Source organism: Saccopteryx leptura, chromosome 1, assembly GCF_036850995.1.
Source record: "Saccopteryx leptura isolate mSacLep1 chromosome 1, mSacLep1_pri_phased_curated, whole genome shotgun sequence".
NCBI classification, from domain to species: Eukaryota; Metazoa; Chordata; class Mammalia; order Chiroptera; family Emballonuridae; genus Saccopteryx; species Saccopteryx leptura.
In genome coordinates, this window is record NC_089503.1 from 314896631 (window position 1) to 315177813 (window position 281183).

General features: G+C 53.2%; 5 protein-coding genes and 1 pseudogene across 15 annotated transcripts; 2 read left to right on the top strand and 4 right to left on the bottom strand.

Annotated features, from left to right (window-relative positions):
- Nucleotides 1-4562: 4562 nt before the first annotated feature.
- On the top strand, nt 4563-28859 carry BIK (BCL2 interacting killer). Of its 3 annotated transcripts, none has more exons than XM_066358609.1 (5): nt 4563-4684; nt 25358-25489; nt 26891-26998; nt 27697-27814; nt 28382-28859. In XM_066358609.1, the coding sequence occupies exons 2-5, from the start codon at nt 25365-25367 to the stop codon at nt 28463-28465; spliced, it is 435 nt and encodes a 144-aa protein (XP_066214706.1). In that variant the 5' UTR covers nt 4563-4684; nt 25358-25364; the 3' UTR covers nt 28466-28859. The 3 variants fall into 3 exon arrangements, with proteins under 3 accessions (XP_066214706.1, XP_066214705.1, XP_066214707.1); XM_066358608.1 differs by having other exon boundaries at nt 4585-4632; XM_066358610.1 differs by lacking the exon at nt 4563-4684 and adding an exon at nt 26033-26099 and having other exon boundaries at nt 25399-25489.
- Nucleotides 7265-7747, bottom strand: LOC136389461 (ADP-ribosylation factor-like protein 1 pseudogene; annotated as a pseudogene).
- A 1903-nt stretch (nt 28860-30762) lies between the features above and the next one.
- On the bottom strand, nt 30763-39419 carry MCAT (malonyl-CoA-acyl carrier protein transacylase). Of its 3 annotated transcripts, XR_010748106.1 has the most exons (5): nt 38943-39419; nt 37778-37865; nt 36459-36676; nt 31940-32618; nt 30763-31202 (listed from the first exon to the last, which is right to left on the bottom strand). XR_010748106.1 is itself a non-coding variant. In XM_066358606.1 (4 exons), exons 1-4 carry the CDS (start codon nt 39360-39362, stop codon nt 32190-32192), a joined length of 1155 nt encoding a protein of 384 aa, XP_066214703.1. In that variant the 5' UTR covers nt 39363-39419; the 3' UTR covers nt 30763-32189. The 3 variants fall into 3 exon arrangements, 2 of the variants coding, with proteins under 2 accessions (XP_066214703.1, XP_066214704.1); XM_066358606.1 differs by having other exon boundaries at nt 30763-32618; XM_066358607.1 differs by lacking the exons at nt 30763-31202; nt 31940-32618 and having other exon boundaries at nt 36596-36727.
- Nucleotides 39420-44930: 5511 nt separating this feature from the next.
- On the top strand, nt 44931-56698 carry TSPO (translocator protein). 5 transcript variants are annotated; one of them, XM_066361283.1, is made up of 5 exons: nt 44986-45069; nt 52795-52917; nt 53657-53863; nt 55659-55797; nt 56281-56698. In XM_066361283.1, the coding sequence occupies exons 3-5, from the start codon at nt 53682-53684 to the stop codon at nt 56467-56469; spliced, it is 510 nt and encodes a 169-aa protein (XP_066217380.1). In that variant the 5' UTR covers nt 44986-45069; nt 52795-52917; nt 53657-53681; the 3' UTR covers nt 56470-56698. The 5 variants fall into 5 exon arrangements, with proteins under 5 accessions (XP_066217381.1, XP_066217380.1, XP_066217377.1 ...); XM_066361280.1 differs by having other exon boundaries at nt 52795-52906; XM_066361285.1 differs by lacking the exon at nt 44986-45069 and adding an exon at nt 45642-45660.
- A 4209-nt stretch (nt 56699-60907) lies between these two features.
- TTLL12 (tubulin tyrosine ligase like 12) lies at nt 60908-78724 on the bottom strand. Of its 2 annotated transcripts, XM_066358611.1 has the most exons (14): nt 78380-78724; nt 74586-74764; nt 72123-72321; nt 71256-71415; nt 71037-71170; nt 68350-68432; nt 67009-67125; nt 66729-66923; nt 66409-66520; nt 65481-65632; nt 65103-65184; nt 63413-63481; nt 62805-62943; nt 60908-62358 (listed from the first exon to the last, which is right to left on the bottom strand). In XM_066358611.1, exons 1-14 carry the CDS (start codon nt 78707-78709, stop codon nt 62207-62209), a joined length of 2103 nt encoding a protein of 700 aa, XP_066214708.1. In that variant the 5' UTR covers nt 78710-78724; the 3' UTR covers nt 60908-62206. The 2 variants fall into 2 exon arrangements, with proteins under 2 accessions (XP_066214708.1, XP_066214709.1); XM_066358612.1 differs by lacking the exon at nt 62805-62943 and having other exon boundaries at nt 62212-62358.
- Nucleotides 78725-97087: 18363 nt separating this feature from the next.
- Nucleotides 97088-234228, bottom strand: SCUBE1 (signal peptide, CUB domain and EGF like domain containing 1). 2 transcript variants are annotated; one of them, XM_066358613.1, is made up of 23 exons: nt 234045-234228; nt 230308-230439; nt 204387-204515; nt 179072-179206; nt 161875-162000; nt 157234-157350; nt 154618-154707; nt 131954-132070; nt 127105-127227; nt 124680-124796; nt 123064-123186; nt 115885-116004; nt 115430-115534; nt 114363-114479; nt 113689-113826; nt 112622-112825; nt 111463-111624; nt 109946-110113; nt 108720-108881; nt 107096-107293; nt 105097-105249; nt 104681-104760; nt 97088-101948 (listed from the first exon to the last, which is right to left on the bottom strand). In XM_066358613.1, the coding sequence occupies exons 1-23, from the start codon at nt 234130-234132 to the stop codon at nt 101796-101798; spliced, it is 3057 nt and encodes a 1018-aa protein (XP_066214710.1). In that variant the 5' UTR covers nt 234133-234228; the 3' UTR covers nt 97088-101795. The 2 variants fall into 2 exon arrangements, with proteins under 2 accessions (XP_066214710.1, XP_066214711.1); XM_066358614.1 differs by lacking the exon at nt 154618-154707.
- Between the last annotated feature and the right edge of the window lie 46955 nt (nt 234229-281183).

The following is a 281183-nucleotide window of genomic DNA, read 5'->3' on the forward strand; positions in this document are numbered from 1 at the left end:
GAATCGAACCCGGGTCCCCCCCACGCCAGGCCGACGCTCTACCGCTGAGCCAACCGGCCAGGGCCTCTCTTTTTTTTAATTCTTTTTTTTTTTTTTACAGAGACAGAGAGTCAGAGAGAGGGATAGACAGGGACAGACAGTCAGGAATGGAGAGATGAGAACCATCAATCATTAGTTTTTTGTTGCAACACCTTAGTTGTTCATTGATTGCTTTCTCATATGTGCCTTGACTGCGGGCCTTCAGCAGAGTAACCTTTTGCTCAAGCCAGCAACATTGGATTGAAGCTGGTGAGCTTTTGCTCAAACCAGATGAGCCCGTGCTCAAGCTGGTGACCTCGGGGTCTCGAACCTGGGTCCTCTGCATCCCAGTCTGACGCTCTATCCACTGTGCCACCGCCTTGTCAGGCTCTCTCTTTTTTTAAGGGGCCCAATATTTTCTTCTGTGCCTGGGGCCTTAATTCGCTTCTGAAGGTGATGCTTTCCACTCCTCCTTTTCCACCTTTCTCTCTCTAAAATCAATAAATAAAATCTTTATAATTTTATTAATTTTAGAGAGAGAGGAAGGGAAGGAGAAAGAAACATCAACTTGCTGTTCCACCTACTTTATGCATTCATTGGTTGATTCTTGTATGTGCGCTGACCTGGGATTGAACCCACCACCTTAACATATCGGTACAACGCTCTAACCAACTGAGCTACCTGGCCAGGGCTGTTAGGACCCCTTTCTAAGGTTCCATTTTCTCATCTGTGCAACAGGGACCAGCAGAAACACATGTCATCCAGACAACACTAGACTCTAGACGGCCTTCACCCTGGGAAGGTACCCTGATGAGGCATCCACCGTGTGGAGCTGCCTGTTAGGCTGCTCTAGCTCCTGGCAAGGAGCTCAGCCCAACTGTGGAGAAAACAGCAAAGCCCTGTGATGGGTCCTTCCTGATATTATAAGGCCTTCCTCAATGCCGGAGGATTTTCCAGATAAGGTATCCCAAGGCTGGGACGACAGTCTGGGATGGCCAATGGAAAAACAGGGTGATTGAAAACCTGCATTGGTGCTTGGTCCCCAAGTGGGCCCTGGATGCTGAGGCCAGCACTTGGTAAATGTGCTTGGCCAGCCCTCCCACTCTGCTGCCCCAACCCTGCTCTAGACTTGGAAAGCCTGTGTCTTCACTTGTCTCAAGTCTGCACTAAGGTCATAGCCTCACAAGGCTCCCCTTGACAGCCGTGGCTAATAGCTTCTTCCCTCCCCCGAGTCTCCACTCACTACCTGGCTTCCTCTCCATCCTCGAGTACTGGCAGTGTGCCAAGCTGCCCAGCACCCTGTCTCCACTGTCTCCCCCCTCGGATACGGGCCCCCTTCTAGAATGTATCATCTCTAGATCCCCATCATCTACCAGCCTGCCTGGCATATTGTCAGTGCCAATCAATATTTGTTATATGAATGATTTAAAAAAAATAATGCTTAACCTATGGATAAAGCATTGACCTAGAATGCTGAGGTCGCCGGTTCAAATCCCTGGGCTTGCCAGGTCAAGGCATATACAGAAAGCAACTACTATGAGTAGATGCTTCCTGCTTCTGCCCCCTCCTTCTCATTGTTCCTCTCTCTCTCTCTCTCTCTCCCCTTGCTCCAAAAATCAATAAATAAAATCTAAAAAAGAAAAAAGTCATATCAAGAACAAAACTCAACCCAATGTTGGTGCCAGAGGGCCCGCTGGGCAGTGGGTCCCAAACATACAGAAAGTGGTCATGTTCTCAGCCAGAGGGACTGGTTGGGAATGGAGACCCCCAGGGAAGAAAGGCGCTGACCTACTAGGTCATGGCCTTCTCTTAAAAAGCAGGATCCAGCCTGACCTGTGGTGGCGCAGGATAAAGCGTCGACCTGGAAATGCTGAGGTCACCGGTTCGAAACCCTGGGCTTGCCTGGTCAAGGCACATATGGGAGTTGATGCTTCCAGCTCCTCCCTCCCCTTTTCTCTCTCTGTCTCTCCTCTCTCTCTCTCTCTCTGTCTCTCCCTCTCCTCTCCAAAATGAATAAATAAATTAAAAAAAAAGATTAAAAAAAAAAAAGCAGGATCCACACACAGCTAGATGGCTCTGGAGCAGGCCAGCAAATCTCAATGGAGAAAGGGAAACTAAGGCCCAGAATATCTGGAGGTTAGCTGTGAAAGGGTGGAAAGGGCAGGAGGTATTAGGGAGACTTGGTTTTGAATCTGCTTCTGCGGCCCACAGGCTGGGTGGGCTCTGGAGAGTAGCCTCTTTTTCCAGAGCCTCAGCTTTTTCATCTGTAAAATGGGGCTACAAGTTCTCTCTTTCCTGTGCATGGACTACTTGTGTGTGCTCTGGTGTCTGTAATGCAAGGATGGCCAGCCCTGTGTAGCAGTTGTAAGGATTATAGGAGATCATAGAAAGTACTTAGCCCTGAGACTGGGAGACCTGAACAGATGGTCAGGGATGCCATTATTATTGTTATTGCTATTATCATTCACCATCTAACCCAAGGCCTGTTTCGGACTGATAAGAAGCCAAGGTCTTCTACAGGCCAAATTCTTATTCAAAAGTTGTTTTCCTCCTCCTGTTCACTTGATCAGCATATTATCTATCTTGTGGTCTTGCAAGGCAAATATTCTCACTCACTTCTTCCTTGGGTCTTCCTAGCCCCCGTCTGTCCCCAAACTGTCCTTCTTCAATCAGTTTGCTAATGTTTATTGAACACCTACTATGTGCCTGGCACTGTGCCTTCAGCCTCCAGACCCCTTTGGAGGCATTCTCACACACTTGGGTCTTTTCAGCCATGAGACCCTGTGTCACTGCCTTTGCTGAGTCTGTTTTTCATCTGCACAATGAATTTGGAGAGAAGCCCTTATTTTTAGGCTCCTCACTCCTGCCTGGAAGGGACTCTGTGGCAATTAGGGAGGGTCAGTGCCATTCAGGCTTTGTGGGGCTGGGTGATAATGTGATTTAGGGGAAGGCCCTCAAAGAAAGGATTTCAAAATCATATAAGGCCTGCCTGACCTGTGGTGGCACAGTGGATAGACCTGGAATGCTGAGATCACTGGTTCAAAACTGTGGGCTTGCCTAGTCAAGGCACAGATGCTGAGGTCCCTGGTTAGAAACCCCGCCTTTCTCTCCTCTCTCTAACGTCAATAAACAAAATCTTTAAAAAAAATTCATAGGAGGCCAAGAGAGCCCCCAGGGAGGATGGGGCTTTGTTGTTTAAACTCTTAGCAGTTTACCTACAGCATAAGCCAGAGGATGAGGGTGGGAGGGAGGTGTGTGCGTGGGTTGGGGTGGGGATGGGGTGTCAATGCTATCATCCCATTTCTCAGATGAGGACACAGAGGGAAAAGTAGGTAACACTGTCATCACTTTAGAGGTGGGAAGCCATGAGGAAAGCTGTGCAGCAAGTTTTAAAACTAGGAACAGGGGATCCCTTCCCCCTGCTACTCCCTGTCCTCAGAGGCTGCAGGACTGAGGTAAACAAAACTGAGGTTGTTGTGTTCCTGGGACAATGGTTACTTTGTAATTCCAGCCTGCCTTCCTCCAGCTCTAACACAGACCCTACACACCCCTCCAGAACCCACCCCTCCCTAAGCTGCCCCTGGGCCAGGTCCCACCCCACCTGGAACCTTTCTGATTTCTCCTTCCCTTTCCAGGCTTTTGGGGGCCATCTCTGCCCCCTACTTTCCCCTGGGACCAGGAATCACAGTCCTAGCGCTGGCAGAACCCACTGTGGGAGGCAGGAAAGTGGGGTGCTGTGAGTGGTGCAGCAGGAAGGATGTGGGGAGCAGGGCAGGAAGACCCCAGGCTCAGGTAGTATGCTGCTGATGCTGTTTCTAACGCAGCTGAGTATTCACATTTGTGAAATGGGCTTAAAGACACCTAACTCCCATGGTTGCCAAGGCCTGGGGGAAGCGGGAAAGGGGGTTATTGTTTCATAGGTATTGGATTTCTTTTGCTAGATGGAAAGTTATGGAGATGGATGGTGGTGATTGTTGCATAACACTAAGAATGCATTTAATGCCACGGAATTGTACAATTAAAAATGGTTAAGATAGTATTTTACTACAAAAAAAAAAAAATTGAAAACAAAACAAAACCCAACTCCAGGAGCCGCCAGCACAAAGAGCACGAATTTTCCAGCACTGAAGTCACGCAGTTCTCATTTAGCAAGACATTTGGTCCTCTCTGAGCCTCAGTTCCCTCATCGGTAAAACGAGCACGAAAAAATGCAGTGAGCCCTTAGTACTGTTTTGAGGACGAAGGAAGGAATCCACGTAAAGATGCTGGATTATTTACTCCAATTCTGCCAGTGGATTTATCCACAGGTACTCCTCGGGGCCAACTGCGTGCACGACCGTTCTTAGAAAGCAGCGCACGCGACAAAACAAACTTGCAGGTAGCAGGAGGCAGAGAGAAGTAAACAAGTAAATATCACCCTTGTAGCAGATCTGTTGCTATTCATACTTGGTCCAGGATTATTCAGCGTGCTGGAGCGAGAGAGGCGGCCCCAGGGGCGGGCCGGGGCGGGGCCGGCTTTATATGGTAGCGCGCGGGCTGCCAGCTGCACACAATACGCCTCCCGGCTGGAGCGCTTTGGGCAGCCAGCGCTGGCACCGACACCACCGACGCGAGGTGAGTCTGACCCAGCTGTCGCCTGCCCCTGTGCCCAGCCCGAGCCCGGCAGGTAAGCGTCAAGGGTGCTGCCCTGGGTGCCGAAAAGCTGGAAGATTAAAAACTCATGATCTAGTTTTTCTGCCCCGGGGAGCTGTAGGGTGTGTCATTTGCGGGCGACGTTTTGGGTCCTCGGCTCCGAAACACCTCCTCTCTGGCTGGGGCTCCAGGTCCCTGTGGCCGGTGGTGCCGGCATCGGCCCCGCGGGGCCTCAGTCTCAGCATCTGAGCAATGGACTCGCCCTTATACGCCTGGCCAGGAGAACCGGATGCTCTGTCGCCCCGATCTGTCCTCCTGCTCGGCCTCCAGGGGCCAGACACCCATGTCCTTGGGGGCCAAGCGTACCCGGCCAAAGCCAGGGACCTCCAGCTTGGGTGTCCACTAAAAAAGGGAAGATGGCGTCGGGCACTGTCCCCACGGGACCAGAGGCGCGGCGAGTAGCCGCGCACCTGCGAAGAGCCGGAGACAGTCTTGATTACGGGACATGGGGGAAGTCCGGAGCAGGAACTTGCGCGAGCGGGTGCGGCCGCCACCCCACCTGTCCGCGACCTGCACAGGTGCGTCCTGCACAGGTGCGCCCGCGGGGGGCGGCGTACCGACCAGCGGGGCGCCTTGGCCTGTTCTGTGAACCTGCAGCCGGCCAGCGCTCGGCGTTTGGATGGCCGCAGGGCTCCTATTAACTGCCGTGCAGCCCGGAACTCTGGGGACTCGAGACGCGCTCAAGTCTCTTGGGTGCGAATCACTTTGTAAACCGTTAATTGTTACTGTAATTTTCGCTAGTACAAACCAACACGGGGGACTGGATGTTGTTTCTGTTGCTGCTGCTGCTGTAATATTGCGCCTGAGTACCTGCTGCGTCTGGGTTCTTTCTCCAGTGAGCCTGGCGCCAGCTCCCCAGGGAGGGAGGTTATCCTTCCCCCATTATGAAGGGATAGACTATTGAGCTCTGTGCTGGCCGGCCTCGGGAAAGGGTCTCATTTTTTAGCTGGAGCAACTGTGACTTTCCAGGAGGTGACTTGAATTCTGTGTGGCTAAAAGCCCAGAGCCAAGTTCTGGAAGCTAACCAAAAGCTCAGTTAGGCACTTTCCATCGTGTTGTCTTAGATGGGCTGTTCCACCTTTGAGCCTCAGTTTGCTCATTCTGTAAGATGGGTTCATGAAGTTTCCAATCAGGTGTGGAGAACACCCACCCAAGTGTTAGCTGTTAGGTGGCTTCCTAACACTTGAACCCTATTCTGCTTATTTTGGGCATACCTTAGAATAAGTTCTTAGGAGTGGCATATTTTTGTATTATTGGTACCATTTTGTACTTGTTCCCTGACGGGTCTGAAGCGGTAGCAGGGCATGGATCTGGGTCCAGGCAACCTGGCTGCTGAGTGCTGCTCTTCCCCACTGTCTCATCTCTCCTCCACTCTTCCCCTCCCTCCTCACTCCAGGATTTGGGGATTTCCCTCCATCTTCTGAACCTCAGGGTTGTCACCAATTGATTTAGCTGTGGCTCCTCCAGTCTTACCAACCAACGTTAGGCTGTACAAGTTTATTTTTGCTAGTTTTTGTTTTAATATGTCTAAAGAGTATGGGGAGACTGGCTTCTGAGCTGTGGGTTTCAGCCAGTGTCTCAGAATGTCCTCCTGGGCAGGGGAACATATTTAATAAACCTTCTGAATTGGCCACCAGTTGATTTTTTTTTTTTTTTGGTGGGAACTATCTCAGCAAGGATATTTCTCCAAGGACCAGGGATCTTGTGAAGCCTTCCATGTGATGGTGTGAAGCTTAAAACAAATGGAGTAATATGCTTAGCACACTCTCTGTGAGGGTCACTCTCATGGTCATCCTTCTTTGCCATCTCAATTGCTGCCTCCTATGAGAAGTCTTCCCTGTCTCATCTAAATGTGCTGCCCTCTCACTCCTCCTGCCAGCTCCTCTGTCCTGACACCTTTTTTACTGACTTCAGGATGCCAAAGACAGTGTGAAATGGCCCATTTGGGCTCACTTGGTGTGACTTATGCCAGCCTGTGGCTCCATGTTAACAGGAGCACCAAATGTCATAGTCACAGCCTGGGCACGATGGGAGAAGCTGGATAGAGGGTTGTATGCATGTTGATTATTGTGGTCAGTTTTAGGTGGTTAGTAGGTAAAAAAAAAAAAAAAGAATAAAGCTAGAGTCACTGAGCTGCAACAAAACCAGAGGAGCAGGATTAGCCCTTTTTTCATTTCTGATCCTAATAAACGGAAGGGGTTTGAGGAAAGGATCCATTCAGTTGTGTCTCGAAGCTGACCTCAGAGGCATTCTCCCCTCCCTGGAGAGCATCCTGTTTGTAGTGAACCTATTAAGTTTGCAGACAATTAATGGCTTCTTGCTTCCCCTGAGTCAGCCATAGTGGATTCCACAAGAATCTTACTGTTTTTCTCTCTGCTCAGAACAATTTTCTGGGGTTTTTTACTTACTTTTTATTTATTACTAATGTTGCAGTCAGTTCACTATATGCCAACAATCATACACAGTTCTAACATTTAATCGTGTGAAGCCCACTTCACTGCTTTCAAAGGGATGTGTGATATGGTCTTTATTTCAGCGAAGCAGAAGTGGTTGACTACTGTCTGCTCCTTATTGGCTCAACTAACCATTCTGTTGCCTTGTCAAGGCCAGTGCCTTTGGCTGCTGTAGTTTTGAGTATTTGCTGTTTTTGGGCCTTCCAGGCAGGTAACCGAGGGAATTTGCCATCTCTGGGAAAGTCATGGCCTCTTCCATGTCCTACTTATTTGCAAACACCACCAAAATGGCTTTTCTCATTTCTTTCTCCAACATGGCCACTAACTCTAATTTGGAAATGCCAACTGAGTCTCAGTTACAACTGTCTGCTACCTCAAATGATAGCATCTGTGTTTGAATAATATCTTCAGGATGGCCTGATGCTGGTTTGCCCTCCTCAATCCCCAATTTGGAACGGAAGATCTTCTATGTTTCCAACGTTAAATCCAATGGTAGGAAGAGTAGTAATGACTTCTCTAACCTGTAATCTCTTCAAAATTGTAGTTTTTCCTGTTCCATCTAATCCCCAAATTGAAGTCCTCATTTCCTGGGTTCTGAAGAGACTTGGAATATACTTGAGCAAAAGCCACCGTGATGAACTGGCTGTCTTCCCTCACTGATTGGCAGAGTCAGGCCCTAGCCGTGGCAGTGCCTCTTACTCAAGCCCTTGTGCTGCCACCTCTGCTGCCCTTGGCCTCTGGCTCTGGCTCTATGGCTTGGAGGTGATTTCCTTGGAAGCCTGGCCTGCGAGCAACTTCCACTTTAGGCCACCTGGAGTGGGAGGGGGCTCTGCTCAGAACAATTTCAAGAGGTTTCAAGGAAGTTCCTGGCATCCTTGGGTTTTGTTGTTGGCGGCCACCAGGAAGTCTGCAGCTGTCCGAGTGGACATGTACTGGCCCCTTCATCCCTTTGTCCTGCTGCAGGGGTTGGGGTGCGGCCCTGGGAGAAATACGGAATGTGCGCAGATAAGGTATAGCTGCCGGCCTGTCTTCCTTGTTGGCCCGGAGGCAAGAGTGAGGTCAGGCCTGGTGTCCAGGGCACTGGGCGGGCTCGGGGAGGGCAGCTGATTTTCCTAGTGTCAATATTAGGACGTGAGAACACAAAACACCCGCTGGGCCTCGCGGGCACTGCATGATGGTAAACTTGTTTTTCTGGAGGCAGGAGAAGAGACAAGTCACCCCGATTCAGAGGAGGTGCACGCTCTTGAGCAAAGAAAGCTTTCTGGGGAGGCTCCCTGTGACATAGAGATTAAAGATTGGGAGTTTGTTGTATTTTTCCCCCAAGAGATGGCATCTGTGTGTGTCTGGCTTGGAGCTCAGAAGAGGTGTTGTCAAGGCCAGGGCAGAGAGATCTGTAGCCTTCCTGTGGACAGACGTCCAGGGTCTAACCCTGAGTGCTTATTAGCACGGCAGAGCTCCAGGCTCACTGGACGGCAGCTTCCCAGATGCGAGCACTTGCTGGGTACCATGCACGCAGCGGCCGCTTTCTTCTCGTAGCTGCCTCCCTCCTAGCTTCTCACGCCCTTTTACAAAAGATGCGGGTGTGCCCAGGTTAGGGTCCCCCAGCCAGGCTTGCCTGTCACTGTGAGCCCAGCTCCCTCATTCTGTTTTACAACGTACTGTCTGGTTCCCCTGAGCTGCCGGTGTTCACTGGGTCCCTGCACTGAGCTGGGGCAGACAGACAGGTAAACATTTAATGAGACTATAATGGGCTAAGTGCCCAATCCAGGTCTGTTTACCCAAGGTGCTGGGACAACGCAGATGAGGAGCGATTAGTTTTGTCGCGAGGAGGTGGGGAGGAGCTGGATTCTGGGGTAGGCCTGGAGAAGAGAGCAGGTTCCACCTCCTCTCCCCACCCCTACTCCCCACCCCCAGCAGCCTATGGAGGCAGAGGGAGAGTCTAAAGATGGGGTTAAGGCTGCAGAATGACTGGGGTGAGTCCGGGGGTTGGAGGACTGGGCCCTGTCGGGCAGAGGGCCTTGTGCCAGGGAGGGAATGGGAGCCACCAAGGTTGCTGACTGGAGGGGGAAGTATCAGAATCCAATGAGTAATTGAGACCCGCAAGAGGCACTTTGGGGAGACCCCAAACTGGAAGGAAGGAGACCTTGAGGGCTGTGTCTGCCTTTCTGAGACCCTTAGTGTTTGGGCCCAGCAGGGCACAGACCCTCATTACTTTAAATATATGCTCTTTAAACTTAAACTGCAGACCAGGTGGTATCTCCACACCCTGACTTTTTTTTTTTTTTTTTTTTTTTTTTTAGTGTGGGAGGAGATAGACAGACTGGTATGTGCCACCATGGATCTACCTGGCAATCTCAGTGTGGGGTTGATGCTTGAATCAGCTGAGCTACTCTCAGTGCCTGAGGCCATCACTCTAACCAATTGAGCCACTGACTTTAAGAGGGCAAGAGAGAGAGAGAGAGGAGGAGAGGGAGAGGAAGGAAACAGATAGTCACTTCTCCTGTGTGTTATGGCCGGGGATTGAATCCGGGACGTTCGCATGCTAGCCCAATGCTCTATCCACTGAGCAAACTTGCTCATCAAATAGTGATAGAAGGGTACAGGGGTCTGCCTGCTGGTGTTCACGAGGTCTTGGTTGACAGGGATCCTCATTAGACTCACAGAATGAGGTCTCCCCCACCTGTTTTTTGTTCATCTCATTGAACTGTTACTATAACAATACAACAGATTTGGTGGCTCTTAAGCCACAAGATTTCTCATAGTTTTGGGTGCTGGAAGGAAGTCCAAGGTCAGGGTGCGACAGACTTCCTTGCCCTCCACAGCGGGCAGAGAGGGAGCTCTCCTGGGCCTCTTTCAGAGAAGCACTAATCCTATTAGCAGAGCCTCCCAAAGGGCCCTTCTCCTAATGCCATCCCCATGGCCAGTTAGGTTTTCAGCATATAAATTTTTGGGAGAACACATTCAGACTGCAGCAAAATGATCTAAAATTACTTTCAGAACCAGTCCTCAAGAGAATTATTCTTCAGTTACACTTCCGCTACAATTTGGAGTATTTTTATAAATATTCAAGAAGGAAAAGACAGCCTGACCAGATGGTGGCGCAGTGGACAGAGCATTGACCTGGGATGCTGAGGACCCAGGTTCGAAATCCTGAGGTCACGGGCTTGAGTGCAGGGTTGCTGGCTTGAGTGTGGGATCATAGACGTGACCCCATGGCCACTGGCTTGAAGCCCAAGGTGCTGGCTTGAGCCCAAAGGTCACTGGCTTGAACAAGGGGTTACTGGCTTGGCTGGAGATCTCCAGGCACGCATGAGAAGCAATCAGTGAACAACTAAAGTGCCACAACCACAAATTGATGCTTCTCATCTCTCTCTCTTCCTGTCTGTCTCTGTCTCTCTCTGCTCTGTCACTTTCTCTTGTGCATGTACACTAAAAAAAAAAAAAAAAAGGAAAAGACATAAATAAATCTCCCCAATGCTTGTTTTACAAAGGAGGAATTAGGAGTTCAGAGGGGCTAATTTGTCCAAAGTCACATGACCAAGCTAGACAGGAACTCAGAGGACCCCAGCTTAGTGCCCCCTGGCACAGTCAGTTCTCCAGGCTCTTCACTGCTTGTCTGGGTCTGCACTGGACTGGGGCTGGGTCGGCCTTCTCTCGTAAGCTGAACCACTGGGCCATTTTTCTCCCGAATACCTGACAAAGGAAACTGAAACAGCCTTGTCTCTGGGCAGGTAGATGGTGGGCACACATACACAGGTACACCAGAATCTTTTCAAGTTCCCAAGGGGTTACTACACCATCTGAAATACTCAGGTAAAAATTGGAAATCTGAACGCATTTGCTTCCATCTTGCTTCTTTGTTACACCGAGGGTTTCAAGGCGTGGAATCTCGAATCCTCTCCCCAACCCGAGGGTTGGGTCCTTCTTTTTTTTTTTTTTTTTTAAATTTTGTTTATTCATTTTTAGAGAGGAGAGAGAGAGAAACAGAGAGAGAGAAGGGGGGAGGAGCTGGAAGCATCAACTCCAATATGTGCCTTGACCAGGCAAGCCCAGGGGTGTTCTCCCCAGGGTTTCGAACCGGCGATCTCAGCATTTCCAGGTCGATGCTTTATCCACTGCACCACCACAGGTCAGGCGGGTTGGGTCCTTCTTATCCCTGTGCAGTTGTGGAAATGGCAGTCAGAGAGGTGGTCACGTGCCCAGGGTCATGCTGGACAAGGTTCACAAGTAAACTGCTGGAGTTTGAGGTGAGGGGTGATAGCTTTAAATTATAGAAGTAATCGGGCCCTGGCCGGTTGGCTCAGCGGTAGAGCGTCGGCCTGGCGTGCGGGGGACCCGGGTTCGATTTCCGGCCAGGACACATAGGAGAAGCGCCCATTTGCTTCTCCACCCCCCTCCCCTCCTTCCTCTCTGTCTCTCTCTTCCCCTCCCACAGCCAAGGCTCCATTGGAGCAAAGATGGCCCGGGCGCTGGGGATGGTTCCTTGGCCTCTGCCCCAGGCGCTAGAGTGGCTCTGGTTGCGGCAGAGCAACGCCCCGGAGGGGCAGAGCATCACCCCCTGGTGGGCAGAGCATCGCCCCTGGTGGGCGTGCCGGGTGGATCCCGGTCGGGCACATGTGGGAGTCTGTCTGACTGTCTCTCCCCGTTTCCAGCTTCAGAAATAAAAAAAAAAAAAAAAAGAAGTAATCATATACTCACTAGAGATAACACTGAAGACTGCTCCTCCATCTGTTGCCCACCACCCCATGAATTCCATGGGTGCCTTCAGAGGTAGCCACTACAGGACACATTTCCTTCCAGATCCTCCCTGTGTTTCCAATCATATATAACGTACATAACCAGTAAAAGGTACACATTTGCATAAACAGCGTCACAACTGCTTCCTTATCTTGCTTGTGTCACTCGGCAGCTAACCACGACTTCTTTCCATCCCCCTCTGCAGAGACCCACCTCCTTGCATTTTTGCAGTGGTCAACCTGCCCACCAAGTGTGGATTTGGGGAGGGAACGGGGTGCTGGTTTTGAAAACAAGCTAATTCCTAAGCCTATAGAGCCGGGTCTTCATTGCTACCCTAGGACCTGGCATTGGGTCTGGCCTTGAGCAGCTCCTGCCAAATTTTGACCTGAACTGGGGCTGTAAAAAAAGTGTCCTGGAGTTGGAGTTGGAGGCCAGGTTTTATAGTAGCTCCTCCCTTGGGATGTGACAGCTTCTTCACTGCTGAAACTCAGTGTGCTCTCTGCAAATAGGTGTAGCATCACTCCCCCACACAGGGTTAACATAGCAGATGCCCTCATGCAGTTTACCTTTGTCTCCAAACCAGCCTCACCCCGCTACCCCCCCCCCCCCCCCCCGTGCCCAGGGGACAGGATGCTAACAGGTGGGATGACTAGTGTTTTTCTGAGTGCATCGACCCATGTTGCTGGGGCAGTGTTATTTCTGGAGCCCAGACATGGGTACTATGATTGTACGGCGAAGAGCCTCTGAATTTCCGTTCTCAAGCCTCTCAGGCCCCCATCTGTGAAATGGGCAAACAGTCCCCTCTGTCTGAGGGATGTTGGACTCAGTAGACACAAATAGAAAGGATGTGGGGGTTACAAGAGCATGACGTCATGGGCCCAGAGAGGGCAGCCCTTGTGTGAGGCCACAGTAGCCAGAAGCCACGCTGTGACTGGACCTGTTGCCCAGCGATCCATGGCTGGACTTCTTGTCCGGGTCCACTGCAGCCCGGGGGATGACTCTGCCTACAGCTGGGTTCAAGATAGGTCAAGCCAGCACCTGCACTGCTGTTCAAGGTGGAGGGCTACGGCTGCAGGTGAGGTAGCATGACCAAATGGCCATGGTCCCAGGGGTCCATTTCAAGCCACAATGTTCCAAATTAGTGAACACCCACCCACCCCCAAGGTGAGTTTCCAACTTTCTTTTTTGCTTAAAATACCTTTCTCTCGCCTTACTTTTCTCTCTCTCTTTTTTCCATTATTTCTCCATCCCTAAGGGAAGTGAACCCTGCCCACCTTAACAAGCTGTTTAGGCACCTGCAGGTTCATAATGGCAGAGGCTGGAGTCTGGACTTCCCCTCCATGTGGGTGGAGGGTAGGGGCTGGGAGGGGCTGTGTACTTGATTCCTGAAATAGACCTTTAAGACAAACAACTCCATTTGAGACCAATTCAAGCTATTGACTTGGAACAATTCTTTTTTTTTTTTTAATTCATTTTAGAGAGGAGAGGGAGAGACAGAGAGAGAGAGGAGAGTCAGAGAGAGAGAAGGGGGGGAGGAGCTGGAAGCATCAACTCCCATATGTGCCTTGACCAGGCAAGCCCAGGGTTTCGAACCGGCCACCTCAGCATTTCCAGGTCGACGCTTTATCCACTGCACCATCACAGGTCAGGCCGGAACAATTCTTTTTGCTTTAGTTTTGTATCAGTGATGTCTACGTGTACCTGATGGTCAAAGTTCAAGAGCACAAAGCATACATAGTAAAAATCAAGTCTCTCTCCCATCCATTCCAGAGACCTCGTTACCCCCTTGACTGGCCTGTGCAGACAGAAGCGCTTGTCTGTGTTGCGTTTTTTTTGTTTTTGTCTTTTTAGAGAGGGAAGGAGAGAGAGATAAAGAGATTGGAACATTGAACTGCTCCTGTTTGAGCCCTGACTGGGGATTAAACTGGCAACTTTTCTGCTTTGGGACGACACTCCAACCAACTGAGCTATCTCGCCAGGACTTAATTTTTTTTTTTTTTTGATTGATTGCTTTTTAGAGAGACATAGAGGAAGGGAGAGAGGGAAGGGAAGCATTCATTTGTTGTTCCACTCAGTCCTGCTCTCATTGGTTGCTTCCCATGTGTGTCCTGACTAGGGATCAAACCTGCAAACTTGTTGCTTTGGGGTGATGCTCTTAACTGCCTTAGCTAACCAGCCAGGGCTTGTATCTGTGTTTTTACAAACGAGCATCAGCATGGTTTGCAGTTATAAACTGTTCGCTCCCCGCTCTGTCCAGGTACCCATGTGCCTTAAAGATCTTGGCACAGCTGTGCCTACAGACCTTCTGTCCATCTTTTTCAGGGGGGTTTGTGTTGGCTCTATGTCTAAAAGTCAAAGGTTACATGCATTTGTGACTTGGGTAGATACTGATTGAGGGACCCCACCGCTGCCCTGCTCCTTGCTACCATTTCCTCTGTTGATTTTTTTTTTTTTTTTTTTACAGCGACAGAGAGTCAGAGAGAGGGATAGATAAGGACAGACAAACGGGAATGGAGAGAGATGAGAAGCACTAATTATCAGTTTTTTGTTGCAACACCTTAGTTGTTCATTGATTGCTTTCTCATATGTGCCTTGACCATGGGGCTACAGCAGACCGAGTAACCCCTTGCTCGAGCCAGCGACCTTGGGTCCAGGCTGGTGAGCCTTGCTCAAACCAGATGAGCCCACGCTTAAGCTGGCGACCTCGGGGTCTCAAACCTGGGTCTTCTGCATCCCAGTCCAACGCTCTATCCACTGCGCCACCGCCTGGTCAGGCTCTGTTGATTTCTTAACCAGCTTTGTTTAGAGCCCCTGCTAGGCAGCACTGAAGGGCAACAATTGTATTGTTTCATCCTCCTAGGAGCCCTGGAGGTGAGCATTCTCCTGAGCTCGGCTCAGAGGTTTAGCTTCTGGTCCCACAGCAGCGGCAGAGCTGGGACTGGAGCCTATGTCTGTCCTGTTGAAGTCAAGGCTTTCTTGCTTGAGTGTGTGCCTGATGCTCTGAACACTGGGTGCTCCATCAAACAGAGCATCACCCCACTTTTTGGTGGGGATGGGACTGGTGATTGGGACAGGTGTGGATGGAAGGCCCTCCTGGGAAAGACTGGGTGGGGACCAGGGTTTCTCAGCTAGGTCCATCCAGCAGCCACTGGCCTGGCACTGGGACTCTAGTGACCAGGTGCATTGATGGGGCCCCAAACATGTCATCACGTGTTCCTGCGTTGCTGGACTTGGCAAGGTTGGGCTTAGGGAAACTGAGGCTCCATGCTCCAACGAGGGATTAGTTGTTTGTGCCCCAATGTGTGTGTGTGTGTGTGTGTGTGTGTGTGTGTGTGTGTGTGTGTGTCTGTGTGTGAGGGGCACAGCCTATGAACCTGCAGTCTGTTGGAATGAGTAGCCTCCTTCCTCTACTGATGCTGTGACCCATCTGGTCCCTTCCATTCTCTGTACCTTGCTTTCCTCATTTTCTTTTGGTTTTATTTATTCATTTTGAGAGAGAGAGAGAGAGAAGAGTTAGAGGAGCAGGTAGCATCAACTCCGATATGTGCCTTGACTGGGTAAGCCCAGGGTTTTGAACTGGCGACCTCAGCATTCCAGGTAGACACTTCGCTCATTTTTGAAATAGAAATTGTCAGAGTCATGCCTGGTTCTGTGGGTCCCCCACTAGGAGGTTGACACCTCTCCTCCATCCTGCTCTTGCAGCGTTGGCCCTTGCTGGCTTTTACAGAACACCTACCTACTGTGTGCTGCAATGGACTGTGCTCACTCTGATGCAACTCTGGGAGAGAGATGGCATTTCCCCATTTCCCAGGTTTGGAAACTGAGGTCAGGCCAGGAGCTGGTGGCCTAAGGGCAGAGCTGTTTACTAAAAGCAGGTTTGCTGCTCCAGAGCCTGCCATCCTGTGTTCTCCAAGGCCTGCAGCTGTCTCCATGGCTGTGGGGTGGCTGTTTTCTGCACAGAAGTTAGATTTGCATCCTGACCTCTGTGGGCAGAATAAGGTTCCTGGCTGGTTTTTCCACTAAGTACTAGGAGGGTTAAGGTGTAGGCTGCTTGGGTGGGTGGGGACACATGGCTAGATGTACCTTCCTTTCACCAAAGAAGCATTTTACACGACTCATTTGCAAATCTTTTGAAAAAAAAAAGATAGATGTTTAAAACCAGGCCAGGCTCCTGGATCTGCAGCTGCTGTAGTCTGAGGCACTGGCCTTTGTTTAGTCACTCGACAAACATTGCTCTGCTCTGTGCTGTGTGCTGTGAACTAGAGATAATAAAGGCTGCTCCCACCCATTTCATTACTTGTTTACTCTAAGTCTGGCACATTAACATGAATTCTTTCAGTTTGTCCTTGCAACAGCCCTGTGAGGTAGGAGTGACTAGTGTCAGTGAGGAATGAGGAAACCAGACAAACAGGATGCCCAGCAGCCTGGCTCCACATCCATGGTCTGAACCACAGCTGCAGACGGGCTACGAGAGCCCCTAGGGGCCCCCAGCCTCACTCTCGGATCTGCGAAAGGGGTGCTAGAGCTGAGTTCTTTAGGGACAAAGAGGAGTGAGCCAAGCAAAGGAAACAGAGGATGGTGGCCAGCGGGCACTGTCTATGCAAAGGCTTGGAGGCTTGACATGTCAGGCACTGTTACAGCAGTCTCTAGTGTGACAAGGACAGGGTCCAAGATTTGGGCTGAGGCTGGTGAGACGAAGAGGACCCTGATAGCAGTGTGGCATGACTCCTGTGGGGACTAGGAGCTGAGTGGAGCGGTGACAGGGCCAGGTCTGAGGCTGCTGTCTAGGAATCAGATTGGAGAAAGCCCAGCTGGACGCTGGCGAGACAAGCAAGGCAGCTGGAGCAGGGCCAGGTAAGAGGTGACTGGCACTGAGCCTCCAGGATGGACTGAGCTGGGAGGCTGCTGCAGGGACCCTGCCCCCAGTTCCCAGACACATGCTGAGATCTCCCTCTCAGAGGTAGAGCCCCAAGGCCAGCCCAGGCCTGGATGGTGAGCAGTTAGTGAGAATCCATCAGGCCTTGACAGTGGTAGATGCTGAGACATCTGCCAGGAGTAGAACAGCTGCTGCTGGTTCTTGCCAGGAAGAGGAACCCCATTAGTTTGGGATCATTATTCCCATTTAACAGATAAGGAAAACAGTGCCTTGAACAGTCACATTGCAAGTGACTGGTGGGGTGAGGATGTTGACCAAAAGTCCCCTGCCCTTCTGGCAGACCTTCAGTGCGCATCTGGAGACAGGGAGGAGAGTTTGGTGGCTGTCCCAGGTCAGCAGTCTGGGGACCCAAAGGAAGGCGTCGACTCGGGCCCTGACTCAAAACCAGTCCACTGAGGGAAGCACCACTGCACCGCTCACCCACCCTGGTCAGACACACTCAAGCTTCAACCTCTGCCTGGCCAAGCTGCCAGTGGTCACTGTCCCTGGTCAGCTACCTGCTACCCCTCCCTGTAGGAGAGGTAGCGTGGTATCTCCCATTTGGTACCAGAGGATTCCATAATTTTCTGCTGGGGACTGAGGGATGTTTAGACAGTGGGTCAAGGTGAAGCTCTGAGGCCATGGGCTCAGTGAAGTCCCTTTGAGACCCCTGGCCTGTGAGGGCCCCAGGGGTTTCCACAGGAGCACACAGCAGCCTATGAGAAGAAAGCAGCCCCCTATGGAGGGGGTGTGGGGTGGGGGGGGAGGGAAAAGGGAAGGTGAAACAGGGAGGCAGATGCAAACGAGGCTGGGCTGCTTTCCCAGGGAAATGGTCATTTGCATAGACACCAAGCCCCCTGGGGCCTGGGGGCAGCCAGAGATCCTGGTCAATTTCTTTTTTAAAAATAATTTTTCCATTGATTTGAGGTGGGGGGGGGGAGGGACGGAAAGGGAGACAGAGACAGAGACAGGAAAGGAAAGAGAGAAGCATCAATTTCCTGTTCCACTTAGTTGTTCCATTCAGTTGTACTCTCATTGGTCCCTTCTCCTGTGTGCCCTGACCTGGGATTGAACCCATAACTTTTGTGTGCCAGGATAACACACATGTATTGACCTACTCAGCCAGGGCCTCACAAATTTTTCTTTCTTTTTTAGAGAGAGTGACAGGAAGGGAGAGAGTTGAGAAGCATCAACTCAAAAGTTTATTTGTTCACTGATTGCTTCTCATATGTGCCTCAATTGATGGAGGTGGGGGTGGGTGGCGGCAAGGGTTCCAGCCGACCCAGTGACCTCTTGCTCAAGTCGGTGACCATGGGATCATGTTGATGATCCTGCGCTCAAGCCAGTGACCTCAGGGTTTCAAACCTGGGTCCTCAGTATTCCAGGTCGACACTCTACTGCACCACTACCAGTCAGACGACGATTTTTTTTTTTTAATTTTTGACACCTGAGTCATCAGCCTTATCTTTTTTTTAAAAATTTTTATTTTTATTTATTCATTTCAGAGAAGAGAGAGAGAGAGAGAGAGAGAGAGAGAGAGAAGGTGGGGAGGAGCAGGAAGCATCAACTCCCCTATGTGCCTTGACCAGGCAAGCCCAGGGTTTCAAACCAGCAACCTCAGCATTCCAGATCAAGGCTTATCCACTGCGCCACCACAGGTCAGGCCAGACCACGATTTCTTAACAATCGCTTTAACATGAGCTCAATCGTGTGTATGTGTGCACAGGCACCGCTCACAGTCTGCGCAGAGTTAAAACAGCTCGTCTGGGAAAGGGGTCTCCTTTTATGTGGCTCTTTCGCATCTTTAATAGAGTTATATTTTTCTCTGAGGATCTGGAGCATACTTTATGAGATTCATTCCTGACAAAAAAAACCTTACTATTTCTGTAAAAATGTAATTTTTTCCTACTAATTTTCTGATTGCCTTGTAGGATGCAATTAAGTTTTGTATGTTGACCTTGGATCTGGCAACCTTGAAACTCCCAGTAGTTCCAATAGCTGGTTCTGTATGTGAATGTTTGTACCTGCTGAACCTCCCTTTCCTGTCTTATATTAAAACGATCGCATTGTCTTCAGCTTTGATTCTCTTAGAGGCTTTCTCTATCTTCCTGAGATTCGTTGACAGTTTTCTCTAACCGAAGTCATCTTTTCCTTTGTACTAGTGTCCTCCTGTCTCTGTTCAAACAAGCAAAGTTGCCGAAATGAATGGCATGGCTGGAGAGGGAGTGCCGCAGGCTCCCTGGGACCAGGGTTTGCCACTTTCAGCAGCCTCCACCTCCATTAAAAGGCTAAACGATGAAAGTCAACTCTGGCTACAGAAGTGGCTTCAAGTCATACTAGTTATGTGCCATGGACACCTGTGCATTGTACATCTAGATTCACTGCCACCAGGCATTCCCCTGAAACTAATGTGTGAAGAGTATATACCCAGAATGGCTCCCGTGCCGGGTATTTAAGTTGTTGACAGCATTTTAGAGCTCTTAGACGTGTCACCTTTCATGACTTGTGCTGGCACAGTGTATAAAGTGTTGACCTGGAGTGCTGAGGTCGCTGGTTTAAAACCCTGGGTTTGCCCAGCTGAGGCACATATGAGAAGCAACTACTACGAGTTGATGATTCCTGCTTCTACCCCACTTCCTTCTCTCTCTCCTCTCTCTAAAATCAATAAGTAAAATATTAAAAAAAAGAAAAGGAAATGTTACCTTGTCTCACTACATATGTGCTGGCCTGATGTTTTGGGGGAGTCCCTGGGTCTTGGGCCTACATATTTTTTGTTGTTGTTTAAAAAAAAAAAAAAGACTTATTGAGAGAGCAAGAAACATTGATTTGTTTTTCCACTTATTCATGCATTCATTGGCTGATTCTTGTATGTACCCTGACTGGGGATTGAACCTGCAACCTTGAGGTATGTGGATGAGCTACGGAGCCAGGGCCATGCTTTTAACACTTTGCCTGCAGGTGCCCACAGCAGGTGGCAGCACCCTTCCTTCCTTGGGTGTGGGAGCTAAGGCCCACCATCCCCACCAACCTGGTCTGACCTGCCAGCTCCTTTCAGGGAGAAGGTGCTGTCCTGACAGGTGTGGGTGGCATATGTCAGGCCGCGGGCTGTTTGTGGCCATTGTGGCTGTGTTTACACGTCTGATCTCTCCAGCCCAGCTCCCTTCTCCTGCTTAGCTGCCTTTCCCATTGGCTTTCATCTGGAACAGATGTAAAACTCTGCCGTTTCCCTTGTAGGAAAATCAAACAGCCACCTCTCTTTGAGACAAATTCTCGGCACTTATTTTCTCTAGAACAATGCTGTCCTTATGCGGTTTTCTTCTCAAAGGCCAGAGTGCCCCAGACACGGCATACCTGTCTGCGCCCTTGATGACATCATGACTTGTCCATCTCTGTGCATGCGTTCTGGGTGCACTAACCTGTCTAGACTTGCCCGAGACACCTGGAGTGTCCACAGCTTCCCTCTGTTTACGTGAGCCTCAGCCCTGCCTTTGCCTTCTCCAGCACAGCCTCCATTTTTCAAAATTGATTTTGAGAGAGAGACATGAATTTGTTGTTCCACTTATCGGTGCATTCGTTGGTTAATTCTTTTATGTGTCTTGACCATGGATAGAACCCACAACCTTGGCATATCGGTATGAAGAAACTACTGAGTTGATGATTCCCGCTTCTACCCCACTCCCTTCTCTCTAAAATCAATTAAGTAAAATCTAAAAAAAAGAAACCAACTTAGCTACCCAGCCAGGGCTCTGCCATCACCCTTTAATGCTGAAGCAAGTGGTGAAGGCGCTCCTGTTCTAGCTTCCGTGTCCCCGCAGGGCATCTGTGCCTGTCCTGCCCGCAGTGCATCCACTGTAGGAGCATGGAGATCTGGGGCTCTGTCCCTTCTTTGTTCAGTGCAGGTAAATATGCCCAGTTAGACATTTAAAAAATCTAGGTCATTATTGTAAGTAAGCACAAAGGTCATAATGCTTAGCACCTCCTCCCTCAGCCTTCCAGGCTGTGCTCAAAGTACCTGTGGAAGATTCTGCCCATCCTCCAACAGCCGAGGGGCTTACTGGTGCCTTACAGATGAGAAAATGGTGGCATCAGACAGCAAAGTGGTGGCAGGGCTGGGATTTGAACTGTCACCCTTTGGTTCCAGAGACACATTTGTTTTTGTTGTTGTTGCTATTCAGAAAGATTGGAGGAGGCAGAGACAGACTCTGTCATGCACCCTGGACCAAATCCACCCAGCAAGCCCACTAGGGGGCGATGCTTCGCCCATCTCCAGCATTGCTCTGTTGCTCAGCTAACTCTGCTTAGTGCCTGAGTTGGAGGCCATGGAGCCATCTTCAGCGCCCGGGGCCAACTTGCTCCAGTTGAGCCATGGCTGCAAGAGGAGAAGAGAGAGAGAGAGAGAGAGAGAGAAAGAGAGAGAGAGAGAAATCAGAGGGGAGGGGTGGAGAAGCAGATGGGCGCTTCTATGTGCTCTGACTAGGAATCGAACCTGGGGCATCCACATGTGGAGCCAACGCTCTACCACTGAGCCAACTGGCCAGGGGCTCAGAGACACATTCTTCCATCTTTCTATCCTGGACCTAAGGCTGTCTGGTACAGTGTGGGGTAAATCAGCTATCGCAAATGATGACAGCAACACTTATTGATGTGGGACTTCACGATTATAATAGGTAGACCTTTGGCTACAAGGAACAGGAAAGTGAGTGAGTGGTGATTGAACAAACTGGGTTCTGTTTTTCTCACACACTAGGCAGTGGCTTGTATTTTTTCTGCTGTTCCAACAAGGCCATCAGAGAGCCAACCCTCTACCCCTCTGCTCTGTATTCTTAGCAACATTCGTTATTCTCGTACTCGGCACCTCAGTGTCATAAAGTGGCTGCTGCACCTCCAACCTTCACTTCTGTATTGAAGGCAGCAAGGAGGGAGAAGAGCTGCCCAGGCTGTATCTGCTCCCTTTCAACCTCAGACTTTTAGACGTCATTAACGAGGACTGGGTTACAGGTGCACCACTAGCTGCAAGGCATGCTAGGAAAGTGAGGAACAGAAGTGTCATGATTGGCTTAGATGATGAACAAGGATTTGGGGCCATGCAAAGAAAATTAGTTCTACTAACAAGGGGAAGGGGAGAGGTGAATAACAGCCTTGAGGGGCACAAAGAAAACCAGTTAGAAGGTGACGGGAAACAATTTTATCAATGTCACCCATCAAAATTAATCAAAAAAAAAAAAAAAAAGGAATGTGTCTCAGGGCTAATTCAGGCAGTTAGAAGAATAGTATAAGGATGCTAATTCTGCTTCTCAGGCCACATCTTGCAAAAGGGGCCCCAAGGAAATAGGTGATTTGGCTCCTCTGATTTTGCCAATTGGATTAAAAAAAAAATAAGTCAGGAACACCCTGAAATGGAACTAACAATACATAAGCATAAATTTAAAGGACTTTTAGATACTGGAGCTGATGTATCTGTTATTGCTAAGCTACATTGGCCTCCTTCCTGGCCCACTCATGCAGCAGCCACAGAATTACAGGTATAGGGCAGAGTAAATCCCCTCAACAAAGTTCTAGTTTTCTACATTGGAAAGATTAAGAAGGTCATTCTGGATTTTTTAAGCCTTATGTGCTCCCTGGATGGCCAGTTAATTTGTGGGGTAGAGATGTTTTGAAAAATATGGGAGCGTTGCTTGTCAGCCCTATTTAGTCCAGGCATCCTCAAACTACGGCCCGCGGCCGCATGCGGCCCCCTGAGGCCATTTATCCGGCCCCCCTCCGCACTTCCAGAAGGGGCACCTCTTTCATTGGTGGTCAGTGAGAGGAGCACTGTATGTGGCAGCCCTCCAACGGTCTGAGGGACAGTGAACTGGCCCCCTGTGTAAAAAGTTTGGGGACCCCTGGCAGATGCTTGATCTGGGATTTTAGCTCGCCAAGAGACTAGGGAAAGAACAGCGAGGAATTCTCACCCCCATAGAAGTGGCACCCAATACCAGAAGGTGTGGATTAGGATATCAAAATTTAGCATAGGGGCCTGGCCGGTTGGCTCAGTGGTAGAGCGTCGGCCTGGCGTGCAGGAGTCCCGGGTTCGATTCCCGGCCAGGGCACACAGGAGAAGCGCCCATCCGCTTCTCCACCCCTCCCCCTCTCCTTCCTCTCTGTCTCTCTCTTCCCCTCACACAGCCAAGGCTCCACTGGAGCAAAGTTTGCCCGGGCGCTGAGGATGGCTCTGTGGCCTCTGCCTCAGGCGCTAGAATGGCTCTGATTGCGGCAGAGCAACGCCCCAAGATGGGCAGAGCATCGCCCCCTGGTGGGCATGCCGAATGGATCCCGGTCGGGCGCATGCAGGAGTCTGTCTGACTGCCTCCTTGTTTCTAGCTTCGGAAAAATACAAAAAAAAAAAAAAATTTTAGCATAGGGGTCTTGGTAGCTCCTGCTACCTCAATAATGCATTGTGGGCCCTGGCCGGTTGGCTCAGTGGTAGAGCATTGGCCTGGTGTGCAGAGGTCCCGGGTTCGATTCCCGGCCAGGGCACACAGGAGAGGTGCCCGTCTGCCTCTCCACCCCTCCCCCTCTCCTTCCTCTCTGTCTCTTCCCCTCCCGCAGCGAGGCTCCATTGGATCAAAGATGACCCGGGCGGGCGCTGGGGATGGCTCCTTGGCCTCTGCCTCAGGCGCTAGAGTGGTTCTGGTTGAGGCAGAGCGACGCCCCGGAAGGGCAGAGCGTCGCCCCCTGGTGGGCGTGCCGGGTGGATCCCGGTCGAGCGCATGCGGGAGTCTGTCTGACTGTCTCTCCCCATTTCCAGCTTCAGAAAAATACAAAAAAAAAAAAAATAATAATAATAATGCATTGTGCAGACCCAATTACTTGGAAATCAGATAATCCTGTATGGGTAGACCAATGGCCCCTTTCTTAGGAGAAACTTAGGGCAGCTGCTCAATTGGTACAAGAGCAGCTACAGTTTGGGCACATTGAACCATCTAATTGCCCATGGAATACACTTCCATATTTTGATCTTGTTGCCTCCTGGATTATCAAGGGGCATAGGCGACCCTTACAGTTTATAGGTTTTGAGCCTCAAAATTATTGTTCCTTTTTTCAAAGGATCAACAACAATGGCTCTGGGAAACTTCCACTAAATGGCAAATTGCTCTTGCAAATCAATGGACAACTTTATACTGAAACTGTCAACTTAAAATCAGCTCAAAGTCTAGGAAAAATAAATAAATAAATAACAGCCTTTCCAAGACAGTGAAGAAAGGAGGGTATAACAGTATGTAAGGAGCGATCCCATTTTTGATTGTGTGTGTTATGTGCATGTGCGCTTGGCAGTGAAGACTGGAAGGTTAGCAGAGACCCCCTGAGTACTGGGACTGTGGCTGAATAGTCCTCATTTAGCTTGGTTTTTTTTTCTGCTCAAGGGAAGCAGCAGACATGGGAAGCAGCCATACGGAGAGTATTGCTCTCCAGGTGGAGCCCAACCTTCCTCCACTATTTTGACAATAGACACCTGGATTTTTGAGTTTGCCAACTGGTTTCTCAAGGGCCAGTATAAGAGCCTTTCTTATATTTATACTTTCTTTTCTTCCCCCCCACAAAGAGAAGCATCTCCAGATTTCTGACTTTAGAAATGTATGAGAGTCTGACTGGGCTGTGGCACAGTGGATAGAGTGTCGGCCTGGGACGCGGAGGATCCAGGTTCAAAACCCTGAGGCCGCTTGCTTGAGAGAGCAGTCTTGTTAGCTTGAGCACAGGTGCGCCAGCTGGAGCACAGGATCATCAACACGATCCCATGCTTGCTGGCTTGAGCAAGTAGTCACTGGTTTGGCTTGAGGCCCCTGGTCAAGGTGAGAAGTAGTCAATGAACAACTAAAGTTCTGCAACTATGAGTTGATGCTTCTCATCTCTCTCCTCCCTCTCTCTCTCCTTTTCTGTATCTCTCTCTCAAAAAATAAGTTATATAGGCCCTGGCCAGTTGGCTCAGTGGTAGAGCGTCAGTCTGGCTTGTGGAAGTCCCAGGTTTGATTCCCGGTCAGGGCACACAGGAGAAGTGCCCATCTGCTTCTCCACTCCTCCCCCTCTCCTTCCTCTCTCTTTTCCCCTCCCATAGCCGGGGCTCCATTGGAGCAGAGTTGACCTGGGCACTGAGGATGGCTCCATGGCTCCATGGCTCCTCTGCCTCAGGCGCTAGAATGGCTCCAGCTATAACCGAGCAATGCCCTAGATGGGCAGAGCATTGCCCCCTGGTGGGCATGCTGGGTGGATTCCGGTTGGGCACATGTCTGTCTGACTGCCTCCCTGCTTCTAACTTCGAAAAAATACAAAAAAAAGTTATATATATGGAAAAAGAAATTTTTGATGGAGAGCAGAGAGGCACCGTGATTTGCCCAGAGGCACACTGCCAGCATGTGGCAGGATTCATGCCTAGGGTTGCTGGGTGGGGGAGGCTGATGATGGCTTTCGCAGAGAAGGAGGGGCCTCGCTTAGAGTGAGAGGGCTGAGTCCTCCAGGCTTCAGAGTTGTGGGCATCAGTCAGTCTGTGTGTATCTTCTTCCCCCAGAGAAGAAATGTCTCAAGCAGGACCCCTCTCCAGGAACCTCATTTTGTGCACCTTCCTTCAGGAGCATGGCCTGCAAGCTCTGGAGGCTCCCGGCATGACCAGTCTCCTCCAGTACGATCCTGATCCCCATGGGTAGGTCCCCGTGGCCCTCTGGGCCCTGCCCACCCCCATTCCTGGTCAGTGACTTTTGGGGGGTGTGGTTAGAAGAGCGGCCTTCTGGCTCCTTGGGCAGGACTCCAGAGTGGAAATTCCCGGGTGTGGTCTTGGAGGCAAGTGCCCTGGGCAGGGACACTCTGATCCGTGTTCACCAAGGGCGCCTCAGAGCACCCTGCATGGCCACAGTCCCAGCAAGGACCTTGGGCACCTGCCATCAAAATGGCTCAAGCTTGTGGCCTTAGGACAGAGTGCCTCCTGGTCCCCATACTGTGATCACCTTAGCAAGGCCTCTTGGATCGAGTAGCCTGAGGCTACTCCAGACTGGCTGCTGGTCCTGACTGTAAGGGCAGCAAACGAGATGTTCCCAGGATTGGAGTACAGGGTCTGGATGCTCTCTGCTGCTTTAGGCCTCAGCATACTCTTAGTCATCCAGGTCCTGGACTTGGGGATTGGGGCTGGTTGGGGTTTTAGGACGGGAGGGACCCAAAATGTGCTTTTTTCCTTCACCCTGCTCTGTAGATGACAACAGGGGACATTCAGCCTGGGACAGTGTTTTCGTGAGGTCCCACAGGGTATCGGCATACAGGTGGGACTTCACCCCACCTCCTGGATTGCCAGGCAGCCCTCCCCAGCGCCCAGCCTGCCCCCCACTGCTCCTGGAGTAGAGAGAGCGTGGACCCTGGGGACTGGGCAGGTGGCCGAGCTGTGCTGTGGGCCTCTTGGCCTGGGAATTCCCAGGAGGCTATCGAGTCACTGGGTTGGAATGTGCGGGCAAACCCCTGAGAGCTGGGCTGAAACCCCGCCCAGGCCCACAGAGTGGGGAAGTGGGGAATGTTAGGCTCGGAGGTTGGGTGGGAGTGTACATCTCCATTTCCATGAAGAACTCAGTGAGAGTGAGGGGCCCAGACGGGCTGGTCAGCCCCTCCTTTCTTAAAGGGGTGAAGGCAGAGGTGGTTTCAGGGTCGGGGACCAGGGAACCCCGGTCCCAGAACTCCCCATAGGAGGAGGGTAAGTTGAGACCCCTGTGAGAAGCCCACCTAAGTGATCTGATGGGCTCAGAACCGCCCACCTGCCCAGCCCTATTTCCCAAAACGTCTCCCTGCCCTCCCACCTCAGCTGAGGGCTCTGACCAACCCAGAAGCCCCCTGCAGCCCCCTGCCTTCCCACACTTCTGGGAGTCCAACTGTGGACAGTACCTCCGTGGCTATTTCTGCAGTAGAGCATGAGCTAGAGGAGGGTGTGTGAAAAAGGTTCCCTGCCCCTCGCCCTGTTCTGCATCTCAGGTGGCCCAGAATCTGTGGCCCGTTTGGCTGGGTGGGTCTGGGTGTGAGGGTCACCAGCACAGCCTACCTCTAATTCCCTGCACCCTTCTCACAGTGACATCCCTCACGAGATGGCCATGCGGCTGGCCTTCATTGGGGACGAGATGGAAGTGAGATGGATGCTGCCCCGTGTTGCCCAGATGCCCTGGATGGCCGTGTACAGGTGACCAGACCCTGCCCAGCGTTGCCAGCTCCTGCAGCCGGTCTGCTGCACCGCATTCCTCTCGCCATGTCCACAGATGGCAGAACCTGAGCCCCTTCTCCCTCCCTTGTCAAGCCAAGGGGCTTGATGTAACATGACGACATGCTGAGTGAGCTCAGATGGCTGTGTGTCCTCTTCAGCAGACACTCAGCGTCCATGATTTGCCACTGTCCCCACGGGTTCTCAGACCTCACAGAATTGCTCAAGGTGGGGGCAGACACACCGACCTCATGCGAGACCAGGACCAAAGCAGATGTGGTCTTTTGGTCACTAGGGAGGTAGCCTTCTTTTGGGGAGCCCGGGTATGAAAACAGAGCTCCTCTGCAGGGAGGACCTGCTCCCCTGGACCCCCCTTGGGGCCTGTCCTGTGGACAGTGAAGTGTTTTCCGTGTGGCCAGCTCTGGAACATGGGGCCAAAGCCAGCGGGCGAGCTGGAGGGCAGATGAGGGAGTGAACAGAAAACCAGGAGCCTGCGGACCAGAAACAGCCTATACAGAGAGACCCTCACTGGGGAGTCATCCAGGGAAGAGGCGAGGTGGCAGTGGGGGGCCAGGAGGAAGGGACAGGCCCATTTCTCCCTGTAGGTGTCACCTGAAACAAAGGCCTTTGCTGCTCCCCTCACGCAGTCACGTCAGCTCTCTCTCCCATTTGTCTTACAGCCTGGCTTTCACCTACAACCAGACGGGCCTGAGGGGTGTTCTTAGAAGTGTTATGGGTGGTCTCACTAACCTCAGGGGCAGCAGAAGGTTCTGGAGTTTCCTGACCTTCAGGGACAGGGTAAGCCTTGACAGTCTGGACCATTTCTTCTGTCTGGTCCCACAGGCCTTGGGGTTTGAGACTCCAGGCTATTGACCACGTTCGGGTCCTCGGGCGCCTTACCTGCCTCACACCTGTGCTCACACTTCTTCCTCCACCTAGAGTGCCCTCACCTGGCAGCCCTGCCTGGTTCCTCTCCCACCCACCCAGGCCAGGTGCCTCTTGTCCTGAGCAGCTCTCCTGATCACTCCCCATCCTACCCACCAGCACAGAGGACAGTCCCCCGCCCTCACACCACTTCATCCCTGTTCCCCGCAGCCGCAGCCGAGAGCCCGGGTAGCCTGACCTCCCTCCCCTGCCTGTCCTTAGGGGCACTTTCCTCTCCTACACCTCCTGCCCTCCTCCTCTTTCTGGACCCTTATCCCAGACCCCTCTGGTTTGGAGTGAGGTCTCTTGTCTCCTCTCCGTACCTGACTTCCTTTCCACCACCCCACTCACACCCATGGGTGGGCACAGGAGGCGAGCTGTGGAATGAGCCAGCCCCTTGCAGGCCAGCGGTCCTCACTTCTCCCCACCTTCGTCCTGCAGGTTTCCCCCGGCCGGGGGCGCAAGCTGTCCCTGCTGCTGCTGCTGGTGCTGCTCCTGGACTGGGGTCTGCACCTCCTTCAGTGACCGCTGCTGGCCAGCGCAGGGCGGGCTGGCCCCCCCCCCCCCCGGACTGCCACCCTGGAGGTGGCCTTGTTGGTTTTGTGTCTTTTTAATTGTTTACTTATGATCCCCTTTTTATATTTAAATTCTGAGTGCTGGGACACTCCTGAGGTTTCATACTTTTTTTTTTTTTTGTAAGAGAAATGAATTATACCTCTGGGGTCTTTATGGTTAACTGCTCTCCTGGCCCCAGCCCACCCTTTTGTGGACTGTCCCCAGAGGGAGCCTTCCTGTCGTGCTGGGTCATGTAGCGGACAGTGGGGGGAGTGCTGGTCACACCCCCGTGTCTGTGAGGCCCACAGCAAAGAAAATCTGCTGGAGTAGATTTCTGAGAGGGAGGAGAGCTCAATAAAATGTTGGTTTCCATTCGTCTCGGGTCCTCTCTGGGGGTTTGCAGCGGGAGCTCCATCTTGCCCCTTGGAGGGGGATAATAGTGGAGGGGAGGGGAGGGGCAGGCATGCTCATAGCCACCTGCAGGTATCCTAGCCCCTGGGCTCACAGGGCTCATCCAGCACCTGCAAGTGCTGCTTGGGCCCCACAGAACTGGTTTACTCCAGCTGTCATTTTCATTTGGTGGTTCCCGAAAACCCACCATCAAGGATTATTTCTGTTGGGCTGTCAGGGCCTCATACAGGTGTGCCGCCCATCTTTCCTATGCATGTCATCCTGTGGGCTGCGTGCAGGTGTGGTGGGGGAAGGGCTGGGCAGAGGGCAGCAGGGGCACTTTGCATGTGTTGTGGAAAGGTGCACCCCTTAGGAGTTGAAACCAGTGTCCGTCTGAGTCCAGAGTGATAGAAGTTACTCTTCAACCTGCAAGAGGAAGGACCAGAGGCCTGTCCCTCCCAGGAAGGGGGCAGGGATGACAGTGCTTTACCACAGGCCCCAGGCCACTAACGCAGGGTGGACCCATGCTCTGGGGACCTGAGTGGGGGGAGGATGCCAGGGCAGTGAAGCACCTTTTGGAGGAGCAGCGATAAGGCTGTGAGGGCAGAAGGGGCCCCATCACCTTTTTCCATTTCATTGGCTTTTTTTTTTTACAGGGACAGACAGGAACGCAGAGAGTTGAGAAGTATCAATTATCAGTTTTTCATTGCGACACCTTAGTTCTTCATTGATTGCTTTCTCATGTGCCTTGACTGCGGGCCTTCAGCAGACCGAGTAACCCCTTGCTTGAGCCAGCGACCTTGGGTCCAAGCTGGTGAGCTTTGCTCAAACCAGATGAGCCCGTGCTCAAGCTGGCGACCTTGGGGTTTCGAACCTGGGTCCTCCGCATTCCAGTTCGACGCTCTATCCGCTGTGCCACCGCCTGGTCAGGCCATTTCAGTGGCTTTTGAAAAAGGCCCTTGGTCTGTCAGGATTTCTGGAGATAGGGCAAGATTGAGGCTCAGAAAGGTGCCCAGGGAAACCTGTTCCTGCCATGGAAGGAGAGCAGTGCCCAACTCCAGGCTGACCAGGAGGTCATGTTTTTTCCACGGACATGGGGCCCAAGGATAGAGTGGCATCCTGGCATAAAGATGGTGTTAGTATCTCCCCAAGGGGCAGGAACCGGTCACGATCCCTGCAAGGAGCAGGGTGAAGGCTCCACCATGACTCAGCTCCTCCCTTAACTCCCCTTACTGCCTGTACCTACTTCTCTCTGGACTCAGATTTGGCAGGGGCAGGGTGAGGGCTGGTGCACCCCAACCTAGGGCTGGGGGCAGAACCCTGCCTGTGGCACCTCTGCCCCATACTGGCAGTTTGTCCCCACCAGCCCGGACCCTTATGGTAAGGGGCAAGCCCAGAGGAGGTCTTCTACGCAAGATCTGTCCGGTGGGACTTAGAGCTGAAAGGGACCTCTGTGACACCATCCTGCCTGCAGTGTGCCCCACTCAGGAGCCGCGTCTCCCAAGACTGCCTTTTGCTCAACTCACAGCAAAGGAGCTTCAAGCAGAACTGGAGATTATTTTAGATTTTTTTTTAATTTTATTTATTCATTTTAGAAAGGAGAGAGAGAGAAGGGGGAGGAGCAGGAAGCATCAACTCCCATATGTGCTTTGACCTGGGGAACCCAGGGTTTCAAACTGGCAAACTCAGCATTCCCGGTCGACAATTTATCCACTGGACCACCACAGGCCAGGCTTGAACTGGAGAGTATTTTAATAACAAAGTTCTTTGTGGATGCTTGGGAATTTTTGTGTGTGACCGGGGGGGGGGTGGGGGGGGGGGGGGGGGGGGCGGGGGGCGGACTAATAGGGACAGATAGGGAGATACGCGTCAGTTGTTCATTGATTGCTTTCTCATATGTGCCTTGATGGGGAATACAGTAGAGCCAGTGACCCCTTGCTCAAGCCAGTGACCGTGGGGTCATGTCTGATCCCATTCTCAAGCCAGCGACTCCACACTCAAGCGGGTGAGCCGGCAACCTCGAGGTTTGAACCTGGGTCCTCTGTATCCCAGTCTGACATTCTACTGTGCCTCCGCCAGGTCAGGCTGTTTGAGAATTTCTACAAAGGTTTAAGAAAGTTTCTTCTTTCTTGTGCTTCAAGGTACACCTGGGAAAAGTCAGGTTCTGTAGTCAAGTCCAGTGATTCCCAGCCAGGGCTGTAGAAACGTGGGTGTTTTGGGGTGTCACAATGCCTGCAAGTGCTCCTGGCATGTGGTGGGTGGTGGCCAGGAGCCAGGACAACTGCTCACACACAGGGTGCCACAATGAAGGCCAGTTCTGCTCAAAGGCAAAGGGGCCCCTGATGAGCAATACTGCATAATTAAACACGAGAAGCCCCACCCAGGACTTGACTTTACACATTAGAATATTTAAACAAATGCACATAAGTTTTATTCCCAATATGGTTTGCCACTGTCATTGAAAAAAACACCCAAGCAGCATGGAACCACTCATAATTTAATTCCAATGTGAGGACTGCACTTGCAGAGTGCCCATACTTTGCTCCTGGTGTGTGGCAGTGGAGGATAAACCCTGTGCCAGCCTAGGTCACAGCCATGTAGCAGGCACTCATTGTTCACTGAAGGCATGACTTAGGAGGTGAGGGGAGGAAGCGGACCCTCATTGGCCCTCCCTTGCACCCTTCCTGCCTTGCTAAAGGACCCTCTTCCCACCAGGGCAGAGGAGACCCTGGCACACAGGAGGCACTCAATACTATCTCTTGGGCAAGTAAACCAAGTCTAGAGTGATGGCCTGGGGGAAGGGCTGCCACAGCCAGCTGCCTCCCGAAGCCCTTTGGATTTAGTGGCAAAGGAGCAAAGATTCTCGTGGGTGGCTGCGGGGACAATGGAAGCCCGGCTTATTCTGTGGCCATGCCAGTGTGCCCAAAGCACCTGCCATGCAGGGTGACATGGCAGGCCAAGCCTTTCTAGTCCTTAGAATGCTCCTGCCGTCCAGGCTATCTCCACCCACTTCAGAGGGGCCACCTGAGCCTGGGGGTGATGTGGTCTCCCCACCTGCTGGCTGGTGGAGGCAGGGCAGGACCCGCCATCTTCATATTACCAGCATTGCTGCATCTCTTCGAACATCCAAACGTTTCAAGGAGGAAGGAGGGACTGTATTGTATAAAGGAAATTCTTCTGGTGCTTTATGTGGCATTCAAAGCTCTCTGCAAACAGTCCCTCCCAATCACGGAAAGGGAGGCTGGACTGGAAGGCTGGGCTCGCTGTCTGCACCCCCCACCCCACCCATGGTCATTGGGAGACCCTACAGGTCCTGGTCTGGGGCCTCATGAGCCTCCAGCACATCCACGTGGCTGTAGGACTTCCAGGCCTGCAGGTTACAGCTCTTCAGGATGGCTCCCAGCTGCCTCCCGGGTCCCACCTCAAACGTTGTGGGGAACTCAGTGCCCTTTTTCCTCTCGTATACGGCGTGCATCGTCTGCTCCCACTTCACTGGGGAGACTACCTGCTGGACCAGCAACTTCTGGATGTGTTTTGGATGCATATACCTATTCCCATCAACGTTGGAGTGTACAGAAACCAGAGGCTTCTTAACATCAATTTCTTTTAAAACTTGTGCCAGGGGCTCCACAGCTGGCTCCATGAGGCGGGTGTGGAACCCACCACTAACTGGCAGCATCTTGGTGCGTCTGAAGTGATACTTTGAGGCATTCTTCTGGAGAAACTGCAGCGCCTGGGAGAAAGAGGGTTAAGCTGAGCAAATCTTAGGGGAAGAAACAGAGGCAGCCACGACCGCACCATCACAGTTCCGCACAGAACATGCTCACTGGTTTGTCCCCACATTTCATCTTGCAACAACCAGAACTGACTCAGTCCACCCCTTTGTGCCAGTTAAAAATCACTCCTGCCTGACCTGTGGTGGCACAGTGGATCAAGTGTCGACCTGGAATGCTGAGGTCGCAGGTTCAAAACCCTGGGCTTGCCTGGTCAAGGCACATATGGGAGTTGATGCTTCCTGCTCCTCCCTCCCCCTTCTCTCTCTCTCTCTCTCTCTCTCAAAATTAATAAAAGAAAAAAAAAATCACTCCTATAGGCCCTGGCCGGTTGGCTCAGTGGTAGAGCCTCGGCCTGGCGTGCGGAAGTCCCGGGTTCGATTCCCAGCCAGGGCACACAGGAGAAGCGCCCATCTGCTTCTCCACCCCTCCCCCCCTCCTTCCTCTCTGTCTCTCTCTTCCCCTCCCGCAGCGAGGCTCCATTGGAGCAAAGATGGCCCGGGCGCTGGGGATGGCTCCTTGGCCTCTGCCTCAGGCGCTAGAGTGGCTCTGGTCGCAACAGAGCGACGCCCCGGAGGGGCAGAGCATCGCCCCCTGGTGGGCATGCCGGGTGGATCCCAGTCAGGCGCATGCGGGAGTCTGTCTGACTGTCTGTTTCCAGCTTCAGAAAAATACAAAAAAAAAAAAAAAAAAAAAAAATCACTCCTATAGTCAGTGTCCCAGGAGTCCTCCTCTGGGGACCTGACCATTCACACAGACCCCCAGGCAGTAACCACAGTGTGGCTGAAAGATTAGACCAGAAACGTTGGATCTGGGGGTCCCGTCCCAGCACTGTCATTCACGAGCTTGGTGGCCCCAGCAAATCACTTGGCCTCTCTGAACTGTTTTTCCTACCCATAAAAAGCACAGCTGTATCTACCTCACAAGTTCGCTGGGAAGTGATCAGAGAGGTGTGTGAGTGTGATAAACAAAACAGCACTATCTACTAAGTGTTCGTTTTCAATCATAATTCTGCCACCCCTGTAACCTTCAATAATCTTTAGTATGTTACTACACAATTGCCCATGTAAGAATTCAGGAAGCTCCACGCTCAGCTCCCAGCACTGGTCTCGCCCATCTGAACCCCCTCATTTAGGTTTCACTACGGAAGAAAAGAGCTCTCTCTTCCTGAAGCCGAGTCGTCCCTTATCACTGGAGTGAACAGGCCCAAACCAGGAACAATCTAATTTGCAAATATCTTTAAAATAGTAGATATTCTTAAGAGACCCGTTGCTCTCAGGACCCACTTAGAGCCACCACCCGACGGCCCTCCACTGGGGTCTGCAGGAGGGCTTCCTGCACACTGAACTCTGCCATGTCCCTCTGCGATGTCCCTGCACTCCAGCACCAGCCACAGCCTGCCTGCTCAGAGGCTGGGCCCACCGCTCCTGAAGACTTAAGGTAAGCCTTAAAAAGTTCATAGCAGCTGAATGGACTTGGACAACTTGACCTCTTATGCCTGTTTCCTCCTCTGTAAAATGGAGTTAACAGCAACAGCTACAGGGCTATGGTAAAGAGAACTATGCTTGGCATACACGTGCTATGGAAGGACTAGCAGTTATCATTATCTTCAATATGGGCCCTCCCTGCAGGGATGTATGCTGCCCACCCAAGTGTGGCCAGTGCAGCCCTCTGCTGCCTATCACTCCCCTGAGCTGTCAGTTTGTCAGCGTCCACACAGAGCAGCTGGGCCCTGGGGCAAAGGTGAAGTAGAGCAGAGCCCAGCACAGCAAACCTTACCTGGAACAAGGCCCTCACTTATGGGAACCACCGAGTCTGGGCTCTGTGACTGCGGCAAAGTCTAGCCTGCCCTGACTGACCTCCCTCCATCCATCACCCTCTCACCGAGGGCCCAGAGCACTGGCCTCTGCACCATGCCGACTGTTCTGACCACCAGCACCTATGTGGACGGCTCGTCTCCTGCATCACTACAGCAGTCTCCAGGTGCTTTCCATGTAGCCTTTGAAATCATCCAACCCAAGTCCCAGGTTAGTCGCCACCTCAGGGCCCAGTAGGCTCTGTGGCTGACCCTCAGTTCTGTGGTACCGGTCTAGCAGAGGCCACAAAGCCTTTTTTTACAACCAAGTTGAGGACCTTGGTCACCCCTGAGCTCTTTGCTGTGGCACTTCCAACAGCACAGAAAGGCCACACCTGGGACTCGGGGAGCCATCATCTGGTCAGGATGCCTCCCTGTCCAGGAGCCTGAGAGGGAGTCCTGTCCGGGCTGAGGGCCTCCTACTTCACTTCTGGGCTTCGTTCCAAGGCTGGTAATGGGCACAAGCAACCAGCTCTGGGACTACTCGAGGGCTGCTGTAACCGATCTCCTCGTCACCTTGGAACTGTCACAGAGGGACCTGTCGGTTCTCACTGATTCAGAGGAGATTCGCAAGGACACCTGGCACACGGCAAGGCCTTAAGGAGGAAGATGACCTGAGCACAGTCAAGTGGAGGAAACAGATATTCCAGAATGAGACAGACTGCAGTTTCCATTCTGCCTCCATTTTCTCAAAGCACCTGCCTTTCTCTCTGCCTCAGCTTCCTTGTGTGTAAAATGTAACTCGGCTCTGGTCGGATAGCTCAGTTGGTTAGAGTTCGATCTAACTGGCAATCTAGCGGTTGCCAGTTTGATCCCCAGACAGGGCACATACAGGAACAGGTGTCTCTGTCTCTTTCCTGTTCTTTCCCTTCCTCTAAGATCAATAAAATAAAATTAAAAAAAAAAATAAAAAATAAATAAATAAATAGGCCTGACTGGGGTGGTACAGTGGAAAAGCATCGACCTAAAATGCTGAGGTCACCAGTTTGAAGCCCCAGGCTTGCATGGTCAGAGCTCATATGGAGTTGAAGCTTCTTGCTTCTCCCTCCCTTCTCTCTCTCTCTCTCTAAAAAGGAATAAAATCTAAAAAAATAAAAATCAATCAATCAATAAATAAAGTGTCAATCTGACTCCCTGCCATGGAGCACAGGACTGTCAATGATGACCAGATAAGACACGTCAACACTGGCCTTGTCCCCATCCCGCACTCGGGCTTCTGTCTGCACTCAGCATGCTGGGCCAGTCACCCAGGGCTGGCCTTTCCATCAGGCGCTGCCTGCCTCTGCTGGGGTGCCCCTCTTCCTGACGTCCATCTCCTCCAGGCACCGCCTTTGGTGCCACTTCCCAGGCCCACTGGAGACAGTTTGACCCTTACAGTGCCCCAAAACCTGGACTCATCAGTTCACAGCCGGCCTTCCTCTGATAGGAGAAAGCCTGGCTTGTCAGTCACGTGTGCCCTCAGCGCTTGTTACAGAGGCTCTGCCCAAGAAAAGGTGTCTGGGGAAGCATGCATGGAGGGAAGTCCGGAAGGAAAGGAAATTAACCTGGTGCAGAAACAGAAAGACAGGTAAGAACAAGCAGGCAGGGCAGAGAAGCCCACCAGGAAATGGCTCTCCTTTAAGGAAGCAACCTCATCAGAGGATGTGAGAAGCTAGAACATTCTGTAGGAAGGCCCTGGAGATTACCTGCCCCAGTCCTTTACTTTCCAGGTGGGTAGATGACTTGCCCGAGGTCCCTGTCTATACATGGTAAAACAGGGACGGCATCCTAGACTTCGGCCTCTCCCTGCAGTGCCCACTGCACCACACTCTCGGGGCCCTTACATATTCCCAAAGACCACGGCTCAGCAGAGCATGCACCGTACTTGTGGCCTTGCAGGTGTGGAAGAATTCCAACCTTCTGTACTGGACTAGGGTCTATGAAGGCTGTTCCCGTCAACACCAACCTCCAGGTGTCCTGAAATCACCCTGCAATCCGGGAAGAGGTAGTTGGCCACCTCACACACAGGGTTCTCTATCCCCAGAGTTTTGCAGTGCTCCCGGGCTTCCAAACAGGCGAAGGTAAACCTGGACTGAGGCCGGCCGAGGATGGACAGCATTCCACTGGGGACAGCTTCCGAGGCTTCCTGCATAGCCTCAGCTCGGATTTTCACTGCATACAAACCTATCCAGAGAGAATGCATTTGGAAACATCAGGGCACGAAATGAAGGAGACCTGCAAGACAAAGCAAAAGTGCCACCCTGTGTGCCAAGACATTGACACTGGCACTCATTACCAGGTCACATGGCCATTGTTCTCTATGTCTGCATGTATCACACAGAGATATACTGCTACCATCAAAAAGCAGGGTGCTTCCCTGACTGGCTGGCTTAGTGGAGGAGCGTCACCCTGGTGTGTGGATGTCCCAGGTCTGATTCCCTGTCAGGGCACACAGAAGTGACCATCTGCTTCTACCTCCCTCCCCCTTACTTCTCCCACAGCCAAGGCTCATTTGAGCAAGTCGGCCCCGGGCACTGAGGATGGCACCATGGCCTTGCCTCAGGCACTATAAAATAGCTTGGTTGCCGAGCAATGGAGCAATGGGCCCAGATGGGCAGAGCATCGCCCTATAGGGGGCTTGCTGGGTGGATCCTGGTTGGGGGGCACACAGGAGTCTGTCTCTCTGCCTCCTCACCTCTTAATAATAATAATAAAGAAAAGAAAAGAAAGCAGGGTGCTGCCCTGACCGGACAACTTGGTTGGTTCAGGTTTGATCCTGATATGCAAAAGTTCAGGTTTGATCCTCACTCGGCACATACAGAAAAAGATCAATGTTTCTGTCTTCTCCCCCTATCAAAACTCAATAAATAAAACTAAGCAAAAATGATTAACTTTTTACTATACGCAAAACTCTTAGGAAGTGAAACTGATATGGCAGATCAAATATTCGTTTACTCTTTTTCATTCAGTGAATATCTACCAAGCTTCTACCATGTGACAGGCACCAAAGGTGGTGAGTAGACCAAGAATGCACAGGAGAGTGGGGAAGACAGTCGAGCAAGCAGATTTCATGAGATTACAAAAAGAAAGGAAATCTTGGGTGAACCCTTCAGTCTTAAAAGAGAATCAAGTAAAGGCAGGTCCTTGGGTTCCAATGTCATCCCCACTTACATGCCCCTTCTCTATTGCCAGTGTGGGTCCAGGACTACTTTTGGCAGTGTCCCCTATCCCCAGTGAGCCCAGCAAGACAACACCCCTGTACAAACCAAACCCCCTTCTGTGTACCTTCAGAAAACTCCATGGCTCCAGCAAACACTAGGGCTGCAAATTCTCCCACACTGAACCCAGCAGCAGCAACGCAGTTCTCAATAACCTGCAGTGACAGATGCAGAACGTGAGGCCCTATGCTCAGGGGAGCTGAGTCCGGGGCGCTGCACCCAAGAGCTGGCAGTGGCTCCCCAGGCCAGGTTCAGCCAGCCTGGTGCTCCAGATAGAAGAGGATACACAAAAGTGGCCTTGACTATCGCTGATTGGGCCCCTTTACTGATGAGGAACTTCCCAGGCAAGTGAAAACCCATTGGCTATGAGGTCAAGCTGTGATTCCAACCCAGGGTCCTGGGTTTTCTAGCCTCTGCCCTGGAGCTGCCTACCAGGCTGGATGGAGCCAGAGGAAGAAGCTAAGCATAAAAGTTTAAAAAAAAGTATGACTTTCAGAGTCACAGAGAGTTGGATTTGATTATTCCCTAACCTCTCTGAGCCTGTTATCTCATCTGTGAAATGAGGAAAGAGCAGGACCTGCTTCACAGGGCTACTGAATCACAGGAAGATAATGTCTCCAAAGCATTTAGCAAAGACCTGCCCCAGGCTAAGTACTCAGTAAAAGTTATCACAACTCAACAGAGCCACTCAACTAATTCTTTCGGTATCTGAGTCTCCTTTCCTCATCCACAGAATGACATTCTTTTCCTCACAAGGTTGTTATGAGAATGAAATGCAGTAAAGTGTTTAAAGTACTAGCTTAACATTTACTGTCTTGATATTATTAAATGATGGCAATGAATTCACACCTTCAAGTGAAGTGACATTCTCGAATATTTTCTCAATGATCATTAAAGATGATGTTCAATCTTTCCATTTTAGTAATTATTAAGGATCATTTAGAATCGCAACTCGGCCTTTGACACCCCAGCCCCTTTCTCTGCTCTATTACCCTTTCTCTAACACTCAGCATCGTTAACACACTACGTACTTTACAAAGTGCACTTATTCTTTCTTATCTGTCTCCCTCCCCTAACACGCAAGCTCTCCTAGGGCAAGAATCCTTGTGTTTTGTTTATGGCTCTATTTTCAGCGCCTGGAGCAGCGCTGGACACAAAGCGGGAACTCAGAATCAGCCCATTGTGTCACAAGAGGGAGCACTCCGCCCTGGCTGGGAGAGCTCAGGCCTCACCGCGGGGTGCAGGTGATTCAGTTTCTCGACGGCGGCCAGCGAAGCCACGAAGACCGCTGGCTGGCAGTGCGCGGTGCGGTCTAGGTCCTCCTGCGGCCCATGCAGGCTCAGCTCCAGCAGATCGTAGCCCAGCACGCGGCGGGCGGCGGCGTAGAGCTCGCGGACGCGCGGATACCGGAGCAGACCGCGGCCCATGCCCACCATCTGGCTGCCCTGGCCCGGGAAGAGCAGCACCGAACACTGGCCGGGCAGCCTCCGCACAGCCGCCTCCCGGGGCCTTTCGTCCACCGCTGTCGCATCTCGCAGCAGCTCTGCCACGTCCACTGCTCCCGGCGGAGGCAGCGGGAAGTTTGAGGCACCGCGGCGACACCCCGCGCCCCAATCCCAGGCTCTCAGAGCCCGCGCGACCCGGACACTCATGCTGAGGAACCAGCCTTACGCGCGTTACCGGGGCGACCGAGGTCCGAGTGCGGCGGCGTGGCGCGGTCCTTGACGCATTTCCTCTCGGCTTGACCGGGCACCCAGGGCGGGAAGAAAGGTTCCGCAGTTACTGGTTCCCGCCCAGCCTCGAGACTTGACTGCTGCGTGCAGGTGGACTAGAGTGACCCACCCGCTTACTTAGAACCCCCACGGGAAAGACTAAAACACGACACCGCACTACAATGAGCCCTCAAAAATATTTATTGAATAAACAACGCAATATTCACTCTATCCACCTAGCACTGAAGAGTGCTTGAAACGCTTCCACATTCTTTGTCTTAGTACTTAATTCTCCTAGCTACACTGGGCACTAAGCAAGATAACAGTTTCTTCCTCTTTATTATTATTATTTTTTTTGTGTGTATTTTTCTGAAGTTGGAAATAAGGCAGTCAGACAGACTCCTGTACACACCCGACCGGGATCCACCCGGCACGCCCACCAGGGGGCGATGCTCTGCCCATCCGGGGCATCTCTCTGTTGCGACCAGAGACATTCTAGTGGCTGAGGCAGAGGCCATGGAGCCATCCTCAGCACCCGGCGGACTTTGCTCCAATGGAAATTTGGCTGGGGGAGGGGAAGAGAGAGACAGAGAGGAAGGAGAGGGGGAGGGGTGAAGCAGATGGGCGCTTCTCCTGTGTGCCCTGGCCGGGAATCAAACCCGGGACTCCTGCACGCCAGGCCGACGCTCTACCACTGAGCCAAACGGCCAGGGCCAGTTTCTACCTCTTTAAAAAAAATTTTTTTCCAATTGATTTGAGAGAGAGGAGCATCAACTTGTTGTTCCACTTACTTGTGCACTCATTGGTTGCTTCTCATTTGTGCCCTGACCAGGGATCCAACCAGCCAGGGCACCCAGCCAGAGCAGACTTCTCTCTTTTATAATGTTTTCTACAAACCAGACATGGTGCACAGCACATAATAAATAAATATTTGTTCCTTTGAACAAAGCCCTGGCTATATTTCAGACGTTAGCTTATTTAATTTCTCACCACAACACTATGATAGATAGGACTATTTACTATCCTCAATTTGTGTGTGAGTAGAGGAAGGCTCTAAGATTGAGTGACAGGTAGTTAGTGACAGAAGGAGAATGGAAATTGGGGTTCTCTAGCTTCTGAGCAGTGGTGTGAGGCTGGGTCAGAAAGAGTCTAGCTCTGGACCTCACCCCTAACCACACACATACCCCTCCCCCTATGCTTCTCTCTCATTTCCTGCCAGCCTCTTCTAAGAAGTGCAGCGCAGCATGCAGGCACACACATACACACACACACACACACACACACACACACACATACACACACACTCATACTTAGTACATACCTGATAATAAGAAAGATCAAGGTAGAATGACATCAGCAAATCTTCAGTGAGTGTGTCCTAAGAAAATAATTAAATGAGCAAAGACCTAACTCTCAGGACATCCTGGCAGTCTTGCTTTTGACAAGGAATAAGTGGGAATAAGCTGCATGCCCAACTAGAGGAGAGCAGTTAAATGAATTATGGCAAATCTACATTATGCTGTGGTCATAAAAGACGTGGAGGAGAGTTTCAGGCTGAGACATGAATAAAGCGCATACTGCTTCCAGAAGCCCATAAACCCACAGTGAAGGGAATTTTTAAAGATATAAATCCACAGGACTTGGAGAGCAGGAAAGGGGACCCCACAACAGAATCTCTAGAAGCTGGAAAGCAGGCAGACCAGTATGACCTGACTTAGCAAACCCCAGACAGCCAAATCTCTCCAAGCAGTGGATCTAAGAACCAACCCTTATTTATACAACAGGATCCTCAGAGTTTAGGAACTTAAAGAACTAGCTGCTTCTAGATCTAAAAGGTGAAAGAAGGCTAAAGTAAAGAGAACTAGGCCCTGGCCAGTTGGCTCAGTGGTAGAGCATCGGCCTGGCGTGCAGGAGTCCCGGGTTCGATTCCCGGCCAGGGCACACAGGAGAAGCGCCCATCTGCTTCTCCACCCCTCCCCTTCTCCTTCCTCTCTGTCTCTCTCTTCTCCTCCCGCAGCCAAGGCTCCATTGGAGCAAAGTTGGCCCGGGTGCTGAGGATGGCTCTGTGGCCTCTGCCTCAGGTGCTAGAATGGCTCTGGTTGCAACAGAGCGACGCCCCAGATGGGAAGAACATCGCCTCCTGGTGGGCATGCTGGGAGGATCCCAGTCGGGCGCATGCAGGAGTCTGTCTGACTGCCTCCCCGTTTCCGACTTCAGAAAAATACAAAAAAAAAAAAAAAAAGTAAAGAGAACTATTTGAAGGTGTCTTTGAGGAACAGTTACATCTTGGGTCCCCTCTCTCTCTCTAGCAACTGGGTGATGCCCCTACCCCATTCTAGCAAACATCTGGGGGTCAGCTCTGGAAAGCGCTAGGCACGCCAGAGACAGGGGTACATGTGGGTACTCTGCTGAAACAGGTAGAAATTGAATGCTGAATGCAGGGACATCCTCCAGTGTTCCCCCTCACTGAGCTTCCAGAAACCTGGAGCCAGACCTCTACCCTCCAGGGCAAGGGACTGGATTACCTTGGGGAGTCTGACCAGTTCGAGAAGACAATTCTAAATGTATTGACAGTCCAGGAAGTTCTCAGACAATGGCCCACCAAGTTCAACTTACAGTGAAGATAAACCAACAAATAAAATCCACAGACTTATTTTCCTCTTTTTTTTCTTTTTTAAAAATTTTTATTTTATTTTATTTATTCATTTTAGAAAGGAGAGAAAGGCCCTGGCCGGTTGGCTCGGCGGTAGAGCGTCAGCCTGGCGTGCAGGGGACCCAGGTTCGATTTCCGGCCAGGGCACATAGGAGAAGTGCCCATTTGCTTCTCCACCCCCCCTCCTTCCTCTCTGTCTCTCTCTTCCCCTCCCGCAGCCAAGGCTCCATTGGAGCAAAGATGGCCCGGGTGCTGGGGATGGCTCCTTGGCCTCTGCCCCAGGCGCTAGAGTGGCTCTGGTCGCGGCAGAGCGACGTCCCGGAGGGGCAGAGCATCGCCCCCTGGTGGGTGTGCCGGTGGATCCCGGTTGGGCACATGTGGGAGTCGGACTGTCTCTCCCCGTTTCCAGCTTCAGAAAAATGCAAAAAAAGAAAAGAAAAAAAAAAGAAAGGAGAGAGAGAGGGAGAGAGATAGAGAGAGAAGAGGGGAGGAGCAGAAAGCATCAACTCCCATATGTGCCTTGACCAGGCAAGCCCAGGGTTTTGAACCGGCGACCTCATTATTTCCAGGTCGACGCTTTATCCACTGTGCCACCACAGGTCAGGCCACCTCCTCTTTTTTTTCAAACCATGAGCAGATTTCCAAAGATTCCCAGGCATCCTAGGAAATCTTACAAACAGAAAACAAAAACCACATAGGATTCAGAGACTAAAGGAAACTATCATTTACAGTTGAGATGTAAGAGAATAGACTGTATCCCTGAAAAAGGAACAGAGAGATATATTAAAAAAAAAAAAAAAAAAAAAAAAGAACATTCAGAAAACAAAAAGCAATCCCTGGAAATTAAAAATAGATATAGCAGAATTGAAAAACTTAAGAGAAGGCCTGGAAGAGAAAGTTGAGGAAACTTCACAGAGGGTAAAGCAAAAAAGCCAAACATGAGAAGTAGGAGGGAAAAGCAATACCCAGAAGGTCCAGCGTATTGAGTCACAGGGTTCCAGAAAGAGAAGTGAGAAATGGAGGGAAGGAAATCATGTGTGTTTTCCCTGCCTCCTCCCTGGCTGAACTGAGGTCAGGGGCTGGGTTTGCTTGTGTTGTATACTCCAGGCTCAGCCCAGAGCTGGGCACTCCAGGTGCTCAATATACATGTATGTCCCTCAAGGTTAGCACATGACAAATGCCCAGGAGAGGATCCCATGCTCAGTGCTGTGGAGTTCAGTGATCACAGCCCACTTATAGTGGAGGTTGCACAGAATTGGGGTTCTGGAAGAACTTCCTGGGTGACACTGGAGAGCAGGCAGACATCCGATTTGGACATGTGAAGATGCCCAAGGTGGTTGCGAGTGGTGCCCGGCAAAGGGAACACTGTGTGCAAAGGCACAGAGGTGGGAAAGGTTAGGGTAGTCACCTTGATTCCAGCTTGCTAGGGCCTTGAGTGTCGGGTACAAAGCTTAGACTGGCTTCTAAGGTAGTGGGAGCTACGGAGGGTTCTGAGTAAAGGAAGGGTATGAAAGGGAACTAGGGGCCAGCTAGGAGCTGTGCTGCTGCCCAGGCTCAGGTGGGTTTGATGGGTTAGAGAAGAGGGAGGCAGAAGGCATGGGAGGTGTGCTGGCAGGAGGGGCATATACATCTGTATCCAGACCTGCAGTGTGATTCCCTCAGAGAGGAACTCCACCTACCCACCCACCTACCCACCAGCTGTAGGGTCTCACCTGTGAAAGGGTGTTGACTATAGAGCAGGGCTTGCGGGTTTGTGCTCAGCCCCTTCCTTTCGCGTAGGCATGCATGGTATTTGGGGACAGCAATTTCGGCCTCCATAATGCCTCCGTGCATGCAATAGGGGTGAGGCCAGAGGGAAGCCATCTTGCTTCCTCCCCACGGGTCTTCCAAGGGTGAGGAAGGTGTGTACTCAGCCAAACCATGAGCATCTCTGTGCAGGAAGAGGTTGAGGGCTGGCAGCTCTGGGAAGGCATGGCTAGATTGCCTTCACAGGAACAGAGGCACAGTGCCTGGGGCCATCATAATTTGAGGGACTCAGATAAATACTTTAATTTCTTTTAAAACCAGAAGAAAACAGTGGATAGAATCTATCCTGGATTATACTTATTCTACCAATGCAGTCAAAGGTAGAAGGGGGTCACGGAGGCAAAAAATGCCAGGGCCTAGGAAAGTCAGACTGTGGCCCAGGAGGCCACCAGCCACTGGGCCTGGGCAAAGTAGCTGCAGTTCACGGTGGCCCCAGAGGGCCAGTTTGGGAAGGTGCGGCTCCTGCAGGCTGAGGGCCTGCCAGACCAAGTCAGCCCAAGGTAGCCTGGACAGGCCTTGGGCTGCAATAATAAAGCAGAGTGCAGATGGGGAAGTGCCCAAGGCCTGGTGCTGGACATGCTGTCCCATCAGGATGACTCTGGCAAACTGGAGGCCACCTCTGGGTAATGATGACTGCAACCTTCATTCACTGAGCGCCAAGTGTCTGTAAGGTGCCCTGCCTGCAATGGCTGTGCGGCAACCTCATAGTCCCATGACGTGTGTCCATTTCAAAAATGAGGACATGGAGGCGGAAGAACCAGTCCCAGAGTGGCTGAGCCAGGACGGAGTGCAGGCTGCCTCCTGACACGGGGACCAGCTACAGGAAGGAGAGTGCTCCTCGGAGGTGGCCCGTTCCGTTGGGTAGGAGAGAGATCCAGGATTTGCCACCAGATGTAATTCTCCTCTGAAGGGAAGCGACCCGCCTGTGGACACAGCTGGATCACTGCGCGGACCTGTGGGAAGAGGCGACTGAGAGACGTGGCAGCGGCAGGGGTGGTAGGGCTCATCTCGCTGGTGGCGCGACGGGGAGGAGTGAGCTCCGGGTTCAGCAGGAAAGCCAGTGGGTGACAGCCCAGGCCTCCAGCCAAGCCGGGCGGGGCCGGGCGGGGCTTTGTAACCGGGGCGGGCGGGACCTCGCTGCTACCTTCCGCCGCGCAGTACCCTTTTCAGAGCGATCCTTCGTCACTGGTGAGTGGGGACGGGACGCCGAGGGGACTGCGACTAAAGGGGCACCGTGAGGGTGCGGCCCCGAACGGCGCTCGCCCCCGGGCGCGCGGCCCGAGGGGAAACTGAGGCCAGAGGTGGCAGGCGGTGGCATGGGGCGAGAACTCGACGGGCGGCTGCGGGAATGTACGAGGGGCTCCGCTGCCCGGTCAGCCGGCGGGGGCGGTGAGCGCCCTGACTCGGACTCCACTGGTGCTGACAGATTCGGGCGGGAGAGGAGACCTGGGGGGAACTTGGGCAGCCCGCCCCGTCCCATCTCCACCCCATCCGGCCCAGCCCGCCGCTGCCGCAAGTCCTGCGGGAAGCCGAGCTGCAGGGAGGGGCGGACACCCCTCTCCCGCCCACTCCTGCGATGAGCAAGCCGGGCAAGGGAGGGCGGGAGAGGCAGAGCCGGCTACCTCGAGGTTCATAAAATGCGTAGGAGACGCCAGCCTCCTGATCCACTTGAAACCCATTTCTAGGGGAGGAACCTCAGACCAGATTGAGAAGGTTATTTGCCCAGAAGACCCCAGAAGGCCTTAGAACTTGGTCTCTAGTTCCCATTCCAGTGCCCAGGTGAGCTGTAGCCTGGTGTGTGACCTCCCTACCCCCAATACCCATCTGCCATAGAAAGAAACTGAGGCCAGAAAGGCCCAAGTGGGAAGGGTAGGGGCTTCCAGCTCTGAACACCCCAGAGTTCTGGGGTAGGCCTGGTCCATGTCTGTGGCTCATTCTGGGCTGGGAGCCTCTCCCACTCGCCTGCCAAAGTAAGTTTGTACCTGATACCAGCCACGTGCTGAAGGTTGGATGCAGGAGGGGCAGGACTTGAGCCTCCCCTAGGGACAAGTGGCTGAGGCTGTTCCAAAAAAGATCTTGGGCAGGAGGAGCTGTCAGAGGAGGCCAGCCAGGCTGTGCACAAGAAGCAGCAGCCCAGGGCACCTGGCATGCAGCAGGCCCTTGACTAAAAGGCAGAGCCGCCAGGATGTAGGCCGAGGGCCCTAGTGTCTCTGGGGCAGAGTGGGGCCCCGCAGGGTAGCTGGAGACAGGCATTAGCTCCCTGGGGGCAGGTAGCAGGGAGGCAGGCTGCCTCTTTCTCAGTCTCCAGATGGCTGCTCTGCACTCACAGAGGAAGCCTCACAGGGAAACCTGGGCCCCCAAGGGATCCCATTGAACTGCGGGAAACTGAGGCTCACTCAGGAACCACTGTTCAAGGTTAGAGCCACAGCAGTGGAGCTTGGGTTTGAACCCGTGGGTCTGATCCCAAAGCCTCCCAGTGGGTGGCTCAGGGGTGGGGTGAGGTGCTTGGGCTGAAAGGGAGGGAGCCTTCTTCTTACTATGTACACCTGCCTTTTCATTATTTTATTTTTGAATCTGGATTTTTCTAAATTTATAATTTTTTAAAACTTATTTTTGGCCTGACCTGTGGTGGCGCAGTGGATAAAGCGTCGACCTGGAAATGCTGAGGTCGTCGGTTCGAAACCCTGGGCTTGCCTGGTCAAGGCACATATGGGAGTTGATGCTTCCAGCTCCTCCCCCCTCTCTCTCTCTCCTCTCTCTGTCTGTCTCTTTCTCCTTCTCTCTCTCCTCTCTAAAATGAATAAATAAAAAAAAAAAAAATTAAAAAAAAATAGAATCCAAAAAAACAAACAAACAAACAAAAAAAACTTATTTTTCATTGTGCAAGTAATGCCTGGATGTGCTCTCTGTGTTTGAAAGAGTAGTCATGCTCCATCAAGCAGATTTCATCCTTATCACCCCAGCCCTAGCCCAGACCCCCCGGGATTGCCAGCACACTGTGGATTCTTTAGGACCCGTTGTCTCTTACATTGGACACTTCATAATGGAAAAGCTTCACCGGGTTATAATGAGGAGGATTAGCTGTGAGTCCTTAAAAACAAACAAAAAGTCCCTCAGACAGTGGTGGTTTTCAGGCAGTGATAAAGTCAGGGGGGCTGGGTACAGCTGGAGAGGTAGGGGTCAGAGACAGGGCAAAACCCATTGTGCTGTTTTGGGGCATTTTGGTCACCTTCTATAAGAAGGGTCCCCTCTAGAGAGGCCATGGAGAACTGGAGGATCCCCCAGAGACCCACTGACTCAGCTCCACTTAATATACTGCTCACAAAAATTAGGGGATATTTCAAAATGATTATGAAGCAATAAAAAAAAGCATTTGATTTTTTTTATTAAACAAGAACATCAGAAAGGCAAATGACAAGTCAAAGGAAGTTGTTTGATTATGCAAATGAGATGCAAAACCAACTTTTATTTTATTGCTGATAATGCACCATACAAAAGGCTGAAAGTACTGGAGTATCTGCATGTTCCCTGATCCCCTAATTTTTGTGAGCAGTGTAGATGTGGACACAGAGGTCAGGGAGGTAAGGCCCTAGGGCCAGGAGAGAGGCATCACGAAGACAGGAGGTTTGGGGTCCAAGTCCGCGGACAGGGAAGGTTCAGATCCTATAACTGCTGCCCTGATGCTCTGTGGGGGCTTAGGGCTGGACATTGGCCTGAGGGCTGGATAGAGTGAGGCTACTGGCTCTGAGAGAACCTTCTGGCACTCTTCAGTGGGTGGAGCAGATGAGGAGAGGTGGGGCAGGCCTTAAGTACCATGTTGGGAAGAGCAAGGAGGTTGAGAGAGGGGAGGTGACACAACCATTAAGAGTGGCCATGTGGTCCAGAGCTGAGGTCAGCAGACTCCCAGCTCAGGGGTTGGGGGTGGAGTTGTGGACTTTAGAGTTACACAAACCCAGAAAGTTCTGTGATTCCCTGTGCCTTAGTTATTCTTTTTCATCTGGACCATGGGAATAGTCATGAGTCCACCATGGAGACCGAGAGTCTGTGTAGCTCAGGGCTCTGAGAGGAGGCCACTGGTCCCCCTCTCCTGCGGCTGCTGTGAAGAGTACGTGAGATGGTGACCGGCAGGGAGAGCCCAGCCTGGCCCGCAGCACGCCCTCCACCAGCACCATGCCTGTCATGTCTGCCAGCCATTCCCAGAGGCTAGAACCTTCTCCTTACCCTGGGTCCTGAGCCTTCTGCAGTGCCGCATTCTTGGCCTGCTTGGAGGAGCGGCCCCAGGCGGTGAGGGCGGGGCCCTCTGTGAGGCATTTTCACCTGAGTGCCCAGTGGCTGATCAGCTGACATTATTCTTTTCAGCCGTGGGTCTGCTCCACGGAGGAAATGAGAGGAAATGGGGTGAGTGGCCCCATCACTTATATCCACAGCCCCTCCCTCATCTGGTCCTCACTTGAGCCTCTCCATGATCCTGTGAAGCAGACAGGGCAGGTTATACCCACTTGCCATAGTGGGGACACTAAGGCCCAGCCAGGAGCTTTGGCCTGAGGTCATCAAGCAAATGGTAGGCAAAGCCAAGGTTTGGTGGATTCTTAGTCACCTGACAGAGATAGAAATGAGGGCAGGTGGGTGGGCTTGCCCCTCTGTTTGAGTCCTGAGCTTCTTCCCAGCTGTGGATGCTTCTTGGCCCTCTCTGGGGCCCCCTTCCAGAGTGGATCTCTCTCAGGCCCAACCAGCCCAGCCTAGCATGACTCAGCTTGGTGGGTACCCCAGTGGGGTGATGCAGGAGCCAAGCAGTCCCCAAGAGGCCCAGGAAACTCCTCTGCCTGGCTCTCTCCATGTGGGGCGTCTAGCCCTCTGACACTCTGATTCGCTGGCCCCAGTGGAGCATAAACACAGACAGGCCCTCCAAGGGGCAGCCTGGGGTAGGAGCAGGAGCACTGGGCTCACACCCTACTCTGTCACTTCAGAAATAGGGACCCCCCCCCCCCCCCGTGGGTCTCTGTTCTGTACAGCAGGGGAGTTGGATGGTAAGTTCTAGGGCCTGGTCAGCTGGCATACAGGACAAGTCCTATGTGGGGATTTCTTTTTTTTCTTTTTGTTTTTAAATGCAAATTTCTTTTTATATATATATAGATTTTTATTTATTCATTTTTAGAGAGACAGGAGAGAGAGAGAAGGGGGAGGAGCAGGAAGCATCAACTTCCATATGTGCCTTGACCAGGCAAGCCGGGTTTCTTTTTTTTTTTTTTGTATTTTTGTATTTTTCTGAAGCTGGAAATGGGGAGAGACAGACAGACTCCTTCCTGCATGCGCCCGACCGGGATCCACCCGGCATGCCCACCAGGGGCGACGCTCTGCCCACCAGGGGGCAATGCTCTGCCCCTCCGGGGCGTCGCTCTGTGGCGACCAGAGCCACTCTAGCGCCTGGGGCAGAGGCCAAGGAGCCATCCCCAGCGCCTGGGCCATCTTTGCTCCAATGGAGCCTTGGCTGCGGGAGGGGAAGAGAGAGACAGAGAGGAAGGAGGGGTTGGGGGTGGAGAAGCAAATGGGCGCTTCTCCTATGTGCCCTGGCAGGGAATCGAACCCGGGTTCCCTGCACGCCAGGCCGACGCTCTACCACTGAGCCAGCCGGCCAGGGCCGCAAGCCAGGTTTCAAACTGGCAATCTCAGTGTTCCAGGTCGATGCTTTATCCACTGCGCCACCACAGGTCAGGCCTGTGTGGGATTTCTTAGCCACGTATTGGGTACTATGTCAGGGTGACCTTGGGGAGAAGTATGGACACAGGCTACAGTGTGGGTGAACCTCGATAACCTTACGCTCAGTGAAAGAAGCCAAAGCCCAAAGGCCACATGCTGTGGGAGCCCCATTTAAGTGATACATGGACAACAGGTAGCTGCAGGGAGGCAGAGGTCACTATAGGTGGTTCCCAGGGGCTGGGAGGGGCCAGTGAGAAGGGACTGCTAAGGGGTATGGGGTTCTTTTGGGGTGATGAACCAAATTAGAAGGTGAGATTGATGGTGGTCGCAGAACAATGGGAGTGTGCTACCTGCCACTGAATTATGCACCTTCAAATGGTTAGTTTCACATTTTGTGAATTTCGTCTGAATTAAAAAAAAAACACTAGGAAAAAACTGGATAGGAGCCACTAAGATCTTAGGGCAGGAGTGATGTGGAGGAAGTGGAGGTTGGGAGGGCAGGTGGAGGAGGGTCTAGTGCGGCAACAGGGAAGGGTGCCCAGGGACTGATTTCCTAACAATACTGACTGCCTAAACCAGGACACTTCTTGAACTACTTATAGAAAAGTTACAAAAATATACAGAGAGTTCCCACACACCCTTCTCACAGCTTCCCCCAACAGTGCCAGGAGCAAACCTGGAAATGAACCGTGCCAGTAACACGGCCCCGGCTCAGATTCCTCCAGTTTTCCCACTGATATTCCGTCTGTCCCAGCACCCCATTGGGATCCCACAGTGCTTTATTTTTTCTGTCCTCAGTATCCTGCAGTGACTTTTCCCTCGTCTTTCTTGACCTTGACCCATTTGAAGAGCGCTAGGGTAATAGTTATTTTGAAAAACGTTCCTCCATCATGGGGTTGTCTAAAGTTTTCTCATGAGCACAGGAACGCTTACTGCCAGGCCAGGCCACACGCCCAGCCCTCGGCATCTGTGCACTGAGTGGTCCTGGGCGATGGGGGAACTGTCCCCACTCCACAAGTGAGAAAACCGAGGCCCAAGGAGGCAGGGTTCACAGTCACTGAGTGGCAAGCTGGAATCTGCTGGACGCCCAACAAACACTCTTTGATTGTTCCTTTAAAAGTAATGTTCATCCGCATTTTCTCCTCGCCTTTCCAGTCCCTTGTCCCTTTCTTCCCCTAGGTGGCCACCTTTGCCTTTCTCCTGAGCTCCAAGGGCCCTTCTACCTCTGACTTGTTTCCTGAGCCTCAACGCAGCCCAGCTGGCTCACTTCTGCTACTTCTGTGACTTTTAAAATAAACTTTCCCTCATAATTTGGAAAAAAAAATAATGCTCATCAAAGACATTTTGGAAAATGGTAAAGATTTAACAAACAGAACATTATACATCCCGCCCACCCCTGCCCCCAAGTGCAGGCCTTAGAACCCCCAGCTTTGCTTTGGTAGGCTTCCCTGGGTGGAGGCTTCCCTGGGTGGAGGCTTCCCTGGCATCGCTGAGACGGGGAGCAGCTCCCTCCCAGGCCGGGATCCAAGGACTGGATTCTGGTGGGGGCTCTGCCCAGGCGGGGGATACAGCTGTTCCCCCAGAAATGGTGGCTTTATAATTATGACAACATCTTTCTGACTTTGTTATAGTTTTTACAGTGCATACTCTATTATCGATTTTTGTTAAAATTGGGATTATTTTGTATTATTTAATTTTATATTTCACTTTCTTCACTTAGTGTTAGTTGAGAACAAAGTTCACATTATTAAAGAGCCCTCACCAGCTGGTTACCAGTGCGCTTTTTTTTTTTTTTGTATTTTTCTGCAGTAAGAAGCTGGGGAGGCAGAGAGACAGACTCCAGCATGCACTCTGACTGGGATCTACCCAGCACGCCCACTAGGGGGCGATGCTCGGCCCATCTGAGGTGTTGCTCTGTTGCAACCGGAGCCATTTTAGTGCCTGAGGCGAGGCCATGGAGCTAGCTGTTCTCAGCGCCGAGGCCATCTTTGCTCCAATGGAGCCTTGGCTGTGGGAGGGGAAGAGAGAGAGGGAGAAAGGAGAGGGGGAAGGGTGGAGAAGCTGGGAATCGAACCTGGGACTTCCACACGCTGGGCCTACTCTACCACTGAGCCAACTGGCCAGGGCTTACCAGCTCTTTTTTTTAAGATTGTATTTATTGATTTTAGAGAGGGAGAGAGAGAGAAGTAGGGGGAGGGGAGGAGCAGGAAGCATCAATTTATAGTAGTTGCTTCTCATATGTGCCTTGACCCAGCAAGCCCAGGGTTTCGAACCAGCGACCTCAGTGCTCCAGGTTGATGCTTTACCCTCTGTGCTACCACACGTCAGGCAAGGGTTACCAGCCGTTATGAGCCCAGTGTTGGGCATTAATGTTGCAGGCCAGCAGCACCCTCCCTTCTGCATCCCACCGCCCCCCCACACACACACCCGAGGCAGCTTTCTCTCTGAAGCTGATGGCTCCCTGGGCCTCCAGATTGAGCAGGGCCTCTCCCCTCCATCTGTACCTCCTCCCACCACCCCTCCAGCCCACACTTGCCTGCCTTGTCATTCTCTGCACCCCCCTGCGTTCCCCTCCCACTCACTGCCCTTCCAGCACCATCTTCCCCAGATCCTAGGTCAAGATGCCCTTCTGAAGACTGTGTCCCTCTCAGGACCTCCTGCTCTGTCCACCTTGGGTCCCTAGCCCCCACCCCAGCAGGCTGTGCTGCAAGTTTACTGAACTGAATCCAGTGTGGCTTCTTACCTCATGCAAACAGACACCCCGGATTCTCCAGCTAGGATCAGAGAGTGTCAGTGGGATCTCAGCCCTTCATCTTATGGTGGGGAAGCTGAAGCTCAGTCAGGGGTGCTGACAGGGTTGGGGTCCCACAGATGGTCCTGGCAGAGCTGGTCCCAGATGCCCAGCCTGGGCTCCCTGCCCCCTTATGGGACTCTTAGCCCCAGTGAGCATCTTAGCTTGCTTGCTAGGAGCATGGCATGCTACTAGGCACCTGTGGGCCTCAGCACAGAACTTGGGGCTGCTGGACAAGGGGCTGTGGCCAACAAGCATAATGGAGAATCCTGGTGCCTGGGTCCCCAACCCTGGGAGTGTCTACTTCTAGGCCTGAGACAGGGCCTTCATGGCCCTGAGCCCTGTCAGCCTCTCAGTGCTGCTGAAGGGACTTCCTGAGCCTTGAACTCTTGCTAACTGCTACCCTTTCCCACTCACCACCTCAGGGGCCCTGGGTGTCAAGGCAGGAGCAGGTTTTCGACCCAGGCAAAGCTTGGTCCAGAGTGCTGTGCAACCCCAGGAAGGCTGATTTCTCTCTCTGGCACACAGGAAGGAAAGGTAATTTTAAGGTGGGCTTGTGGAGTGGTGATACAGAAGGGAGGCTGCTGCTGGCCCAGGTTGATGTCCCATTCTACAGAGGGAAAAACTGAGGCAAGCCCCCAGATTTGGAATGATTTGCCTGAGGTCGCAGTGAGACATTAGAGAGTGGGGAGCCAGGATTTGAGCCAAGCTGTCTGCTACCAATTGTCTAATGAATGAATGAATGACAAATGAAGGAGAAGTACAAACATACAGCAGAGTGTGAGCTGAGCAGGCTGTGTGTAGAGCCCCAGGCTAGCAGTTGACTGGGGGGAGGAAGAGCTGGGAAGCCTGGTCGGGGGAGGAGACCCAAATTGGCCTGTGTGAAATGCAGAGAGGAGGGCTCACTCTCCTGGAGACCCAAGGTTAAGGCTGAGGGTGAGAGCACAGGACCCGGGCAGCGGGGACAGGAGCTGAGGTAGAGCCAGCTGACAGTGAGGACAGGGACACCTGAGAGGCTCCTGGGTCTGGGATGGCAGGGCAGTGGGTGTGAGCCCAGGCCCTCCCTGCCTCCCTCATCTTTTCTGCCCCCCCCCATCTTTCTGGCAATTGAATGATTGACTGATGACTGATGAGGGGCTGGTAACAGACCCACCCCAGGACCTCCAGTGACACTGAAGGAGACGGTCGGCCTGACCCCGGGTCTGCACACAGTAGGTCCTCAGAAATGCTCAGTGAGGCCTCGGCCCTCACCCAGCCTCTCACCCAGCCCTGTTTTCTGTTTCATAGTTTCCAGAACAGCAACCAAACAGCAATGGCCCCACCCTGGGTGCCCGCCGTGGGCTTCACGCTGGCGCCTAGTCTGGGGGGTTTCCTGGGCTCCTACTATGTCCGTGAAGAGAACCTCCGCTGGTATGCCAGCCTGCAGAAGCCCTCGTGGCACCCGCCCCGCTGGACCCTGGGCCCCATCTGGGGCACACTCTACTCGGCCATGGGGTAGGTGGGACGGGCGAGGCAGGGTGTCTCCTGCAGGGTGGTAACTGTCCAGGGCTTCTTGGGTAGCGGGCACTGTTTCTGGGCCTTGTTTGCCAAGGGAGGGTAGAGAAAGCTGCAGGACCTGTTGATTGCATCACCAAACTTTCCCCTCCAGGGCCTCCTGGGAGGGGCGGGCCAGATGGCTCAACCGCACACTAGCATCCTGGCTGTTTTCACAACTCCAGGGTGAGACTGGCTCCGTGTGCAAAGTTCAGACGTGGGCAGCACGGACGCCTTCAAAATCAAAGGCAGTAACAACCACAGCAATAATAGTGGCTACCATTTGTTGAGCACCCATTTGGTTGCTAGGATGTCTTGGGTAATTTTCACGGCCCCCCCCCCCTAAAATTTTTCTTAAATTTATTGGGGTGACATTGGCTAATAAAATTATACAGGTTTCAGGTACATAATTCTACACTACATCATCTGTACACTGTATTGTGTGTTCACCACCCCAAGTCAAGTCTCCCTCCATTGCCATCTATCCCCCCTCTACCCCCTCCTCCACCTCTTCCACCCCCTACCCAGCCTTTTGACAAGGGACCTTCCAAGGACACAGGGCTAGAAGTGGGGACCCTGAAGCAGCCCCTGGACTAGATCCTGGGAATAACTATGGTCAAAGGAAGTGCTGTGGGGAGCACCCCCGGTGGGCCAGTGGGAATCACACTCAGGAAGTGAGGTCAGCTTCCTGTCCACCTTCTGGAATGTTTTCTGCATCCTGGTTCTATGCCAACTCAGTTCAGGGTAGGGCCGAAGCACTAGACACCCTAAGGGCAGGTAGCAGAGGCTGGTTCTGGTGGGAATAAGGCAGTCCCTGAAACCTGGACCCCAGTCCCTGCCAGGCCCAGGCCCTGCCCAGTTAGGCTCCCAGTACTTTCTGTATCCTGTTTTCTCCTCTCCAGTCCTGGCCCAGATACCTTACTTTTGCTTCAGCTTGCAGCCTCCAGGCCTCTGCAGCCTCTGTGGTCCTTCTTCTACCATTGTGGTCCTGATAAAGCACAAATGTGGCCCCTGACCCTCTTTCCCGGAACCCTGTGAAGGCTCCCTGAGGCTCTGCGATAAGGGCAAACCCCTCGCAGAGTAAAGAGCCCTGCCTCTGGCCCTGGTCACCAGGGTTCAGATCCTGGCTTTACTTGCAGATTGCCTGTTAAGAGATCTTAGACATTTCACCTTCCTTTACCTCAATTCCTCGCCTGTAACATGTAGGAGATCATTCTGCCCACCTCATAGCATTATTGTGAGAATGAAATGAACTGGTGTTTGGAAAGAGCTAGGGCAGAGCCTGGAGTGTGTAGGTGCTGGAGGACATTAGCTGTTATGGTTGGTGGTGTTCCTGGAGCCCCGGGAGCCCTAAGAGCCTCACGACCAGGTCCCCATTTGTCTCTTTAGTTTCGCCTCTCTGGTGACCCCAAGACCTCAGTCTGCAGTCATGAAGGTTGACTCAGGGTCTCACTCCTGCCTCTGAGCCTTGGCATATCCTTGCTAACTACCCCTGGCAGACTTCCACTCGCCCTGTAAGGCGATGTCCTGTCACCAGATGTCCTGTCACCCTGGGCACTGCCAGTGTATTCACTTGATTCTCTACAGCAACCTGTGAGAAATGAAGGCCCAGAGAAGTCAGGCAACTTCCCTGAGGTCACAGAAGTCAGTGGCAGGGCATGCCTGAGCCAGAGGTGAGCGTGGCTCCCTACCTTGCAGGGAGGCTCCTGGCCTCTTCCTCGTTCGCTAGTCCCCTGACAGGTGGCCTCTGTTTCAGATATGGCTCCTACTTAGTCTGGAAAGAGCTGGGGGGCTTCTCGGAGGAGGCTGTGGTTCCCCTGGGCCTCTACGCTGGGCAGCTGACCCTGAACTGGGCATGGCCTCCTATCTTCTTTGGCGCCCGACAAATGGGTTGGGTAAGTGTCCCCCAGTCCCTGGAGATAGCCCATGGAAGGTGGGCTTCTTTTGGGAACATGTGCATCACATCCCAGATGGGGTCAGGGTCTAGAGGCAGGGGCAGGGTGGCACACAGCTCAATGTCAGTGTCTCTTCAGAAGCTCCTGGGGGACCAGTGCCCTTCTGTGCAGCCTCCACAGCTGCCCTTCCTGCAGTGACAGAGCCAGATGAGGTTGCTGGCTGGGGTTTAGGGGCCGCTGTGTAGGAAAACCCACATTGTACTTGGTGCTGTGCACCCCACACATTGTCAAGCAGGGGCAATTGTTCCCATTTTATATATGGGGAAACTGAGGCGGAGAACTGGGGAGGAGGTTGGCCAGGTCATTTAGGGGTGGAGCGGAGTCATCGTTTGAATGTGGCAGGTGGGAGGGCAGCTGGGACAGGCATCCTCATAGGTACCTTGAGCCTCAGGACTCCCTGTCCCCCCCTCCATGTCTCCATAGGCCCTGGTGGACCTCCTGCTGACAGGAGGGTTGGCAACAGCCACCACTGTGGCCTGGCACCGGGTGAGCCCTTCAGCCGCTCGATTGCTCTACCCATACTTGGCCTGGCTGGCCTTTGCGGCCACGCTCAACTATTGCGTCTGGAGGGACAACCGTGGCCGGCATGGTGGCCGAAGGCTTGCGGAATGAGGTTCCCCGCCCTCTGAGACGGGCTGCTGCCAGGCAGGCCCTGCTTGTGTTGGTGGCCTTCACACTTTCCTGGCTACCAGACCTGTGAGTCAGTCTGGGTCTCAGCCCAAGGGGTCCTTGCTAGCTCTCAGGCTGAGCCTGCTCCCCACAGTGTCCTGCGCTTTTCTACACTGCTCGGGGCATGGGCCCAGGATGTGAATTTTATAGCCAAATAAAGTTTTTAACCTGGCACTGGCCATTTTCTCAGGTGGGGAGAAAGGGGCTCATCCTCCTGCTGGGTCTGTCCGGCTGCGTCATCCAGACGGGGCTGGACCTGGTCAGTGCTCCTGCACATTTCTGGGGACACTCCTGAGGCCCTCTAAGAGGTGAGGCAGCCTGCCCAGGGTGGGGTGGCACGGGTTTGACCCAGAGCCGGTGCTGGCTACGCCACTGCCTGGTTGTAGAGAAGAGGCCGCCCACCTCCACGCCTCCAGGAGACTCAGCTCAGGCTCCCAAAGTGTGCCGGCCAACAGCCTGCCTGGGCCAATGCCTGGCTCTGTCTGGGCCCAAGATAGTGCCCTCCTACTATGAAATAACTAATCAAATAAATAAATGTCCTCTGTCAGTCTCAGTCAGAATAGGGCTGGGCACAGGGCTGGGGACCCCAACTGAACTGCCCCTGAGGTGCCTGGACTCATGTCACCTCACCCAACCTGGGGCAGCTGCACAAACACCTAATCAGTAGGAGGAGATAGCTGAGACAGTACGGGCCAGGCTGTCGCCCAACCCAGCAGATAGCAGTCCCTCGCTGGCCCAGGTCTGCCCAGATTTGGAGGTGTCACCCTGGCTTCAAATGGGGTGACCCACAACCCCTCCAGGCAGTTGTTGGGAGTATGTAAGGCTGGGCCAAGGTCTCACACACAGGTGAGCTGCTGCTGGAATGCCGCCCTCCTCTCCTGCATCCTGTGCCAGCTCTGCAGTGCAGCCTCCTGGCGCCACGGCTGGTCGGGCCCACTGGGCCCTTTGCTGCCCGTTCTGTTCCTGGCTGGTGAAGAAGTTCATCTGTACTGGCAGGACGCATGTTCAGAGCTCTCAGCCCTTTGAGCAGTTGTGAGTTTTGTTGCCTCTCTGCTCTGGCCCTGCCCCCTTCGTCCTGGTCCTCGGTCCTCCTCCTGGCTTCACATCCAGAGATGACCCCAGGTTACCAAGAGCTCAGGGAGAGGAGCAGAGACAGCTGGCTGCCATCTGGCAGCTGCCTCAGGCCACCACTTCCTGTGCTCACACTTAACTTCTGCAGAAACTCGCTGTCCTGCATCCCACCCGGCAGAGCACTTAGTGGAGACTTGTCAGCTCCCCGCATAGCTTTTCCGAAGTTCATTAAAGCAGAGGAGGCAGATGGGGCATTCTTTGCACATCCATTTTATTGATTTCTAGAGTTCTCCAAGATAGTCAGGGGCATCGTGGGCACACATGCCTGAGAGTCATGCTAGCACTTCAGTGCACCTGGGACCTCTTGGATTTTCTGTGATGCTCACACAGATGATTTTATGTCCATTCCATACACCTGTGGGCTTGTTCATCTCTAGTGATCTCCCACATATTTCCTTCTGGCCACAAAACATACACAGCCACAGGAACGCCAGGGGAAATGGGCAAGAAGAGGAGGCACGTTGTTGAGTTGTTGGCGGGCTGTCTTGTGATGCACTCTCCCATCTCCACAGCATTCTTCCCTGCTTTGTGCTGTTACCATCCACTAGGGACTGGAGGGTGTGGACACCTTCCACGTGGGTTTAATAGGAAAATTCATACCTCATCACTTTATCAGGCCCTCCTGGGCTGCACGCTTTTCTGGGGCTACGTCACGCAGTGGTCACGAATCTGAGCATTTGCCTCTCTTTCTCTCCTGCTGACTGGCTACAGAGGACAAAAGCTCAGGCCACTCACACAGCCCAGAGGGCTCTGCTGGTGGGGCATCAGCACGGTAACAAGTGACTCTTAGGGGGTTGCTGACACATTCATGTCCTGTCCAGCCACTCCGCACTCGGCAGGTGGAAGGAAGCCCTGCCTTGCCTGTGTGCAGGGCAGCTCTGTTAGGCTTGCTCACAGGTTTACCAGCTTCAAGCACTTTGCTTGATTAGTGCGTAAGCACGTGACAGAGGCATGTGTGCATGGCCTATGTAAGGCTGAGTTTTTCCCCTGGGCGGCGATTCTTCCAGATTGCTCTTCTGCCACCATGAAGTGCGGTTTTCCTTGCTTCCTTGACCTTACTGCGAGTAGCAGATTTTCCTTTATTAGCTCTTTCCCTTTTGTTTACTGTATTTGCTTGCCTGTCTTTGTGAGCCTCCAAAAAATAGGTATAGCCTGACACTTTCCAGCTCCGCATTTTTTCTACCGTCTGCCCAAATCCAACGTGAACCTGCCTGGCCTCGGCTACTGGCATTATACTGTGCTGAGGCGGTCCTACGTCTGTGTCTCTCCCTAAGAGCTGCCATGTCTGGGCGTGTTTGTGTGGCCGCTGACCACCACTGAGGACATAGCATCTCAAGTTTCACCTTTTGGATTTCTTCTGTGTTGCCCTGGAGAAACTTGGTAAAGATTAATTCTGCTACTTGGACTGTCCAATCAACCCTCAATGTCTAACACAAATTCCGACTTCATGAATTCCTGACAGAAAGTGACTTGGGAGAAGGTGAGTACCAGAAAGACAGTGTGAAGGCCCTGCATGATGGCCTTCCTGGGGGTTGTCTTTTTTTTTTTAATTTTTTTTACAGAGACAGAGAGAGGGATTGATAGGGACAGACAGGCAGGAACGAAGAGAGATGAGAAGCATCAATCATTTTTTCGTTGTGACACTTTAGTTGTTCATTGATTGCTTTCTCATATGTGCCTTGACCACAGGCCTTCAGCAGCCCGAGTAACCCCTTGCTCGAGCCAGCGACCTTGGGTCCAAGCTGGTGAGCTTTGCTCAGCCAGATGAGCTTCCGCTTAAGCTGGCAACCTTGGGGTCTCGAACCTGGGTCTTCTGCATCCCAGTCCGATGCTCTATCCACTGCGCCACTGCCTGGTCAGGCCTTCGGGGTTGTCTTGATTTTTAAGTGATCACAGTTGCAAGAGCTCTAGGCTTGGGGAAAAGCATGTTGTAATGCCAGTGGCCAAGGCCAGGCAGGTTCACACTGGATTCTGACAGATGGTAGAAAAACTGCAGAGCTGGAAAAGGTTGGGCCATTCCGTTTAATAAAATCTCACAACAGTGGACAAGCACACAGGCAGGGGAAACCACCTCTCAGGCAAACAAACAGCAAATGACCCCTCACGCTGGCTGGCTGCCAGTCTTATATAGGTCATACACACATGGCATTGCCACGTGCTCACACACTAATCAGGAAAATGGCTTGCAGCCAGTAAACCAGCAAGCAAGCCTAACACAGCTGCCCTATACGACTATAATGCAGGGATCACAGGGTCCTCCGATCCCAGTGACTGTGCCCCCTCGGAGTATCTTGGGCCATCAGGTTTCAAATGAACTGGGAGTGAGGAGGAGGGCAATCCCTGTGACACCTGGACAAATAATCTGGTGTGAGCACTGTCCTGGGGCCACAGGAGATCCCTTGTAAGGCACTTCCTATGAGAAGTGGCACCTTTCAACAGCCTGGGTGTTTGAAGCCTCTGCCTCCTGGGGGGAACAGCACCCACACACCTCTTCTGCATCAGCTCACTGGACTCTGGCCATCCCTTAAGCAGTTAAGGTCTCTGATTATATCCCCTATCCCCAGGATGAGGAAACAAGTGTGGAGAGAAATCCAGGGCTCCAAGGCCCTCAATGTAAGTGCCACAGCTGATTCAGGGCTCACTTGAGGACCGAGGTTCTGGGTATTGGTTAGGATGTGGATGGGCCTCGGCTCCACACCTGCCTCCAATTCCTGCTCAAAAATGAAATCAGCACTGGCAAATTGAACTTTGGGTTAGGGAACTGCTGTGGTCTGACCCAAGTGTTCGTTACCCTCCAAATTCATGGTCTGCAATCTTAACTCCAATGTGATGGCATCAGGGGGTGGGGATGATTAGGTCATGAGGGTAGAGCCCTCAGGAGTCGGACTAATGCCCTTATGAGACCCCACAGAGCTCCCCCTCACCCCTCTGCATGTGAGACACAGCGAGATGTTTATGAACTAGGAAGTAGACAATAATCTGCCAGGCCCTTGATCTTGAGATGCCTCAGCTTCTAGAACTGTGAAAAACTTGTTACACCATCCAGTTTACAGCATTTTGCTACAACACCCTGAATGGAGAGGGGAGTGTGGACCCTGAATGGCCCAAAATGGGGACTTACAGATCTGAGCACCATCTGCTTTCTTCTATTTCTTACATTTTGATGTTTTAGCTTTAACAACCAGAAGAAAGCGGCTGACAGCATGCCAGGCCTGGGGTCCCTGGGCCCCCCAGAGACAGGGAGGCGGAAGTAGAGAAGGCATACTTTATTGCAGCACAAATCCAGTTGAGAAGGGGACAGGACACCAGCAGCCCTCCCAGGGAGGAAACCAGACACAAGGTGTCCCACTTGCTACACCTCTACATGGCTTGAGGGGAGGGCTGAGGTTCGGGTCAACAGAGAATGGACAGACACACTAGAGATGTGAGGCACAACCTGGTTCAGTTTTGTTACAAGGATTGCTCTTCAGAATGAAACAAGACTCCCCACCTTTAAAACACGCACAGTGAAGCTCAACAGGCAGTCCCCTCTCCCCACTCAGAATCCCCCACCCATTGCCCTGTTAGCTGGGCCTGGCGTACTGCAGCTAGCTAGACAATATGCTGGCATCAGACTCCAAATTTCAGGAACAACATTAAAACAAAAATTTTGTATTTTCTTCCCATGAATGAAAGAGTAACAATAATCCAACATCTTGGCTGTAAACTGGTGGAAAACGGCATCTAACATCAAGTTCTTGGTGGAATGATTTTTGGAAGCCATCTACTTACTGCCTGGTGCTCTGGCTGCCCACGTTGGTCCCCCTGCTTCAAGTCACCCTTGCCAAAGCGCCCCTCAACCTCAGACAAGGGCGGGACAACTGCAGTGCCAGGGAGACCCCGGGACCAGAGCAACCAGGAAGGCCGGCTGGGCCTCGCTAAATGGCAAGGCATCGGCAACAAAAGGCAGTGTGCCCTTCCTGCCCCGGAACCCACAGGTTTGCTGGTGACGGTTCTGGTCGAGCTGGGTTTAGGGTAGGGTAAAAAGGCTGGGTCTGGCAAGCAAGCAGGTTCCCCAAGGTGTTCTGGGGACGCCTGTCCCAAAGGGCCCTTGGGGAGGAGTGTGGGAGCCTGAGCCCCACTCTGGGGCGGCCAGAAAGCACGCTTTGACGAGAGCCAGCTTGGCCGTTAATGTCTGGGCTCCCACAGGCCTTCCTGGGAGGCCTTGTTTCTGAGGACACCTCATCACACGCCCCAGAACCCCTTTCGCTAACACCCGGGAGACAGAGCAGCCTAGGAACCACACTCTCAGCAATAAAGCCCAGGCTGAGCTGAGGGTGGTCACTGCCGAGACGGTGGAGAGGGGAGTGTGGACAGTGGCCAGGCACTCAGCCTGGGGCAGTGTGACTGGGCCCTGCTCCTGACCGAGAGGGAGGAGGACCTTGTGCCCCCAGGGTGTGAAGCTGGGATGTGGCTGGCCTATGCCCAGAGGGGAGGGGAGCTTTTCAGAAGCAGCTCAGGGACTGAGGCTAGGATCCACCACACACATAAGCAGCAGGCCAGCAGGGGCCTAGACCAGGCGGGTGACGTGGCAGTTACTGGGCTCGTCCAGGTACAGGGTGCTGAAGACGTCATTGAAGAAGGTTGGGTGGTACCTGCAGGCTCGCTCGCAGTCTGGGTTGAAGTTTACCTCTAGGATCTGGGGCTGCATCACTTGCTTTCCTGTTGGTACAAAACACAGCAGAAACACAGGGCATGGCACTCTTGGGTGGGGGCTGGGGCCAAGGGGCCTGAGCCCAAGTCTCCTGGCTTCTTAGGGGCCTGGCCTAAGCCTGCTCCCTCAGGGAAAGACTGGAGGGCCAGATTCTTATGAGCCACCACATCCAGCTCAGTTGGCTAGTTTAGTTAAAAAAAAGGAAGCAGAGACACAGGCTTGGGAGGCGGTGGTCCCCACCCTTCTGCCCGCCCACCCACCCTTCCTGTTTGCACTTTGTCCTGTAGGCTGTCACCCCTTAATGGTGGGCCTCCCCAGGCCCAGATCTCCCAGCTAACTGGAGGCAAAGGACAACCAAGGTAGCACTGACTAACAATGCCCTCTGCTCCCTGGGAAGGGGCTGGACAATTGGCTTTGGGTACAGAGAGGGGTTGAATTATGGGGAGCCCCTCACCATCTGGATGGCTGCCCCACTTCAGCATGAGGTCAACGGCATACACGGCCCGGGATGAGGGATAGTCGCAGAGGCCCAGGGGGGGTGGCTTAGCGCATGCTACTTGGAACAGCTCTGTGAAGGCTCGGAAGATTTCAGCCTGGGGACCAGGGACAGCTGGGTCAGGGGGGGTGCCCCAAATGGCCTGAATTACTCTTCCTCCATCCCTCACGTCTCCAGACCTGGCCATAGCCACCCCTGCCCCACACCTTCCCGAGTCTTGTGCCTCGGGGCCCCATGGGCTCTCCTCTGCACCAAAGTGTGCAGAGCACCCGAGCCACTCACTCCAGGACATGGGGGCCAGCCTGTACCTCCAGCTGAGTCCCTGTGGTCTCCTTACATTTGCAATTCCTGGGACAGGCAGGGCCTGTGGCTGTCTGGCTGTCCCAAAGGTGAGCTGAATACCCCTCCAGATCACCCCCACAAGAAGCCCTCCACACCGCCTCATGCTGTCTCCTTCACCAGCCTCGGTGGGAGGAGCAGGACCATCCAGAGGAGCCAAAACTCCCCTTCCCTCACATGAACCCACAATGGAGGCTCTGGCCCTGCCAACTTTGCTCAGGACTTACCTGTACGCTCTTCCAGGGGAATTCTGGGTATTGCTTCTCGAACTCAGGGATGAAGTCGTCATAGTGCACCTGTGTCAAACACAGGGCCCATCAAGTTCTGCCTTGCCCTGACATGGGCCTCTGACACGAGCTGGTGTCACAGGTAAGCGCTGGCAGCCTACCGACCCCCTCAAGACACAAATGGGAGGCAAGAGAGTGGGTCTGCGCTCTGGATCTCACTGTGCGACTTGGAAACACAGATTTACTTCTCAGAGCCTCTTGTCTTCATCTAGAAAATGGGACAATGCTCCCTGCCCAGCAAAACTCCCTGGCAGGGCTGCTGCGAGGTCGGGGCCAACACATCACCATGCCCGTGTCAGAACACGGCACTGGCAGCAGTCCTGGGACCCGTGTCTGCAGGGACCAGGCCCGAGATCACTGCTCACCAGCTCACAGGGACCGGGGCAGCAACACCCTCTCAGGCTGAGACTGCACCTGAGTAAGCTGGCAGTCAGCTCAGGTTTCTCCCATAAAGGGCTAGGATGGACTCCGTATGGAAGCCCAATGTCTGTGCCCTCCTGGGCATGTGCCCCCACAAGCAGGGGCCTTCAGAAGAAATGTGACCTTCCAGAGATGACATATTTACAACAGAGAGAAGACAGTTCCCCCAGACACAATGTCCAACAACATCCTGAGGCTCCAGTGAGGGTTCAGGGTCCTAGGGACCAGTTGTCAACAGCCCGGAACAAGAAGCAACAGCCCTTGCTGAGGTGTGCATGTGGGCACACGCCCTAGAGGACGTCTCAGACATGGAACAGCTCGGTGTCCCCAAGCTGTCTGGTACAGCAGGCTTATGAATAATGAAAACCCAGAAATGACCTCAAGGTCTGTCAACGAGACAAGAATAACCTGAGAATGACCTGCAGCTAGACTTACAATGACAAATCTAATCACATGGTGCCCAGCAAAAAAAGAAAGCGGCAGGAAGGTTTGTTCAACGGGTTGCTGTTCTCACAAAAATCTAAACGAGTACAACAGTGGCCAGACTCGTTCAGGGATGTACTCATGCTGGTGAGACTCAAGCCCTGCCTAGACAGCAGGACAGCGGCCCCTGGCGGAAGGAGTAGGAAGGCCACCACAGGCCTTGTGTGTAGAGCAGGGTGGGAGGTACTGTGCCCTACTTCCCTTTCTCCTTTCCTCCTTCCTCCACTCAGAGCCAGCCCCAGCTTCTGCCTAGGCTGCGCCTACCTGTCCCAGGTGCACTGCTGGCCAGCTGGGGTTTGATGCATTAACCTTGAAAGCGGCCTTGCTTTAATGCCCCTTGGCTCCAGGCGCCCGATCGTGCGGGGCAGAAAGAGAAACCGGGCAGGGTCACAGGCCAGCAGCACTCCTTTTTCAACTCCCTGCACTCCTGCCATGTGGGGGCCATGTGACATGCACCTCTGTGCCTCGCCACCTGCACCTGTCCTATTGCTACAGAGGTTCTGAATGGAAGGCAGTCAGTGCTTCTGGGCTAGGCTACAACCATGCTCTGCCTCAAGTCTCCCTGGTATCTGTGAGAGCTGCAGGGCAGCTGCTTGAGATGACACAGCTGCCAGAAGGCAGGTGCTCTGTCTGCACAGCCTGCCCGGTAGACAGGCTGATGATGGCTGTGGTCCGGGCCTGCATGAGCCCACTCCCCAGGCCCTGTAAGGTCCTGCCAGGCCCCTACCTGCTTCAGCACCACTTCTGGGTCGTAGTTCATGACAGTGAAATGTTTCTCATAATCGTCCAAGTCATTGAGGGCGAAGGGCCTGCAGGACAAGTAGGCAGACCCCTTGAGTGGGCCCCTGGACCAGGGCACTGGTTCTCTTCCCCGCCCCTCCTGCTCACTCTGTGACTCCCACAACTCAGCAAATGTCACTGCAAACCATAGGTATTGCTGCCTATTTTACGAGGAATGCTTATGTTCCTTACAGTGGTCACAGGCATGGCGGGTCCCCTGTGGGTTGCGTGGTAAAGAAGCACCAGTGCAGGATTTCCGATCCTTACAGGAGGGGCCCCCTGACCCCCACCCTGGACCCCTAGCCCGCCTACTCTCTCCAGTTACCGGTTGGAGAAACGCAGCCAGAACACGTCATACACGAACAACCTCAGGGGCTTCACTGACCGCAGCAGCACGATATAGCGGACGTCGAACTTGACCCTCCCCACGTCTTCTCGGAGGAACAAGACAGGACTTTCGATGTACTTGGACACAACCTGGAGAGCAGAGGCATGCTCATGGGAGGCTCTCCCCTTACCTGGGCCAGGGCAAAGAATCCTGTAGGCACGCCAACCTCACCAGCTGTGGACTCACGCTTGGGACAGCCAATGCTATCCCCATGTCCTGGAGAACAGACGTGCTCCCGCAGGCCCCTCCTGCCCTGGTGGCCAGAAGGACCCACACCTTGCACTTACTGTCATTCCTCTGCACTTCCAAACCCTTGTCTAGGCTGGGTCAATTTCCTTCTTTAATTGAAGGAAAAGATCCCACCAACTTTTAGGTGTTAGAAACTGAACACAAATTCTTAGCTTAAACCCACCAGCTTTTCCCCTTGCATAGCCAGAAACCTCCAGCGACCATCTTGTGAGACATGCCTCCCTCAGCCTCTGCCCAGGGGCATGATCTTGTGTCCCCAAACTCCCTAACACTGCTTCTGAGGAGCCCCATGTCACTACAGCATCTTCGTCCAGGGCCCCCAGGGGCTCCCTGGCCTGGCCATCTCCCTCTGGCTGTGTGGTCACCCATGGTGCAGCGTGTGCTTGAAGTAAAATACACCTAGCATGGCTGAGTGACCGTCATAGCCCTCTCTGCTGGCAGGGTAGTGGAAGGCATGGCATGAGGGCTTCAGAGACTCCTGTGAGCTGAGTGACCCCACCATCGCTGACACTGACACCAGGACTCACCTGCACAAGACCTTGACACCACAGTCCCCTGCCCCCACCCCAGTGGCCGCCCTGTGCGCCACGCGCACTGTGCCCCAATTGGGGCGCACCTTGGGGCTGCTCTCGCGGTGCCGGATGATGCTGTGGAGGTTCTTGGTGACATGGGTGTCCAGGCTACGTGCCAGGTTCCAGGGCTTGCAGATCCAGTGGTTGTCCTCACCCCTGGGGGCAGAGGGGCTGGCTGGGCTGCACCAGGGCCACCCTCTCCAGCATTTCCCCAGGACCAAGGCAGCAGAGGGACACCTGACCTCCCTGGGGGCTGAGGGAGGTGTCACGGCAGAGGCTAGAGGCTGTCCCGAGGGAAGCCCACACCGCCACAGCCTGGACTTGGCAGCACAGCCTGGGGGCAGCAGGGGCGGGGGGTGCTTACCGGCTCTCCCGCTGCTGGAAGTAGCTGACAAACTGGGGCAGCTCAGTGCGCAGGTTGAAGGTGCGGGGCAGCCAGGCCGGGCCCTCGGGGCCGCCTGCCCTGCGTGCGATGGAGGCCAGGCAGTCCTTCACCGTCAGCAGGTTCTCACAGGGGAACTGGTTCAGCAGCACGTGGGGCCTCTCCTGGCTGAGCTTCCTGCGGCCGAGCAGTGGGACGGCTCAGGGGGCTGCAGCGAGAGGCTCTAGGCTGGCCGTTGGTGCCTGGCTGGGAGGTGCCTCACCTGAAGTCCTTGAAGTGTGAGAAGTTGTAGAGGATGTCGGCGTCCGCCTCGCTCTGGGCAAGGGTGAAGCGAGGGTGGGTGAGGTGGCTGAGCACCTGCTGCACGTCTGTGTAGACCCTGCAGGGGGAGGTGGGCTGGAGTCAGCCAGGCGGAGACTCGGCCCTGGCCTGTCGGCTAAGTGTTGAAGAACTCGGACCGCTACAGCCCCAGGTTGCCCACATTTGTCATAAGGATGAAACGGGACAACCGGAGTATAGAACAAATGCAGGCCCTTTCCTCCCAGGGCAATACAGGGACAGGTCAGCACTACGGATTCCCGCAGACACACTAAGAAATTGACCCTTGAGAAGGGAGCTTACGCCCCAGGTGCCTGCAGGTGAGCATGTGGCCAAGACAACTGTTTCACTGCACACCACCGTGACTGGTCTGTGCTGGCCCTGGGCAGAGGTATGATGGACAGGGCCTGGGAGCCTGTCTGCTGGGGGTGGCAGTGATGGCCACCATTTTAAATCAATGGGGTTGAGTGAGGAGGCAGGAGGGGGCCCAGGCTGGGACAGTGTTTTGGGTACGGGGGTGCTGGGCTGCTCCGGCAGGGCTGGAGCACGGAGCATGATCTCAGCAGGTCTCAGGGAGGCCTCTAACCCCAAGGAGGTGGAGGGATGCTGGGCAGTGGGCCTCAGGAAAGGGGAGGATGGCCAAGCAGAGGGCAGTGGGGGGAAAACCCAGGACTGGAGGAAGGAGCAGCACAAAGTGTGTTGCTCCGTCTGTGGACAGCCATAGAAGGGGCTCCCACTGAAGGCAGAGGCCAGTACACTCTGGCTGGGCTGGATTCACCTCTGAGCCTGTGTTATATACCTGGTGGGCAGGGATCCGCACCTTCACTTACTCACCTGTAGAATGGAGTCTCTGCTCCTATGGGGGCCAGCCCACACCTGTAGACACTGGGCACAGCACCTTCTGGCAGCCCAGGGCCTTCCTAAGAGCCCAGCATGGTCCCTGTCAGCACGGGCGCCCAGCCTTCGGGGGGGGGGGGAGGGGGCTGGCATGTGTAGGCCTGGGTGTTTTCCCTCCAGGAGCATATGAACACATGGGCCTGTAGAGCAGTGTGCAGCAGTCCCGTGTGATCTTAAGAGCTCCCCTTCTAGTACCTCAGTTACCATGGAGCCACCAGGACAGAACAGACCTACTGAGTACCTCCCTGTGCTAGGCAATATTCTGGGAGCTGTGGGAACTGAGTGTGTGTGTGTGTGTGTGTGAGAGAGAGAGAGAGAGAGAGAGGGAGAGAGTGCGCGCAAAGTGACTGAGGAAAAGTCTCACTGAGCTTAGAAGAAGGCTACGCACTTGAAGACGTGGTCAGAGGGATACGGATACGCCACCAGGTCAATGGCAAGTGGCAGCTTCTCCTTGTTCTCCTCCAAAATGGCCTGGAAAGAAAAGACACTGGAGGTAGAAACAGATCTTTGAGAAGGGAAGCCAGTGAACACACATGTCCCCCACCCTGGCACAGCAGGGTTCAGTATCTTGGGGCACACCCAGCCCTCATGTGGAGCCTCTCACCAGAGCGCTCTGACCACTCCTACCCCAGTAGTCTGGGGCTCAAGGCCCCTCAGGTGCTCAACAACCCAAATATTGTTCTTAATCTTCTCCCCACCAAGAAACCAGGCAGCTGAGGTGCCCAGCCTACCCTGGGAGGGGGGTCCTGGTCCTCAGGGAGTCCCAAAAGGCTGTTCTGAGCTTAGATAGAGTGGTGGTTTAAAACACACCCACAAAATTTTGACATTTCCTTTAAAAAAAGGTTAGTTCCTCTCCCTTTGAGTGTTGGCTGAATGAGTTGTTTCTAATCAATAAAAAGTGAAAGAACGGCCTGACCAGGTGGTGGCGCAATGGATACAGCATTGGACTGGGATGCAAAGGACCCAGGTTCAAGACCCCAAGGTCGCCAGCTTGGGCGCAGGCTCATCTGGTTTGAGCAAAAGCTCACCAGCTTGGATCCAAGGTTGCTGGCTCAAGCAAGGAGTTACTTGGTCTGCTGAAGGCCCGCGGTCAAGGCACATATGAGAAAGCAATCAATGAACAACTAAGGTGTTGCAACGCGCAATGAAAAACTAATGATTGATGCTTCTCATCTCTCCGTCCCTGTCTATCCCTCTCTGACTGTCTGTAAAAAAAAAGGAAAAAAAGTGAAAGAACGCTTGCAACTTCATCAAAGGCCCTGAGGCTTCCCCCTCACTTCTCTTGGTTCACCTGCTTTGAAAGTAATTAGCTGCCAGCTCGTGAGGACACTCACACAGCCCTTTGAGGAGACCCCATAGGGAGGAACTCAGGCCTCCACCAGCAGCCAGCACCACTCTCCCAGGTGTAGAAGCAGGTCCTCAGCCCCACCAGGCCTCGGAGGACGTGGTCCTGGCTGTCAGCCTGACTGAGCCTCATGAGAGACTCTGGGCCACTCTCCAACTCCCATCCCACAGAAACTATGTGAGATGCCAGACCGGTGGTGGCACCGTGGATGGAGCATTGACCTGGGATACTGAGAACCCCTGTTCAAAACCCCGAAGTTGCTGGCTTGAGTGGGCTCATCAACATGATCCCGGGTCACTGGCTTGAAGCCCCAGGTCGCTGGCTCAGCTTGAGCCCCCCCGTCAAGGCATGTATGAAAAGCAATCAATGAACAACTAAAGTGAAGCAAGTATGAGTTGATGTTTCTCATTTCTCTATCAACCAGAGAAAAACAAACAAACACAAAAAAGCTGTGTGAGATAATAAATGTTTGCTATTTGTGGCTGGAGTGATTTGTTACCCAGCAATAATATAGACAACCCGGGGCCCAGAGCACAGGCCTGATCCAGATGGGTCAATTGGGGACAAACAACCAGGATGCTTCAGGCAGTGTTTGGCCTCTTACCTTTTCTTCCTGGTCAGTAGAATGTGACCCAAGAAGAAATGATATTGTAATTCATGTCACATTAACAACCTCAAGATCAGGAAGCCTTTGTCCCCTGGACATTCTTAAGCCTTGCCCCTTTTTAGTCACTCATTTTCTCAAACATTTACTAAGCACCTACTGGGTGCAGGCACTCTACAAGCCTCTGAAATACGTCAGTGAACCAAGAAGGGTGATCACGGAGTTTTTGGCGTCAATCGTCACTGGTGAGAATTCAGAATTCATGGGTAAGGTACCCATAGGACTGCCACTGCTACCCAGCCTCCCCCATCAGGAGCATGCAAAGCCGCCACTGCCACACAGAAGGGCCCACTCTAACTCCAGCTTCCTCATTTACTCTTCCCACCACCCTCTGAGGCAGAGTGAGCGGCTGAGGTGCTGGGAGAGAGGGGGCAGGCGAGGCAGCTTCTAGACAGGGAGGAGTGTGTGGCCTCTGCTCACAAGTTACCAAGTCCCCTTGAGTCTGGACTCGAGTTTTCCCACCAGCTGTGCGACCTTTGACAAGTTAACCTCTCTGTACCTTAGTTTCCTCATTCTCAGTAAAATAAAGACAAATAGGACTATTAGTATTGATGTTATAAGAATTACAGTAGACAGTGCCCATAAAGTGCTAAGCATAGGCTCCTTTGTTGCCTGGTTTCCAACTGGGACCAGCCGACAGCAAGTAATGGCAGGAGTCCATAGGGCAGGGCAGCGGTTGGGCCTGGTTCATACACTTCTTCTAACCTCAGACCTCACTAACCCTGGCTCCCTCACCTGGCCCACCCCCACGTACGTATGGAGTCCTGCTGTGTCCTGGCGGGGCCCTGGCCAATGGGCTGTCCACTGACTGCCAGCACCCCAGCCCGTACAATCCTCTGAAAGGATGGCTCCCAGCATCAGTCTCCATGGTCACGCTCAGGCTGATACCCATGCAGTACGGCCACAGGCAGCTGTGGTCTGAGCCCCTTGTCTCTTAGACACTCCCAAACACTATTCCACCCCTACCGTAGCTGGGCGTCATTCAGTGACATCTGGTGACTAAATGGAGAACGTCTCAGAAGCCACCAGGCAAACAGGCTCAGGGGTGGGAAGGGAAGGGTCACACCTGATAGTGCACATCAGGCGGCTCAGGCGTGCAGGAGTTGAGGTCCAGCATATTGGCGGGGGCCCAGGGCAGCAGCATGCACTTCCGGATCAGAGGATCTGTCTCTCCATAGGCAAAGTCCCGGGTTACTTCCTCTGCACCAAGACACACGTGCTCGTCAAGGGGTGGCAGGAGATTGGGCCCAGCCCATCCTCCAGGGTGGGCCAGTGTTGCACTTACCACCCGTGTCCAGATCCCTTAGGGGCCACAGCAATGTGTAGGCCACCTGCTGGGGCATGTAGAAGAAGGGTGCGGTGGCAAAGCTGGGAACGTCTGAGTGTTGGATGCGTGAGCCAAACTCGTCCATGATATACCACACTGGCACCTTCTCCTCGGCTGTCTGTGGGCACAGCACACACAGCCGTCGTCCACTGGCCCAGCCACCTATCCTCCACCCATTCATGCACCCAACACCAACCACCCAACTCTCTGAGCCTGGAGCAGCAACCACGCAAACCCCAGGCCCTTTAACCTGGGGCCTCTGGGGCAGTGGCCTTGCCCTGGCAGACCAGGACCAGGGCAGCATATGTCAGGTTGGTTCATGTTTTTACAGCACATGGAAAGAAAGCACTTAGCCTAGTGCTGCATGGGTATGCCTGGTCTTGTGTATGGCGACGGACACTTGTAGTTCAGGAGAGGTGACATCTAAGCTGAAATCATACCAAACAACTTGTTTTTTTCCTAACCTAAAAGCTGGGAGGGGCTGGAGCCTAAGGGTGAGTCTGAGGAGGCAGGGAGCAGGGTGCTGAAAACTCAAGGACGTGTGCCGACAGGACTCAAGTGACAGGACCAGAAGCCGAGCAGACACCTTGCTTGGTTCCTGGTATTTGCTGGCCCAAGGCAGAGTAGAAGGCCCATGATAAAGCCACAGGGAATGAAGAGGTGTCAGTGGGCCCTGGGAGTAGGTGAGTTTGCTCACTTGTACAGTAATGGCCCCTGGGCTGGGTCTGGGCTCTCCTGGCTGCCCAATCTAACTGAAACTTGCATAGAGCAGTGAAGACCTGGTCAGTGTCCTTTGCCTCCCCTGGAGCCTGGCTGTCCACTCACCCCATGGGACAGCTGGTAGGTCTGGTTGAACTTCCACATCTCCTCCAGCACCTGGTCCACGGCCTCAGTGCTGGGCAACTCACCATGGAACTCGACACCCATCAGGTTGGCCATGCGGTGCAGCAGCCCAGGCACCTGGTACAGCTGTTGGCGGGCATGCTCCACGTGGCACGTCCAGGCGTGGTCGATGAGGAAGATGCTACAGGCACAGGCCATGGGAAGTGTGAAGTTGTCATAAAGGCACAGCAAAAAGGAAAGTGGCAGCAGACGAGGAGGTGGTAGGGGTCCGGGGCTGTGGCCTGGACTGGCGTCCAGCCTGAGACCTGGTCTCCCCAGCACCAGTGGCCCGATGTGGGGATCTGACCTCTGCCAACCACTCACTGTGTGGCCACACAAATCCCAGGCACATTCCTCTCCCTCTTCTAGTCTATGAAACAGGATGAAAGAGGCCAATACCCTGTCACTGGCTGATACAGCATCAAATGAGACAGGACACACAATGTGCTGTCCTCAACTGGACTGTCCTCTCACCCATGCCCCTCCTTGCTACCTGCAGCCTGGCCCACAGCAGGAGCTCCGCAAAGCAAGACTGCCCATGCTCCAAGAAGCAAAAAGCAGCCGCCACGTGGAGCTCATTCACGCATGCTGGGACTTACAGGCACTTCCTGGGGAGCACCAAAGCCTTTTTTTGGGAGATCTCAAGTAACCACACATATGGACACTTGCAGCCCACACACCAGTTTCCCTGGAGGAGCCTGGGTGGGCCAGCAACGCAGCTCCTGCATAACCACGGTGGGGCTGAGGCAGGGGGAGGATGAGGCCATGCAAGCCCTCAGGACAGGGCTACCAAAACACTGACCTCCCACAAACAAGTGGGGTACAGCCTCACCTCTGCTCCCTTACTAAAATCAAACGAACAGCAAATGTCCCAGGACTTAGGCTGGGTGGAAAGTTGGACAGTATTTACTGTGCTTAATACAATTGACCCTCCATATCCATGGGTTTCAATCAAACTGAGGTGAAAAATATTTGAAAAATGTTATTGTTGCTGACATGTACTATGTAGTAAGGCTTACTGAGGACTGAACATGTGCAGATTTTTTAGGGTCACTATTCCCTGAATACAGTATAACAACTGTTTACGTAACATTTACATTGTATTAGGTATTATAAATAATCTAGAGACGACTGCAGGTTATAGGCAAATTCAGGGTGAGGTAAAAGTATGTTTACAGTTGTTAGTATGGACAGTAATACATTAATAAATTAGACAAGAATAAACTTTCACATACTATACTTGCAACTGTACTACACCATTTTATACAAAGGACACGAATGTTTGCAGATTTTAGTATCCAGTTCCTCATGGATACCGAAGGACGGGACGACTGTATTACTTTGTATATCCCAAAATAAATGACTTCTTCCTGACCTCTTGCTTGGAGTTTATGGTTCTGTGATGGAGTGCAGGGCCAGGCCTTCAAAGTGGACACTGTGCAACTGCACACAGGGGCTGCACACGACTGGTGTGGCAAAGGGGATAGGCAGGGGCCTGGCAATAGGGGAGACTCAGGCCTGGGGGGAGAAAGACCCAGGAGAAGGGGGAATCTAAACCCAGGAGTCTACCCTAACCCCTCCCAAGCCTGACTGGTGGTGGTGTGTGGTGCAGGATGCTGAGGCAGCTAGCCCCTTGAGGTGGCCACAGTGCCCAATTTGCCCAAACCCAGGCCCTGGAGCCCACACACATGGGGACTGGTGGCACAGCATTTAAAAGGAGAGATAGCAAATTGCTTCATGAGAACATGTGGGTGGAGGTGCTTGGTTGCTGATTACCTGTGTGGCCACTCCCTTCCCTGAGGAGCTTTGGACACAGGGGCCTGCAGGTCTGTCCTGGCTGATGGCCCCTCTGGGCCCTGGACAAGGCCCAGCCCTGCTCTAGGCCTCTGTGTCCTCCCCTGAGTACTCAACCAGACCACACTCCTCTTTCCTGGGAATAAAGTCCCTGGAGAACATGATGAATAGTTTCCTGGGCTCCACCCAGAGACTCAGATTCGGGAGGCCCAGGGGTCCTCGGAAAAGCTCGGGTTCACAAGTATGACTGTCAAGGGTTTGATACCCACACTCAACAGCTGTGTGACCTTCGGCAGGTCCTTCGTGTTTCCTCATCAGCAAAATCAGAACTCATCACCTGTCAGGTGACCGCTATGACAGGTGTAACATGGGGAGGCTGTTCTCAAGAAGGAAGGAAACACGACGAACATGGAGTGTCATCAGTAACAGGACTGACCCAACCCTGAAGCCCAGGTGGAAACATGGTAGCACAGTGCTCATCACACAGGAAGCACACGAGTATCTGCAATTGCTGCTTCTCCCAGTGGTGATGGCCTTGTGAAATCTCCCTGAAAGGAAGCCTGGCCCCCAGAGCCACGGTGTGGATGACGGACATCCCGCCTAGGCCCCTACCTGTTGGGGTCAGCCGCCTGGAGCCTGTTCTCGTTGGTCACGATGACCTTGTAGCAGCGCTCACTGCCAGGGTTGGGCTTCTTCTTGTGCGCTTCCTGTGCAGCCTCCTCCTCACTTTCCTCCTCCTCCTCCACTTCTTCTACCTGCATTATCCCAAACATCTCCCCCGCATCGAAAACCTGGAGGCCACAGCACGGGGTGTTGGCAGGATACTCAAACCTGAGCCCTCACCACAGCAGACTTCCACTCCGGGCCTACAGGTTAAACTAAACCCCTCAGGAGACATAGGACCTGTTTACTGTCCAACCACCCATTTCATAGGTGGGGAAACTGAGGCTCCTAGAGAGAGCAGTCAGAACTACAACCCAACCAACCCTACAGGTTCCATGCTTAGAAGTGGGCCTGCATGCATGTGTCCAAATTATGTCTGCTCTGGCCCCTTGCTCCACAGGGAAAACACGGTTCCAAAAGGCAGACGGGGATGGGGAGGCTCTGGTCACATCGGAAGTCTCAAGACCTTGATAGCCAGGGATCTTCACCCCAATTTTGTTCTCACTAGAGGAACCAAACCAACACAAAGACAGCTGAGGCAACTCTGACAGAAACAGGTGTCTAAGAGCCTCCTGCGGCCACCATGCCAGCCAAGCAGCGGGAAGCATGCCCTGGGGCCTGTCTCCTGAGGTAGCAAGCCAGGCTGGGACAAGAAGATAAGGGCCTTTGTCCTTGAGTTTCCCTGGGAAAGGACAACTGCCAGCTGCCTGCAGTCGGTGAGGAGAACGTGTGAGCCTCATTGTGTGCTCTGGAGGCAGGTTCCAAACCTCATTCAGATACCTTGAATGAGTCACTTTACCACGCCATGCCTCAGTTTCCTCATACATACAATGACCTACCCCTACTAGAGGGTTGTTGGGAGGATTAACAATTAACACGCATAGAGAGCTAGAACCTAAGCCTGGCAAATGCTCTGTAAGCCCTTGCTACCATCATTCCACTTCCGGGGCCTATCTCTCATCTGGGGAGTTATCATCCACTTTCCAGGAGACCGGCGAGTTAGGTCAACACAACGCTGCACAGAAAGTCCCTGGCACACAGCAGGAACAAGGGCCTGTCCCCGTTTTCCACCCCCCCCCCCAGCCAGTTTCTCAAAACTCTTAAAACAGGAAAAAATCTATCCCAGCAGTTGGAAACCAGCTAGCTACATGGGCACAGGCAGCTTTCATGTGCTGGGCAGCACAGGAACTCTGGGGGTGCGAGGATGAATCACTCATGATCCTGCCTGGCGGGGGCTGATGGACGAGTGGCAGAGCAAAGTGGGGCTGGACCATTTGGGAGGACCAGGTAAGTGATGCTGGACCTGGAAGGCCCAGGAAAATTTTATGGAGTGGAAGAAACATAGTCAGAGGTGAGGTGAGCGCTACTGGGGAGGGAGGGGGGCTTAAGCACGTGGCTATGGGTGGGGCTGAAAGAACACCAGGCAGGGAGGGCTGAGACCAGGTTCCTCGAAAGATAAGGGGAGCTCGAGAGCTCTGAACTCGACCACTTTCTGGGTTCTTCTATAATTCTTACAGAGCCTGGGGAGGCCACTATGTTACCTTCAGTTTAGAGATTAGAAAAGCAGCTCATAGGGCTGGAATCCACACCCTGGGCTTCAACCTAGAACCTCAAACCCCCAAACCTGACAAGAGGGAGTGAGCAGAGTGGGGGCAGCATAAGGCCTAGGGGTAGAGGGCCTGCCTCAGGTCCGGCTTTTTCCTAGCTGTGGCGTGGGGCTGACCACAATCCCCTAATGATGGAATTGGGAGGTACATGCAGGCAGAAGAGCTGCAATTTACTTTAAAACACTTCCCTGAGCCTCTCCAGGGGAACCTTTCTTTTGCAGCAAGGCACCAGGGTCATGGGCCTCGCTGACGAGACTGAGGACCCCATTTCCTGTGGCAGGTGCCTGTGCTGCTGGAGTGTCCCTCCCCTACACCTGCATCCACAGCAGCAGCAGGTTTCCCTCGGAAAAATGGCTGCAGGGTGGGTCAGGCAGAGTGGTGACTCACAGCTCTGCCCATAACTCAGAATGGCAAGGGAGGGCCATGGAAAAACACTGGTTGTGGAGCAATGGCAGACAGGGCAGAGGGGGCACTACAGTCTGGTGATCGCCCTGAAACTCATCGCATGCTTCCCACCCCCTCCCTGTCAAGACAGTGGGAGCCAGGGCCGTGTTTTACAGTCCTGCTCTCTTAGTGGAGGCTCTGTAGGGTGAGTGACTTGCCCAAGTGAGAGTTTACTGCCCATGGAGGCTGGCTGGGCTGGAGCTGGGTGTTCTCACAGGGCGCTCCCTTCGCCCAGCACATGAGGACCTGTCTATCCTCAGTAACAAACTGCCAGGGTCCCTACCCACCCCTGCACAGGCCTCGGACCAGGTCAAGTGCTCAGGAAATGCCTAGGGGTGGGAGGGATTCACTATTACAGAAGATAAGTGTGTACTCACTGTCTGCTCTTGACACTCTTTTTTTTATAGCAACTACCTAAGTTTTAATCAGGAAAAGTACTGGTCCAACCCCAATTTTACAGATAGAGAAATTGGCTGAGAAGAAGGGTTTTGTCCAGGCTCAGGAGACACCCTTTTCCTGCTCTGGAGTTTCCCCTCATCACCTGCAGGGCTGTCTGTCTTCACTGCAGGAGGCAGCCTCCTGAAGGGGAGCCTGGTTCCAGCTGAGGAGGACCCACTAGCTGGCTTGTGAAAGTGCTCTGTCTTCAGCATGTGGGCTAACTACCAAAAACCAGGGCCCATCCTTAGCCAGGACCCACAAGGAGCTTCTTTGGAGGCCCAGGCTAGAGCAGCAGGTGAGCAGAATGGAACCGTCCCTAGAAAAGGAACAGAACCTACAAACATCTACCTTCCCATTTTCTTTTAGATTTGTTCTCCACCTCTCAGACCTGCAAAATGAGGGTGAGTCAGACTCAAATCAAATGAGGGAACATGAAACAATTTTATGTTCCAAAAGTTAAAGTGACACAAATTCATGGGGTTCCTAATCTTCCAAAGGGAGGCAGTGGCTGAGAGTTTCCAGTTCTGAAGTCTGACAGACCTTGGGGGAGTCACTTTCTCTTCCTGCGCCTCAGTTTTCTCAACCGTATAATGGGGGTGATGCCTCTTATTCCTCAAAGGACTGCTGTGGGGTTTGAGGTGGAGGAATGAGCTCAGGGAACGGCACACAGTAACAGGAATCAAAGTTCATTTTAGTTCCAGGTGCCACCGTAGCCCTGGCCCAGCCCCAAGTGCTGGCAGGTCCGGGACCACGGGTACAGGGCCCTGGCAGCCACCCGCAAGCCCCACAGTTTAGACGGCTCCTAAACTGCCAAGGAGGCGCAGTCGCAGTCGGTCACAACACTTGTAGCTCTTCATCAAACCCCTGCCCGCTTTTCTGACCTCGTCCATCCACACTGCCCCAACTCCCCGAGAGACACACACCCGTCCTGTACGTCTCACTGAGGCCTGCCCGGCTGCGCACAGGTTCCCTGCCCAGCAACGCACTTGCACATAGCGAGCTCCCCCCACACCCTACCCACCTCATCTGCACGTGTCCTCCAGGAGGCCTCGTGCCTGCCCCAGGCGGACCCAGCCCAGCCTCCCAGCCGCCAACCCCCAGCAGTTCTCGGTCAAGGGCCAGCCCGCAGACCACACCCTTCCCGGGAGAAGGGTCCAGAGCGGTCCATCCCCGGCTCATTCAGGGCCCGCTCTGCACCCCACTGCTCCCGGCCGGCCCGGCGCCTCGACCTCCCCGCGTCGTCCCGGCCCGCACCTCATGCTCCAGCTTGTGAAGGAGGCGACCCCAGTACCGCTCGGGAACCCCCGACGCACGCAGCGCTGGGCCGTGCAGCGCCGCGAACTCGGCCAGGGCCTGCGCGCCCTCCTCGGCGTCCGGGCCCTGCCCTGAGTTTGGCGCCGACTCCGGCGTCAGCACCAGCCTCGCGTCCGCCTCCATGCCGCCTCCACCAGCGCGAAGCCAGCGCCGCCGCAGCCCTTCCGACTCGGTCCGCCCTCCAGTAGCCTCGCCCCGCCCCGCCCCGCCCTCCTCCCGACTCCCCAAGACCCCGCCCACCGCCGGTCTACACGCTCCGGCCCGCCCCATGCGAGGCTCAAGGGGAGGAACCCCGGAGAGCCCGGAAGCCCGGCCGTCTGAAGGGCGCATGCGCAAATGAGCACGCTTGCTTACGCGAGCCGCGCAGGAACCGGGTGCGTGTGTGGCTAGGCTTTGCCGGTGTGTGCGCACGCGTGCCAGGTGAGGGCGGTGCTTCCTCCCCCTTTCCTCCCAGCTGTCTCAGGGGTGTCCCGAGCGATGATTTACAGCTGTGGGAAACGGGGGCGGCTACAGAGCCCGTCCAGAACGGGGAAACTGAAGCTCAGAGATAGTACTGTGACCAGGCTGCCGCTTCCAGTGGCACCGAGCCACTTCCAGGCCCCTTGGCAGTAGAGGGAGCTCCCCGGTGCTCAATGCCTTACCAAATTTAGTTGCTGCAAAATGGTGGGTGTTAGATTCTGGCCCAGGGTCCCTTACCAAAAACGTCAACTAGCCAGGTTAGACTTAAGGTGATCTGGCGCCAGGATAGTTCTGTAACACTCCATCTGAGCAAACCGATATCCCTTGTCCCCTGACCCACCCTCCTGCTGGAGCAAATTCTCTCAAATGTCCCAAAATTATCCCAAAACAAATTTATCTAGTCTTGCTCACTAACCCTATAAAAGCTTAAATGCCCAGACACTCAGGGCTGACGCTATTTTGAACTCAGCCCATCTGTTCTCTGACGCATAAATAAATTTATAAAACTCATCAGACCTTGTGCGTCCATGCTTTGGTGACCTAACTGGGCATTTTCAGTATCCTTACACTTGGATTCGGAGTGTAACTTTCTGCAATTAAAGCAGGGAAGTTTTTCTTACAAGTTGAGGTATTGCAAAGGTATTTCAAGGTGAAATTACAGGATTTCAAAAATTATTCTTTGAACATTCTAACTTTTCAACTTCTATTGCTTCTGTAGGGGTTCAAAGAGCCACCCTAAGAGGTACCTTAGGCATATGCAGATTCTTTTTTAGCTCAAGGCAACTGAGATCCTGTGGGGCTCAAGAGAAATCTGTGTCTCCCCTCTACCCCCAATTTTCTAGAGGAGTTTAAATCAGAGGCCTTGCCCGTGTGGATGAAAAAGGGGCCACATGCTGAACCTGATAAACTCAGGGAAAGCCTGCATGGTGGTCTTACAGACTCAGACCTAAAGTAACCCACAGGATGGTCTGCAATTAAAACTTTCTAACTAATATAGTTCAATAACACTGGGGAACAAAATTTTTGTTGCATCCACAAAAACACTTGTTCTTACCTAATTCGAGTGTGCTGATCTCAAATCTGACATTAGGTTTTCTCTGTAAGCTATAGGTTTTTTTGCAATTCAAGATTTTAGGTTTTCATCTTATTGTAAAATTTTCAACATTTAGTTTAACATAATGAAGTAGAATGTCTTCTTGGGCATCTTTTTTTTTTTTAACAAGGAATTTAGTTTTATTTTCTCCATCCATTTACAAAAATTGGGCATCATCTTTGTGAAACTATAATAATTTATATAATGCAGTAAATACACTAAAAGATATGATTGCATCAGAATTTGTCTACAATTTCGAAATAGAACATATTTTAAAACACTTATTTTAATCATAAAATTTGCGCAAAACTTATTTAAATTCTATTCAGGCAAAAATTTGCGTTTGTAGCTCTTGTGTTTGTGTACTTGTTGAGGACAATCTAATTTGATGCTCCAGTAGTAGTCTGCTCATCGCTAACAGCTCCAAGATTTTCATGAAACTTATCAGGGTGACTGTTTAGGAAGTGAATTTATTTATTTATTTATTTTTAGATTTTACTTATTCATTTTAGAGAGAGGAGACAGAGAGAGAAGGGAGGGAGGAGCAGAAAGCATCAACTCCCATATGTGCCTTGACCAGGGAAGCCTGGGGTTTCGAACCAGCGATCTCAGTGTTCCAGGTCGATGCTTTTACCCACTGCACCACCGCAGGTCAGGCCAGGAAGTGAAACTTTTTTTTTTTTTTTTTTTCTCTGAAGCTGGAAACGGGGAGAGACAGTCAGACAGACTCCCGCATGCGCCCGACCGGGATCCACCTGGCACGCCCACCAGGGGCGAAGCTCTGCCCACCAGAGGGCGATGCTCTGCCCCTCCGGGGCATCGCTCTGCGGCGACCAGAGCCACCCTAGCGCCTGGGGCAGAGGCCAAGGAGCCATCCCCAGCACCCGGGCCATCTTTTGCTCCAATGGAGCCTTGGCTGCGGGAGGGGAAGAGAGAGACAGAGAGGAAGGAGGGGAGGGTGGAGAAGCAAATGGGCGCCTCTCCTATGTGCCCTGGCCGGGAATCGAACCCGGGTCCCCCGCACACCAGGCCGACGCTCTACCGCTGAGCCAACCGGCCAGGACCCAGGAAGTGAATCTTAATGGTCATGTTACATCCAATGTCGTGGAAAGCCAACACCATCCTTTGAACCAGAAGTTCATAGTTTTCTGCTTTTTTGTTGCCAAGGAAGTTCTCTGTAACTGCCACAAATAACTGCCATGCTGCTTTCTCCTCCTTATTCATCTTCCTGGCAAATTCTTCATCACGTATGAGGGATTGAATTTGAGGTCCATCAAATATACCTGCTTTTATCTTCTCGAAAGACAAGGCAGGAAAAGCAGAAATAATATGTTGAAAGCATTCACTTTCTCTATTTAAAGACTGAACAAACTGCTTCATTAAGCCAAGTTTGACGTGAAGTGGGGGAAGAATGATCCTGTCTCGATTAAGTACAGGCTCATTCACAATATTTTGCATTCCTACTTCCAGAGCTTCACGTTTCGGCCACTCCTTCTGTGTCCAGTGTTTCTCCCGAGCTCGGCTGTCCCACAAACACAGAAAGCAAGGATACTTTGTGAAACCTCTCTGTTGTCCTAGCAGGAAATTTACTATTTTAAGATCCACACAAATGATCCAGTTATGCTCCTCATACTTCAGAAAGTCGAGGGCAGTTTTTATGTCATTATAATCTCGCAGATGAGTTGAATAACCAATTGCTGTATAAACATTTCCGTTGTGTAGGAGAACACATTTCAGACTCCGTTTAGAGCTGTCAAGAAATAGCTGCCATTCTGTTGATCTGTAAGTGGTAACACCTAGCTGGCTGAGAAAACTACTGATATCATGACAGTAAACAAAGTGTTTGCTTCAGGGGAAAAAAGTCCACAAAAATTTGTTCATGCTTCCTGAAATGGGATACTTTAGCTGACCAGTGAAGTACATTCTTTTCTTGAAGCCTGGAGGCTAATAACTCAGCTGCTTTCTTTGATAGGCCTAAATCTCTTACTAAGTCATTCAATTTGGGTTGGCTAAACTGCTGAGAGGTTAGTGACTGCTTGGCATCAGAAGAAGACCCTTCAGATTCTACAACGATTTCCTCATGCATCTTATCAAAATACCATGTTCACTTTCTTCATCCTTAGAAGAAATAAAACCATTGAAAACTGGAACCAGGAGTGTCTCAGAGTGTGGGATAGGTCGTATTGCTGAAGGAATATTAGGATATGCGATCATATGCTGTTTTATCTTGCCGATGCCCTTTGAATGGATCAGATAGAAATAACAGTCACTGCTGTGGTCCTTAGGTTCACGCCAAACCATGGGAATACTAAAAAGCATTCCTTTGCATTTTCTTTTTGTCCAGTCACAAAGCATTTCCTCACAATTATGACACATAATATGAGGAGCCCAATTCTTTTTTTTTTTTTTTTTCCATTTTTCTGAAGCTGGAAATAGGGAGGCAGTCAGACAGACTCCTGCATGCCCCTGACCGGGATCCACCCGGCATGCCCACCGGGGGGGGGGCGATGTTCTGTCCCTCTGGGGCGTTGCTCTGCTGCATCCAGAGCCATTCTAGCGCCTGAGGCAGAGGCCACAGAGCCATCCCCAGCGCCGGGGCCATCTTTGCTCCAATGGAGCCTCAGCTGTGGGAGGGGAAGAGAGAAACAGAGAGGAAGGAGAGGGGGAGGGGTGAAGAAGCAGATGGGCACTTCTCCTGTGTGCCCTGGCCGGGAATCGAACCCAGGACTCCTGCACGCCAGGCCAACGCTATACCGCTGAGACAACCGGCCAGGGCATGGAGCCCAATTCTTGTCGATTGCCAAGGGGAACTTGAAAATAGGCAATATATGCACATGTCACAAATGAAATATTGCGCCTTTGACGTTGAAGTGTGTAACAGCCACATATATAACAGAAGGTATCAGGACTATTCTTACATTGACACCTACTCAAAGAAGCCATGATTCAATCTTAAAACAAAATAAGAGGGTGTTTTTATCAGATAATAATTTTTTACATTTTTAAAAAATATTTATTTATTAATTATACAGAGGGGAGAGAAAGAGAGAGAGAGAGAGAGTAAGAAAGGGGGGAGGAGCAGAAAGCATCAACTTCAACTCCCATATGTGCCTTGACCAGACAAGTGCAGGGCCCTGAACCTGCGACCTCAGAGTTCCAAGTCAACGCTTTATCCACTGCGCCACCACAGGTCAGGCCAATAATTTTTTACATTTAAAAACAACTACAATTATGTAAAATGATGTTTGTAAAACATTAATTGCCTTGTGGTTATGTTCTATCCAAGAATCGTTGCCCTTTAACTCCAATTTAAAAACCAATGAATGGCCTGACTTGTGGTGGCGCAGTGGATAAAGCGTCGACCTGGAACGCTGAGGTCGCTGGTTCGAAACCCTGGGCTTGCCTAGTCAAGGCACATATGGGAGTTGATGTTTCCTGCACCTCCCCCTCCTCTCTCTCCCCCTTCTCTAAAATGAATAAATAAAATCTTTAAAAACCAATGAATGCCATTAACTGTAACAAAAAGAAATTAAAATCGCATAAAAACTAGAGCATGCACCAAAAAACGGATTTTAGATTTGGAATCAGTGATGCAAAGATATATAGAAACAGTTCTAAAATCTCATGCAACAGAAAATGAAAAAAAAAATTTGTTCCCCAGTGTAATGGTTAGTCATGCCCTAGGGTGGTATTTTTCTCTAAATAAAGGCCAATGCTTACTTTGAGCAAGCCTGTTGTCTTTTGCACCTACAGTAACTTACTTGATAACACGCCTTTGCAATGTAAGGGTAATCATCTTTTCCTGCTTCCCCCAGGGCAGGTATCCCCACCAGAGCAGGAACCAACAGACCCCTTCATTGTTATTGTTATCATATCAATTGTTAACAGTTAATATCTTATTCCTGCCTATATAAAAGAAGTTTCAGTGCATACTATTTTTACTATTTTTTAAACTTTTTTTGTGTGTGTGACAGAGAGACAGATAGGGACAGACAAACAAGAAGGGAGAGAGATGAGAAGCATCAATTCTTTGTTGCAGCACCTTTGTTGTTCATTGACTGCTTTCTCATATGTACCTTGATGGTGGGGTGCTACAGCAGAGCAAGGTACCCCTTTCTCAAGCCAGAGGCCTTGGGCATAAGCCAGCGACCATGGGGTCATGTCTATGATCCCACGCTCAAGCCAGTAACCCCGCACTCAAGCTGGTGAGCCTGTGCTCAAGCCGGCAACCTCAGGGTTTCAAACCTGGGTCCTCTGTGTCCCAGTCCAATGCTCTGTCCACTGCACCACACCACTGCCTGGTCAGGCTACATTTTTACTTTTTATCCAATCCCAGTGATTTCCCCACTTTGCTTATTTCCGTCTCCCTAATCTGTCACCAATGGATTTCAAGTAAACCCTAGTCTTCCCCTTTGATTCTGATGTATAAAGTGAGTGGTATAACTGCCATTTTCCAGAGCATTTTCCCAACCCATTGATATTTTACGTCCTGGCAACTGTCCTCAGTTTGGTTCAAATGAACTCATAAAAATTCTTACCGGTTTGGACATTTTTTTTTTTACATTTGTGTGTGACACACAAATGAGGTGGGGAGGGGCGCAAAGAAAACCATGTTTAGTGCCATACAGAAGTATTTTTTTTGGTATCTAACTTTGACTTTGTTGTAAAATTTTGTAGTTCAATTACTATATGAAAAAATACTTGTAACATTTTGACAACTATAATTTTTAATTCAATTGATGTAATTTTACAGCTTGTTTGGATGAAATTAACCACATCCACTTCCAAGTCCATTTCTGCTCCATGGGGTTATTAATTTACTAAAAATGTTGCTCTATACTGTGCGCCATTCAATTTATGTGAGTGCAGTCATTGCAAAACAAAGCCTTTAGCTCTGGCCAGATAGCTTGGTTGGTTAGAGCATTGTACTAAAACTCAAGAGGTTGCCAGCTTGATCCCTGGTCAGGGTACATATAGCAGCAGGTCAATGTTCCTGTCTGTTCTTACCCTTCCTGTCTTGCTAAAGTCAATTTTTAAAAAAGCCTTCAGTGTTCAACTTCTTCTTTTTTTTTGTGGCAGAGACAGAGAGAGAGTCAGAGAGAGGGATAGATAGGGACAGACAGACAGGAACGGAGAGAGATGAGAAGCATCAATCATCAGTTTTTTTGTTGCGATGCCTTAATTGTTCATTGATTGATTTCTCATATGTGCCTTGACCGGAGGGCTGCAGTAGACCCAGTGACCCCTTGCTCAAGCCAGTGAACTTGGGCTCAAGCTGGTGAGCTTTGCTCAAACCAGATGAGCCTGCGCTCAAGCTGGCGACCTCGGGCTCTCGAACCTGGGTTCTCCACATCCCAGTCCGACACTCTATCCGCTATGCCATCGCCTGGTCAGGCTCAACTTCTTTTTTTTTTAAAGATTTTATTTGTTCACTTTAGGGAGGAGGGGGGGGGGAGGAGGTGAGCAGGAAGCATCAACTCCCCTATGTGCCCTGACCAGACAAGCCCAGGGCTTGTCTGAATGGGTGACCTTAGCATTCCAGGTTTGTGCTTTATCCACTGCCACCACAGGCCAGGCCAGTGTTCAACTTCTTAATTTAGCTGATGTAAAGCCAGGAGCCACAGCCAGGGCCACTATCACAGCAGCCTTCTGGCCTATGCGGGTTCGCATTGGATTTGGACAGTCGGTAAAGAAACAACGGAGCCACAAACTGGTGGGCTATAGTCTTTAATCCTAGCTTGCATCCGGCGGGCAAGTAAAAACATACACTGGGCTCCAAAACCCACTCACATTCATTGCTCACAAAGCTACTGACTTATCCGAGTTTCCTAGAATCAAAGATTTCTAGCTCACCAGACTTATTCACCTCTGTTCCCCATCTCCTTCCTTATCCCAGATACAAACTCTGCACAAACTGGCATCTCACTCAGCACTCCGTCATCTTGGCTGCTTCTCCTGGCCACATAGCCTCTTTCTGCTCTCTGCTCTGCTCCCTCTGCTCTCTCATGCTATCATCCCAGGAACCAAGAGGGCAAGCTCTCATTCTGCCCCCATTTTATAGTGTAGAAATCCAAACCTTTAATCCAATATACAAAATAGGGAAATCTCTAATACAAATACACTTCTCTGAGGCATGATTGGATTGTACCACCTCACATCAAAACGGGTGGGAGCCTGACCTGTGGTGGAGCAGTGGATAAAGCGTCGACCTGGAAATGCTGAGGTCACCGGTTCGAAACCCTGGGCTTGCCTGGTCAAGGCACATATGGGAGTTGATGCTTCCAGGTCCTCCCCCCTGTATCTCTCTCTTCTCTCTCTCTCTCTCCCTCTCTCTCCTCTCTAAAATGAATAAATGAAATAAAATAAAATAAAAAACAAACAAACAAAAAAAACGGGTGGGAAAGGCTTAATCCCAAAACCAAGCACCAGGCTACAAGGATTCTACCTGCCCACAGAGACACACATTAATATCACCTGGGCGACGGCTTCCTCGTGGGCAGCACCGTCTTTAACAAAGTGAGCATAATACATTTTATCTGCCCAACAGCTGAGTAGCATTTACAATAATGCTAGTTTTTCACTTTGGGAAGAATTTACTTCTGACGGCTTAATTTTGATCCCATGAATTTGTCAACCTAAGAAACATCCAGCTCTGGCTGGATGGCTCGGTTGGTCGGAGCATCGTTCTGAAGCACAGAGGTTGGTGGTTCAGTTCCCAGTCAGAGCATGTACAGGAACAGATGTTCTTGTTTCTCTCCTGCTTTCTCCTTTCCTCTCTCTAACATCAATAAAATAAACAACAACAAAAAAGAAACACCCAAACCTGTAAGAATTTTTAAGAGTTCATTTGAGCCAAACTGTTGACAATTGTGGGGAAGCAAAATCTCAACAGACTGAGAAAATGCTCTAGAAAATGAGTTTCACCACTGACTTTATATTTCAGAATCAAGGGGAAGACTAGGGTTTACAGCAGGGGTCCCCAAACTTTTTACACAGGGGGCCAGTTCACTGTCCCTCAGACCATTGGAGGGCCGGACTATAAAAAAAACTATGAACAAATCCCTATGCACACTGCACATATCTTATTTTAAAGTAAAAAAACAAAACGGGAACAAATATAACATTTAAAATAAAGAACAAGTAAATTTAAATCAACAAACTGACCAGTATTTCAATGGGAACTATGCTCCTCTCACTGACCACCAATGAAAGAGGTGCCCCTTCCGAAAGTGCGGTGGTGGCCGGATAAATGGCCTCTGGGGGCCGCATGTGGCCCGTGGGCCTGTAGTTTGGGGACCCCTGGTTTACATGAAACCATTGGTGATAGATTAGGGAGGTGGGAGTGTTGTAAGGTACCAAAAAGGTGAAAATTGATATTAATATTCTGGAAGGAAAGGTCAGGCTTTCCTGTCCCATCCCTCCTTTGGGGAGGGGAGAGAGAAGAATGTAGAAGTTTCTGGCTTGCAAGAACAATGGGTTATTTAGTTTTAAATCTAAAATAAGGATTAACCGAGAAACTTCTCTTTCAATGGGAGGCAGAATTTACATACCACCTTGCATTGACTGTAGTTCCTCCCCCTTCCTGGAATCTTTTTTTTTTTTAATTTATTTACTTTTTTTTTTACAGTGACAGAGAGACAGATAGGGACAGACAGACAGGAACGAAGAGAGATGAGAAGCATCAATTACCAGTTTTTCGTTGCGACACCTTAGTTGTCCATTGACCGCTCTCCCACATGTGCCCTGACCGTGGGCCTTCAGCAGGCCCAGTAACCCCCTGCCCGAGGTGAGCCTTGCTCAAACCAGATGAGCCCGCACTCAAGCTGGTGAGCTCGGGTCTCGAACCTGGGTCTACTGCATCCCAGTCTGACGCTCTATTCACTGCGCCACCGCCTGGTCAGGGATCTTGAGAGTAAAATACCTCTAGGTTAGTGAGGGAAGAGGAACCCTGAAAGATTTGTAAACATCTTTGATTGTGTTACCTTAAAAATCTTAATGTTTTTGTGTATCCCCTTAACAAATGTTGTCAGCCCATGCCATGATGTCATGCTCTCCCCTGCCCGTGTGTGATCAGAGGTGTATAAACAGCCCCTGAACACAATTTGGGTCTGTTGCCCTGTGTCAGCCATACACGGCCGGCATATTTAATAAATCTCCTCCTTTAATAAAACTCTTCAAAACTCATCTGGACTTGGTGTCTCTATGAGAACCCACGGAATTGAGGATTGGGTACTTTATAACATTTGGTGCCCACATGGGGCCTAAGGTGTGTCGCGTCACCAGGTAGAGGCACCCCGAATCAGCTGGACTCTCTGCTGAGCTGCCCAGCCCTGCTTGAATCTCGAGGAGAGGGAGCCACCTGACTCTTTTCAGGGCTCCTGGTCTTCCTGTGGGGTCCGGACAGTTCTCCGGTAGACACCACCGGTTCCCAAATTCGACAATTTGGACAATTTGGCAGAGAAATCGAGGAGGTAGGTAAAACAACTCTTTTGCTTTACTAAATTTTCTGGATTTCCTCTAAACTCTGCTTTCTAGTCTCAAATTTGTTTGAGACTAGAATGTAGGTAGGGCAGATTTGGGGGCTTTACTGAGTTGTGGCTCTGGAAATGTGGAACTCCAGTGATGTAGATGGGGCCTTCAGAGCTGCTTTGCTGAGCTGAAACTCCGGAAATTTGTTTTGTTTTGCTGAGTTGTAACTCTGGATTGTAACTCCAGAGGTGTGTAGGTAAAACAGATCGTCTGTGTCGCTGAGTTGAAACTTCGGAGGTGTAAGTAGAGCCAGCTTTCTGACTTTACTGAGTTGAAACTAGTCCATCTGAATCTGGGACTCTCCAAAGACCGAGACATCAGTAGGAAGTCTGTTGGTCTTGATTAGGATTCTCTAGGATGCATTTATTTTTATTATTTATTTATTTATTGTATTTTTCTGAAGCTGGAAACGGGGAGAGACAGTCAGACAGACTCCCGCATGTGCCTGACCGGGATCCACCCGGCATGCTCACCAGGGGCGATGCTCTGCCCACCAGGAGGCGATACTCTGCCCCTCCGGGGCGTCGCTCTGCTGCGACCAGAGCCACTCTAGCGCCTGGGGCAGAGGCCAAGGAGCCATCCCCAGCGCCCGGGCCATCTCTGTTCCAATGAAGCCTTGGCTGCAGGAGGGGAAGAGAGAGACAGAGAGGAAGGAGGGGGTGGGAGTGGAGAAGCAAATGGGCGCTTCTCCTATGTGCCCTGGCCGGGAATCGAACCCGCGTCCCCCGCACGCCAGGCCAACGCTCTACCGCTGGCTGAGCCAACTGGCCAGGGCCTTCTAGGATGCATTTACTTGTACTCTGGAAAGATAATTAAAGGGGACTGAGTAGAGACCCAGAGGTAGCTAGTTGTGTTATGTTCTCAAAGGAACCTGGGTAAGGACACCTTTGTATTTTCGAGATCTCATTCTTTACTTTCCTTATGTCTATTTAGAAATCCCGAGTTTATTTTTTTTTAATTAATTTATTTTTTTACAGGGACAGAGAGAGAGTCAGATAGAGGGATAGATAGGGACAGACAGACAGGAATGGAGAGAGATGAGAAGCATCAATCATCAGTTTTTCCTTGTGACACCGTAGTTGTTCATTGATTGCTTTCTCATATGTGTCATGACCGCGGGCCTTCAGCGACTGAGTAACCCCCCGCTCGAGCCAGTGACCTTGGGTCCATAGTGAGCTTTTTTGCTCAAACCAGATGAGCCCATGCTCAAGCTTGCTATCCTGGGATCTCAAACCTGGGTCCTTCCGCATCCCAGTCCAACGCTCTATCCACTGCGCAACCGCCTGGTCAGGCTGAAATCCCGAGTTTAAAGAAATCTCTGGTGCCATGGCCTGTGTGCACCTGAGGGGGGGGGGGGCTTCCCTCATCTATGAGAGCACGCATTGTTTGTGTGTATAAGTTTTTGTTTAATGTCTAAATGTGTCCTCTTTAAGGCCTGTTTGAGTCTTTTGTGTCAAGATTGGAAGCTTCTGATTAAAAAGCAATCTTAAGTGGTGAACTATTATTCTTTTTGTTTTCAAATTAGCTTTGGGGCGCCCCGTTAGGTTTCTTCCCTGAAGAAATTGTTCTTTTCTGTTGGCTTCTTCCCCTTGTCTCGTGTAATAAGTAACACCTCTATAGTCAAACGCCCTCTTATTCCAGGTGCTAGTTAACTATCTGTCTTGTCTTTCTTGTTAGTGCACTAATTCTTAGGTTTTCCTGGAACAAGTCTTAGTTTTAGGTAATAGGTAACATCGGCTAGAACTTTTAAACTCCAGATAGTAAAAGCAGTCTGGAATATAGTAACTGGCTAAAAGTTTGCTCAATACAGAAAGGGCTGGCGATGTATTTTTTTTATTTTTATTTTTTATTAATTTTATTATTATTTTTTTCTTTTTAAAATTTTTTTCTGAAGCTGGAAACGGGCAGAGACAATCAGACAGACTCCCGCATGCGCCCGACCAGGATCCACCCGGCACGCCCACCAGGGGGCGATGCTCTGCCCCTCCGGGGCGTTGCTCTGTTGCGACCAGAGCCACTCCAGCGCCTGGGGCAGAGGCCAAGGAGCCATCCCCATCCCCCGGGCCATCTTTGCTCCAATGGAGCCTCGGCTGCGGGAGGGGAAGAGAGAGACAGAGAGGAAGGAGAGGGGGAGGGGTGGAGAAGCAGATGGGCACTTCTCCTGTGTGCCCTGGCCGGGAATCGAACCCGGGACCTCTGCACGCCAGGCCGACGCTCTGCCACTGAGCCAGCCGGCCAGGGCCTTTTTTATTAATTTTAATGGGGTGACATTAATCAGTCAGGGTACATAGGTTCAGAGAAAACATCTCCAGGTTATTTTGACATTTAATTATGTTGCATACCCATCACCCAAAGTCATATATATAGTCTTCCATCACCTTCTATCTGGTTTCCTTTGTGCCCCTCCTCTCCCCCCCACAACCCAGGTAACCACCACACTCTTGTCCATGTCCCTGTAGCAAGCGATTTAAATGAAAGAAAAGCAGAGCCTACAAATTGCAAGTGTTTCTCTAGACCAGCGGTTCTCAACCTGTGGGTCGTGACCCCGGGGGTCGAACGACCAAAACACAGGGGTCGCCTAAAGCCATCGGAAAATACATATTTATTATACAATACATTTTTATTTATTTTTTTATTTTTAAAGATTCTATTTATTGATTTTACAGAGAGAGGAGAAAGAGAGAAGGGGGAGGAATGAGAAGTATCAACTCGTGGTTGAACAATACATTTTTAAATAAAATATGCATTTCCGATGGCTTTAGGCGACCCCTGTGTTTTGGTCGGTCGACCCCCGCCGGGGGGCGCGACCCACAGGTTGATAACCGCTGCTCTAGACTCTAGAGACAAAAGACTAGCAAATAAGCAGTTTGAGTAAAAGAAAAACGAAGCCGGGACACGTGGTGTGTGGAGCGAGGGGGTGGGGCCGTGGCTGAGGAGAGGCAAACATAAGCGTGCCCCCTCCCCTCCCCGACGTGTCGTTCTCCGGTCTCCAGGTCTCCACCGTCACTGCACCCAGCGGAAGGTGAACGGTAAACAGCAAAACAAGCACCAAAAGAGAAGCCCCGCCCCCTCCAGGCATACTGTTAGGCTAGGATTCAGCCTGCAGTGTGCGGAGTGACTGGGAATCAAGTAAGGGTGAGATAACTAAAAATATGGAATGGAAACTAGTTTCAAATGTACACCTACTGGCCAAAAGAGGTTTTGCCCATTTAGAAAATACGGGGTAGGAATAGTATTAAAAATTAGAACTTGCCTGACCAGGCAGTGGCGCAGTGGATAGAGCGTCAGATTGGGATGCGGAAGTCCCAGGTTCGAGACTCCGAGGTTGCCAGTTTGAGCACAGGCTCATCTGGCTTGAGCAAAAAGCTCTTCAGCTTGGATCCAAGGTCGCTGGCTCGAGCAAGGGGTTATTCAGTCTGCTGAAGGCCCACGGTCAAGGCACATATGAGAAAGCAATCAATGAACAACTAAGGTGTCGCAATGCGCAAGGAAAAACTAATGATTGATGCTTCTCATCTCTCCGTTCCTGTCTGCTTGTCCCTGTCTATCCCTCACTCTGACTCACTCTCTGTCTCTGTAAAAAATAAAAATAAAAATAAAAAATTTAAAAAAAAATTGGAACTTTGCATTAGAAAAATCTTTAAGAAAAGAAAAAGGATTTAGAAATTAACAAACCATACGTGTAGACCTTGCTAGTTAATTGGCAGTTTCTTAAATTAAATTGCAGCTCCAGAAGGAATGATAAAAGCATGAGTAATAGGATTATAGGGAATAGGATTAAAAATAAGCTCTCTGTGGGTTGGGGATGATGGCTTGTTGCCCTCCACTGGTGTAAAAATGAGGGAAAAGGTTCCAACACTCTCACAGGCCGAGGGGGTGTTAGGTTCTCCTCCAAGTCTCTCAGTCACGTAGCACAGTGGTCCCCAACCCCCAGGCCGTGGACTGGTATCAGTCCGTGGGCCATTTGGTACCGGTCCGCAGAGAGAATAAATAACTTATATTATTTCTGTTTTATTTATATTTAAGTCTGAACGATGTTTTATTTTTTTAAAAATGACCAGATTCCCTTTGTTACATCCATCTAAGACTCACTGTTGGGCAGATAAAATGTATTATGCTCACTTTGTTAAAGATAACATGAGGAGGCCATCGCCCAGGTGATATTAATGTGTGTTGGGGTGGGCTAAAGGCAGGCAGAATCCTTTAGCCTGGGGCTTGGTTTTGGGATTAAGCCTTTCCTACCCTTTTTGATGTAGGGCGGTACAATCCTATCTTGCCTCAGAGGGTGACTTTGTATTAGAGACTTCCCTGTTTTGTATATTGGATTAAGGGTTTGGATTTCTACACTATAAAATGGGGACGGAATGAGAGTTTGTGCTCTTGGTTCCTGAGATTATCATTAGAAGAGAGAGCAGAGGAGAGCAGAGAAAGGCCACATGGAGGAGGCCAGGAGAAGCAGCCAAGATGGTGGAGTGCTGAGTGAGATGCCAGTTTGTGTAGAGTTTGTATTTGGGATAAGGAAGGAGATGGGGAACAGAGGTGAATAAGTCTGGTGAGCTAGAAACCCTTGATTCTAGGAAACTCGGATAAGTCAGTGGCTTTGTGAGCACTGAATGTGACTGGGTTTTGGAGCCCAGTGTGTATTTTTACTTGCCCGCCGGGTGCAAGCTAGAATTAAAGACTATGGCCCACCAGTTTGTGGCTTCGTTGTTTCTTTACTGACTGTCCGAATCCAATGCGAACCTGCATGGGCCAGGCTGCTGTGATAGTGGCCCTGCCTCCTGGCTTTACACTCACTCTTGACGCTTGTCTCGGTCACGTGATACATTTATCCATCCCACCCTAAAGGCCTGTCCGTGAAAATATTTTCTGACATTAAACCGGTCCGTGGCCCAAAAAATGTTGGGGACCACTGATGTAGAAGACATGAAGTTCATAAGGAAGACCCACAGCATTAACCATAATGGTAAAAACTGTAAAAAGAATTTTCAGGGAATTGGGGAAAAATTGGAAACCTCATATAGGCTAAAGCAACTCACTATTGGGAAAGTAATTTTGTAAAATTTGTATTTCAATTAGCTGCTCAAAGCAAGGCAGTTAGTTTACAGGTGGCGAATTGATTTTGTTATAAAGTACCCAATCCTCAATTCCGTGGGTTTTCGTAGAGGCACGTAGTCCAAATAAGTTTTTGAAAAGTTTTATTAAAGAAGGAGGCTTTACAAGGACGACTAGGGTCATTTGGTTTTAAGTTCTCTGAAAGGATTAAGGTTAACTGAGAAACTTCTCTTTCAATAGGAGGCAGAATTTACATACCACCTTGCATTGATTGTAGTTCTTCCCTCTCCTGGAATCTTGAGAGTAAAATACCTCTAGGCTAGTGAGGGAAGAGGAACCCTGAAAGATTTGTAAATATCTTTGATTGTGTTACCTTGAAAGTCTTTTTTTTTTTTTAATTTTTTTTTAGATTTTTATTTATTTTAGGGGGGGGGGGGAGAGAGAGAGAGAGAGCACGTGTGTGCGAGAGAGAAGGAGAGGAGCAGAAGCATCAACTCCCATTTGTGCCTTGACCAGGCAAGCCCAGGGTTTTGAACTGTTGACCTCAGCATTCCAGGTCAACGCTTTATCCACTATGCTACCACAGGTCAGGCTACCTTGAAAGTCTTAATGTTTCTGTGTATCCCCTAGACCAGGGGTCCCCAAACTGCGGCCCCCTGAGGCCATTTATCTGGCCCCCGCCGCACTTTCGGAAGGGGCACCTCTTTTATTGGTGGTCAGTGAGAGGAGCATAGTTCCCATTGAAATACTGGTCAGTTTGTTGATTTAAATTTACTTGTTCTTTATTTTAAATATTGTATTTGTTCCTGTTTTGTTTTTTTTTTACTTTAAATAAGATATGTGCAGTGTGCATAGGAATTTGTTCATAGTTTTTTTGTTTGTTTTTTTTTGTATTTTTCTGAAGCTGGAAACGAGGAGAGACAGTCAGACAGACTCCCGCATGCGCCCGACCAGGATCCACCCGGCACGCCCACCAGGGGCGATGCTCTGCCCACCAGGGGGCGATGCTCTGCCCCTCCCGGGTGTCGCTCTGCCACGACCAGAGCCACTCTAGCGCCTGGGGCAGAGGCCAAGGAGCCATCCCCAGCGCCCGGGCCATCTTTGCTCCAATGGAGCCTTGGCTGCGGGAGGGGAAGAGAGAGACAGAGAGGAAGGAGGGAGGGGGGGTGGAGAAGCAAATGGGCGCTTCTCCTATGTGCCCTGGCCGGGAATCGAACCCGGGTCCCCCGCACGCCAGGCCGACGCTCTACTGCTGAGCCAACCGGCCAGGGCCCATAGTTTTTTTTATAGTCCAGCCCTCCAACGGTCTGAGGGACAGTGAACTGGCCCCCTGTGTAAAATGTTTGGGGACCCCTGCCCTAGACAAATGTTATAATCTTGTTAATAATTGTGCCATAATGTCATGCTCTCTCCCGCCCGTGTGTGATCAAGGATATGTAAACAGCCTCTGAACTATTTTTGGGACTGCACGATTTGGGCCTGCAGATGCCCTGTGTCAGCCATATGTGGCCAGCATATTTAAGATTTCCTCCTTTGCCTGACCAGGCGGTGGTGCAGTGGATCGTGCGTCGGACTGGGATGCAGAGGACCCAGGTTCGAGACCCTGAGGTCACCAGCTTGAGTGTGGGCTCATCTGATTTGAGCAAAGCTCACCAGCTTGGACTCAAGGTCGCTGGCTTGAGCAAAGGGTTACTCAGTCTGCTGAAGGCCCACGGTCAAGGCACGTATGAGAAAGCAATCAATGAACAATAAGGTGTCGCAACGAAATCTGATGATTGATGCTTCTCATTTCTCTCCGTTCCTCTCTGTCTGTCCCTATCTCTCCCTCTCTCTGTCTCTGTAAAAAAAAAAAGATTTCCTCCTTTAATAAAACTTCAAAATTTATATGGACTGGGTGTCTCTATGTGGACTCGATGAAGTGAGGTACAGTGCCTTTCAGAGTCTGTGGTGTGGTACTTTATAACAATTCCATAATGCCAGTCATGAAGAGAAAAAGGATTTGAAACAGAAGTTTTATTTTGGATTATGTAACAGCATGTCTGAGCCCTAACACTGGGTGCCTTCCACGTGCAGATCTCACAGCTGGGCCTTCCAGAACTTACTGTAGCCTTCAATGCATCCACAGAATTTCTGACATTTTTTTCTTTTCTGATTTTAGTTACCTTTTGTCTCTCCCTTTCACACACCCACCCCCATCATGACCTCAGATGAATGAGAGAAAGAAACAATATTTAAAGTTTGTTTTCTGTTTATTATTAGAGTGATTCTGACAAATGTTTAATTACATGCATACATATGAACATAACAAAGAAAACGAAACTGAATATTCAAGGCAACTAAAAGTAAAACGTGGGCCCTGGCCGGGTGGCTCAATGAATAGAGCATTGTCCCAGTGTGCTGAGCTTGTGGGTTTGATCCTGGGCCAGGGCACATATGAGAAGCAATCAATGAGTGCACAATTAATGGAACAACAAGTTGATGCTTCTCTATCTCTCTCCCTTCTCCTCCCTCTCTCCCTTTCTCTCTCTCTCTTTCTCAAATCAATAGAAAAAAAGTTCCTGAACAAAAAAAGAAAAGCGTGGTTACAGTGTCACTCTGTAGGTAGTGATTGCCAAAGCCCAGGACAGCACAGTGGCCTTTACAGAAGCCGGAGGTGAAGGCTGAGGGCACAAGGGTTCAGCTTTCTTGCATCCCCCACCCTTCACTTGGTCCCCCCCTCAGTGTACAGATATCCTGTGTCAGAGTGATGTGCACTGTGTCTGCTCATTCTGATCTCAGTGGAATAAGAAGTTTCCCCGAAGATCTATGTGACCTCTGGACTGAACAACAAAATACCTGGCCCCAGTCAGTGTTCTTTTTACCCCTACTTTTCACCACTGTCGACTGAAGGACCCACACTTTCTAATAAGCATGTGCTGGGACCTGTCAGAGGGCAAGTCAGGGGAGGGGGCACTGGGCATCTCTCCAGGGCGGTGCAAGGCCTGGGCTGGAAGCAGCAAGGCCCTCAGCATGAGTGCTATGCACAACCTTGCTCACCCTGCGGGCTCATTTTAGAATAAAAGTACCACCAGGGAAAAGGCAGAGGCCCATCTTTCTCTGAATGAGCTTCAGCGCTGGTTCTGGAGGGAGGGACTGTCACTAAGTCCCTACTCCCCACCCCCCTTTGCTCTCTCCTCTCTCAGCCTTCATACTCCTTGCCCTGGACACTCTTGTCAGGGCTGACCAGCCTGTCAAATTCAGTATCAACATGTCACAGAGAGATGTTTCCTACTTTGGGATCAGACGGGTTTTGTTTGGACTCTCGGTTCCGTGAATTACTATTGAGCTGGTCACTCAGCCTTCCAGAGTCTCAAGCTTCACATCTGGAGTGCGTTTTAGCCACCCCCGTCTTACAAGGATGTTGTGTGTGCAGTTGGTAAAGGGCTGATCCCAGAGCCAGCCTGGCAAGGGTAGGGAGGACCTCTGGCCCTTCCTGTTAAAACTTGGAGCTTACAGAGAATTTCAGAGGGGAGGTCTCAGGGAAACAAAAGTCCTGTTTTGGGGGGGCCACCTGTGCAGAGTGCTGGGAGGGAGCATGTTATCTGGGCCCTGAGGTGGAGAGGTGACTTGCCTCTGCTGGTGCCCTCTCCCAGAAGCAAGGCAGGCTGGGTAGGGCTGACTCCAGCTTGTGTGGGTGTTGTCGGCCATACAGTAAGTGCAAAGGACTGAGGACTTGCTCCAGGAGGGGCTGGTGACAGGTCTGCGGGGGCTGTAGAGGTCGCCACGGGAGAAGGGGAGCAGTTTGCAGGGGCTTTCAGAAGCCGGGTCCTTCTGCCTTTGGCCTGAATGTTGGCTCTGTGCTGTCGCCCTGGTCAGAGGGTCAGGCTGTCCTCATGTGTATCTTTGGTGAAGAAGAGAGGTCTTGCTATAAGATGCACTTGACCACTTTGACTAACTTCCAAAGATGGAGTAAGAAGGTAAAAAACAAAAAGGAAAGAAAACAGGTGGGGGTTCCTGGGTGACAAGAAGGGAAACTACCTTCCAGAGCACTGGCTGTCCAGGCACAAGCAGCAAGCACAACGTGGAGGCAGAGACTGCTGCCCCGGACAGGTGATCAGGGTCCTCAGGTCCCCAGCCTTGGCCTGTGTGCTCTTGGAGAAGGGTGGCCGCAGCAGGAGGCTGGGCTGGCTGCAGCTTCTCCAACGATGTCCCTCTTGGCATGCAGAGCTGTGTCCCCCACACAGAGCGTCTAGGCTGCCCTGGGGCGCTGGGGGAGGACTGCCTTCTCCTGAGGGGAGTGCTGGGCTCTGCCCTGCCCACCTGGGGGCCCTGGAAGGGGCTGTGGGGTGTTCTGCAGGATGTGGGGAGGGGGAAGATGTTGGGCTTGTTGGGGGGGGGAGTTTCAGGACCCCTTGGACTCTCTTTACCATAAAGATGGACTCTCTAGTTCATCTCTGTAACTAGAGGGGCTTTCCAGGTGATTCTGTCAGCCCCTGGATATGGTCTCTCTCCTTTTCTAGGAGCCTAGCACATAGTAGGTGCTCAGCATACATTTGCTAAATAACCCAACTTAGTTCAGTATCTTATTTTCTAGCTGGTGCGGTGGAGGCGCTGGAATACGCATTCACCCCCCAAAATGTCACTTAAGTACTCGCTAGAGCTCTGGCAGGTTGGGAGCCTCTTGTCCTGGAAGATGGGTGACCTTGGCCATGTCTCTCTGGGAGAATGAGGGTCCAGGTAGGAAACAGGTTTGGGGAGAGGTTCCACCTTCAGGCTTTCAAAGTTAGCCTCTTTGGGCCACTGCAATCGGGGGACTTTTTGGCCTGGGCTTCAGTTCTTCTTTACCTGTGTTCCAAACCAACAATGGCTGGAGGGAAAGCTGTCACCTTGGACCCTTGGGGCTCCTAAGCCTGTCGTCACTATAGTGGTGAGGAGGAGCTGGGGAGGACTGTCCTGGGAGTCAGATCCGGGAAGAATGACGTCACCAGCACTGGCAGAAGGGACTTGGGGTGGGGAGCAGATGGTGGAAAGACTAGACTAGAAAGGTCCAGGAGAGGAGCAAGGCCAGTGCCACACTGCTCCTGCAAGCATCAGGCTCAGGGAAGAGAGTCAGTGTGGGAAAACAAGCCCAATTCAGGGAAGCAGATGAGGTGAGCTTAGCACGCACTGAGGGCTTGGCCGCCACTAAGTCAGACAGAGAAGCCGGTGACGCAGGGCAGAGGGACTTCTTTCAGGCCTGCCGTCCCCGGTGATGGGTGCAGGGGCAACTTGGTTGTCCACTGCCATCGCCACAGAGCTTCTCCTGTTGGCCCAGTGTGATGCTCCGCTAGGGGCAGAACCCTGCTCATCAGAGCCTCCAGGCCTTGGCACCTGCTTTCAGTCTTGGCCAGCGGGCCAGCTTTTGCTTCCAGAAGCTTGCTCCTTAGCTCTTTTCCTTGGAGTTCACTGACTTGGTAGCCACCGAGGTCCGTGCCAGGCACAAGGCAGGCCCTGGCCAGGATTGGTCTGTGGCTGCTCAAGGCTGAGTCCATCCAGGAGTGGGCTGTGTTCCTGGCTCAGCCCCTCCACGTCCTGCTTCTCTTTTGGGCAGCACGGGGCTCCTGTACCCACGGCCTCCGTCCGCCTTCTGGACTCATCACGGGGTCTGCCCTGCTTGGGTCCAGTCCTTTCCCACTCCCTTTTTCTCTCCACCTCCACCTGGAACCAGTTGGAATGGCTACCTGGCGTCAGCGAAACACCACTGGCTTCCACAATGTGGAAAAGTGTAAGAGCCCCAAGCCCCGAGGACTGGGGACAGCTCTGGATTTAACAGGTGGGACCCGCAAGGTCCCCAGCGTGTGGCTGAGGGCTGATACGGCGACTCAGGCCAGACCCCACCTTTGGACTTCGAGTGTCCTCCCTCCAGTGGTGTAAGAGGCGGTTTTACTGGAGAAGGAGGGCTGGATCTGCACTGCGGTTGCTGGCTACCTGTACTCATGAAGGGGTGAGGGGCCCCATATCTAAGTCTGCCCCTGTCCTGCTCTGCCCAGGGACATTGGGCAGGGTCTGACCACAGTGGCGGTGAGGCGGTGGAACATGAGTGGACTCCCATCTAAAGAGCAGGTGGATTGGTGGGTATATGGGGACAACTACCAGAAAACACCCACAGAAGCAGCAAGAAGAGGTCAGAGAGGTGTGAAGTCTTTCTGGTCCTCTTTGGTTTTTCTGGGACAGTTGGAAAAAACACCCCTCCCAGTCACTTCCTCTGGGAGCTGATTGTGGGGACTCATTCTGGAGGACATTGTCTAATTTTCAGGGATAACCAAATGCTTGACAAGGGAAGACAGGCCCCTTTCTGGAAACTAAGACTGGCTTTCAAGGGCTGTGACCAGGGGAAGGGCAGTGTGACCCCGTGAGCCCCTCAGCTGACCCTGAACTACCCACTAGGTGCTGCCCATCCCAGCTTGAGTCGGGCTTTGGCAGAGAAGGAACTGATGGCAGGCAGGCGGGGGCTTGCCACCGCCGAGACTGGTGATGGCAGTGGAAAATCCCTCGTTCCAAGTCCTTTTGTGGACTGTACCATCCATCATGACCTGCCTTGTCACCAAGCCCTGGGTCTCTGAAGACCTCACGCACCTACCTCAACCTTCACCATCTGCAGGGTGCCCTGGACGCTTCTCACGCTGAGCTTGTCACCAGCTGGCCAGCTTGGCTCTGGGCCATGAGAAGGAAACAACCTGGGGGTTGGGGTCATTTTATGGTTCTCCCACGTTTCCTGGAATTCTGAATACCAATACAGACCACTTCCTGTGCTTGTCCTGCACCTGGCGGCCCGCAGTCTCCAGCAAGCGGGCCTCGGCGTGTCAGGTCTGCATGAACTCTGTCCCAGGCACTGGTTTCCTGGCTGAGTGGGACTCCAGGCAAGCTGGTAGAATTCCAAGCTTTTCTCTTCTTTTTTTTTCCCCAGGCGTTTGTTTTTTAAAAAGAGACTCTGAGAAGGAGGCAGCATGGTGCAGCAGCAAGAAGACTACCCCGGATCCACTGCTGCTGTCTGGGGGCTGCCCCTGCCTCCCAGGCCCGTCTCCTTCACAAGGGAAAGGAAGGAGCCACAGTGGCTCTCTCAGGTCCTCTGTGGTCACACAGCCTGCACTCCTGTGGGAAAGGCCTTGTTTCTGGTGGCGTGAGGGCACAGCATGGACCCTAAAGTCATGGCACAGGCCCCTTCCAAAGTTGGCCACTAGGCTCCTGCACCTACAGGAAGGGATTCAAGGGAACCTGCCTTCCACCACGTTCCATCTGAGAGCAACACTCCAGCAAAGCATCGGAACCCAGTTCCCAAAGAGCTTGTATTCCGAAGCATGTCCAGGGCCAGCCTGTCTTGTCTCTAGTCCCGCAGGTTCTGGGCCTCCCATCAAGGGAGGGGCCCGTGAGGGGCCAGTGCCTGGAGAAGCAGTTTGATTGGCCAGGGATGCTGGCAAAGCTGGGGCCTGTGCTGGCCGCTGGGAGATGGTGGGGGTGCAGTATTTACAGCTACTGAGAGAACTTCCCTAAAGTACCCACAAATAGAAGTATATATATATATTTATATTTATATTTATATTTATATATATAATACTTAGACGCTCTATCAAGGGAAAGCACACACCTACAGTTTCCTCCCCAAGCAGCTCTTTTCTGTCCCCTCACAGGATCCTTAGAGCTTAACCACAGGGCAACATGTCTTGGGCCGGTGGCCAGGGGTTCTGCGGGTGTGGACGCCCTGCAGGCATTGGTCTGGCTTATCAAAGCCCTCCAGACGCCCTTACACTCCCTTCTCTCCAAGGTCTGGTTTCTTGCCTCTGATGACACCTCCAAGTGCCTTCTTGGAGATGCTCGTAGCCACTTCTCTCTCTCTCTCTCTCTCTGTCCTACGTGTCTCTTGAAGGGCACACGCTATCTTCCAACGTGTGCCCTGCCAGGACCCACCAGGAGAGGGCGCTCTCGGTGTCCTGAAAATGAACAGGTGGAGGAAGGAGGGAAAGAAAGGCTGCCTTGAGCGATGCTTTCCCACTGAGGCAGCGACAGGAGGAGTGCAGCGAGGCTGGGTCTCTGCCTGGGCGTGGTCTCGCCCTCCACCGCGGTCAGCGTTTCCTGAAGGGCCGCCACCAAGGCCACGTGGAGGCCCATGGGGCCGCCCCCACTTCTGCTGTGGAGGGCAGGTACTCCCTTTTCCCCTCCCCCTCGGGACACTGGCCATCCCCAAGCAGGGCGGCTACACCAGGGTTATTTGTAGGGCCGCAGGAATCGGGACACTTTGGAGCGCAGCAGTTTGATGAAGGACCGTGGGAACATTTCCTTGGACTCCTGGGCTGTGTACTTGAAGTAGTTCTGGGGATGCGCCAGCACATCGAAGAGGGCCTTGATCAGCTTCTTGTCCTGCAAGACATGGCCAGGCAGGGCCAAGATTAGGTGCAGGCCCGCTGGGCTCGAGAACCCTGGCCACTCACCTCTTGAATGCCTGGGGGCCCTGGAAGGGGCTGTGGGGTGTTCTGCAGGATGTGGGGAGGGGGAAGATGTTGGGCTTGTTGGGGGGGGGTTTCAGGACCCCTTGGACTCTCTTTACCATAAATAAGTTTTAGTTTTAATTGGGGGATTTCAGGACCCCACAGACTCTCTTTACCATAAATAATATTTAGTTTTAATTGTCTAAATTATTTATTTTAGAGAGAGAGAGAGAGAGAGAGAGAGACAGGAAGGAAGAGAGATGAGAAGCATCAATTCTGCATTGCGGCACCTTAGTTGTTCATTGATTGCTTTCTCATATGTGCCTTGACCAGGGGGCTACAGCAGACTGAGTGACCCCTTGCTCAAGCCAGCGACCTTGGGCTCAAGCCAGCCACCATGAAATCATGTTGATGATCCTATGCTTAAGCCAGATAAGCCTACACTCAAGCTGGAGACCTTGGGTTTTGAACCTGGGACCTCAGCATCCCAGGTCCACATTCTATCTGCTGTGCCACCACCTGGTCAGGCTAATAGGTTTTTAAAAGATAATCTAATGGGTGAGCATGTGAGATCCTGCTCCCGGGATATGTCAGTTTGGCTCAAATAAACTCATAAAGAATTAAAAAATTTCCATTGGTTTTAACTGTTCGGGTTTCAATAATACTTATTTAATAAGGGTTCTTCTGCAAAATAAAACAGAACAAAGAACATATTGGAATCCAGAAACATACAGCAGAGAGCACAGGCTTTGGAGGCCGACAGCCTTGGGTCTGGAGTGACAGTTCCAGAACACGCTCCCTAGCTGCCTATGCTGGGAAATGGTTCTTCTGCTCCGAAGCTGATTTCCCTCCGTGTGGCGGGGCGGGTCCCTCCTCCCAGGGCTGCGAGGAAGACGAAAGGCCAGGAGAGAAGGGACCCCGGCCCACGCTGGTTCAGTACTGGCACGCTGGGCCCGGTGCCATCCTTAACACGCGGCTCTTGTACAGGCAGATGGGGTCCACACTTGGGCCCTGTCACTTACTAGCTGGACCCTCTCTGAGCCCAGGGCCGTCATCTTTAAAGTGGGGCGACGCAACCCTGAGGAGGCCCTCAGGAGCAGTGTGAGGCCTGGCTGCGGTGTCCCCGAGGGCCCCTGCGGAGCCTCCATGCCTGGCCCACGGCAGGTGCTCGGTGAGGAGCAGCCACCACGCCACAGACTTGATGTCACTCTGTGACTCTGGCCAGGTTTGGCATGTCCCAGCACACACTTGTATTGTCTCTCACACGTGTACATCTACACATCCACAGCCCTGAGGAGCACTCATGAGTCCCTTCTGGGTGCTAGGCGTGGTGCCAGGTGCTGGGGACAGAATGTCCCCCTCGGGGAGGACGGGCACCGAACTCTGTAATCACAGGGCAAACTGAAACGGTAGTGCTGACAGGTGCCCAGGAGGAGGGCCATGTGGCACCCTAAGCAACTGTGACCTGGCCAGGGAGGCCGGGGCAGGTTGCCCCGAGGACAGGAAGCCTGAGCTGAGAGCAGAAGGCTGGGTGGTCATTCACCAAGGAAAGAGGCCGGGGAGAATGTTCTTGAGAGGCCTCGGTGAGCAGAGTGTTGGGGGTGCAGAGACTCTGGACCCCTCCAGAGCAGGCAGCAGCCACGCTGGGCTGGGCCGGGCCCTGATGGCCCAGGTTTTCATCCCAGGAACAGGACACTTCTATTGTGCTCACAAAAATTAGGGGATGTTTTATAGCTTCATATTCATTTTGAAATATCCCCTAGTTTTTGTGAGCAGTATAGTTCTGAAGAGCTGCTCCTGGCCATAGGGTGGAGTGGGGCAGAGGGCCAGGGTGGTGGAGGATGGGTGAGGAGGAGAGAGCTGAGCATTTTCTACAGGATGACCCTCCGGTTCCCACTCAGCAGCTGTGCCTTCCTGTGGAGGAGGAGGAGCTTCGAGCCCGAGGGAGACCTCTGGTCTTCCCTGCGGGATGCAGCAGGGCAAACCTCTCAACTTATAAGCTGCCTGTGTGTGCAGAGAGTGACAGGCCTGGAGGATCTCAGTGCTGTGAGCGGTGCCTATTTCTCAGTGGGGGAGGGGGTGCTCAGAGTGCCTGCAGGGCCACCCAGCTGGGAGCATGGCAGTCTGCAAACTGGCCGACCCCAGGTTTGCCCTCCGGGCTGGAGGTGCTGTCTGCAGAGGCCTAGTCTAGGCAGACCCCTGGTCAGTCGTGGTGAGGACCCAGGGCCCTAACCTGCACAATCCCCACTGCCTGATGGACCCAGCACCATCATGACAAGGTGGCCCTATTTCTCAGGGCCATGAACAGGATGCGGAGGGAGTTGTTCCCCAGGCTGTGCTGGATTCCACTGGCATTACGGTACCGCCCTGCCTGAGCCCCCTCACTTCAAAGCTCAGGACAGTGGAGCTGAGCTGGTAAGGAGCTCACCCGAGGACAGTCCCCAGGTCTGGGGCTGGACCCCACAGAGAGCTTGCTTTCGACGCCCTGGTCTGGCAGGATAGAGGTGCCAGCCTCAGACCTGCCCCAGGGCCCCTTGGGCCCCACCACTTGTCACCACCCTCCTCCTCTTAGTCTCTGGGGGGCTGGGCCAGGATGGCCCTGGATGGCCACAGGCCCCTGTCCTGGGATTACATGGGCCCCTTCTCACAAAGAAGCTCACTCACCTTCAAAATTTCCTGGTGATTCTCCGAGGCATAGAGCCGTCCGTCGCGAACGATGTCCTCTATTAACTGCTGGTAGTCCTCTGCGCACCGCGGGAAGGAAGGAAGGGGAGGGCTCCAGACCCGCCCGCGGCCCTCTCTTCTGCAGCCTCTGCCCTCCATGCTGTTGAGCCCACCACCCAAATTGTTCTCCTTGAGGTCTGGCTAGCTAGAAAACCCCTATGCAGTCCTCAAAACCCTGCATGGCAGTACCTTGTGCTGAAGCCCATGGACTGCACTAACTGCTCCTTCATCTGTGCCTCGGTCCCATTGGGCCTGTTCCCCTCCCGCAGGCTGGAGCACCCTAAGGCTGGGGATGTGTGATTCGGCTCTGTGTGCCCATGGCCGGCCTGGGCTGGGTGCAGTGTGGCTGTACTTACCATCGTAGGTGACATAGGGCACTTGGAAGCCTTTGCCGCTGTTGCCTTCATTGGATTTGAACTGGATCCAGAGCTTCCGGGAGCGGGAAGTGAAGGCGATGGGCCTCTCATAGGTCTGGCAGGTCTCATAGGTGGTGATAGATGTGGGCGAGGCTGGAGGGGAAGATACACCGTGGGTCCTCTCACCTGGCCCACCCTCCTCCTGGGGCTGCCCTCTCCTTACCCAGCCAGCCTCCCAGCACCCACAGGGCCACTGCTCCAGCCTCCAGCTCTCCAGTCTGTGCACTTCCTCCCTCTGCTCAGGTGCCCCTCCCACCCTCAACCCCAGTTCCTACTTGTCCTTTTGAGCACACCTCCACACCCCCTTCTCCAGGAAGCCTCCCTGACTGCTCCATCCTCCCTACCACGTGCCTGTCTGCTCTTCTGCTCTGGTGAGCCTTTATTATAGCCTCTCTCTGTAGGGTTGTCACTGTCTCCCTGCCACCTGCTCCTCAGGGACAGGGTTCATGCCTGCACCCCTCACAGAGTCAGGGGTGTGGTGTAGGGCCAGACTTGGGAAGTGCACCTCCCCTGTGAGGGTCTGGAGTGCCCCACCTCCTCGCTGCTCCTTTGGGAGCCTTCCCGAGGTGCCCTCGAGGCAGGAGAGGCTGGCTCCCCAGAACTCAGCCCGGTGTGCCGGAGTGCAGGGAGCAGGGGAGGCTGGGGGCTGCTGGCGAGTGTGAGCAGGGAAAATGGTCCCAAGCTGGGCTTCGAGTTTCCATGGGCTCCTGGGCAGCTCCTGGCCCACTGGGTCCTCAGTCCTGCTGTTCGAACACTGGGGCTTTTTGCCTCATCAGCTACACTGAGTGGGAGATGGTAACAAGGACCGGGCAGCACAAAGGGGCTTGGACTTCCACTCCTTGCACCGATCTCTGTGTATCAGAGACAGTCTCAGCCCAGCTGGGCAGGTGTGTTCTTGTGTCTGTCTGTGTCCTCCTCCTTCCCCAACCCTGACTGGGAGCTTGCTCCCTGTGGGCACTGCTGCCCCACAATAGCACGCACTGTAAGGAATTAGCCTGGTCACTGGGGGACTCAAGGCCATCTCTGCCTTTCTGGCTGCTGTGGCTATCTGGGCTCACACCTGCCCTCACCCACACTGACAGGCTGCTAGTCGCCTGGAGTCTCACCACAAGCCCCTGAAGGGGGTGATGAGCCAGGAGGCTGGGGCTCATGGAGGGAACAGGATGGGCTGTCTGACACTGGGTGTCTTGTGTATGGGCACAGACTGGACCTCTGTTCCCCTTCCTCCAGCTTCAGAGAGAGAAGGCTATGGAGGAGGGGTCACTCCCGGGGTCTCACTCTGGGTGGTATGGCAGGGCAAGGAGTGACAACAGAGATAAGAGATTGGTCTGTGGTTAGTGTTGAGACCAGGCCTGACCAGGTCCTGATTTCCATGGTTGGGGCACATATGATGTTTTCCAGACCATTCCATAGACCTCTAGGAAGCCCACTTCACACAGTCAGACAGAAGTAGATTTAAACCCCGCCCCGAGAAGCGGGGGGTGACAAGTGTGGGCGTGTGGCCTAGGCCTTGCCTTTATTTATTTATTTATTTTTAATTTCCTGGAAACGGGGAGAGACAGTCAGACAGACTCCCGCATGCGCCCGACCGGGATCCACCCGGCACGCCCACCAGGGGCGACGCTCTGCCCACCAGGGGGCGATGCTCTGCCCCTACGGGGCGTCACTCTGCCACGACCAGAGCCACTCTAGCGCCTGGGGCAGAGGCCAAGGAGCCATCCCCAGCGCCCGGGCCATCTTTGCTCCAATGGAGCCTTGGCTGCGGGAGGGGAAGAGAGAGACAGAGAGGAAGGAGGGGGGTGGGGGTGGAGAAGCAAATGGGCGCTTCTCCTATGTGCCCTGGCCGGGAATCGAACCCAGGTCCCCCGCACACCAGGCTGACGCTCTACCACTGAGCCAACTGGCCAGGGCCTAGGCCTTGCCTTTGATCTGCACGTACCACTCTTCCGCATGACTAGGACGTCACCGCACTCGTCCTCGATGGGCAGGAAGATCTCGGGGACCACGATGAGGATCCTGCGCTTGGGGGGCGGTGAGATGTGCCACACACACTCTGCGTTGGCCGGGTAGTCGCCAGGGTAGTTGGGGGACTCGATGTAGCCCGTGTAGTCGCCAAGCTCGCCGCCGCAGTGCTGGTCTGCGGGCACCATGCCCATGGGCCTAGTCAGGCCCAGCTGACCTTGGAGGCTGGCAGGTGCTCTGAACCCGCCTCGGCCCACCTCCACCTGGCCCTCGGCCCCAGCCAGCCAGGCCCTGAGCTAGTCTTCCCTTGGGGACCCCCTGCCCAGCTGCCCTCAGCGGGACAGCAGGCCCCTGTTTGTGCTGGTTCTTCGAGGCTCAGCGAGCATGTCCTTACTGGGCGCCCTCGGCTACCCACCCAGTCTCTGAGGCTGGGCCTCGTCCAGGCCTCCTGCCTGAGCCGCCTGCCCCTCTGGCCGGCACCCTCAGTGTCCCTGCAGCTGCCAGAGCGCAAGCGAACCCCGACCTCCCTGTCTCCACTCCCTCACTCAACACTGCTGCGTGCCCACCAGGCGCCAGGGAGGCTGAGGAATGAGAAAAGAGACACATTCCCCCCTCCTCCCCTTTTAGCTCAGCCATGTATCCCTGAAGAGGGCAAACCTGACATTTTTTATGAGCTATGTGGTTCCAAGCCTCAATCTTATATAGAAAGTTACCTTCATTAAGCAAAGAGAATTGAATGTAAATATTGGATATATAGAATAGTCTCATACATTTTCATTTAAAAATCCTCCTCTTACAGCAAAGTTTCCGGGGAACATTTCATTCCCACCTTCTCATTCCAGAAGCTTCCGTCCCACTTTGTTTCCCTACTTTTACTCATTAGGGTGTTTAGAGCCCTGTCTCTGCTGAGCTCCACCCGTGCCTGCTCTTCTGCCCCCGGAGGCTGCGAGCCCAGCTCGAGACAGCCCTCGGCAGAAGGGACAGGTGTCCACCTCCAGGATTTGAGCCCCTTCAGGAGCCCTCAGGCAGTTCCAAACACGATCAGCGGGCCAGGAAGGGGTTCACTGGCTGGAAATTGGGTCGGGAAAGGGTAAAATACCAGAACCTATGCACCAAAGGACTCTGAAAAATGAATAAAAAATACTGAAAATAAAGCTAGCACCCGTTTTGATAGGCCCAAATGACTTGGTAAGTGTGGCCCAGGACATGCTCTCCTTCCCTCATTGTCTGATGTTGCCTCCATGTCTGTGGCTGGATTAAGTTTCTCATAGACATAAGCAGGCGCTTGGGATTTTCTTCATGTCCACACCAAGCACATCTAGCATCCTGTTGCCTGTGGCTCAGGTGGTCTGGGTCTCATCCACTTGGCTAGACCCCGTACCTTCACAACGGCAGCCCTGGCCTGGCCCAGAGGCGCAGGCCTCCCGGTGAGTGACAGAACTGATGATCGCTGGGCGCAATCAGTGCTCTGCAGAGCGGGCCAAGCTGGGAAGTCTCCACACCTGGGGGCTCTAGATGGACGCCCTTGCCCACGGCCCCTCACAGTGCCCTGGCCCCTCCCAGAGCTCCGGCCCCCAGGCCCTGGGAAGAGAAGCACCTACTTTTGCAGTGTGTAACGTTGGTGGAGCCATCGAAGTCGGTGCTGGTGTTGCCTGGGCAGGTGATGCAGTGGTTCTGGCCGAACTCGGGCTGGTAGGCGCCGATGGGGCAGCGGATGCACCGGTGGGTGGTGGTGTTGTAGTGGTGGCCGGGGGAGCAGTGCACTGTGGGGGAGGAGGGCACTGGTGAGCAGGGTGGGGCCATTCTCCCGTGGCCTCTCTGCCCCCGACGTCTCAGCACAGAGCTCAAGGCTCTTCTCCACTGCGCGGTATCCTCCCGCCACCGATGTGCAGGCCAACCCCTCTGTTTCCTGATCTTGTCCACAGCGGTGCAGAGAGCTCGCGGACCTCCGAGGTCTGAGCTGGGGTGAGCACACTGAGTCCTGCCCCAAGCCCAACATCCGGCTCGGGGTGCCGGGTGTGTTGCAGGGGGAATGAACGGGGAGGATGTCAGCCCAGGTGTGGAGTCCTCCAAGGGGCGAACTGAGCTGAGATCTGGGCTCCAGCAGGGCCGGATCCTGCAGCCTGTAGGCCACCTGAGGGGAGCACTGCTCGGGAGCAGTAAAGGGGACAGTCTGACTGAATGGTGGGGGTTCAGGGAAGAATGGGGGAACAGGAGGATGAGTCCCGAAACTTTGGACAAGGTTAACGGTCAAGAGGAGGAAACCTGGCAGGAGCTGAGGGAAGGGAGGCTTCCCCTTCTTCAGAACGGAGGGCTCAGAGCAGTCCCTGTGTTCACTAGCACCTCATCCGGACATCAGGGAGAGAGCTGCCCCTAAAGTGTGTCTGAGGGTGTGTGAGGGGGGGAGCAGGGGTGTCTGTGGGTCAGTGGAGAGTGAGGCCTAGGGTGGGAGGGGGGCTGGTGACCGTGGAGGGGAGGAGTGGCTGGACTGCAGGCCCAGCAGCCCTGCAGGGAGGGTCTTCAGTTAAGGTGAAACCCTGAGTTCACCCCACTGTCCCTGCTGCCTCCTGCACTTCTTCACCCCCCCCCCCTCCAGTGCCCAGGGGAGCCAGAGGCTCCCCCTTGTGGCTCTGGGGACGCAGAGCTCCAGACTACCTATAAGCCTTGTGCTGGGCCCCTGCTGTCCGGTCCTAGTGTGTGGCACAGTGCTGGCTACCAACATCTCCCGCCTGATGGCTCCACCAGACCCGGGAGGTGTGCCAGGGAGGAAACGGTCCCTGGGCAGCTCGATTGGCCCGTGCCTGAGGGGTGAGTGGGGCGCCCTCACCTTTGGCCTCACAGTCCTGGAAGGAGGCTGTGCCCTCATGCTTGGTCAGCAGCCCTCCTCCGCAGGGGAAGCAGCCGGTGCGCCCGGGCTCAGGCTGGTATGTGCCCACGGGGCAGGCCTGGCAGGGCCGGAAGCCGTCAGCAGAGAAGGAGCCAGGAGGGCACTGGCCTGGAAGACAGAGGTCATGGCTCACTGAGGCGGGCAGGGGGTGCCCAGTCCAGGCCCTGCTCTCAGCCCTCATCAGCCCGTGGGAAGGGCACCAGGCACCGAGATTGTGGGTAAATGGGGGGAGAAAGCCTGGGTTGCCCAAGGTCTGGCCCCTAGTTTGTGGCTGCTTGGGTCTCATGCACCGTGTGGCCTTGGCCAGGCCTGGCTTTCCTTCTCCCACCAGCAAGAAGAGCAAGAGGCCTTGCTGCTGAGCTGGGAAGTGTGGGCCCCCCAGGTGCAGATGGGAGGTGGCAGGAGGTCATTTATTCCATGGGACACTCCCTAGAGGGCAGGCTGCACCAGGGCTTTCCAGGAGGAACGGGGCTCTTGAGCTCCAGGCTGATGCTGCCTTGCCAGTCTGTCTGCAGGGCTGGGCCAGAGCAGGGGGAAGAGGGTCTGTGAGGTCCCCCAGGGCACAGCAGGGACAAAGGGAGGGGACAACACATTCCAGCAGGAAGGCAGGAGGGAGAGTGCATTCCGCATTGAGAGAGAGCTGGTTAGTGCCCTCAGCCCAGACCTGAATTCTCTGCTCCCACCAGTGGCCACTCTGAGCTAACAGGCACGAGCCCCACTGGGGGCAGAGACTGCACTCATGGCGGGGCCATGGGCCAGAGGGTAGCCAGTGGCCTATACAACTCAGGTCTGGGCTCTGACCTCTTCTGTCCCTGGAAAAGGCTGCAGGTCTCTACCACCCTACAGGCACACCTTTCCCTGCCCATTCCCCTGGTGGTCCCCACCTGGGAAGGTAGGCTGATGGGGGAGGGGCTCTGAGCCCGCTTCACAGATGAGGTTTAAGTGGGATAGTAAATGGAAAAGCTCTATGCAAACCAAACTATGCTTGGTAAGTTGACCAAGGGCTTTCTAAACCATCTACAGGGCGAACTGCGAAACTCTCTGTGTGGAACAGGTCATGCCCAAGTACAGGGCACACTCCACAAAGCACTTCTGTGGTGATGGAGCTCTCTGCAAAATGTACTATGTTTGGTCAACCAGAAACCATGCATCTCCACCACAACCACAAGCTGATCTGTAAATGAGTAAGTTTGTAAATTGTTAAATCCTTCCCAAACTGCAGGCTGCATATGTGCAGCCCCGTGCCTGTAACTGTGGTGGCCACTGACACGTGGACGCTGTGGGTGTGCAGTGTGCTGCACAGGTAAGTGTGGCTGCACAGGTCAGCACAGGCTCTGGAAACGGCAGAACTTTACGAAACGCTGCAAGGCTTCGGGCCTTTGCTTTGGGAGCCTCGGTAGAGATGGAGGTGCCCATCCCTGCCCCGGCCCCTCCTTCCAGGCTGGACCCACACTTGCCTCCGCATTCAGACACGTTGCGGGCACCAGCCAGGCCGAGCCCGTCACTGCTGGGGCACGGAGTGCAGCTGAGCTGGCCATCCCCATCCTGGTAGGTCCCTGGTGTACACGGCACACAGTGGCCAGAATCTCCGCTGAAGTAAGTGCCGGGCTCACAGGCCACTGCGGAGGCAAAGAGGGGAGATTGTTGCTGGCCGGTGGTCTGTCTCCTGGTGCTTCAAGTCCAGGCTCTGTCCTACCAGACAGGGCATAGCCTTCGTCCCTGTGGCTCAGAGAGCATATAGTGGCCCAGATCCATCCCAGAAGGGCCAGAGGTAGGAGCCGGGCAGGGCCACCTGTGAGAACCCTGGAGGCCGACCTGGCCTCCTGCCCCTGCTGGTTGCTCCTGCTCAGGCTCCTCTGCAGGCTCCTCCACCTCCGCCTCCTCGCAGATACTGTGGTCCAGGCGCCACCAGGACCTCTGTGCGCTCTCCGTCCTCATCCTGCTCTCCAGCTCTGAGCCCTCGGCTTGTGTAACAACTGCCTCCTGCACGGGTCACAGTCGTTTCATCCCAACCGGCTGCCCTGCTCTCCCCTGCCCGTGCCTGTGTGGTGGGAGCCGACGCCGGGAGTATTCGCGTGGGGGAGTCTGAGTGAAGGAGCATGGGAGTTCTATGTTCTGTCTGGCAATGTTTTGGAAAGTTTGAGTTGATTTTAAAGTATGTGATTAGAAAGAAAGGAATCACAGTGAATGGGAGCTCTGCCTGCCTCACTGCCTGAGCCAGCCCCCCCCACCCTGGCACTCCTAAGCTCCCTTCTCCAGTAGCCCCCCCAGTTACCCTCTGGCCCAGCCTGTGCTTTGTGCTCCAGATTTGGGGTGAGACATGAGTGGCTCAGGCTAAAAAGTGCAGCCAAAGCTTTCCATCCATGTCCCCACCAGGACTCCGCAGAGCAGAAAGTGATCCCACCTCTACCCGAGATGCCAAACCCTCATGTCGTCCTCGAAGCCCCTTTCTCCCTAGTGTCCCTCTGCAAGTGAGCCTGGAGTCTCTGACCCTCCCAAAGTGTCTGGGCCTCAGGCTGTGTCCCCTCCTGATGTGTCTGTCTCCCTTGTGTGCTGTTTCCCCAGCCACACGTGGGAGGAAGGACAGAGAAAGTGGCCGTGGGCAGGGGGACTCACCACACTTGCTGTCCTGGAGCACTTGGCCTGTGCCACACGTCCCCTGGCTCTCCGGGACCTTGGCCGGCTGCTGGGCCACCTCGTACTCAGTGCCTGCGACCTGGACGGAGAAGTGCTGCCGGCTGATGGCCTTGCGCAGCGTCCTGATGGCAGCCTGCAAGCTCTGCTCTGCTCGCTTCCGCAGGCAGTCTGCCTCGCAGGTGTCTGCAGGGGCGGGAGAGGCCGTCACTCACAGCCCACGTGGTTGCCTCTTCCCAGGCTTCCCTCCACCGGGCACCGCATGGGGCCGGCTGCTGCTCAGAGCCCATTCTTGCAGCTGCCCTGGGGCACGGCAGCATTGCCGTGTCCATCTGACAGGTGGGGAGACTGAGGCTCCCAGAGGTGTGACCTGCCCAAGGCCACACAGCAGATCTGAGTGGAAACCAGGCCTCTGCCACTGCAGCCCATCACTTCCCCAGGGCACAACTCACTGATGGAGGCTCCTCCCTGCCACTCAAATACTCCTGAGGTTGCCATTGTTGCCAGGAGAATGTCCAGCACTCTGGACTTGAATCGCAGGACCCTCATGGCATGGCCTGTGGACCAGAGTCTGGTCCCTGTGTTCCAGTGTCCAGGAGTTGGGCACATACAGCCCACATCTGTTCACAAATCTCAACTCCTCTGTCACAACTCAGCACCCGTCCACAGCCAAGAGGAGGTGCTGGTGTGAAATACAGACCAGAAGGATGATCCCCTCTGGAATTTGGGAAGACGGGTCTTTGGCTGTGAGTATCCGTGCTTCCAGGCCCCAGTGAGGTGGGGAGTGGTGGGGGAACAGTGCTGTCCCCATGGGCCCTTAACCCCGCTCCTCTCACGACTCTAGGCCCCCTCTTCCATTCTGGCTACAGGCCGCAGCTCTGCCAGTTCCCCGCTTGCCAGGCCGGCTTCCACCTCCAGCAGCCATGGCTGGGGGTGGGGGGAACCCAGTGTCCCGCCAACAGACCCTCTGCCAACAGACCCTCCGCCACCCTCCCAATGCACTGTCCTCCCTACGCCCTCAGCAGTCCACGAGGGAACCCCTCACCTACCTGAGACCTCTTCCATCTTTGTCTCAACCTCGAACTCTGCTGTGATGTGGGTCACTTCCTTGGATGGGGACTTTCGGCCACGGCGCCTCTTCTTGGAGGAGTCACACTTGAGGGTCACGAAGGTCAGGCTGCAGTTTTCTGGACAAGGAAAGGACTGCTGTGGCAAGGTGGCACAGGGCAGGGAGCAGGGCACTACCTAGCCGTGCACACAGATGGCTGTTGTCAAGGGTCCCCTTTGCCTAATCATTGCAGGTGCAGATGGGGAAGCTGAGGCTGGAGAAGGCCAGGCTGGCTCGAGGTTCCATCAGGGCTGGTGGCTGAGCCAACCCCACCTAGCCCTCTGGGCCTGTGCAGAGCGGCCCTGCACACAATTCCAGGGCAGCTCAGCTTGGGCAGCTCGGATCTCGGCACCTGCTGAGTGTGGAGCTCGAGCTGGGTTTGAGAGCGGTCCTAAGGTGTTTGGCAGTCCTCATGGAAACAGCTGAGATGCTTCCCTCCTGGCCCCTTCTCAGCAAGCTGTCCCGTTACTCCCTGGCCTGGACGTCCTCCTTGGCCGCCCTTGCTGAAGAACTCCACTCTTGTGGACCCAGCCCTGCTGGACCCTGGCCCCCAGCTGCTAGACGCTGGGACCCCCACTGTCCCCTGAGGGGTTGCACCAGGGGCAGCCCACTCACCCAGCAGCAGCTGTCTCAGGGCCTCCTTTGCTTGTTCCCGGCTGCGGGGCTGAAGGTGGCACTTGGCATCTCGGATCTTGAAGCGGGCCTTCTGCCTGATGGGGGTGGCAGGGACACCTGGGGAAAGCCAAAGCCCCCCCAGGTGGTGGCCTCTTCTGTGGGCAGGGAGGTGGGCAGGGGCCCGAGTGTAAGGGGCTGCCAGGGGGACACACCCACCAGGAGCTGGGGTGGGGTCCCTCTGCTGCCCCACTTCTCCCCTTGCAAGGCCTAAAAAAGGCAAAAGTGTGGGTGGTAAGGTCAAGCTCAAGTCAGGGGCCAGAATCTTCTGTGGAGGAGGAAAGGGAGGCCTGTCCCCTCAACCGAAAGCCAGCTCACAGGGCCTGAGTGTTCAGGAAAGGGGGCAGAGGACAGAGGGAAGCAAGGAAGGGAAGGGGGGGACTAATACAGACACCCAGGCCATGGCTTCCTTTGAAGAGCAAACCAGAGCCCCTTAGACTAAGGAATGCCACATCAGATGCTCAGAGTCACACCGTGAATGTGTTAGACATACACAGGTGCACCCATGTCACCGAAGCCAGCATCCTGACTAGGGAAAGGTGAAGACACAACCTCAGCTCCTGCTGGTGGGGTGGCTGCCTGTGCTGTGCTGACCGGGACCTGGGCCATCGTCCCAAAAGGCACGGAGTGATGTGCCTCCGGCACTTCTAGGGCAGGGTCTCCCAGGGCAGCTATGACTCGGGAGCTTTTAGAACCTAAGGCCACAGCAGGGGTGACTCAGGCCACTGAAACAGAGCCCTGTAAACTCATAGCACCACACGGTCACTGAACCGCTGCCTGGTGTGGTGGCGTAGAGCCTCGAAGCCAGAGGGGCCCTTCTGTGATCCGTTGACCCTGGGCTGGGATTCGGCCTGCAGCCTGCGTGCTTCTGGGTCCTGGCCCTCCTCTCAGCTACCTAACACCCCAGGAAGCCCTCCTCTGGGCTGTGCCTCTCCCCCACCCAGCATGGAACTGGACACCAAGTCAAGGGGTCACCCAGGTGAGTGCGGCATGGACAGGCCAGGGGCTACCTGAGCAGCTGGGCCCGGTGCTGGAGCTGGTGCCATTGCGTTTCTGTAGCGTCTTGGCCTGGAGACCGGGCACCCCGCAGCTCAGGCTATAGCTGTTTTCCGAGTCTGCAGAGAGGCCAGTGGTGAGGTGGGCCTGGGTACCCCTCTATTCCGGGGCCCCCAGATCCCAGGGGCCTCAGGGCGGTAAGTGAATGAGATAAAGGTCAGGACTGACCCCATGTTAGTTCATTTCTGCTACATAACTACAGGGACAATGGCAGGACAGGAGTGTGCCTAGTGCACTTGTCAAGAGGGACACTGGCCCACAGAGCACCAGAGAGCTGCTCAGAATCTCTTGGTGATCAGGGCTGGGGGCCCCCTTCCTAGGTCAGCTCCTTCCTGGAGAACAGCAGGGGCAGGGGCTAGAGCCCAGGGAAGAAGCATTCCCCCCGCCCACCATCCCATCCCAGGGTTACCTGGCATGAAGTGTGTGTGGGCTGGGCAGGACAGGGAGCAGCTCTCCACACCACCCGCCTTGCTGCAGGACAGCTGGGCCCGGGGAGAGGCCTTGGCCCGCGAAAGGCACTTGCCTGTCTCTGAGAAGAAGGAAGACACAGAGAGGGCTTGAGGGGGCCAAGCTGGAGGCTTTCTGGGGCGGGCAGGGCCCCTGAGCATAGACCACTAGGCCCCCTACCACATCTGTCCCGTGGCTAGACTGTCTCAGCGGGAAAGGGCTGGGAGGAGCTGGGCTCAGAGAACTGGCTTGCTCCCTCCTCCCGACCCCGGTGTAAACTGTCCATGAGCAGGCTCACACCCCATGCCCAGGCCAGGAGCTCCCTGAGTGAGGCTGAGTTCTTTAGAGCAGGTGTCCATGCCCAGCTGGGAAAAGGAACAGCTGAAAATGGACATGGGCTTCTTGGCAGTGACCGACCCTAAGCAAGGGAGGCCACTGGGAACCCAGCCTGGGACCGCCCCCAGACACGTCCACTGGGGTCTGAAGACGTCCAGAACTGGGCTTCAGAATTCCTCACGTGCTTATTTATCTTCCAGGTATTAAGACACTCTCGAGGCTTGCGGGACAGCTGGGAGTCCTACAGTTTGGAACACATCAGAACTGCTGTTACAGATGTCACAGACACCTGCAGAAGCGCCACACTCTGAGCCCGTCTCAGTGGCAGTCGCGCTGGCGAGTGGGCTGAAGAGGGGATTTCTCTGGAACATAAACTGGCGTGGGAAGTGGCCGGTCTGGATGACCTTCAACATGGGGCCGAGCACGTTCAGGGGCACTCAGAATGTAAACAATCTAGAAATATAAGCAAACTCATGGCTCTCCAGATAAAACATCTGGCACCCAAATAAATACAAGACCAAAAGTTTTCTGCTCCTAAAGAATCCAGAAACTACGAAGAGAAGCACCTGCAGGTAACGTCCTCCAAGAAGGGCACCGGAAGGACCCGGGTTCACACTGGCTAAGAAACAGGACAACCATCCACAAACTTCCAGGGAGATAATAGCTCCCAAGAGTTCCAGTACTTTCTCTACATTCCCAAAGGGAATTGTCAGTAACCACAGATGGACAACAGCATGGAGGCCCCTCTTAAGGAAAGGCACACCGTCTGGCCCTGAGCGTCCCTGTGTCTGCTCGCTGGGGACAAGCTACCATCTCCCCAAAGGGCAGGCTTGGCCTCTGTTCCCAGTGAGAGTGGTGCTTCCCAAGCGAGGTTCCTCTGTGTGATCCAGGCACCCTGCTTGTGCAGCGTCACCAGGTGAGTGGGACTTGGGGGCAGGTGAGGGGAACCAATGTAAACATGGCATTCATGCTCCCTGCTGAGCTGTGGGTCATGAAGTCCCCGGTCTCCGACCCAGGCATCTCCTGACCTCGGCCAGCACTCAGGAAATTGCTGCAGGCTAGTTTCCTTAGCTTGCACGTCAGGTAGAATCTCTGACTGCACCATACACACCAATAATTCACCGCTGAGCAATATCACAGCCCTCAGAGGAAAGTTCAAAGTCGCCCAAGAAAAGGGGAGGCAGATTGACTGGCAGTAGTAAAAACAAGGGAAAAAGTACATTTGCCTTAAAGGAAGAACGTCTGTTTCTGGGAGAACACACAAGGACGCAACGAGAGGCCAGTTTGAGAACGGACGGGAAGTGGTGGAGGGCTTGCAGGGACACAGCTGGATCTGCCTGGGTTTACTGAAACCACTCAAACAGTGGGACTTCCTAACAATACTCAGTTCTTTCCCAAGTCATAGGTTGGGACCGTTGTCTGAAGATGACCTCCCTTCTCTGATCAAAGTGCAGAGTAGTGGGGAGGGACCTGGTCTGTAAATGGATTGCTGGCTAAAACAAACCTCGGGGGTTACTTTTAGAGGCCCCAGAAAATTCTCCTACACATGATTCACATTCTCGTGTTTGGCAGCTGTCGTATACCTACATCACGTGGGATTCGAACACAGAATCCCTGGGCGCAGCTTCCGCAGCACCAGCGGAACGCTTGGGACAGAGCCCAGGGAGGAGCCAGAATGCACCTTCCCAGACGGCCATATGCTCTCTATTTTTCTGGTATGAACATGCAAAGGTTAGGCCGTGCTCTTGGGGTGCGAGCTCAGCCACATGACAAACACCCACGGCCTATGTGCGCCCACCCTGCCTCAGAGCTTTGTGGTCTCGGCTGACGTGGCTGGCGCCTCTTCAGGCTTCGTGCTGGCATCGCCTGTACCTCTGCAGTGTGGGCCCTACTGTGAATGGAACATGCCCAGTATTCTTTCTGCTGGTCAATGGACCAGTTAGGTGTCTGGTTCCCTTCTCCTTCTCATGTCACCATGGGGCCCTTCTCTCACCTGTTCCTGAAGGAGAAAATCATCTCTGTGTGCCTGTACTCCTGAAGGGTTCAGTATCCAGAACGGGTCTTTTGGACACTCCATACCAGAACCCCACTTAACACTGTTTGTTGATGGGACTCCCCTTAAAAATGAAGAGATCTTAACATTTAAGTGGAAGTTCAAGAATAACCGGACCCATCTTGAACTTGAAAATCAAAGTCGGAGGACTTACACTTCATGATTTAAACACTTACCTATAAAGCTAGATTGATCAAGACAGTGGGGCATGGGCACTGGACAGACAGATAGATCAGTGGAACAGAATTGAGAGTTCAGAAATAAACCCCCACGTGTATGGCCAGTCAATCTCCAGAGGGTGTCGGGACAATTCAATGGAGAAAGTGAATGGTCTTGTCAACAGTGACCCGGTAACAACTGGATAGTCACATGCCAAAAATAAAGTCGGACCCCCTATTTCACATCATATACAGAATTACCTCAAAATGGATCAAAGACCTCAAAATAAGAGCTAAAACTATAAATTCTTTTAGAATAAAACAGATGTAAACCACAGGGAACTGAGGAAGAAAGGGGCACGGATCATCCAGGTGGCTGGAATCCAGTCCCGAGGGACTCAAATCGGCTGCAGTGGCCAAGCTGTGGCCTTCTTCAGGGCATGTCAAATAGCTAAAGATGAAGGACAAATATGTACACTCAGAGGTGTGGCATTCAACTTGGGAAAACTATGCAAACAGAGAGGTTCCCTGCCCGTAAGGAGGTGTGAGACACAGAGGTCGCAGCACAGGAGACGGCGGTGTGAGGAGACGTTTCCTGGGTCCGCGTGCTAATGGGGCTGCCGCAAGCGCGGTCCTCAGGCAGACAGACCGTGGAGAGGCCAGGCCTTCTGCTGCAGACATACCGTGTTTGGCTTCCTAGTCTGAAAGGGAGCGAGGGAACAAAGTCAAGTTGCGAGATCATGAGAGTGACGTCTGGCGAAGGCGGGAGGGCCACCTGGAACCACCAGACCCCCTCCTGTCGCTAACATCTCCCCTAAGACGACTCGTCCCGGGGGCACACATTGGCTGGGTTTCTACACAACGCCGGTGAGAAACCTGGCTGGCAGAGGAAATGACCAGTTCCTGGCTTGTCTGTGACCAACAGACTCCTGGGTGAAGTGTAAAGATGGGACACAGGCTCGAGCCAGACCCGGGGGGTTCTCTGAATCTTTCCCAGTGGACGTTACAGGTTATAAACATGGAATAATAACAGTAGGTTGACTTTCTTGATGATCTGAAGAAGCCCCTTGTGCTTCAATGGTTGGGAAAAAAAAGTGATGAGAAAAATAACAGCATTCACAGGGGTTATTTTATAAGACATTTGTGTTCCTTATTTGGGACAGGCAAACTTATTTAGTAATATGTAGACACATCTTACTGGGAGAGCTACTACTCAGAAATTTTACTGTCTTTGTTACCCTTCATGTTTTGGAAAATGGAAATGGGTTTTTCAGAACTGTAAAGTCACCAGTTGGAGTTCATAAACAGGTTCTTCCGAGATCCTTGGGCACAGATAGCTCACGGACACTGTCATATCCAGAGTCTCAGCACAGGAAGATGACTACATGAAGTTGATGGCTTTTGTTTACGACTCCTGGAATAAATCCTTCTTGGCATCTGCTGGTTCCATTATTCTCTGTTGCATACCTGCGTTCTTCGTTCTTTTTTTTTTTTTTTTTTTTGTATTTTTCTGAAGCTGGAAACGGGGAGAGACAGTCAGACAGACTCCCGCATGCGCCCGACCGGGATCCACCCGGCACGCCCACCAGGGGGCGATGCTCTGCCCCTCCGGGGCGTCGCTCTGTTGCGACCAGAGCCACTCCAGCGCCTGGGGCAGAGGCCAAGGAGCCATCCCCAGCGCCTGGGCCATCTTTGCTCCAATGGAGCCTCGGCTGTGGGAGGGGAAGAGAGAGACAGAGAGGAAGGAGAGGGGGAGGGGTGGAGAAGCAGATGGGCACTTCTCCTGTGTGCCCTGGCCGGGAATTGAACCCGGGACTTCTGCACGCCAGGCCGACACTCTACCACTGAGCCAACCGGCCAGGGCCTCTTCGTTTTGGTCACATTTTCCCAAACCTTGTGCATTTAAGGTCATACACTTCTGGTTTATCCTATCGTGTCTCCTTTACAAACGATAGCTCAGCTACAGCCAGGCTTCTCTAGGGGTAACGGCCATACTAGTTCTTTTAAGTTGGTTCTCCCAAGCTATTGCTAGGGAAGCCAACACTGAAACATGGTACAAAGTATGTTACACAAACCTTATTGATGATGACACTCTCTGTAGACGAGACAGAAAAGCAGAAAAATTCTCTGGCTCTGGAAGAGGTGGATTCCACCATTCTGTAATGCTTCTGTTTATTATGCCGACACCCACAGACAATATACCCACAGCTCTGTGGAGGTGCACCCCATCTCTCACATGGAAGTCTCGTTCAGTGACGCCACCCCAGGACCACACTCACTGTCCTGTGGGGCTCTTACACCATTCCAGGTGAAGGACTCCTTAGTGCCCTCAGTGAACGACACTTTCCCACGGGGCATCTGAGGGAATCTGAGGAATAACCCCTGAGGGACACAAATACCAGCTGGTGAAGCAGGCTGCAGAGGCTATTGGTCCCCTCTGTAGGAACTGGACAACTGTGAATGGCCACCAAAATGTTGCCCTCACTTTGGGTGCTGGAGTGAATGGTGCAGCCTACAGTACGGTACATGTGCAGGGGGCGTGACAAACCAGCCTGACTGCCTCATGCAAGCAGTCACGGGCACAGTACAACCTTGGTCAACCAGGGGGAGTTTGAGCCACCGCCAGCATTTCGTTTTGAACTTGGATTCCCAGCAGAGGCAAGGTGGGACTGCCCGCATCAAGGCTAAATTAGGAGGAAGCCACCTGAATAGCAAAGGTAGATGCAGAGAGTTGGTGGGCCTGGCATTCTTGGTCAGCCCTGGGAGCTCTTGGTTCTGGAGGGCATTCCCGCCCCGTCTAACAACATCTTCAGTTACAAGTGTCCATCTCAGTCAGTCTGTGTCTACTGCCCAGGACATTAACTGCTCCATGCAGTCATAGCCCCAGCTGGTGACTTAGAGACAAAAGCAGGATAAATCACCCTGACAGTGGCCTGAAGATCAGACCTCCAGCAATAGCTTGTCATGGAGGATGGATGGCAGCAGTGAAGATTGGGATAAACCCTGGTGGCCACCCCTGCAGCTCTGAGGGAGGATGACCAAAAGGGGGACTGAGAGCAAAATCCACACTTCCCATAGCCCAGAGAATGCCTGCAGCCCCCTAGCTCTGGAAACAAGTAAGTGCCACAGCCAGCACTACCCAAGCAAATCAGTGGACACGCCTGTGGAACCAATCAATCGGTGACAGCCCCAGGCTGGGCAAGGCAGCCAACTGGTTCAGCCCACTCAGGGACTAGGCGTCTAAGACTGGTTTTCCTTTCTACCCAGCTCCTGCCACTCTCCTAAGACCAACAGCACCTAATCCTGTAACCAACACAACCCCAAAGATCTCTTCCTCAAACTGTAGACAGGACCGGCGTTTCCTTCGCTCAGCAAGACTGCCTGAACAGCACAGCAATTCTTACCTAGAAAGCAGTCAGCTCAGCTGTTGATTTCCAGTATTAAGTGATAGTGTTCATTCTTGAACCCTTTCATTCATTCAACAAATACTTACCGAGTGTCTAACTGCCAAGCTCTGCTGTAGGGGCTGGGGGTGCAGCAGTGAGCAAGACAGGCCAAAAGACCCGCTCAGCTGTGTAGAGCAGACAGTCCAGTGGGGACAGATTGGCAAACACAACGGGAGTGTGCAAAATGGCTATTATGCCTGGTGGTTTGCAATGCGCTGGGAGGGAAGAAAGCCAGAAAGCGAAGGGGACAGAAGGTTTGTGTTCAGAGAAGACCTCACAGAGAGTGAGGAGCCATGCTGGCCAAGAGGGCCTCGTGCACCCACTGTGTTGATGGGGTGGGGGCATCAGCCAGGTGGAGAGCCTGCTGGCCAGAGAACGCTGGCTTTGCTTCTGTGACGAGGAGTCACTGGAGGGGACACAACAGAGAGGGCACATTCTGACTCAGCTCTGAAAGGCTCACTCTGGCTGCCCTGGGCAGGAACCCGAGAGCCAGTTCAGGGACAGCTCCAGCACCCAGAACAGGGTCAGCACACAGTGGGTGGTCATCATGTATTTGTGGAACCAGTGAGTGTGGGAATTGTCCAGAACTCAGCTTAGAGGTACCCCAGTTCCTACAGCACACCAGCAGAGGACGAACGACCCCTGTGCTCTGGACACCTGCCCCACCCCCACCTGATGTCATGCGGCTGGTAGCTTGGCCAGTGGTGGGTTTGCAGAGGCCCAGATGCTCCCAGGTGTTCCCCATCCAGGCTAAGATGCTGCTGCACCTGGAACCTCCTCCCTACAAGCTTCCTTGGCAGGACAAGGGGGAACTGGGGGAGCTGAGGCCTCCATGCTTACCCCCCCGCTCCTCCTGAGCTCATAGTCTGGCTGCGCATGCTGACCCCCAGGTCTCCCCCTCCCTCCGCAGGTCTGTCTGTGCTCCAGCGACATTAAGCATGCTCTGCCACCATGTCCCCTCTGCTTCTGTAAGCCTCATTCTCTCCCGCCACATGCCCGCAGCAGAGGGCACCTACCCAGTAACCCCGAGGCCCAAAGGAAGCAGTGGGTCCTGCCTCACCCACTCTGCAGAAGCCTTTGCCCTCCCCCTCCCACCAGTCACCATGTGGAAAGCGCGGGCCCCAGCCTTGGCCGCCCAGGGCACTCACCCACACAGTCCTTCCGGTTCCAGTGCAGCCGCCTCCCCGGGGGGCAGACGCATTCAAAGCTGCCCTTGGTGTTGATACAGCCCTGGTCGCAGCTCCCGTTGTTCATGCTGCACTCGTCCACATCTGGGAGCACAGGCGGGGGTAAGGGCAGGAGGTTCCAGTGCTGGCCAGCCCAGGCCACACCCTCAGGGCTGGCAGGGCAGGGCCCACCCGACTGGAGGGCAGAGAATCCCCTGAGCCTAGCCTGATACTGTTACAGCATGCAGACATGTGGCCACACACATCACATAGAAGCATACACACACGTGCACATACAAGCCTCCCACAGCTACCAACATACATCTTTGCTACCCAGACTGGGGGGTGGGCAGAGAATTGACACAAAAAATTCAGGTTCCTGTCAGGTCATGTGGGGCAGGAGCTAGCACTGGCCCAGGGGTCCTAGGGCCTCATCTCACTGTGGGCCTTGGGACAGGCCCCTTCCCAGCTGTTCCCCTCCTGTACAATGGGCACCAGGCTAAAAGAAGTCACTTCTGATGAGGCCCTTTCTCCTCTGACCACCCAGATCAAAAGCACACATTGGCGAGTAGGGAAGGGCTGGACCACATTCACACTGGGGCGCATGACTGTGAGCACCCCAGCCACCTGCATCCGGGGCTCGGCAGGCCACGGCAGCGGGTGCCCAGGTTATGGGGGTCCCTGCAGGAGAATCTGCAGCCTACCCCAAGAGCCGCCCCCGGCACTAGCAGTGCATGATCACTTCCCTGCCTGACTCTTCGGACCTTCACAGCTGCTCAGCAGCCAGGTCACAGGAAAAGACGAGACACCCAGGACTACTGGGCCATTGTCTTCACTACCATGCACATCCATCCCCAAGTCCCATGTCTGTGGCTCCTAAAGCCATCTAGAACCTTCCCCTTCTCGTCTCTCCCCACTCTGCCCACACTCCAGCAGCTCTTGCTATGTCTGGAGCTCTCTCCACTGATACCCTGGGTTTTACTCTCCTAAACACATGGTGCCAGAGCAATCTGGTTACATGAACTTGGCCAATTCACACCCTGATCAAAGCCTCCAGTAATTTCTCTTCTCTCTGGGAATAAAACCCAAGTTTCTTCCGGGATTCACGACTCCCAGTATCTTCCCTGTCTGCAGCTCCCATCATGCTCATGGGCTTGAGCAGTACAGGCTGCCTCTTGGCCCCTCTGCCTCAGTGCTTTTGCACACGCTCATCCCTTTGGCGTGCTTCCTCTCATCTTGACCCAAACACTCCTCGTTTAGGATCCTCTATTATCTCCCTATTCTGCCTTCTCTATTGCTCCCCTCCTCCTTCACTGGAATGAATTGCCTATGGGATTAACTATGTGACGGCCACCCCCCTTCTGGACCGGGATTCCGTGTAGCTGCTGTTTCCATGCATATGCCCACAGCCTGGCTAAGGCTTAGCACCCAGCGGATACTTGCTGCTCCTCTCCCCTGACCCTCCCGTTTTGCCCTTGGCTGAGCCGCTCTGCCCATCAGAGTCAGAGTCAGGGTCAGGGTGTGAGGTGCGTGTAGGTGGCCATGCGGCCAGGCGCGTGCCTCGGGGGGGAGGTGGCCCTGGCGGGCGGGCTGCAGACCTCCGCAGTGGGTTGTCCCATAAAGTGTGTAGCCGCGGTGACACAGGCACTGGAAGCTGCCTGGGGAGTTGATGCAGACGTGGTCGCAGGTCCGCTCGAAGGAGCACTCGTCGATGTCTGTGTGGCCACAGGAGACAAAGTTTGGGGAGGGGTTTCAGGGTGTGGTGGATGGGCACGGCCTGCCACTCAGCCACTCAACATATATCTCTGTGCACGGCCAGTCCCTGGGCTCAGTGCCCAGCTAATCCACATCCTGTCACTGCCTGGTTTTCCATTTTGTCTCCATTACCTTATGTTTGTGGGTCAGAAACCACTTTGCATCCTTTCTGAAAGGGGGAGTAGACGTATTTTGAACGGAAGGGATTATTATCAATTTCTGCCTTTTTAATATTTTGCATTCAACTGTAGTTAGGATTGGTTTTTAATCCATCTCTGCAGGAAAGTGACAGGGGCTGGCCCGAGGAAGCAGCTGACCTAGGACAGAAAGCCAGTTTCTCGGTTCCTGACCAAGTGAGTTTTCCTGTCACCCCAAGATGTCTCTTGAGAAAAGTAAGTAGAATGACATAAATAGAAAGAGGGGCGGGAAAAATACGTTACCCATAAAGGATAATTCGGTATAATCTTGGTAGGACATGAAATTTGATCCTGAGTTCCCTGGCAGCCAGGGTGAAGAAGGAAAGAGTGCTTATTACCAGAAAGGATGAAATAAGCCGCATGCTCATAGGAGACAAATCTGACCTGGCCATAAATTTCGAGAAATACGGATCTAGTGGGTCAGTTGATGAGGCTTCTTGCTTCTCCATGGGCACTGTAGTTGGAGTTCATTCTCTGGATACATTAGCTCATGTGGCTACACACATATTCCTAATATATGGGCGTTTGCAGTAACAATTACACAAGGAAGGACTTGTGCTGTGGGTGCTCAGAGGGGAATATGACTCCTTCCAGGGGTGGGAACCTGGGAAGGTCTGATGCTTATGGCACCTGGGCTAGTTTGGAATGCAAGAATTAGGGTGGGGGAAGGGTACTGCAGGCAAAGGCTGGGAGGTGGCAAAGCAGGGCACCCAGGGGATTGTGTGGAGCTCAGGGGGGCTGGAGAGGTGTCCAGGGTCCTTATTTTGAGGGCCCTGAGTGCCAAGTAGAGATGCTTAGACCATTCCCTACTGGAACTTGGGAGCCCAGAGCAGTGCTGGAGCAGGGGTGGGGCATGCGCAGAACCTCAGGGTCTCAGAGATGAGACCGGAAGAGGATGGAGAAGACATGGCCGGAGACCAGAAGCAGGTATGTCATCACCTCCTTGTTCCTTGGAAGCTGCCTGCCTCTCTCACAAGGCAGCTGGGATGCAAAGTCAAGGGCCCTCCCTCCACCCTCCACGAGGCAGATGGAGAAACAAAGTCAAAGGTCAAGGGTCCTTGACTGGGGCCTAGACAGACACTGAGCTCCCAGAGGACCCTGGTCCTCTTGGCCTGGGGTGTAATGAGCCCTGGATCCTCCCTTATTAACCTTCTGCTTTTGCCTTTCTCTTGGGAGAACAGCTTTCACCCCTCAGGGCCTCGAGATGCCCCAGGACCAGGCTCTGAGCGGCACTAACAGGCAGAAAGCTGCCAGTCCCACAGCCAGACTTGGCCACGGGCAGCCTGGTCCCCCGTGGAAAGAAAACAACTAGACTGGGAACAGAGTAATCATGCTGGAACTAGCCCTCCTCCACCACCAAGCCCGACAGGGCTCTTCGTGGTTCCCCAAACTCCTTCAGTCCAACAGTGCCGCTGCCTGCCTGGTTTTTACCTCCCTGGCTGCTCCTGGAAAACCCCTATTCCCCTTCAAACCTTTCACCAGAGTCCCTCCCAGGAAGCCTTCCCTGAACACTCTCTGCACTGCTCATGCTCTGGGATCCTGCTGAATACTGGATGTCTTCTGGATTTGTCTTGGGCTCTGATTCTTGAGTTCTGGACAGATTTCTCCTCCCATTGCTCCTGCTCCTAGCAGGCACAGGACTGTTGGAGAGCTCCTGCAATGTGATACTGCTTCCACCAGGTGGCAGTATTCCACCTCCGAAGCCACTGGAGGAGGCCCGGGAGTCCCGGGAAGGGACAGGACTGGAGGGACAGAGCCACTTGTGGGACTCCACTGACTGGCGGTGCCACATGGGACACATGCTACTCTCTCCCTGGGCCTCACTTTCCATCCATAAAAGAAACAGGTTGGACTGGATGGCTTCTGAGGGCCCCCAGGGTCATAAAGGACAGGGAAGACAGGAAGGGCAAGAGCATGTGCTAAGGACCCAAAATAGTACCTGCTTCTTCAGATCCAGCTGGCAGGGTGTTCAAACTCCACCGCATACTCGCCCCCTCTCTCAGGAGCATGTACATGCCGGGAGGGCATGGGCCCGGGGCCGAAAGGCTGCCTGGGCACAGAGAAGGCTCACCTTGGCACGTCCGCTCGTCCGTCAGCAGCTTGTAGCCCTTCCGGCAGCCGCACTCGAAGCTGCCCACAGTGTTGCGGCAGAAGTGGTCGCAGCCGCCGTTGTTGACCAGGCACTCGTTGATGTCTGCCAGAGTCAAGTGTGGTGGGGGTAGGATGGGCTGCGAGGTGGGGGACGACAGCCCATCACCCGCTCTTCCCTGACTTGCCTGCCGCCCACTGCCCAGGGATGGCCTCAGTTTCCCCAACTGAGCACAAGGATGGGGGGCCCGGTTCGGAGCGGTGGGAGTCGAGAGGATGAGTTACACCTCTTTCCCCTGGGACTTTGCCATCACAGAAGGGAGAGGAACTGATTGATGTCTGCTGTGTGGGGCAAGACGACAGAGAGGGTGGAGGCCAGTCATTTCACCAGCACTCTGAGGGGCCGCCTGGCGGGCGGCGAGGCCGGGGCAGGCAGGCTGCTTCCCGATGGCTGTGACCTCGACTCCTGGTCTGTGAGACAAGGATCAGGAGCATCGCGCAGGAGTAAATGAAGTAACACCTTGGAGGCGCAGGCGCTGTCAGAGCTCGGCCAGCTCTTAGTGGCTGGCCGGAGGGGCTGCAGTGGTAGGGGTGCGGGGTGACCCTGGGCCTGACTTCTCAGTCTGGTTCTTCCTGCTACCCCACCCCACTTCCCGCTTGCTGGTTTGAGCTACTTCTTCACTCAGCATTTAACGAGTGTGGCTGACCCCTGAAGGCTACCTGGCTCAACCCCAGCCAGAAATGGGCCTGTCCCGAGTGTCCTGCCAGGCGGCCTCTGCTGGCAGATGTCCAGCGATGGCAGCTTTCTCCCTCACAGCGCGGTCTGCTGACTGACGCACCCTGAGCTCCCTGACTCTCCCAGCCCCCCACCCCAGCCCTGCTCATGTGGGCTTTGCTCTAGACTCAGGCCAACCTGACAAACTGTCCTCAGAGACCTGTCCCCCAGGTGCCTCTCCTTGCTCCAAAGTTCCCTTGGGCTCGATCCCCTGAGCCACCACGCCAGTCACCCCTCTTCAGACATGACCCAGCACTTAGTAGCAGAAGTAAGAGACGACTTCCAGGGTGGGGTTCTCACTCTGATTGGAGGGGGCGAAGAGGAAGTAGGGAAAGCAGAGAGGACCGCTCCGCGTTGGCCTCTGGCCATCTGAGCAGAGCTGTGGACTCGGGTTCCCGTGCCCACTGAGCCTGACCTGAGCACAGGGCCCGGTGTCCGTCCTGTGCCTCTGGCACCACCCTGTGAATAAGGTCAGTCTGCCGCACGTGGCTGAGCCCCACGGAGGAGATGTGGTCCTATTCCCATGGCTCCCGGCTTGGGCGAGCCTCACCACACCGCTCTTGCTTCTTTTCCCGCAAACCAGATAGGCTGGGCTTGACTTCTGCTCAAAGTCTAAGGCTGTGTTCCCACAGGACGTTCCCAACACAACAAAAACATCTGTGGTCAGGTTCATTGGGGGGTGGGGGTGGCGGTTAAAGAGATGCTGAGACTCCTGCAGGCAATTCTCAAAGCCTTTGGGAGTGACCAGCAAGCGAGTCCAGCAGGGATGGACCCCGGAGCCTCGTTCTTGGGGAGGCTCCGGTGGGACGGGGCCTGGGGAACGCAGAACACCCTGCGGGCGTGCCCTGCATCTCCTGCAGGCCGCTGGGGTGCGTACGGTTCCCCAGTCCTGGCCCCGACCCGGCTCTGCCACCATCGGCTGGGGACTTCGCCTCTCTGAACAGGAGGTGCTCTCTGTGTGCACTCTGAAATGGTTACTAAGAACAACGACTTCTCAGGACTGGGAGCTCTGTCCTCTGTCTGAAGCCCATGTTTCAAGAACAGAGCTGTCTAGGGTGAGCCCACGCCCAGACTAAGCAGTGGGACCCTCTGGTGGTCACCGAACCTACTGGGCACCACCATGGGCTGGTGACCAGGCCAAGTACTTTCTGGCAAGGTCTCGTGTGACCTTCAAACCACCCAAGGAACCAGATCTCCCGCTTTACAGAGGTGGTCACGGCACCAGGCAGGAGCCGGGCTGGAGCCCTCTGCAGCTGTTTCCAGAAGGGCCTCTCCAGCGCAGCACGCTGGCCTGCAACCTCCAGAGAAGCAGACAGGAGGTCCAGTGGAGGCCTGCAGGGCCCAGGCCCAGGCATCGGCACCGCCCCTCCCCTGGGGAAACAGAAGGACGGGGAACCTCTACCTAGAAGCCTTTTGCAGGAGAACGGAGGCCCATCTCAGCTCTGCCCCAGCAGCTGTGTGCTCCTGGGCAGGGCCGGTGCCCCCGAGCCTCGGGTTCCCACCAGCGAGCTGTGCGGTAACAGCTGCCTCTCACAGTCTGCATCTGGTAAGGCTGATGCAGACGGGGCTTGCTTCTGCAGGAATGCCACAGGCTTTCTGGAACCCCCATTGCCATCCCTTACCCATCTGGCCTGCCAGCTAAGGAGCTGCCATAGCAACCAGACAGGCGGATGGAGGCATGTTTGCTTGAGGCCTGGGCTGGTGTAGCAGGCTGCTTGGGGTCACAGTGGGAAACATCCCCCAGCTCCAGCCCAGGATGCAGTGAGGATGTGCTGGGTACCCCCTGTCCTTGGGGCCCTCAACCTTCATTCTGATGGGGTGCATCTGGGGGTACAGCTCCTCTTTCCACTTCCTGCCCCTCTAAGACTCCCCTCCTTTTCTACTCCACCCAGCCCTCACCAGGTGGCCAGAAGTCCCCTACCAGTTCACGAGGCTCCTGTGGCTTCCTTGCTGTCCCAGAGTAAAGGCCCAGTCACTTCTGCAGAGGCTCTGGGCCCTTCCCCCGCCAGCCCGGGTCCTGCTCCCCTGCCTGCCCCTTCTGCACGGCTGGCTGATGTCCTGGCAGCCTCACCGGGTGCAGACCCCACCCAGCCTCCCCGGGAAACAACGCCCCTCTGGAAAGCTTCCCTGACACTCTCTCCGGAGTTAGCTGCCTTGAGGTCCTGCTACTCAGTACTTCTTGGTCCCACACCAAGCGGTGAGTGTAAAAAGAAAAATCTGTCCTCTGTGCTCAATAAAAGACCCCAGGAAAAGAGACTGTTTCAATTCACCTGTGTTCCCAGCACCTGCACGCAGGAGAACCCCAGAAAAAACACCTGGAACAAGGGGCAGTGAGGTGAGGTCTGGCCAAAGGCAGGGGCCCACCCTGGGTAGAGGGCTATTTCAAGAAGGGCCACAGGAAACATGAAGGGGGGCCTGGGGCTGTGTGGACAGCTCCCCTCAGCACCTCCCCCAGACACAAGGTGGGGGTGGTATAAACATGGGTGCCACCGGCCACCCAGGGACGGGTGGGGTAGCAGCCAGAGCGGCCCCTCCCTGGGTCCCTGGGCCCCTGCATCTCAGGGCCGTGCTACGGCAGAGGTGGCTTTCCTGCCCGGCCCAGCCAGGTCGGCTTTGGGCGGCTCCTGGCCTCACCTTGGGATGGAGCTGTGCCTGCCCCCGGTCCTGGGTCAGTGCCGCCTCGGAGGGGGCAGAGGGGCCTGATTCCACTCTCTTCTGTCCCGGCTCCAAGGACAAGTGGCGAGGCCTGCTGTGACATGGCCGGGACTGTGGCCGGACCCTTGGCATCGAGTCCATGTGGTGAGGCCTCAGAACCACCCACCTGCCCACCTGCCTGCCAGGAATGTGCCCTGTCTCTGAATGGGCTGAGTGGGGGCCACAGAAGGGCTTTATTTTCAAATAAACAGGCAGAAGAACAGTTATTTCTGTCAATAATCACCGGGTTCTTCCCAGCAGAGTGGCTGGAGGGGGGGGGGGGCACACACTGCCTATTTTTATAGGCTTAAAAAAAGCCCACCTCAGACTATTTAAATCGCCCCAAGGCCCCACTGTGAGTGTTTTCACTCACAGGACTTTGGAAGTCATGTTCCTCCTCCCTTCCACGCTGCCTTCCAGCCTTCCCTGCTTCCTGGCGAGGTGATGGCAGGAGGTGCCAGCAGCACTTGAAGGGCCCGGTGTGGGGGAGGCTGAGGGGCTGCACCCACTCTTTGAGGGGTGTTATTGTGTGGGCCTGACCCCCTCCGTCCCTGCAGCTGTCCCCCACACTGTGGGTTGGCCCCCTTTCAGTCTCTAGAGCTCAGCCAGTTCCTGTTTCCCAGGTCCCCCGGCTTCCTGATTTCCGAGGGACTCTGACTCCGCCAAGCACCCCACCCCCACCCCCACCCCCAGGAACTCTGGTGGCTCAGGGTCAGGCGGAGAGGATGCGCCACCTCCCGTCGCGTGCAGCAGTGGCAGCATTCCTTCAAGTGTGAGGGTCCTGACCCTCCACGTCCCCGTTTCCTAATGCAAACAGTCCTTCTGCATCCTTGTCCTTCAGTTCAGACCCCCCCAACTTCAGTCCTGCAGTGACAAGGACAGTGTCCTCTTGTTCTGACAATAGGGGGACCAGTAGGCAATCCCATCCTAGGAGGAGCTGCCCCATGTTTCCTGAGCAGCCCTGTGACACGCGGTCACGCCTAAGGTGGGGTGAGGAAACTCCTGAGCCAGCCCCGCAGGGAGCCACGCGGATCACGAGGCCAAGGCCTTCCGTAAAGGCGCCTGTCATCCATGTGCAGCCTAAGTCTTTGAAGTCAGAACCCCGTCTTTTTACCCAGGAACCTAGACATGTGCGGTGGAACCAGTGTTCTCAGGAGCCTTGTGTGTGTGGGGGGCGCTGGTGCTGATCCTCCCTCCTCTCGGCCTTTCCCACAGACACACTGGAGACTGCTGAGCGTCCTGGCCCTGCAGTCACTCAGGGTCCCTCCCATGCCCACCCCGCCAGCCAGGCAGGCCCTGATCCACCTGCCCCGCCCAGGACCAAGGAGCAGAGGCGGGCACGTGCCCGTGGCTCCGCGCTGACCTTTGCATGTCTTCCCGTCGGGCTGCAGCGTGAATCCAACAGGGCAGCTGCATCGCACGCCGGTGGCCGTGTCCTTGCACGTCCGGTCGCAGCCTCCGTTGTTCACTGCACACGTCTCTGGGGAGGGAAGGAGACAGAGATGCTAAGTCTCCTTGGACAGAAGGCACCTCCTTTCCCCATCCACGCGGGGCAGGGGGAAGGGTCTCCTGAGACAGGAGACCTAGCTCAAGTTCTGGTTCTCATACCCTCCAGCTGTGGGGCTTCTTTGAGTCTCACTCTCCCCATCTGTAAAACGGGAGAATGCCACTATTTACATGGGGTTGCTGGATGACAGGCAGGGGGAGGTGTTTGCAAACTGCAGAGGGCTGTGCTTGTGTAAGGGTTACTGCCAGCAGGGTCACCACCACTACTGGGGGCCAGCGCTGAGGTTGGCCTGGCTGGTATTGAAATGCACAGGCCAGATTACTAAAGCCTTGCCTTCCCTGGCTCAGACTCCTCACCCAGACTGGTGCTCACTGGGGCTCCCAAACTCTTCTCAGCACGGAACGGCCTGCGGGCTCTAGCCGTGGAGTCACAGGGGAGGTTTTCAGAGCCGCACACCATCCATCACCTCAATGAGGCTCTCAGCCCAACATCTGTTCTCACTGAACGATATGCCAAGGGTGTCTGGTTTTTGTCCACTTGAAGCTTGTCTAGGGCTTTCTTTTCTCTTTGTGCAAATTCAAAGGGGCTGGAGTGGCTGGGGCATAACTGAGGTTATGGAACCTGTCGTGTGGTGAGAGTGATCCTCCCCAGGCCTGCAGAAGGGGCTGGCAGAGCCGGGTCACCAGGGCACAGGTGGCCCGCACACGGAGAAGCCCAGCTCCCAGACCTCTGAGCCTTTCAATCTGGGTTCCTTCCGAGCATCTGGTGTGCTTTGATCTTGTGGGAACTGTGCCTGCGTGGGCTTTCCTCTTTTCCTGGCTGCTAGCAAGGGAAGAGCCAATGGCCTCCTCATTCTTTTAAAACCCAGATCCCCTGCCTGCCTACCTCAGTTTCCCCGGGATCCTGGCCCTGGTGGACCCTTTCCCTGAGGTTCCTCAGTTTATTCTGTTTGTCCATCCGTGGTGTCTGATTCCTGCAATTCCTGGGGTTCTCTCTGGGAGGAGTGTAGGGACGAGTGTAGGGGCAATGACTAAATAAATACATACCCCCAGCTGCCAGTCGCCCCTGATGCTACTTAGACCAAATTCATGGTGTCTTCCCTGTGAACTTCAACTTGTGCGGGGTAGGCAGAGCAGGGAGGGGAGGACACCCAGCGTTCCCTTCTGTGTGCATCTGGTTTTGCAGGCGGCTGTGGTGGGTGTTGTGATGGACGGAGGGGCTGCCTGCTGCAGAGGCCACCACGCCTTCCTCTCAAGGCCAATGGCTTCCCTATGACGGGAGCTATAACTACTGACTCTTCCTGGCCTGTCTTTCAGTGTGCCTCCACAAACCCTAGCCCTTCAGCGGGGGGTGGGCAGCTTCCCGGGTCCCCCCGGCCTTTGTGTGTGCCAGCCCAGGGTCTGGGAGTGTTTCAAAGCCCAGCTCAAAGACCACCTCCCAGATGAGGAAGAAGGCCGCTGCCTTCCCCGCACTCATGCAGGCTGGTCTCTGAGTTAGCTCAGGCCACGTCTGACTGGCACATGGCCCACTCCCGCCCTCTCGTCCCCCCGCCCGACCATCCACTGGGGCTGGACCTCAGTACCCACAGCTGCAGGTGAGGACAACAAGCTCTCCCGAGGATCAAACAAACTCCTGACTGGGTCACGCCTGGCCCAGTTCCTGGCCCCTAGTAGCTGCTCAACAATGTATGAGTTTCCTCTCCAGGGGTTACAACCAGAGGGAAAGCCCACCCCCACACTAAGTCAAAGAGCTCCCATACACCCACCCTCTCAGCCTTTCATGTGGGGGAGCCCCTCTCTGGAAGGGGACAGAGCATGATCCTGTTTTCCAAGTGCAGGTGATTAAGGCTTAGGCCTGGGAGGGGAAGGGGAACTCTGAGGGGGTGGGGAGGGCACAGTAGGAGCTGCTCTGAGGGGGTGGGGAGGGCACAGTAGGAGCTGAGAGCTCGGGCTGGGGCACAGCTGAGCGGCCTTGCCCAGTGACAGCAGGATCAGTACCTGGCCTCTCCGTGCTGGAGGAGGTGGGGTGTGGCATGGGCACCGGGCCATCTGATCCTGAGACACGGATCTGCCTGGACAGGTTTCCAGGGTGCTGTTGGCCCTTCCTGTCTCTGGAGGTCCCGTTGAGACTCAGAATCTTTGCCTTCCAGAGTAGATGGCAAGTGGAGATTGAGTCTAAGTGGCCACCCACGCCCTGGGCTCCCAGTGGAGGCCTCTCCCCTGCCCTGTGCACAATTCTAGTCTCCTTAGTTGCCCTAGACAATGATTGGTGCCTAAGCTTCAGATTTTGAGCCAGGGGCTCAGATTCCCTGTGGGGTATTCTTGTGTGCTGACCACCCCTTCCCACGGTTCCTCCTACGGCGGTCACCTGTGCCAGGCCTGTCTTAGCATTCCAGGCCTTTGTCTCCCGCGCTCTCGGCAGCTCTGTGAGAGGCTTCTGCACTGGGTGCAGAGTGCTATCTGCCCAGGGCTGGGCGGTCAGCAAGTGGCAGAGCTGGTGGGACCTGTGGACTAACTCCAACCCACCTGACAGCCTCAGATCTCGTTTCCAGCCAGCCCCAGCCCCAGAGCTCTCCCTGTACAGCCAAGCATGCACTGGCTTCTCTGTCCGTCACCCCTCCAGTGCCCCTCACCTTTATCAATGCTACCATCTGCCCCCAGGACACATCCTAGGAGTCCCCTCCCCACCTCACCTGGGGCCAAGGACTTGGCCCTGCTACTTTCTTGACATCTGATTCCAGCACCTGCTCTTATGGCTGCCCTTCTGGGCCAGGCCACCAGCACTCTCCAAGGTGACCTCCATGGCCTCCCAGTGGTCCTTCCTCCTCCGGACCATGGCTTCACTCTGGGTAGCCAGTGCCTTCAGGCCAGCATAGTAACCTAAGAGCCAATACTCAGGGAGGGCCTTCTCTGCCAGGCCCTGTGCTGAGGCAGGGGTGGGGCGGAGGGGGGAGCAGAGTTAGCAGCAGGCAATCAGCCTATCCTCAATGTTGCCCTCACGGAGACCTCATGGGTGGTCCCTTCTGCCATGCCCACCTCATCTGCATCTCTCTGAGGCTAACAGATGCAGGCTGTACTGAGTGATACCTATGGAGAGGGTGACAGTGAAGTCCACCTGCTCCTTTGGGCTAAAGTAGGGGTCAGGGACTGGAGACTACAGGTGGAGGGCGAGCTGACCTGCATGGGTCCAGTGGTCTTGTCTCTGGCAGTTTCCACATGGAGGCAACTGCGTGCTGCTGAGGAAGCTCCTTGCCTTGCACGGTTTTCAGCCTGGGTCACCACCCCAGCCCCCATCTCTGAGTGCCTTGAAGGGCAGTCTCACTTTTGTTCCCCAAGACTTAATATGCCATCCAGGCCTGGCATTAGGGCACTGCTGTCTCAGACTGAGAAACCAGGCACCCTGTCCTTTCCCTCGCCAATGGAGTCATCCCAAATGCCAGTGAGCTGGGACTGCAGCAGTGAGTGGTGTCTCTGGCCCTGGGGGAGGGAGGCGAGCAGGCTCATCCCAGAAGTTGCTGGGGCTGAGGCAGAGTTGGTTTTGCAGGCCTGCCTGTGAGGCCACACCAGACCCAGAGCACACACTGGGGATGGAGGTGCGAGGCTAGCTACCAGTCTTTTGGGGCCGTAAAGGCAGTGAGGGCAAAACTTTGCCCAGGGCCTGACCGGGCGGTGGCGCAGTAGATGGAGCGTCGGACTGGGATGCGGAGGACCCAGGTTCGAGACCTCGAGGTCTCCAGCTTGAGTGCGGGCTCATCTGGTTTGAGTAAAGCTCACCAGCTTGGACCCAAGGTCGCTGGCTCGAGCAAGGGGTTACTCGGTCTGCTGAAGGCCCATGGTCAAGGCACATATGAGAAAGCAATCAATGAACAACTAAGGTGTCGCAACAAAAAACTAATGATTGATGCTTCTCATCTCTCCCCGTTCCTGTCTGTCTGTCCCTATCTATCCCTCTATCTGACTCTGTCTCTGTAAAAAAATAAAAAAGTATAAAAAAAAAACAAAAAAAAAAAACCTTGCCCAGGGATCTGAAGATTCTTCCTCCCAGGCCCAGTGCTACCTGAAGAGCTACAGGCTCTTCCTAAAGACTCCCCTCTCTACCTGGAGAAGCAAGGGGAACACACCTCCCAGGCACAGTCCTTTACAGCTGACAAGGCACCTTCGCATCCACTAACGTTCGCAGGCCTCACAACAGCCCCAGAGGGGACCCTTTTGCAGGCCGGGAAACTAGGCTCAGAGAAGTTATATAATCCTTGTCCAGGCAGGATCAGCTACATCATTTGTGGGACCCAGTGCAAAATAAAAAGGAAGGGCCCTTGATCAAAAATTAAGAATTTTAAGACAGCAGAGCATCAACCAACTATAGGCCTTTCTGAGGGCGGGGCCTGGGTGAGTGCGTGGGTCACATACCCTTGAAGCAGGCCCAGTGTCCCGGGTCACACAGCTGTTGGCAGGAGCCACCACTGTGAGGCTCCAGGCTGATGAGTGAACCATATCAGGCCTGAGAGCTGGGCCCGGGACAGGGATCCTGACGGGTGGCTCTCAGGGAGGCGGCAGAGTGGGTGGCCCGAGGTGGTGACGGTATGCACCATGGTGCCAGCGTCCTCACCAGCGAGTGGGGAGACTTACCCACAGGCTCGACTGGTAAGGGGGGGAGGGCAGGTGTAGTTTGGGGGCCTTAGGGGGGAAGGGACCCAGGAGCAAATCCCTTTACAGCAGGCAGGAAACCCTCAGACATGTCTTACGTCTTTCTTTGAGGGACCCCTGCTTTGGGTCAGGTCCTGGACCAATGGGGGCGGGGGGCGCAGCCACTAAGCAGGGGAGGCAGACACCTCCACTGGACCTGCTGCCCAGCTGGGACAGCGCTCTGATGGAGGGACCAGGGGAAAGATGGCAGATGCTCCTCGAGCTGGCGCTGCCTGCGTGCGCCGTCATGGCGCTGGGGAAGGCCCAGCAAGGCCCGTGAAGGGCGGCTTCCGTCCAGCGTAGTGGCCAGCACAGGTGTGGCGGAGTCAGACAGTGGAGCTTCTTCTACTTTCTGGAGTCTGAGTTTCCTGATGGGCGTGGAGATGATAATCCAGGGAGGGGTAAAAGTCGGCTTACTGAGGTGAGCATGCAAAACAGAGTCTACTCTCGTATTGCTTATTATTATTGTGTCAGTGTCCATACAACCTGTAGACCTACTTTTGCCCCACCCTGTATTTACCACGGGTTTCTGGCGAGGCCAAGATGTGGACGTGTCACAGCTGTGACCGTGTGCTTGCTCGTGGTGCTGTTTCTCAGAACCTGTGCACGTGGAGTCTCAGCGCCCCGAGGCAGTGGCCGCTTCAGTCAGCAACTGTTTCCTCTGCTGGGCAGGTGTGCCTTGGACACAGCCCCTGGTCTCATGGTGGCCCCCGTTCAGCGGGGAAGCAGATCGGTTCACCTCTCTGTTCAGCCAACGATTTGGGAATGACTCTATGGTGCGAGGTGGCCGCCAGAGAAGAGCCAGAGACAAGCCTGACACTGACCCAGGCCTCAGAGGTTAAGGGCCGCTCAGGGAGATGGACCTTACTGTTCTCACAGGAGTCGGGGCCACCACCTATCCCTCACCCCATCACACCCAAGCTCAGGCTACATGGTTCCATGGTGGTTCCCTGGGCCCCGCCACACGAACTCCCTGCCACCCGAGCTCCCCCAGGCCCGGGGCTCCCTTTCATATGGTGGTCTTTCCCACTGACCGCTGCTCTTCAGATAGAGCCACGTCAGGCGGACCCCAGCGCCCAGCACAGGGCTAGCACAGCGGAGGGGCCCAATGTCTGCTCAATGATGGGAGGAAAGAACGAGACCCTGGAGGCCCTGAGAGGGACAGATGGAGCGAGGTGACCGGACCCCTGCACTGTGTCAGGCCTGCTGGGCAGTTGCCGGAGACAAAGCTGACAGCACAGGGACCTGCGAATCTACCAGCCACAGCCAGAGCCATGGGCACTGGAAGGCAGGGGGAAGCTGAGGAGGGCTGGATGGAGGGGTCGTGGGCTTCACCGGGCTGACGGGCTGACAACAGTGCTCACGCTCACCATGGGGTGGGGCCGTGTGGCGCACACACGTGGGCCTGGACATGGGCCAGGGGCCCAGCACCACACTTAGATCCCATCGCATTGTGGGGCTCCAGGCAGAGCCTCCCCTCTTAAGGCTGTAGGTTTTCTGCCTGTGGTGTGCTGGGGTGTCACTGTGCCTTGTCCATAGAACAGGGGCGTGGCGTCTCTGACAGGTGTGGGCCCAGTGACCCACAGAGCACCTGCGTGTCCAGACACCTGTCCTGACTCCTGAAGGTCTCATCCTGGTGGCGAGCACAGCCCAAGCCTCTTGCCATGACCTCTCTAAGTCCTTCTGCCACTAAAATGACCTGAAGGCAGTTGTGAAGAGGGTTAGCCCCTGGCTCTTCTGGCCCAGGCACAGCTGTACACTATTTGACCTCTGACCTTCTCCTCTCAGCTGATTCCTGAGCCTTCCATCACTCTGGGATAAAAGCCACCTCCAGGCAAGGCCTTGGTCTGTCCCACTGCCCTGTCCCTACACACCAGCCCCACTGACCTCTGTCCAGGTTACCCTGTGGCCCATCATAAGCAATGTCAGCAGGCCAGTGTCTTTCACTGTGCTCCATAATTACATTGGTTTTCTTCATGAAGTCCCTTTGGCAAGTGAGAGGAGTTAGGCTGAGGCAGGACAGCGGCTTCCCCAGCCACTCAGTGGGGAGTGGGGCGGGGCTCATGCAGCCCCGGTGCTGGCCTGGAGTCTTGCTCCTAACCACACTGCCCCTCCGCCCTGGCTGAGCAGGCAGCCACCCCCAGTCGTCTGGGGGTCTCTTATAGCGCGTGGAGATGGGCCGCTAGGGCAGGGAGTCCTGGGGGACATGCTGGTGGCTGTTTGTGATGGTGATGGCGGGGTTGGGGTGGGGGGTGGGGACTGCAGGAGAAGGGGTCAGTGCAGCTGGAGGCAGGGCAGTTGTGGAGGCCAGGACTGCAGCCCTAACAGGGGAGGGGACTCCTAGCCGGGGTCTGAGGGGAAGTGGGACAGGGCCCGGACCCTGCCTGGAGCTCAGCACTGCTCCCTGAGGCAGCAGACCCCCTGGCCCCTCAACCTCCAGGGACCCACCCCAACCTGGGTCCTGCACTTGGCCCATCTAGCCAGGCCACCGTGAGGCCCCCTTGGGCCCTTTGCTGACTCTGCCCAGCTGTGTGTGTAACAGGCCTGCAGCCGCACCCTCCCGTGGGCATCTTGTCCCTGCTCCCGGCAGTGTGCATGGGGGACGTTTCTGTCAGTGGAACTGTGGAGGCACCAGGCGGGTGCTGCCTGGTGGGTGGGGGTTTTCACACCGGGGCTCAGCACTCAGAGCAGAACCCTCTAGTCCCTGGGGCTGCAGTGGGGGTGGGGCTAAGGACAGTGAGGATGCTGACCCGGAGCCAGAGCAGAGACCCTAGGGAGGTTTCTTCCTTTGGTTTGAGGGGTCTCAGATGGCTTGTCAGCCCAGCACAACTGAGGTTTTATATTGAGGCAGAGTATATAGGACACAGCAGTAGCCCTTTCCCTGACCTGACTCTTGCTGCTACTCTGGCCAGTGAGTGGAGGTGCTGAGGGCAGACAGGGGCTTGCACTCAGCCTCTGCCTGAGACCATCCTCAGGAGGGAGGGAGGGAGGGAAGGAGGGGAGCAGCCTGCCTGTTCTGGCTCAGGAGGCTCGTGAGGAGAGGTAGCCCGAGGAAGGTCACTTCTCTGAGCCTCAGTTTCCTCACCAGTAACACCAATGGCCCATGGCCAGGCGCACAGCAAGGTTCTCACCCAAGCTGCTTCAGAGTAGAGACTACAACGCCCTTTCTGCAAAATCAGAAAACCGAGGCCCAAAGTGCGAGGTGATCTGGTGTGGCGCCACGGGAATGGAACACAGGTCTGGCTCCAGAGCATGGCCCAGATAACAAGCCAGGGGAGTTAGCAAAACTCCCCAGAGTCCCTGCTGTAGGAACAAATGCACGATAAAACAGACACAGCCTGGCTCAATGACTGGGACCTCCAAGTGCCCGTGTCCGCTTGGACCAGGAACTCTCCCCCGGCAGCCGAGCTCTGGCTGCTCCCCCAACAGCCAGCTGCTGTGCCTTGCTTGGAGGTCCAGCTGGAGAGTAGCCTGGGAGGCAAGGCTGGGCTTGCGGGGCAGGCAGAAGGCCACTGCCTTCAAAGGGTGGAGGGTGGAACCCGTGGGCAGGTGACTGAGGTGCTTGGTCAGTTTCATCTGCTGCTACATACTGCGTCTGCTCTAAAGACTGCAGCTGGACAAAAGATTGTCCTGGTTAAAAAGAAAAAGAAAAGATGCCCTGGGCTCTTTGGGGGTGCCTTCCATTTGTGGCGACAGTGGACAATCAGCATCATCACTTCATGACTCTCCTGAGTGGGGCAAGGCAAGGGGCCAGCAAAAGCATTCAGAAGTGGGTCTGGGGAGGGGTGATAAGGAGGCAGAGGCATTGAAGTCACATCCAAAAGGACTTTGGGGCCTACTTGGATTAAATCTTGAGGGGCCAAGGCACCTAAGAAAGGGTGAAGGCAGGACAGGGATGAGGCTAAAGGCAGGGAGGGAGCTGGGGGCAATTAGAGGGCCGAGGACATGGAGAGGGCTGGAGGTAGAGAGGACATGGAGAGGGCTGGAGGTAGAGAGGACAGGGAGGGGGCTGGAGGCAGAGAGGACAGGGAGGGGGCTGGAGGCAGAGAGGACAGGGAGGGGGCTGGAGGTAGAGAGGACAGGGAGGGGGCTGGAGGCAGAGAGGACAGGGAGGGGGCTGGAGGTAGAGAGGACAGGGAGGGGGCTGGAGGCAGGGAGGACAGGGAGGGGGCTGGAGGCAGAGAGGACAGGGAGGGGGCTGGAGGCAGAGAGGACATGGAGGGGGCTGGAGGCAGGGAGGACATGGAGGGGGCTGGAGGTAGAGAGGACAGGGAGGGGGCTGGAGGCAGAGAGGACAGGGAGGGGGCTGGAGGTAGAGAGGACAGGGAGGGGGCTGGAGGTAGAGAGGACAGGGAGGGGGCTGGAGGTAGAGAGGACAGGGAGGGGGCTGGAGGCAGAGAGGACAGGGAGGGGGCTGGAGGTAGAGAGGACAGGGAGGGGGCTGGAGGCAGGGAGGACAGGGAGGGGGCTGGAGGCAGAGAGGACAGGGAGGGGGCTGGAGGCAGGGAGGACATGGAGGGGGCTGGAGGCAGGGAGGGGGCTGGAGGCAGAGAGGACAGGGAGGGGGCTGGAGGCAGGAAGGACATGGAGGGGGCTGGAGGCAGGAAGGACATGGAGGGGGCTGGAGGCAGAGAGGACATGGAGGGGGCTGGAGGCAGAGAGGACAGGGAGGGGGCTGGAGGCAGGGAGGACATGGAGGGGGCTGGAGGCAGGGAGGGGGCTGGAGGCAGAGAGGACAGGGAGGGGGCTGGAGGCAGGGAGGACATGGAGGGGGCTGGAGGCAGGGAGGGGGCTGGAGGCAGAGAGGACATGGAGGGGGCTGGAGGCAGAGAGGACAGGGAGGGGGCTGGAGGCAGGGAGGACATGGAGGGGGCTGGAGGCAGGGAGGGGGCTGGAGGCAGAGAGGACAGGGAGGGGGCTGGAGGCAGGGAGGGGGCTGGAGGCAGAGAGGACAGGGAGGGGGCTGAAGACAGAGAGGACATGAAGGGGGCTGGAGGCAGGGAGGGGGCTGGAGGCAGAGAGGACAGGGAGGGGGCTGGAGGCAGGGAGGGGGCTGGAGGCAGAGAGGACAGGGAGGGGGCTGGAGGCAGGGAGGGGCTGGAGGCAGAGAGGACATGAAGGGGGCTGGAGGCAGGGAGGGGGCTGGAGGCAGAGAGGACATGAAGGGGGCTGGAGGCAGGGAGGGGGCTGGAGGCAGAGAGGACATGGAGGGGGCTGGAGGCAGGGAGGGGGCTGGAGGCAGAGAGGACAGGGAGGGGCTGGAGGCAGGGAGGGGGCTGGAGGCAGGGAGGACATGGAGGGGGCTGGAGGCAGGGAGGGGGCTGGAGGCAGAGAGGACAGGGAGGGGGCTGGAGGCAGGGAGGACATGGAGGGGGCTGGAGGCAGGGAGGGGGCTGGAGGCAGGGAGGACAGGGAGGGGGCTGGAGGCAGGGAGGGGGCTGGAGGCAGAGAGGACAGGGAGGGGGCTGGAGGCAGAGAGGACATGAAGGGGGCTGGAGGCAGGGAGGGGGCTGGAGGCAGAGAGGACAGGGAGGGGGCTGGAGGCAGAGAGGACAGGGAGGGGGCTGGAGGCAGAGAGGACAGGGAGGGGGCTGGAGGCAGAGAGGACATGGAGGGGGCTGGAGGCAGAGAGGACATGGAGGGGGCTGGAGGCAGGGAGGACAGGGAGGGGGCTGGAGGCAGGGAGGGCAGGGAGGACAGGGAGGGGGCTGGAGGCAGGGAGGACATGGAGGGGGCTGGAGGCAGGGAGGGGGCTGGAGGCAGGGAGGACATGGAGGGGGCTGGAGGCAGGGAGGGGGCTGGAGGCAGAGAGGACAGGGAGGGGGCTGGAGGCAGGGAGGACATGGAGGGGGCTGGAGGCAGGGAGGGGGCTGGAGGCAGGGAGTACATGGAGGGGGCTGGAGGCAGGGAGGGGGCTGGAGGCAGAGAGGACAGGGAGGGGGCTGGAGGCAGAGAGGACATGAAGGGGGCTGGAGGCAGGGAGGGGGCTGGAGGCAGAGAGGACAGGGAGGGGGCTGGAGGCAGAGAGGACATGGAGGGGGCTGGAGGCAGAGAGGACAGGGAGGGGGCTGGAGGCAGAGAGGACATGGAGGGGGCTGGAGGCAGAGAGGACATGGAGGGGGCTGGAGGCAGGGAGGACAGGGAGGGGGCTGGAGGCAGGGAGGGCAGGGAGGACAGGGAGGGGGCTGGAGGCAGGGAGGACATGGAGGGGGCTGGAGGCAGGGAGGGGGCTGGAGGCAGAGAGGACAGGGAGGGGGCTGGAGGCAGAGAGGACATGGAGGGGGCTGGAGGCAGAGAGGACAGGGAGGGGGCTGGAGGCAGGGAGGACATGAAGGGGGCTGGAGGCAGGGAGGGGGCTGGAGGCAGAGAGGACAGGGAGGGGGCTGGAGGCAGAGAGGACATGGAGGGGGCTGGAGGCAGGGAGGACATGGAGGGGGCTGGAGGCAGGGAGGGGGCTGGAGGCAGAGAGGACAGGGAGGGGGCTGGAGGCAGGGAGGGGGCTGGAGGCAGAGAGGACATGGAGGGGGCTGGAGGCAGAGAGGACAGGGAGGGGGTTGGAGGCAGAGAGGACAGGGAGGGGGCTGGAGGCAGAGAGGACAGGAAGGGGGCTGGAGGCAGGGAGGGGGCTGGAGGCAGAGAGGACATGAAGGGGGCTGGAGGCAGGGAGGGGGCTGGAGGCAGAGAGGACATGAAGGGGGCTGGAGGCAGGGAGGGGGGCTGGAGGCAGAGAGGACAGGGAGGGGGCTGGAGGCAGGGAGGACAGGGAGGGGGCTGGAGGCAGAGAGGACAGGGAGGGGGCTGGAGGCAGGGAGGACATGGAGGAGGCTGGAGGCAGGGAGGGGGCTGGAGGCAGAGAGGACAGGGAGGGGGCTGGAGGCAGGAAGGACATGGAGGGGGCTGGAGGCAGGGAGGGGGCTGGAGGCAGAGAGGACATGGAGGGGGCTGGAGGCAGAGAGGACAGGGAGGGGGCTGGAGGCAGGGAGGACATGGAGGGGGCTGGAGGCAGGGAGGGGGCTGGAGGCAGAGAGGACAGGGAGGGGGCTGGAGGCAGGAAGGACATGGAGGGGGCTGGAGGCAGGGAGGGGGCTGGAGGCAGAGAGGACATGGAGGGGGCTGGAGGCAGAGAGGACAGGGAGGGGGCTGGAGGCAGGGAGGACATGGAGGGGGCTGGAGGCAGGGAGGGGGCTGGAGGCAGAGAGGACAGGGAGGGGGCTGGAGGCAGGGAGGGGGCTGGAGGCAGAGAGGACAGGGAGGGGGCTGAAGACAGAGAGGACATGAAGGGGGCTGGAGGCAGGGAGGGGGCTGGAGGCAGAGAGGACAGGGAGGGGGCTGGAGGCAGGGAGGGGGCTGGAGGCAGAGAGGACAGGGAGGGGGCTGGAGGCAGGGAGGGGCTGGAGGCAGAGAGGACATGAAGGGGGCTGGAGGCAGGGAGGGGGCTGGAGGCAGAGAGGACATGAAGGGGGCTGGAGGCAGGGAGGGGGCTGGAGGCAGAGAGGACATGAAGGGGGCTGGAGGCAGGGAGGGGGCTGGAGGCAGAGAGGACAGGGAGGGGGCTGGAGGCAGGGAGGGGGCTGGAGGCAGGGAGGACATGGAGGGGGCTGGAGGCAGGGAGGGGGCTGGAGGCAGAGAGGACAGGGAGGGGGCTGGAGGCAGGGAGGACATGGAGGAGGCTGGAGGCAGGGAGGGGGCTGGAGGCAGGGAGGACATGGAGGGGGCTGGAGGCAGGGAGGGGGCTGGAGGCAGAGAGGACAGGGAGGGGGCTGGAGGCAGAGAGGACATGAAGGGGGCTGGAGGCAGGGAGGGGGCTGGAGGCAGGGAGGACAGGGAGGGGGCTGGAGGCAGAGAGGACATGGAGGGGGCTGGAGGCAGAGAGGACAGGGAGGGGGCTGGAGGCAGAGAGGACATGGAGGGGGCTGGAGGCAGAGAGGACATGGAGGGGGCTGGAGGCAGGGAGGACAGGGAGGGGGCTGGAGGCAGGGAGGGCAGGGAGGACAGGGAGGGGGCTGGAGGCAGGGAGGACATGGAGGGGGCTGGAGGCAGGGAGGGGGCTGGAGGCAGGGAGGACATGGAGGGGGCTGGAGGCAGGGAGGGGGCTGGAGGCAGAGAGGACAGGGAGGGGGCTGGAGGCAGGGAGGACATGGAGGGGGCTGGAGGCAGGGAGGGGGCTGGAGGCAGGGAGGACATGGAGGGGGCTGGAGGCAGGGAGGGGGCTGGAGGCAGAGAGGACAGGGAGGGGGCTGGAGGCAGAGAGGACATGAAGGGGGCTGGAGGCAGGGAGGGGGCTGGAGGCAGAGAGGACAGGGAGGGGGCTGGAGGCAGAGAGGACAGGGAGGGGGCTGGAGGCAGAGAGGACAGGGAGGGGGCTGGAGGCAGAGAGGACATGGAGGGGGCTGGAGGCAGAGAGGACATGGAGGGGGCTGGAGGCAGGGAGGACAGGGAGGGGGCTGGAGGCAGGGAGGGCAGGGAGGACAGGGAGGGGGCTGGAGGCAGGGAGGACATGGAGGGGGCTGGAGGCAGGGAGGGGGCTGGAGGCAGAGAGGACAGGGAGGGGGCTGGAGGCAGAGAGGACATGGAGGGGGCTGGAGGCAGAGAGGACAGGGAGGGGGCTGGAGGCAGGGAGGACATGAAGGGGGCTGGAGGCAGGGAGGGGGCTGGAGGCAGAGAGGACAGGGAGGGGGCTGGAGGCAGAGAGGACATGGAGGGGGCTGGAGGCAGGGAGGACATGGAGGGGGCTGGAGGCAGGGAGGGGGCTGGAGGCAGAGAGGACAGGGAGGGGGCTGGAGGCAGGGAGGGGGCTGGAGGCAGGGAGGACATGGAGGGGGCTGGAGGCAGAGAGGACAGGGAGGGGGCTGGAGGCAGAGAGGACAGGGAGGGGGCTGGAGGCAGAGAGGACAGGAAGGGGGCTGGAGGCAGGGAGGGGGCTGGAGGCAGAGAGGACATGAAGGGGGCTGGAGGCAGGGAGGGGGCTGGAGGCAGAGAGGACATGAAGGGGGCTGGAGGCAGGGAGGGGGCTGGAGGCAGAGAGGACAGGGAGGGGGCTGGAGGCAGGGAGGACATGAAGGGGGCTGGAGGCAGGGAGGACAGGGAGGGGGCTGGAGGCAGAGAGGACAGGGAGGGGGCTGGAGGCAGGGAGGGGGCTGGAGGCAGAGAGGACAGGGAGGGGGCTGGAGGCAGGGAGGGGGCTGGAGGCAGAGAGGACATGGAGGGGGCTGGAGGCAGGGAGGGGGCTGGAGGCAGAGAGGACATGAAGGGGGCTGGAGGCAGGGAGGGGGCTGGAGGCAGAGAGGACAGGGAGGGGGCTGGAGGCAGAGAGGACAGGAAGGGGGCTGGAGGCAGGGAGGGGGCTGGAGGCAGAGAGGACAGGAAGGGGGCTGGAGGCAGAGAGGACATGAAGGGGGCTGGAGGCAGGGAGGGGGCTGGAGGCAGAGAGGACATGAAGGGGGCTGGAGGCAGGGAGGGGGCTGGAGGCAGAGAGGACAGGGAGGGGGCTGGAGGCAGGGAGGACAGGGAGGGGGCTGGAGGCAGGGAGGACAGGGAGGGGGCTGGAGGCAGAGAGGACATGAAGGGGGCTGGAGGCAGGGAGGGGGCTGGAGGCAGAGAGGACAGGGAGGGGGCTGGAGGCAGGGAGGACATGGAGGGGGCTGGAGGCAGAGAGGACAGGGAGGGGGCTGGAGGCAGGGAGGACATGGAGGGGGCTGGAGGCAGAGAGGACATGGAGGGGGCTGGAGGCAGGGAGGACATGGAGGGGGCTGGAGGCAGAGAGGGGGCTGGAGGCAGAGAGGACATGGAGGGGGCTGGAGGCAGAGAGGACAGGGAGGGGGCTGGAGGCAGAGAGGACATGGAGGGGGCTGGAGGCAGAGAGGACAGGGAGGGGGCTGGAGGCAGGGAGGACAGGGAGGGGGCTGGAGGCAGAGAGGACAGGGAGGGGGCTGGAGGCAGAGAGGACAGGGAGGGGGCTGGAGGCAGGCAAGGGGCTGGGCAACTTCTCTTAGGCAGTGTTGAGGCCCAGTAGGAGCTCCCCAGGTCAAGTGTGGCCAGCCCCGGTGGGATGGGCCCATGTGAGGAGCAGCGGGGGTAGGGCTGCTTTCTATCTGTGGGGTTCACTTCCACTCTCCACTACCCCAGGTGGGAGGCAAGGCAGGTGGGACAGCTGTGTGGCATGGGGACTTTCTGCTGCAGACCAGGGCAGGGACTGGCTGGTGCAGGCTCGAGGACCTGAGCTGGGGTGGGCCCTGCCACAAACCAGGTGACATTCTACACAAAGCCCAAATGCTGGGAAACCCCCTGAGAACCGACCCTGGGTGCTCCTGTAGATGCTCTGATTGACAAGGTGCTTGCCCAGGCATCACTGGCCCAGCAGGGCCTTGTCACAGGCCGAGAGGCAGGAGGACCAGGATTTGCTTTTCCACTTGAGAGCCCTGAGAGGGGAAGGGCCTCATGAAGGCCATTCAGGGGCAAGCAGTAGGCAGGTCAGGTGTCCAATGCCTAGTTTACCAACCCCCACCCCTCCAGCCCCTTGGTCCAAGGATAGATTCCCTCAGGGAAGCCATAAACACCTGCCTCTGAAGAGCCACGTGACTCTGGCTAAACCTGTCACCTCTCCGGGCTGGGCCACCCCTGCTAGGAGATGGAGATGGCACTGTCTCCCTCGAGGTCCTCAGGGGTCATCTCCACATGCCCGTCGGGCCGCATCACCTCTGTAAAGCCACTCTGCTCTCCCCCCACTGCAAGACCCTCTTCTGGCCTCCAGCTGTATTCTGTCACCCACTGGCCCATGCCCCATCCACACACCCTTTGTCCCCTCTGGGTTCTGTGCTGGGTGCTGTGCCTCCTACACCCAGTTTGCTACAAGTCCTCTGATCTCAACAACTGGGCTCAGCCTGTTTCCTGGTAGGGTCTCTCTGGCCCCACCACGCATACAACAGCAGGGACTCCTGCCCCATCTGTAGTCCTGCCTCACAAAACCCACCCCACAGCCTCGGGGAGGGATGTCCACCTGGCCGGTCTGCGGGGAGCAGGGCACACACGTGACCCACTCCTGGTACCCTGCCATCACCTGACCCTCACTTGGGGCTGAGAGGATGATAGTCAGAAGTATGCCCTGTGCCAGCTGTGCCCATGAAGGCAAAGTCCCCATGGCCTTCATACTTTAGGAAATGGGCCCACAGACTAGCTAGAATCAGATTCAGAGCCAGGGCAAGATACAAGGCCCCAGGGTCCAAAGCAGCTCAGTGATTTATGGGTAAGTGCTCTGGGCCTTGTCAGGGCGGGGGCAGGACGCTCCCTTCATCCAGGCTTGCTCCCCGAAAGTGCCAGGGCCCAGGCGCCAGGAGCCCGGGTTCTGCCCCACTCTCAGGTGCTGTGGGTAAGTACTTCCTCCCTAAGCCTCCGTGTCCCTGTCTGGAGCTGGGAAGTCCCTTCCCTTTCTTTTCTCTAATGTGCTCTGCCTGGCACCTTGCCTCCACCCCACTGTACCCCTTGACACAGCTGAGTCACCGTGACCCAGCCCATAGTGTGCGCACGCACGTGTGTATGTGTGAGTGTGACTAACTAAGGGCAGGAGCTCAGGGCCTCAGCCGGAGACCCCAGCTGACCAGGAACTCTCAGGACCAGTTTAGCAACAGGGGTGAAGCTGGACTACCTTGGTTCTTCCTGAACAAGAGAGGGCAGAGGCATTAACTCAGGCCTGTGGGCAGGGAGGCTGAGGCTTAAGGAGAGGGTGTCCGCCCAGGCCCCAGGGTACATCCACCCTTCCCTCTGGCCAGGCCCCCTGCTGAGCGCCTGTCTGGAGAGAGGTCCTTCCTCATCACTCCCCTGTCTCTGATCTGCCTGACCCTTTCCCACTGCCAAGCTCGTCCAGGCTCCAGATCTTCCCTTTCCCTCCCAGCAGACACCTGCCTGTGTGAAGAGCAAGCAGTGCAGCCTGTCCACCCCTGGGAACCTCCTCCAGGAAGACTTCCTTAGTGCTCTGGGCCAACCAGCCTCGCCTGTGCTGCTCCTCTGTGCTGTGTCCTGAGGGGCCTTCAGAGCTGGCACAGACTTGGCCTCTGCCTCATCAGTCCCTGGCTGTGACAAAACAGGGTGCTGGTAGAAAAGGGGTGAGCAGTGGGCTGGGGCTGACAGGGAAGGTCCAGTTAGGTCTGGATGAGCCTTTGCCAGGTAGAACTGTCCAAGATGGCACCTGGGTAAAGAGTGGTGGGTGGCATGACCCACTGAGGCAAGAAGCCTGGGACAGGTTGTGTGCAAGGTCTGAAGGACAGATGGAAGGTGGCCCGGGACACAGGCTGGTGAAGTCAGGAGAGACCTAGGGACCCTGGAGATGATGGCGGCAGAAAAGGGGAACAGGTGGGCGGCCCCTGTGGATGGAGGAGCTGGGAGCTGGGGGAGAAGCAGGGTGTGACTGCGTCAGGGAGTGACATCGCCTGGACCTCGGAGGATAGCTATGCAGTTACAGGAGGCTGGGACAACGTGGGGCTCAGTCTGCACCCCCCAATGTCAGCCATTATCACCATAACTGCGCCACTGCCCCTGGTCTTCCTGACCTCCTGGACCTCCCTTAGCAGCTCCCTGACTAGTGCTGGCCTGTGTGCCAGGCCCCAGGCACACAGGCCATGGCGCCTCCTCTGAGCCCAGCAAGGTGGACAGACTCTGGCACCATATCCAGTCAATGGGAGGGAACTTGGGCAGAGGTGGAGAGGTGCAGGGAGGTGGGCAGATGCCCGTTGTGGGAGTGCAGGGAGAAGAATTCCTAGCTACCATTCTGTGCCTCAGTTTCCTCATCTGTAAGATGGGAATCACTTTAGCACCAACTCTCAGGGTGGCTGTGAGCTAAGTGAAGGCAGGGGACAGTGTATGGCCAGGAGAAAGCTAGGGCTAAAGGTGAACAATTCCTGTGGTCACTGGGCCAGGGCTTAGTGGACCCCTGTAGTGGCTGCCGAGCCTCAAGCCTGCCTCCGCTCCTGGCCTGGGGAGTCCACAGCCTCTACCTTGGCCCAGACTGCTGCTCATGGCTCGCTATGCCTGGGGTGTGCTCCTTCCATTTTTAGGGCCTCACTTTGTTATCTGTGAAGTGGGAAGAGCTGCCTCACAGGCCAAGGGAAGACTGGGGAGAGCTGCAGTGTGAGGAGATGGCCAAGGAAGCAGTGGATGCTCCCTGCGGGGGAGGCTGCAGAGGCTGGACACCACCCAAGGGGGTGGGGGGGCTTCCTGCCCTGGCAGCCCCTCCCCCACTGCCAGCCCTGCCCTGTGCCAGGAGCGTGGTGGTCTTGGGGTTAAGCCAGTGAAGAGGGCAGACTTGGGCTCTGCCTCACTGGGGTGCAAAGCAGTCAGACCACCAGGAGGTTCCGCCCAGCCCACGGTTGAACCATCTGTGGTTGGCAGAATAAGATCCCCCTGGTATCCATGCCTTAATCCCCTGTAATGCTACGCAGCAAAAGGGATTTTGCAGATGTGACTTAAAGGCCCTTGAGATGGGAGATTATTGTGGATTATCTGGCTGGACCCAAGGTGGTCACAAGGGTACTGACATGTGGAAGAGGGAGGTAAGGGAAAGATGGGGTGATGGAAGCAGGGCTGGACAGATGCAGTGCTGTGTGGGCTTTGAAGATGGAAAAAGAGGCTGTGAGCCAAGGAAAGTGGGGGCCTCTAGAAGCTGGAAAAGGCAGGAAATAGATTCTGCCCTGGAGCCTCCAGAAGGAACCAGCCCTGCCCACACCTTTTCTTTAGCCCAGTGAGCCCCAAGCCACCCTTCTGACCTGCTGAAGAGGAGACGTTTGTGCGGTTTTAAGGCACTGGGATTGTGGGATTGTGGTAACTCATCAACAGCTGCAACACAAAGCAAATACGGCATCTAACGTACAGATGTTGTGGGAAAGGAGCTCATTAAAGACCTAGCGTTGACAACTATGGCTCCCAGGGTCTCATCAGTCCGTCCGTAAGTGGGGTCCTGGGGCCTATGGTCAACTTTGCTGCGCACTCAGATGTTTCACAGAAGTAAGTTGGCCAGATAATTGAAATTTATCACTCCAACCCTCCCATCCAAACATTTTCACTGATTTTAATGGGACTCTAAAATCAGTTACACAAAAATTAGGGGATATTTTATAGCTTCATATTCATTTTGAAATATCCCGTAATTTTTGTGAGCAGTACTGATTTTGAAGCCTAGTTAAAGTAAATGTAGCTGTCCCTATTTGTAGCCTGTGCTCAGTTACTAGAGGGTAATTATAAACAGCACCTGCAGGGTGCAACTGAGACTCCAGGACTGGGGCAGGGTCTTGGCCACTGTGCTAGCAGACCCCTCCCCCCCTGGAGGCTTGACCCTCTAGACCAGGGGTAGTCAACCTTTTTATACCTACCGCCCACTTTTGTATCTCTGTTAGTAATAAAATTTTCTAACTGCCCCCCCCCCCCCCGGTCCCACAGTAATGATGATTTATAAAGTAGGGAAGTAACTTTACTTTATAAAATTTATAAAGCAGAGTTACAGCAAGTTAAGGCATATAATAATAATTACTTACCAAGTACTTTATGTCAGATTTTTGCTGTTTGGCAGAATAAATCTTTATAAAACAACTTACTATAGTTAAATCTATTTTTTTATTTATACTTTGGTTGCTCCGCTACCGCCCACCATGAAAGCTGGAACGCCCACTAGTGGGCGGTTGGGATCAGGTTGACTATCACTGATCTAGACCAAAAAGACTGACAAGCACCATCTCACTGCCTGCAGCCTCTACCGCGGGGGCCTGTGCCTCCTGCTGAGGCAGGATCAGACCTGAGCCGTGTCCTCTCTGCTCCTGGTGCTACAGGGAAGGAGCCTCTGAGAGCCACAGGACAGCAGCCAGAGCAGAGGAGCCAGAGTGATAGTGACCTGCAGGGTCTCAGTCACTGTTGGCTGACAGTGTTTCCAGACTTGGGAACCTTGTAACCAAAATGCCAGCCCTGGGTAAGCGGCCAGGTCCCAGGAGAGGCACTGAAGGGTGAAATGCAGGGAAAGGCCCAGATTTTAGCTCATACTTTTTTTGTGGTTTCTGTATTTTGCTTAGATCCTGGCTCTTGGCCACGTTAAGAGGTGAGGCAGCTAATTACATAAATGGGTTGCAGACACCTAAGGTACTTGTGACCGCTGCAATCTGGGCACAGAATATTTCTGAGTCAAACAGCACAGAAGACCTGAGTTCTCTAACTCTATCTGGAGGCAGGTGAGCTGGAGCACGAAGCCTGCGGTGAGGAGGCCCCTCAGCCTCTGACACCCAGAAAGAGGGCTTCTTCACCTCCCGGGCCCGCAGGGCTAGTCTGCTGCCGGTCTGTGGTCACCACGGAGAGCAGAGAGCGGAGAGCAGTGAGGATGAGTGTGAGGCCCCCCGCTGGCAGGAGCTGCCCTGTACCCACTCACTACTGGAAGGGAAAGGGAGCTCTCTCTCTCAATCCTTTCCTACCCACCTTAAAAACGAGGAGATAATTGGCATCTCAGGGCTGGAGGACACCTGTCAGGCCATCTCAGCCACTGGGAAACCTTGGTGCATGTGCCCTGCTCTGGCAGAACCTGGACCATGACTACAGTGGGTACTGCTCACATTAGACCATACAGGGGCATCCCAGCCTCTACTTTTCTCATAACCGTTGCTTATCTCTGTCCACTCATGAGAAGCTGGTCAATGTGGCAGGCAAGGGCACAGACTCTAGAGCCGGGCTGCCCAGTGTCTGACTTTACCATGGAATTCCTCAGTGTCTCATCCTCCTCATCTGCTCCTGGGCCACAGAACATGCTCCCCCTCTCCCTGGCCTATTCTTCCATTGTCCCCTCCTAGAAGCCAAAACAGGGCTATGAGGCTCACCAGCCAGAGGATCCACTGGGCTAAAACTGCCTGTGCTCTGTCCCACAGGCCAGTGACGGCTGCCCCAACTCTGACTCCCCATTGTCGAGGCTGCGCTCCCCACACAGAGGCCGGGCTCTCAGTGCGATGCCCCAGGTGTGCTCTGGGCAGCACTAGGCACTATGGGGGTGCCCCTTCTGCCATCGTGCTCTCACTGGAGCTCTGGCCTCCGCAGCACTGCCTACCTTCCCTAGCCAGGGCCCTCTGGGCCTCAGGGCCCTGGGAACTCTTAGACTCTGACCACTCACTTCTAGTTATCTTTCCAAAAAGTCATAGTGCTGACTCACACCTTTCTGGGGCGTAGTGGACATGCCTGCTGGGTGGAGCCACCATGCCCCCTCTTGGCCATTTCTAGTCCTTCTCAGGCCGACCCAGACAGCCCAAGTCAACAAGACAGCCCTGCCCAGGGAACCTGCAGAGAGTGGACTTCCAGCCTGAGCTGAACCATCTGCCTGTGTGACTGGAGGTGAATCCTCTGGCCTTGCTGGCCCTCAGGGTTCTTGTCCGGGAAATCGGGCTGTGCATGTCCTGCCCGTGGGGACTTCAGGGTTCACAGAGTCCATGATCTCCTTTGCTTCTCAAAGCCCCACGGAGGGGATGAGCCTTAAGCCTACGCCCAGCCCACAATGTCACATCCCTCCCTACGTGGCCTCTCCAGGACCTTCGGGATCTGGCCTCCATGGTCCTGTGACCCCACCAACTAAGACGACCCATATTGCCATGAGCTCTGGGCTAAGCTCAGGGCAGTGTGTGATCTTAGGCAAGCCAGGGTACCCCAATGAGCCTCAGTTTCCTTGTCTGAGACATGGAAGTACATCACCTGCTCTCACAGCTCCCAAGGTTGATGTGACCTGTAAGAGTTCCACAAAGAAGGAACTCCCAGGTGATCATCCCAGGTAATCCTACAGCTGTGCTCCAGAGGCCCAGGCCACTGGCACCAAACGGGGCCAGCAACCCCAGAACTGTGGAGCCGACTGAGAAACAAAGGAATGAATGAACGAGGAAGCAGACCTGCTCTCCTACTGTGCAGGCTGAGCTCAGTGGGAGAGTCATTTGACCTCCTTTGCCCTTTTCCTCACACTGCCCAGGTCAGCCACACCAGCAGGCCTTTGAGCCACCCTGGGTGGCACCAGTCGTTTCTGGGCGAGCCACTCTAGAGTCTGGATCCAGCCCAGGGGCAGTGCTCAGAGTGAAGGTGACATGCAGACCCCTCAAGGCAGGTGGGCACCCAAGGGGTTCCCATTGGAAAGTGGGCCGAGGCTGTTTGGGGCTGGGAGGGGCTGAGTGAGTCCTGCTTTACCCAGGCCTGCGAGATGACTTTAACCTGTCCTCCCCTCCCCGGGTTTAGCACACTTCTCAACCTCAGAGCGAGCAGGTGGGCTGGATGCCCCTGAGGTCCCCCAGCCCTGCATCTAGATGTGGCTTCTCTCCTAAATGGGGGAGGGGCTGGGAGAGGACCAGGCTGCCTGCGAGCTCTACATGAATGCCCTCCTTTGCTGCTGCGCCTCAGTGCTGCTGTGCTGATCCTGGGGTCCTAACTGCACATGTGACATGACCGCATGCAGAGGGGGAGACAGCACACGTCTCCTCACATGCAGAGGACACTAGACATGGGCTCTGGGGTCTCTGCTACAAACACACAAAGAAATACACATGTTGGATGGAAGGTAAAAACTTTAAAAAGGAAAAAGTGAGTTCACATCTGGAGTTTAGCCCCCCGCACTCACACATGGCACATACAACCCCACATACGTGGGCATGCCACACAGATGGACAGTCACACACACACACACATACAAACACACACATACATACCCCACATGTCCATACACGGACAGCCCGAAATGCCAGCACACATTCAGAGCCCCACACGCCAGCACGTGCCACACACCCACACCCACACACATGCTCACGCAGACACAGGTGCAAGGACAACAAGGAAGTGGAAGAAAAGTGTTACCCATGAGGAGCCGCCGTTTCACCCGCTTGTCCACATCAGCTACTGACGTGGTACTGAGCTGAGAGCGCTCAATTGCAGCCTCATCCTTCTCTAGAACACAAGTAAGGGACAAACATGGAGCCACTGGTTAATGAGAGCCCACGTCCTGTGGCCCGAGACAGCCAGCCTCCCAGCGTGGCGCACACAAAGCCGGCACGGCATGCGGGCAGCGTGGCGTCCTCGCCGAGGGGCTCAACCCAGGCACCTCCAAGGTGGCGCATTCAGGGCAGAGCAGAGAGGCAGCAGGGCAGGGCAGGGGTGGGGGGTGGAGAAAGGGGATGACCACAAAGGGACACAGATGGAACACAGGGCCCATCTGCACACAGAGGGGGCAGCTGAGGTCCGAGCAGACAGGACGCATCTGCGGAGCACCAGAGGGGTGGACAGCACCACCGTGGAGAGCCCACAAAGGCACGAGCAGTGAGATGCTCAGCACGGGCTCGACAGGCAGGCAAAGGACAAGGCACAGGACAAGGGGACAGCGCTGCGAGGTCCGGTGATGGATGCGCCTGGACAGCAGACACCCTGTCGTAGGGGCGTGGGAGTGTGTCAGACACTCATGCAAAATTAAGAACACAACACACAGAGAAACAAACACACACACACAACATGGATCCAGTTGAATAGACAGAAGAACCAGGGGGTCGATTTGGGCAGCGCTGGTTGCCTGCTTGTCTACAGAGGACTAGAGCGATGCATTTAGGTGCTCAACAGGGCTGCGAAGAGGGTCAGTCATTTTAGAAGAGCGCAGAGGGAGCCCTTGGGGCGGGCTGGGGAGCATCCTGGCTACTGGGCAGGGTGCTTCACCAAGGTGCTTCCCACGGAGAAGCACATGAGGTTAGCTGGCTCCACTGCTGTGGGAGGTCTGCAGAGACCTTTGTTCCCAGCGGGGAACCTAAAGAGGAGGGAGCAGGCAGATGGAAGATGCTCCTGGCCAGCAGGGAGCAACAGCCCATGAGCAGGATCTGGGAAAGGACTTCTAAGGGGAGGGGAGGGAGAGAGGGGCCGAGGGAAGTTACATTAGAAGGGAGATCCGAGCAGGGGCCGTCACATGCAGCAGACACTACAAGATAAAAATAAGAAAGGATGAGCCAGGTAGACAAAGACAAGATGTGTTAGACGCGGCTGTGGGGGGAGGGGTCTGGCCACAGCTGTTTGCACCGGTCCTGTGGCCGGCAGAGGCAGCTCCACCACAGAGGACACAAACACTGAGGGAGACCCCAGCAGACGAGACAGGGAGGGGCTCGGGGCCGGGAGAGCCCGGTGGGACTGCAGAGACAGGGAGAGAGGTGGGAGAGGAGGTTCTAGATGGGATCAGGCTGCAATAGAGACACTGGTCTGAGACCGGGTTTTGCTTTGAAATTTTTTTGGTTGTTTGGTTTAGTTTGGCTTTTGGCTCTGAAAATAATTAATGAACGTCAGTTATCAGACAAGACAGGCAATCAGGGACCATCACCAGAAAAGCAGGAGGAATGAGATAAAATGAAACCAAAAAACGGCTGTTGGAGAGGGACCACACAGAGGAAGGGAACCACGCAGGCAGCAGCACCTGGGACGACAGCCTGACAGAGGATGGGACCCCTGGCCTGGCCCCTGGCCCCGCCCCTGCCTGACTCCCCAATACCAGGGAACAGAGTCACAGGGGACAGAATTCGACAGCAAACGCTGGACATCCTGGCTTAGCTTGCTTGTCAACCCCTTTTTTGTCACTTAAAAGTCCCTGGAGAAATACCTTCTTAGTTGATAATAAGAAATGGGGCCTTTTAAAGACAACAACAAAACCCTCAGGATAACTGATTTGTGGGTTTCTGAAGTTGGCCAACACAGGAGAGGAAGGAGGAGGGGAGCAAAGGTGGATGACGCCAACCTTGGAATTCCCTTTCTCAGTTAAAAAGTGGCTGTTGCTTTTGAGTGGGGAAGAACCCGCTAGTGATTATGGCATGAGAGAATCACAAATATTCAAGCGTCCCCTCGGAAATGAGGACCAGGAGGAAGGAGGGGGCTGAGACTCAAATGGGGACACCATGTAACAGGTGAGATGACGGAGGGGAGAGGCTGAGAAGGAGGGACTTGAGGAGGGAGAGGAGGTCTGACCAGAGCCCCCTGGAGTCCCTGTTAGCTTGGGAAGGGAAAGCAGTTAAAAAACAGACCCATCTCCCTGGTGTTCTAGACAATGGAGACTGAGGCCAGTTTTCTGAGAAAACCTCTTGGTATTCCAGATGGCTGGCTGGGGCGGCTCACTCACTGAGGGGGCTGTTACGGGGCTAAATAAATGCCCTCCACGTCAGGGAAGGAACACTTGTGCTTCACCTGTGCCCACCTGAGACGCACACACCTCCCCCTCCCTGCAGACCACCTGCCTACGACCGCCCCCCACGTCAAGGATGAGGACTGCAGAAAGCCCACCGGGACCCACGGCGGAGGCACGTGGTCCAGGACTGAAGGACCCTGGGCGCGCCTCCACAGAGAGCTTCCTGTCAGTCCCAGGGGCGCACTTTCTCGTTTCCCTCAAGCTTCCTTATTGGAAACAGGGACAGGGTGGCGCAGGGAGCTGGCGCGGCAAAGGCGCCCACTTACCGATGCACGTCCGACCGTCTGCATGGAGGGCGTACTTCTGGTGGCAGCCGCACATGGGGCCGGTGTCCGTGTCCTCACAGCTGTGCTGGCAGCCTCCGTTTCCATAGTTACAGGTCACTAGTTTGGCCCAAAGTGTACACATGTATGTATAAACAGAATGACAACAAGAAACGATTAGTTTCTTGGTGTTGGTGGTTTCTTTAAAGGAACGGGGGTGGGGGTGGGGGGTGGGAGTGAAGGCAGGAGACAGCGAACAGGCACACCTTCCCTGGACCTCAGCCCGCGAGGGTCTTGAATGGCACTGAGAATGGACTTTGAGTGACCTGGGCTTATAACCAAACCAGCACACAGCTGATGGATTCCGACGGTGTGATTTAAAGAAAGGGACAAACCGGACTATTTGAACCCTCCTGCTCTGCAAGACTTTAAAACAGCCAGTCACAATGGGTCAAATGTCTGTGACACAAGGCATATTCGGGAGGGGGGGGTCCCTGGGAAGAAAAGACACTCATTTCCTTAGTTCTTGAGAGCTTTCTTTCTCTGTGTCTGAGGCCCATGGATGTCTATTCTCCCCAAGTCCCCGTAGCCATCTCAGTCTCTATCCCCTCAAAGCCCTAATCCCCCTAAGGCAATGTCCAAATAGAATGTATGCAAATTAATGTCATCTCAGGTGCAGCTTTGAAAATGACCTTTTATTTAAACATGTTACATGGTTTGCAATGCCCAGGGTCCGGAAGAGCTGGTGCCCTTCAGCCCAGAATCTTAAACTGTTCCTTGGTAGCAGTGACCTGGGTCGGCTGAAAAGGGGCTGAATTAAAAGGAGCAACTCTCGAGTAGGAAAAATGATGAATTCAAGTTGATTTAAAAGAAAACACGCTGTTACCACTTCCCAGTGTGACTGACGGGTCTCCTTAAAGGAGGTCCAGAGCCTCTCTGGGCAGGTTCCTGTGCCCTGTTTGACTCCACTAGCAGGACCACGGGGTGCCTGCCACCTGCTGCACCCAGGCCTTGAGGACAGCATACCTTAGCTATTTGTCCAGAATTCTATCTACATTCTTGATTTACTTGGCAAACCCTAATGATGGTCAAATACGTAAAAATTAGTCTCAGACCAATCATGGTCAGAAGGGCTAAAAATCCCGAATTGACAGAGTCTGAGTTAATGACCTTCTGTCAGGCTGAGCCATGAGCAGGGCTGGTCCCCGAGGGAAGTCATCGGCGGCCACGCCCTGGTGAAGGAGCCCAAGTATTTTAGAGCCGAGCTCTGTGCTGCCCTTCCCCACGCGCCTGCTGCTGTCCTGGTGGGGGAGGCATAGGGAGTGCTTCCTGCCCAGGGTCCCAGGTGCTGCTTTAGCCACCAGAAGTTTCAGCAGGCTGCTTCTTCCACAGGGAGCTCAGAACCATTGAAGGAAGGAGCCAACTTCCAGGGTGACATTTCAAGGATCTGCAGAACTGCTTCCAGAACTCAACTGGGGCTTTGAGCAGCAAGTCCTCAGGCCCCTTCTCAGCATGGTGTCTCTTCTCTCTCTGTTCCTGGGGGGCTGGCAGCCTGGAGTCACGCTCTCTCTTGTCTCTGACAGCTCATCTCTGTCCAGGAAGAGCCCCAGGCAAATCCAGGGTTCCAGGGGTGGCCGCTTAGCACAGATCCCAGGTGAGGGAAACACCCAAGCGGAGCCCCACCTCGGGCAGGACATCACATGGCTTTCCAGGCGGAAAAAAGCCCCATTTCAGAGCAGTCGAGGTGGAGCTGGAGAGTAGGCACTGAGACTACTGTGCCCAGTTCTTTCCTGGCTCTGGGTTCTAAGAGATGGGCTGTGTTCTGTAAGTGAGGACACAGGTCTGTCTGAGGCACCTCGAGGGAGGGCCACACTCAGGGCCCCTCACTCCCTCTGCACTGGTGTTTGCACATCTCCTGGACCCCAAGGGCTGAGCTTGTGAGCACCTGGAGAGCCTATGGCTGTACATGGAAATAAATGCTGGAGCCTGGAGCTCTGGGAAGACCAAGAGGAGAATGGGAAAAACCTCCCCAGCCTGGACGGGGTCCTGGGCTCTGGAGGGATGAACGAGTCTGGTGTGCAGCCCTGTCATCCTGCTGGTCCACAGAGGCTGGCTAGGCCAGGCCTCAGCCCCCAACCCAATTCCAGTCCAGAATTTCCTGGACCTCACGTGACCTCAAGGGCTAAAAGAAGTATCTCATCACTAACTTGCCACTAACACTGTCATGTCCACCAGAGCTGACTGAGAGGACAGCCATCTGTGCAGTCCCTTCACATACTCCTTGGCCCCAGGATTGCTATCAGACTTTCCACACACCTTGGTGACACCCGGCCACTGAGCAGAGAGGGAGGAGCTGCTGTTTTTTTTCACCAGCAAACGTTCTGGGTATGGGCTTGGCTCTTCTCAGTTGGGGTGGAGCAGGAGGACTCCTAGCCACTTACAAGGCCCTGCCCTGTCCCTGACCATTCAGACCAGGTCACCACTCAGGAGCTGCTCTCTGATTAAACTGTCCCCATGTAGCACTCACCCCAGATGGAACTATATAACAAGGCAGCGAGTCAGCCAGCCCAGCCGGTCCCCATGGCTTGTAGCTCTCTCCCCAGCCCCTCGACCAGGGTTTGGCCAGAGTGGGAGTCAGCCAGTCCTGCTCACAGAAGGAAGGTGCTTCCTTCCGGCCGAGTCTGTCAACAAGCCTGCCCACTCTCTATGTGCCTGTCCTTGGCCTTTGTCCCGAGGAAGCTCAGGTTACTGACAGGCACAACTGGGAAAGCAGGAGTTACTCCTTCTCTATTCTCCGCCAGGAGGCTTCTGTGCAGCGAAGGGAGTCTTGCTGGTGTAGAGGATGGGAGGGCCTGGCCGGAGTCCTAGGGCTAGACTCCTGGGGCTGGAGCTGGGCATCTCCCTGAGTGGTCCTGCCCTTGGTGATAGCGTCCATGTTTGTCTTTGTGATGCCACAGGAGAGAGGAAGACTGGTCCACATCTTGGACCACACTGTGGCAGAAGGAAGTATCTCTATTTCAGGGAATGGGTGAATCATGAGCGGGACTGAACCATGAGGTCTGTGGGGACAGGGACTGTGTCTAAGGCCTGAGTCCCCAAGACCTTGGTGACTGTTTAAGGAGAGCATGACTTGGGAAAGGTATGGCAGGTGCCCAAGGGACAGTGGATGACCCTGAGACAATCACAATGACTGAGGATGGTGGGCCAGCAAGGGCCGCTGTAGTCTCTGCAGAACACAGAATGAGAAGCCACGCCATCTTCTTTTCTTTTTTTCTTTTTTTTCACACCGTCTTCTTATGAGAGCTAGCCAGGCTCGCCCTCCCACTGCAGTGGCCAGGACGGGCTGCTTTCCCCATCGGGAGCTGGATTTGGGCTCCTTCATGCTATTTCTTGTACCAGGAAGTAGGCCTGGTGTGGAGCACCTGTCACTCGCCAGAGGTGGGCACGCTCACATCAGCCTCCCTCAGCTCTCTGCAGCCACAGGGCAAACATTACAGCAGCCTGGTATCAGCTGCCCAGTGAGCAGAGGCCTCATCCTACCACTGCTCATGCAGCTGATGGAGGCCACGTTGAGTCTGACACTTCTGAGGACTAGCTGTTCGTCCACTGTCCTACTGTTTGCTGGTTCCACTCCTACTGGGGAGCTGGTGATTCAATTAAAAGGCTGCATTACAGGCCCTGGCCAGTTTGCTCAGTGGTAGAGCGTCGGCCTGGCGTGCGGAAGTCCCGGGTTCGATTCCCGGCCAGGGCACACAGGAGAAGCGCCCATCTGCTTCTCCACCCCTCCCCCTCTCCTTCCTCTCTGTCTCTCTCTTCCCCTCCTGCAGCCAAGGCTCCATTGGAGCAAAGATGGCCCGGGTGCTGGGGATGGCTCCATGGCCTCTGCCTCAGGCGCTAGAATGGCTCTGGTTGCAACAGAGCAACGTCCCAGATGGGCAGAGCATCACCCCCTGATGGGCGTGCCGGGTGGATCCTGGTCGGGTGCATGCGGGAGTCTGTCTGACTGCCTCCCCGTTTCCAGCTTCAGAAAAAAAGAAAAAAAAATACAAAAAAAAAAAAAAAAGGCTACATTACACTTGAGCCCTGCAGGCTGACCTACAAGTTGGTCCTGAAACGGCCCCTTTGGCCAGAGGTCTCATTCAACCCAGGTCTCCAGGGTAGTACCACCTCAGTGGGCCTTGCTTGGGTGGACTGCAAGTTCTGACGTTAGACCTCGGAAATAAGGTCAGCGCAGCCTGGGCTGGGACCCTCCAGAACTGAGCTCCCTTCCTTCTTTCTATCACCCTGCTGCCCCCCATCCCTCCCCACCGGAAACCCAAGCTTGTAGTCTCCTTGCCATAGCCCCTCCATTCCCCTAAAAGCACAAGCTCAGGGCAAATGGGTCTTGGGTTAGGGAAGGATGTGGGCACTGGCAGTGCCTCCACTGTACAAGGCCCTGGGGCTGTGTCAGTGGCAGTATGATGGGTGGGAAAATTTCAAGCGTGGGGATCATGGTCCTGTCCCTCATGCCTCCCCAGAACCCTTCAGGGGCTCTGCTTTTTTCTCCAACCCCAGCAGACTGGCCAGACCCACCCTCCCCACCCCCACAAAACAATGGCTGGAGACGTGTGGGGGTGTCTGACCCATTTGCCTCCATCTACCTACGTGTGCAGTCCTTCTGGTTTTGGGCAAGGTCAAAGCCGGGCCTGCAGTCACAGGCCACCCCACCTTTGGGCGTCTCCCGGCAGATGTGGGCACAGCCGTGGTCTTTGTTCATGCAGTTCATACCCTCTGTGAAGAAACGGACAAGAGAGGGGTTGGGGGATCAGGAGAGAGGGAGAAAAAAAAATTTCAGGCTGAAAAGAGACAGCCAATGAGACATCGAAATCCAACAGTGTTCCTAGGCTGCTGTGAGCATATGCAGAGTGTGCACCTGCTATCCAGGTGGAGGGCCGTGGGGGTAAACCAAGGACACAGTGCCTGGGTCTACAGCCAGGCCTCGCTCTATGAGCCACACAGTAAATGGCAGTGAGGGGCTCACAGGGAGACACTCCTGCCCTCAGTCAGATTACTGGGTGTGATCTGTGAAATGGCTTTCAGGTCAGTGCGTCAGACGGTGTCCCCACTGAAGTATGTGTGGGTGGCAATAAAACAATGGTGGTAGTGCAGCCCTTTCCAGTTTGCACAGGGATGGCACATGCTTCTGTGAGCTAGGCAGAGCCCCAAGCTCGCACGCCCCAGCCACCTCCAGCCGTCATAGCCCAGGAGTCATCAGACCAGCTCACCCAGCTCTCACTGAATTTCTGCACAAGTCCACTCCACCAGATCTGAGAGCCTCGTCCTTCTAGGTGCATGGCCGTGCGCTGAAGTACATGCCACCCCCCTCCAGTTGCCAGAGGAGTCACTACAGGTACCTGGTCACTGTAGTGCTGCCCAGGACCCACGGAGCCCTCACTTCCTAGCGCAAAGCCCTGCAGGACCCGGCACTGGACTCCAGCCCCACCCACACACCTGCGCTGGCACCCTCCGCCCTCACAGAGCTCACTCCAGGCTCAGGGGTGCTCATGTGACAGCTTCCTGTTCTTGCCCCAGGTTCCTGCTGGTTGCCAGACGCTACTTTTTAAAACAAAAATGTACCCAAACCTTGAGTAACACTTTCTCCGAGGTCTCATCTTAAAAGGGCAGTCAGTGATTGACCTCCCTGCTGGCTGGGAGCCTGTAGGAGGGAGGGAGTGTCGCAGGTGCCAGGGCTGGGCCGCCCACGGCCAGCCACGGTGCCCCCAGCCTTTGGAGGTGGCAGGCTCTGTGTCTGGAACTTTGGCCACGGTGGCCCTGCCTGGCAGGCCCTTCCAGTGTGTCCTCCGGCTGGACTCAGAAGCCCTGTCCCTGCCAAGGCAGCCAACTCCCTGTCTGCTCTCCTCCCAGGCCCTGAGTCCACTGTGTCTTCAAACCCAGGCAGGGACAACCTTCTATGCACATGCGGGGCCCCCTCATCCTCTATAAAGACAAGCACCCCCTTCAGAGACAGGGGAAGCATGTTTGAGATGCCTATCCCAAAGGGCCACGGTGCTGGTGCGCTGAACGGCACCGCGAGGGCCTGAACCAGGGCCGTGGGCTATAAAGCCCCTTTCTCATCCAAGAGGCCACACTGAGTGTGGAGCTGGGCTGCCCACAGATTTTGGGGGCAGTGACCATTCGCTTCCTGTCTCCAGAGGCCTGTCCCCTACACCCCACCCAAGTCAGCTCTGAGGGCTCTGGTAACGGCGAGAACGAGGTCCCCTCTCCTCAGTCACACAGTTCGGAGATTTGATCATCTCCCTCTCTTCCCTGCCTGCCTGGAGCAGCTTGGACCCCCTTCAGTTGACCCCAATTGATGTTTATCTTCCTGGTGATTTGTGAGGAGTTTCTAGAATTTATTAGGTCAGGGGTCAAGTGAAAGGCTGTAGGTCACAAGTCTATCAAGAGGCTAAAGGCAGATGAAAGGAGGAGCGGCTGCCTGTCCACACACCACCCTGAGACCTGCCTTCCAGGTCCCACTGCGAGGAGCTGGGCTTGGACAGAGGGGAGGAGCCCCACAGATGGGAACACACAGGTGGCCTCCTCGCCCAGGTGGCTCACTGATCTCCTGCTCAAGGTGAGGGCCTGCTCAAGCTTGACCCTGTACACTTTGAGCAAGAGCGTGGGGCGGCTGAGAACTGACGTTCATTTCAAAACACAAACACCCTGGCAGCTACGATAAAGATTTTTAAAATTCTGAAGTAAAATAAGACCAGGAAATTGAAATGAATGAAGTCTGCTTTTTGCTCAGCACGCTGACCTTGTTTTCACCTGATTTTACTACTCTTATTCCTTCACCTTGCTTTTCTTACTCAAATCAAATTGTCAGACTGATGCAAAGGATGACCGATTAACCAACAGCTGAACCAGCAAAGCACTTCAACGCCAGGCTCCACCCAGGAAGCCACAAGTTCACAGGGAACTCGTTAAATTTCAAAACAGCCCGCATCCACGACCTGCAGAGTGATGTGCGGATAAATGTTTAGCAGTGGGTGGGGTTGGGGTGAGCCTTGGGTTGGGGCTGACTGGCAGGCAGCATTTGCCCATTTCTGTGGTGTAAATGCAACAACCAAGCTCCAGGGAGACCTCACTGGGATGGAAATGGCTCTTGTGAGCTGGTGTGAGCCAGCCTGGCATGTGGCTTTCTTAGAAGAGAAGCCTGGTAAAGCCAGGCAGACGTGAGCATAGCCTGACCGGCTCACCGCTGTGTGTCTTAGAGCAGTGGTCCCCAACCCCCGGGCCACGGACCGGTACCGGTCTATGGGCCATTTGGTACCGGTCCACAGAGAAAGAATAAATAACTTACATTATTTCCGTTTTATTTACATTTAAGTCTGAATGATGTTTTATTTTTTTTTTTACCTTTTTTTTTTTTTTTTTGTATTTTTCTGAAGCTGGAAACGGGGAGAGACAGTCAGACAGACTCCCACATGCGCCCGACGGGGATCCACCCGGCACGCCCACCAGGGGCGAAGCTCTGCCCACCAGGAGGCGATGCTCTGCCCCTCCGGGGCGTCGCTCTGCCGCAACCAGAGCCACTCTAGCGCCTGGGGCAGAGGCCAAGGAGCCATCCCCAGCGCCCGGGCCATCTTTGCTCCAATGGAGCCTTGGCTGCGGGAGGGGAAGAGAGAGACAGAGAGGAAGGGGGGGGTGGAGAAGCAAACGGGCGCTTCTCCTATGTGCCCTGGCCGGGAATCGAACCCGGGTCCCCCGCACTCCAGGCCGACGCTCTACCGCTGAGCCAACCGGCCAGGGCCTGATGTTTTATTTTTAAAAAATGACCAGATTCCCTCTGTTACATCCGTCTAAGACTCACTCTTGACACTTGTCTCGGTCACATAATACATTTATCCGTCCCACCCTAAAGGCCTGTCCGTGAATATATTTTCTGACATTAAACCGGTCCTTGGCCCAAAAAAAGGTTGGGGACCACTGTCTTAGAGAACATCGCTTCACGTCTTACAACCTCATCTGTAACGTGGGAATGACAATCTCTGCCTCATGGACAAGAAAGTGCTAGATGTGGTTGGGCCTTAGTAGCTGCAGGTGCACTGACTTCTGAGGCCGGTGCCTTCTCCTGCAGAGCTGCTGGGGCCTCAGCCAGGCTGGCAGCCCCACTAGGAGGAGGCTTCCAGGACAGGAAATCTCTCGGGTCACTGACACACTCGGTACCTCATTAGGTCTTTTGAGAGACTCCTGCCCTGGCGAGCATTTGGCCAGTGGCTGGTGGCCACTGAGCAGCTTCCCTGGCCAGCATCAGTGGCCACTGTCAATGGTGGCTTGAGTCTAGTGCACCCTTCACTCCCTGCTCATATGGTTTTTGTGGCTCCTTGGTGCCCACACATGTACATGTACAAGGAGTTGGTGTTCTAGTTTCTTCCCAGTTTTGCCACCCATGACCTTCAACATGTGCTCCGTGCCTGTGATCCCACACTGCTGGCTGACCATCCCCGAAGTGCCCATCTGCCGCCTTGTTTCTCCTGTCTTCTGTAAACAGAACCCTGGGCCTGTCTCACTCTACCAATTCCGTACAGCTTCCTGACTCTTGGGTTATACTGCCCATGCCACCACCCATGTTACTCTGCCAGGCGTCCCATGGCTGGCACAGGAATTACGCCAATCAAGACGATTTGTGCTCTCTTCCTAAGCTGGCAGAGCCCAAGGGCCCCCATTTAAGCTCAAGCCTCTATGTGGTAGAGAAACGGAGCCTGGACTTCCATTCCCAGCCAAAGAACCACAACTTATAAGAAGCCTGGCTAATCTTTACCAACCATGTCTGTCACTGGGGAGCTGAGGCGGCCCTCAATTTTGGACGCTAGACTGAGCGTCCAGCTTTGGAAGCCTCTCAGCTTTCTCCCACACCATGGATTTGCCATCAGGCGAGATACTTTGTGTCTCCATAGTGAAGGGTGTTGGGAGAACCTTCCTCCAAGAAAGTCTGGGACCGAGTCTGGTCCTCAACCTGAGCAGCCATTGGCAGCACTGTTCTGGAAACAGTCTGATGGGAAGTGAGCAGCTAGGAACAGCCACCGACAGCCAGGCTCGCTGGGCCTGGAGTCTGCTCAGCTCAAGTGCTTCCGGAGGCTCCTTCTCTCTGAAAAGGGGTCACGAGACCACCCCTGGGACAGGTGCAGCATTTCCCCCCGCCTCCCTCGGCCTAGTTCCCCGTCCTGATATGGGCGAGTAACTGCAGTGCTGAGCTCAGCATAAAGCCCTGTTCATCTACCCTCCTCGAGGGGAAGTGGGATAGAATTTCAGTCCTTTCCAGAAATCCTGGTCTTCAGGGCTCAGTGCCAGCTGGGCCCGGCTGCCAGCCAGGTCGAATCTAATTTGATCCCACCCATCTAAATCCAATTATGTCCTACAAGTTCGGACTGAGTGTCTCGGTGCCCAGAACAGGGCGGGGGGCAATGAGGAGACAGATGCTTGGCTGTGACGTTGCCAGGACCCAATTCGGACTCTGCCACTTGCTGCCTGACCTGGGGCAATCACGGGACTGCTCTCGGCTGTCTCCACCTGCACGAGAGTGGAGAGTCACAGGACCTGCTTCCCAGTGAGGCTGGCTGAGGGGGCAGGTCAGGACTGGAGGAACTCATCCTGGGCAGGGGGAGCCACGGAAAATTGTAAATCGGGCAGCGACACACTTCCGTGTTAGAGATCTCTGCTGCGGGGAAGCAGGGGCAAGACCGCAGGCCAGAAGCAAGTGGAAGGCGGTTACCACCCCAAAAGAGATGGAGGAGCCTGGAGGGGTGCATGGGGGGGGGGACTAGAGGAAGGCTAGATTTAAGAGCCCCTCTCTCTCAGTTTTCCAAAAGATGTGACATAGGGATTTGGGCTTTGACTATACTTTCATTTAATTTAACCTTCACCATAAGCCTGGGAAATGGCTACTGCCATGCCCATTGCACGAACAAGCATGGGGAGGCTGGATCAGGGTGGGAGAAAGACAAGTCAGGGCCGCCCACGCCATGTGTGAGAGGCAGGGCCGTGGCTCAGGGCAGTGCCTTCCTCTCCCCAGGTGCCCAGGGCCCTCCTGACGGGCCCTCCCAGACTCCCGCCTCCTCTGAGCCCTGTGATAGACCTCGGCAGCCCTTTCCCCTAGGGCCCACTTTTCCTAAAGGCTTCTGTCATTTTTGGACATCCCACCAGAATGTGCACAGAGTTCAATGATAGCAGATCTGCCTGCCCCAAACCATTCTGCAAAGCAAAGTTCACGGATGCGCCTAGAGCAGGGCCGCGGAAGGCGAGCCCAGTCTGCTCAGAGGAGCCAGTCTTTCTCACTGCCCAGACCCAGGATAACAAAGCCGGAATGTGTGCCTCCCAAGGGTCGTTGCTATGGTGACTTCATCAATAACATCACTTTCTGCATCCATGTCCCTTAACCACCCGGGAAGGGAAGGCAAGTGGGAACAGCAGAGCAGGGAGAAAGGAACAATTACCTTGCTCTGCCCTCCTAGCCCCCCTCGCCCCCCAACTTGAGAGGAAAGGATTTCCCTCCCCTTCCACCTCATCAATAGAAGATTATAGAGCACAAGAGGAGGCTGGAGCCTAGGGGGTTGGCAGGAACAGATCAGACCCAGGAGCTATCCCAGCCACACAGGGAAAAACAAACAGGCTCCCACGTGCTTTGAAGGAGAGCTGCAAGGCCCTTCCTCAGAGGAGAGGTGCAGAATCCGCGCAGGGGCAGGACTGCCCATGTGCGTGCTTTGGGTATGTTATCTCACTAATTCCCCCAACCACCCAGGGGGCTGATATGTCACAGTGTCCCCCATCCTTAACAGATAAAAAGCACTGAGCCACAGAAAGTTAAAACTGAGGTGAGGTGAAGGCTGGATGTAGGGGGCAGACCCAAAGCAAGACAGAATGGAGGCAGCTCTGAGCTGCCAGACAGGCCAGCCGGAAACTCCCCTCAGGCTGACGGCAGCCCCGGCTCCATTGCTGCCCGCCCCCATCCCCTGCCACCGGCCACTAAGCACTTTACATGAGTTATCCCTTTAAGCCTCATGACCATTAAAACATTTTTTTCCCATTGATTTGAGAGAGACAGAGAGTTTTTTACTTAGTCATTCCATTTAGTTGTGTACTCATTGTTTCTTGTACGTGCCCTGACCGGGGGTCGAACCCGAGACTTCTGGTACGCCGAGTCGACGCTTTATCCACTGAGCCACCTGACCAGGGCCTCATGACTGCTTTGCAAAGTAGATGCCGTTATCCTCATTTTGCAAGTGAGGAGAGTAGGGTGAAGAAAGGCTTGGCAATTTGCCCAAAGGACACGGAATGGAACAGGTGCATGGGAACCTGTGCTCACCGGGGACTACAGAGGCAATGGGCATCCATGTCCAGAGAAGGGGCAGGGAAGCCTGACTTTCCCCCACGGTGACGGGAGTACTGGATAACCTAGCCAGGCCCCGGCCTCCCTGGCTCCATCCACATTTCCACATTCTGTCTCTCCAAGCCCATCACAATGCCAGCTTCTCCAAAATGCCCAATTTCTCACCCCAGCCCTAGCCGAATCAGGAAGCAGCATCTCTACACTCCTCAGGCCCCTGTCTGAGCTTGCTGAGGGCGGGGCATACCTGTTCATTTCCAGCACCGGGCCCAGCGCCAGGCCTGGCAGAGAGGAGAGAGCGCAGCCCTTCACAGTATCAGTCTGCAAAGGAAGCAGCATTATCCTCACTTTATAGAGTTCAGAGAGGTTAAGCAATTTGCCCATGGTCCCTTGAGTAGGACCTGGTAGAACAAAAACTTGAACCCTGTTAGACCTGCCCTTCTCCTGCTGCACAGCAAACTTTCTAGAGCATACACCTTCCCTTTCATACACCCCACCCCACCTAGTGCACACAGCGTCAGGCTGAAAGTTCTCAATGTGGCACTCAAAGGCCTCCTGACTGCCACTCCCGCCACGGCCTGGTGACAGCGGTGCTCTGCCGTCAGCCTGCCCTCGCTTCTCACTGTGGTGCCTTTGGGAATGTACCTCCTTTTGCTTGGGACACAGTCCCTCTGTTCTCTGAATGGCAGTTTCTGACTAGATAGTTGAGATTCTCTTTGATACCACCTCTTCTAGGAAGCCCTCCTTGTTTCCACCCTTCCTGCAAATCCGTAGGCTGGATTAGGGGCCCGGTGGGGGCCTCCATGCATACTTTTTCTCAAAGCATGCACCACACTGATTGGAACTTCTGGGTCTGCTGGGTCTTCCCCACCAGACTGGGGCTCCTTGAGGAGCCAGACCCCAAGCCCAAGTCACACCTTTGCCCTCCAAGCTCTGTACAGTACCTAGCCCTGAGTGAAGCCTAAGAAATGTTTGTCCAACCCAACTGTGCTGGTGAGGGCTTGGCCATTCTGGGCTTTGGTCTCTGTATCAGAACAGGGCCAATATGTAGGCAACAGGGTGCATCTCTCTGAAGGCTCAGGCCCTTGTCTGATCCGCCCCGACCCCCTAATTACACTCCAACAGCATCTGTACCTGGAATTCCAGGTATGGCTGGGATGCCGGGCAGCTGGCTGCCCCGGACTAGACCCCCAGCTGACACGAGCCCAGCCCATACCAGGCTGCAGCCCAAAGGGCAGCCCCAGCTGGGAGATGGGAATGATGAGGACTGTGGCTTCCACTTACCCAGAGCTCTTCAGTGCTCACTGGGTAGACAGGCACTGTGTCCATGGCAGATGGACACAGGGGGAGCTGAGACTGTGGCTGGCTCCTGGCATCCCAGCTGAGAGCAGAGGTTGTGGACTGGCCTGCCCTCTCAGAAAACAGGGTGGACACCAGCCTCCCAACCCTGGTGCCCTGACTAGTCCTGGCCCTGGTAGCCCTGGGAAGCTGCCTCCATCAGTGAGGCAGGAGGGAGCCTGTCTGACAGCCGAAGGGACCACACGCAGTCTGTGCAGGTGTGGGTGGGCAAAGGACCACGAGAAGAGACCCCAGCTCTGCTTCACATCCCCATTCTGGCCATTTAAGGAGTGTGGCTTGGAACCTGCTCAGCTTCCTCCTTTGGCATGGAGGAAGAAGATCATTAAAGGGTAATAAAGAGTGAAGGCTCCAGCTCAGGGTCCCCTGACAGTTACCTCAAGACACAGGTGATTCCCAGCAAGGGCTGACCTGTCGCTTCACCCCCACTGGGGGACTCTGCAGGGCTCCTCCTGGCAGAGCCTCTCCTCACCCTGGACCCGCCCAGCAAGGGCTGACCTGTCGCTTCACCCCCACTGGGGGACTCTGCAGGGCTCCTCCTGGCAGAGCCTCTCCTCACCCTGGACCCGCACCCCTCCATCCCCTCCCGGGCTAACCTTCCCTCCTCTTCCTGCCTCTGAAGTTCCCAGGCTGGTCACTAGGCGGCACCATGTGTACGTCCATGTCTCTGAGGCCCAGGTGCTGGGACCACAGAGGCCCAGAAGACTTTCGTCCCTCCTGAGGCTAGAGATGCTCTTCCCTCTCTAGGGCTGCCCGATTTAGCAGCAAAAACATAGGATGCCTTGTGAAAGTGGAATTTCAGATAGAAAACAGGTACTTCCTGGGTATAAATATGTCCCAAATGTTGCATGGCTCATACTTAAAACAAAAGAGTATTCATTATCTGAAATCCAGATTCAAGTAGGTGTCCTGTATTTTATCTGACAACCCTATCCCTCCCTCCACGGGGACCCTAAAGGAAGCATGGGGGAACATTCAACTCACATAGGTCCCATGGGGGCCATGGCCTGCCCGTCGCCAGGGACAAGTCTGTTCTTGCCTCCTGACAGGTGACCAGATAGAGGAAGCCCAGGTGCGGGAGGGGCCAATGTGCTGTCTTGAGAGTATTCCCAAAGAAGCCCCTGGATACCTGGGAGGAGAAGCCGAGAACTCTGGGGCCGTGCTGGCAGGAGAGTCTCTAAGGACACGAGCAGCTCCCTGGCACCAGGCTGGTGCCCCTCCTCCCCAGGGGCTGTCCTGGATCTGCCCCAAACTAGCGGTGCCTGCTGCCCTGACCTGCATCTCCGTTCCCTCCTAAGCACAGAGGGGTGGCAGCTGTTACTTCCCAGGGCTCAAAGGATTATCAAGGGCTTGTATACAGTAGGAACTCAATAAATGTTGAGAACCTTTCCCTTTCCCAAGAGCTTGTATCAAGGGCAGGTACAACCAACCCCCTCTGGGAACTTATGTGATTCCCACCCTTCCTTCAACCTGGCACAGACTGCTGAGCCGTCACCTCCCTAGGCAAACAGACGTGTGTGTTCACAGTGGGTCAGCCACCAGGACGGGGCCATGGGAACAGGTCAGCAGGAGAAGTGCTCCAGAAGAGGAAGCAGCTCACGCAGAGGCAGGGCGGCGTGAGCTGGGGAGCAGGGACGTGGGCACTGCTGCCGGAGAGGCCTCAGCTGACCCCCAGGCAGCACGCAGCCCAGGAGCGAGCCCAGGCGAGCCCAGCGGCGGGGCGCCCAGCCAGACCACGGCTGAACCACAGGGCCTGAGCACGTCCTTCCTGGCCGCTGCGCGTGCTGCTCAGTGTGAGGGATGTGAAAGCATTTTGTGAAATCAGTGCCACACAATTCAGATATTATCTCCCTGAGGAGATGAAGCCAATCCCCTTTCGCTTCCATTTGGCACTTCTGTCCTGCTCCCTACTCTGAACTGGACGTAAGAAACCCATCTGTGCCCTCACAGGAGCTCACACACCCGTCCCGAGAGAGAGGGCTGAGTCACGCAGTCACGTGGTGTATGTGGAGAGCAAGACAGGCCTGCCTATGAGTCAGAGAGGGCTTCCCAGATGATGGGAAGCACACTGGGTTTTGAGGCATGATGAAGAGCTGTCATGGAAGTGAAGGGCTGTGGAACGGCCTGGAGGCAGAGGAAACAGTGCATATCCAGGCCCACAATCGGTAAAGGCACATGCAACAGGGCTCAGGGCTCGCTGGCCACAAGGAGAACAGCAGGCAGGTGGGGTCTGGGGAGGAGCCGCCCTGTGGAAGGCAGTGAGGGTAGTGCTTCGGCGTGGGAGAGGCAAGGGTTTGCTGTGGCTGCATCATGATGTGCACAGCGTGGAGAGGAGGCACGGGAAGGTCCTGAGCTGGGCATGACATGGCCAGTGTGTCTAGAACAGAGGCTCCGGCTGTTGTCTGAGACTGGGCGGGACAGGGAGAGCCGGAGGCTGCTGCTGCACTAACTCAGCGGAAGGGTGAAGCGCAGACCCTGTGCCGCAAGGGGCCCCAGGCTGCCAGGCAACCCCTGCTTCCGCCCTTCCACCCATCTGCTCGTTCGGTATCGTTGGTTTTAGGAGTCAGTCAGATGGGGTTCACATCTTGACTGTACTATTTATTCTCTATGTACAAATCTCTTTGTTTCTTAGCCTACATTTTCTCACCTGCAAACTGGGGGTAACAGCAGCTACATGGCACAGGGTTGTTTGCATGATCTGATTACTCATGTCAGAGTCTGGGGACAGTGTTTGGCAATGGTGATACCCAATGACAGCTGACAGTCACTAGGGAACATAGTGTGTATACATATCACCTTATTTCAATCCTCATAAACAATTCTATATTGACTACTAATGTTTGTCCCTTTATACAGATAAACTAAGGCCTCAGGACCTGTGGCCTAGAAAGGAGCCAGGGCCAGGGCCAACTACCTCTTGGCCTGCTGCTTGCCCTCTTCCCTGTACTGTCCACACTGGGAGGCCCGAGGGTCTGCAGCACGCAGGAAACCTCCACTGCTAACACTGGGAAGTAAGGACTGGGGGCCCCGTAGGGCTGCCTGGCCAGGCTGGCTGGAGGCCAGGCCCGGAGGAGGGCATGAGGCTGGCTCACCAACAGCCAAAGGAGTTGTTTATGGGGTGGGAGGCTCGTAAAATATAATGGGCTGGATTTATTGTCCCCGCCTCACGGGCCATTCCGGCCTGCACAGGGCCAGGACAGGCCTTCACCAGCAGCACCATGAATCTTCTGCTAAATGCGAGGGCTGCTTATTCTCCTGCCCACCTGGTCTGCAGCAGGCAGTGGGTACGGGGAGTCCACCCCACTCTCTAGTCTGGCTAGCCCACCCCAAGGAGCAGCTAGAGGGGAAGTTCTGAGGCTGGGGTGTGGTCACACTGGCTCACCTCATTTAAAACAGACCATTTCCAGCCACTTACACCCACAGGGGACTCAGCACCCACAGCTAATGATGGAAAGCCTTAGAAGAGGGTAGGGCTAGGGGATGCCCAGGCCGTGCAGGAGTCAGGTGGGGGCCCCTGGTCAAGGCCTGGCCCAGACCCACCACGTGGGAATCCTGTCCTGGGAGCCATGGGGAGCCTGTCCACCAGGCATGCTGACAGGGTCCTGGGCATCTTGGGAGAGGCTGTGGGGCTCTGTCCACAGGCACAATCACTCAAGTCTGGAGGCAGGCTGGAGCAGAGTTGCCTCTGTCATCAGAAATCTGTCCCCCGTACTGAGAACTGCCCCTCGGTGTGGCCAGGACAGGTTTTCCCTCCTGCAGCGAGGATGACAGCTTGCCCCAAGTATTTTCCAGGGTAGCTGTGAATAACCAGGTGATGGGGAGTATAAAGACCCCGTGAGCTGCAGAAGGGAGGGGATGGGCCTAACAGAGGCACTTGCTGGCTGAGGTGGGACGGGGGCCAGCGTGGTGTCCAGTCTGACTGCAGGCAAAGGGCAAGTGAGAGCAGGAGCAGCCGGATGGAAGACAAAGTCCAAAGGAAGGTCAAGGACCAGCCTGGAGGAGCATGGGGGAAGGGCCCAGGACCAGGGCTGGGACAGGGCAGAGACAGCAGCTGGCCCTGGAGGCGGCTGAGCACTGGCTCTCTGCCTTGACCCAACCCCAGGGGTCTGTATCCAAAATCTCCTCAGTGACCCTGGACAAGGAGTCCGCCCAGCCAGTCGCAAGGTGGTCTGGGCTTTGAGCAGTGGGCTCAGGTCCCAAGGCAAAGCCTCCTCCAAGGCATCTTGCCATAGCTGACTCGAGTGGGGTGCCGTACAGGGCCTCTACCCTGCGCCCTGCACCTAAGAGTCTGGGTGCTGGGTGTGCTGGGTGGAGGAAGCCTGGCTCGGAAGGCTGCCACTCAGCAGCATGCTCTTTTCTTTGCTGACTGAGTGAGCAAGCATTCTCTTCTGCTCCTGTGGCAGGATCCCTCTGCCGGATCCTGCACACGCTGTCTAGTCAGCTCCTGTCTTTGCGTCCGCCTCCGCGATAGTCTGTGGGTTCTGGGAGGACATGTCCTGGCACAAAGGTGGGGCTTCTGAGCACTGCCCACAGAGTGGTATGGAGAAACCCAGCTCCCTTCCCAAGCCGGGTCACATGGTCACTGAAGAGCCGTACCCATGGCAGAACGCTGCTGCCCCCAAGCCCCGGAACACATGCAGGGAGATGAGAAACTTCCTTCAAGTATCCCAAGTCCCTGACCCCCATGAAGCGCCAGATGCTTGAGCTTTCCTTAACACCAGTCAACTCTCGGCCATTTACTTGGGCCCCAGGTTGGGGCCACACCTCGGCCAGCTGATCAGCAAGGACGCAGGCACCTGCACTTTGCATACGCAGTCCCTGAACACGTGTGTGTCAGGACGCAGAACAAGCATGCTGAGCAGGACCTATATTTTCAACCTCATGGAAAGGAGAGATTGGCTGGTCCGGCATTGAGCCTCCAGACTCCCTTCTAGGTTCTCTGAAGAGAACAAGGCCCCACCCTGCCCAGAGCCAACCACTACTGAAATATCTCACACCTCTGTGAAACGGCGGAACAGGCTGAGCCCCTCCACACTGCTGCTCAGGGCCCATGCTGATTGCCTAGCCCTCCACGCCACGCCATGCCACGCCACGCCACGCCACGCCAGGTCAGAGTGCACAGACATGACACACGTTTAAGAAAAAAGAGCGGGCATGTGAGAGGGAGAAAGCCTGGAGGTGCTGGCTGCTCTGTGGCCCGTCCACTCTGAGACTGGAGAGGCCCCAGGCACATGACCAGATGAGGGGCAGTGGAGGCTGGGACTGCCCTGGCCTGGCCGTCCCAGGCTGTGGTGCTGAGGAAAGACTGTTAGTGCTTGCTGTGTCAGAGGCTGAGTGGGAGGCTAGTGTGGGCTGTAGGGCCAGAACCAGCGCCTGGAGGCACAGAGCAGAGAGAGATAAGCCAGGAGCTCGGGGTCTCCTCCCACCCAGTGCTGGGACAAAGGAACAGCCTCTGTCCCCAAATCAGGCCCAGGTTCTGGAGGCTGCCTACGTGAGTCACTGCTCCATGGCAGCCACTGCCCCTGATGGCTCTGAAGCATTTCCCCAAAAGGATCCCTCACTCACTTGGGAGGGGTTACTGGTCCCAACCTACAGACAAGGAGCCCCGGAGGGGCAGGAGTGACTGCAGAGGCCACGTGGCCAGGGGAGATGAAGAACAGCTGAGAACCTAAAGCTCCCAACCCCAGCCTGGCCAGATTCATATGCTTTAGGCCAGGGTTTGTGTTGGTGCCTGGGAAGTGGGGCCACTCTGAAGGGCTGAGCCCTGTGGCCTTACTGCTTGGCCAGGAGCCTGGACTGACCTTGGCTGACCTCACTTATGCAGCCGTCCACCTCTAATCAAAACCAGCCTGCATGTTTCTTCTCTTGCTCAGGGGAAGCTCCAAAGAGCCACCAGGCATCAGGAAGAGTCAGGTGACAAGAGGAATCTGAACTCATCAACCCTCCCAGGAGCCAAAGGGATCAGAAGTCACTTAGGTGCAAAACAAACTAGTGCTTAGCACTAGTTCTTAGTGCTAACCACCCTGGTTCTGAGTGCTAACAATCATTACTGTGGCTCACACCCAATTACAATGATTGTGGGCAATTGTCATCACTTACAAAGGCTCAGGAGAGGCTGCTTGCCCAGTCACCCCGGCCCCATCTCCACCCACAGCCATTAATAAGTGGCCGGCCCATGTCCCATGTACTTGACCTATCCTCTTCAGACCTTCCACATGGCCTTTGGGAACCCTGGAAATGCTGCCATTTGTTCTTCCTGAGGTAGCCAAGATGTCTGCTGTTATTTAGACTGATTCATTGTCTAGATTTGAAAATTAGGAGATTCATACAAAAGTCCTAATAAAGGAAGACTTATTTAATCAACATGCTGGTTAATAGCGATTGGAGTTGAGGCCCCCAAATGTGAATTCTGGTTAAATTTTGATCCCTGGCTTTAAGTAAAAACCTGGACCTGGCCACCAAGGGCTTTGGGTGGGGTGCTGCATGAGGGCTTGAGGCTCTATTACACACAGAGGCAGATTTAACGGCGGGTGCACCAGGCGTGCACCCTGGGTTGCAACTTCTGGAGGGCCCCGCAAAACCCCAACTTTACACTTTTTCCTAATGACACTAAGTTTGGTTTCATATGTGCAATTTTAACATTAATAGTACATAGTACATAATATTTTTTATTTATTTAAAAATATGGTTAACATGTATTTTTGTTTTCCTTGTGTCTCTTTTTTAAGGGGACCAATATTTTCTTCTGTGCCTGGGGCCTCAACCGACCTTAATCTGCCTCTGACCGCACAGTTAATTGGAGGCCCAGTCCCTGAGTGTCTGAGTTCCCCTGGACGTTTTCCACTCTCTCTTCCAGCACCGTTTCCTCCCCTCTGCTGAACCAGCTGCCAGGGTTGCCCTCTGCACGGAATCCAAACTCCTGCCTCGGTCCCAGCCTCATGGGCTCTGGCCCTGCCAAGCTCTCCTCCTCCTGAGCTCCTCTCCCTTTGGCTCCCTCCCACCTTTCATTCTGCTTTTCACACCAGCTTGGCCCAGAGCCACTGCAGGGCCTTAGCACACACCCTGCCTGGCATGCGCCCCCAACTCCTCCCATGGCTGCTCTCACCCACCAATTGGTTTCAGCTCATGTGTGGCTTCCTCAGAGAAGTGTCCAGTGCCTGCTGATTTCTGTCTCTCTCTCCACCCTGTTTCTTTCCTGATCATCTCATCGCATCACAGTTAGTGACCTGGGCTGGAATCTTGACTCTGCCAGTTCCCTACATGCAGTTCCCCTAATGCAACTAGTCTGGCTTCCTCACCTGTCACAGAGTCATAGTATCTCCACCTCACCAGGCCGCTGTAAGGGCCCAGCTCAGAGTAAGTGCATAACCCCATAGCCGCCATTGTGGCCGCTCCCAACTCACCATGCCCCCCCATCCTACCTCTCTTGGCTGATGCCGCGGTCTCCTTTGTAGCAGCCCTAGCACAACGATACTGACAGGTCAAACCAGGAACCACTATAAATAGGACGTGGCCGCCATCGCATCATGCTTGCTTTCCCTTCCTGTGCCCGCCTTCGCTTCACCTGGAGTCCTGCCCGTGGGAAAGCCATTCTTCAAAGGAACAGAGCACACACTAACCCTGCTGGAAAAGGGGCTCCGGCCACCCTGGCCTCAGACACTTTACAGCCTGCTCAGAGCAGTCACCCTATAAAGCCCTCCTTTATGAAAGCAGGACTCCCTCCCACCACCAACACTCACTCTCTTCTCTATAAATCTGTTTCTTATAAAACTTGATTTGGGCCCAGTGTCCTCATGTGGGGCAGCTTGACCCCAGAGCCCCACAGCTGGGAGGTCTTATAAGGGGCAAACTGAGCCTCCTGCGTGGGCTGCCGGGGAAGCCGGGACAGCACGCCTGGAGCGCCGGCCAAGCAACCGCAGGGCTTGGCCTCTCCGTCCTTCTGGGCACACGGCGGTGCTGGGGATTATCGGGTCCGTCCTGTCTTTGAGCAAACTGCCTAAACAAATTCTAAGAATTTTAAGGAGTTCAGCAAAGTAGTTCTGACTAATTACCCTGGGTTTTGTACTTTCTGTTGTATTTTCTTTCTCAAGAACTACTTTCAAATAAAAACCACGCCCACCACAGACTTCTGTCGGCGTCAGTGCGTGGTGGGCACTTTACATGCAGGATCCCATTCCATCCCCCAAAGACCATGCAGGGCACATTCCACCTTCTGGACGAGGAAGCTAAGGTTCTGAGCCCGCTGTGGGGCTGTCCTGTCCTCCTTGCACATCTCTCTTGACCACACAGAACTCCAGGTCTTAGGGGCTCCAGCTCTTACCCTGCCCTCGGCCTGCATGGGGACTCCGGACCTGGCCATGCTCTTCAGCATACAGGCCTCTTGCCTTTGCAGATCTGCTCCACCACCTGGAAGCCCCTCTCCTCTGAGCATGCAAGTCCTGGCTTCTGGCCACCATGTTTCACCTCGTAGCCCAGTTGCTTCGGGCTCAAACTATGGCCATCATTGCCCTGATACCAAAGACCTTCACCTGCTGGACTCAGATGTCCCCAGGCTACCTATGCAGTCTAGCTAGTCAGGAATTTTCCCAGGTCCCCTTGCCTGGCCCCAGGCTGGCTGGCCATCCCATTTGGCCTCCAGGGGCAGCAGGCCCCGACCACAAAGACCCGTCCCTGGCAGGAGACCCAGTGAACACACAGCAGATAGTACTCGATGTTGCCAGACTCACAAAGACTGAGCCATTGTCACTCAGCCTGGCCCGGTCTTGAGTCTCCCCTTGGGGAAGGGGACCATGGAGAGCAGAGCCCCACTCTTCCTGGCCACAGCCAGTCCCCAGTCCAGAAAGGAAAATAGCTTCTCTGGTCACATCTGTCCATGTATGGCTGGCCCTACCTTATCTCTAAATAAAAACATCAAGAATACCAACAGCCCTGGTAAGTGGCAGAGGGGCTGAGAGGCGTCCCACACAGAACCGGCCCAGAGCACAGCAGCCACTCAAGCCACCACCCAGGTTCCCTGCCTGACCCCGAGGTCCCCACAATCAAAACATGGAGCAGAGGGTGTGTGGGGACCTCTGTCTCTGTGGCAGTGGGGAGCGGTGGGCCCGCAGAGGCGGTACTCACCATTGGAGCGGTGGATGCAGGTGTGCTGGTTGTCGCTGAGGAAGAAGCCACTGTGGCACTGACACTCGTAGCTGCCCATGGCATTGACACAGATCTGCTGGCAGCCACCATTGTTGTCCTGACATTCGTCTACATCTGCAGAAGAGAAACACGGGGAGAAAAGGAATCGCACCTAGAGCTGGAAGCGAGGGGGCGACAGCTCCCCAGACTGCATGGAGGGCTCCCTTGCGCCCCCCATGCGGTCCCCTACGGTGCGCTATGCAGACACTCCACAGTGACAACCCACAGAGTCAGTCCACAGAGGCAGACTGCTGACCTGACTCTCTGTGTGCCCGGCACCCTACCTATACTAACTCCTCTAATCCTCACAGCAACCTTGTCAGTCAGATCTAAGTGCTAACTCATTTAATGGATAAGGAAACTGAGGTAGAGAGGCAAAGCCACCTGTCCATGGTTGCACAGAGGCAGGATTCAAAATCTGGGCTCTCACTGATACCCCGCCCCTCAGCCCTGGAAGACTGTGCAACCCACACCTCTACCCCCGACACACAGAGCCTCGCCAACAAACTCCCCCGCTCCTCCATTTTCAATCACACGTCAGATTTAGAACCAGAAGCACAAGACCTTGAAGCCAGGAAGAGGGCAGCCTGCTAAACTCCTGCTGCCCAGGCTTTCAGCCTTGCAAATTGATTTCAAAAGCCCAGAGACTGGGAGGTTTTGAAAGGGCCCTGACCCCTGGCTGCTGGGACTGTGCGGAAGGCTGCCAAGCGGTCTTTCCCACTCTCCGGGAGAGACAGACCTCAGGGCGACACTCATTTCTGACCAGAGGCTGCTGGCACAAAGGGTGCTATTGGCTGAAAAGAGTCTTTATGGAGTTCTGGTCTGGAACAGAACAGCATGTTTCAATTACCAAAGTCATAACCCCCTACACTGTCAGTTTGTTTAATGAAAGAAGGGCTTCTTAAACCTTAATGTGCCATGTCTGTATTGTCATTTTAATAGGCAAATATATGAAACCACAAAGGCAACACGAGCTACTGGCTGCTTCTAGCCAATACTGAACCCCCAACACACACACACGCACACACACATGCACACACATGCACGTGCATTCACATGCACACACACACACTCTCCCATCTGCATTAAGCTTTTTATACAGTTCTTTTAAACATAGGCATCTTTTACTCCTGAAATCAAAAGGATGTGAGAGGGAAAGAGCCTGGCAGAGTAGCCTGCACTGAGCTGGGGAGCCCCCCCTCCCCCCACACACTGTGTCAGCTGGGTCCCCCTCAGCCTTCAGGAAACAGGCCACTTCCCCACCCAGAAGACCCGCGGCTACCTCTGAGGCTGACTGCCAGGCAGGTCATTATTCTCCAGCAAGCTCAAATGTCAGCCTGGCGGCCAGGAGGGAGGCAGAGCTCTGAACTCTACAAGCCACCACAGCTACAGCAAAGACAGTAGCGGTAGTCTTGCTGAGAGGAGCCTGGGGTAGGAGGCTGGGGAGCACAGGGGGGGATTATTCTGAAAATCTTTCTCTACTCAAAAAAATCTTATGGATGGCTCCTCCCTAAAGGCTCAGGGCCAGTGTGGCCTTTGCTGGGGGCACCTCCCCTCGCACCCCGGTGGTGCCTGCCTTTGGGGCCTGTCCCCCACCATGACAGCGTGAAGCCAGGTGCTGTGTCCTGTTCATTCTATCAGCAACAACACAAATCTAACGTTCCTCGAGTGTCCATGATGTGTCAGAAATGGGGCCTCATGAACATCAACTCACTTGGTCTTTGCAGCACCCTGGGGGATACATTGCATTACCGACTTTACTGTCCAAATGAGGACACCGAGGCAGACAGCTGAAGTAGCTTGAGTAGGGTCACGCAGTTGCTCAGGGTGAAGGCAGGACTTAAATCCGCAGTTCAGCTCCTGAGTCCATGCCTGGCCCCCTGCTATGCTGATCCCCAGGTGCAAATGAAGGCCAGAGCTAGCCTCCCCTGAGCAACAGGGAGAACATGCCAGTGTACCTACGATTAGTCCTGCCTCTGCCCAACAAGACCCCATGGAGGCGCCCACCTGCTGGCACACACGTAACACTGAGATTTGAACACGGTCACTCGGTGCAGACCTCCCTTTCAGTCACAGTCCCATTCTTCCCGTGGTTCTCAGATTCTTTGCTTGGCATCTCCATTTCTGCAGCCCTAGTAAAGGTCCATTGGTAAAACAAATACAACAGATATAGGCCCTCAAACACTAGACTCATGGTGTGGACATGCTCCTTTGACCCCACCATAAAGGGCTTCCCTGGTGCCACCCGACTGGCTGACCCACCTCCTGCCCTCACTGCTAGGCACCAAAGGCGTTGATGTAACTCATCCGTGAGCCCTCCATGAGCTGGCAGGGCGCTGGGTCTTGGAACAGAGCTGTTTACATGAGCAGGGAACAACCCGCCAGCACTGAGGAAGAATGTGAAACAAACAAATGCAAGGCCTGTAAACATTTCTCTGCCCACTCCCAAAGGACAAAGCCCAAGATTAGCAGGAGGGAAGAGGGGGTGCTCCCTCTGTACCATTTCCCACTGTGGTCCAAACACAGGCCTCCCCCCCACAAGGTAATCAGGAAATCACAGCTGCAGAATCCCTTTGGTCGCCTGCAGTCCTTACCAACTTCTCTAGGGGCTGGATTAAGGACCTGAGACCCACCTCACACCCCCATGTCCTCAGTCCTCCGAATGGGACCCACAGTGAGGTCTAATGAGTGACCAACTGGAGCAGCTGGGTCCGTGAGATGGTTGCCCACCGGCCTAGGACAGACCAACTTCATCTGGAGGCCCTCCCCAGGCCCAGCCCAGCATGGTAGGAAACACTTAGCTCCTGGGCCCTCCTGAGTGGGTCAAGCCTAGTACACTCTAACCTTTGCCCCCAGGACTTGGCACATTTTATTTTGAGAGGTGCCCATGGCAAGGAAGAAGCCTACACCTGGCAGGCAGGTGATCTGAGCTCTGCCCCTACTCTTGCCCCAGGAGGATCTGCAGAATATATCCTCAGGAAGCCTCACAGTCCTCTTCCTTCTGTCCTGTGGAACTGACTGCCCATGCATGGATGTGCCCACGTGGGAATCCCACCCTACAGCCATGTCCCCCCAGAAATGAGCATCAGGAATGCTGGGGTGGGGCTGGCAGTCTCTAGCATGAATAACAGCACTCATAACTGTCATACCTAACTGATGGCCAGGCCCCGGCTCGGACACCCAGGTGTTACCCTAATAAATCTGCCCAGCACCCCACACGGGGGCACAGTCTCAGCATTCCGACTCTCAGATGAGAAAACTGAGGCCAAAGAGAGGAGGAGACCTGCCTGAGGCTATAACACAGGCAGAGTAGGTATGAAGCCCAGTGAGCCTGGGTCCAAAGCCCATGCTCTGCTCTTCCGTGATTCAGCTTCTCTGAATGAGTGCCTGGCAGTGAGTAAGTTCCCTGGGCATCTATGCTGACAAACCTCCTCTGATCCTATGCATGCTCATGTCTCCAAAACCCAGTGCAAGCCCTGGCCGGTTGGCTCAGCGGTAGAGCGTCAGCCTGGCGTGCAGGGGACCCGGGTTCGATTCCCGGCCAGGGCACATAGGAGAAGCGCCCATTTGCTTCTCCACCCCCCCCTTCCTCTTTGTCTCTCTCTTCCCCTCCCGCAGCGAGGCTCCATTGGAGCAAAGATGGCCTGGGCGCTGGGGATGGCTCCTTGGCCTCCGCCCCAGGCGCTAGAGTGGCTCTGGTTGCGGCAGAGCGACCCCCCGGAGGGGCAGAGCATCGCCCCCTGGTGGGCAGAGCTTCGCCCCTGGTGGGCGTGCCGGGTGGATCCCGGTTGGGCGCATGCGGGAGTCTGTCTGACTGTCTCTCCCTGTTTCCAGCTTCAGAAAAATACAAAAAAAAACAACAACAAAAAAACCACCAACAAAAAAAAAACCCAGTGAAAAAGCCCCCTCCTCCCTGAAGTCTTCCTGGTGCCCAGCAGAATTCGCTTCTCCCTGGCTCTCAGATCAGATGTACCTTTGTTCTCACCTTCCTTCCTCTGTCCCGGACCTTGGGCTTGATCATCCTGTCTCTGCTCTGGACTGAGGACAGACCTAAGTCTCCTTTATGTTCCCATACCCAGGAGAGGGGGTCACGCTCCGTCAGGTGTCAGCAGGAGAAAATGAGTAGGCAGAGGTGTGCTTGCACACAGCAGTGACAGGAGGCTCACTACCATACAAGGCAAGGTCACTGGAGCACAGCACTGTCTTGTTCCTTTTGGGGACTCAGAGGGGGCTCACTCAAGGCTCTCAAGGGCCCTGAGCAAGTTGTTTGTGATCCATGCTCCGTGACCCCTGTGCAGGCTTGGGGAAGGCGAGGAAGGGCTTTGCCTCTGAATCCTGCTGGCAGGACAAGGTCCTTTACCTTTATTTATGGTCATAGCTGAATGTTCCCAGAAGGCAGGGAGCTCCTTAGCATAGGGACTTTGCTACAAAGCAGAGAGGAAGCCCCCCCAGGTTCTGGGGCAGACTCTAGGAGGTTCCTTTTGATTGGCAACAAAAGAACTGAAGGACAGAGCACGGAGAAAGGACCCCCAAAGGTCCTAGCTCTGCAAGGGTGCTGCACGTGCTGCCCGGGCCAGCCAGGTCACCCTCTGGAAGGACCCTGCCTGCCCCCTCCCTGGGTGAACGTGCACCCTCCTCTAACCCACAAATGCACCTCTGCTACCAGGGCTGATGGTGAGTGGTGGGGCTGACAGACCAGGGTGTTGGGAAGGGAGAGGAAGCTGAATTGTGGCTGGTTCCTGATTGGGGGGGGGCTTGGCTGATGGGGCTGGGAGACACCCTCAGAAACAGATCATTCCAGTGTGGTCCACAATGAAAGACAGATGGCCTCGCTCCTTGCGGGCTGCTGCCCAGCCTGAGGCCAGGGCCTGTGCACAGTGAGCACTCGCTCCCTTGGCCACGCTGAGGGAGATTAAAGGTGGGTGGGGAGGAGACTAGGGCAGCACAGAGGACAGAGAGGGATTCTGCTCCATCCAGCTCCGCTCTGCTCCCACCCAGGCCTGAGAACTGTCTTATCTGCGAAGCCCTCTCTCTCCGTCCCTCCCACACATGAGCAGTCACTATGGCTATTGACTTTTCCTCACCGCCTTAACCATCTGTCTCCCCTCCTCTTCCACGGCACAGCCCTGCCTTGGGCTGAGGCTGCTTCCTACAGCCATAGTGTACTCCTCTCCTGCATGCTGGCACCTGGCCTCTACCTCCCAATCCCTGTGGCCACTGTCATGACTACAGCCAGAACAGGCCACAGTGCCTTGGCAACAAAGATCAAGTCCAAATGGGGTCTCTGGGGTCAGGTTTCCCCACCTCCCTCTGCAGTGCCCTGTATAAGCACAGGTCTGGATGCTGGGTGGGGGCACAGAGCCCTCTGCTGTGACTCCTGCCCACTCTGCTCGGTGTGCCAACCACTCATGGACACTGGCCACCGCTCGCCCCAGCCTGCCACTGAAGGGCTGTGTCTAAGACAGGTCCAGGTGCTATGAAGGAGACAGTTGTTTTCCAGCAAGGAGGGTTTCCAGAGTTGACCCCAGAGGCTGGAGGCTCATCTGCTTCCGAAAGGCCTCTGCAGGCCGGACTGTGGTTTGCCCAGGAGGTCTGCTTTCTGGCCCAAGGTGCTGTTGTTTGTTTTTATTAATAGCTGGCTCTTGGTCCTACTTTGGGCCAAGACTCCAGGTTTGCAGTTATTTATAATAACTAGAAATTACTCTGGATCCTGCTTCAGTTGCTTTGTGTTTCCCATGGACCTTTCATGATTTGAAACAGAGATGCTGTTTTCTGCTTGGACCCCACCCATGTTTTCCTGGCTACCAAGTGCCTACTGTGTGTCAGGCCCCGTGCTGGGCTCCAGACCCCAGCTCCCCACACCCCTGAGGGCCCAGGAGCTGAGGCTGAGGCTGAGGCACCAGGCCGTTTTAGGAGCCAAACTTAGCCTCCAGCCTGAGAGCTGCCTCCTGGTCCCCGGGGGCCTGCCCTCCCCCAGCTCCTCTCAGAAGGGAGGCTTAGGCGGAAAAGCCTCTTGGCTATTGAGCGGCTCTTGCAAAATTGCATTTGATGAGTTAAGTGTAAATAAATGAGAACCAGATGGATTAGATTTCGGGTAAAATACACATGGGTCTTAGAGCGCTGGGGCCTGGTTCTGCCGGATCCAGGACACTCCCTGGGCTGTCAGAGGCGCTGCTGGCTCAGGCAGGCCGGAGGTATGACTAGGGTCTCCTGGGGCCTGTCTACTTCCTGGTCTGCTCACCAGCTGGGCCTCCTCTGGGGCTTCTGACTCCGCAGCAGGTCGGCTGGTGTGGAAGACACAGGGTCTCCAGCTGTAGCCCTGATCTGACACTGAGCCCCTCAGGCTAGGCCTGAATCCACGCTCAGGGCTGGGATGAGGTACAGGCATGGTGGGCTGGCTTTCTATACCTCCAAGCCCAGGCTCAGATCCCTAAGGGAGGAGGGAGCCCTGGGGAGGCCTCAGGGTCTGGTCACCACCTCCCTCATCCAGGCCCCACCTTAAGTCTCAGCTGCTGCCTACGGTGATGGCTGAGCAGCACCAAACATCTCTAAGGACCAGGAGTTGCTGTCCAGCTCTGACTGCTGACTGCTCTTCTTACAATAATCTGTATGAGGTCCTCCTGTGACCACTACCTACTTGTCAAGTCACAGCAGCTGTGGTACAAGATTCAGAGAGTAACTTGCAATGTGACCTTGGGCAGGTCGCTTAACCATTTTGGGCCTTAGTTTACCTCTCTATAAATCAGAGGTAATAGTACCAGAAGTTGTTTGGGGAGGTAAAGCAGCAGGCACAGTGCCTGGCACACACACCGCCAATAAGTGCTGGCAACTGATAACAGGGCCATGCAATGCTCCAGGGAGTCCCAGGTGTGAACACTCTAGGGGGACACTGACATCAGAAGGGAATGCTCAGTCTCACCCAGGCCTCACAGTCTCCAGCACAGGGGCTTCAGCTCCGGGAACAACCCCTTCAGACGCAGGTTCTGGCCCGCTCTCCCCCAGTGTCCCCTTCCCTGGGGGGCTCCAGCCAATCAGGTGCTCAACCCAGAGCCCTGCGTGGGAGACAAGCCCTACCCTCCCATGTTCTGCACAAGCTACCGCTTATATTTCTCCCATCACTTATTCTTGTTGAGAGATAATTCATTTAAATAAAATTCACCGCCTTAAAGGGCCCGCTTCACTGGTTTTTAGTGTATTCACATGGTGGTGCGGACATCACCATGACCCAATGCCAGAACACTTCCATCACCCCCAGAAGAGGCCCGGCCCTGTCATCAGCTCCAGTCCTCCCTTCTGCCAGACCCCTACTTTGTCTCTCTACAGATTTGCCTATTTTGGACATTTCATATAAAATATGAAATCATACAACATGTAGCCTTTTCTGTCTGATTTCCGTCACAGAGCATAATGTTTTCAAGGTTCGCCCACATAGGAGCACATGGCTTCATTCCTTTTTGTGTCCAAACACTACTCTGTTGTGCGGACCGGCCCCGGTTTATGCGCTCACGTTGATGGACGTTTGGGGTGTTTCCACTCCTTGGCTATTATTTCAAATGCTGCACCAGTGCTTGTGTGACCATGCTTCCGTCCTCCTGAGTATACACCTAGGAGCAGCACTGTTGGGTCATGTGGTAATTCTATGTTTAACTTTTGAGGAACTGTCAAACTGTTTCCATAGCGGCTACATGCCATCTTACCATCCCACCAGCAAAATATAAGGTTTTCAATTTCTCCACATCTCGCCAACATGCATTGTTTTCCATTGTTTGTTTTAAAAAAATTATAACCATACTAGTGGGTGTGAAGGGGTATCTCATATGGCTTTGATTTGCATTTCTCCAATGATGTTGAGCATCTTGTCATGTGTTTATTGTCCATTCATATATCCTCTTTGTAGAAATGTCTATTCAAATCCTTGATCCATTTTAAGATTGGGTTCTTAGTCTTTTTACTATTGAGTTGTAAGAGTCCATTATATATCCCAGATATTAAACTTTAACAGATACATGACTGGCAGAAACACTTTCATTTTGTGGACCCTGAGTCCTGTAAGCAATTCCAGGGGTGGGGATGAGGGGCGTCACTCCACCCTAGGAGCTCAGTGCAACTGTGGGGGCCAGGCTGGCGAGGCCTGGGCTATTGTCAGGCTCTGGTCCCGGGAGATGTCACCCTGTCCCATGGCTTTATCAGCTACCTATTTGCCAATGCTGCCCAAATCTCTGGGCCTTCCTGCTCCACTTGCTCCAGACTTATACATCAATGACTGACACAGCACCTGCACTGAGATGTCCAACAGGCAGGATGAGCCTAACATGATCCATGCAGAACAAAGCAAAGCCTGGTCCCGCCCTCAACCTTCCCTATCTCAGCTAATGGCAGCACAACCCGCAGTCGCTTCAGCCAAAACACCTGGTGGCCACCCCTCGATACCTCCTTCCTCACTTCCCACATCTGATCCCTTAGGTTCAGTGGTCCAGCAGTTCCACCTGCAAACAAACCAGGAGTATGATGACATCTCACTTCCAACCCCAGGATTGCTGGGCCCAACCCCCTCCTTGCTGGCCCAGATTAGTGAGGTGACCTCCTCACTGGTCTCCCTGCTCCCACCCTCGTCCTGTGCTCCACACAGGCACCTCTCCATGCCAGCCCCCTGTGTGAGAGCCTACAGAGGCTTCCTCATTCGCTTCGAATACAGCATAGACTCCCTTTGCTGCCGACAAGGCCCCAGGGAGCTGCTCCGCCGCACCTCCAGCCTTCTCCTTGCTCACCAGACGATAGCACTCCAGCGTCACTGCTGTCCTCTGACCAATGCTATCTTGTTCCCTTCTCGGGGCTTTTGCAGGTGCTGTTCTGACTGGAATGCTCTTCCCTGATCTTGGCATGGCTGGTTCCTCCTCATTCAGACCTCATCTCACAGTCACCTCCTCAGAGATGCTCTCCCTGACCAGCAACCTAAAGCAGCAGATAAGTCACTCCGTGACGTGGCCCTGCCGTCTGCCTGGTGCTTTCATCTACCTGGCGTCCTACCTGGGATCTCCCAGAGAATACGGAGTCTTTGAGAATGAGCCATGTCAGTCTTGAGTGTTACTGAATTGCAGGGTTTTAAGCAGCGCACAGGGCACATAATCCACATTTATGGACCCAATAATTGACTGAAAACTACAAAACGTGGCGGGGGAGGCAGCTCTGGCCAGAGGCCCCGGCTCTTGGCCTGTCCCATCAGGGCTGAGCTGTGTGGCCCCAGACGGGTTGCTCGGCGAGGCCTTGGAGCTCCAGGGTCTAGTCAAGGAAGGCTGCTGTGGATGAGTGCAGGGAGTGAGCACTGGCTGTGGGCCCCAGGGCGGCAGCAGCCATCAGCCTGTCAGGGGCAAGTGAGGCCTAGTCAAAGAGCCATGCTCATTGGTTTGCTGCTGCAACCTAGCCTAGGGTGGACCCCATCATGGGGTGAGCACAGCCCCACCTGAGATCAGGGAGCAGTCAGGTGGGCGAGGAGTGGATGCCCTCAAACACTGCCACGCTGGGAGCTGTGTGCTCAGTGAGTGAACGTAACCATATGGGGCCCTTGGTCAGTCAGTGAAACTGTGTCCTCCCGCCGTGTCAGTGCCTTTACTGGTACGAGGATCAAAGTCTCCAGCTCAAGAAAAGCCACTTTACCTGGGCAGTGCTTCAGGAAGCAGGGGGAGGGGGAGGGGTCTGGAGACAGTAGGGTGACCTGAATGACATTTCCTTGCCACTTACAGCAAGACCATCTCTTCCTTTAATCTGTTGGGGCAGGAGGGCGGGAGAGGGGGCTGCAGGGAGGACGGCCGTTGCTGAGCCCTGTTCTGTGCGGGGCTCTCTCATTCCACGGTCTGATGAGGGTGCCCGGGGCAGGGGCAGTGCCGGAACCAGGAGCTCCGAGCACGAGTGGCCCGCCCTCGGTCACCAGCGGGAGAGGGACAGAGCCAGGATGGGAACTGGACGCGTTTGTGTGCCCACACCCTCGGGCCTCTGACAGCACAGCTGTGAACTAGAGCCAGGCTGGACATCTGTGGGAGGCACTGGGGTTTTTACAGATTTCTTTTGATGGGGATAAGAATAGAGGACTGGAAAGAGGGAAGAGAGAAAGAGCAAACAAACAAATCACAGAACCAAAGCGAGAGGCTCTGAGGAAAGCAAGGGGAAGTGCTCTGACAGGCTTCTTAATGAGCATCCTTAGAAAGAAAGCAGGCCAGCTGGATGTGATTACCATGGGCCGGCGGGCAGGGTAGGCAGCGTGGGCAGGGTGGGCAGGGCGACCTGCTGCCTTCAGAGAAACTCCATGGAGCAGAGCAAGGCCCGGAGCACCGCCCCCCTCCATGCCGCCAGGCTGGCACGGGTCCTCGGCCAGTCCCGCAGGCCTGACTCCAGCTACGTCAGGTGACTCCTTCCCAGCGTGAACGTCCCAGCCTTAGGGCCGACTGCTGGGGATCCAGCACCCTTGGGTATCATTCTTTCCAATTAAATTTGGCATTTTCTCTCACCTTTCAAGCTGCTGAGTATAATACCCAGGCTTTTCCACTGGCCAGGCTACTGGAGGTGCTCTGAGTGACCCCTTCTCTTCCTCCTTCCCACCAGCACCAGTCCCCTCACAGGAGCTCACTGGCGGGAGGGTCCCAGCACACCCCATGCTGAGACGGCTCCTTAACTGGGCCTGCAGTGAGCTGGCTTGTCCCTTACCCCACTTGGCAGTCCCTTGTTAACAGGCTCATGCGGCCGCAACAGGATTGAGAAGTGATTTTGTGCCAAGAAAGCAGCAGACAGAGGGGCTGTGGGAGGACAGAGGTGGAGGACGAGTGCAGGTGGCAGGGAGCGTTGTGGAAAAGGGGACGCTGAGATCGGCTGAAGCCCAGTGAAGATCCGTGGTCCCGTGGTGCCGCTCACGGACAGCCCCGCCCTCCCCATCCCACGTTTGTGGCCGTTTCCTTTCCGTGGCATTTCTCGCCTCAAGAACCTAGCATGGCTCCCTATCACTGGTCCAATAAATCTGTTCTATTATTTAAAAATTCTAATTTATAAGGAATTTTGAAAAACAATAATAATAATAATAATAATAATAATAATAAAGGGATCAAAAGTCTAGCACTCTGGCTGCAGCCACAATCACGAGAATCTATTTTGTTTCTGGTCCTTTCCACGTGTTGCTTTTCCCAGTGTAACGAGCCGCTCTGCCCTGGCCTCTCACGCTCCTGTATTTCACCCTGTTAACAGTCTCCCTGGGTGGCCCACAGGGCAGCCACAGCCCTTCCCTTGTAGGGACCTTTCCTTCAGATGGATCCCCAGGTCAAAGACTGTGAGCTTTGCACTTCTCGTCACTCCCTGCTGGACCCCTTTCGATCTGCTGACCACCCCCCACCCCCACCCCCTCGCCAGAGCGTGCCTGTGCAAGCAGCTGCTAATCTGAAATCATCTTTCTTCACCCAAACAGTCCATGAGTAGCTGTTTGTCCATCCATTCATTCATTCATTCATTCGCTCACTCAACAAGGATGCGAGGCCCCGCACTCAGTGCTGGGAATGACTGGTGAACATGAGGTCAAGACCAGCCCTGGGGAGCTGCCTGCTGGGAGGAGGAGAGACAGTGAGACCAGTAGAAATCAACTACTGACTGAGGTCAGATGTCTGCAGGAAAAGGAATGCCCCTATGAGAGGGGTTGGGAGGCACTCTGAGAAGCAGGGCAGCCTCTCGCTAAGCCATGTGAGCATCGGCGTAGGAAAAGGCGTCTGGTGGTAGGATGCAGTGTGCATGTGTGTGCGCGCATGTGTAATGTGTATGTGCGTGTGCGTGTGCGTGTGTGTGTGTGTGTGTGTGTGGTGAGGCTGGAGCAGCAGGTGGGGCCCAAACAGCTGTTGAAGGAGGGGCTGGGAATCAGGCCTGAGTCTGTGACATGCCCATTATGCAGTCGAAGGGGATGCCCTGGCATTCCTACACTTGTGGGTTTAAATCCCCAGGTCTGAGACCTGGGGAGCATTTAGCACGCTTGGTTCTGCCGACAGAGACCACTCTCTACTCCTGAGCCCACACTGCTACCTGATAAGCCCTCCTACCTCTAGGCTTTGCACGTGTGGGTCCCTCCTCCTCTCCCCCATCTCCACCGCCACCTTTCTCTTTCCTGGCAGGGCAAGTCACCCCCAGCCCCCAGTACTTGGTGTAGTGTTAATTACACCAAGCATGCCATGTTGAGAGGAGTGTTCCTACACAAATCCTAGAGCTTCCTAAGGGTGGGAGTCACGTCGATACAATCTCAGGACCTCTTGACCGGGCACTCCCGGCATTTGCTGACCCAGAGGTTACGGATCCTTTCTCCGAGGCATTTCTGCTCTTCTGACCAGACAGCCTCAGCAGCTGCTCTCACTCAGCACCCATGGGTTCCGGGCTCCCCACATCCTGGGCTTGGATCCTGGTCCCCTATCTCGGCTACATGATTACACATCAATGGTGAGAGAAGCTCTGATGGAGTATTGGGGTGGGGGGTGGAGCAGCACACAAACATCAATGCATGATCACAGCCAAGCAAAGTCAGGTCCTCACACAGACCATCCTGGGCATGACATCAGGACAGGAAAACTGCTGACCTGTTGGGCTGGCGAGCTAGTGAAGGAATTATTTTTGGTCTTTTCTATTGATTTCTCTGAGTGTGTCTGTAGCATTATTACATGTGTGGAAGATGAATAAGTAAACAGACTATTTCAGCTCTGCATGAAGAGTACTGTGACTCTGGCTGGTCCGAGTGCAGGGTAGGGAGCAAGTCCGCCTGCCCGGGAGGGCGAGGGGAGAGGTGCAGAAGGACCGACTGGAGCACTGGGGACAAAGAAGCGGGGTAGACGGTTCCCCAGGCAGGCGGAAGCATGGAGGGTATACGGTGCCTGGGGACAGGCTCACTATTCAGAAGGAGAGGAGGCAAGGCTGGAGTGACAGGCAGAGCCCACGTCACAAGGGCCCAGCTGCCAGGCTGAGGAGGCCCCACGAGGATCCCACCAGAGGGGCATCCACCAAGGCTCATCCAAATGACTGCACTGGCCTCTGACCCCTGGCGGCCAGCAGATGGGTCCAGAGAAGGCAAGTTGGCCTGTGGGTTAAGGTGGCACCGAGGAGGTTGCTAAAGACTCCAGACCAAGCAGCTCAGTGGCTGCCACGGGTACCTACTCCCACAGACAAGGCGTACCAGCTGGGTACAAGGCAGCTCTGCCGGCTGGTTTATTTGCAGCTGCATGTGGTTGGGATGAGGTGGGTGACAGGGAGGGGTGTTGGGGCAGGACATGCACAGGGCTGGCGAATGGCCACTATAAACAGCCGGGCCAGGCCTGCTGGTGCTGGGGAGGGGGGTCACTGTAGCATCTGTCCAGACGCAGCCATACCAGCCAAGGTCCAGGGTGACCCCAAACACCATCCAGGACCCAGGCTGCTCCAAAATAAGCAACTTGTTGGCAAAGGGCGTGCCGTGCAGAGACTCTAGGACACTCTTATTTGTTCATAATGCCCCCTTTTAGGCACACGGCTCAGTTCTGGTTTGGGACATATGTTCTGGTGGTAGAATATTTTTAAAGAGCCTTCACAAGACACTTATTTTTTGTTTATTTCTCAGAGCTCCGACCAAGCCCTTGGCACATGGACTGCAAACAGGAAAGTTGAGGGAAAGTGTCTGCTGACCTGGCCTGCCCTTAGCAACTGGGTGTTCCTCTGCTGTTTACGGACATGGCATTCTCTGCCCCGGGACAGGGCAGGACCGCTTCTTCTAGTCCCCAAATTGAGGCCTATTCTATTCAAACGTGAGGCTGGCACCAGCGGGAGTGCCAACAGATTTCAGCCCAGCCCTACCAATGGGAAGGAGAACCCATCTAGTGAGGTGGCCCCTGACCTGGACGTACAACTGAAAGGAGAGGAGAAGAGGACGGCTGTGGACGCTCCCAACGCCCGCTGAGGGTCCCTGCTTTCCCACAGACCACCTCGCCGTGTCCCACCACCCTCCCATGAACACCACTGCGCCTCCTTTCTGGGGAAGAAAAGTGAGAGCAGAGAGCTGGTCCCAGACCACTGCCAGGAAGGGAGATGGGGGCGAGGCTCCATGTGTCTGCCTCCCAGGGACCCGCTCTCCCCTCACCCAAAACGGAGACTAGAAGGAGTGAGAATGGAGGTACAGACAGGGAGTCCCGAGCCTCTGAGCCTCCATGGGCCATGGGGTTAGCATAGGCTGCTCAGAGGCTCCCCCAGCGCGGACGCCCTGCCCTCCCCCCTGCAGGCTGGTGCACTCACCACTGCGTCATGCTCCTCTGGATGGTCACAATCAGACATTCTGCCCCCTTCCCTGGCTACCTGGCCCGGGGACAGAGCTAAGTCACCCTGGAGCTCAGCCCTCCAGGAGCTCCCAGGCAGCGGGGAGACTCACCTCCAAGGGCTGCCAGTGAAGAACTGGGGAGCTCAGTGCTGAGCCAGGCAGAAACTCAGGGGCTGTGGGTGCCCAGGGGATGGGTACGCAGTTCAGGGGGCTTTCTGAAGGGGCTGAGGCCTGAGCTGAGCCCTGAGGGACAGGTGGGGTCAGCCAGACAAAGTGCCGGTGAAGAGCACAGGGACGGGCAATCCGGGCAGCGGGAAGGGCAGCTGTGTGGACCCTCCAGAGCAAGGAGGGTGGTGCGTGGAGGGGAACGAACGCTGTCCCGCATGTTGGAGATGACAGCTCTGAGACGACAGGAGGCACACAGGGACTGCATCCGGACTAGGACACGACCAAGAGCTTGGTTGTCCCTGGGGACGTGCCACGCTGCCAACACATCGAATCACACGATGCTGGAGGGGAAGGACTCTGCCATGGCAGCCAGGCCAGGGGACTCCAAAGAGTGCCCTCGGCACCCCAGGACCATGCAGGGTGGGGGCGGTCCCCGGAGAGCAGGGTTCTCCTCCCTGCCCGTCTCACCTCCCATTTCAGCTAGAGCAGCAGGACCTCCTCGTGATTTTCCTGGAAATAAAGGGTTCTGCTGCTGCCCACAAAACCCCACAGGCTGGAAAACCACTGGTTGAAATCCACCCCTTTATTTCACATATGATGGGGAAACTGAGGCACAGAGAGACAGGACATTTCCCAAGGTCCTCAGCAAGCCCAAACTCTTGGTCCTCTGCCCTTCCACTGCACACCCAGCTGGCCCCTGCTGTCAGATGCTCCCACAGCTCTGCTCCGCCCCAGGCCTGTGCTGGCTGTCTGCACGAGACTGTTGGCAGCCTGCCACCTCCCAGACACACTGCGTCCCCATCAATCACCCCCGCACCCCACTCCAGGAGCTCCCTGGCTGTGTGCCGATGGGGACAGAAGCAACCTGCTTACAAAGATGCACACAGCACCCACTGTCTTTTTTCCTCAGGCCAAGGAATCCCCATTAGATTCAGGCTGTTAAGAGCTGGAAAGTGGGCCTGAACCCGACTTGGCCTTCCCCAGCCCGGCAAGTGTCTTCGGATTACCTGTACGTGTGCGCGCTGAGAATGGGGCAAGGGGAGGGGGCGTAAATAAGGAGAACAGGAAAAAACTAGAGTTTACCTTTAAAAATATTGATGTTTATGGAGTAACTACGTGATGGTCTGAAGCTGTTTAGTCTTACATTAAAATGGTCGGCATTCCTCCCCCCTAGCAAGAAACGCATTTGAGCTGTTGAAGTATAAAGACAAATAAACAGCGGCAACTAGAGCCTTCGTCAGGGGTTCAAGGGAGCAACACATTGTCTCCAGCTGTCCTGCAGGACGAGAGGGCTGAGGCGGCGGGCCCTTTCATCCTGCCAGGGACCGGCCTGCGCAGAGAGGCGGGGAGCACCGGCACTGCTGCGCCAGGGAACGTGTGGGCGCCCACGGGGACTTCCTCCCACAGGTGCAGCTGGGCTCCTGGGCTCGTTGGACTCTCCCAAGTCTTCTTCTTCTCTTCTTCTCCCTCCGCTTGGCAGCCTCTGGTGTCACCTGCTCATCCACCTCCTCCTCTGATCCCAGCAGACGGGGATCATGCCCGTTTTACACAGAACAGAGACTAAGGAAGAGGGGCTGTGTGTCCGGATCACAAGATGGGCATGTGGCGGAGCTGGGATTGGGAGCCCTGATGCCAGGTGGTGCCATGTCCATGAACAAGCCCAAAACCAATGCAAGAGGATGGCAGGGTGGGGGGCTTCCTGACCCAGGATGGGGGTAAGCACTGACTTGTAGTGGGAGTTCCGTGTGGAACTTGAGTCCCTAGCGAGGGGGCTTCACACGCAGCCCAGGGCCCAGGCTCATCCCCTACATCTTTGTCAGCTCAGAAAATTCATCCATTTTACAGTATTTAAAAAAGTATTTCAACTTTGCATACTAGGAATAAGTGATAATTAGTTAACTCACATCTGCTGAGCCCTTGCTACATGCCATGCACTATAGACTGTGCTTGACAAAGCTCATCTCATTCAGTCTGTGCCTTATTCCTGTAAGATAAACACCACTATCAACCTTACCCGACAGGTGAGGATCCTGAGGTTCAGAGAAGGGGAATTGCTTACTCTAGGCCACACAGTAATTGATGGATCCAGGATTCAAGGCCGGGCAGGCTGATTCCCTATGCTTCTTCAGGGCTGGGAATATGTCATCCATCTCCTAATTGTGGTCTCGCAGCCCAAGACGTGGCACAGGGCAGGTGCTCACGAAATCCTTATGAAATGGACGAATGTTAGGCTCTCTGGCTTTCAATCCATCTAGGAGCTCTATACTCGCATGCCACACTCGCTCCCCATCCCGACCTGACTGCCCCACAGACTTGTGGACTGGCACACCATTTCCATTTGGATGCCTGTTGATCACCTCAAAACTGAACTTGGCCAAACAGACTCATGAGTCTATCTCCCTCCTCACTCCAAAATTTGTCCTAGCCCAGTGTTCCCCATCTTAGCCATAACAGCACAGCATGCAGAAACTCCAGGCAAAAAGCTAGCAGTTGGTCTTACACATATAATCCATAACAATGCCTGCTAGCTTTGTTTTCAAAATATATTCTGAATTCAACCACTTCTTCTCACCTCCACCATTGTCAGCCTGGACTGAGCCACCAACATCTCTGACCCAGACGACCAGAGTGGTCTCTCTTATTCCCTGTGACACATTTTCTGCTTAGCAGTCAAAAAGCAATCCCTTTAATTAAAATGTCAACCAGGTTGTGTTAATCCCTGGTTAAATATCCCATGGCTTCCCAGCTAGTTCAGAACAAAATCCCACCACTCTTCTAGAGCATCTAAGGACCTGCATGATCTGACTCTGCCTACTCCTGGCCTCACCTCCAGTCTTTCCCCCTCACTCCTGACCCCCCAGGCGCACTGACCTGTCCCAAACTCACGGGGCTTGAACCCCTCTTGGGACTCTGTGCCTGTCCTCCCCCTTCCGTCTAGAGGGAAGAGCTTCCCCAGATTTTTCAAATTGTGGCTTCTTCCTCCTCACTGAGGCTCCTTCACCATCCCCACCCCCTCCCCCTTGAAGGCAGGCAGACCTTTGTAACTGCCCTGACCGGTACAGTGTGGTGGAAGGGACTACAGAGGCTAGGCTGTAACACTTCTATGCTCTGTGTCTTGTTCTGCTGGGACCCAGCTGCCATGTTGTCAGGAGGCCCACACCAGCCCAGGTGGGAAGACCACAGGAGGGGCTGCCCACAAACATTCTGGCTGACAGCCAACATCAACTGCTAGACATTAGCCAAGAGGCCTGCAGATGATTCCAGCCCTGTCTTCAGGCCATCCCAGCCTTCACGTCCTCCCAGTGGACGCCCAGACCCCGTGGAGCAGAGACAAGCCGTCCCTGCTGAGCCCTGTCTGAATTCCTGGCCTGTAGAAGCCACAGCAGAATAAAATGGTATTTTATGCCACCAAGAACAGGCAAATTTTTATGCAGTAATGGTATTAGGATGCCGCTGTCTGACCAGGTGGTCGCGCAGTGGATAGATAATCGGACTGGGATACAGAGGATGCCACTGTATCCGACCACGCTTCCCCTCATCACTCTCCATTACACTAGAGTTGACCTAACTGAACTGACACTGACTTTATTGTCTCTCTGACCCCCACTGTGGAAGCTCCCTAAGTGTGGGGAGCTGTTTTCTTTGTTCACCACTTGCTGTACCCAGGGTGTAAGGCTGGGTCTGGCACATGGCCTGTGCTCAGAACAAGCTTCTGCAACAAACAAATAGATGGATTGAAGGCTGCTGTGTCACTGCTGACACAGCCCTCTCTGCCTGTCATCAGTCGTGCCTATTTCTGTCTTCCTCACGGACCTGGGAGTCCTGTGACAGGAACCACTTCTAATTCACCTTCATCTCTGTTGTGTGCCCAGCATGGAGGTGTGCTGGGTTTGGGAACCCAGGTTACTTTCACACATCCGTTTCTTCATTCATTCATTTTACAGATGTTTATTATATGCCAACAACATGCCAGGCTCTGCACTAGGTCCTGAGGAGGAAGACCAAGAAATAAATTAGACGACTTCTGCTCTCAGGGAAAGGAGGGAAGACCCCGGCACAGAGCCGCAGTGGAGGTGTACACAACACAGTCACAGAGGACTGGAGCAAAGGGACGTGTGGGCTGTGTCTCACATGTCACGGAAGTAGGACCTCACCAAGTCCATGCTGGGGGAGGAGTCACAGGGAGCAGCTGTAAACAGCAGGATGTGTAGAAGGAATCTACGTGTTTCAGGAAGGCTGGGCCAGAGGGCACCCTTGGGAGAGGTGAGGGGAAGAGGCTGGTAGGGCCCTGGCCTGAGGGGCCGTGTGGACCAATGGGCAGATGAACTGGGCGCTATTGTGAAAGTGATGGGAGCCATGAGAAAGGGTTTTGGAGGAACAGGGCTCTCTGTGTGGTCACTGGGTTTAAGACAATGGTGACACGAAACTCCTATTCAGGTGGCAAGCTTGGCCTGGGGAGGCAGTACAGGATTCCGGGAGGAGGTGCCCGCCCTTGGGGAGAACTCCCTGGAGGAGGGGTGCCCTCTTGCCCTTTAACATGCCTCCAACCAGCCGGGCTCGACAGATATTGGGATTTCTGGATGCCCTCTGTGACTCCCAAACTTGCAGAGCTAACGCCCCACAGAAGGAAGTCCCTCCCTGAAGCTGGCCAGACTCCCAAAGCTGTTCCAGGTGCCATGGGGCAAGAGTGTGGGCAGTGGCTTATGGCCTTGAGCTGGCAAATGCACAGACCTGGGCTCTAGTCTGAGCTCCACCACACCACTGCTGTGCAACCGTACATAGTTCCCTTTCCCTCTCTGAGCTTTGCTTCTCATCTGCAAGCAGGGATCCTAACGGCTCCTGCCCCTGGGTGCTATGAGGACTGCAGGAACGTGGGCACAACATGCTGCTGCTCTGGGCACACAGCAGGGATCCAACCAGAGTTCCTCATCTCACCCAAGAAACCATCTATCTAGTCCAAGGCCGGGCATATAGTAGGTGCTCAATAAATGTTAATGGGAAAGTAGTGATCTGTTAATAAAACAACTTTTCTGCTGAACCTGGCTTCAGATGACTTCTCTTCATCAGGGAAATAAAAATACTGAGAAGCAAGTCCAAAATTCAAACTGTGAGCAACTTGAGAAACATATTTTTCAGTTAGTCGAGGTAAAGACTGGGGTCGAGGAAAACATCTGGCTAAGTGAACTAATGGCTTCGAAGAAGAAGGGGCCTTGCTTTGTAGAGATGGGAAAAAATTACCCACTGCTGGTTTTAATTTGGGATAAAAAAAAAATCTGATTCTATTAGCCTAAATATTGCTCTTATGTCCAACTGCATGGAGTTTGGAATAATATTTTTCAAACAGAACTACTGCTATTTCAAGTAATTACAATGCTAAAAGCAGTCATTTGGGGTTGAGCAAGGATCTCATCATGGTTGGAATTCCCTCTGGTGTCATTTTCTGTTATATTTGAGAAATTCCTCAATAAAGATGTCAAATAGAGAGAGGGGTTTGTTCCCCAGAGGACAGATTTGGCCACCCTCCAGGACACAGTCCCGGGCAAGCCATCTCCGCAAGAAAATAACCTCTCTTGCTCAAAAGAAAAGAAAAGGTTCAACTATGAAAACTCCAGCAAGAAAATAACCCTTAAGCCGTCAGCCTCATTTCTTCTAATTAACTCAAATGCATTTCAAACTCTGCTGATCGGGACTTATTCCAGCTATTATCCCTCAGGAATTTGGTGGTGGAGAGAGGAATGTTACACCTGGACAAGACTCTTGACCAACCCAGACTTCTGGAGACAGAACAACAGGAGATGCAAAGGGCCTAACTGTGCCCAGTGGGCGATGGGTTGTGGTGTGGGGCTCAGGGTGATTGACCAGAGATCGCACAAGGCAGCAAGAACCTTCCAAAAACTCAGTCAGCCTCTTGCAGTCCCCCAACACCCATCAGGGGCAGGCTTTCTGCTGGCAGCTTAATCAGGCAGCGTGAGCACAATTCCTAGGAAGATCAAGCAGGTAAATAACTAAAGCTGACTGGCTGTGAGCAACAGGGAGTGGTGGGAACTGTAACAAACAGGAGCGTTCACTCACACCCAAAGTGGGCACAGCTCCTGCCAGCAGTTGCCAGCACCACACTGAGACCAAGAAGTGCCCCTGCCCTGGGCCCCATGGTTTGGGGTCCCTCCTCTGCCCCTCCTGTGGCTGTAGCCCTCCCTATGGACTCAGAAGTCTACAGACGATTGTGTGCACCTGGAACCCACACCCACCCTTCCCAAACACATTCTGGTACTCGAGACCCTACCATTCCCTGTCCGAATGGCCCCGTGGCTGTCTGTTCTCTGAGGGGCAGATGACATTTGACACTTAGGACCAAGCAGCAGCAAAAGGAAAGGTAGTCTGGGGTAGTAGTCCCCAACCTCTTTTGGGCCATGGACCGGTTTAATGTCAGAAAATATTTTCACGGACCGGCCTTTAGGGTGGGACAGATAAATGTATCACGTGACCGAGACAAGCGTCAAGAGTGAGTCTTAGACAGATGTAACAGAGGGAATCTGGTCATTTTTAAAAAATAAAACATCGTTCAGACTTAAATATAAATTAAACGGAAATAATGTAAGTTATTTATTCTTTCTCTGTGGACCGGTACCAAATGGCCCATGGAACGGTACCAGTCCGCGGCCTGGGGGTTGGGGACCACTGGTCTGGGGGAAAGAGCCAGAGTCGGAGCGTTCCAGGGCTGGAGTGTGTCCTGGGCTCTGTGTGGTGAGGGATGGAGCCGGAGGGAGAAGAAGGGATGGGTCAGGCATGGCCACACCTCTGTTTTCTGGCACAAACTCCAAAGAGTCCTAAATTCCAGGTCATGAGGTAGGGGTACTTGTCAAGGTAGACTAGGTTGAATGTATTCTAGTTTTGAAGCTTCATAATGACTTTTACATATTTATCCACGTAATATAGGAGCCTCCATCTGCACTTCTGCCAGAGCCCTGTGAACGTTGGGGGCTGGGTAACAATGGCCAAGCAGGAACTATGCTGGAAATCCCGATTTTTTATGTGACATCCCTTGATTTTTTAAGTGTGGACAAATCATTTGATGACGTTGACAATGGTAAACACCATGGGGATCAACCGCATGTGCAGGCTGGCTGAGGGCTGTGGCTGCCAGCTCAGAACCTCTGCACCCACAGGAGGACAAGAGCCCGCACCTGTGTGGAATGTCCTATCTGTGCACACAGTTCTCCACAGCCACTTCCACACCTAACTGTCACCGCAACCCTCAGAGACAGACACTACTGACCCATTCAGAGTCAGGGGAACTGAAGCTTGGAGGGTTTGAGTAACGGATCCTAAACCATGAACTCGGGTGTTCGTGCCAGAACGTGAGGTTACCCTCTCACACCGCAAGCTGGCTTCCTCGTTTCTGGCTTTAGTGATCGAGCCTCCGTGACCCCGACAACCGCACTTTAACCCCAACAGCAGTTTATGGATGAGGGAGCTGAGGTTCTGAGAGATCCCAGAGCCAGTGAGGTTCTGGTTGGTTGGCACCAAGATCTGACTTCTCTAGAGCCGAAGTTTTGTCTTGAGAAGGAAAAAACCTAAACAAAGAGTCTGCCGGGAAGGGTTTGCCCTCAGCTAAAAGCAGAGGAGCAACAGAGAGAGCCTTTTCTTGGCGCCATATGTACGCGTGAAAGCTGTGTGCACTTGCAATCTGTGCTCGAGGTGTGTGTGGGGGAGTTTACCCACTTATTTAAATTAATCAGTTTAGAAAGAATCCATTGTGAAAACAACATTGTCAAAACAAAGACCCACACGATCCACCATTAGTGTGGAGGCACTGGTTGTAGCCGTAGCCAAGTTCACAGACACGTGCCTCTGCACAGGTAGGAGCGCTGTGGCTAGAAAGGCAGCCCGTGCTCAGACACAGCCCAAAGGGTGCAGACGGCAGGCCACATACAGCCCACCTCAGTCCATCTCTTTGAACATCGGTGATCAGATGCCCACTTCAGTCCAGTACTCAGTGCACTCTGCCAGATGCTCTATACCCACGATCACATTTCATCTCTGCAGGAACCTAACAGGAAGGGACTATGCATTCCATTTCACAGGTAAGAAAACTGAGGCACAAGGGGAGAGTGACTGGCCAAAGGTCACACAGCTGGTAACTGGCAGGGCCCGGATTGGAGCCCAGAACAGGCAGTTCCCCAAAATCGGACCACTAGGTGATACTGCCTGTTGCTCCACAGGGACTGTCAACTCTGTCTTCAAGGGCTAATCAATTACTGAAATGTACTCTTTCTGTTATCTGAAAAGGAGGCAAGCTGGTTAAGCTGAGTAAGGGTCTATGCTTTTGGAAGAATTCAACAGATAACACTTGGACGATAATTAACCTGGCATCTGGCACAGTATACGTTGTTCAGCCTGTTCTTCACAATCTAATGAAAGGCTCTGCCTCCTTCCACAGCTTCATCTCCCGCTGTCCCTGCCACCCACTGGAGTCGGCCTCTGGGAGCCCCCACAGCTCTCTGCTCAGGCTGAGCCCTCACCCCAGCAAGTTCACCCGCCCTGACCTCAGGAGATTCTGCTCAGTGCCGTCTTCTCTATAACCCCCCCTCAGGAGCAAGCCCGCTTCCACCCCCACCATCGCCCCATACAGGGCTAGATCTCCACAGGCCCCTCTGAGCTTCAACTGCCTGCTGTCCAGACCTCTGTTTCAGCATTTGTTGTGGGTATAATTACACATTCACAAATCTCTTTCCTATAACAAGTCCACCCGAGATCCAAAAGGCATTAAACAAAAACAGGCAGGGAACCCAAGGTGAACACACCATGAAGAAGAAAAATCCAGAGCACCTGACACGCCACACTCCCCATGCCACCCACCAGCATATCAGTTGGCACAGAGGAAGGCGTGCCACACGCTTCCAGGAAGCACTGTGGCAAAAGCCATAAAGGATCCAAATGATCCTTTGACCCAGGCGGTTCACTTCTGGGAAGACTTGCTAAGGCAATGGATTGGGAAAACAAGGTAAAAAAGGCTTATGCCCAGAATCACCTCTAGATTCTGATGGTAAAAAGCAAACAATCTAAATGTCCAGGCACCAAAGTGTGCCTGGTCACCTAGAGTAATAATAATGCCTGTTGGTTGACTATTTGTATCTACTAAGTGCCAAGCACTTCAATTCACCCTCACAGATAACCTGGTGAGGTAGGCAGCATGATTACCCCTGGAGTACAGTGAGGAAGTCTGAGGCTCAGGGTCCTGACGACAGTAACAGCCCCTACCTAGTGCTGAAAGCCCTGTGCTGGGCAAGCTTCTTGGCTGCCCGCACATGATCTCAGGTACTGCTCACAGCAGCCTGTGAGGTAGCTGCTTTTCACACCCAATGAAGGGAATGTATTCACAGCCACAGTCCTGCCAAGTCCATGGTCTTATCCCCCAGGCCGCGGGTGTCGTGCCCTGGGTCACTCAGCACCCAGTAGCAGACCAGTGCTTAGGGGACAGGCACTTCTGCTTTGAGACCATGTGCTTTCTTCCATGAGATGTTCCTCTTGCTACAGACTGCAAACCACCTCTATTACGGGTTGAATTATGTACCCCCAAAGATGTTCAAGTCCTAACCACCAGTAGGGGTGAATGCAATCATCTTTTTTTTTTTTTTTTTTTTTTTGAGATAAGGTATTTGCAGATGATCAAGTTAAGATGAGGTCATTGGATTAAGCCCTAATTCAAAATGACTGTGCCCTTATAAAAAGGGGACATTTGGACACAGAGACAGAAATGCACAGAGCAAAGACAATGTGAAAACACAGAGACAACATGATCTATAAGCTAAGGTACACCCAAGGCTGCTGGAAGCTGGGAGGGAGGCCTGGAACAGATTCTCCCTCAAAGCCCTCAAAGGAACCAACCCTGCTGACACCTTGACTGCAGGCTTCCAGCCTCCAGACTGGGCTAGAGTGAATTTCTGGTGTTTAAGCCACTCAGTTACTATGTTGCAGCAGCCTCAGGATATTAGTCATTGATCAGACTATGAGGCAACTAGCAAAGTGGCAATAACAGGGGCCAGGTAGGTAAACCTGAGGTTCACATGATGTTAAACAGAAAATCAAGGGACAAAACCATGCTGACTACTGGATCACCACTACAGTGAAATCACTCCTAGTACAGAGAGAAGATTGAAAGGGAACACACCAGCATAACTAAGATGCTTCCCAGTTTTTTGTCTCTGTTACACATTTTCTCAATTTTATCCAGCAAGCTTACATTACTCTTACACATTTGTACAACTGATTATAAAAATATATAATCGAACCATGGAACTGTGGAGAGACATAAGAATCCTTGTTATGGAGTGAAGTGTGCTCTGCTTCAGTATACGACTGTATTTAAAATAGGACCTTTTCAGAGATAATTAAGTTAAAAATCAGTTAGGAAGGTCCCTGCTCCACCATGACTGGTGTTCTCCTAAGAGGAGAGTAGACCACACAGAGAAACACACCAAATATGTGCACACACAGAAAGATGAATATGTAAACGCTCAATAAGAAGGTGGCCATCTGCAAGTTGAGAGGCCTTAGAAGAAAAACAAAAAAATGCCAACACATTGACCTAAGACTTCTAGCCTGCAGAACTGTGAGAAAATAATTTCCCGTTGTCTAGGTCCTCCAGTCTGTGCTATTTTAGTTCAGCAGTCCCAGCAAACTAATACCAAGAACCAAAGGAGAGCAAGGCTGCCCACAGCTCCCAACACTGCAAACTGGAGCTGAGAAACAGGCAGGGCGTGCCTAGCAGGCAAGGCACAGCCGAACACTCACCCAGGCAGTTGTGTCCATCGTGTGCCAGCATGAAGCCATCAAAGCAGGTGCACCTGTAGTTCCCGGGGATATTGATGCACTCGTGGACACAGCCCCCGTTGTAGTAGTCATTCTCACACTCGTCAATGTCTGCAAAACGAGGGGCATGAGAGGTGTCAGAAGAAGAGCCTGGAGTACCCTCCTCCCCTCTACTGCTGAAGCTACCTGGACACGAGTGGCTAGGAGATGACTCCAACAGTTATTAACTAGAATCCTTGCTGGGAGTTAAGGACCCAGAGATGACAAAGATGAAGATGCTGGCTCTGTACCAAGACTGGCCACCACCTTGCAGATCTGGGCCCTGTGCCAGACATGTGTTTGGAACATTCCAACTCCCACCACAGTTAAGCAGGCAAGAGTCACTACCAGCTCTGCCTCCCTTGAAAGCTTCTCAACAGAACTATATGTGGGAGCCGTGTGTAAAATTCCCCCAAACTGGATCACTTCAGCCTATTTGAAAGCCTCCCAGAGATGGAGAGCTTATGACTTGTGAAACGGAGTATCAAATAAAATAAACTTTGCATACCACCAAAAAGTGTAACCTCTGGAATGAGGGAAAGTCCATATACTCCCTCCACAAAGTTTCCTTCCCCATCAGCATCTGAAGTCTGAATTTCTACTGCCCCAGTTTTCTAGTTATAACAAAGACTTCTGTCTCATAAACAACAGCCAATAGCCTTTGTAAAGGTCACCCTTTTTGGTGTTTTAAGTCTTTTTTTTTTTTTAACATTTCCCATTAGGGGTAAAGGGCTATCAGTTCTGGCATTCCAGAAATATTTGAGAGGTTGGGAGAATAATAGGAACGCACCCAGTTACTATTCAAAGAGCTGCTTCTATACCACATCTGGATGACAACACCATATGCCATTATCTCTTCAAATCCTACACTAACTCAGTGATGTGGGCACTGTCATTACTCCGATTTCTCAAGGCACAGACAGGGAAGCCAAAACCTTGCCAAAAGTCATACACCTAGGAAGTAGTACAAGTGGGAGTCGAACAAGTACACCCTGGTTTGGGAGCCCAAGAAGGAGTAAGCTGGGCCACATCTCTGGGAGAGGTGGGCAGGGCAGCACCGAGGCTCATCATTGGGGGCAGGGGTGCCCACCCTTCTCCTGCTTTGCCAGGTGAATGCTTCTGTGGGCCTGTGGACCCACCTGCACCTCCCCAATTAATGCAGAGAAACAAGGAAGGGGGTAGGGGAAAGTGCCTCCCAGTGGAACCGGAAGCACTACACCGTGGAACCGGAAGTGTTGCACAGTAGAAGCGGAAGTGTCCTGGTGAGCAGAACCGCAAGTGCCTAAGATGTTACAAAGTGGTGTTAGAAATTGATCCCTCTCCTTCGCAGTTGACAAGCGATTTTGAGGTAGGTTCCAGTTATGAAAGCTGGAATGAGGCCAGCCTAGGGAAGAGAGAGAACTCAATGCAAGCCTCGCTGTTCCTACAATTGCCTGAGGAGCTGTCACAGGAGGAAGCCTAGTTTTGTGCACGCCACACTGGTCTGGAGAGCAGAGCTCCACTTAGTAGGGAAAAACCACGGCAGACAATTAACATTCATAGGTAGGCACGGCCATCTGAGTGACAGATGCTGTCTTAAGAGGTAGTGAGCTCCCTGACTCTAGAGGTGACCAAGCACTGTCTGGATCCCTTCCAGAAGAGGGGATAAACTTCAGTGAAAACGGCAGTATGAAAGCTTCTGAATACAGGGTCTGGGCTGTGCAGCCTACTCCTAGTGCCCTCCTACCTGCCCAGTCACATGACTGAAGAACAAACCAGCCTGGGTTGCCGAAGGAGACAGAAAGAGACTTCTTCCTAACCTGCAAGCAGTGGCCATCAGCATCAGCTTAAGAAGCTGATTCAATTTTGCAAGTCATTTTAATGGTTTTTAATTATATGTTTAACACACTTAGAAATTTTAAATTATACTGAAGGAGGATATAAGATTTCATGTTGGAAAAGGCACACGAGTTTGTAAAGACTGAGATATTGATCACTTCCCAATCTGCAGCCCTGACCTTTCACCAGAGCCCAGGTACAACAATCCAACCACTTCTCCCCATGGATCTTCCACAGATACCCCAAAGGCAGCACGGCCCAACTTCAGCTCATCAACCTCCACTTTGCTGGGGTGGCTCATCCAGTGAATTATCATTATCCTTCCACCTCTCTGCAAAAAACATCTAGTCAACTACCCAAACATGGTTTTCCTACACTGTCCACATGGTTACAGCCTGCCCACTGGCCACCCATTTCTTATCAGCATGGGCATGATCTCTCATCTGAGCTGAACCAGCAGTCTGAAAATTGTTCTTCCCTCCTTTCCTTAATTCAAGAAGGTGACTCTCTGAAGAAGGTGGCCTGGTTCCAACTCTGAGAGTGGAGCCTGCTCAATCTAAATGTCCAAACAGTGCAGGGCATTTAGCAACTGTTGGTGGTCCCAGGGTGGGGACATGACTTAGGTTGCGTAAGTAAGATTGAGGGATAGCACTTTTATTTCATGCTTGGGTAAAGGAATTTTCTCTCTCTCTCTCTCTCTCTCTCTCACTGTACTTCAGAAAGAAGTATGCAGGTATCTACTCCTGAAACACATACAAGCCCATTTAACAACCTTTGGCGTAGGTACCCTAACTTCATTTTATGGTTGATCAAACTAAAGTGCATGGAGGCAAGGTAATTGCTTAAGGTCATGCAGTAAGTGGTTGGTCAAGGATCAGAACAAAGGTCTTTAGGTCAACAAAGCCCCTTTCCTTTCTAATAAGTTAGAATGTCCATGACATGCCAGGCATTGGCAAAGTACTGTATACATGTTATTTCACCCTTAGCACATTTATACCGTGTACCAGGAGAGAATTATCCACTCATCCAAACACCCATTCACCCTTGTGTGTGTGCGTGTGTGTGCGTGTGCGTGCGCGCGCGTCTGTCCAAATACCCAAATAGCCAGCCAGCCATGCATCCCTTCATTCAAACACCTGTCCACCTACCTATTATCTACCCAGGTAATCACTGCATTAGTTATCCATTCAAATACCCACCTAGACATTCATGTAAAAGCTGTCCATCTAAATATCCAGTCAGCTTATCATCCTTCTATTCATCCAATCACCTGCTATTCACCCATTCATTAATCCAGCCAAATATCCACCTGTACATCTAAACATGTAACCACCATCTAAACATTTAGCCAGACACCATCCTCCTAGTCATCTAAACATTCATCCATACAAACCTTCATTCATTCATCCATCCATCCATCTATCCACATAGCTAACCACCTATTCATTGATTCAAACACCCACTCATCTCTCCAAACACATACCCACATACATCCAAATACCTACCCACTCATCTCTCTATCCAATCATTTACTCATCCATCCTAACATCTATTCATCTACCCATCAATTCCTTCAACATCATTCATGTAAACTCCTTACAAAATATATACAATAAAAATTTCAAAAAGAAGACATTAGGACAAAAAAAAGAGATGAGGGTTGAAGAATAAAGAAAAGTTGGTGAAAATATGCAGAAATACAACCAGTAATTCCAGCACAATTTCAAAAGGTAGACCACAAATATGGCTCCGAGCTTCCTAGAAGCCAAAGCCAAGAAGGATACACAATCAGTTATGGAGTCACCACATCCGTAAAATTAACTAAGATCAGCTATTTTAATGGTAGTAAAGTCTGAGAAAAACGTTTCTCCCCTGATTATAATAATCACACACCTTACTTTGCCTGGCATAGTTCCAGTTTTTTTCCTGTTGTCTGGGTATAATTATTAATAGCATACTTTTTACCATCAAAATTATAAACTATTTGATCACTGTATCCATAAGACATTATAAAGAGAACATTGAAAAGTCAATAAAACAACTCTAGCCTGTTCCTTCCTTTACTGCTCATAGTGTAAGCCACAGTAGATACTAATGGGCTAAGAGTGCAGGAATGCTTGGTGCTCACATCTCTTCCCATAATCCATCCCCAAGGAGTTCCCCCCACATTTGAGTACCTCCTAGGATGATCAGTTCCTCTCTAATCCCCGGGCCTGAGTACTCCTCCAGGCTTCTGAGGCCAGCCAGCTTTACCTCAGCATCCTGGGCAGTGAACATCTGCTCACAAATGAGCCACCCCCCTTATTTTCTGTGTCCATGCCTTGAATTTTTGTTTTTTAAGATCATGTGAACCTCCTCCTTTAATACATAAGAGATAAGCCACAAACAAATTAACTAAACAAAATCCCTGCCAAAGCAAATGGATTTATCACTGTAATAAACCTATCCAAGACCCACTAGCCCTGGAAGAGGCCCTGCAGGCCTTCACGCTGCACACAGGCTTTTTAAGAACCATTTTTTAAGAACCATTAAAGCCAGATAAGGAGGAGGAAGCAGATGGGTGGGGAGAGGGTAAAGTCATGGAGGAAGGCAGAGCCGAGCTCTCTGGATGTTCATTCCTTTTTTTTTTTTAATTTTTTTAAAAATTTTATTTATTCATTTTAGAGAGGAGAGAGAGAGGGAGAGAGAGACACGGGGGGGGGGGGGGAGGAGCTGGAAGCATCAACTCCCATATGTGCCTTGACCAGGCAAGCCCAGGGTTTCGAACCGGTGACCTCAGCATTTCCAGGTTGACGCTTTATCCACTGCGCCACCACAGGTCAGGCTGGATGTTTATTCTGAATGAACCATTGTAGGTTGAATTGTGTCTACTCAAAAAAGACATGTTGATGTCCTGACATTCAATATCTGTGAATGTGACCTGATTTGGAATCAGGTCAGATATAAGATATAGAATCTTTACAGATATAATTAGGAGGAGGTCATATTGGAGCAGGGTGGACCCTACTCTAATGACTGGTGTTCTCATAAGAGGAGGGAGATTTGGATACAGACACACAGAGAGGATGTTAGGAGAGAATGTTGTAAGGTACCAAAACGCTGAAAATTGATATTGATATTCTGGGAGGAAAGGTCAGGCTTCCTTATCAGGCTTTCTTGTCCCATTCCCTCCTTTAGGGAGGGGAGGGAGAAGAAGGTAGAAGTTTCTGGCTTGCAAGAATAATGGGTCATTCAGTTTTAATATAAAATAAAGGTTAACCAAGAAACTTCTCTTTCAATAGGAGGCAGAATTTACATACCACCTTGCATTGATTGTAGTTCCGCCCCCTTCCTGGAAGCTTGACAGCAAAATACCTCTAGGTTAACAAGGGAAGATGAACCCTAAAAGATTTGTAAATGTCTTTGATTGTGTTACCTTAAAAGTCTTAATGTTTCTGTGTATCCCCTCAACAAATGTCAGCCCATGCCATGATGTCATGCTCTCCCCCGCCCGTGTGTGATCAAGGGTATATAATCAGCCCCTGAACTATTTTGGGAGCTGCACAATTTGGGCCTGCAGATGCCCCGTGTCAGCCATATGCGGCCGGCATATTAAAATTTCCTCCTTTAATAAAACTCCAAAATTTATCTGGACTGGGTGTCTCTATGTGGACTCGATGAAGTGAGGCACAGTGCCTTTCAGAATCTGGGGTGCGGTACTTTATAACATATGAGGGCTTATCCGGGATCCAGTGTTTCGTGTCACTGGATAGAGACACCCTGAATCGGCTGGACTCTCTGCTGAGCTGCTCGGCCCCGCTTGAATTTCTAGGAGAGGCGCGCCACCTAAGACTTTCCAGGGCTCCTGATCTTCCTGTGGGGTCCAGACAGTTTTGGGGTAGATGGCTGCCGGTTCCCAAATTTGACAATTTGGACAATTCAGCAGAGAAAATTGAGGAGGTAGGTAAAGCAACTCTTTTTGCTTAGCTGAATTTTCTGGTGTGGAGCCAGTAGGCACGGCCACCATCACAGCTGCCTGGCCCATGCAGGTTCGCATTGGATTCAGACAGTCGGTAAAGAAACAACAGAGCCAAAAACTGATGGGCCATCATCTTTAATCCTAGCTTGCACCTGGCGGGCAAGTAAAAATACACACTGGGCTCCAAAACCCACTCACATTCAGTGCTCACAAAGCTACTGACTTATTCGATTTTCCTAGAATCAAAGGTTTCTAGCTCACCAGACTTATTCACCTCTGTTCCCCACTCCTTCCTTCTCACAGATTTTGGACAATGATGGGGGTGGGGGGCGGCTTTGCTGGAAGCACTCCCCTGCCCAGAGAGGCTTTTCCCACGGCTAGAAATAAGGCCGAGGACATTTTGCACTTTGGGCAAAGTGCTCAGAGACTGGTGAAGTGTACCTTTGTGATTGTTGAAATGTATGATTTGTGCTGTTGTAATTTGTGTAATGTGCCTAATTTCCTTTCCTTACACAGGGATGCCGGTGGTGTAGACTGTGGGTAGTAAAGTGAGCATAGGGGTGGATTGTTGGGCAGATAAAATATATTATGCTCACTTTGTTAAAGATGGCGCTGCCCACGTGGAGGCCGTCGCCCAGGTTATATTAATGTGTGTTGTGGGCGGGCTGTGGACAGGCAGGATCCTTGTAGCCTGGAGCTTGGTTTTGGGATTAAGCCTTTCCCACTCTTTTTGATGTGGGGTGATGCAATCCCATCATGCCTCAGAGAAGTGACTTTGTATTAGAAACTTACCCTATTTTGTATATTAGACTAAAGGTTATGAATCTACACTATAAAATGGGGGCAGACGGGAGTTTGCTCTCTCGGTTCTTGGGATTATTAGCATTAGAGAAGAAAGAGCAGAGAGGAGAGCACAGAAAGGCCACGTGGATTAGGCTAGGAGAAGCCGCCAAGATGGCGGAGTGTTGAGTGAGAAGCCAGTTAGTGCAGAGTTTGTGCAGGGAGAAGGAAGGAGATGAGGAACAGAGGTGAATAAGGCTGGTGAGCTAGAAACCTTTGATTCTAGGAAACTCGGATAAGTCGGTAGTTTTGTGAGCACTGAATGTGAGTGGGTTTTGGAGCCCAGTGTGTGTTTTTACTTGCCCGCCAGGTGCAAGCTAGGATTAAAGATGATGGCCCACCAGTTCTTGGCTCCATTGTTTCTTTACCGACTGTCTGAATCCAATGCGAACCTGCATGGGCCAGGCGGCTGTGATGGTGGCCGTGGCTACTGGCTTTACACTGCCCAACATCTGGCTTCCCTTTGAACTCTTGCTTTTGCTTTTATGTTTGTAACTAGTTTGTAGTCTGTGTCGGACTAGAATGTAGGTAGAGTGGATTTGGGGTCTTTGCTGAGTTGTGACTCCGGGGACATGGAACCCCGGTGGAAGTGGGTAGGGCTTTCAGAACTGTTTTGCTGGTTGTTACTAGTTTGTAGTCTTTATGTTTTGAACAGGAACTGCCGCGAAACAGACCAGATGTGGTCGTAAGTTCGCGCAGGCTCTCCAAGACCGAGACGTCAGTGGGGAGTTTTAGTGGTCCTGCTTTGGGTTTTGCTAGGAGAGGGACTTCTGGTTATACTCTGGAGGGACAATTGGTGAGGACTGAGCCCTGCTTCAGGCTCCTGGGGATATCTGTTTGTACTTTAGAAGAACATTAATGGGAACTGAGTGGACCAGGTCCCCCAGTTCTGCAGCGGGCCTTCAGAGACATCAGTTTCTCTAAGAGAGGTATTAGTAGGAACCTCATCCTACCCAGGACTTCCAGAGGTATCTAGATGAGGCTCTCGGTAAAATGCCCAGGTTTTGCTAGGAGAGGGACTTCTGGTTATACTCTGGAAGGACGAGTAGTGGGATTGGGTCCTGCTTGAGGCTCTCTGGGATATCTGTTTCTCTATAAGAGGTACTGGTGGAGACTTCATCCTGCCCAGGACTTCCAGAGGTATCTAGATAAAGCTCTCAGTAAAATGCCAGAAGTGGGGACGTTGTGTCTATCTCTAGGAAGGCTAATGGAGGTTAAGTCCATCTGGGATTAGTCAGTCTTGCATCACACTGAATCAGTGGAGGCTGAGCTAACCTGGATTGATTAATCTCAACCCAAGACTTCCACGAGACGTCTCTTTGTCGAGATCTCAGTCTTTGTTTTTAAAGGTGTCTGTTTAGAAAACCCTGGTTTAAAGGAATCTCTGGTGCAGCCTGCGTGCACCTGAGAAGCCACGAGGGGGAGCCCTTTTCTAGTTGGTGAGGCACAGCACTTTCCAGCATCTGGAGTGCAGTGCTCTCCACTGAGGGGAACTCCTCCCTTGTCTATTGAACTTTGTCTTTGTTTGCCAGAAAAATTAGGATAAGTAAAGCATGCTCATTTAAACTTCTTGATTTGTGTGTATAAATCCTTTGTTTAATGTCTAAATGTATCTGTTTTAAGGCCTGTTTGAGTCTTTTGTGTTAAAATTGGAAGCTTCTGACTAAAAAGCAATCTTAAGTAGCGAACTATTACTCTCTTTGTTCTCAAATACTAGCTTCGGGGCACCCTAATAGGCAAGCCAAGGTTTCTCCCCTGAAGGAAGTTATTCTTTTCGGTTGGCTTCTTCCCCTTGTCTCGTGTAATAATTAATATCTCTATAATCAAACACCCTCTTATTCTGGGTGCTAGTTAATTATCTATCTTATCTTTCTTGATAGTGCACTAATTCTTAGATTCTCCTGAAACAAGTATCAGTTTTGTAATAAGTAATAGCAACTGGGAATTCTAATTCCAGGATAATAAGAACAGTCTGGAATATAGTAATTGGGAACCCAGGTTGTCCCGATCAATTTCCATACATTGATTGGTAGCTAAATTTAATAATGAATCCACCACAGTGGCTTAAAACATGCTCGATACAAAGCCGGTGCCACATCTTCTTGGTCATGCAAAATTTGAGTCAAAAACAGGGAAAAGAATAAGGCAAACAGTAAACAGCAAACCAAGAGACAAGCCCCGCCGCCTTCAGGTACACGGTTGGGTTAGGATTCAGCTTGCTGTGTGCAGTGCAGAGGAAAAAGAGCAATGAAGTAAGGGTAAAATAAATAAAATATAGAATAGAAATTAGTTTCAAATGTCCACCGGTGGACCAAAAGAGGTTTTGCTCTTTTAGAAATTCCAGGGTAGGGATAGTATTAAAAATTAAAACTTTCTTTAGAAAAATTGTGAAGGAAAGAAAAGGAATTTAGAAATTAACAAACCGTAGGTGTGGACCATGCTAGTTAATTGGCAGTTTCTTAACTTAAATGGCAACTCCAGAAGGAGTAATAGAATCATAAGTAATAGGATTATAGGGAATAAAATAAAAAATAAGCTGTGTGTTGGGGATGATTCTTGTTGCCCCCACTGGTGTAAAAATTAGAGAAAAATTCCAACACTCTCCTGCAGGACCAAGGGGATATCCAAGTCTTTCAGTTACGCAAAAGACATGAAGTTCATAAGGAAGACCCACAGCATTAACCATAATGGTAAAAACTGCAAAAGGGAATTTTCAGGGAATTGCGGGAATAAATTGGAAACCTCATATAGGCTAAAGCAACTCACTATTGGGAAAGTAATTTTGTGAAAATTGTATTTAGCTACTCGAAGCAAGGCAGTTAGTTACAGGTGGCAAATTGGTTCAAGTCCTGCTAGGGAGAAGTCCCATTACCTTGCTAAGGAGCTTGGCTACAAACTGTAGAGGAAAAAAAAAGGTAAAAGCGACAAGCTCTCAGTTCCTGGAGTCTGCTTCTCTCTCAAGCATCCACCCCGCCCCTCATGACTGACATAATGGTGTAAGACTGTAAGTTATAAATTACTATGGGTCAGAAGAAAGTTAGCTGGGTAGTTTATACCAAGAATCCCATATTGTGTAAAAAGTATTTTCCATGTTAAAATGTATGTGTTGTTGAAAAGGCCTTTTGTTAATTCTTTTATTTGCTGTTTTATAGCTTTGTGATATTGAAATCTTAGTTTAAATATTGGAACTTGTTAATAATGTCTTTTTATGTAATGTTTAGTTTATTATCGTTTTTTTGTTTGTTTTGGGTTTTTTTTTGTATTTTTCTGAAGCTGGAAACAGGGAGAGACAGTCAGACAGACTCCCGCATGCGCCTGACCGGGATCCACCCGGCACGCACACCAGGGGCAATGCTCTGCCCACCAGGGGGCGATGCTCTGCCCCTCCGGGGCGTCGCTCTGCCGCGACCAGAGCCACTCTAGTGCCTGGGGCAGAGGCCAAGGAGCCATCCCCAGCGCCCGGGCCATCTTTGCTCCAATGGAGCCTTGGCTCCGGGAGGGGAAGAGAGAGACAGAGAGGAGGGAAGGGGGGGAGTGGAGAAGCAAATGGGCGCTTCTCCTATGTGCCCTGGCCGGGATTCGAACCCGGGTCCCCCGCACGCCAGGCCGACGCTCTACCGCTGAGCCAACCGGCCAGGGCCTAGTTTATTATCGTTTTGAAACAGTATTGTTAAAATTTCTCTTGAATACTAATGTACTGAATTATTCAGCAGCGAAGAGACTCTGGAATTCTAAAGGAGGCACCAAAAAACCTGTTTTTCTTGATTTAATCCAGCTAATAATGCTGTTTTTTACTTTTTCCAGAGGTTTATATAAATAGAAAAGGACTCTCAAGCCCCTCAGCGAGATCTTCTGAGCATGGCTTTTAAGGTCTATAATGGCCAAGGTAGTAACAGAAAAGGCAAATAAGGCCCAAAAGAGGTCAGGAAATACCAGCTTTTGGCATACGCTCTTAAAGGCTCCAGCACCCAGAAAGGGTTTCATAGGATTCTATCAGGGCCCTGCTCCACAGTAGAAAGAAAGGTCATTGAACTGAGGCCTACCAGGCTTCTTGGCCCCACCGGGGGACACGTCTTTACTGTGGAAAAAGGGACTTGAGGAGGTAAGCTGCCCTCTTGCTCCACGGAGGGAAGGTTCAGTCTCTTCTAGCCCTGCTCCAGCTACCTGTGACCTGACCTTGCCCAGCATACTGGGATTTGCCACTGAAGGGTAAAAGGTGTCCAAGGCCAGCCACTGGCCCCATCTCACGACATCGTTCATGAGCCTAAGGTATTTCTTCCAAGTAGCAGGTAAACCGATCTCATTTCTTGTGAACACAAGGGTCATTTACTATACCTTGCCTGAATATTTGAGTTTTATTTATCCCTCGAAGATCTCTACTGTGGGTATTGACAGTCTGATTTTATTGCTTTATTTAATATATAGTGTCTCCGTTAGTCCTCTTGTCTCAATGCCCCATGCCTATTGTAGGCTGGGACCTGCTCATAATTCCAACTAGAAACAGTGGTCACTAGGATTTAAACTCTAGCTACAAAGTTAGAATGTGACCACAACTCCAATGCCTTGTGGACTTTTCCTGAATATGTGTAACTCCTGTTCTTTAGGACATTTCTCAGACTTAGTGAAATTACGTTAACATGTTAAGAACACTTGTGACTGTAAGAATTTTATTTTGAATCCTGTTATATTAGTTAGAATTTTATTTTTGTTTAATAATCTAGTAGGCTTTAGTCATTTTATTGTATTAAAATGCTTGTTATAGTATTTGTTAACATTAGCTATTTGAATTTTATTGTTAATTGTATATTTTTCCAGTCTGCCTCAAAATCAGAACATAGTAATTCAAATGAATAGATGCCACCCAGAACCAGTGGGGTCTTGGGACCCTTATTGCCAAAGGTTTATTCAAAACCAATTAGAAAAAGATTTTGCCAACAGGAAAGGAATAATTAGAAAAGCCAAATTTAGAATCTATTATAGAAGGCAGAATATCTGAATGTTTAGTTTATGCCCCAGTGAATACTAAGCAAAATAAGAAAACTATAGGAAAAAACAGGAAAAAAAGGAATTTTCCCAAGTAAACATTTAAAATAGACTTTAATAAAATAATTGACAATTGTTAGGAAATTGCTATATAAAATTCTTTCCAGGTTCAGCTTGCCCATTCTATCTAGTATTGGACCTGCATTTGTGTTCACAGTTTCAAAGCTAGTAGGAAAGAAACCCAATATTAATTAGAAACTAATTTGAAGTTACATTGTGCCCACAGGTACCAAAAGGTCCAGGCAAGTAAAATGCATGAATCAAATAGTAAAATAAATGTAACCACCCTTTCCCTAAGTACTTGCAGGATTTACAGGTTACTCAGCAAACTGTTCAAAGACTGTCCAAGAGGCGCTTCCAGCATTATATCACCCAAGGACTAACTTTCACGTGGACAGGTCCTACACTGTGATCCTGACCACTCCCACTGCTGCTAAGGTAGAAAAATGGCATGCCCTACCCCAACCACAAACCGGAAGCTGGTTGGTCTACTTATGGCAAATGTATGAAAAACTCACTAAGGACTTCTTTTTATCAGACTTTGGAAAAAGGGAAACTAGGGTAAAAGAAAGCCAACTTAATTGTCACTAAAGGTTAAGATTTTTAAAATTAAGAGTTCTGACTAAAGGTAAATTCTTACAAAGGCCAGTTAGTTTTATATAAATTGCAAAAAGAATTGTATAGTTAATAGGAAATTAATTAGTAATATGTTTCTCTAGTGAACTGTATTGCTATTAATGCTGTCTGTTAAATATCTGTTACATGTTATAAGTTAATAACCCTAGACAACAGCCTCATACTCTTCAGTAAACTAAGTCAAGGATTTGACTTAGGAAATAGAATCAGTGGGGATTGTTGTAAGGTACCAAAAAGCTGAAAATTGATATTGATATTCTGGGAGGAAAGGTCAGGCTTTCCTATCAGGCTTTCCTGTCCCGTCCCTCCTTTAGGGAGGAGAAGGAGAAGAAGGTAGAAGTTTCTGGCTTGCAAGAATAATGGGTCATTCAGTTTTAAATATAAAATAAAGGTTAACCAAGAAACTTCTCTTTCAATAGGAGGCAGAATTTACATACCACCTTGCATTGATTATAGTTCCTCCCCCTTCCTGGAATCTTGAGAGCAAAATACCTCTAGGCTAATGAGGGAAGATGAACCCTAAAAGATTTGTAAATGTCTTTGATTGTGTTACCTTAAAAGTCTTAATGTTGCCTGACCAGGAGGTGGCGTGGTGGATAGAGCATCAGACTGGGATGCGGAAGGACCCAGGTTCGAAACACCGAGGTCGCCAGCTTGAGCGCGGGCTCATCTGGCTTGAGCAAAAAACCAGCTTGGACCCAAGGTCACTGGCTTGAGCAAGGGGTGACTGGGTCTGCTGAAGGCCTGAGGTCAAGGCATATATGAGAAAACAATCAATGAACAACTAAGGTGTCACAGGAAAAACTGATGATTGATGCTTCTCATCTCTCTCCATTCCTGTCTGTCCCTATCTATCACTCTCTCTGACTCTCTGTCTTTGTCTCTGAAAAAAAAAGTCTTAATGTTTCTGTGTATCCCCTAAACCAGGGGCCCCCAAACTTTTTACACAGGGGGCCAGTTCACTGTCCCTCAGACTGTTGGAGGGCCGGACTATAAAAAAAACCTATGAACAAATCCCTATGCACACTGCACATATCTTATTTTAAAGTAAAAAACAAAAACAAAACGGGAACAAATACAATATTTAAAATAAAGAACAAGTAAATTTCAATCAACAAACTGACCAGTATTTCAATGGGAACTATGCTCCTCTCACTGACCACCAATGAAAGAGGTGCCCCTTCCGGAAGTGCGGCAGGGGCCGGAAAAATGGCCTCAGGGGGCCGCATGTGGCCCGCGGGCCGTAGTTTGGGGACCCCTGCCCTAAACAAATGTTGTCAGCCCATGCCATGATGTCATGCTCTCCCCCGCTCTCCCCCGCCCATGTGTAATCAAGGGTATATAAGCAGCCCCTGAACTATTTTGGGAGCTGCATAATTTGGGCCTGCAGATGCCCTGTGTCAGCCATATGTGGCTGGCATATTAAAATTTCCTCCTTTAATAAAAATCTTCAAAATTTATCTGAACTGGGTGTCTCTACATGGACTCGATGAAGTGAGGTACAGTGCCTTTTAGAATCTGGGGTGAGGTCTTTATAACAAGAACACCATGGGAAATCACAGACGCACAGAGGGAAGGGGGCTGTGTGGTGATGGAGGCAGAGACTGGAAAGAGAAAGCAGCGTGAGAAGTAGGCGTGAGTGTTGCTCCCATTTTACTGATGCAGAGGCTGAGGCACCGCAAGGCTGAGGACACTGTTCCCAGGCCCCCACTGGTGGCTGTGTTCAAATGCAGGCTCTGTCCTTGTTGGAGCCAGATCCTCAGGGCACATGAGACAAATCTTTTAAAAAATGCTTCAGGCTCTAAAAAGTTATTATGGGGAAAAGTGCAGAGGGGATATCATACATCAATACTTCCATTTCCAAGGTCTGTACCTACCCTCGAGGTTGAGGGGTGGTAACAAGGATGGGTCCTATAGGTGGAGAGAGTGGGGAGGACAAAAGATCTGACTGCATGCTGAGGATGAGAAGTTCGACAGCTCCCTTAGACATCCCTGACCCTTCTCCAGCTTGGATTTATTTTGAAAAAGTGAAAACTCAGGCTCTGGCCGGTTGGCTCAGTGGTAGAGTGTCGGCCCGCCGTGTGGAAGTCCCGGATTTGATTCCTGGTCAGGGCACACAGGAGAAGCACTCATCTGCTTCTCCACCCTTCCCCCTCTCCTTCCTCTCTCTCTCTCTCTCCCCCTCCTGCAGCCAAGGCTCCACTGAAGCAAAGTTGGCCCAGGTGCTGAGGATGGCTCCATGGCCTTCTCCTCAGGCGCTAGAATGGCTCCAGCCACAATGGAGCAATACTCCAGATGGGCAGAGCACCACCCCCTGGTGGGCATGCCGGATGGATCCGGGTAGGGTGCATGCGGGAGTCTGTCTGACTGCCTTCCTGCTTTTAATTTCGAAAAAATACAAAAAAAAAAAAAAAAAAGGTGAAAACTCAATTCCCAACAGAAAACAGCTCCCAGCATTCAACAGAGCAAAGGCACATGACAGGGGCCCCACTCATTATGGAAATTTTGGAAGGCCACACAGTTCTGCTTTTGCTCTATTAACACGGCAGTGTGCACACGATCCCACAGCCGCAGTTCTGTGCCAGCAACACTGGTTTGGAACTCGAGTGGGGTGAGTTTTTTTTATCCCATTTAACTCTAAATTGATTCTTGATGCCCCCATAAAGTATATATTTATTTATTCTGTGGTGGCTAGGTTCTATAGCAAGATTCTATTGCAATGAATCAGAGCTCCATCTCATTTTATTTTAATACTATTTCAGGGCATTTTGGTAAAAATCAGGACTGATTGGAAAAACAAGGATTAAAAAAAATTGAATTCTAGTGGTAAACAATATTATATTAGTTTCAGGTGTACAATATCGTGATTCGACATTTATGTACCTTGCAGTGTGAGAAATGAGGGTTTTTAAAGCACCCCACCACCCCCTCTCAGAGGTCATTAATGCAAATGTCTCCTCACTTCCCCTTGACGTTGGCATTTTTCTCCACATTCCTTGCAGACAGTGGAGACCAAATGCTTGAACAAAGACCCCCTTCGCTGGCTGGGCGCTAGCACGTCTTCCCCTTTGTCTGGGGGCTTTAGGAAAATCACGCACTCCTTAGATCAGGCACCCATTCTGGGAGAGATGTATGGCTTAGGAAGTTGAGTCCTTATTGGTGAATAAATCTTAATCCGGTTGTTGGGTAATTATGCTTGGGAGAAGGTGGTTTGGCAGGGCTGCCTAGCAGGAAGGATTAAGCCCCCCAAGCCCCACCCCGTCTCCAGTGGCACAGGGTTAAGCTCTAGGTTTGTAATGACTGAGTAATGAGACCCGCTCTCTGTGGACCCCTGGCATCCATCGATCAGACTCCCCTTCTGCTGAGACAATGCCAGAAGTGGGCCCAGCAGTTAATTATGGGAAAGGTCAAAGGTCACACAAAACCAACACAAATCTATAGACTTTTCCATTCCTAACTGCACACATTGACCATGGCTCAGCCAAGGGCTGGGAAGGTCCTCCCCCATCTAGCCCCTGATCCAAGACAACCGTGGGTTTGGGGCTGTTTGCTGACCTCTCCCAGCAGCCCTCATGGCTTCAGGCTGCTACACTTCTGCTAACGCTGTTTCCTCTGCCTGGGCTCCTTCCCCTTCACAGACATCCACATACTTTTGCAGACGGAGCCCCAGTATCACCTCCTCCCTGAAGCTTTTGCTGATCCCTGGGCAGACAGGACTCCTCCCCACCCTCTGGGCCCCACTGTCCCCTGAGCAGAGAGTGTCATTACTCTCGCTTACTATGGATGTGCCCCTGACACTGTGAGTTCCATGGGCAAGAACTGTGTCCTGCTCAATCTAAGCCTCGGAGGCAGCAGAGTGAACCTGACAGCAGTCCGCTCCGCGGTGAAGGAGTCGGCGGCCACCTGTCGGCAGCCTCTGCTGGCTTGCTTGCACAGCGTGGAGGAGGCAAGCGGCCATCACATATGACCACTCGGAGAGGAGGGCCCTGACATCTTTGTTTTACAGCATGGGAAAGCTCAGAGAGGTTATCTGTCCTGCCCAAGATCACACAGCTTGTGCAAGTGCAGCCAGAAAGCAAGTCCGGCCACCTGACTTCAAAGTCAGTGCCAGTTCAGTCACCGAGGACCACCAATTGTAGGACTCTATTTATGTGAAGTCTCCAGAAAAAGCAAATGTATTGTGACAGAAAGTAGATTAGTGGTTTCCTGGGGCTGGGGGGCTGGGGGCTGGAGAGTAATGTCTAAGGTTGGGCCGTGCAGGGTTTCTTTTTAGGGGTAATGCAGAGTTTCTAAAATCGATGAATGCCCAACTTTGTAAATTACTAAGAGGCATTGAAGTGTACACTTTAAATGGGTTAAATTGTATGGTATGTGAATTATCTCAATAAAGCTGTTTAAATTTTTAAAAGTTCATGCTGTCAGCTTTCTTATCCACTGTGCTGGCTGCTCCGGGGGCCCTGCCTAGATGCAGGGAAACTACAAGGATGCTCACTGTGAACCCACCTCAAATGCTACCTGCCCAGCGTGAGCTCCTGGTGGGCTTCATGGCTCCCATGCACCAGGCGGGACTTGCCTACCCCCCACCCCCCAAATAAAAACAGTTAATGACTCCCTTTCTCCCTCAGAAACATCCCGACTCCTTCTCTGGGGGCTGTTCCCAGGCTCTGGCACTAGGACTTTTGGATACTGAAACAACCTGGTCAAGGGAAAGCTGACTCACTGGAGTGTCTGAGACGGAAGTGGGCAGGGACCCTAGGGCTCTGCTGGCCCAGAACTGAGGACCCCAGTGCCCCTGCGATTACGAGCATGGACATTCTCCTGTCCCCTTAGTGAAAGGTGGGGGGATGCCCTGAGCCCTAAACTGCAGGCTCTGAGGGGCTGCTCTACAGGCCCAACCTCCCGTGAATTCAACAGGAGAACAGTTAGAAACATGTCATTATCACAACACTCGGAATGGGTAAGCTGGGATCCTAGAGCTCCTTGGATGCACCCCCTGGATTTCATAAAGGGGTAGCTGGATCCAGACTGGGAATTGAGGGCTAATCTTAGTAAATCAGGCTGACACAACTTGACCCCAAGACTCCCAGCTCAGGTGAATTTTTTACCAACAGTAATAACAAGAGCTGCAGAGGCAAGTCCCCACTGGGCACTGTCTAATGGCAGGTGGCTAACCCTCTCAGGGGTCCAAAGGGGCCTGGGATCTGGCCCCAACTCTGAACTTTGCAGTCAGCACACTAAAGCCCAAAAGGTCCACAGACCTGCTCAAGGTCACACAGGGCTGGCACCCAGGTCTCCACAGAATTATCCCCAGCTCTCTGCCCCTAGACATAGGGGCCCGGAAGCCCGGAGAGGAGGCACGGCAGCTCCTGCTGAGTGTAGTGCATCTTGGAGACCTGGGAGGAAATAGGATGTGATCAAGCCCAGCCGCCATTATTAACCAGGCCAAAAGTATAGGCTGGTCGGCTCGGGTTTTCAGCTGTCTCTTCCCAGGGGCTGCAGCCCGGGCCCATCTGGAGGACCCCCTCAGAGCACCCTCTGAGACCCTCTGACCTTGCCTACACACATGAGCCCTCCGGCCCGCTCTGTCTCAGGTCTTTGGGGAAGGCCGTCATCCATTTCAGTAGCATTCAAAGGCCAACAGTCCCCAGTTTATTTTCTTAGAAATAATGGTTTTTTTCTGGTTAGCATTCCTCGGATGAAAAAACAAATAAAGCCACTGTAATAAGAAGCGGCCAAGAGGAGGCAAGAGGGCCCGCAGGAAGGGGCAGCAAGGAGCCTGCTGTCTGGGGAGCTTGGAGATATGGGGGTGGGGGTGGGGGCAGAGACCCTCTAATCCCTAGGAGAGAAATTGGGATTTGGAGAAAAAAAAGAAAGCTTCAACACACTCTCAAGTACAACTAATCCACTTTCCCTCCTCCAGCCTCTGCTCAAATGTGCACGCTGCGAGGCAGGTGCCTCTGCCGCCACGGGACAGGTCAGGAGCCGGGCCTCAGGGGGCTGGGGCCGCTCGCTGGATACTCCAAGTCTGCAAAGACCAGAACAGGTCTCTGCGTCCTGGCTGCAGATGCCTCCAAGGGTCGTCCGAGCTGGAAGGGAGGGACGTCAGAGGGCCACTGCCGCTCTGCTCTTAACTTAGCCCAGATGACGCCTCCAGGGAGCCCTCCTAATGGTCTTCCCTTCTTGGGCAGAAAGAGACACTCTTGCTTCTTCACCCCCGCTGACTCTGGTCTGTGTCCCATAGCGGCACCTTCCACCCCTGCTGTAATTGCATCTTTGCTACCAACCAGTACAGCCAGGAAAACATGTCTTGGCCCCAGCACCATGCTTGGCACAGAGTAGCCTCGACCCTAAACTGAATCTGGTCCAGCGGATGCATTTTACAGGTGGGCAAATTAAGGCTCAGATGGTGAACTTGCCTCCAAATGCTAAAACGCCCATAGTATAAACTTTTCGTTTTTTTTTCTCCTAAAAACAGACATAGGCTCCAAGAAGCCTTAACTCTGCAGCAGAGCTGGGACTGTGGCAATCAACACTACCTAATTGCTAGCTGACAGCAACTTGGAATTTAAAGTCACATCCAATTTCTTCCTGCCCGCTGGTCTGTGGGACCGGAGCCCTTTCATCTCTGTCCAGGAGGCACATGTTAGCACCCATAATTGCAAGTTTTAAGACTTGAAGAAGAATTCCCCCTCCCTTCCCAGCCTACCTCCTACTGCCTTTCCTGGCCTCCCAAAAAGCAGAATTTTATCTGGAGTTTCAATAAAGTGTGTGATAATGATGATGAAAATGATTTAATAAGGTCATAGGCATTATTCTCTAAAAAGGCCAATTGGTTTTAAGACTTTTTTTTTTCTTTCTGATGTTAGACTAAATGGATCACTGGGTGTGTTATTAGGAGTTTTGTTAAAGCAGTTAATAGCATGCCCTGTAATCTACCTAACTTCAAGTGACTGACAAGTAGGCCCCCGGGATATAAAATTCAGGAAGTGACTATTTACATTCATTACACACATGCTAATTTTGTGATCTTCCGTGCCCATAAGGTTGTCTTTTTCATTTTCCTTTTTACAAAAAAAGGGGGAAATAATAATATGGTTGATATACCGTGACCAAATCAAAAATTTATTTCCCCCAAGAGTTTTAATTATATAGCATTTTCGAAAAGGCCTGAGTTGTAACTTGCAAGTGGGATAAACCACTTGAGTCAATGGTCTAAAAAATTAAGTGCACATAGAAGGGGTGCTGAGTGGAAGGGGTGCTGAGTGGAAGGGGTGCTGTGTGGAAGGGGTGCTGAGTGGAAGGGGTGCTGAGTGGAAGGGGTGCTGTGTGGAAGGGGTGCTGTGTGGAAGGGGTGCTGAGTGGAAGGGGTGCTGTGTGGAAGGGGTGCTGAGTGGAAGGGGTGCTGTGTGGAAGGGGTGCTGAGTGGAAGGGGTGCTGAGTGGAAGGGGTGCTGTGTGGAAGGGGTGCTGAGTGGAAGGGGTGCTGTGTGGAAGGGGTGCTGAGTGGAAGGGGTGCTGTGTGGAAGGGGTGCTGAGTGGAAGGGGTGCTGTGTGGAAGGGGTGCTGTGTGGAAGGGGTGCTGTGCACTGGCTCGGGCTGAACAATGATTAGCCAGAGGGTCTCAGTTATTTAAACAAGCCATTTGAGGGCATTTGCTCCTCGTTTGGGGCCTGGTCCTGATTATAAAGGAGAGCTTTTAATTAAGTTTAGTAAGACCCAATTCAAGCTATAATTTGGTCCTTTTCCTTAGCCAACGTCTATGAAAACAAAGCAATTAAGCTTAAATGAGCTGAGCATTTAAAGGGGATGAAATGTCCCTTCCTCATCCCTGGCCTGCCCCCTCTTCATCCTCAGGCTGCCCCCTCATTAGAGTGAGCACAAACAGGCCCATCTAATTCAGACGAGAAGGCCAGAGCAGGGCTGGCCCTGGCAGCTCTCTTAATGTCCATGCATACGGGGTCTGGTGGACTGGGGATGCATAGGCTTAGCTAAATGAAAGGGGGAGGGGAAACAGAATATGCAAAGGCCCTGGGGTAGGAAGGAGCTGGCAAATCTTAAGAACTGAAAAAAAAAAAAAAAAGACAGTGATGCTGAGGTGTGTGGTTAGGGAGCAAAGGAGAGAGAATGACAGCAGCTCAAAGTGGTTGGCTTAGTGCTGGGCAAGCCTGACTGTCATCTCCTAGTTATGTAATGTGCTTTGAGAGCATCACATTCAGAGGGCCTGGCTCAGATGAGCCAGTGGCAGTAAGGGAGAAAGGGTTTTTGAAGCCCCCTTGAAGACTGAATAGCTAAGGACTCCTCCCACTTTGTTGAGGCAGGCTGATGGAGGCCTGGTCCTCTGCTGGGATCCCATTGCTGACCAGGATTGAAATTCAGGCTCTGCCACTTCTTCTAGGTGACCTGGCTAGAGACTGACCTCCCTGGGCCCAATTTGCCCAACCTAACTCTGCTACAGCTCTACACCAGATGTCCCTTCCTCTCTCAGGCCTCACTTTTCTCATCTGTGAAACCTCCAGAGTTTGGGAGGTTCTGGAAGGCCTTTCCTTTCTGATATCCTTAGGACTGATAATGCTCAATCACTGTTCACCAACACTAGCTCTGGACCCAGGCCTAAGTTAAGTCACATAGGTTATCACAACACAGTGTAATAGGAGCTCTGAAAGAAGGATGTTTAGAGGTGACAAACAGCTCACCTGTCTGGGGTGACAGGGAAGGCTTCCTGGAGGAGGTGACAGTTGGGACCCAGCCATCTACCCTTTCACTCAACAGATTCCTTCCAAGCCCTGTGCTAGGCCTGGCGTTGGGGTCTAGGGATCAGTTGTATTGGTCTCAGACCATGCCCTTGAAGGGCCCATATTACAGGAGGACATACAGGGAAACAGAAATGTAGGGTGACATGGGCCAAAATGGAGGTGTGTCTGTGTCTGGTGTGGTCATCCGTAAAACACAGGGGTTGCCTTGGACACCTTTTAACATTCCTTCCAACTGTGCACACTCATGAGTTTACCTTCAGTTACTTCAAACTTTGTCAAGATGCAAATCATCACGAAAACACTGACTTATCCTCAGCCTTGCTCACAGCCTTTTCCATCACTCTGGGGCGCCTCAGTCTGGCTACAGGAAGCACCCCATTAAGCTGATCACACAGAGCCCCAGTCTGCTCCCCGGACATGAGTGGCTGTACATGTAGAGACCCAGTCATTACCTCACATGCACCAACTGCACGGCAACATGGCCTTGAAGGTGTGCTCAGAAACCGTCTGCAGGATGGGGTCAGCCTGCCTCAGGTGCGGGGTTTGCTAGAGGACTTTTCACAACCAGCAGGAGTTTCAAGGTGACACAGTTAAGGGTTAAAGAGGCTCAGTCAGCCCCACACAGGGCTTCCCACAAGCTGGGACCATTTTCCGTGAAGAAGTAGGGAGACTGTGGGAGCCTCATGCGGCCAGCATCCTCGCTGGGAATTCACCTCTTTGCTTGTTCCAATAAACAGCACAGTCTCTCAGATCTTAGGACAGGGTCCTCATTTCCCCCCAGCACGCCAGCTCAGCCTCTGCACCAGCCCACACCCACTCAGGGCCTGCAGACAAAGGGCCCCAGGAGGGAACACAGGTTTCATCTAAAGTAGAAGTGGCTGACCAGAGGGTGCGGTGATGGATTAGTGACATCCACTGTAGGAGGGGGCAGTGTATTTGTTATCCCTGGAGTAGGTTTAGTGGAACAAAGAAAAGCCTTTTGTCACTTGTCGTTTTTATTGCACATTCGTGGTAGATGATCATCTGTGCGTGGAGTGCATGGCACACATGTCGGTGCGTCTCTATGGGGACATGAATATATGCATATGTTTTATCTGTATCATCGATGGACCACAACGCCACATGTCCCAGCCACTTTAGGTCCTGGGAATTGCTGGAAACAGACAAAGCCACACCCATTTTCATGTACTGAACATTATGATCATCAATATGATTGTGGCATCAGCACCATCACTACCACAATCACCAACATCATCAACATCTTAACTGTCAATATCACTATCATTACCAATGTCATAATTATCAATATCAGCAGCATCGCCTTCACCTCGGTAACAGCAGCTAATGCTGCCATAGCGTGTCTATGTGCCAGGCTATGCTCACAGACTTTCTTTCTTTCTTTTTTGCTTACAGACTTTCTTTACATTAATTCATTCAATACTCACAAGATCTTTGTGAAGCAGGGATGTCCATTATCTCTATTTCACAGACAAACAGAGGTTAAGTAGCTTCTCCAAGCTACCCAGGCAGGATTTCAACCCTTGCAGTCTGGCTTCCAGGTCCCTGCTCTACCCATGAAGCTCCACTGAATGTGCCCTGTTGTTACCTCTGCTCAGAAGAGAGAGCAGTTATTGCGTGAACCACCCGCAGAGAAGCAATGTGGAGGCATGGGCCCACCAACTGTGCTCTAGTCCCACCTCAGGAAGACCCCTGCCTTCTCAGGCTTCTGTTTCCCATCTGTAAACCAAGAAGTGAACATGTGAGTGATCTCCAAGCTCCCTCAAGCCACCCCTCCAGCTGTCAAAGGCTCCAGAAGGCCCTGCTAGTCCTCCTGGGGAAGCCAGCGGGGGATCTGATGGCCCCTGGGTGAGCACTCCAGCAGGCTCTGTGGACTCTGACTGATGACTGTCCCAGGGATGAGAAAACCTCAGTGCAAGTGGGACAATGTCCACTCAGGTCCCCAGAACCCACAGCAGCATTCACTCACAGAGGGTTTTGGGAGAAAGGGGCCAAAAAGCATCCTCCTGCCAGTTCCTGCCAGTTATCCTCCATGTTGTTAATATGGCCACTCACAGGCACTGACCTACCACCCATGCGATCCTCACTTGTTCAGTAACAACGTCCACCAATGTAATTTCAGCTCCCAAAGCCCAAGCTGGACCGTAAACTCCTTGAGTGAGGGGACAAGGCTGCACTATAACTATCACCTCTGAGGTATGTGGCACTAAGCACACTTTCCAAAGGTCTTCGCCACTCATGCCATTCAAGCCTGAGAGCACAGTGAGAGGTAGTGAGACTAGATGACAATGACCATGACCATGTCGTAATGGTACCATCACCTATACAGGGAGCATGTGCTGGCTGGGTATTGAGTGACTACCCTTAGCCAAGCAGTGCGGTTGGCAGGCCCCGGGACACTGCGTTGCACTCCATTCAGACTTCAGCATGATCTGCATGGGGAGGCTCGGGAGGGAAATGACTACCTAAACTTTCACGTTGCAGGTGGCTGGCAACCCAGGACCAGTCTCGTCACTGCTGCTCTCTTTCACTAGACAGGGTCAGTATGACACCATGGCAAAGAATGAGTCCTCCTGGAACCAGCAACCAAACTTCCCATGATGCCCTCACATCCGTCTGGGCATCCTACAGGCGGCTCATCTAATGTGAACTCCAGTCTGGGCAAAAGAAAGCCAACTCAGACTGACCATTTCCTGCATACCCGTGCTAGTGTCAGGCCTGCCCCAGGAGCAGGGGACACAGAGACAAACATGAGAGGCTCTCTGCAGTCAAGGAGCAACGTGAGCCCGAGTTTGATTTCAGCATGGTGACCACAACACCAAGCCCACGGCAGAACCCCCAGGAATGAGCGCACAGTTCGTTGGGGAAGCAAGACACAAAATTACAATCCAGAGTCAGAAGTTCTATAGTGGAGGGTAGTCCAGGGGCTTCTGGGAGCAGAGTAGGAACTCACAGCAGCTGTGCATGGGTGTGTGTGTGTGTAAGTAGAGGTATCAGCAAAGGCTTCCCAAAGGAGAAGCATGATTAGAAATCTAAAGCATGTTTAGAAATTAGCCAGAACACAAAGGGTGGAAAAGGAGCTCTAGGCAAAGGAAAACCCGAACTGGGGCTCAGCAACATGGAACGCCCTGGTGTGTGCATGTGTAGCCAGGACATAAATGGCATTCAGGGTTTCAGGAAGTGAGGGGCAGAGGCCGGAGCCAGGCTGGAGAGACAGGGAGGCCCCTGGCAACCCCTGAGGCACAGTTGCAGCCTCCTCCCCTCTCGTACTCACGCAGAGGACGCCAGCCCATCAAGCCAGCCAGTGTGACTCCAGAACGGGCTCAAGCACAGTGGACAGCTAACAATGGACTCTGGAGGATGTCAGGGAAACAGGCAGGCAACCAAGTGTGGGCCTTCTGGGCAGGGGCCGGAAGGAGGGGACCTAAGGACCTGGGCTGCAGGAGGACAAGCTGGGTCACTGGCTCAAACCAGCAGAGATGGGGCTACCTTTGGCCCTCCCTTGCCAGAGCGCTGGGCCTGACATGGGGAGCAGAGGTTCTGAAAATAGCGATATAGCCACACATGTACCACCTGGAACCACTGAGCTAACTAACCTCCAGGCCTTGCCAGCAGCTAGGCCAGCGCGTGCCACCGGGCTTCTGGCTGATGTCCTGCTCTATCTGCCTCGAGCCTGGCCTCTTTCCAGAGGTCTGTGGGTAGGCGCCAGCTCCCCCCTCAGGCTCCTGATCCTCAAGCAAGGCCAGGATGTGGCCAAAGCAGGCATGATCCAGGCCAATGTCATCTGCCCAGCACTCAGCCTTAAGCAGATGCCCAATGAATGCGATGGATAAACACTGTCAGTGTCCCAAGGAGCTGTAGCTGCTTCTTCTGCAAGTCTCCAGCTCTCATGAAGCCGCAGACAGAAGGAACCAGGCACCATCTTGTTATCAGTGTCACCTTCCTAACACAAATCTCACACTTGGAAAAAGCCGGGGGCAGGGTTCAGTGAGAAGGAAACAAGATGTTCGAGAGCTGTGGAGTATGCATTAAGAGACCCAGTGGCCATGCCACCAAGAAAACTGTGGACCTTGCAGAAGATGCTTCTCCTCTCTGAGCCTCAGTTTTCCTCGCCTATAAAGTGGGGACAGGCAGGGAAGATTTGGATCAATACTTCTCATCCAGGGGTGCACATCAGTCATGTGCTGCTTCCAGCCACGGACATCGGCCCTGCCCCAGATCTGCAGAGTCAAAAAGACCACATAGACCCTCTAGACAAATGCTCCCAAAGCTTCTATCCAGTTTGGAGAGACCTGGCTACAAAGTCAGCGGACGCTGCTCTTTTCTCTCTGATGTTCAGCCTGCCAGGGGCAGCGTCTAGTGCCAGAGTGTCAAACCAGCACCCCAGGTGCAGGGAAGAAAAGCTGGACAGACAGACAGTACAAATCCACCAGTCTGTGCCTGAGCTCTCGTCCCTGAGCCGTCCCCACAAATGCTGTGGTCAGCTACTCACAGGATCTTTGGAAGCTGTAAGTTACACAGGGTGATTTTGGATTTGAAGTTAGGGACCTTGAGGTGTCACCCTAGGCCTTTGCCCCACACACATCCACTCAGGGACAGATGGACAAATACATCATTCAATGCTTCATCTTAATTTCTTTTAAAAAAGTTTCAGACACAGGGAGAGGGAGGCACCCCATGACTCCAGAGAAGCCCCTCAGGTTTCCCAGGAAGCCCAAAGCCTCCCTCCCGTGGATTTTACACAGGGACTGAGCCATGGTGGCTGCAGGGTCTGGCCAGGAGGGCTGGGCTGGGCTCACCTTCACACTGCCTGCCTTCCCCCTTGTAGCCTGGCTTGCAGAGGCATTTGTAGGACTTGGGCGTGTTCTGGCAGATGGCGTCGATGTGGCAGTCATCTGTGCCCTCCGAGCACTCGTCCACGTCAACTGCCCCTGTGGGAATGGATGAGGGACATATTGGTGAGGTGTGGCCCCGGAAACGAGCAGCGATGGTGGAGCAGGGAGCTCCTTTGCCTCCTGCCATTCATTGATCATTGGGGGTAATTAACAGTAACAGCTGTGACATGATAATCTTGTGTGACAAGTGGCGACTGGTAGCATCTTTGGGGCAGCGACGCTCTACCAGGATACCAAAATGCTGGTTCCCACTTATTTTCACAACTCACCAAGCCAATCTATTATTCCCACTGAAGAGATGAGAAAACTGAGGCTGAGGAGCACAACAAGGAAGAGCCCCTCTCTGTATGTCTTGCTTTCTCCACAAGCATCATTTTAACCCCACCCACCCCTTTATTACAGGGTTTAGAGCCAGAAGCATCTCTGGGGGAATTTAAATCCATCCCCTTTGGGTTACAGATGGGGAAACTGAGGTTAGCATGGTGCCATGCACAGAGACCAACCTAGGTAGCCCAAATAGGTGATGTGAACATGGGGCCTCACCCAGCCCCTGGGCTGTGGAAATGCAGGATTCTTCACGTGAGTCCCACACCCCAGCCTGCAGTGCTCCAGCAGTGGAAACATGCCCTCAGTTGGGCTCACTGGCTCATCATGGTCCTCATCTCCCCACTCTCTCTCTTCTCCACCTCAGAAATCTAGGTGTGAACCTAATTCTCACATCCCAACTTCCAATGTCAAGTTTAGTCTAGGTTCTGAGGGCTCTTGGCATGCCTCATCTTCCACCCCCAAAAACACATATACACTGTCAGTCTGGAACAGCTGTTTGGCAAAATAATGAAAAATAGATTTGTGTATCTGTGCATACAACCCCAACATACACACACACACACACCCTCAGACAGGGAGAGAACCCTTGGGGCACAGGAGAGAAGAGCCAGCAGAACCTCAGCTATAATGGAGGTTAGAGCCGAGGAAACTGGGGCCCAGGGAGGTCTGCAGTAGGTGGGTGGCTCTTCAGGAGCAGAGACTAAAGCTTAGGTTCAGAGCTTGTCACCATGTCATGTTACCTCCAGCCAGCTATGAATGACATACAGACAAATGACAGACAGACAAACAGAGGGACCCAGAAGGGCTGTACAAGGAACTCTGCAGCCACAGACACCCAGGGGGAAGCCTGGTATGTCCTTCTCTCTTCATGCTTACAGCCTCCTGCTGGACTGTCTGGTCCTCAAGAATGTCTACTCTGAATCAGTCCCCTGGTTGGCATCAGGGTTCATAGTGGGGCTCAGAAAACCAGTGCTGCCCCCCACCCGACTCCTCTCTTGTCCTAGTCCTAAGGCTCTAGCCTGCCTGCAAAGGAAGAAGCATCAAAAAGAAACATGGAATCACCTTCATGCACGCACGTGCGCACACACACACACACATATACACACACAGACATATGCATGCACATGCATGCGTGCACACACAGCAGGTGGCATCACTTTTCAGGGTGGTTGTGTCTGCTCAGGTCAACAGCCCATTGTCTACAGCTGACCAAAGGAAGGTGGAACAGGGGCCAGGAGGCCAGAGCCAGCCGTCAGTGTCCAAGGGCCAGCAGGACATCGGCCCGCAGAACATCCCCTTCTGGGGAAGTGATGACAGAGGGACCCCTGCACAGGGGTGGAGCAGCCTCAAAGGCAGGAAGCCAGAGGCCAGAGAGGGCTAATCTGCATCCTTCCAGGGGGGGAGGACTGGGGCCTCTTCTGAGACAGGACCAGCAGGGGTAATGGGCCACAGATCTTGTTCTTCCCACTTCCTAAGGGTCAGTGCACAGGAATGAGGGAAGGGAAACTGTCTGGGGCTCTGGAGCCCCTTGCGCCTCTACCCCCAATCTCCCACTACTGGTGTTCTTTCATCTGAGGATGAAAATGAATGGCTGCTAGCCAGAGGGCAGTGGGGCCACCTCTCAGGACACCTTTTAGATACAACCTTACGTGGGGGCTGGGGAGAGGGCAGGTGAGTTCCAGGAGAGAGGGAGAGGAGCCACTGGCCATTTGTTCCTACCAGTCCCCTGCCATGCTCCCTGGCCGGGGCAGAGGCCTCCCTCCACAGGGGCACCCAGCCTTCCCATCACAGGCTATGACTGGTTTGTTGCCCAGAATAAGGCTTCGGAGGGGTAGGGATGGGAGTGGAGACAGACACAGACACAGAGGAGACAGAGAGATGGGGAAAGGCACACACAGGAGCAGTCAAACAGGGTTTCAGGACCCCAAAGCCTAGGAGAGACACCTTTGGACAAGGGAGTGTGGGCAGCAGGGCCCAACTTCCTAGGGTTTGGGGAGGCACATGAAAAACCTCTCAGCTCCAACTGTGGAATAGTTGAAATGGCCTGGCATCCTTACTTAGGGCGTGACTCCCAGGAATAGACTCCTGTGGCCAAACACAGACCTCAGGGAGCCCAGTGTGGCAGCCAGGGAGGTGCCCAAAAAAAGCCAAGGAGAGCAAGAGGGGTAGGTAGGACCCTCCCCTGACCTCTCTGTACCAGGGAGAAAAAGGGAGGAAGCACATGGGAGGGGAGACCCTGACTTCAGCTTTGTGGGAGAGCTCCTAGATAACCAGGAGAGCAGGAGGAGAGGGGTGGGAATGGTAGGGTCCCTGTGAAATCCTGGGGAGCCCCTACCTCGCCCCTGCTGCCTTCTCCAACCCAGGCTGAATGCCGGTAACCTCCTTCCTTGGTGTCTCCTGCTTCCTTTCCTCTCCTGGACCTCCCTGCACATCTTGTCCCATGTCTGGCATGCTCTCCCTTTGGTTCCTACCCAGCTCCGTCCCTCCGTGTCTGTATGTTTGTCTTTGCCCTGCTGTCTATCTGCCCATCACTTTCCAATCATCTCCACCCATCTCTTCTTCCCTCTGTATTCCTCCCTGTCCTCTCATCTCTTTCTCTGGCGTGCCTGCCTCCACCTCTCCTCTCTCTCTTTGCCTTCTCATTCCTTAGTCCTTCCGTCCATCAGTATCCAACTGCTCAGTCTTTTCCTCTCCTGCTGCCTGTTTACCTCCTCCCTCCCTTAGCCCCCCTCCTTCCCCCTCCAGTCTTCCATCTTCGGGTATCTTTTCTACTCTTCCATGTCTATCTTTCTCTGGGTTTCTTCTTGTGTCCTTTTGTGTGTTCCCTCTGGTCTCCTTCAGTCCGTCTGTCCCTCCATCCACCAACCCCCATTCCCTTTCTCTCCACGCCCGTCCTTTTTCCCTTGGCCACCCCATCCAGGTCTCCTCTCCGAGCCTCCATCCGCCCACGCTCCTCTCTCCCATGGGGGAGCGCCCGTCCGGCTCCGCGGTCCCCACTCCTCTCTCTCGGTCCGCGCTCCGGGGGCCCCCTCGGCCTGCCGTCGCGCTTTCTTTCTTCCTCCGGCCTTCGCACTCCTACTCCGCCCGGGCCTTAGCCCACCCCACCCCTGCTGCGGGCCCGCCGGGCTTCTGGAGCCCCGGGCCACACGGGCTGCGGGGAGGGGGCGCCCCGCGCGGGTCCCAGAAGTTACTTTTCAAAGAGGCGGGACAGGGCACGGAACCGCGAGGGTTGCTGCCCCCACGGCAGCGCGCGCGGGGTAGGGGACCCGCCCGGGACACTGCCGCCGCCGCCGCCCACTGGGGTCGGGGCTTACCTGGGAGCCCGCTGCCCCCCGCCAGCCGCCCGCGCGCGCCCAGGGCGATCAGCACGCACAAGTGCCAGCGCACGGCCGCCGCGCCCATGCTCGCTGCGGCCTGAGCCGGGCCGGGCCAGGCGTGCGGGCGAGCTGGGCGCGGGGATTCCCCCGACCTGCCGCTCGGCTAGCGCTCCTAGCTGCTGGCTCCTCGGCCACGGCTCGGGCTCGCAGCCACCAAGCCGGCGCGGCTGACGAGCTGACAGCCGCGCGTTCATTGGCCTGCAGCCTTCGGGGGCGGGGCGCCACGCGCGGCCGGCCAATGAACACTGGCTGCCAGGCCGCGGGGGAGGGGCGGCGCGGGAGTCCGGACTACCCCCACCCCTCTCCGCGGGCGGCAGGTGGGGGGTAGAAGCCCGGGGCGGCTCCCGCAGCCGCGGGGTGCACGGGCTCCGCCAAGCTGTGGCTAACACCGAAGCCTGCTTCCTCCCCTCCCTCTGTCCGCTTCTCGCCTGCATCCTTACTCCTGTCATCGAGGGTGAGAACCCCTGCAGGGGGCAGCACCCCTCCACCCCCGGCACACACACACTCAGGGTTGATGAGGGGGCTTGCCAACCTGTCCTCAGAGGCGGAGAAAGGCCCGGCAGCATTCATTTGTAGGAAAAGAAATGCAAACGCGCAGAGCGAATCGTACTTTCATCCATTCCGTAACGGTTTGTTGAACACCTACTGTGTGCCAAGCGCAGGCAAGACAGCGAAGTACGCAGACAGAAAAACTATCTGGAAGATCGGTTTAAAATTTACGTTTAAAACGAATGAACTTTTTACCACTTCCCAAAGGACAGTGGCTCATAAGTGTGTTTGTCATAGGACAATCACAGAATCCACGTATGGAAGGAGCGCAGAGAAAGCTCCGTGTGGGACAGTATCACTTTGCGATGATCAGTCTGGGTCCGGCCGCCCGTCTGCTGGCCTGACCTCTCAGGCAGCAGTCTGATGCCCTGAGAATGCCAGGCCTGGGACTGCGCCAGGGACAGACCCTGCAGGGCAGGGAAAGTATCAGGTCATTCAACCCAAAAACTGCTTTCTAGCCTGGCCTGGGTTCTACACCTGACTCCTGTCGGCCTTTGGTGCTTGAATAGGACCCCCTCCCTTCCCAGGCCCCTTGAGGCTCGGCTGGAAATAAACGGCCCCTCTCAGCCCCAGTCTGGATGCTTTAAGGGAAGAAAGTTCAGCAAACCCCAAAGCCCATCTCCTTGACAACCACCAATAAGAGCTCCTTTTTTCTTTTCCTGCTCTCCCCGCCTTACTCAAAGACAAGACTTTCCTCTTTTTGTCCACTCTGCCTGCATTAGTCTGCGCACAGCTTCCCACTTCACACTAGCCTCCTTCCCTGCCCCCAACACACACACACACACACACACACACACACACACACACCCTCCAACACACATCCTCAAATATGCAGACATATGCTCTCACACACACATTCACACACTTCATATAGCCTCAAATGTACAAACTCTCTCACACACACATTTATACACACACTCACACCCTCAAACACACACACACACACACACACACACACACTCTCTCTCTCTCTCTCTTTCTCTCTCTCTCTCTCTCTTATTCCTGCACTCACCCTCACAGAACCATCTGTAGCCCATCTCCAAGCCTCCAAGCCCTGGAAAATTCATCTGTGGCCAGCCACTCTCACCCCCACTCTGACTTCATATCACAGATAGTTTATGGCGCAGGCCTGGTGGCTGAAACAAGGGGTCCTCCCTTCAGGGGGCAGTCAGAAAGGGCCAGCCTGGCTGTCCAGGGATCGCAGGGGAAAGAAGTGCTGCTTTTTTTCTTTAGTAAGCCTTACCCCTCACTCCCTCCCACCCCATCACTGTAGGCATTTCCTTCTACACAGTTGCTCTTGGCTGATTGCTTAATTTGAGACATCCCATGATCAGGCTTTATTTTGTCCTCTTCTTGGTCATATGGCTTTGGGTTTCTGGGAAGGGAGGCTCTCCCAGAATCACATGTTGTTTTTTGTGTTCGGTAACAGGACAAGAAGTTTGGGTTTGGGGGATTCATTTTAGGAAGCAATGCCCTCTGATGTGCCTGTCCATCAGGCACCCATACCCTAACCCAATCAGGTGTTCCCTAAGCTTGGTGACAGCAGGGAAATCTTCCAGGCTCTGTTTCCTCAAATCAAGGAGGGAATGGAGGCAGGGTGATTGGAATGTGGACCCCTGAAACCCGGGGCAGCTCTCACTCATACCAAATTCTAGTCCCCAGCCCACCCTGCGAAGGTGTGCAGACAGAAGAAAGGAGGTTCCTGCCACAAGGAGGTCATGTCTATGCAGAGGAGTCAAGGAGCAGGTCAGGAGGAAGGTGGAGAGGAGACACACTTGTAAGCCCCCAATGAAGGCACTAAAGGAGGCGACAGAGAGATAGGTGGTCGCTTCTGCCCAGGGGGCAGTCAGGGAGTCCTCCCAGGACACATGACCCTAGAGTTGGGCACAAAGTATGAGGAGGTGATTTTTCTGATGGTCAAGAATATGCCAAGGTCCTCGAGAGAAGGTGGGGACCGAGGAGCAAATGTCCTCGAAGCACCTCGTAAACTGTAAAGCACTGCACACATGTGATGGTGACATGATGGAGGGCTGCTCATAGGGGCAGTGTCTGTGCCAGTGGAATGGGCTGGTGGGGCACCATATGCCTGGACTCCAGCAAGAGGCATCTTGCAGTCTTTAGAGACTGAGCTCAGAGAGTGGAGGCCCGGGGAGGAATCAGACATTCTGTTTGGAAGGGAACATGCCATGGCTCTACTTTACCTTCCAAACAACTGGCCAACAGGGCACCCTGCATCCTCCCTAGTGGTCGGTTCTATCCTCGCGGTACTGCTCACTGGCAGGGAGGTCCCACAGACATCCTGCTTTCACACAGCTGAGCCTTTGCCTGAATGCCTCCATCTGCCAGCCATACCTTTTCCCCCCTTCTTCACAAGGCTTGCTGCTCCCCTTCTGCTCTCATCTCAACCCCTAATCCCAAGCAGGGTGTAGGGCCTCTGGGGGGCTCCCACAGATCCTGGGGGGGGCATCAACATCAGAATACAGCTCACCTTGAGTTTCACATCTATTTTCTTCCAGACTAGGGGTTTCTGAAGCAGGGCTCACAGCTAATTCACACCTGGTGCCACAGCTACCAGATGAGGCCTAAGAAATTATTGTTGAATGAATGAATGAATGAATAAAGGAACAAGACAGATATCACTTAACTGAGAATGTGTATTGCTCCAAAGAGTGGAGAAAGATTCTTTGGCTATTTGAAGGGGCCTTGAGGAGTGAATCCAATTGCCTACCCTCTCCAGCCACCACCCTGCTCTGTGCCCCTTGGAGAAGGTGGGCTGGCTGGCAGGAACGCTGTCCTCCAGGGCCCTTTGGCTCCCCCTGCTGACACCTTGCAGAGATCTGAGGAGGAGCGAAGGGGACAGGAAGAGGTGAGTGACTCTCTTCCTTCCAGGCACACACAGCCTCTGTCACCCTGACTCAGCCTGCTGACCCCAGTCCTTAGTGTCAGAACACCTGACTTAAAAAAATGTTCTCAGGAAGAATTATTTTGATTGATGACAGTTGTGAAAGTTCTTTGAGAAAAATACAATTCTCTGCAAGCATAAAATGTCATTAATAAGATGGTAAGCCTCAATCTAGATGACTTTACAGACTTTTGTCATCCTTTCTTATTAAAAATGAACTGTCATAAAAATACTTCTGTGTTGCCCACTTCTTTATATTGTTAAGGGTAAATTTTTTACCACCCCTTGGTGACCCTCTGCCCTATAGGCTGCTTTTTTTGGCTCAGGCCCCCACCTGCCAAGTGAGGGTCTCCGTGCCCAGAACCCTGGGCATCTCCAGCTCAGGTTCCAGACCCCTCTGAAACGACCCACCTGAGTTTCAGTCCTCAGAGTGCTCCAACCTCCCCACTGCCTCCTCTCCCAGGCATCTCTGTGTACCTGGCACTGCACTCAGATGGCCTGTCCATTGTGTCATTTAATCCCAAGAGGTAGATACCACCACCAACCCCACTTTACCCCTGAGAAAACGGATGCTCAGGGCATTTGCATGGGACAAGGACAGAGCTAGCAAATGGCAGAGATGGGATTTGAACCCAGGTCTATGTGACTCATGAAGATACACTCTTTTTTTTTTTTTTTTTTTTTTTTTACAGGGACAGAGAGATAGAGTCAGAGAGAGGGATAGATAGGGATAGACAGACAGAAACAGAGAGAGATGAGAAGCATCAATCATCAGGGGTTTTTTGCGACACCTTAGTTGTTCATTGATTGCTTTCACATATGTGTCTTGACCGCAGGCCTTCAGCAGACCGAGAAACCCCTTGCTTGAGCCAGCGACCTTGGGTCCAAGATGGTGAGCTTTTTGCTCAAGCCAGATGAGCCCGCGCTCAAGCTGGCAACCTGGGGGTCTCGAACCTGGGTTTTCCTCATCACAGTCTGACGCTCCATCCACTGCGCCACTGCCTGGTCAGGCTGAAGATATATTCTTAATCATCACCTCTGAATAAAACCCCTCTAAGGCTCCAAGGGCATCAGAGAGCTCCTCATGGAGTGCGCCAAGTTTTACTTTTTTGGATTCAGTATTGAGCAAAGCTGTTTTTACTAGTGGCCAGACACATTGAAACAGTTCACAATTCACAGGGTTGATTTTAGGTGCTACCCAGTTTTATGTCCTCTCATCTTGCTAACAGGACCCCCAACTTTTTCCCACCTGGAATGACAATACTTTGCTTTAGCGTGTTGGGTGGGATTGTGTAGAAATGGAAAATGGGGGTGATATGACATACACATGCACCCTCTTACAGAGGCAGATTAAGGTTGGTTGAGGCCCCAGGTGCAGAAGAAAATATTAGGCCCCTTAAAAAAGAGAGAAAGACAGAAAAAATAAAAATACATGTTAACTATATTTTAAAATAAATGAAAAATATTATGTACTATTAATATTAAAATTGCACATATGAAACCAAACTTGGTGTCATTAGAAGAAAGTGTACAGTTGGGGTTTTGCGGGGCCCTTCAGAAGTCAGGGCCCAGGGCGTGCTCCCGGTGCGCCCATTGTTAAATCCGCCTCTGTCCCTACAGCTCTGGGGCCAAGGAGGGCGCAGGAGAGAGGGTGACACCGAGAAGGGCTTCTCAGAGTCCCCTAAACAGACTGCGAGCATGGGAGACATTTCCTTCTTACCATGTTTGAGCGGAGCTTTGCAATTCACCAGGCATGTGCCTACCCAGTACCTAGGGCTGTGCTTGTAAAATTGACTCCTGCTGTAAGTTCATAGACACATGGACAGGAATTCCCTCCCCTTGCAATGCCTTTCCCGCTTCTGTGTGCTTGCAGACCTAGACACAAGGCTCAGCTCAGGTGCCCCCCCTGCTCGGGGCCTTGGGAAGTGAATTCAGCTGGCCATATTCTCCCAGTCACCTCTATCCTGTGTGCCCTGTGTAGAAGCTAGGACACCAGCAGGACTGCCATCCTTGGGTATCCAGAGTGAGTGACGTGGGGCTCTTTGGCCTTAAATGATCACCCATCATGAGTACTGGTTCAGTTTGAAACCAGAAACTTATTGACTAGTAGAACTATTTTCTGCTTAGGTCAAGATGTTGGGGTGTCCAGATTAGACTTCCTGGTCACCTACTATCCCTTCACCTTGGCCCAAGGCTTCAGTGGTGAATGGGTGGCTCTGGCTGGGCTATTCATTTTATCTCATGCCTCTGGCCATATAATTGGTCTAGGCAAGGACATGTGACTAAGCCCAGCCAATCAGATGTTTTCCCTGGGATTCTCTGAGTGAGGCTGGTAGAGGGGTGTTTTCTTTCCTATGTGGGCATAAAGCAGTAAGGCTGGGTGTTCAGAGATGCTTGTCACTGTGGTGCTACCATGGTGTGGACAGCTGGCCTGAAAGAATGGATCCACCAGTCAAACAGAAGCAGAGGGAAGAGATGGGGAGGGAAAAAAGAGAAAGAGAGAGAGAGAGAGAGAGAGAGAGAAATCTACTAGAGAAGGGAGGGGAAGGGGAAGGATGGACCTGACAGTGTTTGAGGCCCTGGTTAAGCCATTCCTTCTGCTCTGAAGACTAGCAGTTATGCTAGTTTCTGTCACTTGAGCCAAAATAGTCCCATTTAATCAATGGGTAGGTTTGGGTGATATCTCCATGATATGCCACAATCAACAGATAACACGTGCCAAATCCTGGTCTAAGCACTTTACATATATTGTGACATGTAGTCCCTCAGCTACCAGATGAAGTAGGCACTGTTATCCTCATTTACAAGTATGGTTGTGGGATAAAGAGGTTAAGTGACTTGCACAGAGTCATGGAACAGTCAGAAATGAATGAATGAATGAATGAATGAGAGATTTGCTCTTGGTCACAGCCAATCAGAGTCAGAATGAGAAGGAGCTGTGGGCTCCTGATTCCCTGTCCAGGTTCCTTGATATTCCCTCTGTCCTGCAGTCTTAGATGTTCAATGGTGGGGTGGAGGGAAAGAGCAGGGTCAGGACTCGAATCCATGCTCTGTCACTCACTTGCTACGTGGCCTTAGGCAAGCCACTGCACCTCTCTGTGACTCAGTATGTTTACTGGTAAAACCGAGCTAAGAATGCTGACCTCACAGAGTGGGTGTGAGAATCTCATAGGATCACACGTATAAAGTGCTGGGCACAAGGTAGGCACTGAGCACATGGCAGACAGATAGTCCATTCCGTCAAAAAGTACCTGCCTTGTGTGAGACACTGCTGTAGGTGTTAGGGACAGTGGTGAGCAGGCCAGACTGGATACCTGTCTTCCTGGAGCTCTCCATTTCAGGGAGGTGGACAGCAAGAAAAGAGAAATAAGGAAAGCCCATGTGGGGGGAGGGCTCTGCAGAGGGTTGAAGTAGGGAGGTGGGGCACAGCTGACGGTGGGGAGGGGGCACTGTAGGTGGGGGTGGTCAGCCAAGGTGACTCTTAAGAGCTGATACTTGTATTGGGACCTGAGTTTCAAAAGGAGCCACTGTGCCAAGATGAATGGGGGCAGGGTGGGATGGGAGACTGGTTGGAAGTCTGTCTCAGAGAGTCATAGAGTGGATGTGATCTTCAAATGCTCTTGGAATTCTTTCTCTTTTGGAGCTATAATGGAGCCTGTTCCGAGTCCTCTGTACCGGGATGTCCTGCGTTGCCGAGTCCTCGGCACCAGGATGTCCTGTGTTGCCGAGTCCTCTGCACCAGGATGTCCTGCGTTGCCGTATCATGGCACTGTGTCGGAGCTGCGGGGTGTGGGAATGTGGGCTGTGCTTTGAGCGCAGGTACAAGTATGCCCTCACCACAGGCCTGCCTTGCAAGTGCAAAAACATCTTTCACATAAAAATGAACATTTTCTCCCCCAATAAGAAGTCTTGTATGTTCAACATAGAAAAGACTTATTAACTTTCTGCTCTATTTCTTTCTAGTATATTTTCTATGAGCATATGCATTTTTAAAAAGGAAATAATTCACATTGTTGTGTAACCATCCCCACTATGCATTTCTAGAACTTTTTTTATCATCTCAAAACTGAAATTCTGTACCCATTAAACAATAACTCCCCATTCCCCCTCCCCACCCCCCCATTCCTGGCAACTACCAGTCTACTTTCTGTCTCTATAAATTTAGTATCTCATGCAAGTGGGATCTTACAATACTTGTGTCTGGCTCATTTCACTTCATGTGATTATTTTCAAGAGTCATCAGACTTACAAGTTGTAATGTGTATCAGAGTCGTATTCCCTTCTAAGGTGAACTGATATTCTATTCCATGTATAGGAAATATTTTGTTTATCTATTCATCTATGGACAGACATTCAGGTTGCTTCTACCTTTTGACTATTGTGAATAATGTTGCTATGAGCTTGAATGTGCACATATTGGGTCAAGTCCCTGATTTCCACTCTTTTGTCTATATGCCTAGAAGTGGAATTGCTGGATCATGTGTAAATTCTATGTTTAATTTTTGAGGAACTGCCATATTGTTTTCCACACTTACTGCAGTGTTCAGTAACTTACTGCAGTGTCCATATTGTTTTCCACACTTACTGCAGTGTTCAGTAACTTACTGCAGTGTCCATATTGTTTTCCACACTTACTGCAGTGTTCAGTAACTTTTGACAAATGCACCTTCCTTTGTCATTTCTGCCACAATCAAGGTAAAGAACACTTATGGCACTCCCAAATTATCCATTTGCACTTCTTATCAGTTGCCCCAACCCCATAACTCAGGCAATCGCTAGTCTGATGTCTTTGACTGTGGGTTACTTTTTGCCTGCTCTAGAACTTTATACGGACGTAATCATGCATAATGATGAACTTCCTCCTCCTCCTCTCTCCTCCTCCTCCTCCTCTCTCCTCCTCCCCCTCCCCTCTCCCCCTTCCCCTCCCCTCCCCTCCTCCCCCCCTCCCCCTCCCCCTCCCCCTCCTCCTCCTCCTCCCACTAGAGGGCTATAATCTGCCCATCTGGGGCATTTACTCTGTTGCTCAGCAACTGAGTTCTTCTTAGTGTCTGAGGTTAAGCCCATGGAGCCATTCTCAACTGGCTGGGACCAACTTGCTCTAATTGAGCCTTGCTTCAGGATGGAAGGAGAAGAGAGAGAGAGAGAGAGAGAGAGAGAAGCGAGAGGTGGAGGGGTAGAGAAGCAGATGAGCACTTCTCCTGTGTGCCCTGACCAGGAATTAAACCCGGAACATCCACACACTAGGCCAACACTCTACCACTGAGCCAACCAGCTAGGGCCATGATGAACTTGTCTGAGTTCTTTGCTCAGCATGCTTTTCAAGTTTTATTCAACACATACAGCTTTGCAGCCTGTTTTCTCTCATTTTATCCAAATTAATAAGCATAAGTCTTCTTCTAAAATGTGAGTTTTAAACTAGCTATGTGGTATATTACATTGCAGGGATTCACCATAATTTATTTGACCAGTCTAAGCTGATACTAATATTTTGTTATTATAAACAACACTGAGTGGAACGTCCTTGTACCTAAATCTTTGCCCACATCCCTGATCATTGCTTTGAAATAAATCTATGGATGTGGAATACTTGCTGGAAAGAGATCAACAGTTTTCATCTCTTTTACACCTATTGCTAAATTGCTCCTCAGAGAGGTGTTACAACATCCTGTCAATTTCACCTAAGTATCTCTTGAACCTGTGGACCCCTCCCTCTCTACCTCCTTGGTCTTTGTGCCCTTTGGAGTCACTACCTAGCATTCTTCCCAGTGCTACCTCCCTGAGCTTCAAGCAACTTTCAAAACCCAAGGCCAACACAGAATCATCAGAGAGCCAGGCAAGGTCTTCATGGCTGCAGACAGCACGAGCCTGGACACTAGGTATGGAGCAGGGACCCCATGAATGAATTATGGGGTCACCAGACCTCTTCCCTTCACTTCTGCCATCAGTGCTCAGCAAGAGGTCTAGCAGGGTAAGCACTGAGAATACGTATGGCATTGAGACATTTGCCTGGGATCCCCTCAGACACTTTCTCTCAGGCTATTCGGTGACAGCGATGATTACAGTCAGGAGATAATGATGCTGGTCAGTGACATCTGAGGGTGGGTCTCAGGGTCCAGAAGAAAATAAAGTGCTGTCAGTCCAGAGACCGCAACTTTCCCATCCTCTGGGGCCTCGCCCCGATTTGCCAATGGCAGGGAGGATGCCAGCCCTTCTCCAGTCCCAGCCCTAGTCTAGTTCAACTTCAGGAATGTTCCCAACTCAAAGAGGGAGGAGCTGTGTGACCATGATAAAGGTCTCCCACAGCCTCCCACACCAGGCTGCAGACTGGCTCAGCTCCCCATGCACAATGAACTATTGTGGCATTTTCTCCTGACATCTTTATCTCCTAGCAATGTTGGGGGCATGAAGGACACTGGCCCAAGAAAGAGCCTGACCAAAGGGCTTGGACTTTCCAGTTCTGCCCTCAAGGTCAGCCATGCTCTTTGATAACTAGTCTCATAGGTCAGGTCACTGTGATAGTGACAATGGGTGTTTGTGCAGAACTTTACAGACTCATGCCCATCATCTGGTTGGATCCTTGTTGTCAAGAGGCTGAGATCAGGTGTCTCATATCCTCTGTTTTGCAGATGGAGAAGCTGCGTCTAGGAAAGGTTAAGTACTGCCCCTCCCTAGGGTGTGCTGGTCCCACTGAAACAGAGAAAGAAAAAGCTGTTCAGTTGTGCTGATGCAGAGAGCAAGTAAGATTCACTTCGTTTAGAAATAAATTTACTAAGCAAGGACTTTAGGCCTGCTTTGTGTTTGTGTGCATATTTGTATAGAGAAAGTTTCAAAAGGAGATACATCCCAATGCCAACAGTGGTTTCTTCTAGGGAGTGGGATTTGGAGGCTCTCAGTGGGAACTTTGACTTTTTCCTGTATACCCATCCTGTGCCATGGAATCATTCTTGCCATTGGCATTCACTGCTTTTGAAAAAAAATCCGTAAAATTAAAAAAAAAAAATGAAAAAAAAACCTCCACGTGAAAATAAAATTAATAAGTAGAGGCACCTGACACATAGTAGGTGCTCACTAAATATTTGTTGAAGGCAGGAGTTTAACTGTCCTTGGGCTGCAGTGCTTCCTCCCTCAGACTGCAGGTTTCTACCCAGGTGAGCTGGCCTGGAGTGGCCCTGTCTGGGTCCCCATGCATTGGATGCCTGCCCTCAATGTGTGTGTGTGTGTGTGTGTGTGTGTGTGTGTGTGTGTGTGTGTGTGTGGAGGGGGGCTCTCAAGGTCTCGGGATGTTTCGGGATGTTGCTGGAGTGGATGTTAATGGAAGCATGGAGCTAGGGCTACAGTTCCCTGGAGGGACTGCTCTAAAGCCAGAGCTCTGTTTGGCTGGCCCAAAACTTTTATTTGTGGGGAGCTTAAGAAAAAAATAAAATAAAACATTTAAAGCAACCAGACCTCATTTTTGTTCACTGCGGTGAATGGTAGGGCTTCAGGCGGCCGGCCCGGCGCCTGCTGAATCGTGGGCCACCGCCGGCCACAAAACAAACAAACGGATGGCGGGGACACAAACAGACTTTGTGCGCGGTCCCTTCCTCCTGTGCTGTCACTGGGTGCGCAGGCGCAGCCTCCCGTGCTCATCCCCCCCACCCCCACCCCGCCCCCTGCCCCGCCGCCGAAGCCTTTTTGAAGTTGATCAATGAAACGCGTTTTATTTACGGGCCCATTCCTGAGCAGGCACTCTGCAAAGGCCTTCGTTGGTCCCGCAGGATGAAAGAATGGGCCGATTCAAGGGGGCTCGGAGAGAAAAGGGGGGGAAATTAGAGTTACGTTGGCTCACTTAGAGAGAGAGAGAAAGAGAGAGAGAGAGAGAGAGAGAGAGGAGGGGGTGGGGAGAAATCGTGGATTTGCTAAATAAAGCTCGGGCTGCATTCAGAGCCCGCAGAGAGGTCCAGCTCAATCCTCTTAGTCCAGACAATGTCGGGCCGGCCGGAGACGCGCCGGCCGGCGGCTCGCATTCCACCCGGCGCTACAAGGGCAATGGGCTGTTTAAATTGCTACTTAGGTTTCCAGCTGTTTTACTAGTGATTTGCCCAACTTAATAGCTCTTTAAGGCTTTAAACAAGAAAATAGCTCTTCTCACGACTCAAAGAAGCGGTCCTAAGTTAGTTCAAACGGCCCCCATTGTCCAAGGCTTAAAACTCTTCTCTGTGCGGAATCCCACTCCGTTCCTTCCCCCCTCCCCCCTCCTCCATCCCAGACTTTGTCCAGCTCTTGGAGACTCGTTATTTATCCTTTTAACATTCTGGGTTTCTGGGCCTCCATCCAGAGGACTTCTAAATAAGTACTTATCTGAGGGACTGCCTGTCTGCTCCCTTTGAACATCCCCAACAAATAATGATAATTATTATGACCATAGCATCTGTTTATTGAGCACCTACTATGTGCCAGACCTTGGGGTCAGCCTTTTTCTTCCCTTATCTCTTTTCATTTTCCCACCTGTCAACAAAGGAGGTGGATATTATTGTGGGGGCCATTTTACAGATGAGGCACAGGGAAAGGAGTCACTTGGCCAAGTTCATGCAGGGGCACACAGCAGGTTCAAGGCTGCTCGATTTCCTTCCAGGTCCAGGCTCTTAACCACCACCCTCTGTCAGGTAGCTGTGGAAGCTTTGATAGGCCAGGAGAAGGGACTCCTGGGATGGTGGGGTCTAGCTTTGGTACTTTGACCATTGGCATTTACAGGCAGCTGTTGAGCCCAGTTTCTGGGGAGGGGACAGGTAGTGGGCAGGAGAAGAAGAGACCTACCCAAAGGTGGGGATATAGGGGGAATCCTACCTCAACCAGCTGTGTCCAGAACCTGCCTTTAACTGCAGGAAGATAAGTCTCCATCTATCACGATTTAACTAGTGCTTTAAAAGACCAGCTGTTTCTCTGTTTGGAAAGTCATATGTGTAAATTGTAAAAGTAAGCTGTCACCACCATGCTCATCACCCCTGTCATCATTATTAAGGGACTGGAAGATAGCAGCATTTTGGTGTACTGTATTCCTTTCTAGGCCTTTCCCCACACACCTATATCGACATACCCATACTTGGTTGCAATTATACTATGCCCTATGTTGAATATGCATGCTTTTGTTTTTTCTTTAATATCACCAAACCAGAAAGCTTTGATGACGGTGGTCAATTTTCCTTGTTGACCCTATGCCTTTTGATTCTTTTTTTCTTTTTTTTTTTTTAAGTTTATTTCTGTATTCTCAGCACATGCCAGGGTTTTTATGGAGACCGAGAGAGTCAGAGTGAGGGATAGACAGGGACAGACAGACAGGAACAGAGAGATGAGAAGCATCAACCGTTTTTCGTTGCGCATTGCGACACCTTAGTTGTTCATTGATTGCTTTCTCATATGTGCCTTGACTGTGGGCCTTCAGCAGACCGAGTAACCCCTTGCTTGAGCCAGCAACCTTGGGTCCAAGCTGGTGAATTTTTTTTTTTTTTTTTTTTTGCTCAAACCAGATGAGCCCGCGCTCAAGCTGGTGACCTCGGGGTCTCGAACCTGGGTCTTCCACATCCCAGTCCGATGCTCTATCCACTGCGCCACCGCCTGGTCAGGCTATGCCTTTTGATTCTTTCACCAGATTACACACTGTAGATTATGTGCAAGGGCCCAGACAGTTGTACAAAGGAAGTCGCTAGAGACGGTGGGAGAGCTTTGCAGATGAACTCAGCACAGGAGGAGGGAAAGCACCTGGATAAGGTATATGTTCAAGGCTCAGTGTGTGGGAAGTAGAGACTGTCTGACCAGACTATAGAGGGAGGTGGCGCTGGAACCTGGATCCTCAAGGCCAGCATCAATCAAGGGGTATAGCCGTACTCCTACAGGTAGTGGGGAGCCATGGATTGTTGAGCAAGGGCTGTGACCAGTCAATGCTGGATGGCTCGCACTTAAGACACGGTGGGGTCTAGCCTGCCTGCCGGCAGATGAACAAGCAGTTCTCCAATAGAGTAGAAACTGGCCTCCTGACTTCCTTCAGCCACCGCTGGGGAATGAGTCTTAGCCTTGTCTGCCTGGACTGGGCCATGCTGGGGTCCCTGATTGGACTGTGTCTCTGGTCTGTGGGAGGTAAGAGTAGGCAGGGATTGCCTGTCACCTGCCCCTGTCATCCAGGACACTCATAGGTAAGATCAATGCACTCTTTGTCGTTTGGTGAGTAGGTTTGAGAAAGGTCAATCTCTTTCAGCCTTCTTATTTTAAAGACGAGAAAACTGAGGCCCACTGTGGGGAGAGAATATGCTGAGGGTCTCAAGGCAAAGGCAAATTTCATTCATCTGTGTCACATTTTGTGATTCCTGTCCATTCCTGCCCTGGTCCTTGTATTTTTTTAAAAATATACTTTACAAAATAATATTTATGTCATAATTTTTGGTACAGGGACACAGGTGTTCTCACACACAGTTGGTCAGGTATAAATTGCTGCAGCCTTGTGGGAAGGCAGTTTGGCAATATTGATCAAACCTTTTAATGCAAAGGTCTGTTTACCAAGAAATTCTACTGCCAAGAATATCTTCTACAAATATATCCATAGATGTATGCAAAGATGTATGTACAAGGATGCTCATCACAGTACTATTTCTTATACCTGAAACTGGAAGGAAAAAAAAAAAGAGAGAGAGAGAGATTTTAAATGTCTATAAATGGGGACTGGTTCAATAAATTTTGCTACATCCACTCATGGGTATTATACAGTTACTAAAAGAAACATAGCAGACCAATTTATACTCACAGCAACAGTGTTTGAGAATGCAGTTTCTCCATAAACTTGGGTATTTTTAAACTTTTAAAATATTGGCCAATTTGATAGGTAAAAAATAGCATCTTATTGTTTTTACTTAGATTTCGTTATGCGTAAGGTTGAGCTTTTTTATACACGTATTGTTCAATTTAAAGTCTTTTCCTGGGACTTTTCATTTTCATGTCCAGCTTCTGCTCATTTTTTCTGTTAGGTTTTAAGTTGTTCCTGCTTGCATTAACTTTTTCCAGATCAAAGCAATTAATCCTATGAAATGTTAGTCTCTTTTTAGCTTTTTTTTTTTTCCTGAAGCTGGAAATGGGGAGGCAGTCAGACAGACTACCACATGCGCCCGACAGGGATCCACCCGGCATGCCCACCAGGGGGCGATGCTCTGCCCATCCGGGGCGTCGCTCTGTTGCGACCAGAGCCACTCTAGCACCTGAGGCAGAGGCTATGGAGCCATCCCCAGCGCCCGGGCCATCTTTGCTCCAATGGAGCCTTGGCTGCAGGAGGGGAAGGGAGAGACAGAGAGGAAGGAGAGGGGGAGGGGTGGAGAAGCAGATGGGCACTTCTCCTGTGTGCCCTGGCCGGGAATCGAACCCGGGACTTCCGCACGCCAGGCTGACGCTCTACCACTGAGCCAACTGGCCAGGGCCTCTTTTTAGCTTTTATCGTGACTTTGTTTATACTATTTTTTTTGCCTTGAAATTTAAAAATTGTACGTCGTCTTATTTTTTTAAACTTTGATATTCTGGTACAGAAGATATTTTAAAGAGTAGTTGAGTGGGTTCTATTTTTCCTTTTTGGTTTCCTCAGTCATTTTAAAGCCTGGAGGTTTCTCATTCCCTCTAGAGAACTGGTCAGCATTCACTTCTATTTTTGTCCATTCTTTCTAGGATTTGATGTGCTTTATAACTACTTCGTTCTTCAGTACCTGTGAAAGTGGATTTAAACTTATATTTTTCCAAACACAGCCCCCAACTCTGCTTATGTAACATTCCTCCCATTGTTCATTAGGCGGAGAACACACTGTTATCAGGGTTTGAGTTATTTTGTGTAGGAAAGACTGTTTTTACACTCCCTATTAATCATGTGTTTTAATATCAGAGCGGGCTTATCCCTTGTCTCTTTGGAAATCGTGTTTGGATTTCACACTCATTCATTTCCTCAAATGAATTTTACTACGGCTTCTGGGTCTCCTTGCTTAGAACGATCTTTCCTTTCCAAGATTATAAATAGCTCACCTATGTTTTCTTTTAGAATTTTTTGGGTCCATCTGGAATTTATTTTGGTATAAAGGGTGAGGTAGGGATGCACCTCATTGATCCCAGATGGCCGAATGCCCACTTATCTTCACGCCATGCTCTAACTGACACATCTCTTCCCTCCAATATGAAATACCACCTCCCTTTTTTTCTCACATGTCGAATTCCCACATATGTTTCCATAGATTTCTGAACTCTGGACTGCGTTGAGCATCAAGTTTTTTTCCAGGACTACACTTTAAAAATTATTGTACTTTCATAGTACGTTTCAACATCTGGTAAAGCTAGTCCCCCTTCCTTACTTTTGTTTTGCCTCAGAATTTCCCTGGCGAGCCTTGCATGTTTATTTTTCCAGATGAAATTTGGTATCATTTTTGTCAAGTTCCAAAAAAAAAGAAAGAAAGAAAAGAAAAGAAAAACTTATCTGTTTAAAGCGGTTTTTTTTCTCTCCCCATAGATTATTGATATTAACCCTTTGGCCACCTGCTTGGTTGTCAGACTGTGTTCCCCTTGCTATATTTTCTGTGGTATAGAGATTTTTTTTTAATAGTCAAACCTCTGCTCCTTTTCCTTAAAAAAATAAAAAACCTCCTTAGTGATTTTAAAGCTTGGAAATTTTTCTCATTCCTCCAGAGATCTGGTCAACATTCACTTATATTTTTGGTCAAGTCTTCTTAAGATTTGATTTGCTTTATGAATCATTTCTATTTTCAGTACATGTGAAAGATGTGAAGAATGCATCTCAACTGTTTTTTTTATGTGCTGCTCCTTTCATGGTTCCATCACGCCCTCTCTGCTGTTTAATTCGGGGCTTCTCCATCTATTTTAACATCCCAGAGGGCCCATGGCTTGTGCTTCTCGAAATAGCCCGGATTTCTCACCCTCCTTCTTCTCAAAATACCCAGCCGGCACCAGGCACTCAGCACTCATGAGAGCCCCATCAGATGGGCAAGCAGCATCCATCCCACTGGCTGAGTGTCCGCTTGGGTTGAGAGGGGCGCAGGGACAGACAAGATGACACAGTGTTGTCATAGCTGTGAGGGAGCAAGTCTTCCTTTAGGATCTGAAATTCCTCTTTGGAAGGGAGCCATCTGGTAGGCAGCAACTTTGGTTGTTGAGTTTGACACGAAGAGGAAGAGGAGGATATGTGTGCAGCCAGCATCCACTTCTCGGTCTCAGATGATTGGGGGGCTGTCACCTGGGAATCTTGAGTCAAAGCTGCCATTACAACTATGATTCATTGAGGGGACATCAGGGGAAAGGGGCAGAGAGACCCACCTGGACTAGGGTGGGGGCACAAGATGGGGTGGGGTCTCTCTCACACCTGGGGCAGCCCCTCTAAATGGATTCTGCTTTGTCTCTGTGACCTCAGGTGTTGGGAATATCTCTTGAGGACCTGATGCGTCAGCCTGAGCCATGTCAGTGTGTGTGGTTACAGTCCTGGCAGATGGCTCTTAGGAAGTGTGGCTCTGAGATGAGGGGCCCAGCACAGTATTCCTGGAAGGTTCCCTCATTTGCAATTGACATTAATACGACAATCTCAGTAGCCCCCGAAATGAGCTGAAGGTTGATGCAGATGGGGTCTGTGCAGGGCAATCCCCTCGGGTTCCTCAGCCATCGGGGCCATACCTCATATGGGGAAATGGCCCTGATGATGCCCAGGGGCCTGAGGGGCATATTCCAGGTCAAAGGACATAAGGAATAAAGGGATGACTTCCCTGCCCAGGCCCACCCTGGTGGCCCTTATCTGCTGGCTGTCTGGGATCAGGGGGATGTTGTTTATTTATTTTCTTTATTATTATTATTATTGCTTTTATTTTGATTAAATGATTAAGGGCGAACAGTTCTACAAAGTTTGTTAAGAAAGCAGCAGTTTCTCGCCAGCCGCCCTCCCACCACTCCCGTCCTCTCTCCTACGCAGCTTTCACGAATCGTTTGGGCTTTTACCTCCATAATTCTGGGACTGCACTTGATTTTTTGTCGTTTTCAGCCTTGGGGTTGACTTCTTGTTCTAAAAGTCGAGAATTTCGCTGTCTCTGCCTCACCCCTGCCGCACACACCCTCTCATGTCTGCAGACCTGTCTGTATCATCATAGAATGGTGGGCACCTCTGTTTTTTAAAATGATGGGTGTCAATTCAGAGCTTCCTACTGGGGTTCCAGTCCTCTGCCACCTACCAGCTATGTCATTCGGACAAGTTGCTACTCAGCCTCCTGGTGAGGGCCATCCACCCAGCCGTGGGTGTAGCCTTACATGAGTCAGGTCACAAAAACTCTTCGAACAGTGCAGCAGAGAGAGAGAGAGAGAGAGAGTGCTCCACAAATGTTAAGACGGGGAAGGGAGGCCTTGGCTGCGACAACTGTTCCTGACTAGTGGTACCTCTGCCCCAGCTAATAAGGTTCTCATTTCTCCTTTGTTCAGTTTTCTATGCAATTGTTGCTAATTCAGTTCTAAACTTTCCTTGGGGAACTTCTGGATGCAACAGGCCATTTCGCCTCGCAGGGGAGCTTGAGCCGGCTAAACTGGGGTCTCCCTCCCCCAGCAGCCTGGGGATCCTCCTTGCCTCTCCTGTTTCCTGTACCCCATCTTTTCCTCTTCCTTGATTTATCCCTCATACTGGTGAAGTATTTCTCTAGTAATCTTCCGAGACAGAGTATAAGGAAAGTACACTTGATTCTCATTATTCGTGGTAGTTACATTCTCTAAAGTCACCACAGACACTGACTTAGTCAGCACTGAGCCACTGCTCCTAGACTTATGCCTTATGAGAAATGAGCATCAGGTTTCTTGACAACATGGCAGCTAGCAGGCATGAGACAATGTCTGTGAGATGCTGGAGGAAAAGTATCCCCAAGCTCCATTTCTCTACCCAGCCAAGCTGTCAATCGAATGAGGGGACAGAGGGAAGGTATTTCAGATGTGCCAACTCTTGAGACGTTTACAGTTGATCCTCTTTATAAGGTTAGGTTCCCACGAGTCTGTGATCCCAACATTTTCATCAACTGAGCAATGCCTAACCTTGTTTTATGTGTATTTTCTGTTTAAAGACACCTTATTTACTATACATTATTGATTCATTAACATTGAACTCATGGCCACCAGCACCATAACTCATGCCTGAATGAAGCTCATCTAATGCGTGCATTTTCTTTGATGGAGCTGCCGTCTTGTGGCACCAAATAGACAGCAGAAAGGACACTTGTTTGCAGCGTGTGCTGAAACAGGAGGTCAGAGCATCGCCTGAGGTGGCTCAATTTTTTTTTTTTTTACCATTCTGTGCCTGATGGCAAATGGCCAGAGAAGCTCTGCTAGTATTGATGTTGAGGTTACAAACAAATTTTAGCGAGTAGGTGACTTCACACATAAGTTTTCTGTGAATAAAGAGGATCAACTGTAAACGTCTCAAGAGTTGGCACATCTGAAATACCTTCCCTCTGTCCCCTCATTCGACTGACAGCTTGGCTGGGTAAAGAAATGGAGCTTGGGGATACTTTTCCTCCAGCATCTCACAGGCATTGCCTCATGCCTGCTAGCTGCCATCTTGTCAAGAAATCTGATGCTCATTTGCCCATCTGTGACCTTTTTACTCTCCGAAAGCTTGCAGGATCTTCTCTTAGCCCCAGTGTCTCAAGTTTTACAATGAGGTGCCTTGATCTTGGTCATTTTAATGCGGTGCCCAGAGAGGTTACTTGATGGATCCTTGAAATCTACAGAGTTAGGACATTTTGTTTTGAAAATACCCCAAATTGTTGACGAATTTCTGTCTTTCATTTTCTCTGGTCTACCTTCTGGAATTTCTATTAATGGGATGTCATACCTCTTGGGCTGCTCCTTTTTCTCCCTCCTGTATTTGTCAGGGTCTGTCAGAGAAAGGAACCCGTACGATCTAGCTCTGTATCTGTATCTATATCTATCTATAGCTATACCTTATTGTTTTTTTTTTATCTCTCTCCACAGCTAACTATACCAGTGTTTTTCAATGACTGGTCCACGGACTGGTGCCGATCCACCAGAAATTACATGCCAGTCTGCGAAAGAGTTGACCACCCTGATGTTGTATGAAGATTGTAGACCCAGTGATCTTAGTCGAATTTGCTTATGCTCAGGGTGACTGCCACTTATCAGCCTGTATCATTGATGAAAATACCACTGAGGTTGTCTTAAATATCTTTGGAACTTGTAGGCTTGTTCGAACAAACTTTTGCACCATGCAGAGCATTTACAAACCATACACAATAGACAAAGAGTGTTCAGACAAACTTATGTAGTACTCAGTGCATTGTGCACATGCAGTTCGGAAATCAAGCACCAGTTTGTACCGTGTTGCACTGTTAAGTGCGGTAAGATAATACTTTATTTGTGCATGTTTATGTTTCTGGCCAGCTAGGTCACTGGTCCCCAAGTGTAAAAAGGTTGAAAACCACTGATTTATATACTATGTCTGTCTGTCTATCTATCTCCCTATCTATCATTTATCTATTCTATTGGTTCCCTATCCATCTATCTACCCTCAGCAATTATGGAAGTTGAGTCCCATGATCTGCCACCTGCAAGCCAGAAACCCACCAAAGCTGGTGATGTAGTTCTAGAAGGCTGATGGTGTGAGTTCCAGTCTGAGGGCAGAGAACAGTGTGGTCTCCGCTCAAGCACTAAAGGCAGAGAGAGCAACAGTTTCCTTCCTCAACCTTTTTGCTCTATTCAGACCTTCAACTGATTAGATGAGCCCCCTACCCCCCCACGGTGGAGGGCACGCTGCTTTGGTCTGTGCACCATTCAAAGGCTAACCTCATCTGCAGACACCCTCACAGGCACAGCCAGAAATAATGTTTAGCCAAATATCTGGGCACCTGTGACTGAGTCAAGTTGACACATAGAATTAAATATCACACCAATTTTTCATCTCTGTCCTTTTGCTCTACTTTCTAGAAAATTTCTTCAAATTTATACTGAGTGTTTAAATACCTGCTACTTTTAAGAGCTTTTAAAAAGTCTATGAGTGTGCACTTTTTTTGTAGTGTTCTGTTCTTGTTTCAGAGTTACACTATCTTCTCTTTTTTTCTTTAAGAACGTTACTGGTAGCTTTTTTGCCTTTTTTTTTTTAAATTTTTGCCTCTCTCCATTCACCCCCAGTAGTTTCTATTTTTTCCCAAGTTGCTTTTCTCTGATTGTTGTTTGGTCTCCACCTTCCATGTGCTGTGCTTTCCTCCCATGTCTGACCATCTTTGGTTGTCTGCTCACAGGGACAAGAGCCCATTGGTCTTCCTGAATATGTAGGAGGGGCCTGGTGATGTGAGAGTCTCTGAGTCACTGGGCTGGGATGCTTTGTTCTGGAAATGTTAATACCTGTATCTAAAGATCTTTCCCCTTGGGTTGGTCAAACTCCCTGGAGAAAGCGCTTCCAATCTCTAGCCTGGAGGGTGAAGATGAAGCTGTTGGTGTTCTACTACCTGGGTAGGAAATATCTTAGGATATTACTATCCACTGCACACCTGTCCAGGAGGCCTCTGTCTGCTCCCTTGAGAGTATAACCCACAGGCTGTTGCCAGCGAGAGTTGTGGGGGCTTATTGCTTGGTTGCCTGGAATTGGAGAGAAAATTTAAAGTTTTAAACAGTCTGTGAACAGATGTTTGATCATTCCTCCTCATTTTAGACAAACCTCAGTCTCTTCCTGGGACAGATTATTCCCCAAGTCTTTTGGGGGGCTCATGATAAAGTCCAGCAGGTCCTAACTTTCCTCACCAGCTGTTTAGGATTTGGGTTCCTTACCTGCAGAGACGGTCCCTCTGTTCTTCAGCTCCCTGAATTTGGTTACTGCTGTGTCCTCTCCCATCCTCTCTATTTTTCTGAGTTTCTGGCTTTCAAAGAAATCAATTTACTGTCCTTTTAATAGGGTTTGGGGAGGTGAAAATGTAGAAGTAGGTGTTGAATCTGTCATCTGCTTATGTCTTTAAATGTCTGTCCGGCCCATTAGCCTATTAGGTTCCTCAAGATAAGGAGTGGGTCCAGTTCATTTCAGAGTTCCCTGCGTGTGCACAGGACCTGGCCTCAGACACAGTGGCCTGAGATTTTAGAAGAGAGAAGCAGGATTGATCTTTCATGAGGAAGGCAGCTCTCAAGCCAAGAGAACTGAGTCTACATCCTCGTTCTGCTGTTGACCTGCTGGAATTGGACAAGACATTTTATTTCTCTCTGTGCCTCACTTTCTTCATTTGCAAAATGGGTGTACCTAAATTACCTCCCAGAGTTGATATAAAAAAGAAGCAGGAAGCTGTGTGTGGGAGCACTGAGTGAGCTTTAAAGCAGTCTAGAGATGTAGCTAACAGTAGTAGTGAAAGAATGGCTACAGTATCAGACATGGACGCTGATGGAAGAATACAGGGTCCAGAGAGCAGGCTAGAATACTGCTTCTGACACTCTTTTTTTTTTTTTTTTTTAATTTTTAGTGAGAGGAGGGGAGGCAGAGAGACTCCTGTGTGTGCCTCGAACGGGATCCACCCAGCAAGCCCACTAGGGGGCGATGCTCTGCCCAACTGGGGCTGTTGCTCCATTGCTCAGCAACCGGAACCATTTTTTAGTGCCTAAGGCAGAGGCCATGGAGCCATCCTCAGCGCCTGAAGCCAACTCACTGGAACCAATTGAGCCATGGCTGCAGGAGGGGAAGAGAGAGAGAGACAGACAGAAGCGAGAGGGGGAAGAGTGAAGTAGAAGATGGGTGCTTCTGTGTGCCCGGATCAGGAATTGAACCCTGGGACATTTATACCCTAGGTCGATGCTCTATCACTAAGCCAACTGGCCGGGGTCCTACCACTGCTTTTTTGAAATGACTTTAACCATGCCTCTTTCTCTCTCAGGTCCAATCTCTTCTCCTCCTTCACCACCACCACCATCATCATCATCATCTCATATGTGTTGATACAAGAATAATAATGTAGAGTGATGACATATAATTATATAAATTATATGTGATTTTATTTGATTGTTAGGAGAACCTTATGAAGAAGGTCCATTAGCATCACCTCTGTTTTATGTTCCAAAAAATGGAGGCTTGGGGGTAAGTGACTTTCCCAGGGTCACACAGCTGAGAAAAGGCAGGGGAGGCCTTAGAGCCAGTTGTGTCTAGCTCCCAAGCTTGCCTTTTCACCTCTGAGCTTTGTTGTTGCCCAAGGACCCCCGGGCCAGCCTCAGCGAATGTTCTGTGACTCTCCACGAACCCTGAGGCCGGCTGCCTCCCCTTGTCACTGGTCACTGGTTAACTTCCCCCCTGACCCTTGTTTGCACTGGTTTTATGTCGCACATGTTTCAAGGTGCTTTTTAAAATTTTTTTTGTAAAGTTAAAATACACTTGTGCAAGGTTGGTGGAGCGGATGTAGACGTTCAGACACTGTTTGGCTTGGCGCACAGTGTCCAGATGTCTCCCAGCCGCTGTTGCGCTGTGGTTCTTTCTGCCAGGACCAAGATCAGAAATAACTCAGCTGTGAAAAAAAAACCACGCACACACACACAGGAGCTTGCCAGCAGCCCTTGAAGAAGATGAATTGCCGGTGGGTCTATTCCCCCCCCCCCCCCCCCCTTGAATCAGAAGTGTGAAGGTAGGTGGGAGAAGGGGCCAGGCTTGAAAGGCCCGTGTATATTTTGGGACCAGGATCAGTTCCATTTTAAGAAGGGGGAGGGCTGAGACATCCACACTCCATCAGACGAGCCAGCGTGCTGGCTGCCAGGCTCCTGAGGCCCGGCGGCCGGGCCTTCTGCTGAGATCCACGCGTCCCACATTCGGCTGCGGCGAGTCCAGCTGGCGAGAAGCATTTCATTTTGTGGCCTCGGAACTTGTTTTTCACTGGTCAGTCTCGAAGCATTCTGCGACCATATCCTGGTTGAAATGTGGTCCTCGGTTCCAAGGTGAAGCTGTGATTAACAATGAGTGACACGACGCTGTCCAGCGCAAACACTGTCCTTCCTCCCCACCGCGCGGGGGTGGGGGGGGGTAGGGGGTGGGGAAGGGGGTGCATCAGATGGCCCGGGGTGCGGGTTGTGCCTGAAAGTCCCGACCCAGAAGATGCTGCAGGTTCGATGCTCCAGCGAGGACTCATGCAATCGTTCATGTTTCCTAGGTGGCTACCGCCCCGCAATCCACATTGGGACGGAGGACACTGATTTTCCCTTCTTCCTGCCCTCGAGTTGCCCATGACCTTGAGTGGAATACAACAACAAACCCACACAGAAGTATGGTATGCTGGTAGTGTGTGTTAAAACAGAAATGGCTAAAAGCCAAAGCAAGTTCTGGAAAGTTCTCAGAGAGAGAGTGCACACGCTTCTATTTCTGGCATGCTGCCAGACTGGATACCTTTAAGAACTCCCCTGGTTATAATTAACATGCTAGAGAAAATATTTTTTTAAACTTGATTTCACATGTTGTTGCATGGGGGTGGAAGCAGGGAAGTGAAGGGTTTCCGAAATAAAGCCCGGGCGGGGGTGGGGGTTTGGTGGGGAGGCTTCACCCTCTGCTGCCACAGCTGCTGCCAGGCGAGGAACACGGGACAAACGCTGGGCACCACTCAAGGCAAGCTTGTCCCAGGGGACCCCTTCGAAGTTGGAGTCTGAGGGGCTAGGCTGTAAGTGTAGGAAGAAATGAAAACGAAACCCCCCCCCCCACACACACACACAGAAGAGGACAGAGAGCAACCCTGCCTGCTCCGACCTTGACATTGGGTTGAGTTGAGAGAAAAATGACCTCCCTTGAGAATCTGTAATCACAAGCGAGTCCTCACGTGATTTTCAGTTTGAATTCATGCTACTTGTGTGGTTCCCAGAAACTCAAGTGGAGAATTTCATTTTAAGTGGCCCCTGCATGGTAGAACCAGCCCCCCCCCCCCCTTCACCACTCCACCACGGTCAACCGGCTGGCGTGAGCCCTGAACCTCCTCCGAGGAATTCAACTACACGCCAGCCTTACAGAATCTCTACAGACAAAGTTCCAAAGGAAATGAGTACTCACGAGGAGAAATAATAAACTTCCCAAGGAGGGAAAGAGAACCAGCAGAAACAAGAGGCAGTAGAAACAGATCCTTAATGCCTTTAGATTTTAAATGACCACATACAGACTACACACACATTTAATAGATGTTTTTAAGAAAAGAGAAGTTTGAAATTATGAGCAGGGAATATGAGTCTCTGAAGAACAGATCTGGCAAAAGAACCAAATAAAACTTACAGAATTGAGAAACATAATCCTTAAAATTTGAAACTCAATGAACAGATCAAATAGCAGACTAGATACAAGCAAAGAGAGAATCTGTAAACTAGTCAAGCCAAAGGAATTATCCAGAAGAGAGAAGATCCGATGTATCTCTCTTTAGAGTTCTCGGAGATGGTAGAATGGAGAGCAGGCACTGCAGGAAGAGATAATAGCTGGTAATTTTGTGGAGTTTTTGTAGATACCACACCTCACACCCAGGAAGTGCAATGAATCTCAAGCCAGGTGAATAAAAAAAAAAAAAAAATTCATGCACAGCAGTAAAGTAGAATGTCAAAGACAGAGAAAAGTTTTGAAAAGCTTTAGAGAAAGAGAGATGGACTCTCAAAGGGTCAGTAGTTAGATTTATAGCTGACTGCTCACTGTCCTCGATGGAAGCCAGAAAACTGTGGGATGATGGCTTTGATGTGCTGAGAACAAGTAACTGTCTCCTTAGAGCTGCTTGATACTATCCTTCTAGAATGAGGGTGATGCCTGACCAGGTGGTGGCACAGTGGATGATAGAGCATTAACCTGGGATGCTGAGGTCCCAGGTTTGAAACCCTGAGGTCACCGGCTTGAGTGTGGGCTCATCTGGCTTGAGTGTGGGATCATAGACATATAATCTCATGGTCGCTGGCTTTCCCAAAGGTTGCTGGCTTGAGCCCACAGTCGCTGGCTTGAACAAGGGGTCACTGGCTCAGCTGGAGCCCCCTGGTCAAGGCACGTATGATAAAACAATCAATGAACAACTAAAGTGATGCAACTATGAGTTGATGCTTCTCATCTCTTTCCCTTCCTGTCTGTCTTTCTCTTGCTAAAACAAACAAACAAACAGAATGAAGGTGAGATAAATACATATACAAATCAAACTGTTAGATCTTACCACCAAAATATCCTCAATGAAGGAAATTCTAAATGAAAAGTATTCCAGAGAAAAGGCCAGAATCATCAGGAAAATGGGCAAAGATCAGCAAACACGAGGAGGGAAACAACACCTGGGCTGCATGGCTCCGCAATAACGTCTGGTTTATGGTAGAAAAACACCCGGCTCACTCTGACATCCTGAACCACACCACATAATTTCGGAGGGGACGGTTGAAGCGAACGTTTTTAAATTCCTTCAGTTAACTTGGGAGGAGGGCAAATATATTAGGGTTTCAGACTTTGTCAGTTCAGCCCTCAGTGTTAATATAGTTAACTTCCAAACAATTAGAAAGAAAAGCTAGGATAAGAAAGAGAAGGGGGGGAAGAAAGAGAAGGGGGAAAAACAAACAAACCTTAAACGATTAAAAAGAAGGTAAGAAAGGAGGCTGGAGGAGCAGGAAAAGTTAGAATGAGTAGTGTGTGCAATACAAGATGGTAGAAGTTAATCTAGATGTATAAGCAACCAGTCATACATGCAAAAAGACTAAACTCTCCAGTTAAAAGAAGATTGCTAGGCTGGTTTTTAAAAAATATCTACATTATGTTCTGTTTACAAGACACACCTCAAACATCTAAGGATCCAGAACTATGAAAAGTCCGTAGAAAAATTGTACCAGGCAAATACAGACTGAAGGAAAGCTGCTAGGACTAGATTCATTAAAAATAAAAAATAGGCCCTGGCCGGTTGGCTCAGTGGTAGAGCGTCGGCCTGGTGTGCAGGAGTCCCGGGTTTGATTCCCGGCCAGGGCACACAGGAGAAGCACCCATCTGCTTCTCCACCCCTCCCCCTCTCCTTCCTCTTTGTCTCTCTCTTCCCCTCCCGCAGCCAAGGCTCCATTGGAGCAAAGTTGGCCCCGGGTGCTGAGGATGGCTCTGTGGCCTCTGCCTCAGGCGCTAGAGTGGCTCTGGTTGCGCCAGAGTGACACCCCAGATGGGCAGAGCATCGCCCCCTGGTGGGCTTGCCAGGTGGATCCCGGTTGGGCACATGGGGGAATCTGTCTGGCTGCCTCCCCGTTTCCAACTTCAGAAAGATAAAAAATAATAATAATAAAAATAAAAAATAGACTTTAAGGGGAAAAAAGCATTATTAGGGATCAGCTGGCCACCCCACCAGATGATGGTGGACAGTTCAGTTCGCCTGAAAAGGTCTTCCCCTCCCTTTGTCATGTGAGCAGAAGCTTGATGATCAGGGTATGGGACTCTAGAGAAACATATCAATGTGTTTTCACTCATGAACATAGATCCAAAAATGCTTTACAAATACCAGTGCAGGCCCTGGCCAGTGGGCTCAGTGGTTGAGCATTGGCCCGGCATGGCATGTGGATGTCCCAGGTTTGATTCCCCGTCAGGGCACACAGGAGAAGCATCCATCTGCTTTTCTACCCCTCCCCGCTCACTTCTCTCTCTCTCTCTCCTCCTCCCCTCCTGCAATCATGGCTTGATTAGAACAAGTTGGCCCTGGGTGCTGAGGATGGCTTCATGGCCTCTGCCTCAGGCACTAAAAAATGGCTCCGGTTGCAACTGAGCAAGGGCCTCAGATGGGCAGAGAATCGCCCCCTTATGGGCTTGCCAGGTGGATCCTGGTCAGGGCACATGTGGGAATCTGTCTCTCTGCCTCCCCTCCTCTCACTAAATTAAAAAATATATATATATTGGTGCAGTGCATTCGGCAATAATCATCCAAAATATAGTACACCACGTTTAAGCTGGATTTATCCTGAGAAGGCTGATAGGAAATGAACATACTTCATCACATCAATGTGAAAAAAACATGACAATTTCCTTAGGTTATATTGTCTATAGAATTTTTTTTAAACTTTTTTATTTTATTTTATTTATTCATTTTTTTTTAGAGAGGAGAGAGAGAGGGAGAGAGAGAGACAGAGACAGAGAGAGAGAGAGAGAGAGAGAGAGAGAAGGGGGGAGGAGCTGGAAGCATCAACTCCCATATGTGCCTTGACCAGGCAAGCCCAGGGTTTCGAACCAGCGACCTCAGCATTTCCAAGTCGACACTTTATCCACTGCGCCACCACAGGTCAGGCGTCTATAGGATTTTGAGTGCAAAAGAAAAGAAAAGGTTGATAAATCTGACTACATGAAAATTAAGACTTTTGAAATTAGGAGGCCATAATAGAAGGAAAAGACAAGCGCCAAAGTAGAAGATGCTAGTGACATAGATAACGAACCAAGGGTTATTACCCAGAATATAGCAAGAATTCCTGAGAACCAATAAAAAAAAAAAAAAGAAAAAAAGCAAACAACCCAGTAGAAAAATGGGCTCCTGGTGAAAGGTGGGCAAACATCTCTGGACTAGGAGCCAGGCCCCTTTGAGTTCTGGCTGGGCACCGACATATTCTAGCTATGTGTCTCTGGCTGCATGGCTTGGCTTCTCTGAGCCTCGGTGTTCTCCTCTGTAGCCTGTGTCTCACTGCTTTGGTGCAGAGCGGACCTCCCCTCTTGGTCCTGGGCTGTCGGCAGCATGTAGTCTGACCATCCATCTATCCACTTACTGGAGCCATGATTGGGGCCAGGTCTCAGACCTCCTGGCTGGGTCTTGGCCATGATTCATCAAGTCACTGAGCTCGAGTTTCCCAATCCTGGGCCAGTGAAGAGACCTCCCAGGATTCCTTGTGCTTTCTTTTCCTTTGACTGTAGTGTGTGGTGTCTGGTGGCTTGGAAACCTGGTTGAACTCCTGAAGGCCAGCCTTAGGCCCCAGGGGCAGGATTTGGGGTTTGTTGTTGGCATTTGTTATAAGATCTAGCCCCTCAACTCTCTAGAACTCCCTTGCTAGCACCCAAGGGAAGGGCTAGGGCCATGGGAAGCCGCTGCTCCCCCAGACCGTCAGTGCCCCTCATGGCAGGGACAGGACCCTGGCACGCCTGAAGCCCAGGGTACATGAGAGGTTTGGGGCAGGGTGTCGGGCCTGCAGTGAGCTGGAGCCAGGGGAGGCACCTGCAGTGTTGACAGGGGATTGATTGGCAGGAGAGGGTTCTGGGGTTGGGGAGGGTGCCCCCAGGACTACCAGAGTGACTCTAGCCCACAGGCATCTCTGGGTACACTGAACTATGGGCACTTCCCTATCTGTTGCTGTCTTGTGCTCTAAACTGGGCACTCTGTCCTGGCCCCTTTGCCCAAGTCAAGGGTCTGCTCAGCGCTCCATTCTGTGCTCTGCTCCAACCCCTCCGGACCCCAGACTTGGGGGGATGCAAGGGCTCTGGTCTAGCTTGGTCCCTGGGATGGTTCTGCAGCTCAGGGACCTGCCCGGAGGGGCTCTGGGAGTGTTTGCTGGTTGTGTGTGTGCCTGAAGCCTTGCAGCAGTGGCCCAGGGGACATTTAGCAATGTCCAGAGAGATTTTGGTTGTTATAACTCTTCCATGTGCAGATCAGCCCCAGACAACACAGAACTATCTGATTCTAAATGTCAACAGTGCCGATGCTGGGGACCCTGCCATTCAGATAACACAGCTGGGGAGCTGGTCTCAAGTTCAAATGCCTCCTGAATGAAGCCCAAGGTCACATAAATAAGTGTGTGTGGGGAGGGGACAGCGAGTTACACAGAAGGGGATGAAGCTGTCCAGCCTAGAAGGAATGGGTGGGCACCAGCGTTTCCAGAATTTCTGTCTTTTCAAGAAAGCCTACACATCTAGATTTGGGTAAGAAATCCTCTGATTTTTAAATGCTGGCAACCACTTATTATTTTTGAAAAATGGTGTGTGGACCGAACAAGACTGTATACTTCTCTCTCTGTGGCTGGCCCTACCCCAGCAGAGCGGAGACGTGGTTATGGCTTGGACGCTGCTGCCCCCCTATGGCTGAAGTGAGGAGATGCAGGCTGTGATGTGGCTCAGAGGCTCTGAATTTCCACCAGGACCCAGGTCTAGCCAGGGTCTGGGCTGCTCCCTTGTTAAGTTGACGCTGACATTTCCCTCAAACAAGGGTTTGATTCCAGAGCTGCCCAGTTTGAACCCAGTGCTTCCTCAGTACAGTGTGACGCTGGAATGTCACATCCCTTCTCTGGGCCTCAGTTTCCCCAACTGAAAAGATGGGGATGGGAGTGGAGGTTTTGTGAGGGGTAGGTGAGATATGTATGTAAAAGTGCTAAGTATTGTACGAGGCAATCGGTGTGTACACAATCAACATTTTTCATCCCACATTTGGGGCTTGGGCACCACTCGCCATCAGGGTTGTCTCTTGGTGGTACTATCAATGTCCTCGTGCTCTGCCCACTGTAGGGGACCATCTCATCTGATCCTCCACCACCTGGACCCACGATCAGACTGGATACCAATATCTACAAAGTAGATAACCTTTACAAGGACTCTGGCTCTGAAAAAGGCTAAAACCAGCGGCATGGGGTTGGGGAGCTGGACCCTGTCCTGCGCCTCTTCTGTCATTGTTATAGAGGAGTGCATGACTGATCAACCAGGGGGCTTCAGACATCCACGCAGGGAGCGGCTGCATGCACATATGGTGAGAGCCCAAAACTCTGAACAGGAGGCGCCTGCCGGGGTCTGGCTCACTGAGCCCTCCCGTGGCCAGTGGGTTGCATCACTGTCCCAAAGGGATGTCATGGCTGCTGCCTCCCTGAGCTACCAAGGGCCAGGGAGTCCTGTCTGCCTTTGCAGTCTGCAAAACATTTGGCTCTGCCATCCCAAAGACAGCTCGCCCCTGAGGGGTCTGTGCATTTCTGCGCTCACTGATGAAGGAAGGCAGGCAGAGAGGATTATAATGCTTCAGGTCAACCTAGGTCTTTAGAATGTCCAGGCTGACCTCTCACTAGACGGGAGGGAAACTGAGGCTGGGGAGCAGACAGTAATCCCCATGTGGCCCAGGGACCTCCACAACTTACTTCAGGACCTTCTTGTCTTCTGAAGGATGGTGGGCTCATTTGATGGAAAAGGGGTGGGGTGGGGTGGGAAAGGTGGTCACTGGCGGTCACCTGGTGTTCTGTCCGCTCACCCCTTTAACTAGGAAAAGAGCACAGCTCTTGCAGGGGCCCAGTCTAACTTCTAGCAATGGCAGGAACCCACTGAAAACCAGGCTTTGGAGAAATAGCTGCTCCCCGGGGTCTTAGTAGGAAGGGAGTTGGGGGCTGTTTCTGCAGCCTGACTGTAGGCCGGCTGGGGACCCTGCCCCTCCTGCCCCCTCCAGGCTGGCAGCTCCGAGTTCCTCCCTGAGCTACACCCACTCCTGCTGCGTGATGTTGGGGGAGCCACTCCACCTGCCTGAGCCTCCTCTGTAAGATAACAATCACATTTCCGACCTCACCAAACAGGTGGAGAGGGTAATTGAAGCGATGTTGACCCTCCTTCTGCATTAGGCATGATTATGCTCATAGTGAAATGGCTCCTGTGTAACCAGTTGTTTAATCCCAGCCACCTGCTCTCACAGCCTGCAGGGACCATGACTGTTTTGCTAATCATCATGTCACCAGTGCCTAGCACAGGGGCTGGCCCTTGGGATATATTTGGAGAGTTAATGATTTATAGAGTGTCTGATAAACTTCTGACATGTAAAAACGTCACGTCTTTGAAAAGCAAGTGAAGACACTGGTAGGAAGGAGGATGCCCTCCCCACCCCCACCCGCTCCGGCCTTACCGGTCTCCTAGCTGCAGAGTCCTGAGCATAGCCAGCCTCATCTGAAAGGACCACGGCGAAGAGCGGGCAGCAGACGCACGTCTCACTTCTAGCCAGCAGGTGGCGCCCGCCCCAGCCTGTTGGCCCTTGGACGCAGTGCGCCGGCGGTGGGTCGTCCAAATGCCTCATTCCAGTGAATTCCTGTTTCGAGATTTGTCTGCTCACAACTCCCTGCTGGAAACGGCGGACTTTTGCTTCTCCTTCAAGGCCTAGCTCAGGGGCAGCTCCAGGTGGACGTGACCCTTCCTCGGTGCCCAGCCTGGGGGTCTGCCTGGAGGTGGTGCTCAAATGCTGAATGATGGAATGAGGCAGGGAGGTCAGAAAGGAGGGTTTTGGGTCAGGGGAAGGAGGGATGAGCTCTGGGTCACATGTGCCATTTGTTAAAAATGAATGGATGCACAAATCTATTCGTTTTGAGTAGGTAATGGATGGGGAAGGAAGGGAGGGAGGGAGGGAAAGATGGAAGGAAAGAAGGAAGGGATGAAGGAAGAAAGGAAAGAGAGAAGGGACAAAATTCAAGCAGCACAAAAGGGCTTAAAGTAAAAACTACGTCTCTCTGCCCCACCCCACCCTGATCTCTATCCTAGAGCTCCCCTGTAGTCCTGGCTTCTTGAACATTCTTTCAGGGACAACTACCCAGATGTGTGTGTGTATGGGCGGGGGGGGGGGGGGGGGGGGGGAGATGCACAGAGCCTGTTTACAACTACTGTGTGGGGAAAAATAGTCTTATCCTGAAAAACCCCTTAGCCAGGAGGATTTGGGTCAACCAGAGAAAGACCTACTTGGCTCTTTGTGGGGGTGGGGAGGAGGGTGGAAAGCAGATCCCGAGTGGGTGCTTCAGGGTCTGACTCCCAGAGTTAGCCCCTTTCCCAGGGACAGTGCTTTTTTTGTAGCATACGGAGTCCCTGTTTTTATTTTACACTCGGTGTGGGTGTGGGGCTCCCAAGAGCTCAGGCTGGAGAGTATTATGGCTTCCCTCATGTGCAGACAGGGACCAGGGCCAGAGAGGAAAAGGGACAGCTCCATGCCACATGCAGGGGACAGAGAAGCTGGAGTGCAGAGCTGGGTGTCCTGACTGCCTCCCTCCCTCTCCTGCAGATTTTCCAGCTTCCAAATGGCTAGGGAAAGGACAGGGGACTTGGGGGCTTGGCCTGTGTGACAGTCAGCTGCCCAGGTGGGTGGGCAGGAGGTCACCAAGTCAGCCAACCATGCCCAGGCCTTTCCCACTTAGTGGCTTCTAAAGCCGCTTAGAGACCAGCCTTCAAAATATTTCCCTGTTCTCCCTCCTCCTCCTCCCCCTTGTCAGGATTCTGTAAGAGGAGTAGAGAGTGGGTGATAATCGGCCCCCGTGGAACTCACCTGCTATGAAAGGGTGTTAAATAACACGCAATTTACATGTCTTCCCTGCAGGAAATTATAGAATCAGGGCTTTCAAATTAGCAATAGATTTTTTTCCTAATTGAATCTATTTCCCGTACAGCAGGTGAAGTGAGAAGCGATCAGGTAGCTCAGCCTCCCCTGCAAATGGACCACCAGACAATTGGAGGAATTAAATGCTTATTAAAAGTGCAGGTACAAGTGATATTATGTTTCTAGAAAATCTGTCTGCAGGTACATTTGGGTCCGTACGATCACTCTTGTGACAAGATAAAGGGTGTATGTACCCAAGGAGGAAGGGGGGGTGCAGCAGGAAAGAGGGGCTGCACCTGCACAGCCTTTACCCCAGCCAGTTCTCAGCACACAGCCAGGCTCTGGGATTTGGACCTTGCTCTGTCCTGTTAACCTTCCTGAGCCTCTTTTTCATCTGTAAATGGTAACCATAAGACAGTTATGGTGAGTGTGAGGATAAATAAGACAATGAATGTGAAGTGTTTAAAAGTCTGCCTGGCACATAGTAGGTGCTCAATAATGTAAATGTATCTTATTTCTATTACTGTTTGTCCCATCATTGTTACATTTGCCTGGTGTATCAGTCGTCTAATTCTGCATAGTAAGTTATCACAATACCTAATGGCTAAAAACAACACATTTATTATCTCATGGTTTCTGAGGGCAGGAGTCTGGGTGTGGCTTAGCTGGGTCCTCCCAGCTTCCGGGGCTCTCAATCAAGGTGCCGGTCCAGCATCTGCAGTCTTACCCGAAGGCTCAACCAGGGAAGGATCGACTCCCAAGCACTCGTGGCTGTTGGTGGCATGCAGATCTTTGCTGGCTGTGGTCTGGAGGCCGCCCTCGGCTATGTGCCCTGCGGTTCTCTTCAAGGTGGCAGTGGCTTCCTCGAAGTCAGCAAGTGAGGGAGTCTGTTAGCAACTCAGAGCCATAACCCTCACTCCAACTAACCTCATCCCAGAGTGTCAAGTTTGCAGTCTATGGTAGAATCAAGTCCCAGGTTGCGCCCACATTCGAGGGGACTCCAGGGGCCTCTGGAGATACTGCCCACTGCAGTGGTAACCAGGAGCTCGAGGCCACGTTCGGGCAGAGAGGACCAGCATCCCAGCTGGTCGTGGTTCCATCCTGGCAGGGTGGCAATGCCCCCTCCCCACAGGGTCTGGGCTGCCAGTGACCCTGCCCGCATTGGCTTGTTTTCGTTCTTCTGGTCTAGGGGTCGAGGACCTGGGACACCTCCAGGCACAGGGCACGTGGACCCTGGGGTGCTCAACACTGCCTCGTGCCCCACCCTTTGCCTTTACATCTCTGAAGCTCTTGGCTGCAGGACATCCACACAGCTCCGACAGAGCAGGGTCCATCTCACTGGGGGGTCATCACCCCAGTCCAACCCCTGCACAGGGAGACACTGATTAGGGGCTGATGGGAGAACTAAATCGTTCCATCCACTTTAGAACTTGGATATCAGTCCTTGAAACATGGGCTTTGGAAGACAAGAACTGTCACCTAAGGACACCTGCAGAGCTGGAGTTATGGTGGCCCAAGTGTGACATGGCTGAACAAGTATTCGGAAGATGACATCTTCAGGAAATGTCATCTTTTTTATTTTTATTGATTGATTTTATAGAGACAGAGAGAGGAAGGGAGAGAGACAGCCAGAGAGAGAGAGAGAGAGAGAATTCATTTGTTGTTCTTAGTTGTGCTTTCCTGTGTGCCCTGACCAGGGGTCGAACCCGCAACCTTGGTGTTTTGGTACGATGCTCTACCCAACTGAGCTACCCTGCCAGGGCCTGGAAACGTCATCTTGATCCCTATGCCATGCTGCTCCCAGTGAAAATAAGTTCAGTAAAATGAAAATAAAAACAATCAAGTAGAAACAGGTTAACCACACTTCAGGGAAGACCAGCTAGGAAATCAATGTAGGAGCTTTATTTTGGAAAATGGTTGCTATTGAAAACTATACAATGCTGATAAAATGCTGATGGAAATATTTGTTATTCACAAACAAGGAGCTGGAAGGCTGGCCAGGCGCTGTGGAGTCCCTGCCGCCCGCACTTTGTCCCACCATGCCCCATGCCATGCTCCCCCAGCAGTGGGGCTCACGCTGTCTCCTCCAGGCACTGTCCCCCTCCTAGAGAGAGGGACCCGATGCCAAAGGGAGGGGCTCCCCTCCTTACAGACCCTCGGGTGGGGTGCCAGGGGTGAGGGTGCTCGGGGCTGGGACAATAATCAGGGTCCAGGTGAGGTTCAGGTGTTGACACTGGGTTGACCTGCCCTGGGCTTGCCCATGAGGACAAAGGGTCTATGTGGTCCTGAGCTCATTATGTGGGGGAGGGGGCCCTGCCAAGCTCTGAGCTCCTGGGGTCAGCACAGGGGTGGCAGCAGCTGAGTCTGGGAGGTGGGAGGGTGAGGCGTGAGGACAGCCTAGGACGGAGGGTGGGAGAAATGGCTCTTTACTGAGGACTTCCCATGTGCTTCGCCCCTCACATCCGGTGTCTACTACGGACCCACAACTCCACTCATCATTTGTCCACAAGGAAGTCGCTGGTCTGAGGCTGCACAATGGGCAGGTTTCAGGCCCCAGTCAGTCTGTCTTTTCTCTGTGTCTCCAAAGTTCCCCTCAGCACGTGGCCTCCTAGCCCTGTCTTCCCTCGGGATCCTTTTCTTAAGGATTAATCCACCCCACACCCCCCAATTATTTCCTCCATAAAAAGCGCCCTTGTCTCTCCCTGGAAACCCTCTCTCTAGGGAAGGGCTCCACGCCCCTCTGGCCCTTTGTCCCAGGCCACAGCCTTCAGGCAGTTCCCAACCTGGGCCTGACCATGTCCCCACCCCCAGCCCCTCTCTCCCTTCCTGGGCCCCATCTTAGGAGGCCCCGGTGAGGTCATCCCTATGTTAGCACAATAGGGTTGGGGTCTGTCTTTCTGCTGAAGTGGGAGACTGGGGTGGGGGAGAGGCAGGGGCTGCAATTACAGGTCCCACAATGGGGCGCCGGCAAGGGGGCCTCCTTGCAATCAGAGCTGCTGCAGGGGAGGCAGGCAGGGGAGGAGCGGGGGCCAGGCAGCCTGGGAGGATCAGGCCAGGTAGGTTCCAACGGTGTTCATTGTTCATTCAGGCTGTTAATTTTGTCTGTGCGCCTACTATGCATCAGGCACTGGGCTAAATCCCAGGTACATTGCAGCAACGGAGCCTGTGAGGCCCAGCTCTGATAGAGCAAGACACTGCAGGTGAGACAGACTGTGACCATAAGCACACAGGACAGACGATGCACGAGCAGGCGAGTGAACATTTTTTCCCAATTAGTTACAAGTTCAAGGAGTGAAGTGTTAATGAGACTGACATTCATTAGGCTCCTACTGTGCGCAGGCGCATTCATTAGGCTCCTACTGCGCACAGGCATCTCCGGGACCTCTTTGCGTACCTTTCTCCATTTAATTTTTGCAGAGAGGTTTGGAAAGGTTAAATGACACAACCAAGGTCACTCAGTCTTATGTGGTGGGGTCAACACTTGAACCCACATTTGCCTGACCTCTCCCCTGGGCTCTGGCCACTCTGCCAGGCCTTTGTTCGCCCAGTTCCACCCTTCTTTGTAGCCTTGTATTCACTGTCACATGACTGGAGCATCCGCGAAGCTTTGCGCAGGGGCTCAGGGGAGCCATGGCAATAAGGGCAGCCCATTGTTGCTGAGTGCCTAGCACGTACCTGCCGCCTCACAGTCGCCTCCTCGGGCCCGCAGTCTAGTGACAGTGAGGACATTGAGGCTCAGGGTGGTTCCGTCAGGATCCTGGGCTTCCCCACGGTGCTGCAGCTCTCACTGCCCAGATCAGACCAGAGACAAGCCTGGGCCCTGGCTTCTTCTGGAATGAGGGGCAGCCTCGGCCGAAGGTGCATCCATTTCTCCTACCAGGGCCTCCCATCTGTTTCTGCTTGTTCAAGGATGCATCTTGCTGGGTGCTGGGGCTCAGGACATGCAAGGGGTCATGAGATAAGCCTAAAGGGAATGCTGGGGAGGAGACCCGCCTGGGAGGGGGCTCTGAGAGAAGACAGAGGTTCCTCATGGCCGCTCCCACTCACCTGCTCTGTGTGAATGAGGGTGGTGACCCGAGTGCGGACGGCATTTCCGCAGCCGGCAAGGAAGGCCGAGAGGAGGCAGGTCCACTGAGGCTGGAGCCTCGGGAAGCTCAATGGCCTCTCAAAGATGGAGGGGACACGTGGAGCAATACACATGGCCCCGTGGGAGGGACGGCTTCCCTGACCCCCGACTATGGCCACAGAACTGCCAGCTTCTGGGCCACACGGACACTGGGGTCAGCTTCTGGGGAGCCCCGGAGGAGCCCCCTCTCCTCCTCCCGCCCAGGTGTCTTACCAGGCCAGGGGGCTGAATCCGGGCTCCACATGCGTGGCTGGCCCGGGGGCTTTGGTATGACCTGTTTCATCTTCTATTTTATGGGCCTGACAATGGTCATCTAGCCGGGTCTCATGGGGTGAAGGCCTCTGGCTCCATAGTCCTGGCACTGATGGTGATAGTGATGGTGACATCTACTGAACTCACGTCCTGTGCCAGGCACTTCCTAAACATTTCACCTGACCAGATTTATTTGATCCTCATGATGGCCCGTTGAGGTGGAGGTTATCATAGCACCATCTCATTTTACAGAGGAAGGAACAGACCCAGAGCAATGCAGTGACTTACCCAAGGTCACCCAGCTGGTAAGAGGTAGGGCCTGGAATCTGACCCTGGGGCTGACAGGCTCCTTGCATCTTCCCACAGCTTCTGTTTCTCCCCTTGGGCAGGAGCCCGGCTCTTCCACCTTCACCCCCAGCTTGAGCACAGGATTGCTTGTTCATGGAGTTTGCTGGGGCAGAGTGTGGACAGTGGGTTAGAGGGCTGAAGCCACCGGCAGGGAGTGAGGGCTGGGACCAGGGAGCCAGCCTGCATCTCTGCTCACCGGCTCACCAGGCCTTCAGCCGGGAGGATGCCAGCTCACCGAGGGACAGCACGTGCAGCTGCCCCCCCCCCCAGTGATGGGAGATAAAGCATATCCCACCCCCACACAGCACGCAGGAAGACAAATGGAACTAATCAGGCTCTGGTCTGCGGGCGGCAGTGGGAACCCCTGGGGACCCGCGCAAACACGCGGCCTGGCACCTGGGCGCCTGCAGTTCCCTGGTGCTGAATCCCAGGCGCAATCTCCCCTCAGCCTCTGTTTGTGATGTAAACACCTGGCTTCCTGCACGTGGCTGCCCGGTCCTGCCTGCTCTCCCTTGGTGCCAGGAGAGAGTGGTGGGGGTCTGCTGGGATTCCTCAGGCTTCCTGGGCCCGTGGATGGCTGTTGTTTTTGAACATGAGCTTCAAAGGGGCCGTCTGTGTGGTACCAATGACCACTGTCAGATAGAGCTCAGCTGTTCCCTGGAGTTCAGATCCTGGTGACTGACCAGAGTGGGCATCCCGGGCCTCGTAGGGGCTGGCTCTCACCTGAGGTTTCTTCATGAGAGCTGGGGCACCTGCAGGACAGGGTTCTTCCTGGCCTCACCAGGCCGGTCTAGAGAGGGCATGGTGACAAGCAGAGGCTCTGCTTAGGCTCCTTGATGGAGGGGCTGAAACCTGGGGAGATGAAGTCTAAACAGAGCCCTGTCCCCTGACCATGGTCATGACCTTTACCATAGCATCTCTTGGAGCATAGACAGGGTCAAGAAGAAAAAGTGCTGGGCTGGGCACCAGGGTCCATGGTTCTAGTCCCAGCTCTGCCTCTGATATGCTCTGTGCCTTTAGATGATCTGATTGCACTGTTTTCCTGTCTGTAAAATGGGGTAACATCAACTGATTCTTTGGGGCTCTGGGAACGGAATATAGCTAATCCCTATCATGTTCTAGACTCTGGATCCTTGTAGCTCCCAAAATCTCTGCCTCTGATGGGCGCTGGGATCATTGTTCTCAACACAATTGGTCCCATGTACAGAGAGTCAGGAGCACAGAGAGATACCCCGTTTGGAGGGGTGTCTCTCACTTCCACCGTCCCAGCCCCTTGGGGACCCTCCACTTAGGCTCTGCTGTGATCTGGTTGTTAAGTCCAAGTCCTCTTGCTGGGCCCTCCTGAGTTCTCCTGCTGAACGGGTCTCATCCCTCCCCGTCTCCTCCCAACACCCCCCCCACCATTTTCTCTGCCACCTCTCTGTCCTGCACTCCTTCCTGAGTGCTGGGTTGCTTAGGACTCGTCCTGACCTCCTTTCTTTTCCAGACATCTCCCAGGTGATCCTGACCTCCCAGGTGACATGTGACCATTCTGTCCACTCCCAAGTCCCCAGTTGCAGCTCAGACCTCTCTCTTATGGCCACCACCTTCTTGACTTCTCTCCAAAGTCACCACACAGAACCTTCTGCTCAAGATGTTTCAAACTGAACTCTTCGTCCTTACTTGATCCTTCATCCCACCCAGCAAGTGCCACCACGCATCCGGGAGCCTTGGACAGCAGCCTCCTCTCCCTCCACTCAACCTCAATGGTGTGGGTCAGCCTGTTTACCCTCCTGGCTCTGTCCTGTATTCACTCTCTCCCTCCTTCAGGATCACCTCCTGGCCTCTGATGACCAATGCCATTGCACAAAACAGGGACCATGTCTACATGTCCTGCCCCATGTCCTGAAGTCCTCCCACCTTCCCTCAAGGTCCTCCCCACTGGGCCTTGCCCCACCCCACCTCTCCTACCTCCTCTTCACCTGCAGCACACCTGGCTCTGTCCCACCACCACCACAGGCCCTTTGGGTTGGTCCAGGGGTGCTGGAACACACTACTGAGGGATGTTTAGTGTTGAGGGACCTTCAACCTTCCACCCGCAAAATGAGAAGCCACCTGGCAATGGCAGCCCCACTCTACTCTCTGGGAGACTCTGTGTGGCTCCACCCCTACCATGGCTGATTGGCCCAGATTGGACACCTGACTCAAGCAAGCCCAGTGGGATTCTCTCCTGTGAATCTGAATCCAGAACAGGCAGATGCGATCCCAGGGGCTGGTTAGCCTGCTGGGTGCTGAAGGAGGCAGGTGCTGGGATTTTGAAGTCCTGTGGGTTTCACAAGCTTTCCTTCAACTCACTGCCCTCTCCTATAACAGTCAAATTTCTCCCTGTGCTCCTCAGATGTGGTTCCTCTTGTAGATGCTCTTCCCTCCCTGCCAGGCCAGTGTGGTCCCCGTTGACCACTGGCTCCAGCAGGTGACCTGTGGCCTGCAGGTCTTGCCCCTGCCCCAGCAGACAGAGCCCCCAGATGGGGTGAGCCAGCTGCCTTTGCCTCTTTGCAGGAGACCCCCAGGGTCACAGCTTTCTCACTCTGAAAAGAAGGCAGCAGGAGTACTGGGAAGGGCGGGGCCGGTGTCTGTCATCTCCTTTCTCTCACCAGCCTGGCCAGGAAGAATCAGGATCAGTTTGGTGGAGGAGGGCACAGCAGCTCAGAGAACCAGGAGGGACCCGTCAGAGGTGATCCTGGAGCCAGGCCTGGGCTCGCTAATTCTCACCTCATTGCCAAAGGTGTGGGATACGGTTTCCTGTGTTTGCTGGTATCTCTGTGGAGTCAAGTGACCCCCTGCCTAGCCCTCAGCTGACCTCAGGGGCTCAGAGTCAGGATGGAGACAGAGGTCTGGTCTCCAGCAGCCAAGCACAGATGTCCTGAAGAGCCAGCCAGGTGCCCACGCATGGGGAGGAACAGTACTGCTAAGTGGACCAACAGTGGAGCCCCGTGAGGCCCCGCCAAGCTTCCTTGGCCATCAAGTTCCCGCCTGGGCTCCAGTCGGCCCGGCATCTGGGTGGATTCTGTGAGCACTGAGAGGAAGCTTCGAGCTTTGTGAAAGTCAGGGCCCTTCTAGGGAGAAGCGCCCACCCTCGCTGAGCTCTGAGCGGCCTGTGGGGTTGAACGGGGAGCAGCTCAGCAGAAGGGACTGTCTCCCGCAGACATCTGATTGTCACCTTGACAGGCTGACTTGACTAATTTAGACAATTTCAAAGGAGGCCTGGCCGACGCCCAACCTCAGTTTCCCGATTTACAAGGAAGAGGGCAGGATTCCCCACTTCCAGGGCTGGGGTCCCGGGCTGGGTGCCTGCCCTGCCGGCCGGTTGGGCGTCTGTGCCTGAGAACACATGGGGAGCAGCCGGAGGCGGCCATATGCCAAAGAAGCTGCTGGCGCTCCCTCTGGCTGCCTCCAGGCGATGAAAGGAGCTGACGGCTTGGCAGTGCCTCCCGGGGAGGCAGCAGCGAGGCTGGCGGCAGGCGGTGGGGACTGCAGGGGGCTCCCGACAAGGAGAACAAAGCGCTGAGGGTGCTGCGGGCTCCAGGGGCGACCCATGTGGGAGGGGCCGGTGGTGGGCAGGGTTCTGGGGCTGATTCGGAGCGGGTGACCCACGGGAGGCCATGGCACGAGGGGATGTGTGGGTGAAGGATGTGGAGCCCACCTCATTCATGGCTATGTAAGTCTAGGTGGGTTCCTTAGCCTCTATGAGCCTCAGTTTCCACACCTGTGCAATAATACCGACATCACAGTTCACTGCTGTACCCTAGTGCTTACAAACGGGTGTGGCACATAGTAGGTGCTCAGTAAATCTATTTTGGAGTCAATGAATGAATAGGTTGACAAAAGAGGGGACTGGGTAATCCATCTCAGCATAATGCCTGGCACATAACAATTCTAAATAAGTGATGACTTTGTTATTGCTGCTGTGTTATTCACAGTGGAGCAGACGACTGAGCCAACACGAAGTCTCAGAGCCAATGAGAAGGACACTGGTAGGTGTGTCTGCAGAATAGGGTAGGAGTGGGCATGGGGTGACTGGAGATGTCCCCAGGACCAGGACTTGCAGATTGGAGGGCCATGGCCAGGAGGCTGGACTCGTCCTGACTGCAGGGGGAGAGGCTCAGGGATGAGCAGGACCGCGGTGGGAACCAGGAGGCTGTGGGTGACCCTGCCCTGGCCTGAGGAGATGGCTGGGGAGAAAGGGAGGTGGAGGCTGAACCTACGGAGGCTTTTCTCAGGAAACTTGGTTGAGAAGGGGAAAGAGATGGGCTGGAGGGGGATGTGGGAGGGACAGAGGTCTTATTTCTCAGGCCAGGAGACAGGAGCAGTACAGATGCAGGGGAGGAAAAGAAGCTGTTGCTTTGGGGAGTGGGGGTGGGGCTGAAGATGTGAAAGGGGCCCCTCAGGGAGGTAGAGGCTGGGGGCAGTCTCTGAGAGGGGTTTCAGACAGGGTCGCAGCCTTGGGTTTAGCTGGTGCCGGGGGTTCCTGGGGCTCAGTAAGGTACAGAGAGTGGTCATCTCCGAGGCAGGAGGTCTCGGGGGAGAGAGGGAAGTGCGGATGGTTGGGGAGCTCTGGGGAACCACAGTGACTCCCGGGTCTGCTCCAGACTCGACCCTGCAGGGAAGTCACTGCCTCTGCTACCGGCGGCAGGGCAGAGGTGCCTGCCAAGGCCCGGTGGACAGGCAGGAGATCCACGGGTCCAGAGGGTCCTTCGGGGCTGCAGTGTTTCTCAGGCCAGCCCTTCGCAGTGGCTGCCGAAGGCCCTGTGCAAGGATTCTGGAGTTGCATCCCGGGAAACAGGAGAGAACCCTGTAATTGATTAGTTGATGTCTGCTCTGGGCACATGATAGGTTGAAGTGTGTGAGCTGTTTCTGTGCCGCCCCTCTGGCCTGGGGAGCAGCAGAGAGCCAGAGGCCAGGGATAGAATGGTTCCAGAAGAGGGTCTGCTATTAGAAAGGGGCTGGAGACATTCAGACTAGGGTGTGAATGACTTCCCCAGCAGCAGCTCAGCGCTGGCTTCTTCCCTCGTCCCATGCCAGTCCAAGAGCTCCGTTTGGACTCAGCAGTGGTCTGGATGCCACACTTTGACGGGAGAGAGTCTAGGGCTCATTTGGAGAAGAGGACTAAGATGGGCAGGGGGTGTATGGTCAGGAGAGCTGAGGGACAGCTTCAGCATGGGACTGTGAATCTGGGGAGGAGCAGATTCTGTTGATGGCCCCAGGGCACCTCAGAGCCATCCTGGAGGTAGCCAAGGGTGTGTAGAGCCCTGGAGGTAGGGAGAAGAGCAATGGGGGGAAGAAGCTACAAGCTCAGCAGAAGGAAGAACCTTCTGACAGGTAATACCCCAAAGATAGAACAGACCTCTGGGGAAGTGAGGTGTGATGGGCATAGGAGACAGGCAAGTAGAGGCATGAGGGCCCTTGCAGGAATGTGGGGAAGGGCTTCCTTTTGAAGGAAGGGGTCCTATGCATGTAGAGGCTGGCACAGCCCCCTACTGTAATGCCTCCTGGGATTTTGCCTTTCACCAAGGATAACAGCTTCCCAGGAGGGGGATTTCAGGCATAAGCAAAAGTGGGGGCGCTTCCTGGGGTTCATTTCTCTAGTACATCTGGTGCATTGTCTGCTGAGTGCCTGCTGGGTGGTAGGAATGGAGCTGGGGTGCAGCAGTGACTAGTATGGGGACACCGGTGGCCAAGGAGAGGCTGGGGCAGGGACCGGCTGGATCCCTGGGGGCCATCACTGGTTTGTACTTGCAGGAAGTCACAACCAGCACCAGGCAGTTCACAGTGCTTATCTCATGTGATCAGCACAACCCAACGAGACAGATGTCAGATGTCATTACCCTCATTGTAGAGGTGAGGCAGCAGGTGCGGCGCCCTCTGCGGGACCCAGCGGCAGGCCCAGACTGCTCTCCCCTCCAGCACTGTCTCTCAGCAAGGGGTGCTGGGCATGGGGGACTCCCTGCAGGAGAGAAATGGGCTGGGGCTTTGTGGTGGTTCAGGACCTGGCCCCAGGGCAGAACCTGGGTAGCAAGAAGCCCCAGTCTCACCTCCTGCTGGACCCCAGGTCCACCCAACTGTGCCCTTGGCTCTCAATCCCATCCAAGGTTCAAAGGCTCACCAGCCATGGGCCGGGGTAGATGCCAGTCTGCTTCACCTGACCCTCCCAGGCCCCAGGAGGCAGGTGGAACTTCCACCTATTTTCTGGATGGGATTCAGAGCTCGGGGACATGAAAGACATCGTAAGGGGCTGGATGAAGACATTGGCAGCCTCTGGACCCCACTGTGTCTGGTTCCTGCCACCATTGCCCACCATTCCATACTGTGTCAGTGTGAGGGTCATGAGGATTGAGAAGGAGACTCAGGCAAAGTGCCCAGGACCAGCTACTGTTGTTACTATTGCCTGTAAGTCACAGAGCCCTGAGCATCCCACTTCCAGTGGGGAGGTCCCTCTTCCCATCCCTCTGTCCCTGCTTCACACTACCCACTGTCCAAGGACTCTGACCAGGCCCAGCCACCCTTGCTTGGGGCTCTGCTCTGGGATCACCAGAGGTGCTGGCAGAGGTGTGTGCCTTGGCCGCCGCTCTCCCAGCCTCTCCCTCCTCCACCCCAGGCTTCCCTTTGGCTCTTGCCTCCAGGACTTTGCTTATGGGACCCCCTCCCTCCAATCTTCCCCCCTCTTCTTCCCTTCACACCAGCTGCTTGCATTATGCCCCCCCCCTTCTTTGCCCCCAGGAGGGATGAAAGGTCCTCTCTGCTCAGCACTGTGTGGTCATTGTGGGTTTCTGGGCCCTACATGCTTTGGACCCATTGTTAAAGGGCAAGGCCAGGTCCAGGTCCCTCTGTGCCTCTGACTTTTCCCAGCCCAGTGGAAGTGGCCATGATGTCTATGCAGTTTCTGGTGTATGGACCACCTTCTGGATGGCCCCATGTTGCACCTACTTTTCAGAAAAGAAAACCAAGGCTTTGAGAGTTGAAGTGTGGTATCCAAGAGCCCACAGGGATTGCAGGCAGTGCTGAATGGGGTCGGGGCAGCCCTGCTGCACCTGTTCCCACCTCTGATATCCAGGAGGTTGGAAGAGGTGGAGGGACCAGAGAAGGCTGAGGGGCAGGGCTGTGCCTGGCCAGGACCCTGGACAGCTCAGCGGAGCTCCACAGACCCTAGCAGATTTGGGACTGTACCTAGATGTGTTGGGGGCATTCAGTGGGATTGGAAGGAGCTACCCTGGCACCTGGGTATGGGGCAGAGTGGGCAGAGGAGAGAACAGGTGTGCCGACTTTGAAGATTGGCCTTGCAGTTCCATCGTTACCATCTACTGGCTGGACAGGTCTTGAAACCTCCTGGAATCTGTTTCTTCTTCTGTCCAATGGGCCTTCTAGTCTCCCTTCACAGGAAGGTCACCCATCGCTGAGGTCCCACCCAGGCTACTGGGGGGAATAAACGATTACCCAGGGTCTGGAAAAGTTCTCTGAAAATCATAAAGGCCCACAGGCAGCATGTGAGGGGCCAGGCCGTGGGTGCTGGAAGTCAGGCCACGCACATTATTGGTGGCCCCTCCCTCAGGAAAGCTGGGCTGCAGGGGGTGGCTGGACCTGTCTGGGCTCAGCCTCCATCCAGCTCTTGGAGACTCCAATCCTCGGGCAGCATTGCCTGGGTCAGGGGATGCCATTCTTGAGGCCTGGCTTAAGCCAACTGTCCTCTGACCAATGCCTCACTCTCCACGTCACTCTGCCTGGGGCGTGATCAGCATTTTATACACAGTCCTTTTCTGCCCTTGGCATTTTAGGTGATGGCTAGAAGGTCCCGTGCAGGAAGTACCCTGGAATGGGGTGGTGTGGGCACAGCCTGGCCAGAACCTCAGCTAGCACCAGCTGCACCAGGCGCCCTGCGGGCAGTGCTCTCATTATAGAGATTATTATACTGGCTTTATGATAATAAAGAAGAGACCAAGGTTCAGAGTCACAAGCTGTCAGCTAGGGGGAGGGGGAGGGAGCTCCTGGGGTCTTCCCACATCTTGTCATTTCATCTTTGAGTGAGACCAAGAGGGAGGTGTGACATCTCCTTTCTCCTCAAGGTAAAAAGCGGAGGTTTGGAGAAACATGAGAATATCCCAGAGTCCTGAGCAAGTTAGTGGCCGAACGGTGTTAGAATTCAGATCCCTAGACTTGGTATCTTACACTCATCACAGTGTTAACAACCACTGCTTCCTGAGCGCCAACTGCGCCGGGCACCCTACAGGCACTGCTCTCATTGTAGAGATTATTATACCGGCTTTACGATAATAAAGAAGAAGAGGTCGAGGTTCAGTGTCACAAGCTGTCAGTGGCATAGGCAGGATTTGAACCAGTGGTTAAGACATGGTTCACAAGTTGGGGCCATCATTGTAGACTGTACCAGAGACTGACCACAGGCTCTGGACCTGGGGTCCCTGACATAGTATGGCCTTTTTTAGCCGGGGCTCTGGGCCTAGAGAAAAGCCTGGGGTGAGGCCCATGTCAGACAGCTGCATTGAAACTGACCTGCCTGTGGGCTGCGTCAGGATCCAGACAGGCTCGGGGTGGCACACTGAGGCTTTGAAGGAGTATAATGGAGCAGAGGTCAGAATGCAAAGGTAGGCTTCATCCTTCCAACCCCAGCCCAGGTCACTTCCTCCAGGGAGACCCCCGCCTCCGCTCCCGCCCCCAGTCCATGCTGACTTCTACTTCCCCTACATCCTCTGGCCTCCCCTGCCAGGGTGGTTTTTGGAGCATGACACAGCACCTGGCATACTGTCGGAGCCCAGTGAATAGCTGCTGGTAATAGCCATACCCTGTACGCTGGCTCCGAGCCAGGCGGACCTGAGGAGATAAGCTAGTCTAAGATCCTCTGTTGAGGAGGCACTAGAGGTCCTCCATGGCCTGGGCCTTGCCCATGCCTCTGGTCCCTGCCTTACCCATGCCCTGCTCACACCCTGCCCTGAATGCCCCCCAACCTTTCACAATATTCTGATGATCACAGAAAAGCTGGGGATGAGAAAAATTTCTCATAAGTAAAGTTAAACATCACCCATAATCTTATTCCCAGGGCTGACATTTTGCCCTACACACTTCCATCCCCTGCCCCTCCTACTTCTCATTGTTCTAAACGCAGAGTTGGATGCACTCTTGTGTAACCTCCTTGATGCACTTGTGTGTCAGATGTGATGAGCATGGCCCTCATTTTCCCACAACATCACATTTCAGCCACATGACTTGGCCACTTGAAACTCCCTGGACATACCAGAACTTTTCAAACAGATCCCCTCTGGCTTGGCATGTAGCTCATTCCTGATTGGTGGCCGTTAGAAACAGCCCACAATCACTGCTCGGGACACCTTCCTGGGAGGCGAGTTTTTTGGATAAGGGATATCATGCCATTCTCTTTTGAGACTCAGCATTTGCACAGGCTGGTCTCTCTGCTGTGCTGTCCCTCTCCCACTTATCCCTACTCTGAAGTCTCACTCCTCAGGAGCACACACATCACCTTCTGAAGTGTCCCCGCTGTCCTCCCTGCTCCTAGCGCTCTCTCCTTCCCAGTGTCCTGAGCATCTGCTGACCTGCCTCTCTGAGGGCAGAGAGTCTGCCTTCTCCTCCTTCCTTCTCCAGCT

Excerpts from the sequence above, each read along its gene's own strand:
- BIK (XM_066358609.1), top strand. The coding sequence starts at position 25,365 with ATGTCTCAAGCAGGACCCCTCTCCAGGAACCTCATTTTGTGCACCTTC. Across the intron at positions 25,490-26,890 it reads TACGATCCTGATCCCCATGG|TGACATCCCTCACGAGATGG; the intron begins GTAGGTCCCCGT and ends CCCTTCTCACAG. Across the intron at positions 26,999-27,696 it reads CCCTGGATGGCCGTGTACAG|CCTGGCTTTCACCTACAACC; the intron begins GTGACCAGACCC and ends TTTGTCTTACAG.
- MCAT (XM_066358606.1), bottom strand. The coding sequence starts at position 39,362 with ATGAGTGTCCGGGTCGCGCGGGCTCTGAGAGCCTGGGATTGGGGCGCG. Across the intron at positions 37,866-38,942 it reads TGAATCACCTGCACCCCGCG|GTTATTGAGAACTGCGTTGC; the intron begins GTGAGGCCTGAG and ends CTGTCACTGCAG. Across the intron at positions 32,619-36,458 it reads TGATTTCAGGACACCTGGAG|GCGCTGCAGTTTCTCCAGAA; the intron begins GTTGGTGTTGAC and ends TCTTTCTCCCAG.
- TSPO (XM_066361284.1), top strand. The coding sequence starts at position 53,682 with ATGGCCCCACCCTGGGTGCCCGCCGTGGGCTTCACGCTGGCGCCTAGT. Across the intron at positions 53,864-55,658 it reads ACACTCTACTCGGCCATGGG|ATATGGCTCCTACTTAGTCT; the intron begins GTAGGTGGGACG and ends CCTCTGTTTCAG. Across the intron at positions 55,798-56,280 it reads GCGCCCGACAAATGGGTTGG|GCCCTGGTGGACCTCCTGCT; the intron begins GTAAGTGTCCCC and ends ATGTCTCCATAG.
- TTLL12 (XM_066358611.1), bottom strand. The coding sequence starts at position 78,709 with ATGGGGCGGGCCGGAGCGTGTAGACCGGCGGTGGGCGGGGTCTTGGGG. Across the intron at positions 68,433-71,036 it reads CGCCTGATGTGCACTATCAG|GCCATTTTGGAGGAGAACAA; the intron begins GTGTGACCCTTC and ends TTTTCTTTCCAG. Across the intron at positions 62,944-63,412 it reads TCCCCTGGAAGAGCGTACAG|GCTGAAATCTTCCGAGCCTT; the intron begins GTAAGTCCTGAG and ends CCTGGTCCCCAG.
- SCUBE1 (XM_066358613.1), bottom strand. The coding sequence starts at position 234,132 with ATGGGCGCGGCGGCCGTGCGCTGGCACTTGTGCGTGCTGATCGCCCTG. Across the intron at positions 108,882-109,945 it reads CCAGGACTGTGAGGCCAAAG|TGCACTGCTCCCCCGGCCAC; the intron begins GTGAGGGCGCCC and ends CCTCCCCCACAG. Across the intron at positions 105,250-107,095 it reads CCTAGTCATGCGGAAGAGTG|CCTCGCCCACATCTATCACC; the intron begins GTACGTGCAGAT and ends CTTCCCCTCCAG.